Consider the following 209,653-nt stretch of genomic DNA (forward strand, 5'->3'; position numbering starts at 1 on the left):
AGTGTTAAGGTCACGTATCCATTTGTAATGCGTTGTGGAATAACGGTATAAGGGGTTGGCTTAAGCTTAATTTCTGCCAGACTGCTTTTCAGTTTTCCTAGCAGTTCTTTTTTGATCAAATGAGGAGTTTTTTCCTAGGTAATTACTGCTTTCCACTTCATCAAACACTTGGTTTTGGAGTTCTACTGTTTTTGATTCTCCCTTGTATAGTCTGTTCCATAAATCTCGCTCTCTATTTTAAAACCAATGCCAAATAGTTTTGATGACTGCTGCTTTATAATATAGTTTGAGGTCTGGAGGTGCTATTCCCCTTTTATCTCAATTTTTTCCCATTTTTTCCCTTGATATTCTAGATGTTTTATATTTCCAAATGAATTTTGTCACTATTTCATCAAGTATAAAGTATTCCTTTGGTAATTTGAATGGTATAACATTAAAAATGTAAATTTACTTTAAGGATATTGCCATTTTTATAATATTGGCAGGGCCTTTCCATGAGCACCAAATATTCTTCCATTTATTTAAGTTGTTCTTTATCTCTTGAAGGAGCACTTAGTAATTTAATCTATCCAAGTCTTTTATGTGCTTTGGTAAGTTGACCTCCATATATTTTATATGGTATTTACTTTCCTTTCCTTTTTTAGGGGAGGGGGGCTTCTTGAGTTTTATTGTTCTAATATAGAAATGTTGATTTTTGAGGGTATACTCTGCAACTTTGTTGAAGCTACTGATGTCTCAATTAGTATCTTTGCTGATTGCCTAGGAGTTTCCAAGTATACCATTATAATGTATTGTTTTATACCAATTAGTTTGAGGTGTTGGTCTCAACCTAATTTCTTACAGACTTTGTCCAGTTTTACCAGCAATTTTTGTCAAATAGTGAGCTCTTGCCCCAGTAACTGGGTTCTTTGGGTTCATCTGTGTTTGTTTCTGAATATTGTATACCTAATCTGTTTCATTAATTGACCTCTATTTCCCCCCAGCAATACCAAACCATTTTAATGACTATTGCTTTATGGTACAGTTTGAGATCTGGTACTGATTGACCTTTTTCCTTCACATCTACTTCTATTCTCTATTGCCTTCTTTGGAGCCTTTGGAATCCCAAAATTTGCAACCATATAGCATCGTTGAGAGAACATTTGGGTTTAAGAAAAGGATTTTTGTGCCAAGGAGCAGCTTGGAATTTTTTAAAGCACTGTATAATTTCTCAACTGTAATACAGTCTGTTCTTTCTTCTATCCAATTCTGGTCCCAACTCATTATTGTCCATCTGTAATGCTCGTCTCAGATATATGTGCTGGTGCACTAACAATGGATTGTCCACCCAACTGTATGTCACAGTGTAGACAATAGCATTTTTTTTTCCATTTAGTATTTTTTGTATATTTTATTAGACTGATCTCTTTTGCATAGTCATGGCTCTTGTTGAAGATGTCGTATAAAATCCTGGGCCTTGCTGTAGTCAGCATAATATCATCCACAAATAGGAACATCTGGGTAACTTCAACATTTATAAGGGATCCCTTTATATTTGGACCTGGTATGTTTTTATTTCTTAATTATATATTCTTCTATCCCTCATGAAAGAAAAAAAAAACACTAGCAACTATACTCTTGACTTGGATTGTGGGAAAGGAAGGGCAAGTGTAGAAAGAGAAGAAAATGGAGGTCAGACTCAGATATCCAGTTATAGTAGTAGTAATAGGAAATGGGAGAAGGAATTGGGAATCAAGATTTCTGAATTAAGAAAGTAAAATAGTCTCAAGGTGGGAGAGGAGGATTCAGTGCCAGGTCTGGGCCTCATTTATTGGTGAAGTTTGGAAATTAGTGAAATGAGAAAGTCTTGAGGCCAAAGGCAAGGTTCCCTCCCTTCCCACTCCCTAACCCTTTAATTCCTAGGAAAAGCTGAAATACCATGGAAGTGGACCAAGATCAATAGGGTCAAAAGAGTAAAGTTGCATTCGTTACATACACATATTTTTAATACCAAAAAAGTCTACTTTTCAAGGCATGTAGGTATTTATTTTGTGACAAATCAAATTGCTTACATTTTAATAAATATTTAAAGCTGCTCACAGACCACACACAAGAGACGTGATTCTCCTCTTCAGGAGGTGGTAATTTTTGAACCTGTCCTAGGGCTTCCAAATGCTTTATCCAAGCCTAAGGTAAGATTTGTCTTGAGGATGTGAACTCAGGAAGAATTTACACGTGAGACAATTCAGTTGTAGAATCACAGAACAAAAGTCCATCCTGGATTTCTAAGACTCCTAAATTCTCATTCCTTAAACTCCTTTACTTTATAAAGACCTGTGATTTTGTCGAGACAGCTACTACTATGTATAATTTAGGTTTAGAGAATTGCCTGAAGCTCAGAGAGATTAGGTGACTTGTTCCTGGTCAATCCAAAGGTCAATCAACAAGCATTTGTTAGGTACCTGCTCTATGCTAGGTACTGTGCTGGGTGCTAGGGGTGCAGTGACTACGACTAGATAGTTCTTGCTCTCAGGGACCTTGTGTTCTATTGGTGGAAACAATATGTATACATATAAGTAAGTGTAAAACATATTAAAAGTAAATTAATGGTAAATTCGGGGGGGGGGGGTTCGGAGAGTTACTAGGGACTGACAGGCTCAGGAAAAGCCTTATGTAAGAGGTAGTTCTGGAAGTGACCTTCAAAGGAAGCTAGGAATTCTAAGAGGCAGAGGTGAGGATGAAGTACATTCCAAGCATGGAAGCCAAATAGTGAAAATGCCTGGAGTCAGGAGATGGAATACTGAATGTGAGGGACAGCAATTAGGCCAATTTAACTGGATTGTTGAAGGGGACTAGTCTGGAAAGGTCTCAATGAACAGGGCACTGAATTAGCTGGAACCTGATTATGAAGGGCCAAACTTAAGAGCTTGTATTTTTTCCTCAGTGAAAGGTGGAGTTTCCGGAATTTCTTGAACAGGGAAGTAAAATGAACAGATTTACACTTTGGGAATATCAAGTTATCAGTTGCGTGGAGGATGAATTGGAAAGGGGAGAATCTTGAGGCAAAGACATAAGCTGGGCATCTTGAGAAATGATGAAGGCCTCCACTAGGACGTTATGGACATGTGACTAGAGAGAAAGGGTGGAGATGCAGAATTGACAAGATTTGGCAACTGATGTGGGGATGGGGGGAGGGAGAATGAGGAATTGAGGATGACTCTTGGGCTTCATTCCTGGATGATATGGTAGGACCCTCAACAGAAATAGGGGACTTTGGAAGAGGAGTGAGTTTGGGGGAAAAGATAAATTTAGTTTTGGAAATATTGAATTAGGGGTACCTATAGGATAGCCCAATAGGCAGCTGCTGATAGAGACTGAAGATCAGGAGTGAGAGGACTAGAAATATTGATCTTTGTATCATCTTCCAAGAAATAACACAATCCATGGAAACTGATCATCTTACACTGAGGATGGAGAAAGAAGAAAATGTCCAGTATAGAACTTTGGGGTATACCCCATGTATACCCCATGAAGGGACATGGATGATGATCCAGCAAAGTATGTCACAAAAACCAAGAGAGGGTAGTCAATAGTTTTAAATGCTGTATTGGAGAGGTCAAGAAGGATGAGGACTGACAAAAGGTCATTGGATTTGTTGGTTAGGAAGTCACTGGTAACTTTAGAGGGAACAGATTCAGTTGACTGATGAGGTCTGAAGCTAGGTTTCTACAAGTTGAGAAGTGAATAAGAGTAGAAGAGGAGGCAACAAGTGTAAATACATTTCCCTAAGAGTTTGGTTGTGAAAGGGAAGAGTTAGAAGATGGTTGCTTGAGGGGGTGTTAGGGTCAAGTGAGGGTTTATTTGGTTCACTTTTTTTTAATGATGGGGGAGACATAAACATGTTTGTAGACTGTTGGGGAGTTGATAGATAAGGAGATATTGAAGATTGGGGGAGTGATTGCAGTTGGGGAATGGGGGCATACAGTCAATGACTGGCCTTGATGAAGAGAGAATAAGGGATGATGTCTGTGGGTTTTAAGATATAGAGATACAGAGTCCAAAAGATGAGAGATCCCAATGTGAATAGCTTTTATTTTCTAAGTAAAATAAGGTATCACGAGATCTCCTCAAATGAGGAGGAAGTAGGGAAGGGAGTGGAGGCTTAAAGAGAGTAGAGATTTGGAATGGTTCCTAAGTGGGGAGGGGAAAGTGAGAGAGAGAGAGAGAGAGAGAGAGAGAGAGAGAGAGAGAGAGAGAGAGAGAGAGAGAGAGAGAGAGAGAGAGAGAGAGAGAGAGAGAATGAGAATCAATTAGGGGAAAATAAAGGGATTGACTAGCGGCAAAGTTTCTACTCCAAAGTTACTAATGATCTCTTAGTTGCCAAGTCCAGTGGTCTTTTCTCAATAATCATTCTCTTTTACATCTCTTCAGCCTTTGACACTGTTGATCTAACCACTCATGTCTCCTTTGCTGGATTCTTTTCCATATCACACCATCTCACCATAGATGTCCCTCAAGGTTCTGTTCTGACCCTTCTTCTCCCTATGTATTATTGATGATCTCATCAGCTCCCATGGACCTAATTACCATACTGATGATCTTTCCCACCCCAGTCTCTCTGTGGATTCCCAATCTTGCATCTCCAACTGCCTTTCAAACATCTTGAACTGGATGTCCAATGACATCTTAAACTCAATATGTACAAAATGGAATTCATTATCTTTCCCCCTAAACCCGCTTCCTTCCTAATTTCTCTGTTACTGTGGAGGGGAAACATCATCTTCCCAGTCCATTAGGCTCACAACCTAGGTGTCATCCTGGACTCCTCACTGTCTCTCAGCCTCCATATCAATCCCTGTCAGTTTTACCTTTGCAATATCTCTTGAGTACACCCCCTTCTCTCCTCTGACACTGCCACTACTCTAATGTAGGTCCTCGTTACCTCATGCCTCCACTACGGTAGTAAATAGCCTGCCGGTGGGTCTACCTGTCTCAGGTCCCTCCCCACTCTAATCCATCTTCCACTAAAGTGATTTTCCTAAATCACAGATCTAATTATGTCAATCCTCTCCTTAACTCCAACGGCTTCCTAGTGCCTCTAGGAGCAAAAACAAAATGCTCTATTTGGTATTGAGAGCCTTTCATAACTTTGGCCAACTTTTCTAATCTTCTTATACCGTACTCCCCAACACTTACTCTTCGACCCAGTGACACTTGCTTCCTGGCTGTTCATAAATTAGACACTCCATCTCTTGATGATGAGTATTCTCTTTGGCTAACCCCCATTCCTGCAATGTTCCCCCTCCTTAACTCTGACTACTGATCTCCCTGGCTTCCTTTAAGTCCCAACTAAAATCCCACCTCCTACAGAAAGTCTTCCCCAACCTCTCTTAATTCCAGTGCCTTCCCTCAGTTATTTCCAATTTAGCCAGTAAATAGCTTGTTTACATATTGTCTCACCAGCTAAACTACAAGCTCCTCGAGGGCAGGAATTTATTTTGCCTGTTTTTCTTCTCAATTCTTAACACTGTGATTGGCATATGGTAGGTGCTTGATAAACGTTTATTGACAGATTGTCAGTGTTAGGGCTTATATTATTATATAAATGTGTAGTTGACTTGGTCAGCACAATTATGTGACTTCCAATATAGTTCATTATCATATGACTAAGAGTTGTTCAGTCATTTCAGTTATTTCTGACTCTTTGTGACCCCATTTGGGTTTTCCTGGCAAAGATACTGGAATGACTTAGCATTTCCTTCTCCAGCTCATTTTACAGATGAGGAAACCAAGGTAGGCAAGGTTAAGTAACTTGACCAGGGTCACAAAGCCAGTAATTATCTGAGGCCAAACTTGAACTCAGGAAGATGAGTCTTCCTGGCTTCAGGCAGGGCACTCTATTCACTAAGCCACCTTGCTTCTCTGTGAAAAAGAGTAGAGGACTGGAATAGTGAGGGTTGGGATTTGCCAACACATAAACAAGGTAGCATCAAGGGGTAAGGGATTTGAGATTATGAAGTTGAACTGGTTAACTAGTCGAGATTTTGAAGGAAGGAAAGTAAAACCAGAGCAGGAAGAGCACTGAAAAGTGTAAGGACTAGCAGTGCAGATGAAGATTAGGTTTCAGAGGAATGAGCCACAGGAGATGAAATGATCAGAAGTTATTGTCAGTGAGAAAATTTCAGAATTTTTGATCATAGAAGTGGAAGATCAAGGATACAAATACCTACATGAGGATGAAGTGGAATCTTGTAGATTAAAATCATTGAGGAATTAGGGAGCCAGAGTATTTGAGGGAACATCAGTATAAGGGTTTCCAGGTGTGTGGGGGGAGACAAAGGCCAGAAGGCTGTCACAGCTTGGTCAGAAAGCTAGTAAATTCCAGAGGCAGGATAGATAGAGACCCAAGTCTTCCTAGCTCCAAGTCCAGGACCCTATACACTATCCTAGGCTGGTTTTCTTGCCCATACATAGTCATAAAGAAATTCTTTGGTGACCAGGGGAGAAAAAAAATGAACACATATATAAAATTTTATGAGATTCTAAGGATGGGATATGAAGTGTAAAAGAAAGTTGAATTAGAGCAAAAATATAGGGAAAGGAGTAAACTAGAAGAGAAGAAGAGGGGAAAGAAGGTGGAATAATTCAGACACAACTTAAAATGTTAGTAAAATTTTTATTAATTTATATAACTTTCCACCACTCTGCCCGACACCACTTCCAAGTATTCAGTCAGATACTAAAATTTGATATTCAGTACAGCCATCTTAAATTAAGCAATCAAATTTATTTCCATTCCATGAAAAATTTAAAAGATGAATGAATTATTATCTTTAATTTTAGTTTTCTTTACATTTTTTTCTGAGACCACTTTTTTTTTTTACATTATGGAAATCTACCCTTAAGTTGTATTTTCAAAGATAGAAACAAAGACAGAAAAAAATCAAATGCAATTAAAAAAATCTTCATTCTTTTGGCTTGATTGTAATGTGGTTTACCTTTCTTTATGGTAATAGCATTTTCCTACATGCAGTTCACCAACACACTACAAGTCAATAACTAATAAAAAGTAATCTACATTGAACTTTTTGCTTGGGTAAGAAACACAAAACGTCCTTGATATGACTGAATATACAACCAATACATGGTTCTTGTGGAAACAGGATGTGGATCCCATCTTATCTCTAGAACAGGTCTAGTGCAGCATGAATCAACAAGATTAAGAGTAGTCTGTGGAAACAAACTCTTGGAAAAAAGAGAAATGGTTTCATGACCTAAAGACAATGGACTCAAACTTGTGAATTAGGCAGTGCTAGAAATCACAGTTCATCTTCCCCACCCACCCCCCCTCTCCACGACACAATATTACTATTTGGAAGCAAGTGAATTTTGTCCTCATTTGAGATTTATTTCACATTAAAATGTGTGCAAATATACAGTACTAATAAAAAAAAAAAAGCAGAAATCGATGACTCATCCTTGTCTTTATTTCTTCTTTTGTGAAGTGCTTCAATTTAAAAAGTGCTATGAACAGAAAGTAATAAAAGTGACTGTGACATGAAGCAGAAGATAGTTGTAATTTCTTATTTTATGTACAAAATGCTGAAAAATAAAATAAAATGAACTTTTTACAGTATTTATATTTTATTAGAAAACTCTAACCATATATATTTTTTTAACAGATTTAAGCAGCTGGCAACATATTTGTACAGTCTTTCTATATACCGCACAGAATTCACTTAAAATTTAAGAATGCAAAGCAAAAAGCTCTTAAGATTGCTGCAACCTATTGCTTAATGACATGGAGGAATGAGGTCTCGGTTGAACGATTGGTTTCACTTTACCACTGACATATGGCTTCCCATATTAGACTTCTGAACAGTGGAAGGAGTAAGATACAGCAGCATAGGCAAGATAAAACATGCATCAGTGATAGCTCCCGAACTATTAATAATGGTACCAATTACATCATAATACCTGTTGAAAGCTTGCAAACTACACTTACTGTGGTACATATTTGATGCAATAAATACTGTGCTCAGGTCATTATTTTATTATTTTTTAAAAATTTCTTTGCTCAAACATGCACCACTAGGTAAAATTATTATTTACATAGTAGACTTTTGTTTGCTCATTTGTTAATTTTTGGACACATACTGTGTCAACCTTGCCCAGAGCAGAAGATGGCTAAACAATACTGCAGGAGAAAGCAGAATTAACTTTATAATGGGCTTTGTGTATGTATGTGTATGTTGATGTTTGGGGGTCAATTTAGTTTCCTCAGAAAGACTACTAGGGTATTTTTGTTTTATGCCAAAGGACACTTACTGAGAACATAAATTCGTGCTGCCGGGACTCTGAGTGACAATCTGAACCAACTTTAATATATATATTTATATCTAAATATAAATATATACACACATATAATGGATTGTGTAAAAATAAAACAACTCTTTAATTCTTGTGGATTCTACAGGACTTTTACAGGCACATTAAGATTTGTCTGGATGAGACACCTTAAACGTAAATCGCTATTTAAGCACCTCAAAATTTAGAAACATCCTGAAACATGAAGTAGTTAAGCTGTTTCTTTTTGTGATGTAATGTTTTCCCGTGCATGAGTTAGCAGTGCGACATGCCTTCATGCAAATCATTTCTGTCTGTACAATATAGAGAATTGTAGTCTGCCCTCCCTTGAACCCATTATCCCCCCAACATAAAACCCATTTACAAAAATAGTCACATATAATAGTAAACAACCTGTGAATTAAAAAAAAGATAAATTCACCAACACAGATTTTGTAAAAATATGGCAGATGTGGCAGTTGAAACATAAGCAGTGGATACAATTACCATAGTCAAGTGTCATGTGTTAAACATACATAAACTTTTCACTTTTCACTCCTTTGACTTGTCCCTACAGTCTGCGTAGCCATTCTTGTCTCTTCTCTTCAGCAGTGTCAGCTGGTAGTGAGAACAGAAACCCCTTGTCAAGCTTGTTACTCTGGCTTCCAGAGTCACAGCGGATTGACTAGGGGTCACTGTCTTGTGAGAGGCACTGACCTTTAAGGATGTATTTGTAAAAACAGTCAGTTTGGCATAAACCTCCTTGAAGGAGTCCTGTTGACACAAATACGTCACCTTCACAGGCTGTAAACAAATGGTCACAAAGGGGAATATTCTTTGTTTCTTTTCTTTCTTTTCTTTCCTCTTTTTTCCTTTTCTTTCTTTCTTTCTTTTTCTCTCTTTTTAAAAATTACTTTTTGCCTTCCCTGACATCTTTCCCTTTGTCTTCCTTTTCCGTTTTGTCTTTTTCATATTTTTCCTTTTCAGGTTTTGTTACACTATCGTATGAAGGTGGAGAGGTGGTGGAAGGGGTCACATCAGTTTTCTCTGGTGTTGAATTCTCGTTCAGTTTATCAATAATCATATCTTCTTTGATAGGGAGTCCATTGCCTTCCTTACTTTTGTCTTTTTTATATATACATGAAACTTTTTTAACTTTTTGCCTCAAGAGATGACGTCGATAAGCCCGCTGGATGATGACTGCAGACACTTCCTCTTGTTTGCGTTTCAGAGTAGTGGTGATTGGCTCATAGGAGACTTTGGAAGGATTAGATGCCATGAACCGCTCTTCCATCTGTATTCTGAGAGCATCCATTTCTCCACTCTCACCCAAAACACGCTTTGTGAAAGCAAATAAGATGTCAAGGCAGTGAATTCGGTCCCCACTAACCATGGGCAGGTCCATGGCTATGAGCTGGACTTTGTTTGGTTTTGCTATAAGAAGAGGTGGATCCAGTGCGTCTGCAAAATCAGAGAGTTTACAGAATTCTATGAACTGGGTGGCGTCAGGATCAAACTTCTCCCAAACCTCGTAGAACATCTCAAAGTCATCCTCACTCAGTGGCTCTGCACTTTCTTCAGTTGCAACACTGAAGTTCTCCAGGATAACAGCAATGTACATGTTTACAACCACCAGGAATGAGATGATGATATAACTGACAAAAAAGAAAATCCCAACAGATGGGTTGCCACAGTCTCCTTTGACTGAACTTCCAGGGTGATCTTTTTCAGGGTCACAGTCTGGTGGTCCACTGTTAAGAATGGGTGCAAGCAAACCATCCCAACCAGCAGATGTGGTGATTTGGAAGAGGCAGATCATGCTGTTGCCAAAGGTCTCAAAGTTGAACATGTCATCAATTCCAACTTCCCTCTTGACATAGGCAAAGTTGGACATTCCAAAGATAGCATAGATAAACATGACCAGGAAGAGAAGGAGACCAATGTTAAACAGAGCAGGGAGGGACATCATCAAAGCAAAGAGAAGTGTCCGGATACCCTTTGCTCCTTTGATGAGACGAAGGATTCGTCCAATTCTGGCAAGACGGATCACTCGAAACAGGGTGGGGGACACGAAATATTTTTCTATTAGCTCTGCTAGAAACATGCCTATGAGAATAAACACACACACACACACACAAAGATAAAGCATATTCAGCATGAAACTATGATAAATTACATATTACAATGACAAGGGCTAGTTTGATAATATTCTGATTTTTAACACACAAATGGCCTTAAATTATTATTATTATTATTATTTTAACTCAGAAAAAATTCAGATCAAGAAATTCAGCTTATATGTGTTAGAAGGATCCCACCAACACTTTGACTTAAGTTATTGGTGGAGATATTTTCAATTTCAAGAGAAATAAGATGCAACAAAGAGGTATGAAAGCCAATGAAAGTCCTGAGAATGATAGCAATATAGGAAATTTCTCCTTCAGAAATCTAATAATAGCACTCATGCTCAAAAACAAAAAAAGTATTATCATTTATAGAAGTCTCTGTCTCTGTATATATGAATTTATAGACATATAAATATAGTTAGGTATATAGACACATATGGGCATGTATATGTATATATCCTTATAAATAATTCATATGTCTGTGTATACACAATGCATATAAGATACACAATACAACAGTGGACCATACATATATGTATATACATATGTATACACACACACACACACATACAGAGTATCAATTATGCCATCTAGACATAGGGACTAGATCTGTGACTTCATGGAAATAAGGTACTCTTAGGTAAGGAAATTCCCTTTATTAAAGCAAATCAATTCTTTCTCTACAACTTATAGTATTAAAAAATTGTCAAATGTCCTAAGAAGTTAAGTGACTTGGCTAGGATCATGCACAGTTAGTATTTTTCAAAGGTGGTAGTTGACCCTAGTTCTTCTTGGCTTTTAGGCCAGCTTTCTATCTACCATATCACGCTGCCTCTCTGCCTATACATGTATGTGTATATCTACACATGTTATGTTCCTTTATTTGTGGGAGAAAAAGAAACATTTATTTTGTAAATTCTTTTAAAAATGTTTGTCACCAGTCAAATTAAATTCTATTTCAATGGTAATTATCTATCCATCTATCCATCCATCCCTCTATCTATCTATCGACTTATATGTTCTATTTCCTCAACTAAATTATCACCCTCTTCTTCTGTACTGTCTTACATGGCTGGTTTCTAAATGAGCCCCTGTTTCTTGCTGGAGCACAAATCCTTCATTGAAGCAGGGTGTGGAGGTGGATTGACTTCAAACTTTAAAGTTCTGGGTACAATCTGAAGCCCTGTGAGAAGGACTAGCTACTCTCTAGATAGGCAAATGATTACTGAGGACAGTAATGAACATTGAATGACCTTCAGTAAACTTAGTTACTAAAAATGAATGAATACTCGTATGAATGAATGAATGAATACTCAATACTGATAAACTATTTGGTAAACACAAGAGCATCAGTTTTTGTTTTTGATGCATCTATATTTCTTTCTAGTCAAGGAATGGTGAATCTGAGTGAAATGGAATGAAAAATTTGTTTTGTGTTTTTGAAAACAAAGTCTAGTTCTAAAATTGAAAATTTTAAGTAGAAATTACATTTAAAAACACCTACAGTATTTTATAAAAACAAAAAATGGCTGGACCAAAAGTGGGGGTGGTGGGGTGGGAGGAGAATGAGAAAGAAGCCTCTACTGATCCACTATTCTAGTTACTCAAAGAACATCATATTTTTCTGGATTCTTTGATTCTGAGTAATGTGTCTTTGTGTCAGTTCTTTGTTCAAAACAATACCTGTATTTACTAGATCATTTTTTATATACTGCATTGTTTTGTACTACATGTTACAGTATTATGCCAAAGCTACATTTATCAGCTTCTGGCATGAACAAAGATGATAAATGAATCCTGATGAAAACAAATGCTTTCTTTACACTTCATTTCAGGCATAGCATGCAACCACGAAGATGACAAGCTGAAGAATGGATTATTAGACTTGTTTGAAAGATCTGGATGAGTGAAAAAGATGAATGCAAAGCTATGTCAAAGTTTTCAAAAACAAGTTTGACTTTTTACTAACTTTTTTATTTTAGGAAAAATAGCCTTTCCTTACCAACAATGGAGAGAATGACCACCACAAAATCAAAAATGTTCCATCCTATGGTGAAATAATAGTAGCGAAGCGAGATCAGTTTCAGCACACATTCACCAGTGAAGAGGACAATGAACACCAGATTAATCCAATACAGAATATTAGTCATTTCTTGACTCTGATCATCAGTCTCCACCATCATGGTGACCATGTTGAGGCAGATGAGAATCATGATGCTGATATCAAAGACTTGTCTGGTTACAAAATCAAAGACCATTCCCTGGAATTTATTCTGAAACAAAAGAAAGACTTCTTTTAGAAACAAATAGGAATTTTCTTATTAAATTTATTTTAGCAGAATTCATTACGAAAATATAGAAAAAAACATTAAAAATCAGACCAAATAGGTGTTACTGTGTTTATGTCTTTTGTGTGTCAGTGTATTTATATGTTTTTCAAACATGTTTATTTCATGTAGATGACTTTTCTGTAAGATTAAATGCCCTTAGTATATACATTAAGGAGCTCATTTTAGGATTTAGTGAACCTCTCCTAATAAATAAGAACATAAACCCATGAGATCAGAGATTATCTCAGTATTTATTTCAACCACAGTGTCCAGCGTAGTTACTGACACATGGAAGGTACTCAACAAAGGCTTGTTGAGTGATTACATGAACTACAGTATAAGACTATCTAATCCAACTCTTTCATTTTACAGATGGGGAAGCTTGGGCTAATGAGGTTAGGTGACTTGTCTATGGTCACGTAAGCAGTAAGAATCAAAAGTCAGATTTTGAACCAAGGTCCTCTAACTCTGGTTTTGGCCTCTGTACCATGCCACCTCTATTGCGCCAAACAGAGGAGGCACTCAATAAATAACTAGTATTAAAGTAAAGCTTTATTATCTAAAATACCTGTAGAGTGGGGAGTGTCAGCCAAGAATGATGAAGGGTGAATTTGTGTTGCCCTAGGTGGTCTCATTTATTGCCTTTTTTTTGGGTTTTAGTTCTTTCCACTCATAAATGAATGAAAGTAAAGTGACTTACATATATAAATTGATGATGTTTATAAAAAGGTTCTGAAAAATAGAGACCTAACATTCTCTTCAGAATGAATGATGGAAAATAGAAAAGGAATCCTCCCTGCATTCCTGCCTTAACTGAAGATACCTGGCCTCTTTGGCAGTAGCATGGATTTTTTTACCTTCTTGTCATTTTAATTAAACCTGCTCCACTCCAATCACCAGCCCAGGATCATCGATCTCTTTCTCCAATGAAACTGCCTAGCAATAGCTAATGCTTGAGGAAATTAAAGGGCATATAGACTTGGCCCACTATAGATTGCTGGCCTGTCACTTCCACACTGCCCTTGACAATTCTTTCTCATTTTCTCTCTTTTTTTCTTTTAAATTTCTAAATAGAATTTTATTTTTTTCCACTTGCATGTAAAGGTGGTTTTTAGCATTCATTTAAAAAAATAAGATGTTGAATTCCAGATTTTTCTCCTTCCCTCCTTACCCTGCCTCTTCCCCAGGGCAGTAAGCAACCTGATAGAGGTTATGCAGGTGCAATCATCTCCTAGTCTCTAGTTTACTCCAGGGTAAGAAAAACTACTCTCACTCTCTGTGAATGACTTCTTGTTCTGATGAAGAACTTGTCAACTTGTGTGAGTTCCTTCCTTTGGGCTCTTTACTCGGGGAAAAATATATCACTCCCCCACTTCCCACACCCATTTCTGTTCTTTTGCTTTGGGTTCAGAGGAAGAGGAGATCCTTTTTCTAAATTTGACTCAGGGAGGGGCATTCTGGATCATTACCTTTTCCAGGTCCTGAAGAGCTCTGCTCTTTATACTTATCTCCTCTCTCTCTCTACTTCTCCTTTGGTTTATGCCCTTAGGCCTGAATATTCTCTCCTCTATCTCAAAAAGGAAAACAACAGAAACCTGGTATTTTCCCCTATGGCCCCTTCTAGTTACATTTCCTTTTCATGGTCAAAAGTTGCCTTTTGGGTGGTTCATATGCTTTCCTACTGAAAACTCTTACCTTCCTGGGGTTTTTGTGAAAAGGCTCTGTGATGGCGTTCTTCCTATCCACAGAACTATTCCTTCTCTGTTTTCTTTGCAAGTTCATCATCCAGGTCCCACCTGCCCTGTGCCCTCTCCTCTCTCTCCTTACTCTCTATCTGATGATTATCTGATGATTTCATCTCATCCGCTTCCTGGTATTAGATTATACATATAATATCCTGAGCTAGGCATATAACCCTCATCTCTCTCTCTCTCTCTCTCTCTCTCTCTCTCTCTCTCTCTCTCTCTCTCTCTCTCTCTCTCTCTCTCTCTCTCTCTCTCTCCCCCTCCCTCCCTCCCTCCAGGTTCTGTATCTAATCGACAGCGTGACAGTCTATCCAGATGTCCCATAGGCATCTGCAACTCAACAGAATTAAACCAGAACTAACTCATAAGTTTTCCCATAACCCCATCCCTCCTAATTTCCCATTTTTTTTGTCAAGGATATCATATTTTTCCAATCATCTGGGTTCATAATTTTGAATCACCTTTATTCTTCACTCTCTCTCACTGTCCACACTAATTAGTTGTCAAGTCTTATCAATTTGATCTCCTCAACAACTCTCTGCCTATCCCCTTCTCTCTACTCTTATCACTACTATTCTAATCTAAGTCCTTAATACCTTTCACTTGGACTATGGCAATATCTTCACAATTGGTTTCTCTGCATTCAGTCTTTGCTTTGTCTTCCACATAGCTGCCAAATTGATATTCCTAAAGCACATGTTTGACCAGGTCACTACCCTGCTCAGGAAGATTCATTGGCTCCCCACTGCGCCTGGGGTAAAACATAAATCCCTTTGACATTTAAAGCCCTTCTTCACACTATAGCTCTAGCTTATATTTGCAGGCTGATTTCACATTACTCATGACTCTCACTCACACAAACTCTCCACTTCAGCCAGATTGTTGGACTTGCCATTTCCCACACATGACATCTATTTCGTGCCTTCCTTAGGCTGTTCCCTTTGGTTAAATGCACTCCCTCCTCACCACTGACTCTTATTAGCCCTAAATCTCAGCACAGTTCCGCTAAAGTGCCATTTCATTCAAAAGGCCTTTGCCTCCTTGCTAGGTCCAGTCCCACTGTCTCTGTGGCTGATTTCTCTCACTGATGAGTTCCTCCCAGAACCACCATTTTGAGGAGGAGTCGAGGCCAACCATCCTTCTTCCCTCTTCTGTCTCTATTTCTGACTTTCTGGACATTGCTACTCTCCCCATCTCCCATGTGCATAGATTTTTCATTTTTTATATGTTGTCTTTTCTTACTAGAATGTAAGTTCTTTGAGGACAGGGATTGTCTTTTGCTTTTTGCAAAAAAAGCAAATGTGTATTTTTGGTGTTTAGCACAATGCTTAGTATAAAGTAAACAATAAATGCTTGTTGACTTGTCTTTGACTTAACTTTAAAAACATTATTGTATATTTCTTTCTAGATATCCTGTAAGTACTTATCTTTGAAACTCCTGAATCCTGCTATCATAATATAAGCTTCTTGAGGGGAGGGAGTATCTCACTTTCCACTTGTATCCTATCTTCCTCTACTTCACACAGTATAGTGGTTTAATAAATGCCTGTCATTTGACTAATTGATTGCTTCCATTTCCTAACCACTCAGTATCACAGTTCTCAACCCCCTTCTAATTTGTTTTGTGGCCTCACCACCGATGAAACTGCTCAAAAGTGACCAATGATTTCCTTCTATAGGAATACAGCATCTTTTCTCATTCCTCATCATTCTTTACTTCTCCATGGCATTTGACAGTTCAAATCAGTTCACTTCATGTCAATTTAATAAACATTAATTATATAACTTGTATAAGGTACAGTGCTAGGTGCAGGGATACTAAAATAATTTAGGACCTGAAGTCCTAGTAAGTTCTCATTGATTCAACTTTAATTTCTTTATGCTAATAATTCTTAAAGCTACATACCGAGTAAATATCATTCCCTTAACTCCAGTTCTTTGTTCCCCCTAACTTCCTCCTGTAAACAGAAATTTGGATGTTCTGCCATGATTTGAAATTAAATGTGCCCAAAATTTAGTGTATCATTTTCTTTCCCAAGTAAGTTTTTCCCTTCCTATTTCTGTCAAACAGATCACCATTTTAGTCACCTCAAAGTAATTTTTAATAAATTCTACTTTTTTTTTTGATATCTAGTCAATCAGGGCAGATTTTTTCCTTTAATTCTTCAGTTCTATTAGAACCCCAGTCTAGGACTGGGATTGTTGAATAGCTTTATAACTGGTCTTGTCTTAGAAATTAATCCTTCTTACATCTTCTGCCAGATTAATCTTTCCAAAAGACCTGTTTCAAGATCCTACTCAAAAAAATCTATAATAGCTCTCTAATACCTATCATCCCAAGTTGAAATTCCCATGCTTATATTAAAATCCAGGCTCACTTTATAGCCCACTACTCTCCATTACAAATCCTACATTTTAGCCAGGCCCTTGTCATTGCCTTTCCAGCTATAACATGTTAGTTTATGTTTTTACCCCAATATGTAATACTTTCTCCTGCTCTCTTCACTTCTACAAACCTTATTCACCTTGCTAGAGTCAATTCAAATCCCACTTGTCCAGACTTAAAATTATAGGGATCTCTACTTTTCTAAACTCCTGAAGGATATGTACCATAGCATTTAACATAACTACATCTTATTTCATTATCTCCAATTGCTTCATTCACTCAGGGATCTCAGGGGGCCACTGGAACTCCTTTTATAATCAGCATATTATTGGATGGTGAAAAAGTGTGAAAACAGCAGAACCCAAAGGGCATAATAGTGGAGACATCAACTTTTCCAGGGTAGGCAGGACAATTAACTTCCTGTGCCTCACCCAATATGCACTCATGGAAGGTATTCCCAGAAAGCCCATGGGGCTTCAGGGCTTGGCAGCCAGACCTGATCCTTTATGGATGAGGGAAGAGCCTGGAGGTGTCCCTATGAATCAACAGTCAGATTAGACAACTAGACATGCCATCCTGGAGGCAGCCAGAGGGGGAAATAATTTTACTGGTACAAATTTGTTGGACTGAACACAGCATTTCTGTATATTTGAGATCCTCCTACTTCCCCTAACGTCCCATGGTGCAATATCCAATTCTTTTACATGTGGGTAATCTTGTTTTTCCTCAGAGGTAAGAACTTTGAGGGCAGAGACCAAGCCTAGCAGACCTTCAATAAATAATGCTTCGGGTACACAGTAGTCACTCCAGAAATGCTTGTTGAATTGATGAGTCTAATTAGTTTCTGACACGAAAGGAGTAAAAGTGTGCAGACTATTAGAAATAATGATATCTACAGTTTTCTGATGGCTAAAATGTTGGGTAGCACAGCTATTACCCTGCTATGAAAACTGTCTTACCGCAGGTCGAGGTATAGGTTTTTGTGGTTTCTTGGAACCTAGTTTTTTCATGGCATTGTAGTATTTCTTCTGTTCTTCTGTCATAAAGATATCTTGACCTCCAAAGTAAAGAAGTGAAAGTAAAACTGGTTACAATCAGGTAAATCCATTAGCCAGAGTATCTGGCAAAGCTCATTAATGTTGAGGAACTTGGCTCTTTTCAAAATTTCTTAGAAATGATACCTTTTCTAATTTTATACCCCTGCATTTATATATATATACAGTTTCACTCAATACATTGAATTATATAGCCCTGGTTGTCAGGCATATTATATGATAAAAAGCATCATTAAGTGATCTGATGTTGGAGTTTATCATGACTTATAAAAATCTTCTTTCTGGAGTTTGATTATTATTACTCTAGGTTATACTATTTTGGAACCCAAAGGAGAAAGTATAATACGTTTAGGTTAATTTGGGGAACAGTAATTGACCTTCATGATACTTATCTTCTTTTTCTGTTGATTGAAGTTATCTATGATGACACCGATGAAGAGGTTCAGAGTGAAGAATGACCCAAAAATTATAAAGATGACAAAATAAAGATACATGTATAAATTGTCTTCATACTTCGGTTGCCACTCTACCTATAAGACATGGAGAATGATGACTGTCAGGAAGAAATATTTTACAGAAATAACATCATGGAGTTCTTATTCTCTAAGATGTGTCTAAATTTCTGAAAATAAAAAAGAACTAAGCACCAGACAGATTTTGTTAGGTACTAAAATGTGATGTGTTTAGCTAGTGACTACTGAAATCAATTTTACAGAGCCTAACTTGAGAAAGTATAGAATTTCACAGAAAAAGGTTTAAGTGACTGCATATAATTCCATTTCAGAAAAACAGCTGTATTGTAGTAACAAATAAGCTGTCCTTCATATACAGAGATGGCAGAAGGACATGTGCTTGGGTGCTGGATTTCTAGTTATCATGTTATATTTATCCATCTTAGGGCAAAGCCCTTACGATCAACGGTGTTCCCCTAAATGGTCCCTGTTGTAACCAGTGTCATGGCAGGTTAACTGAGCAGGGCTTAGGGTATAACCTGTGGTTAAAGTCAAGTTCAAATCCTACCACAGACACTCACCAGCTATGTGACTGACCCTGGAGAAGTCATTCAAGCTCTCTTGTCTCATCCATAAAATGAGGGGGCTGGATGTGATGACCTCTAAGTTCCTTTCCACACCTATGACACTATGGATAAAAGTAACTGGTCCACCTTTAACTTATCTCATTGGCATAGTGTTCTAACTCAACAGTGTTAATTAGTCACATTCAATTAGGCAAGAAAAACTAACTAAGTCCATTATAGATCAGTCATGATTTTGATAGCTGATAGCTACCTTCATTTTTATTTTATTTTTTGTTTTTGCAAGGCAATTAGGGTTAAGTGACTTGCCCAGGGTCACATAGCTAGTGTCAAGTGTTTGGTCTGAAGCTGGATTTGAACTCAGGTTCTCCTGACTTCAAGGCCGATGCTCTATCTACTGAACCACATAGCTGCCCTGAAATATGTTGTCTTTAAAAGAAGCAAGACCTATAGCAGACAAGCAAGTTTTATCTAATGCTACATACATGTTATGTCAGAGAGGCCAGTGATAGTAATCAAAGTGTACTTATGTTTATGTAAAAAGAAAAGCATAATTAAAAGGGAAAGCACTAATATTTTCTTTCTGTTAATCACATGAGTAGGAAGCTTGATTGTGAATCCATCACAAAGGTATCACCATCTCGCTGGTAGCAGCATATTTTAATTACAGTCAAAATTCTTAAAGGGAATTAAACTCAGTCTTTCGAAAGTTGTTCTTGCAAATTCAAATAGCAAATATCACAATCAGCACCATACACTAATCAACTGAGGAAAGCAAGGGAAATTGGGTTGAAGTTAAAAGTGTATAGTACACACACACACACACACACACACACACACACACAAATGAATGTAGTAGTTGCTCTAAAGCTTGGTTGTCTCAAGTTGATCTTAGGAAATGTAACAATTACTCCAAAAGTATAGGGATTGAAAAAACTTTGTTTTAAGAAATTTCCTAACAGAAGAATAATAGAAGTATATCATCTAGAGAGTGATGTTTTTCTTTAAGGGCCTTCATATTAGCTAAAAAGAGAGTCCAACTATTAATTCTTCTACATATATATAGGTTGAAGAATGAAGAAAAATAAATTGAAATCTGGCCCCACTATTACATATAGGACTTTGGGCAAAATACTTGTGCAAATTGAATGAAAAAAGAAATGAACTCAAGTCAATTGAATATGAAAAAAATCAATTATTTGATTGATTGGCAATCAGTTAATCAAAGTGATTTTTAAAAATTGTGGTAGCTATGCCTATGGTCACAGCCCAGTAGGGAAAGAAGTAAACAGGGTGTTATATACCTAAAAATATAGATCAGGATATGATGGAAGGGAGTCAAGATCAAGAAAATGGTAGGAAAATTGGATAGGCAGAGCAGTAGTAACAATAGGTGGTATCCAAAGCTGAAAACCAGCAAAAAGCAGAATTATGTATGATCAGGGTTCCAGCTTCAAGGGTTTGGTTCCTAGCAAGAATCAAAAGTTCAAGTTGGACAAAAATCCATCAGTATGATGGATTGTTGGCTTCATGGTACCTCACACAAGTTTTAAGTGTGACTGTGTGAGGCTGGCTTATTATGTCCTTTGTTTTCATCCAAATTTACTTCAGGTGGCAAATCACCATAGTTATCCACATTAATTTCTATACAATCAAAAGAGCCAGACACACAGAATTAGCTTCTGAATTTCCCCATCTTTTAACATGCTGATAATACATTACACAAGATACATTTTTTTGAAGTAGCAAGAGAGAGAGAGAGTGAGAGAGAGAGAGAGAGAGAGAGAGAGAGAGAGAGAGAAAGTTCATAAGCAGAAAAAAAGAATTGTAATATTTTTTGTAATGTTAGATGAGAACAGAATGAGGTAAGAGAGGGTACTGGATAAAAGTGTTTTTTAAATTTAGATGCTTTTCTTGGTTAATACTATATTATTTTTACTTACATGGTAGGGTTGTAAATGCAATATTTAGATTAGTAGGAATATATTTAAACAAAATAATAGTAGTAAAATTATGCCTTATATGAAGTATAATGAATACTTTATTTTTTATGGGTTTTTTTATGAAATCCTAATCAAACATTTTAAGTAAGGAAAATTCTGACACATGAAAGAATACATGTGAAAATTCTTTAAGCTTAAGAAAAATGCCATATGAATTAAAAGTATAATATATTTTACTATTATGAAAATTATAGTAGCTAGAATTTTACATATTATCTCATTTGAGATAACCTTAGGAGGTAGGTACCATTCCTATTTTATAGATTAGGAAATTGAGTTTGAGAAAGATTAAGTGACTTCCCAGGGTCATACAGCTAGTCATTGTCTAAGGCAGGATTCAGATTCAGGTGTTCCTGACTCCAAAGCCAGTATTTTATCCACTGCACCACCTAGATGTTTTTGACTATTTCAAAAAGAATTTCATATGTTATTATCTTTCAAAATAGATTTATGCTGGAAATTTGCCTCCATTTTCTTCCATCTATAGTGCCATTCAACTGAAATATAGTGGCATTATATATATATATATATATATATATATATATATATACGTATATATATATGTATATATATATGTATATATATATATACATATATTTGTATATATATAAATATATGTATATATATATATATGTATACATATATAGCCAAATTAAATGATACCTCCAAATATACTTACATTTCGTGAATCAACAGCTGCATACATGATATCCATCCATCCTTTAAATGTAGCCTGGGGTAGGGGGAGCAAGATACATTACATAATTTCACTCTAAAATGTTGATATTAGAAAAATAAACTAAGCTATTCTATGATGAGATCTTATTAAGATTATCAATCTGCATTCAATTATCAGTATAATAAATATATCATGATTTACCCTTACAGGTATTCTTTCCCTTTTGTAATTTAATCCCCATAATATTACCTACAACTAAAATATGTGATCATATAAGCAATTATCTCTAAACTTTCACCTTTGCCAATTTCTGCAATAATTGTAGGTATATTGGTTATGCATGCACATGAACATACACATTTTTGTTTATGTTCACACACATGCATAACCAACATACAATTAGAGCATAACCAACATATAATTAAAGAGCATAATAGACAACGCAGGAGGTAAATTGGCATTGGATTGGCTGTGACTTGTTAACAGCAAGGCAGCATTGGTCTCCTTTAATATGGTGGGGCACATCATTTTGAAGCAAACATCCTATATTGAGAACCAGTTCCCTCAATAAAAATCTAACGCTGCATAACACAACATTTCCTGAAGGCTCTGGATTTCTTTCCAGGGTCCTATCATATATAAAATTTATATAGTAACTATTTGACTCACTGTTAATCACATTATATAGGTTACAAAGATTAAGAAACAGTAGGGTTACTTACCACTTGTAACAAAGAAAGATATCCAAGTCCCACATTATCAAAGTTTACTTTCACATTTTTCCATCGGGCAGTTTGATTACTGTCTATAAGGGCCTGGCATTCACTCAAATTGTTGACAACACTTATGTCAAACATCTCTCCAGTGGTGGTGTTAATACAGTGGTAAAACTTTCCAGCAAAAAGATTCACTCCCATGATGCTGAATATTAGCCAAAATATTAGACAAACCAGAAGTACATTCATGATAGAGGGGATTGCGCCCAAAAGGGCATTCACAACCACCTGGTAGAAAGAGGAAAGAAAGAATAAGTTACATCACTACCAAGGACTTCTTTTACTGAGTGTTTTAAGAAGCTTTTGTGAATTGCTAGTGAATAACAGTGAAATGACAGTGAATACATCTCTGTTATCAGGGAATGTTAAAAGTTAAATGCTAAAAATAAATGTTGAAGATAATAGTTTAAAAAATTACACAATCATCTCACTCAGAGAATGTCAAATAAGTAGAAAACTGGCACTTGTAAGATATATCTTTAGTCTTTGAGTATGTTAGGGAACACAAGCAATAAAGGTCAAAACATTTTTTTAAGTCACTGAAGAATGGAACAAATCTCAAATACAAAAAATGGTGGAGAGTACATAGACTTGTCTGATATTTTAAAAAGAATACTGAGTACAGCAGAGGTATTGTAAAAATCTTGATTATCTGAACCTCATATCTAATAGTAAGAGGAGTTACATTGCCAGGTGGCACAGTGGATAGAACACTGGTCAGGGAGTCAGGAAGACTTCAAATTTGGCCTCAGATATTTACCAGCTGTGTGACCCTGGACAAGTCACTTAACCCTGTTTGCCTTAGTTTCCATATCTGTAAAATGAGCTAGAGAAGGAAATGGCAAATCTTGAATATCTCAAATGGTATGTCCTGAATGCATTTAAAACTCAATATGTCCAAAATGGAACCAGTACCTTTCCCCCTAAACCCTGTCCTTTTCCCAACTTTCCTGTAGTCATCCATCATCATCCATAACCTTGGTGTCATCCTCTATTCTTCACATTCACTCATCCCACATATCTAGACTGGTAACAACCAGCTCTTGTCATTTCTACTTTTATAATATATCTTATATGTGCCTCCTTCTTTTCATTCCTATAACCATAAATCTAGCTTGGACCTTCATCATCTCTCACTTGTACTACTTCAGTAGCCTTCGGATTGATCTCCTTGCCTCAGATCCCCCCCTACTCTAATCCTCCACTTAGCTGCAAAGTATTTTTTTAAGTATAGAGCTGACCATATTATCCTTCTGCTCACTGAATTCCAGTGATTCCCTATTATCTCCAAGATCAAATATAAAGTCCTCTGGATTGCATTTAAAGCTCTTCATAACTTTGACTCTTTGCACATTCATCTCACCTGCTCTGCACACTCTATGACCCAGTCACACTTGCCTACTTGCAGTTCCCAGAACAATCCTCCATCTCCCATCTCCACTCATTTGTACTGGCTGTCTCCCAGGTCTGGATGGCTCTGCCTCCTCACTTCAGCCTCATAATTTCCTTGGCTTCCTTCAAGACTCAGCTCAAATCCCATCTTCTATAGAAGTTATTTTTAGGTTCCCCCAGATGTTAATGCCTGACCTTTTCAGATTTCCTTAATTCACAAAGAATATACCTTGTTTTTACCCAGTTATTTATGTGTTGCCTCCCTATGTTCCTTGAGGGTGGAGGCTGTCTTTTGTCTTTTTAAGTATTCCCAGTGCTTAGCATGAAGCTTAGCACAGAGTAGACATTTAATAAATGCTTGCTGACCACCTGACTCTCTTGTTCCAATCTCTGAGGAAAAAGTCAACCTTCTCCTTGCCAAGCCACCCATTTTCACGATGCCCTTATTTCCATCCCCTCTCATCTCCTCTTGGAACTTGCCTCTTCAGTAACTCTATTTCTCCTGCTCTTCTTTGAGTTCTTATCTACTGGTTTCTCCTTGCTTTCTAAAGACTTGCTCAAGTCTCTCCATCTTTAAAAAATCTTGACTTGATTCTGTCATACCTTAAAGCTATTGTCTGACATTTCTCCTCCCTTTTATAGTCAAATTCCTTTAAAAAACTGTCTACATTCATTGACATTCACTTCCTCCCCTCCCACTCACTTCTCAACCCCTTTAATCTCACTACTTGACTGAAACTGATTTCTAGGTTTACCAGTGAAATCTTAACAAATCCAATGACCTTTTCTCATTTTCCTTCTGGGATCATTATCCATCTCCTCCCTTGCCATGGGAATATTCCAAGGTTCTATTCTGGGCCACCATATTAATTCTTTTTGTCTCTATCTCTCTATCTCTTCCTCTCTGTCTCCTCCCTTGTTTTAGTAATCTCTACAGTTCCTAAGGGGTTCAATTTTCATCTCAAATAAGATGACTCTCAAATCCAAACATATCCAGCCCTCATCTCTTTTCTGAATTCTAATTCTGCCTATTAATTGCCTGCTGACTATCTCCAAAGTTTCATATGCTTCTTTAATTCTTCATGTTCAAAACTGAACTCACTGTCTTTCCCTTAAACCTTTCTCTCTTTTCAAACCTTACCATTTCAGTTGAGGACAGCACCATCTTTCCACTCATTCAAAGTAGGCAGTTTTGGAGGCATCTTATATTCTTTCCTTTCCTTGAGCTAATCAGTTGCCAAGTCCTATTGATTCTATCATCACAACATTCCCTTCTTTCCACTCACGTGGATCTTATCCTTTCTTGCCTGAGAACTAGCCTCCTAACTGGTTTACCTACTTTTAATCTCCATTCGGCCACCAAAATAATCCTTCTAAAGCACAAATCTGGCCATGTCACTCACCTGCTCAAACATCTCTAGTAGCTCCCTATGGTCTCTAAAAGAAAACACAAATGCCTCAGCCTGCCATTTAAATGTTTTCAAATCTGGTTCCCACTCACCTTTCCAGACTTATTTCACATTATTCCCTTCCATACATTCTGCGTCCCAGACTAATAACCTGTTTGTTCTCTAAACTCAATATTTATTCTCTCATATATAGGATCAAAAATTTAGAGCTAGAATGGTTCTTAGAAGCTCATCAAGCCCAACCTCATTTTATAGATGAGAGCACTGAAGGACAGAGAAGTGAAGTGAATTACTCAAGGTCACATAGGTACTAAGTGTCTTAGGCAAGATCTGAACCCAAGTCTTTCTGACTCCAAATCCAGAGCCCAACCCATTACACCACACTTCCTTTCACTTCGGTGCCTTTACACAAATCATTCTGTATGCTTGGAATGCTCTCCATCCTTGCTTCTTAGACTCCTCAGCTCCCTAAAAAGCAGGGACTATTTTTCAGTTTTTTTTGTCTCTGTATTCAGTTTCCAATGCCTAGCACAGTGCATAACATGTAGTGAGTACTTAATAAATGCTTGTTGAATTGAACTTAATTGATTTCTAGGTGATTATATCATCCAGTTAGAAAAGTCAAATTATTGTAGAAATGCGGTATAAGCTAGAAAATAGCACTGGTGTTGGGATAGGAGATCTTTATTTGGGTTCCAGAATTGTTATCCAAATTTCTCTACTTATAAAATAAAGAAAATAGCTATCTTTTAATCTCTTACTGATATCATATAGATGAGAAAACATGTTTTGAACTCCTCAGAAGCAAAAATAGTTAATGTTTAAGTCCTTCAATAAAGATGATAAAATGAAAATATTTCTAGAAATTCTAAAATAAATAACATTGGATAGGTTGCAAAAGAAAGGAAAAAAACTTGAAGAAAAAAAGTGGAAAGCATGAAAAAATAAATGCACAATGGAATAGCTATTTCAAATAGTCTAGGAACCATAAAAATGGTTTATTTAATAACTTTTTTAGCATTTAAAAATTAATATAAAAAGCTTATACATTTTTAAAAGCCCTAAGAAAGACCAGATTTTTTTTTTCCAAATTCTCTTCTGACCTTTATATATGAATGTTTTTTAGTGAACATTTTTTCTCTAGGGAAGAGATAATACATTCATGTTTTCATTTTTCATTTGCATAGAAAAGCATGTGGCTTACTAGTAATTTGGTGAAATGTATATTAGAAAAACAGTTGCAGCTTCAGTGATTTTTTTGGACTACTTCAATTAGTCGTGTTTCTACCACATAGACCTAGCCTTAAAATTTTTCTCAAATATGTTCTTAAATATCATGGAAAGCATCATTTTCTAAATGTTCCATTTATGAATTGTCACTGCAAGGGAGATAGTATCAGCATGTTATTGGAGGTGTGAGCATCTGGCTTCAGGGTCTTTGCCTCAGAGGATTGAAAATGTCAGGGCAAATTCTTCACAGTTCCTTTATATCTTGTTTCTTGTGTAAGGACTCCATGTCCAATGTCTGACCTACTTTTTATCCATTTCAGTCTGAGCCCTAAAGCTAAAGAAGCAGTTTCTGACATGAATCCCTTGGGGGGGGGGGAAAGCCCTCCAAACATCAGAAATGGAACAGTGAGGATGCTGTGAAGAAATATCTGGCAGTTTTAAATTACACCAACTGGGATTTCCTGCACATTTATAAATGAAATGAACACCCCTGATCTGAGTCCTGGTTCACCTCCTTCACAACATGATGGGGAATTCCCACAGAGCTGGGCACATTAGAAATCTATCTAACGGATTCACATCGGCTAAATCTTGTTCCTACCTTTTCAAATTTATTGTCTTGTTCACATTAACTAAATCCATTTCCTTTTCCAAAGGCACATAAAATAATTAGACTAGATGATTTCTAAGGTCCCTTTCAGTCTCAAAGTTGCATGATTCTATAAATTCTATAATTTTGTGATTGTTATTGAAAGGAGAATAAAAGCAACTACTGAGAAGCATATAGAGAAAGGGAAAGAAAGCTAAAAAATATAGTCTAAGTTGAAAATTCTGGTGACACAGTGGAAAGGAAAAAGCAAAATGACTATTGGATGATGAATAAAGGATGTGTAGGATATGTGTGTGTGTATGTATGTATGTATACATATGTGTGTGCTTAAATATATATGTGTATACATATGTGTGTGTATATTTATATATATACATATATATACATTTATATATATATATATATATATATATGTATGTATGTATGTTTTTATTTGTGTGTGTGTATATCCACACATATAAAGTTTGGCATAAGCCACTGCAGGATGGTGATGGTGACTCAAGTAACTGCTTTCTAAGTACCCCTAAATTCAATTTAGCTATGACATTATCAGTTCTGTGAATAAATGGAGGGCATTTAAATCTTTTCAACTGTAATTATTCTTTTATTGTACATTCCTTCATCCCTCATCTACTTGGTCTGTATTTTGCTAACTTGGATATGTTTAAGGATTGTTTTGTAAGTACTCTTAAGTAATTTTCTTCCATTTGAGTCTGTCTTGTCCACCAGATGATCAGGAGTGGGTATTAGAAGACTATAAATCAGGAGACTTGGATTTTAGCCTCCTGCTAGTAAATGTATTGTGTGACCTTAGGCAAGTTGTTTAACTTCACTCTATCAATTTTCTCATCTATTGAAAGAAAATAATGGTATAGCCATTTTGGTAAATAATTTGGAACAATGCCTCCAATCTTACTAAACTGTGCAAGCTTGTTGACCCACCAGTACCACTACTGAGCCTATATCCCAAAGAGATCAAAGAAAGAGGAAAAGATTTTATATATACATAATATATATCTGTATATGCATATATATATATATCTGTATATGTATATGTATACACACACACACACACATATATATTTGTTTTTGTTTGTCCTTCATTCTCGAAGAGGACCATGACATTGTGGAGGTGATGCCATGACATTTGAGTGAATTGTATTAAGTGAGGGAGGCCTATGCACAGTCACCAGCTTCACTTTCTCCCCCTCTCTTCCCTCCCTGAGCCATCGGGGTCCAATGGCCAGATATACATCAGGACTACTGGAGATGGCCCCAGATGTGGTAGGAGACCTTGGCCTTTTAAAGCTAAGGTCTTTAGCAGGTCTCAGTTTGACTGAGGCAACTCCCATTTAGTAATTAAGGCCAGGTAAAAAAAAAATGAGGCAAAGAATGGCCTTTTTAGCATGGTCCAGAAAAAAAGAATCAAACTGGGAGGGGAAAAGGAAGACCTTCAGGGTTTCTGGCTGAAACAGAAATAATTTCCATTTACATTCACTCTGAGTCAATCAGAGCATATATACATATACAATATGTATATGTGTATGTATATAATAATATTATGTTATATATTTATGTATTTAGAGCACCTCTTTTTATTTATTTATTTATTTTTTGAGTGGCAAAGAACTGGAAACCAAGAGAAGGGATGAGCTCATCATTTGGGGAATGGCTGAATAAATTAGAGCATATGAACATAATGGAATACTATTGTACTATGAGAAATTATAAAACAGACAATTTCAGAGAAATTTGGGAAGACCTGTATGAAGTAATGTAGAAAGAAGTAAGTAGAACCAGGTATGGAACCAGGAAAACGAACAATTTTGATCTGATTCACACAATGATCTGTCATGATTCCAGAGGATCAATGATGAAGAATGCTACATACAACCTGCTAGTTGCTGATTAAGTAAACACACAGAATGAGTCATATTTTTGGACATGGCCAATATGAGAATTTGTTTTAAGGGTTTTGTTTTTCTTCCTCTTTTTGATGGGGGGAAGGAGGTAGAGAAAACAAAAAGTAAGCATCTGATGGTTTTTTTTTATATTTGGGTAGGCAATGGGGTTAAGTGTCTTGCCCAGAGTCACACAGCTAATAAGTGTTATGTGTCTGAGGCCGGATTTGAACTCAGGTCCTCCTGAATCCAGGGCCGGTGCTCTATCCACTGCACCACCTAGCTGCCCCTGATCATTGAAAAAAATAAAATTTAATTATAAAAAAGGAGTAATAAAACTTGCTTTATTTTCTTTAAACAACTAGAATCACAGATCATAGAGCATCAGAGGTAGAAGGGATCTTTGAGACCACTTAGTTCAACCCACTCAGTTTAGAGATGAGGAATCTGAGGGTGTGAAGTGACATGCCTAAAGAACATAGCAAGTTAGTGGGTGGGACCAGAATTAGGCACTCTAACTCCTTGATTCCAGTGCTCATTCCTTTACACCACACATGGAAAGGTTTTCTGTGAAAGTGTTTTTAAAAACATAAAACATGCAATTGCATGGTTTGCTCCTTGAAGGCAGTATATCCTTATGTATCTCTCTCCCTAGCAGAGCAGGCGTTTGAGATATATGACTAACTTACTAAGTAAATATACTGCCCCCTCCACTCCATAGGAAGAAAATTTGATAATTCTTCATGAATTTGACATTTTTAAGCTGCCAGCTTTCTTTTTTTTTCTATTGTGTGAATTCTCTCAGAAGGTTAAAGAAGTGTGGTCTTACCCTCATCCCTTCAAATCGAGATAAGGCTCTTAAGGGCCTCAAAGCTCTTAGTGTCCGAAGAGATTTAATGGCACCAAGCTCTGAGTAGCCCAAGGCATTTGCAGTTAAGCTAACCAAAGAGACCTATGTGAAAAGAAGAAGAGGATATTCATTAATATTAGAAAGTCTTTATACAAAACAAGCTTAGTCTGTGACATAAACATACTAGAAAGGAAAAGCCGTAATAGGTCAATTTTTTTTCAAAAAACATTTTAGAGGAAATTCTTATTTTTTAAAAAAAGAGTGAGAACACTGTCATAGGGCAGATTACTACTCTACTTTTATGGAAGCTTGTGACAAGCACTTAATAATTTCACATTGTCTTTGGATGATCGGAGTAATCAAAAAAAAAAAAAAAGAAAAGAAAAAGAAAAAGAAAAACCAAGCTAAGCACAAAGGCAATTTAATGAAACCAAAGGTTAATATGAAACACAGACACCCTAGATATAGTTGCTTCATTCATCTTAGGTTTTTCATTATGAAGTCCAAGTAGCTGAACAGAGTTAATTGATTAGATAAAAAAAGAAATGGATAAAAAGAAAAATCAAGAAATTTATTTAAATTAATCAAAAATTCTGTTGTTGTTTAGTCATTTTTAGTCATGTCCAACTTTTCATGACCCCATCTGGGTTTTCTTGGCAAAGATACTGCAGAGGTTTGCCATTTCCTTCTCCAGCTCATTTTACAGATGAAGAAACAGGCAAACAGGGTTGAGTGACTTGCCTGGGGTCACACAACTAATAAGTATCTGAGGTCAAATTTGAACTCAGGTCTTCCTGACCCCAGGCCCAGCACTCTATTCACTGTGCCACCTAGCTGCCCAATCAAAGATTTATAAATAAACAGTTTCTTTATTCATTCTCACACATGACTAATTTTATAATTGATAAAATCTCTAAGTGGGCTAAAAAGAGACAATTTATTACTGCTAACAACAGGAATCACCAATCTCCTTTTAAAATATGAAATGGATTAATTAAAACTATACACGAGTAAAGAAAAGCCTTATTTTATCCCAAAATTAATTTATATCACAAAAAAATGGAAACAAGTTAGAGAATGGGAATAGAATTTTCAAAAATACAGCATTAATAGTTTCATAAGAAACCTGCTTAATTTAAAAGTATTCAAATGATTTATCATATAGATGGATAGTTAGAGGGCAAAACTCACTACTTCAAACAAATTATGCCATCTAAATTAATGATTGCATATGTTTGTCTGTTAGGAAATTTCTCAGCCTGAGGTCCTTGAGACCCAGGGGACAATCTCATCCATCAACAGGTGGACAAGACTGGAGGGCAAATAAAGTGAGTAGCCTAAGTAAAAGGAAGATTATTTATTATCCTGCTAAGGTAGAATGCCTGAAGAAACTTCAGACTCAGACTTTTTAGAATGGACATCTATCTTCTATAGCCTTTCAGGTCCATTTAGGTACATGGGATATCAGCAGCATTCTGCAGCATTTGAATGGACTGATGGGATGTCCACTCTCCTGATAAAGATGTTGGTCTGGAAAGTTGATTGTACCATTTGTGGGGTTGTATGCAGCTAAAGAAGGATGTGTGCAAGTCCTACTGTACATTCAGCAGGTTTTGTAATTCAGTCTATAGCAGAAGAGAGAACAATTCAGCCAGGTTTAGTGCATTTAGTCTACTAAAGAATGGGGGTGTGGCTGTGGTAATTAAGTCAAACAGCACATTTCAATAACAAGGTTATTTTTCCTCCACATATGTGTTGATAATATAGGATAATATATGTACATATATGTGTGTGTGTGTGTGTGTGTGTGTTTTGGGGGTTTTTTGGTTGCAAAACAAGGACACAGGAGTTATAAGTAGAATTTAAACCTGGGTTTGTTTTTTACACCAACTTCATTGCCCACACCATAACACTTTGCTTTAAAAGAAAATGGAACTTTATTTTCCAGGAAAATAACAATTTAAATTTGGCTAACAAAATGGTGGGCTTGAATCAATGAAGAGGAATTATCTGACAGCATATGTCAGTTATTGCTTGTGATAAAAAGTCACCATTGCTACTTTGAAGTACTACTTGAAGGTGCTTGAAAAGTTTGTGCTCTGGAGTAGTTTAAACAGTCTCACTAAATCGTTCTTTCCACCATCTAATTGCTTTTCAAGCCCTTTCTTCACATACATATCAAAAGGAAACCTTATCTGAAGAACTACAATTTCTGAACTTGTGCAGTTGAAGTGCCTGACATTTAGTGTATCCAAAGGATCAAGAACAGCAGTGATTCTCAATTATGGAGAGCCTAACAAAAGCAAACTGGCTCAAGCCAAATTTGGAAAGATCCTTAAATTTAACAAGTTAGAGCTAAGGAGAATTTTCTAACAGTGAGGCTTAAGTACTTTAATGAAGTTGAGAAATTCCCTTACCTAGGGCAAAATCAGAGGTTAATGAGGCTAGCACAAAGTAGCTGACTTTTGCAATCAATAAATTGCTTATGTGACTCTAATGTTAAAATGCTAACTCAGAGATTTGTTTATAGGATGTTTCTATCTCTAGTTCTCAAAGTAAGTAGGATAAAAAGAATTGGGAATAAGGGCAACTTGAATCTAGAGATATAATAATAACATATATAAAAAACATTTACCCATTTTAATTAGAATAATATATAATTTATATTATTATATATTTATTATTTATTATATTCCTTATTCAGAAACCAATGGCACAACTAAAATAAAAAGAGCAATATAAAACAAAATTATAACACTTTCTTCTCTTCCAAATTAAATTTAAGTAAAAATATGCTCATTGCTCCAAAAAACATAGAAGAATTATAAATCCAGCAACTAACATACACACAAATCTAAACTTTAGATAACTACTTAATCGGTTATTGAATTATTAAGTTAGTTATCTAATGTCATTATCTTAACTATATCTTATGTATATGTTATATATACATAAGATATATAACTATATCTTAACTATAACTGAAGTTAGATATCTAACTTAAAAGTTATCTAACTTAACAAGTTAGATAACTAAATTAATAAGTAAGAGAAAGAGTGTTGTCAATAGGATATAAAAGACACTTCTCACATAATAGAATCAAATAGTAGATACAAATAAAGGTGAATTAATGTGCTAAACATAATCAAACAGTAACATCATTCATGTGAAATCAACCTAGCCTCTGATGCTTTCCTTTTTCTGGAAAAGAAAACACACAGTAGTGTTGTATTAGCTACAGAAGATCTTAATAATTCTTGATGACATTTTCATATTTAGGTAGTAGGCTTAGCTCCTTTCTTCATGGATAAACTAGAGATCTGACAGGTTAATATATGAAACAATTTTGAATGAGATCTTTAGAATTATTTCAGATTATCTACATTACTGTTTCTCTCCACTACTGCAACTATTGAAAGGGTGATTGATATTTTATGAAAAAATATGCAAATAGTTACAAAATGAGAAACTGTAGAATACTTACATCAACAATAAGAAAGTCCAGCCAGCACCAGGCATTAGTAAAATACATTTGAAAACCATATGCAACCCACTTCAGAAGCATTTCCAGAATGAAAATATAGGTGAAAACCTTGTCAGCATATTCCAACATTGTCTTTATTGTTTTTCGCTGTTCAATATATATGTCTTCAAAGGCCTACAAAAGAAAGCTTTCTATTAATTGTTTAATGACATGAATGGTTTTAGATTAAATTCCTCTGTGCTGGAGAAAATGTGTAAATGTATTCTTTTGGGTAGTTAAATCATAGCATCTCCAGGAGCCTTAGGCTAGATGGCTTGTTGTTTTTCTACAACTGAGTCTCACTGTATAGTTATTTTCCCATAAAAGCAGTTCAACCATTTTGACTAAATTGATGGGATAGTTGAGTACTCTGTCATGGTTAGCTGGTTTCCTCATTCAGTTAGGTTGATGTCTCAGGAGCTCTTTCTTCCTCAGGAAAGCATCTGTAAGTAAAGCCTCATCTCAGACCACTGATCTGGAAGTTATTTTACTAATATAAGACTACCCCCAAAGACTACAGAGCAAACAAACCACAGGACACCAAAATGGAACCCCCTATTCTCCAAGGGACATGAACAAGCTAGTCCAGGGCTGAACTAATGGTTGAAGATCCTGACCCTGAAGAGGGCGTGCAAAACTCACAAAATGGATGATTAGCTACATAGGTGGTGAGTAAAATGTAAGGTCTTTGATGGCAAGGACTTTCCCATTTTTGTCATAATGGCTTGTGCATAATAGTTGCTTAACAAATATTTTTGAATTAAATTGATTTTATGATCCCAGAAAATCAGTATATTTTAACAGATAGGAAATGACTAGTTACTCATATTGGAATCATTACCAAATCAGTTCTGTGTAAACCATACTGTTACAGCAAATATCAAAATGAATATCAAACTAAAATAATGAATAAAACTTTGAAGAAGAAATGGCATACACATGAGGAAGTTCTAATGAGATCTATTTGAACAACCCATTGACACTTAAAAATGGGAAATGGATAAAGGAACAGACACAGAATATTAACATTTCCTAAGGAAGTTTAACCAACATAACCAAAGAAATTAAAAACAAAAACAAAAACCTAGAAGCTGACTGAGCCACAGAATCTTCTTGTCAAGGAAAGAGATATGCCAGCCAAGGGCAATGTCAATTTTGTTTATGAGCACTTCTAAGATCTTATGAAAATGGTAGAGGTTAGTTCACAATATTGCTTCATAAAACAGGGAGAATAGAAGAAAGGAAAAAGAAATATGCAGAGAGTTTAGTGAGAGACAGCTAAGAAAAATCATCCTGAGGGCACTTAATGATGAAATTGGAAAATCAGAAAAGCTCTGAAAAGCTTTTATACTGCAACAAACTATTCTCTCCATCAACCATTACGGAACCACCACGATTTAGACTAAAATCAGTCTCTAATGGACTAAGTGAGGGAAATGGCAGAAATGATACTTAAGAAAACCAGAGATTCCTACTAGAGGCTACACAATTTTCACTGCAGGATTAACTCTTAGGGTATCTGAAAGAGGGAAGAATTTGAAACACTTGGCGGGTGGGGGAATTTCAAACCATATTATTACCAGAAAAGGATGACTAAGAGAATAATAATAACTATCAAACCAAATGTCTTCTTTCCTAGCTCTATAAAATTTTAATGAGAATAAGTTACACATGTTTTGAGAATATCCTGGATGAGGTTTGAGATTTTCAAAAATGATATTCTACACCAGACCACATTTTTAGAGTCACAAAACTGACAAAAAGATATAGAGAATATAAGGTTCCACTGTGCTCATTAGCTGCTTTAGGGGCTCCCTTCAACAAGGTATCTCTCAAGCATATGACAAAATCATACAGATCAACAATCTGATTATTGATATCAAGACAGACATAAAACAAGACCACACATGCTCATCAAAGATGTTTGCCACCACCTTAAAGGATGTCTTAATTCAGAGTCCAAATGGAATAAGTTTTCCCTACAGATGGTGAGGTCCTCCAAGTGTTCCACTTTGTGGATGCTATTGTGTTGATTGCTTTTAGTTCTACAGTACTGCAGAGTCTCTTGAATAAGAAGCATAATCACTTAAAAGATTTTGGTTGAACTCTCCAGACAGGAAAGACCAAATAGATGAAGAATGACTGTTGTCTAACCTAGAATATTCAGTTAAGTGGCTAATTGGTAGAAATGGTTCATATATATCTTAGGCAAATATTATGCATGGATAGTGAGCTGGGCCCAGAATTAAATAGGAGCAAGAGAGGGATGAATTTACACAGAGATTTTAATGATCTAAAATCTTTCATTGAAATAATAGTCTTTCTTTTTTAATAATGCTACTGTTCTGGTGATGCTGTATAGATAGGAATCACGGAATTCCACAATGTCTGAATAAGTAAAATTCAGTATTACCTGAAGGGTAATGGAGAGATACATTGTGGCTGTAGGTAGTCAATTAACACACGATCAACCAAGAATTATGCAAGAGAAATGGTACAAAGGATGTTATCAGAGAAGTATGATTAGGAAATAAAATAGGCTGGTTCTGTCAGGAGAGAAAGGGATAAGTCACATCTAGCCCATGTATTCCATTAGTATGCATGCACTAGCAAGAGAAATAGATGTCTCCAAACACATTAAATTGATGCCTATGCAGGATTTATGTGAGGACAGGAACATAACATATCTCTCTAGGAGCTAAGACCATCACTCTTATATACCAGCCCATCAACTAGCAGCCTCCCTTCCTTTTACAATAACAACTACACTCTGGAGTCTTCTGTGGCAGAAGAGAATTCTCCAGTTCTCCACAGAGGCCAAGCAACATAATTAGGATCTCAGAACTTAGAGCTGGCTGGAGGAGATCATCAGCTTCAGAACCTTTATTTCACAGAAGAGGAAACAGGAATCTGAATAGTGAACTGGTCAGAAAGTTCAGTGATCCCTGTTCCTCAGTTTCCCTTTATTTGTTTGTTGGTCTACTTTATTCTTTTGCTTGTCCTATCTGGCCTCAGTTAGGAACTGGGCTTGGAGTGTATTGTATATTAAGAAGGCATATCCTTGTGAAGAAATCCAGGAACCAAAAGATGATAAGGAGAACATTTGTGAGAACAGCAAATGAGAGAGAAACAGGTGTTTTATCATCAAAGTATGTTATAGTCCACTTGGACAGAAAGAAAAAATACAGTAGATAAGGAATTTGGGGAACACATCAGAAGCCTGGAACAGAGGCATGATATAGGTGTTGTGGGGGAACTTCAATGATCTAAATATCTGATGCTTTATCTAAAACAGAGCAAGTAATACCTTCTTTCTTAGCCTTAAGAATAAATTGATCCCTGGAGAGGTGGAGAAAGTAGTATGGTAGAGCAGGGATTCTACTATTATCTGATTATTATCAATATGGAGGAATAGGTTGCTGAGGAGGAAATGGTGGAAATTTTGGGAGGAAAGTGACTACTTCCACCTAGAGTTTGTTACAGAGGACAGGAAAACTGGGCCTAGTCTGACATGCCCTCTAGATTTGGGGAGAGCAACTTTTGAAGAGTTTAGTGGAGGGTTGGGATCTCATGGATTAAATTTTTATAGGAGAAGTTAGTCCAGGAAAAAAAAAGGGGAAACCAAAAATGAAGTTCTAAGGCTATATATAAAGACTAACAATTCCATGATGAGGAGGAAAGGGTAGGGAAAAATGCCTGAAGAGACTTATGTGCATACAAAGAAAACTTCATAACTTAAATTAAAAGAAAGGTAACGGGAGACTGGCCAAGGAGACCAGTCTCTCTGTCCACGTACAAAATGCTGCTGATACAATTCTCCAAATGGAAGAGACTGAGTATCCTGTTTCTGGAAGAGTGATGTGTAATGGAAAGGATTTGGAGAGACAGGAGCATGTGGCAACATTTTGCGACTGGTTCCAGTTTGCTATCCATGTATTGATGAAGAGATTGGCTGCTGCTACAGCACCAGAACCAGATAATGGGGCAGGAGGAAGATTCCAAATACCTTGGTTAGGCTCTTCTCTTCTCTCCTCTCCTTTCCTCAGATGACTTCTTTCTGCTATACAGCATCTTGTTAAAGAGAATGCTGTACAGGAAGGCCTCGAACCCTCTTTCTATCTAAGGACATCATGAGGCCTATGAAAAAGGCCTCAGTGTTCTTTCATTTTAGGTAAGGGAGAATAATTTAAAATACATGCGCGGTATACATATATTCCAAATTAGATTATAGTAACATGTACACACACATATGTATAGAAAATTTTATAAGTTTCAAAAGATCATAAAAGTGAGCCATCTGGGAATTAAGGAGTCTGAGGGTCAAGTCCATTGCAGGTTTTGCAGTTAGCCCAGCACAGAGGCCCCAAAGACAGGAGCTACCTTCCCAACCTAGCCTAGTGGTAGCTGAAATGAAGACTCATCAATGTCACATTTGGATATGAACTTGGTAGGACTGGTGTTATGTAGCAACTGTGTTACAACTGATCCCACTCACTCCAGAGGCAGAGGAAGTACAAGGGAGAGTATGCCCAGAAGTGTAAGAGGATATATATTTGTACTTCCATGCTTGACATATCTTGTAAATACCTTTGAAAAAGTTAATTGATGTTAATTGGTTAAGTTGGGGCTGCTAGTCAGTGATGGCTAATAGTGAGGGAACAAACCCAGAAGAGGGGCTTTAGCTGATAACATCAGAGAAAGACATCCCAAACCTATAGGTACTGCTAGAATCCTGCGGGTGGTGATACAGCCAGTATAACTCTTGAAAAGTGAGGACAGAGTGCTCATTTCATATATATGCACAGAAGATAGAAACAAGGGTTGGTAATGGAGCATGACTTTAAAAGTATGAATATTATTGCAAGAATAGTGTCAGGAGTGCTCATGAGGAAAGCTAAGATTTTTGTTTTTGTTTTTTTTAATTTCAGCTATAATGGGGAAACGAAGAGATTCAAAACTTTAGAAACTGTTGCTCAGACTGGATTGATTGATGATAACCGACAACAGAAAAAAGATAGATCTGCTAATTTATTACTATACTTTTTTTTCTCTATCAAGAATGACATTTGGGCTAGAAAATTGCTAATAAGCAATTAAAACCCAGGATAAATAAGAAGACACTAAGAGTGCATTTAGCTGCTCTTCCTTCATCAGGTCCAGCTGAGCTATATCCTCAGGTCCTGAGAGAACTGGAGGATGCGATTGCTGAGTTGCTCTTTGTGATATCAGGATGATTGTGGAGAGTGGGAGAAGAACTAGAGGGAGTAAATGTTCTGATTTTAAAAAAAGAAAATAAAATGGAATTGGCCAACTATCAGCTTGTGGTTAATGTGTACCTAATAAAGGAAGCATTGATCTTGAAGAACCAGAAACAGGTTGTATCAGACTAATTTTTTTTTTGAAAGTGTTGCTAAACTGTTAGATCAGGGGAATATTGTAGATACAGTTTACTTAGATATTAACAAAGGATATGATGAAGTATTTCACACTATTCTTGAGGGTTAGCTGGGAGAGATACAGGCTTGATGATAGAATAATTAAGTGGATTTAGAACTAATTGATTGGCCAGACTGGGAGATCTAAAAGGAGCCATAGAGACAATCTAGTTCATACCTTCAGTTGAGGAAACTGAGGCTCAGAAAGGTTAAATGAATTGACCTAAAATTACAAAGGTAATAAGAGGAAATAATATTTGAACTTAGATACTTATTGGACCCTCATAAGAACCCTGGGAGATGGGTGCTATTATTATCTCTATTTTACAGATGAGGAAACTGAGGCAAATGGCAGTGAAGTGACCTGCTCAGCTACTTAGTGTCTGAGGCCAAATTTGAACTTAGGTGTTTCAGACTTTAGGCCCGTTCAGCTACTGAGCCATCTGTACCTGCACCAAAACTAAACAAGGGCTTGCCAGTACCTGGTCCTTAATTCTGAACAAAGCTGGGGAAAAGATACTTAATGCCTAACGGAGGCTCAACAGGAATTATCCTTTCCCTTCTTACCCTCTTAAACTATCACCTCACATCTCTTCTTCCTTTTGTCGACAAAATTTTGGAAAGGATGTTCTATACTCAGTTCCTGCCTATTTTTTTTTCACCCAGGGTAAAAATAGTGGAGAAGAAAGGGAAAGGAGAATATCAAGGTATAGCTGCAGCGAGAGAAGGGGAGATCTTCTTTTTACCCCTGTAGAGAATGGGGGTGTAGGTAGAAAAGAGCATCAAAGGGACCAGCCATGGGAATTGCACTATATTGTCATATGAACTGCTGGAGGATCATAAGGAAAGGCAAAGGGATGGTGTTAACCTCAAGGAAGAAACATGCCGTGCTGGATATCAGCAATGCAGGGCAAAGCCCCATTCACCCTATACTAGTTTTGGCTCTGACCTTACCTCTCCCTCACCCTGATGTGCAATTAGTTGCCTATCAGTACTGCCTTGGCAATATTGCCCATATTTCTCTCCTGTCCATTCACAGGACAATCAATCATCCCAGCTTAAATTCCCACTGCCTCTTAACCAAGACGATTGTAATAAATACATGGCTAATCTTCCTGCTTCTAGTCTTTCCCCTCTGCATCTCACACACCTGCCATTATAAGTTTTCTACTGCACAGATCTGAACCATGCTACTCTCCTGTTGAAAAACTTTCAATGATTCCCTATTACTCAGAGGATGAAATTCAAACTCCTCAGCCTGGCATTTAAGGCCTCTTTACAAGACGGCTCCAAACTTTGTTGACAGAGCTACTCTATTGGCAGCCGTGCCTCTGTGATGTAACAGCTGTGGTCACATAGGCAGTTTATTGCTGTGGCCATGGCCAGATGACTGGTGGTAAAATAATCTAAGAACCCACTGATCTACCATATGCCTAATTATTGCTTCCTATGCAACAGCAACCAAGACCTTCAAATATTTTAATTCAGTATTTCACTCATCTGACCAAGGTGCTTGTCTGACCAGACAGGACAATTCAGTCAAGAAAGTCAAACCAGAATATGCAGAATAAGCCTACTATGATTACACTTCAGTGCTACTAAAAGCTTGATCCTTGACCATGGGGGAAAAACAAAATAATTCAAATTCATATCAACACAGAATTTCTGATTTGAGACTCTTATTAGGGAAACATCTGTAGGTCTGGGTATTTCTTCCTTTAAAATTTCCTCAAACCATCCTAGTCCAATCAATTCAGTTTATCAACTCAATAGATTTCTCTAGCACTTCCTGCTGTATGCCTTTAGACTTCCAATCCACACAGGAAGGAATATTTCAGTGGGCAAGTGATGCTTTATGAAATCATGCTTAGAAATGTGGTAGGCTAGGTTCACTTACCAGGGCACCGCTACTTAGGAGGATCATGAAGACAATGAAGGTCTCAAACCAGTTATGTTCCACTATCTTATAGCAAGTTTTTCTCAAGTTCCACCAGAGTTTTCCTCTGCCTTCTTCTATGCTGACCTGACAACACTTGAACTTCCGTACACAGCCTAGGATATGTGGTATGAAATAAAAAAGAAAGTAGAATCAAAGTAGAAAATAATTCTGAAGCTGTAACCCTTATTCAAATATTTTGTAGGGAAAATTAGAATAAGTTAGGCCTTTCCGTAGCATTTAATTGAAATAAGTGCTACAGCCATATGAAAAGTTCACAAAGGACTTAATGTTTTTCATGGATTAAAATATGACTAAATTTCCCCCAAACCCTCTCTTTTCCAATTTTCTTTTATCACATACCTCATACCTAGTATCTCTTAATTTTTATCTATAGGTTCTCTATCTCCCACCACAATTAACTGAACCTCTGCCCCCACTCTTCCCCTTCAGAAAATCCTTTTTACTCCACTACATGCTGATCCCATTGATTCCTAAACTGCAAGGATATTCCAAGTTTCATCCTTCATTCCTGGTGGAATTTGAAAACCATATAAGAAGAATATCAACTACTGAACCTGAATTAACACTCATATTTTGCTATTGTATTTTTTAGCTGTGGTCTTGAAAATAGCTGAATGCATATGCACCTCCAACTAGAATTATGCAAGTTATGTTCCATGCCAGAAGAAAAACATAATGAATTATTTCATTCAATTTTATAAATGTTCCTTTTAACAAATTTCTGTTCAAATAATATTTGCAATTGCTTAGGTTTTAACAAGTGAGCTGAAAGGTTAACAGCAGCTCACAGATTCACAGGCTTTAGAATAAAAAATAAAAATGTCTGAAAGTTTCTGTAAACCATCCTTTAAAAAGTGAATCGGTACCTACTGTTTATATTCATTTCTCTAACGCTGATAGGCTATACTTGAAAGTGTTTTAATGCGACAACAATTTTAGGCATATAGAAGTCAGGTTACAATGCTCATGAGGATTAGGGTAGTAAGTTGATCTATGTTGATAAGAGATCTATGATGTCAACTATGTCTTGGTATAATATTGCTAATTTTACATAGTAAAAATGATTTCTATTTGCTGAAATATCTATGGACTTTTTGAGATCAGATATAGAAATAACTTACATTTGTATAATGTTTTATGGCTTATAAAGCACTCTCACATACTTAACAAATACTACTGTTATTTTGTCATTTTACTCAGTTGTTGGAAGAAATTAAATATGTGAAAGCACTTTGAAAAATTAGAGGGTATGCATAATGAGATATTATCATTAATTTTCAATGCATTGATGTATTGAATTTTTCATATCCAAGGATTTACTATGTTTCAAGGAAAAATTCTTGATGACATAAAAATAATATTTTCCATATAAAACTATTGCTTCTCATGATGTTTCCATCAGCAAGTATAGTATTGGTCCAAACATAGAAAAAATTATTTCCCCCAAATCTGTTTTTTATAATACTCAAAAATTGTTTTCAGTGTAAGCTTTTCTTTTTTTCTCTTCTAAGAGATCTCATTTTAGGGTTACAGTCCATATTCTTGGGAAATGAATATTTAGACCAATATAATAATTAAAGTTTTATAAGATAACATTTATTTATAAGATAATTTATAAGATATTTATAAGATAATAAAATTTATAAGATAATAGAACCCTAGGTTTAAAGGTGGAAGGGACTTTAGAGGTAATCTAGTCCAACCATCTTCATTCCCCATTTTACAGATGAGTATTGGTGCAAGCCATTAAAGGAGAAAGTAAAGAATTAGATTACATATTTGCATATGTACATATGTACATATATTCTTTATATACCTACACATATTCTGAAGATGAGTGCATCTTTTCATGAACTAACCAGTATTTCCTGCTTTTTAAATTTTTTTTTTTACAAAAAATATCTTAAGCAATATTGATATTGTCTACTAGAGTACTGGAGTATATCTTCTATTGACTATGGGGTAGAGCTGACCTATAACATTAGGTTTTATTAAAATAATTTTTTACTAAAAATTTTTAAGAATGAAGTAATTCCTGGAATTATAAAGAGACATTGGTATTCTCTGAGGATATATTTTCATAACTGAAAAGATACTTATGTGCCTGTAGAAATATTTAGTGACCCAATAATATAATTTTGGTTTTCTATAAATAGTCCTTTGAGGTTCCTGTAGTAAATATCATAGAATTTATTTTATTTCAGGAGATCATTATTTAGTGCATCTAATAATTATTCAATTCTTTCTGACCAAAAGTCCCCATGAAAGCTCTTAGTGCTAGGGGTTCATTCAGATGTATCCAAATTAACTAGCATGTTTTGAGTGATGATAAAACATTAAACCACAACAAGGAAACACCATCTCTCACTAAATTACTTTTAACAAGTTTCTTATTAAGATCTGCTAAAGAAGAATAGGCATCTTTTATTAGTTTCCCCCCCCCCCCTTGCTAAAAGCTCCACAAACAAGATGTCTTTGAACAGCTAATGATACTCAGAGTTGTTGGGTTAGCAGTGACTACAGAAATTAGTGAATTCCATTTCATGTTACCTTGTCTGTTTGAAATCACAATCTCTCAAAAGAGCAGGAAAAAAGCCAAAGTAAAAGACTATGCTGGTTCACTTTTCTTTCCTTACCTTCTGTGAAGCAGGCTTCTGGCTCCAGGGCTTCTTCAGGCTCTACTTCAGGCTGTTCCCCTTCTGCAGGGGCTCCCACATCCACTGTACTCCCTTCAGATGAACTAGATGCATTTAACTTCTGCAAATCAAACCCCACAGAAAACCTTTTTTTAAAAAATATCATTTGCAACACAGATAAAGCATACCCCCAGTCTTCCGTATGCATTTCCGAGTTCTGAAATGTAAGGTTCACTTAAATGTCCATACATAATGCCAATCTGCTTTAGTAGAGGTGGGGTCACAAGATTAGACACAATACAGACTGTGTCTATATGTACATTTTTTCCTGCACAAATATGTTACATAATTTGTCTTCAGCCAATATGGGAACTATGCAATGGAATCTGCAAGCAAGATTGCAGAATGGGTGTCTTGCTAACCTTGAGTTTGTTTGAAGGCTTGTCCATTAGGAATCAGTCTGTGAATGACTTGCTTTATTCTAACATTGTGACCCAACCAATGAAAGCTGCACAGGAGTATTTTCATGTCAAATGCAGAAAATATCATATTGGATGCACATAAACAGCAGAATCTGTTTCTCATTGACATGAAAACACATTGTTACCAGTTGTTCTTAAATATCTTCTACGTCTCTGTAATTTCATAAGGAGCAGCAGATTATTAGCTTTATAGCAATAGCCAGTATATTGCATTCTCTTTAGCCAATGCACCTGTATGTTTCATTGTGCATTGGGGAAACTACTTGTTACTCTGGCACACATACATGTCTTATGAACACAGGAAGAAACAAGTGGATTTTCTTTCTTTTTCTTTTCTTTTTGTTTTAAATTAAATTAAACATTGTCAGAAGAAAATAGAATACGATAAAATTGCTTTACATCTTTTATATCTTTGGCCAGATCAAGTGGTTCTTAAGCCCAAATAAATAAAGAAGTCCAAATCTTCAACCTGGTTCCTCCAAAACCCAAACTGAGGCACAATCAAAGTTACCCAGGGACAGGTATGAGTGCCACACTAAATCAGAGTAGTTTTGATCACAGCATTCTCTGACCTGTTACAATGTTATTACCATAAAGTGTATAACATCAAGAGATGGCTGCACTGATAAGGAGCTAAGTTATAAAGGGAATGATGTAAGCACATGAGTAAAATGCACCATTCACCATGTTGCACTACTGTTGACAAAATGGATATTGTCCTATAACACTAGAAAAGTTTTGATAATACACGTACAGGTATTATTCCTGAGAAGATGGATAGGGTTAGATTGGTGGCATCTCAGCACAGAGTCATCTATCATATGACAAAATAATGTTTATGCAGAATATTTTCTCCTCTCAAGGCCTGCTCCAATCATCCCAGCATGGAGTTTACCCTATTTTGTTTTGTTTTTTCCCTAGAAGTTTATGCCAGGAAAATGTAAGGTCTAGAAGGTCCCATGGAAAATGAAAAGATTTCTAACACAAGCTGGTGACAGATATTGTCTGTCATCTGAGAAACTGCTAAGGCAAGTCTAGAGAAGTTCATCACCAGAGAGCTGATAATCAAATATGATTTTTTTCAACCACAGTAATTCATAATGACTGTTTCCCAAAGTACCATGCACTAATTGAAGAAGTGCCCGCACTGGTTGACGTATACCAAATATCTACTTAGTTAATTGATGTGTTAGGAGGGATCCTGTTATTCTAAGTAAAATTATGCAATCACATAAAAAGTTTTCCTTCGTTCACCATAAAAAACCACAAATCTAAGAATAAGGTTTAGATCTCTGACTTTCAGAATTCCAAGTTCATGACTGTAGTTTTTAAAACTTTCCAAGGTAAGTAAATAAAAGACTATGCATACATTTTGACACAGAAGTTGAAATATTTTTATCTTGCTCAAATATTTCATATTATCAAACATATAGAGTTCTAACTACACCATGTTTGTCACCATATTCCAATATATTAGTTAGGTTAACCTGTATTATTATTCTAAACATAAAACAAATAGAGTCTTCATTGCAAGCACTTAAAAATATTCTATTTTAAATTTTCTTGAAAATATATCCTTTTTAGGAAAAGGAGTGTTACATTTCTGAGTAGCCAATGCTGAATGAAGGAGTTTGTGGCAGATTCATGGAGAAGAATGAAATAGCACACATCTGTATGGTACCTTTCTTGCAAAGCATATAACAGGTTGTATGACTTGTCCAAATCACACATGTTGACTCTGAGATACTGGTAGGACTTCTGGTTGAAGCTACCTTATAGATAAGTAGAGATGTTAGACTGCAGCTCAGAAGGGAGGTTAGGTTTAGGGCTACACATTTCAGAAATATCTAAGTAAATCAAAACGGTGGTATTCAAGGCCATGGGACTACTTAGGTACCTCTACAGCAGAACTGCCAACTATGCAGGTCCTGTGGTTAAATTGCAGTTTCAGGAAGTGAAAATTCTGGTTTTGTGATTCAATGATAAGCCCATTATTATTATGATATCCTCCATCCCGACTTACCAGAAGATGTCCCATAATCCTGTATAAAATACCTTCCTTAAGGAGAGTCATTCTCTGTCTGTCCTTGATGCAGAAGACCACATCCTTTCCCCTTAAAGGGGAAAGAATAGGTTTAACATAGCATTTTGCATGTAATTACTGCCTTCAAAAGAATGCATGTGCACATTAATCCTCATATATAAGCTAGGCTATCATGGTTTAACTATACAGATGAGGAAATCAGGGCAAACCAAACCAAGCATTTGCCTAAAGTCCCAGTGAATCAGTGACTAGGTTTCAGGCTTTAAGTCATCCAGTCTCACATTTATTCACTATAAGTCTGTGTAGATCAGATATAACCTAATCCTTTAGAAAGCTTTCAAACCTGGAGCAATTTCTAAAAGGTGGAGAGTCAGCTGTAACTACTTGCATGTGTTAATTAAATGTCACAACTTAATCATATGTGTAGACTTGCTCATCTCTATGGGGGACTCTCATGAATCTCATCATTATTTCACCATTTGCAGTTCTTGCATCTATTTATGTCATGTAGTATAGTGTTAAATATGGCACTAAGCATTTCTTAGAACGTGCATTTTACTTAAGAGAAACATGAAATGTAGAAGTAAATTGTCATTCCCAAAGGCTTTCCTGAGGGAGGGCATGGAGCATTTATATAGTGCCTACTATGTGCCAGGCCCTGTGCTAGGCTCTTTTTACAATTATTATCTCATCTGATACTCACAACAGCTCTACAATGTAGGTGCTATTATTATTCCCATTTTACAATTGAGTAAACTAAGGCAAACAAAGGTTAAGTGACACAGAAGGTCACACACAGTCTGAGGTCACATTTGAACTCAGGTGTTCCTGACTCTAGGCCCAGTTCTCTATTCACTGAGCCACCAGTTGCCTATGATAGTAAAAGCTGTCACGGTCATCACTATTTGAAAATGTGAAAAGTCATTTTCTTAAAATGTGAGAAAGAAGGTAAACACTTTGTATTGGATTAGATTAAAGGTTTATCTGCATTACTTAAGTCTGGATAGCACTCACAGGAAAATGCAGAGAACAAGAAAATGCAAAGGAATTAAATTCAAACTAATCTTCAACAAAATATAAAGGATCTCCAGACAGTATAAAATGATCAGACAACCAATAGTGTTTGTGCATGAAGAATACCAAGAATCATCTTGCATTCATATAACTCCTAAAATTAAATTTTAAGATAGTAAAGTCACAGAACAAATTTATTTTCACTGAAAACCTACTGTACTTCTTATAATCACAATCAGATGAATTGAGCTAAATGGAGACTCATTCTCCTAAATGAACTATTCAATGAATATTAAAGGAGTTCAACGTGTTATGTTAATAATACTATTTCCCCCACACTATTGGTGATTTATCCTTAAAAAAATCAACATGACAACAATCATTGCTCAAACTGTTTAAAGTAAAAGTATAAATAGCACAGTATCATGTGACTCAGAAAAAAATAGATGCTACTTCCTCATAAGTTGTTTCTGTACTTTTTAAAGTCTACCCTGTCAATAATCAAGTTAAGATCAATCCGTAAGAAACTACAATTTACAATTCTATTCAATGTGAAAAGGAAGGAAGAATTCCAACTCTTTTTTATAAAAAGAGGGGAGGAGGAGTTCAAAGGGAACTATACAGGTGAGTGGGGGATTCTATATCAGCTATTTTAGTCCTCCAGGATTCTAATGCTTTCTTCCACATGGATCCTACTGTTAATCTGTATTTTAAAAATCCCAAGTCATTCTGCATGAAGAATCTCAGTAGCCTGGACAACAGGAGTTATATTCTTGCTCTAAAGTAGTTTCAGGATCAGAACGCTAGACGCGTAAGAGGAAGAATTCCTTCATTGTCCTTTCTTCATAAGAAAGATGTCAAATCAAAGGCATGTTTTTATATTACAGCATACCAACTGAACAATCTTGGTAGGCCTTATGATTTTAAAATGTGATTATTTGTAACCTTTAAAATAGAAATAGTAGGAAGTATAAATGAAAAGGATATTTTTGGCAATTAGGGTTTGTAGTGAAGCTAATTAATATACAGTGCTTTATGAAACATCCAAATTCAATTTAATTCAAGGAAATTATTTAGAAAGGAAATTGTTTCAATGTTTTTTTTTTTTGTCCATTTCAAGTGATGTAACAGAAATGAGTGATACATGTATTTGTGAATATGGCAGCATGGTGGATAGAGAATCAGTCTTAGAATAAGGAAAACCTGGGTTCAGGCCCCTCTTCTAAACATACTATTTGTGTTACCCTGAGCAAGTCACTTAACTTCTCAGCACTCCATGTAACTCCCTAAGATTATAAACTGTAGAACATTTGCTGATAATAATCTCCTATCATTCCACATCTCCTTATGCTCCATTTCTCTTACAACTCTTCTTTCACCTTCAACCAGACTTCCATTCCCTCTATCTTTCTTTAATATTTTCTCAGGCTCTGATTTCATTTTTTCCCCTCTCCAAACTCAAGTCAATAGTTAATCATTCACTTCTACATTATTTTCTGCTCTTGAATTACTCGTCCCCTTGGTTTTTAACTACTTTTTTCATGTCGAAGCTCAGACCTATGTTATTTTCATTATCTGTTTCTATTCCTCTTACAAGCTACTGAATGAAGCTAGAGGAAGTCTCCCAATTTGTGCTGACTGGGCCCATTACAAATTCATGATATCCAATCTCAACTGGGCTCCTATTGCAGCAGAATAGTCTCTTTTTTCATTTCTAATTGATTTCCCCATGGGAAAAAAAATGCAAACCTTCTCTCCCTAATGAATTCCAAACCCACACCCCTTTCTCCTCTCTCTCAGCTAAAGAATTTGTTTCTCATCTGTTCCTATGGGTTTAGCTCTATGCTAATGACTCCCAGATCTACAGTGTTTCACTTGAGCTTCAGTCTCATACCATCGATTGCTATTGGACATTTCAAACCTGTCTGTCATATAGGCATCTTAAACTCAACATGACCAAAACAGGGCTCATTACTTTTCCATCCAAACCCATCGCTCTTCCAAATTTTTCTATTTCTATTAGAGGCATCACCATCTTTCCAGTCTTCCAGGTTTGTAATTTCAGTATTATCTTCAATTTCTCACTCTCCCTCATACCACGTATCCAATCAAGTCATCAAATCTTAACTTTTCTACCTCCACAATATCTCTCACATCTGACCCCTTATCTCTACTGACACAATCACCACCTCTCACCTAGATTATTGCAACAGCCTCCTAATTCAAGTCTTTATACATACCCCTCCCATGCCTGCAAAACAGTTAAATTGGCTTCTTCTCTTTGTTTCTTACTTTGCACAGCCCTCCTTCACTTAAGTCCAATTCACTTGCAAGTCATAGCATCACCTTCCTGATGCCAGGGGTCTCTTCGAGAATCAACAACAACAACATGTGACACTACATCTCCCATGTCTGTGCCTTTACACTGGTCATCCCCTATGCCTGTTATGCCCCTATTCCTTCTCTCTGCCTCATATTGACCGTCTTTTCCTATAAGAGAGAGCACAGGCACCATTTTCTGCAAGAAGCCTTTCCTACTTTTCACAACTACTAGTGCCCTCTCACCCAAATTACTTTCTACTTAAAGACTTTGTATATGTTTGTATTTATTAACTTTCTCTTAATACTATTTATTTTTTACATGTACTTGTTGTCTCCCCCCATTATAATGAAAGCTCTTTGCAAGAAGGAATTGCTTCAATTTTTATACCTGTACTCCTAGAACCTAGCATGGTGCCTGGCACATAGTAGAGCTTAACAAATAATTGATTGACTGATTGATCTTCATTGGTAGGGGGCTGTCCTCTACAATGATGAAATCACAGGTCTAACAGATATAAACAAACCAAAAATTCCAGCTTGGACAAGTCATAAATAAAGATATTTTTACTTGATACACATTTTCATTGATGTAGAGAGTTCATGGAGGGGAACTTCTATCAGTGCAGATGGCCCCCTCCTCTGCAATTTATAGTCTTAAAGAGTTGCCTGAGGCACTAAAAGGGTAAGCAATTAGCCTAGGGCCATTGTGTCTACACACATACAAACAAAAAGATACACAGCCCCTCTACCTGGCAGCACTTTTATAAACTGCCAATCCCAGTTTGATTTTTTTTTTCATACCACATAACACACAAACTTCTGTCTGTTTCTCTCTCAATAAATAGATATGGATAGATAGATCTATAGATCTGTCTTCCTGCTATAAAGATGGTAGAGGTCTCCTACTTATTTAGGAGTACTATTTCCCTTAAATATTCATTTGTCTGGGAAATTGTTTCCTTTAGGGATTATAGGATAAAAGATGAAGCAAAGTTGTCAAGGGGTACCAGATTTAGTATCCAAATGGAGATCTCGAGTAGAAACCCTGAGGAGTCCCTAGCTAATAAATCTCTCTATAGTTCTCCCCAAACTTCCCTTAATGTACCTGTTAACAAATTATAGTATTATAAATTTAGAGGTGGAAGAAATCCCAGAAATCATCTAGTCCAACCCCCCTCCTTTGAAAGGTGAAGAAACTAAGACCCAGAGAGTTGAGTGACTTGCCCAGTGTCACACAGCTAATAAATAAGTAGCAGAACTTTCTCCCAGGTCTCTGATTCCAAATCCATTGATATTTCTCTGGAGGGTTTGGGGCCATGGTGGACAATGTTCCATAGGAACATTCTTCCATAAAAAGAATGATTAGGGGAAAAAATGTGTGTGTAAAAATTTGAGAGACAATAATCTTTGGAAGTTGACTGAAAATGAGCAGCACCTTTTCTCCCTATCATCAGCATCCAGGAACCATCTCCATACACAGAATACTCCCAAATTTTTATATGTAGCCCTCATTTCTCCTCAGAGCTCCAGTCCCATATCTCCACATGTTTGTTTGAATTATCTGGGTGCTCTGTAACCATTTCAAACTCAAAATTTCCAGAAATGAACTCATTGTCCTTCCCTTTGAGTTTACAACTCCTTCTAACTTCCCAAATTTCATAGTGGGCTTCACCACCTTTCTAGACACCCAGCTAACAACTCCAGAGTTATCCTCAACTTTTCACTCTTACAACCTCCATCCAATCATTGCCAAACCTTGTCTGTTTTACCTCTACGACATTGCTTACATTCATCTCCTTATCTCCACTCGTATCATAACCAACCATTTCAGGTTTTCATCATGTCTTTCCTGGACTATAGCTTTCTAATTAGTCTCTCTGAAGCCAGTCCTCCTCCTCTTCAATTCATCCTCCACATAGCTGTCAAATTGATATTCCTAAAGCACAGGTTCTATGTCACTCACCTGCTCAAGACGCTTCAGGGAAGTGACTCCTTATTACCTTTATGTTGAAATAAAAACCACTCTCTTTGACTTTAAATGTATTTTACAATCTTGTGCCAGCCCTTCTTTACATGCTGATAACACATTACTCTTTTCATGCACTCTTTGTTCCAGTCAAATGGGCTAATACTTTATTCCCTATGCACAAGATTCAACCTCCTGTGCCTTGGCACAGGTTGTCTGCCATGTTTGGAATTTATTCTGTCTTCACCTCTGCCTCTTCAAGGTTCAGCTCAAATTTTACCATCTACATGAGGCCTTTCCTAATTCTCTCTGTTCATATTTATTCTTGATAGATTTTATATTTATTTGTGAATACGTTCAATAGAATGTCAACTACTTTGAAAGTAGATATTGCCTCTTTATCCTTTCATAGTCTGATTCCAGCCCATATTTCCATAGTGATTACATATTATTTCTCCTCAAGTTTTCTATATTCTACCAAACCCACTTCCTTACTGTTCCCCGTACACAACACTCAATCTCTTGACTCTCTGCCTTTACATAGGCTGTTTCTATGCTTAGAATTCACTTACTCCTGATCCTAGACTTTTGAAGATTCTTACTTTTCTTCAAAACAGCTCCACCGTTTATATAAAGCTTTTCCTGTTCTTCCAGTTGCTAGTATCTTCTTCCCTAAATCATCTTCTATCTATTTTGTATCTTGGGTAACTAGGTGGCACAGTGGATAGAGTGTCGTACCTGGAGTCAGAAAGTCTGATCTTCCTGAGTTCAAATCTGGCCTCAGACACTTACTAGCTGTGTGACCCTGGGCAAGTCACTTCACCCTGTTTGCCTTCAGTTTCCTCATCTGTAAAATGAGCTGGAGAAGGAAATGGCAAACCACTCCAATATCTTTGCCAAGAAAACCCCAAATGGGGTCATAAAGAGTCAGACATGACTAAATAGCAACAACATTATTTTTGTATCTATTTTAAAATATCTTTATGTTAGGGGTTCTTAACTTTTTTTGAGCATGTCCTCCTCTGCCCCTCCTCCTTGACAGTCTGGTAAGGAATAATGTTTTTAAATACATCAAATAAAATACAAAAAATTACAAAGGGGACCAATTGTCTTGAATAATTATCAAAATATTTAAAAAATATATTCATGAAGCCAAGGTTAATAACTCCTGCAGTCCTGCAAGTCTCCTCAGTTAGACTTTAAGCTTCTTATTTTCAGGGACTGTTTCACTTTTGTCTTTTTATCTCCAATGCCTAGTATACTCTCTGGCATATAATAGATGCTAACACTAACACTAATGTGTTTGTTAGTTGATTAAATTGTGTAATGTACAAAATGACACACAGAGGCCCAGACAATATAATGCATTTTCCTAACCCATGGTCTTGGTAAAAGGAGGAGAGCAAAGAGTGCCTAAACGATAGAAAGTTAATTAGCATGTCTTAACCCTTTCAAATATAAATCATTAAATGGGATTTGGAGGTAGGGACTGGAGCTCAAGAGAGAAATAAGGGCTTATATGTGTAAATTTGAGAGTAAATACTTGAAAGTATTTTCATACACAATGTTACTCACTGAAATGGGGAAATGAATGAGAACATCAAGTGGGAGCCCAAAGAAAGTGTGGTCCTTATTTTCCCAATGATGTGATAAAGTAGGACCCTTCATTCAAAAAATAACAAATTTGTAGGTGACTATTGTAATTCTTAACTGAGTACAGATAGAAATGTGGTGCTTTATTTAAACACTGAACATACAGGAGATAGTTTGCTGTTTTAGTCTTGAGATGACTAGCATACATACTTATTGAGGGAGTGACAGGTAGAAGCAAAAGGAGAGAAGAAAAAGGGGAAACCATATTAACTTTTAGCATGCAATTATTTTCCATAGATTTTCTGCTAATTTCTTTCTCAGATGTTGAAGGAAACATTTTTATTTTAAGAACATTTAGTGATATTTAGGTCATTGGGTGAGGAAATTAAAAGATGTTTTTAATTTTTGTCTAGACTTCTGATTTTTTTTTCCAGAATAGGTACTCATAGTATGGAAACAAAGTCCATTAACGCAGATTGGCAACTAACTATAACTTGTAGTCTTAGAGGATTACCTACTCAATCTAGTATTGACTAGAAGTAAGTCTTCCTGATTCCTAGGCAGGATTCTATCCATAATATTATACTGCCTTTTAAAAGATCCTTAAGTGGATTATTTTTTGAATGTTTAAGTACTTTTTGTCAAATGCTAAAAGAAAAACAAAAACAACTTTGGTATTATCCCTTAACTGTATCAAATCAGCATATGATGACTGAATGTATCTGCCTGGCAGCCACACTTGAATTAATTTACATTTTCAGAGAATTATAGTCCTTTGAGCAGCTTGTGTACGTGTAAGAATTGTTTAAATTGGCAAATCAGTTTGGGGGGAAAAAAACCCTTGTCACTAAGTAGAAAATAATTAATGTTATAACAGCCTAGTTTTATTAAAAAAGTACATTTATCGAATTTTTTTTTTAAGTTGAGGCAGAGTAGAGAAGGGTATCTTTTCTGTAAATGTCCATTTTATAAAATATCTACATGTCTTCTTTAGGACCTTAAATAGCTTCAAAACCCTATAATGTTATAATGGAAAATAGATAATTCACAAAAGGCATGCACTTTGTCATTAAGTACAACTTTCTATTAAAGTCTACACAGGAAAATCAGCCGCTAAGTCACAGAAATGTTAGGATTGTCAGACTTGCCTGACCATGCTTATATGACAGCATAGAGAGCATCTGTGCATGTTTCTACTGTACTGCCAATGGATGGGCAAGGAACATAGCTAAGGAGCATGCAGGCCAGTCCATAGTCAGGAAGAAGTGAGTATACATTGATAATTTGCTTATGTAACCTGGGTAAATGTGGTGGTGGCACGTGCCTCTGTCTGGTTAAAAACCACCAGAGCTGCATTCTTGACTGCTCCAGCTTGACTCTACCCCTGTGAGAAGTAAGAATGGTAAGCAATGAAGTTCATGATAGGATATGGCTAAATTTTATACTGGAACAAAAAGGCATTCAAATATGACTTCAACACATTTTTTTTCAATATATCTCTTTTACTGAACTCCAAAAAGCACAGCATATAGTCAATCAGTAAAAGCCAAAAGACATTAAAAGGAATTACTTTAAACACAAAAGAATAGAAGTGAAGAATTTAAATGAACAAATAAATTGCTACTATTTGAACTGTGGCTAAAATACCCTGGAGTCTTACTCTAAAGCTGTCCTTGGTAGAAGACACAAAATCACCTGATATCCAAACAGAAGATGGCTGTCCTCTAAAAAGATGAATATGTTCTTCAACAACTATATTCTCTTGCATAGTTTCCATGACAAACCTCCCTTATACTGAATTCCACATTGTCTCCCTCGATGTCACATTATGTATAAGGATACCTCCTTTTACTGTGCTTTGCAGATACTGTGTTTTTTACAAATTGAAGGTTTGTGTGCTTAGGTGTTTCCAATAGCATGTGCTCACATCATGTCTCTGTGTCACATTTTGATAATTCTTGCAAACTTCAAACTTTTCCAACATTATTATATCTGTTATGGTGATATGCAGTGAGGGATCTTTGATGTTACTATTATCATTGTTTTGGGAGACACAAACTACACCCATGTAAGATGGCCAATTTAATTGAGAAATGTGTGTTCTGACTGCTTCACCAACTGACAACTCCCTTATCTCTCTCCCTCTCCTAGAGTCTCCTTGTTCCCTGAGGTACAGAATTGAAATTAGGCCAATTAATAACCCTACAATGGCCTCCAAGTATTCAAGTGAAGAGTCTATTGAATCAGCAAAATTCATTGTTGTCTTATTTTAAGAAAATTGCCACAGCTACCCCAACCTTTAGCAACCCTGATCAGTCATCAGCCATGAATATCCAGGCAAGACCCTCCACCAGTAAAAAGATTACCACTCACTAAAGGCTAAGGTGATGGTTAGAATTATTTTTAGCAACAAAGCATTTTTTAATTAAAGTATGTACATTATTTTTTAGGCAGAATATTATTGCATACTTAATAGACTATAGTATAGTGTAAACATAACTTTTATATGCACTGGGAAACTAAAAAATTCATGTGACTCACTTTATTGTGATATTCACTTTATTGTGGTGGTCTGGAACAGAACCCGCAATATCTCCAAGGCATGCCTGTAGTAAGATTCTAGTGTTGTATGTAAAAATATCATAGGTGGGATTAAAATAGATCTGAAACATCCCAATTTGAATTCAAGGGTATTCCTCCAAGTATAACTTTTAGTGAAATTATCCTAAAATGTATTCTTCAATAGTTAAGACTTTAATCTAGAAAGCTGGCATCAGGTTAAAAAAAAAAACCACTATGGCAAAAAATTACTAAAGATATTCTGAATCTGAACACATTAAGACATTGCTTCCAAAAAATAATCTCCCATTTCGCCTTTTCTTACTTTATTTTTAAACCTTTTTTTTTTAGCTCTTTGGAAAAGAATAGCAACCTATATCGCCTACCCAATACACCCCCAATAGAATGTTCATATCCTGCCAGAGTAGTGGTAGCCAGGTTCACAATATAAATTTTCTAGACATCTATCTTAGTTTTCTGCTCTTTGCTATTGTGCGGAAGGCAGAAATAAGTGAGTAGTTAAATAAATAAATATATGTAAAGAATGAATTGTTACTGCTCATCTTGTTTTTTAATCACCACCTTTAAAAGATTTAATTTTTCTTGAAAAAGCCTTAAGTGGAAAGTTTCTTCACGTTTGAATTTTAACCATATTTCCTGCACACAGGAGGTCTTTAATAAATTATACTGAACTGAATTTACAAATACAGCAACACCGTAGGAGGAGGGAAAGAGAACACTCCTTAAGCAAGGTAGCAGATATGCACACTTCTAATAGGAACCTATAGATTAGACTCCCACAGTGAATTTCAACTTAATAGTAGCTTTCAGGTCACAGAAAATGATGTTCAAACAAACATCAAACATATAAGTAAATAAGGAATCAGGAGAAACTGAGAGCTGAGTGCAATTGTCCTTATTTTAAGTTACACCAAATTAGAGGGGTTGACTTCCATTAGATTATAAGTTACTTGAGGACAAGAACTGTCTTTCTTTTTATGGATTGCATCCCCAGCTCTTAGCACAGAGTCTAGCTCATAGTAGACGCTTAATAAATGTTGCTTGGATTGTACTGGATTGGGCCAGATGTAAAAAAAAAAATGACATTTTGGACCAAAGAAGCCCAACAAACACCAGAGTTGTGCATTAAAATCACTGTCTTTCAAAGGAATCACACCTCAAAAGTTTCATTTGGTGCCAGGTGCTTTTTAAATGTTTAATTGTGTGAGAACATCAAGTCCAGTTTGAATAATATCTTGAAAAATGAGTATGTAAGAAACAAAAATCACCTTTACTTACTGAAAGAGTATGCTTCTAAGGAAGAACACAAATATTTCCATTGTAATGACCAAATCCTGGGGGGCTAATTTTCATACAGCTGAGAATTTACTTTGGAAGAATGATTTTAGCTTCCATAATTGGACACAAGTATTAAATGCCAGAAATTTGCCCTGATTCTTTAGCATGGTCTGTTCAACAATGAACAAATGAAAAGTCTGTTTTTCTATGTGCCATAGACCCATTTGGCAGTTTAGTGAAGTCCAAGGACTCTGTCTCAGAATAATGCTTTTAAATGCATAAATTATAATACAAAGGATTACAAAAGAAACAATTATAATAAAATACAGTTATCAAAATATATTTTTAAAAGTTCATAGACCCAAGAATAAGAACATTTATTTTAGATGATTAGTCCATTTAAAGATAATGTTCTTCATATCAGCAGCTATTTTTCAGGTTATAATGTATTAGTACGTTTTCATAAATTATCTCAGCAATACTGGCAAAGTGGTAGCTATAACCTTTACTCTGCTGTTTGCATTTTATAGAAGCACTCTTTTTTCTTTTCCTTTTTTTCTTTACTTTCTTTCTTTAAAATTTCACATCACATTTATTACTAGTGCTAAATGGTGATATCACAGCCCTGATTACCTCAAAAACCATAATGTTGTCATAAAAAAGCTCCTGTTTTAACTACCAATTTTGTTTATGAATGAGTTGTCTGGGTTGATGCTTTAAAATATTGTCATTGCGATGTACAAAGTTGGGGTTCATTTCTTTTCAGTACAGTTTTCATTTTATCATCAAGGAATGGTTAGGCTAACAGGGACAATATGCGGACTGTATGTGCACATATGTGTGAGTAGGCCAGATTCCTTATATTAAAAAAAAATCAGATTTTTTTCTCTTATTATCTATGTGGTTCTCAAGAGATCGTAAGAGGTTTATTTAGGCTCTATGAACTAAAAGTTTATTGAAAGAAGTACAATATAACATTTCTATTTTACCTTCATTGAATAGTGTGGTGATTATTCAGGGAGCATTAAAGAACATAGTAGACCATTATTGTTAATCAAAGGTATTGCTAATTTCTTTTTCTACAGAAAAACAAAAAAGGAAATGAAAAATGAAAAGTAAACCCAAACCAACTAGGTTTGTTAGTTGTGTTTTTGTGTATCTTCCTGTGCTTTTGAATTTGACAGTGAAGTGATTCTTAATATTTTATCTTTAAATTTCAAGTTATCTTTAAAGTGTCCTGCTCTTCCTCCCCATCTTCTCCCTTCCCTAATAAGAACTGGCTTGATCTATAAATTAACACATGTGTCCTAAGAAACCTTTGACTTAAAAGAATCCTTCTGTGAAGCAGACACTTTTATAATGCAAAGAAATCAAACTCATTTTTATGTTTTTGCAAAGCTGAATTGTCACTTACTTGGTTAGACTTCCTTAAAACAGGAAATTCACAGGACTATAAATTTTTTGGAGAAAAAATTCCCCTTTCCCCAAATATCCTTGTTGATAAGATATAAAACAAAATTTAAGAGTCAAAGTCAAGATCCAAATCTGACTTTAGCCAAGGCTGACAATTTTAAGTCACAAGACTGGCCATCTCAGTGTGATGTTCAGTGAATCACCATTGAAACCAAGTGCAATCACATTTTATCAGTGATTTCTGAAGAGTCAAGGATGTAACTTCCCTAGAGATCCAACCAATTTTCCACCAAAGGTTCCTCCATTATGTCTAAAGAACCTTAAGTCATGCAGACTAATGGTACTCTTATAGGAAGGATTCCTTTTTTGTACTATTCCAACCAAAGGTATCTCATTTATCAATTGAAACCTTTTCAAGAGCACTATGTTAACCACAAGATAGAACACATAAGAAGGGAATCCTAACATTATTTCATTGTCTTAAGTATCATAAAACATCCAAAATCATGATTGCTTGAAAGAAATAACAAATTACCAGGACCTTTGGTACTGAAGTGAAACTTACATATCAATCATTAGTCTTGCGATAGTTGATAGAGATTACTTCTTTTTTCAGTAAAAAGAAAACAAAAAAAAAAAACAGATTTAGCATTGTCCAACAACATAAAAAAATAAAGAAAATAAATACCAAAGCATTTTTCCTATTTCAAAAAGGCCTACCTCTTTGCTTTCCTCTAGATCTGATTCACTGCTGAACTCTTCTGTATTCAAATTCTCAAAGTCAGATTCTCCAACAGCAATTGGTACTGTTACAGTGAGGCTGGGGTTATTTATGAATGACATGTAGTCACTTTCATCAATAACGTATTTTTCAACACTGCTGCCTATTCCACTGGTTGTTCCATTCCCATCTTTAAGATAATTCAGATCTTTGCCTATTTCTACTGTGGTATGGTTAGAAATACAGCTGTCTTTCTTATTGTTTAGATCCTCAAGTGGTTTGATTTCATCCAAAGCTTTCTGTTTTCTAACAAAGGCTTTCTGGATAAATTCACGTAATTTTCTTTTCACATAATCTATCCCCTTCTGCATCCTTCCCACAGCAATCTGGAGATTATTCATTTCATTATCATCATCTGTAGCAGCAAGGTTGTCTGAACTAAAAGAGCTCAGCAGCAAGGCCAGAAACAGGTTCAATACCTGAAATAAGAAAACAGGTATCAGAAAGTCCAGTTGTTTCCAATACAATTAAATATGCTACTACTAACACAATGATTGTATTAACAGCTATTTCCTATAATCCATGTTAGACTACCTCGCTAAAACAAATGCAAATACTTCACTTATATCAAAGCATAGAACTTTGGTAAAATATAAAACAAAATTTAAGCATCAAAGTCCAGGTCCAGACCTGACTTCAGTCAAGACTGGCAATTTTAAGTCATGAGATTGGCCATCTTATTTTGATTTTCAGTGAATCCATATTGAAACCATATGCAATCACATTTTATCACTGATTTCTGAGGAGTCAAGGATGTCAGGTAATATCCCTAGAGATATTACCTGAGAAGTTTTTTTAGTTAGTATTAATTTCTAAAGGCTACTATTGTATGCAATTTCTATGTAAGGGAAAAATAAAATATATTTTGGGTGTATAGTTTTTACTATTACCAAAATAGGGCTTTTCTATATTTTATATAAAGCATTGGTATAAAACAGATAAAAGTATGAAAAGAGGAAGAAAACTAAAATGATTCAGCTAATCTTGTACTTAGTGTCTAATTTAAATTTTATACGTTTATCAAGATAAGGAATCCATAGGCTAACTGCCCTAGAAAACGGAATTTCTTTTACTAATTTGACATGTAAACATAAGAATGTATTAATTGGAGAAGTAGGTTTGATTTTTAGTGAACTTAGAGATTTTTATATCATGCCCCTTCTAATTCATCTCACATTATCATCGCCAGTCAGCTCCCTAAAGTACTGTCCTTCTAAAGTATTTCACTGATCAAAAAGTTTCAGTACCTTCCCATTACTCAAATGGATCTTTGCTCTCATCAGTTTCAGGTTCCCTCCAACTCATCCACATTTTCCCATCCTAAATGACTCTTATCCATGTTCTCCTTTAAGTTTTACATAAAGGTTTCATCCAATATACTGGAGGCTTGCCTTTGCCTTCTCCTAATATCCCAAGAATAATTGAAACATATGTGCTCTGACCATGTTACTAGCTCATCTGTTTTGACAATATGTTTTCCTAAAAATATCATCTTTTTGAAATTCCTTTTTTTGTTAAATATTGTAGCCTGCTTAAAAAAATTTGGACCTAAGGAGTCTCTTGTTCAAGCCTGTTACAATCTAGCTCTTCAAAAATCTCACCCAATCTTCAATATACCTTTCCTGACTTATCTACTACTACTTTCCAAACAATTTTTATTGTGTATTTTAAATATACATAACAATGATTTATCAAATTGATAATAACCATAATCCACAATGATGGATAATCTAAATTTTTCTTCTGAATTTAAGATATATCACACTGCAGGGAAGATATTTTGGTTTTTTAAAATTATTTCTTTTCACTTAAAAATCAATTTTTATCTGCTTCCCACACCTCCCCTCACTATTGAAAAAATAAAAAAAAAACATTGTAACAAACATGCATAGTAAAAAATGTTTTTAAAAATTCCTGCATTGGCCATGTCCAAAAAATATATGTATCCTTCTGCACCCTGAGTCAATCACCTCTCTGTTAGAAGGTGGGTAACATGCTGCATTGTCATTGACCTCTGAAACCATGGTTGATCATTGTGTTGTTCAGATTTCTTAAGTTTTTCAAATTTTGTTTTGAGTGTTATTACTGTCTAAATTGTTCTTATTCTGTTCACTTCATTCTGAATCAGTTCATACAAGTTTTTCCAGGTTTCAAAGAAACCGAGGGACTATATCTTGTCATATTTGTATCTCTCTGCCCCCTCCAGTTTAGCACAAATTTTAGTAAATATTTGTTGAATGAATGAACTTCTTGATTGACAAAAGACCTTTGCTCAAAAACAAGTTTCCAAGAGCCAAATGCCTTGTATGCTTTAAAAAGAAGGGGGAGAGGAAAGGGGTGAGAGAGATGGAACTCAAAATTTTTTAAAATGTCAAAAATTGTTTTTACATGCAATTTGGAAAAAATAAAATATTTAATAAAAAGTATGAAGACTAATTTTTTTACCCTACATTATAGCTTTTAAACTCAGACAGCAGGAAACCTAGATTTGAAACATTTTTAACTCATACATTTGTGACTGCTTAACAGCACAGAATCTACAAAAGAAAACTAAAAATGATATTTCCTAATTTCAAAGGGAGGAAGGAATTCAGGAACTATTGGCTCAAATGACATTTCTGGGTTTTCTGTGGATTTCAATTATCCAAGCTATTCTCGTCCTTTTATCATGAAAAATTTAGCACCGGCTATGGTATTTTCCACTGTAAAGTAAAACCAACCATATGAAATATTCATTTCCCTTCCTAAAAGGGTAGCTGAGTCATGAATCTTTCTTAATAGGGTACATCATTTGAGGATTTAAAACAATGAAGAAAATACATTTACTACATACCACTAGGTTTCCAATCACCATGACCATCATGAAGACAGTAAGGCACATGGTTTGGCCTGCCACCTCCATACAATCCCACATGGTCTCTATCCATTCTCCACACAGCACTCGAAACACAATCAGGAAGGAATGGAAGAAGTCATGCATGTGCCAGCGTGGAAGTTCACAATCATTGGAGATCTTGCAGACACATTCTTTGTAGCTCTTGCCAAAGAGCTGCATGCCGACCACAGCAAAAATGAAGACAATGATGGCCAACACCAAGGTCAGGTTTCCCAGAGCCCCCACTGAGTTACCAATGATCTTTATCAACATGTTCAACGTGGGCCAAGATTTTGCCAACTTGAAAACTCGAAGCTAAAAACAAACATAGAAAAAGCTGTTACTGTGACTATCTAATGAAGTTCTGTTTCTCACCTCTATCTACATCTTTTGGGGAATGAATTATTGACATGCTTTCCCATTAGTGGCTACTGAACATGTTATCTCTGTTCCTTGCCTGTCTCCTGTGATTTTGATCCATGTACTGAAAAGGAACAAGGTACTGTAGAAAATTTGTTAGATCTACAGTCAGGAATTCTGCCTCTCACACTTACTGGTTTTGAGGCCAAAAGAAAGTTATTTAATCCTTCTCAGCCTCAATTTCCTCTTCTGTAACATGGGGATAGTAGCACTTACCTCACAGTATCGTTGTAAGGATCAAGTGAGGCAAGGTACATGAAACATTTCACAGATCTTAAGGTGATATACATAAACATGTATATCTGTATATAAATGCATATATGTTTATGACAGCTTGTTTCTGCAGCAATTATGTTCTATATTACTACCTCTGGTATACCAACAATGAAACAAACCTCATTTTCAGCAGCACTCTACAATGAGCATATTTCTTTGGTGAAAGAACAGTGTTGTTGCATATTAAGGTGAGAGCCCTGGTAGCTTGCTGGTCCTCTTTGATCTTTTATCTCCATTCAGCTATGTACTCTTCCTCCTAAATCCCTCTCTTCTTCTTCCTTCCTATTCCAACAGGCTGTGAGCCCCCTATCCTTTGGAACCTCTGCTATAAATCTAGGAATATCCTTTTCATACTCAACCTTTTCCTCTCCCTTCTCCATTGCCTTGAATGCTCATAAACTTTGCACTTTCAGGGGACATTGCCTCTCTTACCACCATCTCAAATGTAGGTTGATCCTCTAATGCCGCCTGACATGTGGACCAAGAGGAAGAGTAGGAGGAATTATACTACTTGCTCCTCATTGACCTTTTCAGACCCCAATTCTACCAATATCACCTTCAATGAAACTCCCCATATCTGTTTATAACACCAGGCCCAGATCTTTATTGTAATATATTTGCCTCCTTTCTCAAGGAGTTCAGGATCTGGCTCAGTCTTCTTCCTAGTGACTCCCCTGCCTTCATACTTGGGAACTTCAGTAAAAATATTGATGTCTCCTTCAATAATCTGGCCTGCCAGTTATTCAATACTTTCGACTCCCATGACCTATATCTTCAGCTCCGCCTCAATTACTCCTAAGAGCGGCCATAGCTTAGATTTCATTGTCGCCTATAACTATGCCAACCGTATGGTCATGAACTCTAACGTTCATTTCTATGACCAAAAGTATCCTGGTTTTCTTTTTCCCCTCTGCTTCATTCCTTCTAAACCTCTGTCCTCATTGCAAATATTCATTTCCTCCATCCCTTTGTATTTTACCAAAACATCACCTTTACTTTCTTCCTTTCACAGTCTCAATCCAGTATTTAATCCATTTGCATCTACACTGTTCTTTGACCTTGGATCTTTGCTCTAATCACTTACTCTGATGACCCTCATACTTTCCCAATTCTCAGCCCTGGGTCACCCCCATCATCCACCTTTTCTGCTCCTACTCCAGTACTGTTTAATGTCACCAAAGGAAGTCATATAATAGTTTTAATGGATTTATGACAAATTAATATTTTTTAATGTCAAGTGGCTCTTGCTACCATACAGGAATGCTTTTATTTTCCTTGATCTTCTATTATATTACAGGTAGCAGCTGTTCCAAACATTTTTCTTCTCAAATTTCCAATAATACCCTCCCTCCCCTCAGCAGAATACTTTGCCTCCTACTTTACCAAGAAAATCAAAGGCACCCAGCACTCCCACTTCTATCTTACTCAGCACTTCAAAAGTTCTCTACATTGGCCCCATTCTCTCCTCCTCTCTTAAGGTCTCTGAAGAAGAGGTTGCTCTTCTACTTGTTAAGACCACGCTTTATACTTGTGCTTTTAATCTCACGTCTTCCTTCTACTTTGAGCGCTTGCTCCTTCCATCTTTCCCTCTCACTCCTCCATCTTTAATCTTTCCTACTGGATCCATCCCCTATGAATACGACCAAGTCTCTCCACAACTTGAAAACAAAAACAAAAGAAAAATCCGTCACTTCACTGCCATTCTGGCAAACTTGTTTATATTCATGGCCCCTACTTCCTTGCCACTCAGTCACTCCTCAACACTGGGCAATCTTGTTTCTGACTTCACCACTTGACTGAAATGGCTCTCTGCTAAGTTACTAATGATCTCTTTACTGAGATCTTCTGGCCTTCTCTTTCCTGTCTGCTCTGTAGCATCACACATTGTTGATCTCTTTGTGGATACTCTTTCCTGAGTCAGTGTTTCTGACAATGCTGGTCATTGTCCTCCTCCTCTCTATCTGACTGCTCCATGGATCATCATCCACCCCTGGATCTTTATCCATTTCCTATTCCTTCAAGTGTGATATCCTTCTAGTCTCTATCCTAGGCCCTCCTGTCTTCTCTTTCTACAGTCTCTCCCTTGGTGATCTTATCAGCTCCTATGGGTTCATTTCTATGCAGATGATTCCCAAATCTCCATTTTTAACAATAATGTCACTCAGAATCTCCAGTTCTATTTCTCCAGCTGCATACTAGTCATCTCCATGTAGCTGTCGTATTGGAATCTCAAACTCTGATATGACTAAAACATTATCTTCACTTTAGTCATTGCTTCTTCCAACTTCCATCTTCAGGTAACCAAAGTTTACAACCTTGGTGTTATCCTTGATTCTTCCTTCTCTTAATTCTTATATCCAGTCAAATTTTGTTCATTGTGCCTCTACATCTCTCACATCTAATTACTCCACCCTGATTCAGGATCCTGTCATTTCCTCTGGACTGATGGCCAAAACATAACTCATTATCTATTCTCCCAAACCCATACCTTTTCTAAACTTCTTTCTTCATGCCAAAGGTACCATCATCCTTCCATTCACCCAGATTCATAGCTAGATGTCATCTTCAATGCCTAACTCTCCCTATTACATATTATCCCTATTATATATTATCCTAAATATATAGTCTGTTGTCAAATCTTATTGTTTCTATTGCCACAACATGTCTTGCATACATCACCTTATTTTCACCCACACAGCAACCTAGCTCAGGCCACTATCATCCCTCACCTGGACTGATGCAATGTCCTCCTAATTTGTCTCCCTACTGCAAGTGTCTCTCCACTCCAACTCATCTTCCACAAAGGCAACAAGATAACTCTCCTAAAATGCTGCTTTGACCAAATCAGCTCCCCTTTCCTGCCTCAGTAAACTCCAGTAGCTCATTATTATCACTAGGATCTAATACAAAGTAATTTGTTTGGCATTTAAAGCTCTTAAAGGCCCAACTGCATTCTACTTTTCCTGCATTGAAGCCAGAAGAAGAGTTGATGAACTTATGTTTGATAAAGGAATTTTAGCACAATCTGGAAATGATTATTGCCATATACTCTATCCAGATAATCATCACTGGAAAGTTCAGAGTCTTATGTATATTTTAAAGTTTGCTTATTGAATTATCCCAAAATCCAGAGATGCTGAAAAATATTAAAATGTAAATGACAGAAGGTAAAATACAAATAATTCTGACTTTTAAGCCATTTAAAAAAACCTTCAGATATACTTTATTTTAATATCTGGCTATATTTTCCAAAGGTTTCATTTTATTAAAAGATGAATGTATATATATCCCTACTTTGTCAGATCTGTCTTCAATAACTTAATTAGTTAAGTGTTAAAAATATGTAAATTGCTATCTACCATTAAGTTAGGACCTAACTGTATTAGTTCTTTTGGGACACTAAAGTATCATTTACAAATAAATAACAGCAATCTTTTTTTTTTTTACTTTCAAAGATGTCAGAAGGATTACTTTAATATTGAATCATACATAAGTGACCCAGAGGAGACTACCAAAGTACTTAAGTTATTCCTAGAGAATAATTTACATACTAAAAACACTTAGCTAAATATGCAATTTACTAGTTTCATCCAACTAACCATTTCCCAATTCAGTATGGTGAATTTATAGTCTTAAAACCAAATCAACCAAATATCTAGGAGATAGGCAACAATTATTTCTAGACTGAGCTGAAATTCCTTTATTACACTTCAAATCCCCATCTCCTCTTCTGGTTTGAGGTTCTCTTCCCAGTTCACTTTCAAACAAGAGCCACCACATCCTGGAGAAAAGAACAATAGAAACCTACATTTTGACATAAAAAAAGGGAAATTTAAATAGATCTTGACATCAGAACTTGAAACCCATTGTCTTGAAGATAAAATATGCACAAAAACGGTGTTTATCAATGTTGATCCAATAAAATTCAGAAAAGAAAAATCTGACCAAATTCCATCCAACATAAAAAACACAGAAATCTGAAGAGAACTTCAAGGATATAATTAATTGAATGACTTCCCCTTTCCTCCCTCCACCAATATTAACAGGTCCATAAACTCAAGCCATCCTATAAATACAAAATAAAAAATACCATTTTATAAGAAAACAGAAAAATCCCACAGAAGTTCAAGAACTATCCTGATGATTCTTAACTATATAGTTGTAGAAAATAAAGCTGTAGGTAGGGGTTATTAGTGAAGGTGAAATTTCTATCTTATGGTAGGCACTTTAATATTCTATATAGAATATCATTGCTTAAAAATAAAGACTGATTAATTAATAATAAAATTATATAAACATGAAAAAAGATAACACATCGTCTTTTGTCACCAGTAGATATGGGCAATTCATTTACCAGTCTGAATGATCGGAGTACAGAAAGTCCTTCCACATTTGCCAGTCCAAGTTCCATTAAACTAAGGCTGACAATAAAACCATCAAAAATATTCCAGCCTTCTTGGAAATAATAATATGGATCCATAGCAATTATCTTGAGAAACATTTCTGCTGTGAATATTCCAGTGAAAACCTAAGAGAAAAATATAGATTACTACATTAATATCACTGAAAACTTTTCAAAATTACAAAAACTCCGAAATTACAATAGACACGTAGTGTATGTATTTTTAAAAGTGGCACAGTACTTATTTATTTATTTATTTATTTATTTATTTATTTTATTGTTTGGCTAGGCATGGGGTTAAGTGACTTGCCCAGGGTCAAACAGCTACTAAGTGTTAGGTGTCTGAGACTGGATTTGAACTCAGGTCCTCCTGACTTCAGGGCCAGTGCTCTATCTGCTGCTCCACCTAGCTGCCCCAAAGTACCTATTTATTAATGTACATTGAATTATGTGAATTCAAATATGAACCTAAAAATCTAATTAGCAATTTGAAATATTCAAAATTCATCAGATGAAAAGTGAGATAAGCAGAGTAGCTTAGTAAATAGAGTGCTGACCCTTGGGAGTTTGGAAGACCTGCATTCAAGACCTGTATTTGGTATACTGTCTGTGTGACCAAGTCACATGACCTCTGAGGGCCCCAGGCAATTTTCTAAGACCCTAAGTTGAAGAAAAGGTGCTGATTTCAATTGGTAGAGAATTTCCCTCCACCAGTCTTCCTTCCTTCCTGGAATCCCACTACACTGATGAAATCACAGGGCAAAATTTAAAAATACAAACTATTAATTAATGCTACCACCATTTTGTCCTTTATTTAGTTTAATGGCTCAGCCAAATTTGCCTTTTTGCTGTTCCTCACACATGACATTTCATTACTTATCTCTATGCCTTTGGACAGTCCATTCCTGGAATGTACTCCCTTCTCACCTCTTCCTTTAGAAACAGCTAGGTGGTATAGTGCTTAGAGGTCTGGGCCTGGAGTCACGAAGATCTGAGTTCAAATCCAACCTCATATGCTTTCTAGCTTTGTGATCCTAGGCAGGTAATTTAACTTCTATTTGCCTCAGTTTCCTTAACTGTAAAATGGGAATAATAATACCACCTATCTTTCAGGGTTTTTGTGAGGATCAAATGAGATATTTGTAAAACACTTAGCACAGTGCCTGGCATGCATTTAATATTTCCTTCCTTCCTTCCTTTCTCGCTCTCTCCCTCCCTCTTAAAATCTTTAGTTTGTTTCAAAGCTCAGCTCAAGTATCATCAAGCTCAAGTACATGAGAGGAAAAGGGAATAAGTATTTATATAGCCTACTATGTGCCAGGCACTATGATAAATGCTTTACAACTGTTATTTCATTGAATCCTTACAACAACCCTGGGAGGTAGATGCTGTTATTATCCCCATTTAACAGTTGAGAAAACTGAGATAAACAGAGGTTAAGTGACTTGCCTAAGGTTACATAGCTAGTAAGTCGAGGCCAGATTTGAACTCAGGTCTTCCCAACTCCAGACCCAGTGCTCTATTCACTGCATCACCAACTGCCTCTTGAGGCCATTTCTGTTCCCCCCAGAAACAAATGTTTTTCCCCAACCCCCATTACCTTGCATTTATTTTGTATATATGTTGTATATGTGTTGTCTCTAATAATGCTAAGTTCCTTGAGGGCAGATTGTTCATTCTCGTCTTTGTCTATCTAACCCCTAGCACAGTGCCCGATACCCAGTAGGCACTTAGTAAATGATTTTGATTGATTCATTGAGGAAGATGACACTGATAATTTACCTGCTTTGTCTCCTCTACTCATAGAGGGCAGGACACGATTTGATTGTATGGATATGACCCTTCGATTTTTTATTCTTTTATCACTGGAAAGGCCAAGACATCTTTTTTTGACTGAGCCAACTTAACCCTGATCAGAAGGTTCACATTTCATCCCCAAATTATAACAGACTGGATACAATATCTGTTTAATATTTAGTTGATGAGGAGTCTTTTTTTCATCCAGGTTAGTGGAATATACCTTGGTAAATGCCACTTAACCCTTATAGAAAGTACTCAATACTCCATAATATTTGAGATCTCATCACCGTGATATTCCCTCCCATAATGTAGATTCATCCTGTGTTACTGTCATCTATGTCCTTCCATAAGTTCGCCACAAGTGGTCTAGTTAAAGTATTCAGGATTTTCCTCATATTTTCTTGACATTGTGAAGATACCAATGGAGTAATGAGCTATTCATCAGTTATCTAACTAACTACAAAAGGGCAAGCTGCGTAGATGGTTTATTCAACTGCATATCTGAACAATGGACAGTTCTCCCTTCACTGTTCCTAGATAAATTGTTGGGCCAAGCTCTTTTGAGTGATTATGAATCTTATTTAGGAGGCACTCCAGTGTTCCAGATGCTATCAATACAATGTCATCTGTCAACAAGAACAACTGAAGGACCTTGGCATCACTAGGGATTTTCTCTGCAATTAAGATTCTGCAGTGGATCTCCTCCATGGCATATCTTGTTAAGCATATATTTTCCTATTTGATATCAGCAATCAGGACCCATTAAATCAGGTTATCCTTTATATTGTTTCTTTTTAAAGAATCTTCTTTATTTTTGGCATATGTATGAGAAACACTTTTTGTTGAAGGAGAGCCTTTAAAGTAGCAATGACTCTGCTAAATCAAATGATAGTTATAATCAACAAGTAACAAATACAATGAAATCTTGTATTCTCTATATCTTTTGATCAAGTATGCCCTGACTTGCAAAGCCTGCCTATACTCCCTTCTAATAACTTCAATACAGATGCCATCAATGTATATATAGCTTATTTTCAAGTATTTTATATAGATAGGAAAGGAGGCACATGAGTAGCTAATTGTTAATGTTCTATTGGTCACCTTTCACAGGCAGTAATAAGTCATTAGATTTTTCTCATCCACACCTCCCTTCAGTTATTTATAGAATAGATCCAAAAATATCTTCACAATTATGTGACCTCCAACATAGATCTCCTCTGGGTCACCTTGGTCTAATACAGTTGCTTTTCTCACCCTTATTCTCTTTAGCGGCCCCACCATGAGAATATCCAGGACTTGGATGTTAGAGTCCGAGCATGGTAGCTGATGGAATCCTAATAAAATTGCCCCCAGCCAAAATATTCTAATCTTATATCTCAACAATAAATAACGGCGTCATGGGCTCTTGGTTTCTTTCTCCTTATATCTGGGCCCTGCATATTAAACTTGCCTGTCAGATTTGTGTCTTCCAGACTACATGCCATTCACCTACAGTTGGTAGTCCATAACCATCGATCATCTCCTGGATGTGGCCTATGCTCAGTTCCAGTCAACCTCCTCTCCAGGAACCATTGAGACAGGGACAGCTCTATACCCCTTTTCAGCCTAAAGAAGCTACAGAAGCTGAGACATTCATCCTTTTTCCCAAATGAATCTGGGTCCCAGATTTTTGAGGGGGGATTGATGGAATCCTAATAAAGCTGCCCCCAATAGTCTAACTTCCTTATGTGCCCCACTGAACAATAGGCATATCCTGATTTGACCACACAGTCTGGCTTTAACCGCACCTCAGGCTCCCAGACTCAATACAGCCTCTACCTCTAGCTAGCCACTGTCCCCAGATCCAATTCACATATTTGAACAGGTGTATTCTTGTACTCAATCATAATTACATCATCCACTTAGCCCAAGACAGGACTACAATACCTAACTAACCATCTTGACCAGACAGGACCACAATAGCTAGCCAATCAGAAAGCAGCCTGACTAGAATGTTTAACCACCAAACCATAAGAAGGGACCCTTTCCCATTACCTAATCCCTTAACAAACCTCTCTTTGCCTTTTTAATATTGGTAACTTCTGTTGCATAATCGGCATCATTACACTATAAATTTGCCTGTGTTATATTACTAAGTTGCTGATTCTTCTTGCAACCAGGACCACTTCTGAAGGGCACAAATGAATGCCTGTACTTGGATTAGAGATGGTCTGACTCTGAATTCTTTGAGATGGTGCCACCACAACCCACCATGAAACTGCAACAGTAACTCTACTGTCCTTGATTTGTAAAGGAATTAGTTATAAGAATTCTTTGCAGATCTTTTCCCATTTTCAGTCTGGTTGTTGTCTTCTTTCCAGTTTCATCCTCAAATGCCCTTGGGATTACTTTGCTTATTTGGGTCATCCATGAAAACTCTGTTTTGTGAGATGATACTTCTCATACACTTCTACCATCATCCTCTGTAAGATTTTAATGTTATAGTCTTAGTGTTGCTCTTGGCTGCCATATCTCTTAGCTTAGCTAGTAAGTCAAGTATCTGGCGACTAGGGTAGTTTCCAGGCTATTTTGGTTTCTTTATTGTGGCAATTAATTTACATAGGTTAAACTTTTCTACAAAATGGTTAAAGCTTGTATAGATTACCTTTTCTCTCTGGACTTTTTTGTTTGTTTAAATAGGTCAGGCTGGAGTATTTTAACTGAATATGTCTTTCCCCCTCATTTTTATTCATTCCCCTAATTTCTTATTAATTTTTATCTTTGCTCTGATGAGACAGTAGTCTGACTTTGCATCCAATTCAGTAATAACTCACACCTTAGTCATTTCTGTTAAAATACGATCAGTCTGACTTTTTTGATGCTTGTTGTATTTAACACCTCCCTTTTTTTTTTTTGAAGAAACTATTTATACGATATAGGCAAGGGCCTTTATATAGTATATAAGCCTTTGGCTTCTGTTATTCCTTATTCCTGAACCCTATTTTCCAACATAATTTTCCTAATAATTATATATGTACTGATATCATTAAAGTACATATTGATTCAATTTGGAAGGCATCACTAAAGAATCTTTCTACCTTTCCATCTTCTATAACGGCTATTGGTACACAGGCTACAATTATTTTCATAGTGTTGGGTTTTTTGTTTGTTTGTTTGTTTGTTTTTGCTTTTTGTAAATACTTATCAAGTAAATTGTAATATGGGATGATCAAATATGTGGAAAGATATTTCTTTGGATACACGATAAAACCAACTCCTGCATTTACCTCTCCAAGGAGAATCTATCAGCCACTCTTTCATTGAATTTCAATTTCTTTTTGATGTGTGGTTTTGCTTTAGAGCAAGAAAACTGGGATTAATATGCTTTATTTCTTCCAGTAGAATGCCTACTCATTGGTCATTGGACAAATTTATTGTATTTAGTGCACTAACAACTAAGTTAATGTTTATAGGCAGGCTAATAACTATGTGTCTTATCATGATTATCCCCTTTTGCACTGCTATTTGCAAAGGGGGGGGGGGACTACATAGGACTAAGGGCCCTGTTGTATTTTTCTTTATTTCATGGGTTACTATGGTCAAAGAACTCATCTCCAAGTGGCCAGTTTAAAAGTGATGAGCTTACCCATACTGAGCAAGGCTATTCCCTGGAAAGCAGACAGATTCTGTTGCCAATGACATACCCAAAGCCACTTTAACATAATAGAAACTTTCCGTTCTTCATTCTACAGTTATAGCCTTCAAGAACTGAAAGTTCCCTTTATGCTACAATGAAGCATTAAAGTAGAACTTTGGGGGAAATAGATATTCTCAATGAAGAAGTACCTCTTGCACTCAGATTGATTGAGACTATGCACAGGTAATCTTAATGCTCTGTAAAAAAAATCGAATAATCCATAATTCCTCAAAAAGTGAGAGGTTCTGCAAGCTGTGATGCCTTTAAACTTATAAAGGTTAAGATTGTTGGGCTAGGCATAGTACCTGCTGTTTTGATTCCTTCCCAAATAATCAAGAAAGCTGCTGAAAATTCTGAACTCTATAGTACTGGAGAGAGGTACCTTGTAGGTACCTCAACTCTCATCTCTCTAATTTCTCTTTGAAGGACATTTTCTATTGTGTTTTGAAATCAATAACAAGATTTAGTACAAGATTATTCCATCTTCATCAATCTCTAATTCAGTGAAAAAGAAGAGAGACACCAGTGAGAGCTGTTACACACTACCAGTAGCTGAGGAAAAGAAAGTGGAGAGTTCTACTTTAACTCTATTGTAACTTAATTAGGATTAGTTTGAATACCCTTGGTAAACAAATCAGTAAGCTGCCATTGTCCCAAATCCAGTTAATCACAATGGGGATAAAAAGGCACAGATAATGGAGAAAGCACCCTCAAATCCTTCAATACAGTATTTGCCAGAGGAGTTATGGGAAAGCATCTGTTGTAATGGTCTTTGCTCCTGTAGTTTATTAAATCTTAAAGCTAGATGCAAACTTATAAATTCAGACCTGTCCTAGACTCTGGAATCTCCTATTTCCAGGTAGGAGAATATAAAGAGTTCCATCAGTAACTCACTGACTCTGGACTTGCAACTGTTCATACTCTGATTTTGATGCTTTAGTCCTCTAGAAAGTGGATTTCTCCCTTGGACCTCAATTCCCTTTTGACTAAGTCCCCACTTTGTCCCCTCAGTTCCTCTGTGAGTGAATCTCTGCATAATACTTCAGTTCTCATCAATCATAGGAAATCAAAAGTCTTTGAAGAAGAAGGGACTTTAGAGATGGTCCAGACGAACTACTTCATTTTAAAGAAACAGGAAACTGAAATGTAGAGATATAACTTGTCTAAAGTCACACCAGTAGTAAGTAGCAGCTCCACAATGCAGACACTACTCCTCTTACTCCAAATCTAATGTTCTTTCTGTTAAGCCATGAGGCCTTGTCTTCCCATTTTCCTAATATTTAGATTTCCTTCCTTTAAACCCCAGTTTTATAGTTGAAGTTACCACTATATATATTTTCATTCTTCCAGGTTCATAATGTCACTATTATCCTGGACTCCTTATTCTTCATCACCCTAAATATCTAATCAGTTGCTAATTTCTGTCATTTCTGTTTTGACAACATCTCATATTGACCCCTTCTCTTTAACTCACACAGCTCCAATCCTCGAATGGACCCTTATCATCTTTGGCCAAGATTATTGCAACAGTCTCCTCATTGTTCTCCCTGCCCCAAGGCTCTCACTATTCCAGTCCATCCTAATACATGGCAGTCAAAACAATTTTCCTTAGGGCAACTTCTTTTGATGATAATGTGACCATGTGCCTCCCCTTCACAACCCCTTCAAGTGGCTGCCTATTGCTTTGAAGATAAAATAAACTCTTCTGTTTAGTTTTTAAAACCTTACCTAATATGGCCTCAATCTATCCTTCCAGCTGGCTCTGAACTTTACACCTCCTTCACTACTATGTGGTCCAGCCAAACTGGATTTCTTCTTGTTCCTCACACACAACACACCATCTCCTCTCTCTGGGCCATTGAACTGGCCATCCCACTTACCTAGAATACAGCCTCTCCTTTTCTTTGACTTATAACCCTCTTAATTTAAGATGTATCATAGGTACCATTTTCTGCATGAAACCTCTGCTGATTCCCCAAATGCTAATGCCCTCCCCCCAAACATACAAATTTGTATGTGTATATCTATATCTATATCTATACTTTATATTTGTATGGTATATATTCTATACATAATTGTCTCTCATTAGAATGTAAACTTTTTTTTTCTTTTTTCGTGAGGCAATTGGGGTTTAAATGACTTGCCCAGGGTCACACAGCTAGTGAGAATAATGTGTCTGAGGTCATATTTGAACTCAGGTCCTCTTGACTCCAAGGCCGTGGCTCTATCCACTGCACCACCTAGCTGCCCAATGTAAACTTATTGTGATCAAGGATTATTTCGTTCTTTATGATTGTATCCCCTGGGCCAAGTACAGTGCCTGGCACATAGCAGACCTTATACAGTCCCGGTATGTTACGCCAGGATTACCTGAAAGGATAGGTAACCTATTCTTTGGCCAGATGAGACTACTGATTGTAGTAGTCCATGGTACTTGTCTTTTTTCTTGTCTTTCTTTTTTCTTTTCTTTCATTTATTTAACTTCCTCTTATGTGTAATCAATTTTTTAGAATGAAGGTCTGACCATGCCACTGTCCGGCTCAAGAATCTTCAATGGCTCACCATTGTTTTAAAGATAAAATGCACACCCCTCTGTTTGATACTTAAATCCTTTACAATCTGCTTTGGCTTAAATTTCCATGCTGACTCTATATCATTCTTTCCACATGCACTGTGCTAGCCAAACCAGCCTGTTAGCTGTGTCTCACATATAACATTTCAACTTCTGTTTCTGGGATTTTGCTCAGGTTTTCCCTCATATCAGAAATGTTCTTTCACCTCACCTTCACCTTCATCTTTGGAATCAAAGGTTTCCTTCAAGAAATTCAAGTCCTAGCTCCTTTTTCTGCTCCTGTCAGTAGGTAGGCTCCACTCTGGTAGGTTTATTTTGTGTATAGATTCTGTATTTATTTCTCTATGAGCATATTTGTATCCCACCAGAATGTAAGTTACATTTTTCTATTTGCATCCCCAGTGCCTAGTATAGTAGTTGGCACATAGATTATTGAATGGCTGATTTATTGAACTGATTGTATGTGCATGAACTTCTGATGTTTTCAATACCAGCTAAGGAGATAGCTAGGTCACTCAGTGGCTAGAGTGCTGGACCTGTAGTCTGGAATTAAATTTGAGTTTAAATCTACCCTCAGATGCTTACTAGCTGTGTGACCCTGGGCAAGTCATTTATCCTCTGTCTGCCTCAGTTTCCCCATCTGTAAAATGGGGATAATATCACCTACCCCCCCCCACCCCCAAGGTTGTTGTGAGGATAAAATGAGATAATATTTGCAAAGTACCTTGCAAACTTTAAAGCACTATATAAATGCTACTTATTATTATTATAGTTATTATTAATATTGTTATCTTTACAAGCTGGCATCAGCAACCCTTTTCTTTTTCATTTTCTACCTGCTTGAATCACTGCTTATTTGACATCAGAGTTCAGGCATCATCTCAAATGACTGCCTTAATTCCTTATAGAACCGTAATGCTTTTACTCTTGCTGATCAACAGTTCATTTGTGAGAGATGACTAAAGTTAGGTTCCACTTTGTGTCCATGGAACAGAGTAAAACCAAGGGCTCCTTGAAACCATGACTTGACTTCAGTAGCACTAGTCCCTAATCCCATGATTCCCAATCCTAGGATAAAGGAAGTGTGCTTTAGTGAAAGAGCATTAGATTAGATATCAGAAAGTAAAACTGATTAGAACTGAGACCACACCACTTACTACTTGGGGAACCTTGTACAAATCATTTAATCTCTCTGTGCTCCTAATCGTAAAAGAGAGCTAGACTACATTATGTCTAAGGAACTTTTTGGTTTTAAATCTATTTCCTTTCCAACTCTAAATTTGTGATCTTATTATCCTAATTGACTCATTCTCTCCCCAGTGAATTGACAAGTTCTTTGGCTGATTTAGCTGCTAAGCTGCTTTGGAAACCATGTGGCTACAACCTAACATTCATGAATCAGGCTATTTCAAGAAGTATAAGTTTGCTTGGTGGTGTCATTTATAAAACACAAACACATCTATAATCCTTAGGATGAAGATGGTTTAAAACATGGTATTTATTTTGCTGATCCTAAGAGAAAGTGTTATAATATACTCTACAGATGTGGCAATCCATTTTATTGATATTAATAATATTCATTTTGCATCAAATATATTGATGAAATTATATACTTAAATATCTCTGAATAAAGCTACCACAATAACTACAGTTACATCTTTATCTAAATATTAAATATCACATGGGTGTATGTATTGGAATATAAAATACATGCTAGGTTGTAGACTATATACTATATAGTTACATGGTTTCTACTAAGAGAAGAATAAGAAAATATTCATGATTAAGCATAGGATCCAAAGATGAGTCAGGAAATAGTAAGTAAGCACCAGGCTCTTCTTAGTAAGATCAAACAACCAGTCTTGAATTATATCCTTAGCAAATGTAAGAACTAGTGGATATGACTGCTGAGCCCCTATTACTGATCTCTGAAAGGAGACATAGAACTGGTAAAGAGATATCAGACTAGCAAAAGAAAAACATTGCACAGTGAATGAACTTCAACAGCAAAAAGTGTTAAGTACTACACATGAATTCGAGAAATCAGCTCAAAAGCGTTAAGGGGGTGATATGTCTATTTAGCAGATCTCCTGAAAAAAGATATATAGGGGTTTTAGTAGTCACAGAGCTCAACATGAATTAAGAGAGTTATACAGAAGCCAAAAAATAATGCAATCTTAGGAAGAATTAAGATAGGCATAATGTCCAGAACCAGGGAGGTGACAATCCCACTGTGCTTTGTCCTAGTCGTATAAGATCAAGAGTACTATATTTGGTTCCGGGGAACCAAATTTTCAGAAGGATCCTGAAAAACTTGAGGGCATCGAGAATAAGACTGACACCACAGTGTAGGACCTTGAGATCGTGCCATCTGAGGATCACTGAGGAAGTATGTTTTGTCTGGAGAAGAGAAGACGTAAGGGTCACATGATTATATATTCAAATATTTGAAGGGCTGTCATTTAGAAAAGAAATTGGAATTGTTCTTTTTAATCCAAGAGGGGGGACCTAGACAAGGAAGTTGCTGAGAGGCAGACTGAGGCTTGCTAAAAAGGAAAATTTTCTTTCAAGAGTTGTCCAAAAATAGAGTGGATTGCCTCAGAAGACAGTGGGTTTCCTGCTCACTAGAGATATTCAAGGAAAGACTGGATTACCACTTAATGGCTGTGTTGTAAAGGGAATTCTTGCTCAGATAGGAGTTGGACTAGACAGTTTCCATGGTGTTTTACATCTTTTAGATTATGTGATTCAAAGATTCATCAGGGGTGAATCTTTACTATACTAAAATAATAATGATAATACGTAGTTCACGTTTATATAGGCTTACTATGTGCAAGGCACCATACCAATCGCTTTACAATTATTATCACATTTGATCTTATCAACAACGCAGGGAGGCAGGTGTTATTATGGTTCTAATTTTACAGATGAGGAAATTGAGGCAGACAGCAGTTAAATGACTTGCCCAGGGTCATACAACTAGTAAGTATCTGAGGGTGGATTTGAACTTAGGTTTTTCTGACTCCAAGCTCCACCCACCTGCCCCTACACCATTTGGTAATACCATATTTTCACTGCTTTATATCCTTTAATTGCTTTAATCTGATGAATTTTAAATATGGTAAACATATATACTAAATATAATTTAACAAAATATGCAGCTATCCTGAGCAAGACCAGAGCAAGACTCGCCTGAGATTCAACAAAATTCCATTTTCTCCCACCAAAGAAGCCCCTAAAACTTCTCATTTTTAGTAAGACAAAAATGCAAATTATTGAAAGCTTTTACAAATCCAAAAAGTTTTGTAGACCATAGAGTTCTATATAAATAAAAATAAATTAAATTATTCATGACTACCACCACCATCACAACAATAACAATAACAACCCACACTTCATTCTTCATTAAAAAATTTAAAAGGGATTTATATAATCCTGGTATATTATGCCAGGATTAGCTGAAAGGGTAGGTAACCTATTCTTTGGCCAGACGACTAATTGATTGTAGTAGTCCATGGTATTTGTCTTTGTTTCTTTCTTTTTCTTTTCTTTCACTTATTCCATTTCTTCCTATGTATAATCTACTTGTTTAAATTTTACCCATCCTTCCATGCTCAGCTTAAAAGCTATTTCCTCCAGGAAGCCTCTTTGATCACTACAGCCAGCCATTCTCTCTCCCCACTTTGACCTCTACCAATTGGTTTGTACCCTTCTCTCACAGAACTTATAACACTATTCTTCATTATAGTTTGCCTGTATCATCTTCTCTATGAAATCATACACTTCTTGAAAGCATAGGTCATAACTTATTCTTCTTTATTAAATGGACACAGGGCATCTTGCTCAGTGGCTTGTAAATAGTAGATTTCAATAAATATTTGTTGAAGAGATGAATGAATGAATCCAAATTTACCTGCATTGGTATGTCCAGGAATAGCTCCTACATGAATTCTTCTCCAACTACTCCAATTAACACTTTCTTTGAGCTTTTATTGCACTTACAGTCAAGTACTGTCTTTTCATGTAAGCTAGTTTTACCTTCACAGCTAGTAGCATAACCAAGGATAAATGTACAATGCCTTTTCCTTCTAAATAAAACCTGTTATTAGAATGATTTATTGATTCCATTGGCTTTAAACTTGAATACTGTTGGATTTGCATGTGCTAGAAAAAAGTAAGACAAAACTAGAATTTATCTGCATGATCTTCATTGGAAGAACTTAAGGACATGAGCATAAAACATATATATATATATATATATATATATATATATATTTTTTTTTTTTTTTAAATCACTAAGCTTTAGCCTAGAAATACATAGTTTTTAACTGGTTAGAAAAAAGATTTAGTAATGTGTAAAGAAAGAAAGTGATTATTTCAGAGACTAGGAATTTGATTTATATTGTAAAATTTTGTGACTTAGGTTTATATAACTTGCTTTTACTTTATTTCCAATGTATGTACATGCATAGTTGTCAAGTTTAGAGTTATATGAAGATTTCATGAGCCCATTATATAGGTCACTACATTTTTTGTTGGTATATGTTTATTCTACCAATAAATAACAAATACTTGAGTTCAGAGGCCATATCCCCACCATGACTAGCATAATATTATATACATTTGATAGTTTTAAAAATAATAACAATGAGTGAAACTTATACATTCTTAGAATGATATATGGAAGTAAGAATCCATGTAATAGAATTCCCTGTCCCCCACCTTCTCCTTCAGAACCTTGCAAATGACTTTTTGAAATTTACTTAAATAAATAAGATATAGGTAGCTTCTACTTTGTAAGCAAGTATAGATACGCCCTAATGAAAACATTTAAAGTCTTTTTTTTCAGAATTTTTGGTATCATAACTATTTCCTCAGAAATTAGCAAGCATCTGTATAACTATGAGGTATTTTATTTTCATCCCTAATCAAGGAGTATGTTATTTAAAAATTTTTAACTGCCTTCACAAACACATTTTAGTTAAATTTAATTTTAAACATTTTTGCTGTCATGGGTATAATTGATCAACTATGACAGCAATTTCAAATTTAATTTGAGCCTGAGGAGTAAACAGTAGAATCTAGTAGGATATTAGTGTTTTCTTTCAAAGAGAAAAGGTACACTCAAGTAGTCAGTCTTACCAGGTTTCCTACATAAAGCACCCCACTAAACTGTTCAGTCATAGGATAATGTTCCATGGCCATGAACAGAGTATTCAGGACAATGCAGATGGTAATCGCCAGGTCAACAAATGGGTCCATCACAATGAGACTGACAATGTGCTTCACTTTTAGCCAAGGTTCGCAGCAATCCCAGATCAAACATGTGTTGGCAAATTTATACCAGCATGGTGGGCATTTCTGTCTGGATTCTTCAAGTTCTGGAAGAAAAAAGGATGAATATCCATGAGTATAGTACTCAATGTTTCACATTAAACAGCCTCTGGCTTAAAACTTAAGGAAAAAAATGCTAAAATATTATGGGCTAATAATGACATTTTACCTACTAAGATCTCAGCCAATGAGATGAAAGCAGGTTGTTATTTAAGATGGATATTGTGGCAATCTCATATTAGTTTATAGTGTGGATGGGTCAGTAATATCTTATATACTTTGCAAATTCCAAAGTGAAGAAATTATAATTTCCTATCTGAATTCCATCTGCAGCCTTCAACTAGCAGGCAATAATCTTCAACTTTTGTAACAAAAATAAACAATAAAAACTAATTAGTGTTTATGTTGAGGGTAAATACAAGATCTTATGGTTTTTAGATTATTGCTCATCAGGGATATTTACTCACAGAAGTTATACTAAAACTTAACCAATGACCCTAAATTTCCAATTCTTTGATGAAATGTGTTTACTGGTTCTTTAAAATAAGACAGAATGTCTGCCACAACACACTAAAGTTAGAAACCCACAAATCAGGCCCAGAAGATAGAATTGCACATTAAGCCTTCTAAGCCTCTCCCTCCCCCACTTACACACATACCTTTCACATTTCATTGCTAACTAAAGACCACAAAAAATGATGGAAAAACCAAGCACTTAGAAGTCTATGTGCTTCCATTATTAATACAAATTGTTGGGGAATTAGTTGTCATTAATCAGCTCTTAAATTATATAATATGGTCTTCACCTCTGCCTTATAGAATTTTTTCTTTTAAGATGTCTGTTCAAGTGCCACCTTCTCCATGAGGCCTTTCCTCATCCCCTGAGCTGTTACCTGGGATCTACCTACTGTATGCCATGTAAAACCTGTTTCAAAAAACTGTCCCATCGAGACTATCAAAACCGTTGCTTTCTCTTTAAGAAGTCAAGAAACTAGGAATTATATTTTTAACTGTCATTAGATGAGGTGTTTCTTCCTACAAACTCAGGGAGAATGTGGGATTTTCTTTGATTCATGAGGATTATGAGGATTTTGTAGAAACGGCACAGAGAAAGAACATGAGGAGAAACACCTTTCTTAGAAATCTCAACTTATTTTATAAAGAAACATAAGGAAAATTTTATGAAGAATGATTCTGGAGAGAGACTACTAAGAATGAGGATTTGAGAGAAAAGCAAGATAAAAATTTTCTGTCATATCTGTTGAGATAAATTCTCAATCAACCAATTCACTATAAGCACAGGAATATAAAATGGACAGCTGAGGTCACAATTAATTAACTAATTATAATTACTAAATTCTCAGTTTCCTAAAGAAATCATTGTATGTGTCTTATAAAAACCAATCTGTAGTAAGTAAACCAGGGTTGTACGCCACGATGTGCTAGTTATATAACCTGTGACAAATCACTTAAGTTCTTTGAGGTTTAGTCTCCTTATCTATGAGACAGGCATTGAATTATTTGCCTTACTTTTTATTGTCAGAATCCAATAAGATGACAGATAGTAACGTGAAAATCAAATTCTTTATAAACATAAATCTACTTTTTAGTGCCCAGTGCAGTACTTTTAGGAGCCAACACAAAATATAATTAATAAATGTTTGTTGAATACATAAAGTGCGTGGTCATAAGAATTATTAAATGTCTGCAAATTGCTTGTCTCCTCAGATGTTAAAGCTATTAATGCACAGTTTTATTCTAACCAAGAACAAAAAAAATTTTAGTTGGGAAAAGCCATTTTTAACAGTCAGTGAGAGCCTACAGATATCAAATGTGCAGCCTGACACATCCTAGAAACAAATGGTAACCTGGTGTTGTACATTGATTAATGGGTAGATTTCCATTTACTATTATAAAATTTTCTCAAGTACAGTGGATCATGAAACGTTATCAACAGTGGTTGCTTATTCACATAGCAAAACAGAAAGCAATAAAGTCATCCTTTTCCAGTATACTTTCAGTTACCTTTTTTTTTCCTAGTATGCTATTAACATTCTCAAAAATCACCATCTGCTTTTCATTTGGTAAAAGAACATAAATTTTGTAGAAGAAGAAAGAGAAAAGATAAAATAAGGAGATCCAGCATTGCATCTACATAGCAGGCTCTGTTTATCCTCACACCAGGTAAATTTGGGCACTAGAATAAAATCATATTTGTATAATACATCCCACAAAGTGAATATAAAACAATACAACCAGCAAAGAACTAAGAACTACAGTCATCTCTCAATTATCTATGTGGATTAAACATACAGTGGGTCAGCCACAGTAAATATTTAATCTTTTCTACTCAAAGTGCTTCTAATTTACTTCCTAACCCTCTCACTGATACATAGTCAAGAAATATAAGCTAAACTTAATATTAGCCAAAGCAAAATAATGCAATGCATTTTAAAAGCAAACAATTTTTGAATTATTTGTTCTTTTTGTGTCAACCATGCTTCTGTACCCTTTCATTATCTTGGATAATTAAGACTTGACTGTAGTTAACAGCAAAAAAACAGTGGGGGGTGGGGGGGGTAAGTTAGATCAACAAAGTCCCACTCAACAAAATAAAGGTAAACAAGCCAAAGGTTAGACATAGAAGAAACATATTTTCAAACAATCAGATTACATGAACATAACATTATCATCCCACCATCTCTGAGGAACCAGAAAGGCACAAATTATGGCTATGAAAGTTAGATGTCAACAACTTTCCTGCCACACAGCCTGCTAGGAACCTTGATTTGAAAAGTTTGGATGATACTGTATAAGGAAGAATCAGATTTTCACTCTGCATAACTGATGGAAAACAAGATGAAAAAGTTAGTGATCAGTGTAAGAGTCACAGAGTCATAAAACTGAATCTTCCCAACAAATACTGGGGAAAAAGTAAAAGTTTCTGCACTTAGAAAAATGTGAACAAAGAAGTCACCACTGGCCACCTGTTTCTAACTTTCTAACGCACTTACATGACATAGGCATCTGCATTTGTGTCTTAGCCCTGTATTGTCAATTCCATGAGGGTAAGGTTGTTTCTTATTTAAACTCCTATCTCTCCCAGTGCCTCATCCAGGATTCTGTTCACTGTGTGAGCTCAAATACTGAATGTATGAATGAATGTATTCCTGGGTCCTATTTCTATCCTACACTCAATTCTTTATAGATTCCAAATGAGTGAGTTCTTGGCGTATTCATTTTGAAAGTTATAACTTTTAGTGATTAGAAGAGCCCAATTCTGTGGTACTTTTTTTTCCTAAATAACTTCTTATATTTATTGAAAATCAATCGTATTGAAAGTGCAAAGTATTACTATTATTTTGACTTACCCTGTCTCCTTCTCTACTTCCTGCTTTAGGGAGCAGCCATGCTGCTGACATCGGTAGCAGAACCACTGGCAGCTTCCTCTCAGTGGTTTTGCTATGGCAAGGAGCAGAAGCCCAGAGAATCTTCAAAAGACTTTACCTGGAGGGACAGGGAGGAGCAAGCTACTGGCAGCTGGGGGAGGAGAAGGAGTGCAAGCTAATGGCAGGCGAGGTTGGGGAAGAACGTACTAGAGTTTAATATTCCAGTAGAAATCAATGAAAAGATTTCTGTTACTGCATTAGGACATTAAGAAAACTGGGACTTGTCATATTGATTACATGACTGTGATAAATATTGTATAGCTACACTTCTAGGATTTTTATAGTTGTGACTTCTAGGCCTCTGACGCTTAAAAAAATTCATTGAGTCTTCATTCAGACTGAAAAAAAAAATCCAGCAAGAATCTACTTGATATTGTGAGAAAATGAGTTAACTATAAGAACAATGTATACAAACATAAACACAGACACACACACACACACACACACACACACACACTCACACCCCCTTAAAACAGTTTGTCTCTGCAAGGTCACATAAGAAAGGTTAGAATGTAAGGCACAGAAAAGTATTCCCCAAATAGTGAGAGGCAAAGTTTGAGCCCACTTACAATATGGAATGAAATGAAAATGCCACCAAAAGTGATCCTCTAAGGAAAATACTATATCTCGTGTGGAATACATAGATACCTACACAGGCATCAAATGCACTTTAGTTATCTGCTCTAAAATAGCTGAAAGGAAAAAAAAATATCTCTTTAGTTTTGAAATCTTCATTTCAGACTGGGCTCTTTAAATTCTTCTTTACATAAAAATTAATATATTGCTTGCATAAAAAAGAGTCCATAGCTCAAGTTGTATCTGTTGAATATAATTTTATTGGGTTAACATCCTCAAAATTTATTACCAAACTGCTTTCCACATTATCCTAAAATTGTGTTACTGCTATAGAACCTTATCTGGTAAAAAACAAACAAAAAAACAAAAAAACCCACTTATATTTACCTGAAATCTGCAGCAATTTTCTGGAGGCTAAAATGGGAAATCTTTACCAGAGAGCACATACTGATTATAAAAGACACAAAACATTATGTGAAATAGCAAGTCTGGAAATATTTTTCTGGGAATTCATAAAAGCAGTTGGGTGGGGCATTACTGCCAACTGAGCAATCATGGTATAAAACTGGCTACCTACCTTCCATCGTGTTGGTCAGTATACTGGCTATACTCATTGCTCTTTGCCTTCCAGAAGGGTCTTCTAGCAAATCTATGGATACATGATAAGAACTAGATCGTCTCTTTCTTATTTCTGTTTCTGTAGTGGTGCCCTGAAAAGAGCAAATCAAGGAGCCATCATCCTCTAGCACAGGAAAATCAAACAGATGCTAAAGCATTCCCACAAAAGCAGTTCATAATGCAGAAAGAATGTGTGTTGTGCTCTTTCAAAGCAGAGCACTTCATTAAGTTAGGCTTTTTGGAAGGTGTTTTGAGTTTTTAAAATAGGATGTTAAATCAAGGATTACTAAGGGGCTAATCAATGTCATTTTGGGGAAACCTTTAAAAAATATAGCAGATTCTCATGTCTCCAGGATGTGCCCAGGTAGTCCTCAATGAAGACAAAAAAAGGAAGAGATTAACACGACTATAAGCCCTGGCCTAGTAATTCCAGACCCTAAAAGAGGTAACAAAAATGTTTCTAGAGAGGGATGACTAATACCAAAAAGGTGATATACCTAATTTAAAATGTGATAGTTTGCTCTTTCTTAGTGATTTCTTTCTGGTTTGGTTTTCATGGGGATCTGTGGGGCAAGTACACTTGTGTCCGCTTGGTCTACCGATATAGAAAGCCAGGCAATGTAGGGGTAATGGCTAAGACTAGGTGGAAAGGACTTTGGAAGTTTTTTCTAGCCCTACTATGATTTATACATAATGTAATTCCCTGCTACTTTTTGGTTTATTGTCTCACATCAAATTATCAGATATTTGTAGGAAAACAGACTTCACATGATTCAGTACAAGTTACAAAAGGGATTTATAAACTTGACCAATTATTTTCTATTAATATTCCTACAGAAAAAGTTATTTTCTTTTATCAATAGAATCATTTGCGAGCTCTGAATGCAGATTGAAACGTACTTTGTTTATTTTCTTCTTTTAATTTTTTTTTTACTCTGTATGGAAATATGTTTTGTATGACTTCACATGTATAATCAATATTAAACTGCTTGATTTCTCGAGGAGGGGAAAGAGACAAGATGGGGAAGGGAGGGGTTTAGAACTCAAAATTTTAAAAAATGAATATTAAATATTTTTATGTGTAATTGGGAAATATTTAACAAATTTGAAAGAAAAAATGAATATACTCATTAGCTATTGATAACATTTTCAAATTTTACTAATTGAAATAACTTTTATAGTTGATCTGATGTTTGCCTAACAATGAAGTGATACTTAAAGTATGCTTTTCTTACTAAAATCCTAAATTATATTTGAAATAGAGATATGTCAATAGGACATCAGTTATATATAATGAACATATACATATAATTGATGTATAGGTATATATAATTGACATTCTTTTGATATGTCTCTCTATATGACATATTTTGACATACAAATGGATTTGGTGCTTCTGTGGTTTCATAAAAAATAGAGGCTATATTCTATGCCAAAATTAAACTTTCTAGACATTCAATGTATCTACTTTGAAGGATCAAGTGAATAGTACTTAGGAAAAGACAAAAAAAAGGTCCAAATCTAGGTCTACTACTCATTATGAATATGTCATCTATTTTTTGCTCAGTTGGTCAAAAGATAAACAATGTTATTTTCATTTTTATTTTCCTATAAGATTGTGATAAGTACAAATTCTAGATGAGATATTTCTTTGGGAATGTTTGTTTATACCAAATGAGTCTTTTCACATCAATTTTAAAGTCAAATTTAGAAGCAAAGCAAAAATAAGAAGCAAATAAATAATGCAGATATAATGCATGAAATAAGCTTTCAGCTAAAGTTGTCCCTCGGGACTTAAAGCATTGCTTAAATTTTGTCTTTGGAACTAGTATTTTCCAGTTAATTGAATTAATTTTTAAGAACTGATGGCATTAAATAAAGTTTCTTTTTTTTTCATGTCATACTGGAATCCAATTTTTCTTCTTGCATTATAGCCTTAAAGCCCCACTTCCAATCTGTGTCAGTGGGTATTAAAAGTGGGAAAAAGGAGTGGAAGGCCAAGAAGAGACAGGGATTACTTGAGTACCACCCCAAAACTGATCCTGATCTGCCTTATATTTCTTTTAAATGTTTTGTCTTAACTTCTATATTAAGAACTAATAGGTTTATAAGTGACTATTTTTTGCTGATTCCCTATTCATAGTTTAGCCAATATCCTCATTTCATGAATGTAAACGTGATTTTTAGACATCAGTCAAGGTAGCTGTGTTTGCTTTCCCAATAATCTTTCTGTTCACTGTAGTAGATTAAAGAATTTCAAAATGGCTAGTTAGAAGAGGGCAGAACAGACTGACCATATTCATCTCTGTCAATTCTGGATTTTTCCAGTACTTATTTTCTCAACTTTTGATTTTATTTTTCAGGACAATCTGAGAGCAAGGAAAAACCCCAGGTAGAAAAAAGAGGAAGAAAAAAGATCTACTAATTTTTATTACCCATTCTTAAGTACTCTTTCATAGGAGAGAGAATTGAAAATTGGCCTCATCGTTTTAATTCTGTTTTAGCACCTTTTGCAGCATTAATAATTGAGACCAGGTAAAAAAAATCATGAAGTAGATTATAGTTCTGCAACTGAAAAACATACGATCCATGGAAAGGACTTATTTGTTAAGCAAGTACTCGTTGAATTGATTTGTTTTTGTTTCCCCAGAACTAAGGACAGGGCCTTGTACCTGTTGGTGTTTAATAACTGTTTGAAGAATTGAATTATAGGATTTGGAGTTGGGAGGGGCATTAGGAGCCATTCAATCCCCTCATTTTACAGGCGAAGAAACTGAAGCATAGAGAGGTCAAGTAACTTGCCCAGGGTCACTTGGTTAGTAAAGAACATATATCCTCCCGACTCCAAGTCAATGCTCTCTCCATTTACTCCATGCTATCTCTTCAATTACTTACCTTCATTTGGATCTTTCTATTCTGTCAAAGAAATATCTAAAATCATTTTGTCTTGCTATCGTAACAGAAATTTTCTTCCAGCTCCACTCTTGCTTTTCTTTGCATTGCCACAAAGTGACACTTGGAATAGTTTCATATTATTATAATATCTGGAGACTTGGTTTGCAATAGACAAGGCAGTGAGACACTTTTTTAACTGAAATTTTAAATAGAATACATGACAAACAATGATTTTGGTGATACCAATATCTTAAAATGACTTCTGCTACCAAAGTGTGGTGGCAATTTTTTTTTAAAAATGTGCCATTGCATGTATTCATCAGTTAATTCCAAAATGATAGACCACTCTATGAAGGGTTGAAGTAGCCTATCTGTGGGCAAAACAATGTCTTATTTATAGATAGTAATAGATGATATTTTAGTATAGTACTTATGTAATAACATTCTAGTCCATGTAAGTTACAAATTCCCTTTGTTTAATTATTACTAATGATTAGCTTGATAAACTGGCTAATTATTTTGTAAACTCTAATTTTCCTGTCTTTAAATCAATTAATTCACACTAATCAAATTTGATACTATTAACATTTGTTTTGCTAACCCAGAGCAGTGAGTAAAGTGGTATAATGGAAAGAGTGATGGGAGAGCGGAGAGTCCTGAAATTGAATCCTGCCTCTGCCAGCTGTGTGACCTAGAGAAGATATTTTACCTCTTTAAGCTTGTTTCCTTATTTATAAAATGGGTATGACAGCATCTGTAGAATCTATATCTTGAAGGATTTTTGTTAGAAACAGATGAAATAATGCATTTAAAAGCAACTTTCTAAACTTGATTAGCCCAACTCCTGACACTCAGGATTGTATTCTATACATTTCTCACTAGAGATAAAAGCAAAACCCACTCGTGGCTGAACTAGCTAGTCCCAGCTTTCTTGCATCCTTATAAATAACAGTTTTAATTATCATCACCTCTGGCAGGAGTTGCCCAGTTGGTGACGTAAGGGCTGTAGGTCCACCAACCAGAGAAACCACGCCATTGCAATCCACTGAGCTGTGCATTTTCCCATTCACTGGCAATATGGGCAGCACCCTAGATGATCGGCTAGCTTGACTAACATTACTGTGGCGCCGTTCTCCATGTCTGTGTGGAACAAACAGGGAATCTCTTCTACTGTCATTGTCTTCAAAAGTACTGTGCTCATCATCGGCAAAGTCATTTTCAGAGCCAATATCTTTTGCTCTACCCCTGAAGCTGAAGATACTTGTTCGGCTGTTGCGTCTTGGAGAAAAAAGAGAGCCACGGATGCTCAATAAAGACTATTAAAAGCAAAGGAGAGGAGGGGAAGAGAATTATGCACTTGTATTTAAATACACACACATAAAATTTCACTTCTCATTTTATAAGCAGAAAAAATAAGTCACAGTGTGACATCTGAAGCAGTTATTGAAAGTACTCTGAGACTTCCCATACGGATCTCTGATTTATGATATTTATTTTCCTTTCCTTCTTTCTTTTTTCTTCTTCTTTCTCTTCCTCTTCCTCTTCTCTTTCTGTTGCTCCTTTTTTCCCTACTTCCCTCTCTTCTTTCCTTCCTTCCCTCCTTCCTCCTTTTCTCTCTTCTCTCCCTCCCTCTATTCCTCCATTCTTTGCTTCCCTCCCTCCTTCCCTCCCTTCCTTCCTTCCTTCCTTCCTTCCTTCCTTCCTTCCTTCCTTCCTTCCTTCCTTCCTTCCTTCCTTCTTCCATTTCTTCTTCCTTTTTTTCATTCCTCCTAGTTCTATCTTTCCCGTATCTCTTTCTGCTATTCTAATTAAACTTTAGCTGGGCCAGGCATATCCCAAGACATCATAGCCTTGTTAGTGTAACTCGGGACTAAAGTGTTTGATGACCCTTACTCTAGAAGCTAATCACAAATGTAAGTCCAATAGGAAGTAAAGATATACAATACTTACCTACATTTAGATTCTTGAAGAATAAAGATAAACAGTAAAATATCACCATTGACCACAGTGAGCTGAAGATGCTGATTTTAGCACTGAGAAAAATAAAATCAATCTTGCTTCTAGATCTATTTAATTATAGTACAAGGAGCTACTTCTCATCTTCCTTCTGAATATTTTATTACAGTCTTCATGAATAAATAACACAAATCAAGCTGGAAAGAACTGATTGATTCACTCCCTGCTTTCCTCTCTTCTATCTGTCTCAGAAAACTGAAGTGTATTTTATTTACAAGAAGTGAATGACCCAGTTTATCCAATGATCTGGTCACAAATCATAGAAATGTTACCATTTGCCTAAATAGTTTATTCACTTCAGTGTCTGTTATAATTAGAAATATTTATTTAATTACCCTTTTATGGATGGACAATGGTCATGATGAGCCATTTTTAATCTGTTTATTGTCACTAGTTCTAATTTGGTATGATCTTTTCCAAAGTCACCTAAGCTAAGTACAATTATGTGTATAATGTGATACCTATGTTTTAAGAAGGTATGATTCTTGCTTTCAATTTAACTTGGCAAAGTATCTTTGTAATTTATTTGTCAACTTTAAAATTTTCAAGATAATTTTATATATCTGTTGTTTTGAAATCTTAGCATAATATACAAATGATAATATTATATTTATTAGAAAGTATATTTTGTTTTGTTACTTGTTACACAGTATTTTCATTTCTTTATTGTTATATATATGAACATATATGAATGATTCATATACATATGTGTATATATATATGTATATATATATGAATGATTTTCAGAAAACTATTGGGTAACTAAACCTATATTTTTTTATGATTTCTGTGCAGCTTTCTTCACGATGTTAGAATTTTAATTATATCTGAAGGTAGGCTATGTAAGAGATTACTATCCATCAAACATTATCTGATTTTTGCTATTTCAGAAGGTCAGAAAAACATGGTATAGCATCAAGGAAGTACTTAGGAAAAAGGATAATTTAGAATGTGTTCATGATGGGAACATACATTTTGATTAAATGAATAAGTACTCAGCACTATGTTCACTAGAAATGATGAAAAGATTAGAAAGTAATAAAACACTCTGTAAAATTATTTAAGACTCAGAGTGACCTCCACAAGGTCATAATGTACATATGATGTTTGCATGTAAATTGGATTTGTCCAGCATTCATCAGCTTTAGAGCTTATTCCTCTCCTGATTATCATCATTTGGTTTCTGAGATGAATATCATTTCCATAGCAACCAAATGCTATGACCCAAATAGAAAATAAGGAAAAGTAGCCAAATCAAATGAAATTCTAAGGAACAGAAATCTATTTATGTGTGGGAAATTAAAACCTGAGAAGACAAATTGTAAAGCATCAGGGAAATATTTCCAAATAAAGTATGTTTGCTCAACTGACTGAGCTGTTAAAAAAAAAAAGATCCACCTTTTCTCTAATACCACCCTTCAATTAGCTTTCAGTAAATATTACGCACCTTAGAACAATGGTCAACTAGGACAATGGCCAAATCTGGCCCATTGCTTATTTTTATATGGCCCTAAAATTAGGACTAATTTTTTACATTTTAAAATATGATGAGCCATACATGTAAAACAAGCAACAGAGAATTGGCTGACCTCTGTCTTAGAAGATACATCATTGAGAATTGTCAAGGAGGCCGTAATTATTTAACCTGAACTCCTTTCTACAACTGTCAATAATATCAGCAATTTTCATGTCCTCTTTTCCTGTCACTCAATATTTTTCTCTTAGGTAAACCATAGTTTAAATTGATTACGCAGTAGAAATTCTGTGACTTTTAGGGAGGCTAGAGGAATAATGTAGGGGATAAGGAATTAAGATACTAGGTCATGGAATGAGCCTTGAGACATACAGAAACTTTTGAAGAAATTATAAAAGTTCTGCAATGTTTGATGAAATGCTAAGAAGCTTTGATTTAGAAATGCTAAACATTACCTATTTTTGTTTTCAGTTTTATCCTATTAAAAGAGGAGTCATGTTGGAATGTGACCAAGATGAACATTTGTTTAGCTTGAGTACACATATTTGTCACATGGGTTCTATATTTCTTTTGTTGATGTTGTTTTGGGAGGAAGGGGTATGGGGAGAAACTGAAAAAAGTAAAATTTGATTAAGAAGAAAGAGATGAGCTATGTTACTGAGGATAGACTATAACTAAAGAAATCAAAGGAAACTGGAGACTTTGTGTTCTCTTTAAGTGATTTAATTATATAAAATTATGCAAGAGCCAAGAAAAACAAGGATTTTAATGAAAACTGAAAATAGGGCAGGGTGGGGGGAGGAAAGAAAAAAAGAAATTTACATGACAACTTTGTTGTATATTTAACATGAATAGCAAGTTGTATATTTTCAATTTCATGGGCAATCATCTCTTTTATTATACCCTGTTATAGAAATGTTTGTTTTATCCCATAAATTAAAAATAAAATAAATTTCAGAAAAAGAGAAAAGTGGTCCATGACATTGGTTCTATATGTTCAGCTTTTGATACTGTTATCAGAAGGAGCATTTTCAGAGTACTGATTAGTGAGAAAAGAGTTGGTAAAAACTTGGCAGGCTGGTAAAAAGCTATGAATTGTGGTGTTTTTTTTTTTTTAATGAGCCTAATTCTTGTCAAGGCTCTGATAAAGTGCTTTTATTTTGTTTTTTTTTTTGTTTGTTTTTTGGGGTTTTTTTTTAGTGAGGCAATCGGGGTTAAGTGACTTGCCCAAGGTCACACACAGCTAGTACATGTCAAGTGTTTGGTCTGAGGCCGGATTTGAACTCAGGTCCTCCTGACTTCAGGGCCGGTGCTCTATCCACTGTGCCACCTAGCTGCCCCTTGATAAAGTGCTTTTAAAAAAGCATAGTCACAAGAAGCATCTTCACATAATTAATCAGCAGTCTTTTGGTGTCTGTAGCCTTCTATTGAGGACATTATTATCACAAAATTTTTACCATAACAATTGTAATGACTATAATAACACCCTTATTAATGAATAGAATGCAGTAGAAATTATATAAAAAGAATAAGTATTTGATCTGGGATGTTGAGTAATTGGGATTATGACTCAAATAAATATTAACTAAAATAATATCCAATCTCATATGTGTTGTGTAAATTGGAAGGGAAAGATCATAACTTTAAAACTGGAAGAGGCCATAGAGATCATCTAGTGCAACTCTTTCCTATTACAAATGAGCAAAATGAGGCCCAGAGAGGTTAAATAACTTGCTCAAGGTGACACAGTAAATCTACCTCGAGCAAGTTATTTAACCTCTCTTACTGTGGCAGAATCAGAACTTAAACCTAGATCCTCTGTTCCATGTTGCCTCTCAAGAGTTGGTAAGACATAGCAGGGGGATGATATGTGCTTATGGAAGGTTCTACCATACAGGCTTCTAGGCACTGGAAGAAGCCAATGACAAGCAGGCTCTTTTGTGTCTGAGAGTCTTAGCTAGGATGGAAGTTTGACTTTCTATAAGGTACCTTTATTCTTAGGGGATTTGTTAGTGGGGAGTTTCTATGTTTTACAATTTAAATAATTACCAATATAATCATAACTACAGCAAAGTAGGATAAATGATAATAAGAAAATATAGCATTTGGTTTAGACAATAGTTCCATTACAAAGCTGAAGTAAAACCCAATTCTATAATATCTTTTTATCTTATATTTTATGCAGCTTCTGCAGGAAACTTGTTAATTTGCAAGGGATATACATGCACTGTGCTCAAGGTACGTGAGACTGTGCACAGGAGAAAGTAGTTATCCTTGGGAGTATTAGGACTCCTGGACATACATCTTTTAGATGAAATCTAAATGTAAAAGTCCTGATAATTTTTTAAAAGACATTCTCTGGATTTCTATGAATAGCAATCTCTTTTTCAAATTCCCATCCAAGGAATTATTCATTAGCATAGGGAACTCTTGTTATGTGAACTCCCCTTGCCAATGCAGACTACAAACCCCCTATGACTCAGGAGCTATGTTAGAGGAAGTTGCCTGGGCCATAATGCAGTTAAGTGACATTCCCAGTGTGTTACAGCTAGTGGAAATGTTACTCTTTGCCTAGAGTCCTAAGTTTCTTTGAATATAATTCTCTTTAGAATTTCAATTGCCCAGCATTTTGGTTACTCCATTGGAATTATTTCCCACTCCCCTACTTCTTACTGAAACAATGCCAGTTGTAATGAACTGTTCATTTTTGATGATGCAAATAGCAGATAGACAACCTAATGTCCCTTTCAGGTACAGATACTATTAACCTATTAATAAGCTCTTAGCACATAATATTCTTAATAAATGCTTGATGATTGATATTCTCCACTCTGCAGCTACGTGGTACAGCGGATAGTGCATTGGGCCTAAAGTCAGGAAGACCTGAGTTCAAATGTGATCTCAGACATTTATTAGCTGTGTGACCCTGGGCCTGTCATTTCACTTCTGTGTCAGTTTCCTCATCTGTAAAATAGGGATAATCACAGCACCTACCTCCTAGGACTGCTGTGAGGATCACATGAGATAATAATTATAAGGTGCTTAGCACAGTGCCTGGCACATAGTAGGTACTAGGTAAATATTAGCTATTATTATTATTATTATTAATGGAAAATTGTAGATTTTAATTGCTAACTCCTGTCAGTGCAGGTTAAGACTGATGAGCAGCAGGTGCCTTGCCACTCAGCAACCCATAGCATAGTGGAGACACTGGCACAGTAGACAATAGCTCTGAACCACATATCCAATATGGACTCTCTATATACAGATATCATAACTTCAAAAATATGAACCCTGTAAAACCTGTGGTTTCCAAATATTCCATAAACTCTAAAATTTCTTGTCAAGTTTATTCACTGAATATACAATTCACGTGCTCTTCAAATTGATCACAACAAATATCTATGTTATCAATGTGGCAGCATCGTCCTATGTATCCATGAGACAACCTACCAAAATAATGAAATTTCCTGCCATATACAGTAAGTAGCCCTTGACTATAATTGCTGCTACCAGGGAGTGGAGGTGGATGGATCTCTTGAACTGAAGAATTCTGATACATGGCAGGCTAAGTTGATCTAGTGTCCACACTAAGTTCAACATTAACATGGATCCCCATGAATTGGGATAGGAGAGAAGGGATGGAGGAGGAACCAGGTCATTTAAGGATGGCAAAACCAGATCAAATTGGAAAACATAGCAGATCAAAGCTCCTGTGCCAATCAGAGTGGGACTGGGCCTAGAAGTAGGCCCTGCACTTTCTGCATGGCCAACACAGACAGTCCTAGTCTTTAAAAACAACAAAACCCTCCAAGAAAACCATCATTCTAGTACTAACATACCAATTCCTTAATCAAAAATTTGTACCTGGTGGGGAGAAGAGAACCGCTTTTCATAGGTTAGGCGATTCCCTTCGATAGAAAAACGAAAGCCTTTCCTTCTGATACTATCTTCAGATTCAGATTTGTGGAATTCCTCTTCTTCTTGCTTCTCTTCTTCTCCAGACTGCTCTTTCTGTTTCCTTTTCTTTCTCCGGTTCCTCCTTTCTTTTGCACTTTTCGAGCTCCGCTTTGATGCTTCTGAAGAGCTCTCTGAGCAGCCTCCTACCCCACCAGCTCCACTGAATTCTCTCGATTCCACAGATGCTGCTGCCGCCGCTGCCTAATAGGGGATAAAGTATCTGGTAGTTGTATGCAACTATGCTTTTTTAAAAAATCCCTATCTTTATCATTAGCATCATTAGCATGATCATATAAAATGTCTATTTTCTATTTTATTAATGAAAAATGCAACACAGTAGTAATACTGACCTAACCAAATATGAAGAAGCAATATAATGAAAAATATTGGACTTAAAAACCAGAAGACATGTATTTGGCTCTTGACTGTATCTTACTAGTTGGATGACAATGGAAAAGTCATTTAGCCACTATGACCCTCAGTTTCCTCATCTGTAAAACGGGGATTAGGGAATAATACTTGCATCACATACCTGATGGGGTAGCAAAAAGAATTAAATGAGATAATGTATATAAAATCTTTAGGCCTGGTAAGTCAAGGAATTTTACAGTGGCTTACATATGGTCTGGAAAAGAAACTTGAGCAGAGACTAGTCATATCGTACTTTAAATCATTTTAAAGTAAATGATTTTTGATGTAGCCAAGAGACTCCAATTATCACAAAAATACATCTGACTGCAAGATGCATCCTTCCAAAATCGGAAGGTGGATTAGAAGTCAAAGTCTTATTTATTGACACAGACTACCACTTTAATATGCTTCAGATAGTTAACAATTCTTGAACACAGACTGCCCCAAAGCACAGAAGACATAATAAAACACTGTCTTGGAAAATTTTTTCTCATGAATTGCAGCAGCAGTAACCAGTTACTTATCACCCTTTACTCACTGGAAACTATGTTTTGTAGTCACCCATCCCTCTGCCTTTTCATTTTAGATAGTTTGTCAGCCTTCTATTGGATAGACCGGGGCAATGGAGTAGAAAGCCTTAACTTACAAGAAGTTACTCTGAAGAAATGTTCTAAATTCATGGAGAAGCTTGTAAAAGAATATCACTTGGTTCTCTTTGCAACCACACAAACCATAATGCAAAAAAGTTCAAATTCAACAGAAAAATCATCTTCCTTAAAACTTTCTTGTGAAGAAGTAGATATAGACTATAGACCTTATCTTTTTAAGTCATGGCAACGAATGGTAAACCGTAGAATTTTTTTTTCCAGACATGATAATTTTGAAAGTAGCAACCAAATGTTTTCAATAGTGTCACATCATCTAAAAAGCAACAATATAATAAAGCATTTATTTAGTATTAGAGAAAATGGGGTTCATTTTTGATAATCTGTATCAGAAATAGCCTACATGCAGGTATCTACCTTTGCTAGTATTTAAACACCTGTCATAAAAGGCAAACAACTTCAGAAATGAACCACTCTGTTCCCTATGATTAAGAACCTAGTGAGTGCTTACCTTTTTGCCACTCATTCATTTAAAAATAGTCTACTTTTTAGTGGTAGCACAAATTAATCCTATTTAATTCTGACAAAAATATTTTTATTCTACTGAATAAATGCTTTTCAGTTTGAATGGATAAATTGAGGGCTTCCAGTATAGGATAACAACAAAGACAAACTACAGATCATATATATTAGGGCAATCTAGATTGTAGGAATTTGTGTGGCTTAGCTAATTAATGATTGTTAGGTATTTGAAAAGCTACAGCTACAAACTGTTAAGCACCATTATTACTGAACTAGCATTTTTCATTGGTTCTGTCATTATGCATTTTAAAATACTCAGTGTTAAAAAGCAACAAGGTACTCGACAGCAAAAAAAAAAATGGTATAAATAGGTGACTAAATTAGTCAGTGCCTTAGAGGAACTATTTCCAAGAAATTATCCCCCCCCAAAAAAAAATTAAGAATAAACCACATTCTTTCCTCATTGTGAAAGCTTATTATGTCCAAATGCATGGAATTATTAAGGAGTGGGGAAAGATAACATAATTTATATATGTTTATTCCAGCTTTATTCCATGTTATTAGGCATACCTCCTCATCCACTCTTAAGAACTGAGGAAAATAAATAACCGTAAGTAATGAATGGGTGTTTAACATTTCCAGTTTCTATGAAACATTTCCTGGGCTGTTAGAACTTTACCCATTCCGAGGATGCTGCAGAGAAGGAAGCTACAACTTGATTAACCACCTGACAATACCTGAGCTTCTTCCTGTTGCTTCTTCAGTTGCTCCAACATCTGCTGAAACTCAGCCTCCTTCTGCTCTGCCTCTTCCAAGGTAGCCTGATTCTGCTCCTCGTAAGCCATGGCAACCACAGCCAGGATCAAATTTATAAGGTAGAAAGAGCCCAAGAAAATCACCAGGACAAAAAATATCATGTATGTCTTGCCAGCTGCACGAAGAGTCTGAGAAAAAAAGAGGAGAGGGGGAAGAGATGGTTTACTGCCCATCTGCCTTCTAAGTAAAGGATGATCACTGGTTTGATCCCATTACTACATTTTTAATCATTGGAAGTCATTGATTTAACTCAGGTCTCACCAGTTGATAAAGATTTTCCCAGAAGTCCTGAGTCATCAGGCGAAACAGGGACAAGAAAGCCCAGCTGAAGGTGTCAAAGCTTGTGTAGCCATAGTTGGGGTTTCTGCCAGCTTTCACACAAATGTATCCTTCTGGACACTGGCTGCAATTAGATTAGAAGACAGGAAAGAAATTACATCTGCACATCTGTTTGTTGATTTTTCTATGTTTACAGATTTTTCAATCGATATTTTACATGAAAAATTCACAGAAGGGGAAGGGAAGGAGGAACAAGCATATGTGAAGCATCTACTCTGGGTAAAGCACTGTGCTAAGTGCTTTAAATATATTATCTCATTTGATCTTTACAACAGTGCTGGAAAGTGCTGTTATTATCCCCATTTTACACTAGGAAACTGAGGCAGACAAGAAGTTAAGTGACTTGTCCAGGGTCCACCACCAGTAATTTGTGAGGTAAGATTCGAATTCAGGTCTGTCTTGACTCCAGGCCTAGTGCTCTCTTCCCTGCACCACCTAGTTGCCTTAGTAACACAAGGACCTTTTCTGTTTAGCTCATTTCATCCTGCACTAAACATAGTTTTAGGTTAATTAATTCCTAAAGCTCCTGGAAAACTATGAAACAGTTTGATGCCAGGTTTTTATCCTGAGTCACCTCAATACTCAATGTTCCTTAATGTATAATTAACATATTTATTTATGAAGATGACATTTTTACTAACAGATTGATATACTCTCATTTTTTTCTGGGACCTGATAACTAAGTATAGAGAAATAATGACTTTGTGTTATGTCATTTGACTTTACTTAACTCTGAAAGAAAATGTCAGAAGGGCATATCTTACTAGATGACCACACATTAAGGATAAAATCTACTGGAATGGACCAGGACAAGAACTTTAGATGTAGGTTGTGATTCACTGTGCACATTCAAAAAACCTTCCTTTTAACAAAACTGAAAAGTATTAAGAAATAATGTTTTCCTTTAACACCCTTTCTGGACTTCTGGGAATAACCTTGTAGAAAAGTGGGTAATAGGTCAAGGACGAGAAGGTCTTTCTTAGAGAAATAAGTTAAAGGTGATAACAACTTACAGCTTGTCTCATTTATATCACTGATTTTCTCACTCTTGAATGCATTGGTGCTAGGACCCAGCCAAGGGAAGTGCCCTTTATTTCACTGAAAGGGAGGTACTCTCATGCCTCAGATTCAGAATATTGATCTCTCACTGATCCTTCCTGTTTCCTCCTCTGTCAATGGAATAAGAATAACTACCTCCAGAGTTGTGAGGATTGAATGAGGTAATATTTGTGAAGCACTTAGTACAGTGCCTAGTACACAGCAGGCTTCAAATAAATGCTGGTTTCCTTCCTTCTTTGTCATCTTAATGGACAAACCAAATTTTAAAATCCTTCTGCCAGTAGTAATTTTGACATAAGCAGTGGTGTGCTTGTTTAACAACTGACTTGCCAGAAAAAAAAGTACTCATGACACATTTTTAAGTTTAATCTGCATTAATAATATTTTCTCTGTCTTTTTCTGAAGTCTAGACCATCAACAAAACCCTGATTTGTAGTGTTTTTAATTTTAAAGGTGTAAATGCTCACACTAAAAATTTAACAATTGGCTCTAGTGAACAGGGGAGCTACATCCTGCATAGCCCTGGCAGGTATTATAGTATTAATGGTTTCTATGTAAAGAATAAAAAACTATTATACTTGACTTTTGAGCTTTTGGGGGCAAGGTCAGGATCTGATTCATCTCTGAATCCCTCAGAGCTTTGCACAGTCCGTTATATGTAGAAAGATCTTAATAAATATTTGTTGAATCGAATTTGGCTAAGTTATTTTTTAAAGTGTAGAATATTTCCAAATGGAAATCCTGTCCTCACAGAAATTATTCTGTTCTCTACTTCTTATAATTAATAATAACAATAACTAACATTTATATAGCTCAATGTCCAGGTTCTATGCTAAGTGTTTTACAATTATTAACTCATTTGGTCCTCATAAAAACCTTATGAGGTAGGTATTATTATTATTATTCCCATTTTACAGTTGAGGAAACTGAGGCAGACAGCATTTAAGTGACTTGCCCAGGGTCACATAGCTAGTAAGAGTGTGAGGCCAAATTTGAAACCCAGATCTTCCTGACAGGCCAGCATTCTAACCACTGTACCACCTAGCTAACCCAACATTGAATTTCGAGTCAGAAGACCTATTTTTGAAACTAGCTCTAAAACTTATAATTTGTATGACTGTGGACAAGTCATTGAAATTCTGAGCACTGGTTTCCTTATCTGTAAGAAGGGGACAATGACATTTTACGTAATCTCCTTCACAGGGCTTTTGTGAGGAAAGCATTTTGCAAACTGCACATAACATCAAGAGGGGCTACTACTATAAATAAACCATAATGTGCTGTGTGCTGAACAGATTATAGCTAGGACATAGGCGGGACCTTCTAGGAGTTTACATTCTAGTATGATATGACACAACACTAGTTAATATCATGCATATGAACACCAAACGAAAACAGTCCACTTCTTATGCCTACTTTTAGTTTTTCTCTTTTTGTTTTTCATTGTACTTGATTGATTTGATGTGGGCAAGTAGGATTAGTAATTGTTGGACATGAATGCTTGAAGGAAGTGCAAATTCATACTCTGCCCACCCACTTTGGGAATTTTGTGAGAAGAAAATGGTGGCCTGGTGTATAGGCAGTTCTAGGCAGATAGCATAACATGGCATGACACAAAAGGAAAGAAGTTCTTACCCTGCATCAGAACTGTTACCACAAAGCAATGCATCATTTTGCCCTTCCAAAATGTAAAAATGACCTATTTAAGGAATAAGAAATGAAAAGTTGTAAAACTGATAAGTTTTTAGCCAATATATCCACATACTCAATGTCATATTTTTTTTTACTATATCAGTGAGAATGGGGACAAACTGAAAAGGAACAAAATTCTGGGTAAAATGGTCACTTTATTAAAGATCATAATTTACACAAAACCAATGGCAGTATATTGCATTTGCTAACCAAACTTTCGAAGATCAGTGTCAAAACAAGTTATACCACATCAAATGGATATTTGTTGTAAACTTAAACCAAAACTATTCCTAAAAACAACTGTGCCAAGAAAAAACAAAATAGGACAGAACTATTAATTCAAGGCCTTTTTCTTGGCTCAAAAGGTGGGAGGGGAAGCCTAGCTGCTATTAAAACACACTTATGCAACAAAAGGATTACTTCATAGTTTTTAAAAGCTGGGTACATAAGTAGATTTGAACATACCACCTCCCTTATTCCTTCAAATCCCCCCACATTTCAGACTTGTTTTCTGTGGGCAGTGACATTTTTTTTTTTGTCTTCTAATGAAGGTACAAGTAAAAAAAAAAATTGATCCTTTTCAATTTGAAATGATAAACTTGCTTCTTTCTGGATATACACTTCCAGAGTACATTGGGGTAATTTCTTTTCAAGGCATATGAGAACTATGACCCAAAGCAATAAAATTCTGACACTTTTTCTGTCTACCTCCTCCTTTCTCAGGCAATTTAATTGTGACAGAACAAAGGTTAAGTAACACTGGCAGCATTTAAAGTCTATTCAAAGCAGGTGGTCTATAAAAAGGCTTTTTTTAGACCTTGAAATCTGAAAGCAAATCCCACTGTTACTAAAATGGATCCCATTTCTCCCAGGGTAACCTCTACTGATCTTTCTAACTCCTAAAACAGTGGTGAGTGATATGACTTCATGAGCTTCCAAAGATATTGTTGTAGAAACATATAGTACTTGAACGACATCCTGGATTAAGTGAATGACACCAAAAGGAGCTATTATTAGAAGCAAAAGGTTAATAAAACTAGGCTGAAAAAACTGAAAGACCTAGAGAAAAAATTTAAAAGGCTTAGGCTTCTTACTGAAGGGTCCTATAAATGGGAAATGATGGAGATGACATCTGTGATGACAAGAAAGAATTATAATGGATATGTGATGAATTTATAGTATTTTTCATTATAAAGATCTCTAATGTACAAAAGGTTATCTACCATGGAGGAGCTAAGACCATGATGGGGTATGATCCAAAGAGATAATTTTGACAAATATGATAGTGAAATAAAGGTGGACAAAGGTATAACAATGGCAGGAAGTTTGCAAAATAGTTCTAAAGTGATATTTATTCACATGTATACCATTCTTTCTTGTGACAGTATGTGCCTAACAAGAAAGACTTCCATTTAATCTCTTCCCACACCATCTGATAACTTTACTTTATGTACTCATGGACAGTAAAGTATGAAGAATATTAGAGGATAAGACAATTTGTTAAAAAGTGTGTATGAGGAATAAGTTAAAGATTGAATTTGTAGTGCTCAGTTTTATGTAAAATACATAAATTTGGATTTTATTGCCATGATAATAGTTCCTCTATCTTTAGACACCAATGTTAAAGGAAAAAGTCATCATGGCCACATATACACATCACCATCAAATCAATCAATCAACTAGTTCTAAACTGATTTTTTTCTGCCATATTTAAAAAAAATTGTTACAAGTTGCTTAATTTCTGAGTTTCAGTTTCACCTATAAAATGTATTAGAAGATTTCCAATGTTAACAACTCCACTTTGGAGTTGTATGACACCTAGGTGAACTTAGATGGAATTTTTAAGGCAGGGAGTGCAATACAATGGAAAGGACACAGGCTCTGGATCCAGAGGACCTTGGTTCAAATTCTTCTGATGCTTATTACCTGTGTGACCTTCATCAAGTTACTTAACCTCCTAGGCCTAAATTCCTTCATCTTTAAAATGACAGGATGGGAACTTCTATAAATATGGCTGTCTTCATTATCTTTAAAAAAATACCCCATCATTAAACTCTATTATCCCCTCAAGTTATCATACTATATCTCTTCTCCCTTTCTCAATGAAATTCCTAGGGGGGAATGTCTATACTTCTTGCTTCCACTTCCTCTTCTCTTACTTATTTCTCAATTTTTTCCAATACGGTTTCCAACCTCATCACTCAACTAAAGCTGCTTTCTCCAAAGTCTCCAATGATCTATTACCTGCTTACTCTGATGGTGTCCTCCCAATCCTCATCTTCAACATCTCTGCAGAATTCCATATCAACAAGTATTTATTAAATAACTTTCTACCTGCCCAGCACCGTAGCATTAGATCCAAAGAAAGGCAAAGAATAATCCCTGCTCTATGTCTAATGGAGGAGACAACATGAAAGCAGCCATGTAAAAACAAGATATATGCAGTATAAATTGGAGTTAATCACAAAGGGAAGGCACAGTGTGAATTAAGGACAGTGTGGATTCCTCTCAGAGTTTTCACTACACTGCTTTTCCTTGGTTTTCCTCTTACCAGTCTAATTGTTCCTACCTCAAGCCATCATCCATATCATGCCCCATTCAACTGCAGGCATACTCCAAAAGTCTGCCCAGGGTCTTCATCTTTTTTTCTATATATATTCTCTCTTGGTGACCTCATCAGTTCCAATGGATTTAATTATACTCTCTATGCTGAACGATTCCTAGCTCCCTATATCCAGCCCTAATCTTTCTCCTGAGATCCAATTCCACATATCCAACTGCCTACTGAGAATTTCAAACTCAATATACTATAGACATCTCAAACTCAACATGTCCTAAACCCTAAACTTACCTCTCTTCCACATTTCTCTATTTCTGAAGATATCACCATTCTTACAGTCACCCTAGTTCATAACTTTGCTGCCATCCTTATTCCTACTAACTCAACCTATCAGATTAGTTGCCAAATAGTATCGTTTTTATTTCTACAACATCTCTTCCATATACCATTCTTTCCATTCACATAGACAGCATTCTAGTTCATGTCCTCACCTGTCGGTCACTTCTCACCTAGACTATTACAACGGCCCTTTAACTCGTCTCTTTGTTTCAAGTCTCTCTCCACTTCTAATTCTTTTTACATCTGGCTATCAATGTGATTTTCCTAAAATGCAGGTATGATCATGTCACTCTCATATTCAATGAAACTCCAGTGACACCCTATTACTGCTGGAATAAAATATGAACTTTCTAGTTAAAAGCCATTCTCAACCTGACCCTAACCTACCTTTTCAGTTTTAATAAATATTACCTCATTTCAGTCCAGTCAAGCTAACCTTTTTACTGTTCCTCATCCGCATGGTTCTCTATGATTTTGCAGTGGCTATCATCAATGCCTGAAATGGACACCCTTCTTAACTCTACTTCTTAGAATTTCCATTTCCTTCAACATTTAGGTCAAGCACCATCTTCTCCATGAAGTCTTTCCCAATCCTTTGGCTGTTACTTCTGTCCCCTCCAAACGATCTTGTATCTATTTTGCATATACCCATGTATGTACATGTTATCCCCCATGGGTAGATCATGAACTTTATGAAGTCAAAAGCCACTTAATTTTCATCCCCAACATTTAGCAGTGCCAGGCACATAGCTATTGCTTCATAAAGGTTTATTGATTAATTGATTGATTAAAAGGCAAACCAGAGCCAGACTGTGATGTACTTTAAATGCCAAGGCAAGTAAGTTGTATTTTATCCAAGGAGCAGTAATGAACTACTGAAGACTCATGAGCAGGTAAGTGACATACCTTTGATTTATGTAGATTATTTTTGAAGCTATTTGGAGGATATATTAGAGAGGGAAGGCAACTGGAAGCAGGAGACCAATCAAGAGGCTATGGAACTAGTCCAGGAGATAAATGATGAGGGTCTGAACTAGAGTAATGACTGAGTGAGTGAAGAAAAGTCAAGAAGTTTGACAGATGTAAAGGAAGAATTAAGGTTTGGCAAATTAATGGATGTTGAGGGCAGGTAGGGGCAGATACTTAGAGTTGAGAAAGACTTCAAAGTTTCAAATCTCAGAGAGGAGAAAGATTGTGGTGACCTCAACAGACATAGTGAAATTTAGAGGAAAGATGGATATGAGGTAATAATGAGTTCCATTTGGGACATGTTTAATTTGGATAGAGATATCTATCAAGCAGCTGATAATGCTTGCCTGAAGCTCAGGAGAGAAACTAGGGTACATTTATAGTTTTAGTTGTTATATTCAGAGAGATGACAAATGAATCCATAGGAGCAAATAAGATTCTCAAGAAATAGGATAGAGAGACAGAAGAGAATGGAAGAGAGGAGAAGAAAATAGAAGAGAAACCAGGAGAAAATCTTGAGAGACACATGGGAGTGGGACATGAATTGTGATCCAATAAAGTTAACTGAGGTCAGAAAGGTAGAAAAAAACCAAAAGAGACTAGGAGAAAAGGTAGTGGTAGTAGTACCTAAAACTGCATAAAGTTCAAGAACAGTGAAGACTGAGAAAAAGTCACTGGATGTAGCAATGAGATCATTGAAAATGCTGAACAGAACTGAATCAGGTGGAAGCCGGACACTTTGATGGATCTGTAATTTCAGTAACAGGGCTTCTCTCTTTAACAGTACACCACCTTCTCAAGGCTTCATCAATGCCTTCTGAAGGCCGGCTTTTTAATCTTGTAAAAATCTTGCTCATAGCCTCTCATAAATCCTTTATGTGGGATCATTCACTAAGGTAGAGGACTTCCAGTAGATTTCTTGAAATTATATGGATACATGTGGACTATCTATTTCTTACCTCTCAATTGCTTTCCTAGTCATCCACCTCTTCAATATCTTTTACACTGCTTCTAGCATGCAACTGTGCTTATTGCAGGTTGCCCTGCATATTGCAGGGCTCCCTAAAGGAGCTCCATAATAATTCAAAATAGTTTGGACTAATGATCAATATAGGAAAAGAAAAGTAGATGAATAATGACTATTGTTAGACTACACTATATAGTTTATTATGTGGAGAACTGACCCACAAATAAACAATGAAATAAAGAAGTGAATGAATGAATATAGTACACATGTATATGTCATCTATATTAGAATGTCAGCTCTTATTAGTGTAATATCTGCATATCTTGGACAAACATTATAATAGACAGGTAATTAACTGGGCCCAAAATTATAAAGGAAGGAGACTGTAAGCTTGATTGTATTCATACTACTATATAGTTCTTTCAATGGCCTAAAGCTTCTCCCTGAAATAAAGAGCCATCTTTTCAACACCAAGATTTTTTCTGTGAAGCTATATTGCTATAAATCATGGAAAAATAAAGTCTCTGAAGAATTAAAATTATGGGCTAACTAAAAGATAATGGAGACACTCGTGGTGAGCATAAATACAGTGTAACATGAGGAATCATTCACCAAGTACAACATAAATGATATATTTTTGGATAGATAAGGAATGAAAATTGATAATCTATCTTTGTATGTCTCTACTTCTTTTCTAGATCATAACTGTGATTTCTTCAATATATGGAACTTAAAGTGGAAAAACTCCCTATAACAACACTGAGCAACAGTTGACTGGTCAAGTTACTTGCCCAGGAACCCAGAGATTGCATGTGTCAGAGAAGGGAACAGTACTCAAGTCTTCTTCTCTCCTAGGCTAGCCCGTGATTGAGTACCCATGTTGCCTCTCCTTTCCATTAAGGGTACTTGAATTTGAATCTCTTAGCTTACATTACAACAGAAATAATTTTCAGTTGGGTTTTAATTTTTTTTTATCAATAACAATTTAATAATTGTTAAAACAGAATGTCTTACTTTTGTCCTCAATGTAGTCATCCCAGTTAAATGTGCTCACTGTCTTATTGTAATAGGTACCATTTCCATCCCACGAGCTATTAAAGTAGGAAGTAATATTTATTTCAAAGGTAGAGTTATCTGGGGGCCATTGCAAACATTTATTCCTCAGGTTGCCCATGAACAGCTGCAGCCCGATGAGAGCAAATACACTCAGACAAAAGACAGTCAGGATCATGACATCAGAAAGCTTCTTTACTGACTGGATCAGGGCCCCCACAATAGTCTTCAGTCCTACGAGAAGAAAAAACAAAAAGAGAGCAAAGGTCTTAGTTGTGCTATTCAAAAGCTAATTAACCTATCAAAACATCATGAGTTTGTCCTGCAAAATAAAGTTTCATGCATAATGCCAACTATATTAGTTTAATGTCTGTGGCTGAGTAATGTTTTCATGAAAAGGCTGCTAGCTGGTGAAGATGAATGAATAGCTGAACTGTATATGTTCACTGGAAAATTAGAAATGGAAATGGAAACTGCATATTTCTAAACACTTCTTCTTACAGCAAAACGAGTGATTTTGTTATTCATGCTTGTACATCAACCCTCTGTAAACAGTTTGCTTTTATTTGCAGATACCTCACTCCCAAAACTCTTAGCTGATTTCAGGAAAATTTATGTGACTACAATAGTATGAAACGTTAAAGTGCTGAAAGTGAGATGAGATTACATTTTAATGTATACTACGTGCCAGGTTTGGAGGAGGGAGACATCTGAAAATTGAGGCCCATGCAACACCCATGCTATTTTCCATCATTTCATTAAATCTGCAATTATGATGGCAAGTCTGAGACCTAAGTGCCTTCAGTAAATGGCCAAATTTGCATCAGTACGAAAGCCTCATAGTTTGGTTTCTATGTAAAAAAGGAAAGTTTGATGTCATCAGATGCAAACCAAACAGGCTGTATATTGCAAATGCCTCATGCAAAAATGTGTTAAACTCAAAGGCTGATTTAGAAAAAAAAAGAAAGCTAATATTAAAAAAAAGCAAAGAATCGCATCAGATGAAAATCTGATGTCCCAATTCCTGCTTTTTATATATAGATATATGTAACAGGTAACAAGCAATACTGCTTATGCTGAAAAGCTGTGATATCAAATTCAATGCAACTAAAGTCAGCCTCGGTGTTTAACCTGGCTCTCACCTGGAATGACCGAAATTGTTTTCAATGCTCGGAGAACTCTGAATGTTCTCAACGCTGAGACATTGCCCAGGTCCACAAACTCTGTCACATATCTGTATAGGGGAGTTCACACACAAACACAATGACAGCACACAAGAAACGGCTGGAGATACGAGGGGCCTACCACCTTACACCAGTCAGCTTCTTACCTGGGATTACAGAAATAGTTTTCAAAGCTCTCAAGACTCTGAAAGTTCGAAGAGCTGAAACATTGCCTAGGTTTACAAATTCTGTTACATACCTGTAGAATTAAACCAGAGTTATTCAGAATTTTGGAAAAGCTTAGTTTGTGTTGGTCTTTCATCGAGACCTTTTCAATGGCTATTAGGTATTCCTGATTTTTAAGAAAAAAAATAGCACTGTCGCCCATCATGATAATTTTCAATTTTAGGGCATCTGATTTGGCCATTTTGTAGCCATATGTCAAAATAGCCATTTTAATTATGTGAGAAGATCTAGGAAACACTCCTTTTCATCTAACAATATAAGGTTAAGTGAATTGGTCAGTCTTGATTTCTCTACTCTCTCCCTCTCTCTCCCTCTCCATACATTACTATTTAGAGGGTGAAGGAGAAAATGAAATACTCTAACTTTTCTTAGTCGCTAAAGTAAATGCTTGCTCTGGTTAATAGGAAATAGCTTAAAAGCAAACTACAATACTGGCGACCACCAAAGATTTACCCTCCCCCACTGAAAAATGGTTAAAACACTTACGCAAAAGTAATGACAGTGAAATCAAGCCAGTTCCAGGGGTCCCGGAGAAATGTGAAACCTTCTAAACAGAAGCCCCTTGCAAGAATTTTTATAAGTGATTCAAAGGTATAAATTCCTGTGAATGTGTACCTGAAGGATAATAGCCAAGAGAGGATTAAATATTGAGAGGTTAACATGATAGTATATCTCTTACAGAAAAGCTTCCATTCAATTCTGTGAACATATACTGTCTACTCAATGCCAGGCACTAGGTTTGGTGCAAAAAATGTAAAGAAAAATAAACCAACCCAGTTTCTAGGCCCAAGGAAACAAGAGTTGAAGAAATAATAAGTTTGATAACAAGGTACTGAATGGTAAGAGCAAAGAAGAGGTATGGACACACTGCAACAAGAAATCTAAGGAGGGAGAAAGGACTTTAAGCTGGTAAGAAGGTTTTGCAGAGGTAATATTTAAACTGGGCCTTGAAGGAAGGTGAGGATTTCAGTGGAGAGAGACAAAGAAGAGGGGATGGTCTGCATAAAACCACAGTGGGAGGAGAGGGAAGGTTATGATCAGAGAACAGTGAGGAGTCTGGTTTGACTGGGACACAAAATACATGCAGGGGAAGAGTAGTAGTGGGAAATAAAGCCTGGAAAGCCCAGCTGAAACCAGATTGTGAAGGGCTTTAAATATCAGACTAAGACATCTGTACATTATCCTACAGGCAATAAGTGTTTGAGCAGGAGCAGGACATGGTCACTAGGCACCAGGAAGTATAGTAGGTGAAGAGCACCTTTACAGGGGTGTGAAGGATTCATTAGAGAGGGTAGACATTAGAATCAGAGAGACTAGTTAAGAGGTTGCTAAAAAAAAAAGTCTAGATAAGAGGCATCAAGCAAGGTGTTAGAGAGAATAGAAAGGCAGGGCAGATGGAAAGTAATAGAATTGTGGACTCAGTATTATGGGGATAAAATATTGTAGAATTAGCTTGCCTGGATGTGACAATGGACTGAGAGGTAAGAGCCAAAGATACTACTGTGAGGGTTTTTTATTTTTTATTTTTTTTCTGGCTAAGCAATGGGGTTAAGTGACTTGCCCAAAATTACATAGCTAGTAAGTGTCAGACCGCATTTGAACTCAGGTCCTCCTGGTGCTCTATCCACTGCACCACATAGCTGCCCCCTATTATGAGGTTTTGAGCCTAGATTACTGGAAAAATATGATATTATCAAGAGAGACAACTCGGAGGAAAAGTAGGTTTTAGGGGGAAAATATTGAATTTAGTTTTAGACATGTTGAGTTTAAAGCCAGATATCCAAATGGAAGTATTCATCAGGCACTTTAAATGTGAGACTGGAACTCAGGGGAGATATCAGAACTAAATGCACAGATATTGGGGTCATCCTTATAGAGGTCACAATTGAATCCATGTGAATGGATTAGATTGCCAAGGCTTAGAAATGTAGAAAGAAATGAGAAGAACTTAGACCAGAGGATTGGAGGACACTTTCATTTAGAGGGGAAGAAGAAGAGGAAGTGGAAGATGAAAATAGTAATGAAGAGTTAAGAATGATCAGACAAGTAGGAGAAGAACCAAGAAAGATCAAACAAGGGAAAAGAGAATATCAAAAATGAAGGGTTGGTCAACAGAGTAAAACATTGCAGAAAAGTCAGAGAAGTCTTGGAAAGGGCTACTGGATCTTGCAATTAAGTGGTCAATGGTCTTGACAAAACAGTTTCAATACAGTGTGGGGTCAGAAGCCAAGAGGCAGAGGGCTAAGAAATGAGTAGGTGGTATGCCAATAGAGGATAGATATAGGCTATTATAAGTTTAGGAGTGAAGGGAAAGAGGTAAAATAAGGAGGTTGAATTAGATGATCTCTGAGGTACCTTTCAGTCTAATGTACATGTTACATGTTGGCTTGAGAGTAGCACAAGGTGATTTTCTTAGGATATGGGCTACCTAACACATGCATTTAAACAGAAGGAAAATGGTGAAAGACTAAAGATGAGAGAAAGAAAGGGGAAACAGCCACTTTATCCTCCAAACCTGAAGAGGAGAAAAGGACAAAGATATGGAGAAATTTTGAGTGAGAGAATAGGAGTGGGAGATAGAAGACTTAAGAAATGAATTTAAGTTTCTACATGGATCATCTGAATTTTTCTTTTTAAGAGTCATGAAGGGAGCAATGTAATCACCAAATTAAAAAGAAAACAACTCCTGTTGAACTTGAGACCAAGGAAATACTTTCATTTAACCAATAATAATTTTTATTTGAACAAGTGGACTATTTGGGTCCATAAAACATTCCAAAAATATGAAATGTTGTTTTCTTATGAAAAATCAATCTATTTTAGGGCTCAGAAGAAGTAACATAGAGACATTAGGTGCTGTTTTATTACAGAGTACGCAAACTCCTTCTTATACATCCTCCATGGTCTTTATAAAGACAATGACACCATTATGGGCTCATAAACTTAGAGCTGGACAGGAACTTGGAGACAATCTAAGAGATCAAGTGCCTTGTCCAAGGTAGAGATGTGGTAAGCAGCAGCTTTGAACTACTTCACTCTTTCCACTAAACCTTGCCATCTTTATGAAGAAAGGGCCACAAGTAAAAAGTATCCAGTGAGAAAGCTGTGATTTAAGCGACTTTCTGCCAGCATTCCAGCATGTCCTCCCTTTCCTTCTCCCTCAACTTCCGTACCCTTGCCATTGACCCACAATCACAAGAGCACTGGCTCCGAACTCTCAGGCTTAATACTTGTGTGACCTTTCACAAGTTACTTGGCTTACCCAGGCCTGCGTTTCCGCATTGGCAAAATAAAGGAGTTATACTTAGATAGCCTCTGAAATCCCTTCTAGCTATGGAGTTATGATCCTATGAAATTAGCAATGTCCTAATCAACTTAATAAACTAACTGTTTCAGTATCTCTCATTGAAAGCAAAAGCAAGAATGAGTTATAGAAGTGGGATGATGAGGTCAATAAGATGTCAAAAGCACATTTTAAAATATAAAAAGATATTGTTATTAATATTTTTTCTACTTACTCTACATTCTTTGTCCAGTCTGGAGGGTTACTCATAGTCATAAACACACAATTGGTCAGAATAGTGCACATAATGAGCATGCTGAATAAAGTAGGGTACAGTCAAGGAACACAGTGTACAGCAGAAAAGCTTATTATCATGTACTACCATGCTAATAACACTTATTGCCAATTCAAAGGTAAGAAACTACTAATAATCACTGTACCATTTTTGCATTTTCCTTATTTCTCTATGGCTGAGTCAATATTCACAAGGGCTATTTTTAAATGTCACCATAGCAACCACTTTGGATCCAGTTTAGTTATTTTGACTATTTTGATAACCAATTGCCAAGCAATCAATTAGTCAGTGAATGTCCACAAATTTCAGTTGTTTTAAAGACAGGATCAGGTCAGCTAGTTTTCCTTGAGGCCCACAATGAAGGGATAATGTTTTCATATTGTTAGGTCTTTGAGGACTTTTGAAATGAGACCATATTGGATAGACTTCAAGGTAGATCTATAAAACATTGAGTTCTGTATCATAAGAAATATTTAAAAAAGAGAATTCTATTCTAGCTTGTTTTCCATTTCACATGTATAAAAACAGGGTTTAATATTGATTCACATATAAAGATAAAGGAGTCATGACTCAAAATTCAGTAATAAGACAACAAATCAGTTGTCTTCCACATTAAAAAGAGTAGGAAGAAATTCACTGTCATTGTAAAACAATCACAGTCATTTGCCAATGAAAATCTAGACATATTTATAAAAGGAGTTTTGTAAAATAATTTATAAAATGAGTAAAATTCTTTTTTTTATTTTTCTCATAAAATATAACAATATTCAGTCATACTACACAAAATCAACCAGATCTTGAGATCATAGGGCTGAAAGAGAAAAGGTCAAGTAGCAGAGATGGGATTTGAACCTAGGTCTTCTGACTTCAAATGGTTAAATTAGATCAGGATGAAACAGGTTAAGTGAATCTAATAAGGAAATTACTTTATATAATGAGACTTTGCACTGAAGGGCTAACTTCAATCAATGTTATAATTAGTGTTTCATTTTTAATGGCACTCAAATTCATGAACTTCATTCAAATAGAGAATTCAAATACATTCAAATAAAAAAAAAGACATAAATGACTGATATGAAACAACCACATGATGGCACTACAATCTAAAACAACATGGAGCACCATTTTGGTTTAACATTAAAATCACAGTAAAAGAATCAGATAAAAAAGTAACTAAAGTTTATGAGTGATAATTTTTATAAAATATTTGGATATTGGAAGATAAAATTATTAAAACTTTCTAAAAATTACAATGCAATACATGATTTCCTTTTCCTTTAGTTTATCATTCTCATTTTGTACATACCAAATCTGCATATAACATATGGCATAACAATCTTCCTCATCTATACTGAGCAATAAATTCTTAGAGGTCCTTTTTGGAGGGGAAAGGGATATTAGAAAAAGAAAGAAATTCAGATAGCCTTATAATACTTATATCATGTGGAATATTATGTAGTTTTATGAAGTTTTATCTCTCTACTCCCCAGAAATCTAATTTTTCCAGCCTTACAAAATAGTAGAGACTCTTATCACGGACATATACTGTTCAACTCATTTCAAACCTGAATGCCTTATTGGTGTGGGTATTTCTTTCACAGATGCAGACTGCAACTTCTTTATAATTTGGTAGATGAGACCTGCTCTGATTAAATAATTGCTCAACTTGAAGAAAAACTGGTGATGAACCTCTCTATAGTTGGTAGAGACCCTGGCATTGGACTCATACTCTAAAACTTTCCAGCCAGTACTAAAATTCTACGATTTTTAAAGCACTGACTAAGCACATGGAGCACGTTTCATGTCAAAGCTGAATATGAATTTTAGATACAATCCCACAATATTTAATAGAAAAACACTAATATTTGCTGGCATTCCTTTAAAAATTTTTTTACAGATGGTCAATAAACACAACAAAGGAAATGATGTTGTTGCATTACTAATATAACAAAAGAAATTACTTTTTAAAAAATAGGCCCTATTTCTTATCTCTCTCTTTTTTTTTTAGGCAATTGCGGTTAAGTGACTTGCCCAGGGTCACACAGCTAGTAAGTATCAAGTGTTTGGTCTGAGGCCAGATTTGAACTCAGGTCGTCCTGACTTCAGGGCCAGTGCTCTATCCACTGCACCAACTAGCTGCCTCTTTAGGTCCTATTTATGAGCACCACCTCACATGTATCAGATTGACTAACGAGACAGAAAAGGAAAATGACAAATGCTGGAAGGGATGTGGAAAAATTGGGACACTAATGCACTGTTGGTAGAATTATGAACTGGTGCAACCATTTTGAAGAGGAATTTGGAACTATGCCCAAAGGGAGATAAAACTGTGCTTATCCTTCCACCCAGCAATACCACTACTAGGTCTGTATCCCAAAGAGATTAAAAACAAAAAGGAAAAAAGACCCATATGTACAGAATTATTTATAGCAGCCCTTTCTGTGGTGGCAAAGAATTAGAAGTTGAGGGGATGCCCATCAATTAGGGAATGGCTGAACAAGCTGTGGTATACAATTATGATGGAATACTATTGTGCTATAAGAAATGAGCAGGACGGTTTGAGAAAAACCAGGGAAGGCCTATATGAATTGATGCAAAGGGAAGTGAGCAGAACCAGGGGAACACTGTGCACAGTAACAGCAATGTTGTATGATGATCAGCTATGAATGACGTAGCTACACTTAGCAATAAAATAATCCAAGACAATTCTGAAGGACATATGATGAAAAAATGAAAGAATTCATGGAGTCTGAGTATAGACTGAAGCATACTTTTTTACTTTATTTTTCTTTGTGTTTTTTTTTTGCAACATGGCTAATGTGGAAATATGTTTTTCATGATTTCACACATATAACTGATATCACATTTCTTGTCTCCTCATTGAGCAAGGGAGAGATTTCAGAACTCAAAATTCAGAATGTTAAAAATAAATAATAAATTTAATTAAAAAAATAAAATACAGACTTTAGAAAAATCAACAATCAAGCAGAAACTACAAGTTACAAGGCCCCCTTAAAAATATGATTCAATTGAGCTTCCAAATTTAGTACACTGTTAAATTTACATTCATTTATTTTTAACAAATGGCAGTTTTCTTGAAATCACTAAATTTGATAAGAGATACAAATAGTAAGAATTCTAAATGAAGGCAGCTCTATCTATATAAGTACTGAGATATTTGCCTTCATTCGGTATATATATATATATATATAAATATATATATAATTTAGATATGTAGATATGTATGTATGTACACACAAATATACTATTTATACCATACCTGAAATTAATGGGTACCTTGAAAAACAAGGGAAAAGTACAGTATTTTTTTAATCTGAAAACATAAATAAATACCACGACAAATGTATCAAAATTTAGACCTTTTACATTTATCATAGCTTATATCCTACACAAAATTCATAAATCTTTCACTGTTTTCTAAATACACAGGCCAGTGACTAAAAGAACATAAACAACTCAGTTGTCAAATGCTTGGGATAATTCCCCCTTTAAATCTGTGGTTGCCTCTTTTCTTTTGAAAGGTATAAATATATAGGTATAATGGATAAAGAACTGGCCTCAAAGCCAAGAAGACCTTGGTTCACATAATGGCAAGTTATTTAACCTCTTGGTGTTCTAGGCAGCTCTGTATGATTGTACATTGCAGTGGAGGTCATTTTTGTACTCACTTGTGCTGAGTTCTCTTTACCAATGGTCTAGCCTCTAACCCTTAAGCACATAGGGATATAGAATTAAGCATGTGAAGAACAAATACTCTGGGAAAAAAATACTTAGGATCATCTTTACTAATATTTATCCACTGGCCAATAGTTGAGTACAGAGCTATGCCTGTATTTGTGTGACACAGTATACATAAGATGCTAAAGCAAAGGTCTCCTGCTCAATAAACTCCATTGTCTCCCTCTTACCTCTTGAATCAAATAGTTGTTGTTTAGTCATTTCTGATTATTTGTGACCCCATTCAGGGTTTTCTTGACAAGGATACAGGAGTGGTTTGCCATTTGTCACTTAACCCTGAGGCAAACAGGGTTAAGTGACTTGCCCAGGGTCACACAGTTAGTAAGCGTCTGAGGCCAGATTTGAACTCGGGTCTTCCTGACTATAGGCCCAGCGCTCTATCTACTGCTCCACCTCTATTTTCTGTTTAAAACCTTTCAAACTTACCATTCCAGGCTTAGGGGATATCATTCTCTTTCATAGTCAAACTGTTATTCTCACTATTCCTCACCCACCAAATCTGACCCCCTACCACTATACCTTTGTACAGTGTGATCCTGACACCTGTTCTGACTCTCCTCACATTTACCTCTTCAAATTTCTAGTTTCCTTCAAAGTTTTATTCAAATGTCACCTCTTACATGAGGCTTTTTTTTGATTCTCTCTAATGTCCTCCCTTCTCATCCCAATTATTTTGAATTCATTTTGTATAAATTATATATATATATATATATATATATATGTGTATGTATGTATACATATACACATTACACACACACATACACACACACACACAGTCAACCCTGATGAAATGCTCTTTGAAGGCAGACACTGTTTTATATTTGCATCTGTGTCTCTAGCACCTAACAGAGTACCTAGAACATAAAAGGATTTAATAAACACCTGTTTTTTTTTTTATTGAACCCAAAGTCCTTGTGCACTTATGCTAAAAATGGTTTAGATAAACCTTGATCTGCATAGTAACCTAGATAATGCAGTTTCTAGCATGTTTAAAAACATGTGGGAACAATTGTGGGGGAGAAGAGTTTTGTGTTTTTGTTTGCCTGGATTTCTGATTTTACTGATGAAGTAAATTCTGGTGAAGAAATTTCTTCTATAAAAGCATAGCTGGAGTTCTTCTGCAAGTTATGGTCTAAAAAAGTTGTCTATGTCACTGAGACACATTTGCCTTGTGTTATACAGCAGAATGTGCCAAAGGAAAGACTGAAAAATATTCCTGACTCTGAGGCCAGCTCTCTATTCATAACACCAGGCTGCCTTTTGTACAAAGAGTTACCAGTCATATTATTTAAAAAAGAACTTTAAACTCAATAACATGAGAACCAAATCTCTATCTAAACAGGATTTACAATGTGAATATAATGCCTTTCATGCTGGAACAAATAAATATTTTTGAATTAATGAAATATAATGAATTTATGCCCTTCAAACCTCCATTTCACTTTTGGTTCTGTCTCTGAAAAGTTATTTTGCATTGGGAATGACCACACATCTAATTTACTTCCCCATAGTTCCTTGAATAGGATATCAGCATGCATGTGTGGTGAGCTTCCATGCTCACTGCCTGATCATCATGCAGTCCAACTAGGTCAGCAAAGCATCATCATCCTAGTATTGTAGAACTAGAATTGGAAGTGACTAATAACCCTCAAGGTCATCTAGTCCAACCCTCCTCTCCTCTACATAAAGGTGCAACCTTCCCCTCAAATGAAGAGTTATATTTCCCTAAATAAATTTAACCTCCTCTAATGTAACTGTTCTGAAAAGGAAATCACTTAAACAAAAGTGCTGCAAGAAATCCCACAAAGAGATCATAATACTCCTAATAAAGTAGTCTGCAGTTAGGTAGTGCAGTGTATAGAGTACAGGGCCTGGAGTCAAGAAGGCCTCACTTTGAATCTAGCCTCAGATGCCTACTAGCTATGTGGTTCTGGGCAAGTCATTTAATCCCTATTTGCCTCAATTTCCTCATCTGTAAAATGGGGATAATAAAAGTACCTACATTGCAGGGCTTTTGTGAATGAGATAATAATTACAAAGTGCCAACATATAGAAAGCACTATATAAATGTTAGTTATTATTATTCTCTACAAATTGAAGAATCATTGGACCACACGAAATCTTATTTCTAAATCCAATGCCCTCTGATTTCATAATAAGAACACTTAAACATGTTTTAAAGTTCATACCTATGTGCAAGAGAGAAAGAGTCAAGCTGGGAATGACGGTACCAGCAATTTGTGTTCTTATCATTTTTAGTCAATATAACTAAACAGAATTCCGAAAAGCCTTTTAAAATGGGCAGTTTTGAGCTCATTGACTTCTCATTAGTATAACCTCTTTTTGATCATTTCATTCTCCTACTATGTTTATAAAATGGGATGGTCTAGTATTGCTCCACTGAGCAAAAAGCATGACAGAGATGGGTTATACAAGTCATCCACAATCAAGAAGAGAGGGAGTTTGAGGCAAACACGAAACTATAATTTTAAGCTTCTTACTGCCAGTCCAATGGTAAAAACATTAAGCATTCCCAGTTGTAATTACTTACGGCACTTACAGCTATGAGGCCATCCAGACTACTTTATTAGGAGTATTATGATCTCTTTGTGGGATTTCTCGCAGCACTTTTGTTTAAGTGGTTTCCTTTTCGGAACAGTTACATTAGGCGAGGTTAAATTTATTTAGGGAAATATAACTTTTCATTTGAGGGGAAGGTTGCACCTTTATGTAGAGGAGAGGAGGGGAAGCAGGTGGCTCTTAAGTTTCATTGATATCATCAAAGAAACAAGGAGCAGACAACAGAGGTAAGAAAGTGCTAATGTGGTAAACAAGCACAAAGACTTGTCTGTGCCCTATTATCCGTTTATGATGTGTGAAAGAGTTTCCTTCATGAAACTGGAAGGGCAACCTGCCATTGGCCTTTAAAAAGCTAAACTTGAAGCAGTTTCATGGAATATGACCCACTATGTCTTTATCAAAGGTCAAATAGAGTAGGAAGAGATTACTAGTACCCTACTGGCCAGGGCATCTTGGTAGGAGAAACTGAATCCAGCTGAGAGCAGACAGAGTCAGAGAGACAGACATAGAGAGAGAGTCAGTCAGAGAGAGATAGAAGGAGAAAGATTTAGGAAAGGGAGAAAGCTCAAGGAATATAAACCCATGCAGCAAAGAAAAGAGCCAACTGTGCATTCCAGAAAGAATTATCCCTGGCAGATGGAAATCAAGCTGAGAAGTGCAGATCTGGGGAGCTAAGCTGAGAAATCCATGTAGAATAGATGCTAAGCTAGGGGAAGGAGCATGACGAGACCAAGAGAAGAGTAAGGAAATCAAGACTCTGTAGTAACAGAGGCCTTGGCCAGCTGTGTTCCCTACATGTGTGCCTCATAAGTTTGTGCCCACTCTTCCCACTGATATTGCACATATTTATGGGAAGGCATGCTATAGATTTTTTGGGGGAGGGAGGAGAGACATTTTGTAGCCACCATTCTTACTATGTGATCTCAGGAAATGCTTTTATTTTGAGCTAACTACCTCTCCTGGGTGACAATCAAGGGAAGCCAAGTAAGGGCTAGTGAGCCATAATTTTAGGAGGGCAGGCCCACAGAATACCTTTGAAACCACAGAGAAATACCATTCTCTAGGGAATACCCACATACAAAGGCAGGTTGAGGCAGGTGGCTCTTAGGGGTGGGTTGGGGAGGTGTGCTACATTGGTGTATATGTAATATATTACATATATATGTATTTAGCTGAAAAATACTTAAACTGTAAAGGATGTTAGGGTAGCTGTCTTATCTATTAGTCTCAAAGACGAAATTCAGGCATAAAAAAGGGAAGTATAATGGTTAGAATAAATTTGTCAAGTCTCAAAATTTGGACTTATGAAGCAAATTTAAACATTTATTATGTATTCAAAGAAATATGAATCTCATTATTATGCAAAATACCTGATATTTGCCTAGCATTTTACAGTTTACAAAGCACTGATACCTCACAATAACAACATGAAGAAGGTAGGGCAAATAGCATAAAGAACTTGAAGCTCAGACAAACTCAATGACCTACCCAAGGTCATGTGGCCAACAAATTATAGTGTTTTTAGCTGAAAGGGATCATCTGCTAACATTAGTCCTATTCACTCATTTTATAGATGAGGAAACTAGTCATGCAGTTGGGAATAGAAGCTAAGTTCTCTTACTCTTGCTTTTGGACTCATTTCACCCTATGATTCTATGGCAATGGCAGATTGGGTTTGAACTATGGGGGTAAGTAAGGGTCAGTCTAGGAGTGGAATGGGAATGACTGTCAAGGTAAAATGTGGAGACCTGTATCACAGTCTTGCCTTTGCTACCAATTAATTATGTAATCAGATATATGTAGTAAGGGAACAGGATGTGAGAAGATCATGGAATATCAAAACTATGCTGTCTTAGAAAAAAACAAACTAACATAGTAAACATAACCACAATTTATCAAGTTATCAGTTTTCCAGGTTCAAGAGACAAAACTATTTTTATGTCCTAAGAGCTCCTAATGAAGACAGTAGCCATCTGTTAAATAAAAATAATGGTCAAAACAGAAGCATTAATACATGTACAATCTACTAATTTTCTGATAGTTAATGGTCATTAGCTGGTTGGTGGACTAATGCTCTTACTTAGGGGTAGACAGGGTGCACAGTGGATAGAATGTTGGGCCTTGAGTTAGGGAGAATTGAGTTCAAATCTATTCTTGGATACTAGCTGAGAGTTTAAGGGCAAGTCACTTAAGTCTGCCTCAGTTTCCTTAACTGTAAAATGGGGATAATAATAGCACTTACTCCACAGAGTTGCTATAGAGATCAAATGAGATCATATTTATAAAGCATTTAGCATAGTGCCCAGCACATAGCAAGTGTTTACTGAAGGCTTTTTTTCTTCTCTTCTACTTCTCCTTATATAATAAATAACCCAAAAGGAAAATAATCCTGTCAGGAAACAACCTAAAACATTATCAAACAGAAGATTCTCTACCATCTATATCTTGTCGATTCTAGCACCAGTGTGAAAGGGACTGCAGGATTTTTCCTCTTTAGAATATGATCTTGACACAATGACCTAGACCTTTTATTTTGTCCTCAACCCTTTCTCTATAGTAAAGCACCACAATTACAACAGTGCCAGCCAGCCATTTAGTGTGAAGAACTAAGGAATCATGGGATGCAAACTATATACATGCAACTAAGATACTACAAGAATCTGTAATCTCACTGGTAAGGGTACTATGTCCACCAAAATCTCTTTACTACTTGGTAATCATCTCTCTCAGTTCATACGGTTGAAAAACTCATCATCCTATGGCTAACAATGACTGAAATGAAACTCTTGTGATAAACTTCTCTGCATTCAGCCAGTCTGGCCTTTGGACAAACTGTCTCCAAACCCCAAATCCAAGTCTTTCAAATTGGATAGAACCTGCCAGTGCTTGCATTCAGAGGAACTAACATTATCATAGTGCCCCTAGATGCCTTTACTGATAGGTTACCACCAGGCCAAACTAGTTCTCTCAATTCTGATACTTAAAGATATCATTTTCTTATGGACTTTAGGTACATCTCCCTAAATTAAAATTTGAAACTTCACTAGTTCATAAGTATTTGACATACACAGGTTAGGCAAACCCTGGGCTCTATGATTCATATCTTTTCAATTCGTCTCTCTCCTAGCTGCCAAGGTCTGGATTAAGTCCACAAACAATTGCTATCTCAACCTCTTTTGCCCTGACTTTCTAGACCTCTCACTAATTCTATGTTAATTCCTTCTCAGAACCTACTTCAAATATTTTGCCCTAAATACCAACTGTCTCTTGCTCAGTTTGATCTGCTCAGGTTTGGTTGAGGAGAAATCTATGAGGCTAAAAGAGAATTGGGTTTCAAGAGGAACATTTTCTATTAACGCAGTTGGTCTCTGTAGGAGTGGGCAGGACTGATAATGAAGATGAAGTCTTAGAAAATTTGAGGAGACAAATAGAGTTGTCATGGAAAACATAATTTGAGAACTATTCAAAAGCTAATGCATATACATATACCTACCCATATATATAATGCATATACGTGTGTATATCTGTATATATATATATATATATATATATTATATATATTACAGTATATATCAACAGTAGAATTTCTGTGAGATCTTTAAATGCTAAATTGAAAGGCAGTCAAAAGCACAATTAAGTTGTGAATCATAGATTAGAGTCAACAAAATACATAGTGCATTAGTATATTATAATGAAAACAAATTTCCAAGAAATATTCAGTAATAATTCCTTGGCTTTGTCTTCATATAAAAATACTAGGATATTCAAATTACATCAAAATAGGTATGAGATTCAAATTATTTTTTCCTGTAAGTAAATCCATCAAAATAAATGAGCTCAAACTTTACTTGATGTTATGAATATAACATTATACTATTTTAATTTAGAAGCATAATATGGAGAGAAATAAGAAGTGACAGGAAAAGCAGATTTATATAAAAAAGGAGAAAAACAGGAAGGAGGACAAAGATGTAATTGATTGACTTGAGAAAGAAGAAAAATTAGAGAAAGAAGAGAAGTACTTCACTTACCTCTGATTTCCTTATTGAATAAGAGGAGAGAGAAGAAACAAGAGAAATAGGGTAGAGAAACAGCAATCACATTGGCTTTAAAGTGAAGTATACAGAAAGATAAAAACCAAACAGCATGCAGTATTAAACCACTTGAAAAGGATATGAATGTACCAAAATCTTAATAGCTATTTTTCTAATAGGGTTGAAAGGAGTTAAAATATACAGGGCAGAAGTGGCACTGAATCGGAAGATTGCTTTCCCCTTATTCAATACTATAAATGTCTGGAAAAAAAAACACGTAAAATGGAATTTAGAACATACAGTAATGAGATTTTAAACACACTCTGCTTTACTTTTTCCTCAGCACTAATTAGTGTACTTAATTAACTAGACTAAGCATTCAGAGGGGAAAAAGGCAAGTTATCTGGAAATGTGCTGATTTCAATATTATTCCATTCAATCTCAATATATTAATGTACTAACCCTCATCCAATAACATAATTAAACTAACATGTATATATGTGCCTTGTTTCCAAGGTGACTCTATATGCTTCTCCTTTACTTGGTAGGTACAATAAGGAAAATTAATATAATGACAAAATTATTAAAGTCAAAAAGTGAGAGTAGAGAAAATTTACATTTTTTGTAACCTTTAAAAGAAGAAATTGTCAATTTCATTCATCATTCAGGTGAGCACTAAGATGTGGTTTGAATCATATCTTCAACAAAACCAAAAATTTTTTCATGATGACCTTTAGCATTTCCCAAGTATGTTCCTTCTTATCTCTAAATTCTATTCTAGCACTTTTCCCTCAGTTTTCAAGTGCTTTGTTGCTTTTTTCATTTAAAGTAGAAAGAAAAAAGATTCTTAAATAATTAAATTTGCTGAATATTAAGGTATTTGTGGTAGAGATACCTTGTGTAGCAAGATATTTTGAAATTTACAAATGGCAGTATCATGGAATTCTCTTAGTTTCAAAAGAAGTTGAACATATTCAGTGTTTGTTTCACCAGGCAAAAATTTCCTCCTACTGGATCTGAATTTCCTAAATACTTGGTAAAATATTAGTCTCACTCAGTGTAGAACTAGAATTCAAGATGGCAAACAATTATTTACCTGGAACCTTGCTTCTTATTCCCAGGTGCCTATTCATTTTGAGGCAATGGCATGCTGGTATCATTTAACAATTAGCTCTCCGATATTTTTAAATGTATACCCAAGATATTTTAAATTTAATATAAATCATCAATGTTTTCGTCATTGCTTTCTTTAGTCTAGGTAATCAACCAAACAATAAATCATTAATCTGTAGCATTTGTCAATTTCTAAGGTATAAATGCTCACACTGAAAATTTAATAATTGGCTCTCTTAAACTGGTATGAGCTGGTACCAGCACAGCCCTGATTCTAGGTCAGTTTCAGGGGTGCAGTTTCAACTTAAGCTATCCAAAATACTCCAGAGATAGTAGGTTTAGTTCATGACTGGCTTCACCTGGCATCCTAGTAATGTTTTATATATGTCATTCATTATATGGTTCTAGCCTCATCCTGCATGGAACTCAACTTGGAGCTATCTTGCAACTTCACTCTGAGTTTAATAGTAAAGGAAATCATATTAAGGACTCACTTTTTTATTGATATAATATGGATCCAGGTCCTCCAAGGGCTCTGACACCATTCCAGGTGGAATGTCTCCATAAATAAATGGGAGGGATTTTCCTGCTTCCAAATCACTATTTGCTTTGGGGCCATTTTCATCATCCTCATCCTTTCGTCCTTGTTTGGGTTTTGTAGCTTTTTCTTCTGCAATGCGTTGCTCAATAGCAGCAAGGGATTCCCTGGTGAAGTAGCGAAAGCTGTCAGGTCCTGGTGGTACCAGCACTGATTGTGCCATCTTTTCATCCTGCACCTTTTAATTACCGTTTAGCTTCTTGCATAAGAAAGTGCTATGGAAACATGAGAGGACAAAAAAGCAATGAGTATTAAGATAAAGGACAAACACAATAATACGGTGTTACTTAAAACGTTTATACGAGGAGCAGAGACAAAATATGTAAACCAAGATTTGTAGCTATATCAATATCTACATATAAACATAAAAAATGAAAGCAACATTTGGCATTCAGGGAATGGCAATTTAAAGGTTTTCTTTTTCCTCCACAGGCAGGTGGGTCTTTCATCAATATGCGATATTATATGATAGGTGTCAATGAGTTAATCGAACTTCCCATGTCCAAAACAAAATTTTAAATAGCTGCTACTAGAAAAAATATATATAATCTAGAGCTCTGAAATGGATATTTGATGTTTCTGCTTGCTGTTCTACTTGTGTGAGTATTTTTGGCAGCCATCTTTTAGCAGACTGTCTGAAACAATTGGAAAACAGAGTGGGAGGGAGAGATGGAGAAGAGAGAGTGTGTCATATTGAATTTTATAAAAAAGGAAGCACAAAGGATTTCCAAAGATCTCCCCACCCTTTTCTCTCTCTTCTTTGCCCATTAGTGCCTCCAAGGGCCTTGAAATTAATCAGTGCACCTGGTAAAGAGGACTGGAAACACAGGTAAAAGCTTGCCTGGGGACCTGCCCATGTTGCTTGCAAGCAAATTATGGGGAGGTGCAGGGGATGCCCTACCTTTTTATAGAACTGCTCAGAAAGCTCTACAGGCAGGGTCACGGCTCCTGCCAAACGGAACAGGAAGTCATTTACATCAGGGCATCTGTAGCTGGACCTCATGACTTAGCAACCTGCTGCTGGCTAACATGATTGCTTTGGAAATTAATCATTATACAACAGTTTAGCAAACTGTTGGGAATATTTCATTTACTTAAAATGTACCCATTTTGCAATAAGTAAAAAATACCAGCTATGTAGCTTCTATTTCAGGATTTTGATTTGGTTAAAAAAATTGAAGCTAAAGATAAAGTAGAAAAAAAAAAGAAAACTGATCCTTCATCCCTTACAGGAGATTGCCACGTCATAGATTCAGTTACACAGAGGTTCTGATCATACCCTCCTGGTGCATAATATAATACTGTGTGGTGCAGCTCTCATCAAAAGATGGAAAACCTATCACCAAAAGCTATCCTTGAAAAAGCATTATCAAGAGAATCTACTGTATTTAGAACTGAAGAACAAATCAAATCTTAACTCCTGAATGCAACCTTTAAGAGCTGTCACCTGTTTTTTCCTTCCTCCAAATACCCTTTAAACCCCACATCACAACATCTAAATAGATGAGATATATTATTTGATGGCAATGTGAAATAATCATAGTTTCATTCTTACAGAGTGGGCCAGATAAGCCGTATGAATAGAATACAGGGCTGTTTCCACAGTATTTTCCTCTGAAGCATACCCATCGGACTTCTCTGGGAGCAGCGCAGCTGCAATGAGTACATGTTATCAGAGAGCCCTCTGAACAAACTGATGCCTCCATAGTATCATTAATCTTCCTCCTTCATCTCCCCAAATAGGCACATGCCTACCTGTATATAGGTATAGGTGTGTGTAAATATATAAAACTATATACACATATACCTATATTATATGTAAATAATATATATGATCTATATGTATGAAAATGGCCCCTGCACGCCCAATGGACATATCTGAAAACATCCTAACGTTATATTCTTGGATGTTCTAATAACACATGATTTTTTAAAAATGAAATCTAGCAACCACAAAAGGGTTAGTTATGAAAATGAAAGTGGTCCCACTGCAGAATTTCTATGAATTTGACTGTTGTCTAGAGCAGAATCACAGAAAACAAGTAGAGAAATAATATTAAAAAGCATTATTACCCCCTGAAGAATCTTTCATCCAATGATTTTGGCATTGGTAGGCTCACACCAAAAAGACTGCAGCTAAAATTCCATCATGCTTTATTTAAAAAAAAAAATTAGGGGGGTGGTGGTGGTGTAACTCTCCTTGGAAAGACCACACCTAACTTCCTGTAAAAGGATTCTGGTTATTGAAGGAAAAACGGCATTTCCTGCATGAGGGACTACAAGATGATGTTATTATATCTACCACAAGAGGGCACAGAGCTGTGATCAATGTTGCTTTGCTTTTCATCACTGTACAGACAGAAACATAAAGGTCAGATATTAAATTTGGCATTACCTATCAATGAATAATACTCCTCATTCGGTAACCTAGACAGCCAGCAAACATAAAAATGCAAATCAAAAGGGGAAAGGACATCTGCCAGAGGAATCAAAACATTTATAAACTGGTTTAAATTCATGAAAATCACAAGAAATATTACATTTGCTGTGGCCTAATTCACATTTGTTCTTTGCTAATTTATCTAATATGTTACTAATGGCCATTCTCATGACTGTGCAATACATTTTCACATTTTGCCTATTAACACTGCAGTTTTTCCCTGGCTTGAAACACTTAACATGACAGATACAACCAAAAGGTAGCTAGAAAAGCCAGTGATAGCTGTGGTTACCATGTAATCATGTGACTGTGTGTCAGCTGTGAGAACAAGAATTAACTCATATAATGAGGACTGAAAAACAGGTTCAAATGAGAATTGGACTTCAGATCCAATAAACATCTGAAAACAATTCTAAAAAAAAAAGAATTGTAACATTCTATCCACTTGCTATTCACCCTGCTTTTCATGACAATTAATGTTTATAAAAAGTAGTGATGCAGGAGACATACTATGGACAGGAATATTAGTTTCATACTGGTCTTATTAATAATGCTGAAACATCTGGAAAGAATTATCTTCAGTCATGGAGCATCTACCTTCAAAATAAACCTCTTTCAAAATTCTGCAAGATAAGCTAGCCCCCTCCTAAAACAGAAGTCTAATATCAGGCTATCTAAATATTTTACCCTTCACCTTTCAAAAGCTCAGTTTCTTCATCAGTAAAATGAAAATTTTCTGTCTCAGAATCCAGAGGAGTCCAGATTGTAGACACAATCTGCTTATACAAAACTCCTAACTCATTAAAAAAAACATAGAGAAACCAATAGGTGATTATATACTTTGCAAAAATATCCTTGCTGTACAAAATAATTTATCATAGTTTTATTATTGGGGTTTTTTTAATAGTACAGTACAAGTGATTAAATTTACATTCAACTTTTCTCAAACATATCTACTGTACAAAGTAAAACACACAACATCCTAATCTCTTAGATAATACCTTAAATATGTGCATATATGTATGTATATATTTATATATGTACATATGTATATGTATATATTTGTCTATGTGTACATATATATCACTAGAATAAAGGATAGCAGCAACTAGGTGACACAGTGGATAGAGCACCAGCCCTGGAGTCAGGAGGATCTAAGTTCAAATCCTGCCACAGACATTTGACATTTACTAGCTTTGTCACTCTGGACAAGTCACTTAACCCCAACTGCCTCACCAAAAAAACTCCCCAAAAAACCCCAAAAAGAATAAAGGCTAGCTGATGGATGTCCTATCTACAGTGGTATTCATACATTGTCTAGAAAACACAACAAAGGCCTTCTACCTAGCCAGTCGGGTGGATCACTTGAGGCAAATGTATGGAAGGATGTTAATAAGAGTTCCACAAGATATGTATGATGGACTGCAAAGTACACATGTGTGAGACCATAATTCCAGTGGAATGGTACTTAATCAATAAGTTTTTAATAAGCACTTATTATATGCCAGATTCTACACTAAACATTGGAGATTTATCAATTAATAAATCAATCAGTAAACCTCTATTAAGTGCCTATTACATGCCAGTCACTGTGTTCAATGCTGGGGATATAAAAGGGGAAACAGTCCCTGTGACGAGGTTTGGAGATGCTAGGACCTTGAGAATGCCAAGGCAGAGTTGCCTGGAATGAATTCACACACTCAAGCCTTCTTTTAGTCAAGCGGCAAAAAGTTTATTATCATGCTTTAGCAAAAAGCAGGCAAGGGTCCTTAGTGAACCTGCAAGAGAGTGTGGATGGTGCTGGGGCTTATATGGAAAAGGGGCATGGGAAAGGAATGCAAGGGATGCTAATTAGGTAATCTAGGGCTCTATGTGTCTTTGGGAGCTATGGAGAGGAAAGTGTAGGGAGTCTGCAGAGATAATTTTGTTGATTCCAGACATTGAAGGGAGTGGTCAGAAGCATGGACCTTGGAGATCTGGCACAAGGGAGAGCCCTTGGGACAAAAATCCTTGGGCCAGGCACCGCCTGTCCTGGTAAGAGAATGTGTTCTGCAGCAAAAGAAAATTTTCTCACAGGAGAAGGGCCTACTGAGAAATTGGGAAGCTTCCAGAGACATGATCTTAGGGCTGGACCTCAAGTACCCCACCACCTGCATTCAAGAGGCTTACACTCTAATGGGGGAGACAACCCACAAACAAATATATACAAAGTAAGATATACAGTATAAAAGGAAATAATTAACAGAGAGTACTTTGTACAGTGGATATGTTTGAGAAAAGTTGAACGTAAATTTAATCACTTGTACTACACTATTTAAAAAAAAAACAATAATAAAACTATGATAGAACATATAAAGAACAGAGAGAACTAGAATTAAGAGGGATTGGGAGAGGCTTCCTGAAAAAAGATTTGATTTTTGTTGTGACTTAAAAGGAAGCCATAGAGGTCAATAGTTGGAGCAGAGGATAGAGAGCATTCCAAGAACAGGGAACAGCAAGAGAAAATACCTGGAGGCACAAGATGGAACTGTATGTTCCTGAAACAACCAGGAAGCCATTGAGATCAGAGTGTGTGTTGGGGGGTAAGGTATAAGAAGACTGGAAAGGTAAGAGGAAGCTGGGTTATGAAGGGCTTTAAATGGCAAACAGCATTTTGTAGTTGACCCTGGAGGTAATGTATATTACTTCTGAATCCTAAAGATTCAACTAAAATAAAACAACTAAAATAAAACAAAGTAGAAGGATATGAAACCCATCAGCTTTGCTGAATATTATCCATAAATCGCAGCAGGAAGTGATAAATGAAAATTTTCATTCAAAATAATGAAATAATATATAAAATATTTAGGAGTCTACACACCAACACACACACAGGAACTCTATGAACACAACTACAAATACTCTGTGGAAATACAGATCTAAATTATTGCAGAAATATTAATCATTCATGGTTAGGCTCTGACATTACAATAAAAATGACTATGGAAATTAAATTTATTTATTCAGTGACATACCAATGAAACTACTAAAGAGTTACTTTATGGAGCTAGGAAAAATAATAAAAAAATTTATAAGGGACAAAAGGTCAAGAATCTCAAGGGAGATCATAAAAAAAGTGAAATGGAAGGGGGCATAGCAGCAGCAGACATCAAACTATAGTACAAAACAGTAATCAAAACTATTTGATGCTGATTAATAAACAGAAAAGTTGATCAGTGGAATAGATTAGGAATACAACAGGTGAATGAATCTAGTAGAATAATATTTGATAAACCCAAATATCCTAGCTACTGAGTTGAATATAATTTTCTTTCTTTTCTTTTTTTTCCCCCCTTAGACAATCAGGGTTAAGTGACTTGCTCAGGGTCACACAGCTAGTTAAGTGTCAAGTGTCTGAGATGGGATTTGAACTCAGGTCCTCCTGACTCCAAGGCCAGCATTCTAGCCACTGTGTCACCTAGCTGCCCTTGGTTGAATATAATTTAAAAAATATTCTGTCCCTTCCACTAATTCCCCTCTAACCAAAAAATGAAAAAAAAATAAAAATAAATTTTAAAAAAGGGCAAAAACTCCATAGCTTCTTAGTCTGTCAAATTCTCACATCAGCCACATCTGAAAATATATGTCTCTCTTCATTTTAAGGTCATCACATCTGTCAGGGAAGGAGCAGAGTCTTTTACCTTCATTCTGATCGATGCAATGATAATAGACCAAAGCTTTTCCTATACAGCTATTTTATAATTGTTCTTTTTCTGCTCACTTAGGTCTTCATCAGTTCATAAAAGTCTTTCTAGTTTTCTCTGAAATTATCCATTTCATCCAGCATACAGGTGTAAAGATTCAGGCAACTGCTGTGTGCCACTACAGTATTTTCTCCTTTATTCCTGGGAGGTAGTATTCTTCAATAGGGACCTTCTCTCTGTACCCTCCCTCCACTTTCCAGCTTCCTTTTATGTATTATATCTTATGTGCTATCTTCCTACTTTATCATAAGTTCCTGAGGGCCAAGGACTTCTTTTCTTTCTGTTTAATATTTGTATTCTCAGCACTTAGCACAACGCTTAGCACATAGTAGGAGTTTAATAAATGCTTGCTGACTTGTTGACTTGGATTTGGGGGCAAAGTAAAGTCAGCAAGCATTTATTAAGCTCCTACTATGTGCTAAGCGTTGTGCTAAGTGCTGAACATACATAGAAAGGCAAATATAGGCTTACAATCTAATGGGCAGACCTAGCTTCAAATTCTTGCTCTGCCATTTAAAGCCAGTGTGACCATAAGCAGTTCACTCAATCTCAATTTCTTTAACTGCAAAATAAGGACCAGATAACCTCGAAGATCCATTCCATATATAAATTTATGATCTTCTGACAGTGAATATGGCACAATGATTATATTATTTTGTATATTTTAAAATGCTAAGATTTCTTTGCCATTATAAAAATTGTGATAAATTATCCTTTTTTTAAAAAAATTGAGCTAAGAAAATTATCTGCATAGATTGTCTTATGAAAAGTTGGGAAAGGGGCAGCTAGGAGGCACAGTGGATAGAGCACCGGCCCTAAAGTCAGGAGGACCTGAATTCAAATCTGATCTCAGACCAAAAACTTGACACTTACTAGCTGTGTGACCCTGGACAAGTCACTTAAGCCCAAGTGTCAAAAAAAAAAGTAGGGAGCAACTTTTTTTTAAAGGGATGTTTTTATACTGAAATTAGAAAAAACCTTAATGATCCTAAACTTTTCTCACTGAAACAAAGGCCCTTCTTTTAAACACAATATTCTTCCAGTGATGCTGTGGGGCTATGAGTCATGAACGATCACACTGTTGAATAATTAAAGATGAGGGCACCAACAAGAGAAGTAGCATAAATGATACCATCAGAGAACTACATGACTATAGTGACAGGCAGTCCATGTGATCCACTGGTACCTACACAACACCTAGAGAAGCAGAGGAAAGCTCTCAGTGTGTTGGGTGGACCTCCCTGTGGAGAATTTATTGAAGGACGGGGAGGAGAGTTGTACAACATTTGAAGGTTTTGATTTGCCTTGTAACAAGGAGTACTTGTATTGACAAGACCACAGAGCCCTCAGAAATCCTTAAGGCCAGAAGGAAATCAAATCTCATTGTAGGGTGAAGGCTCAAAGCCTGTGGTGGAAAGTTAATACACAGAGGTACAATTTTCAAAGCTTGTCTATGGCATGCAAGTACTTTGTTTTAACTTAGTCTCCTGCTACATTTATAACACAGGTTTTGTGTTTTGTGTGTGATACAAAGCATAAGAGCTGATGCCTCATTCCAAAGAGCTTAACATCTAGTTGAGTCAATGAGATATACATATTTGAAAAGGTAACAATTTAAGCGATACAGTAATGATATGAGAAGGCCATACTTCAGCAGAAGGAAGGAAGCAGAGCAAGTGGGAAGGTGTCTGAAGAGAAAATAGGAACTGACACTACCAGCCTCAACCAGGCCTTCCATCTGGCTTCCTATGCAGTTTCATCATTGTTCCCCCTGGGTTGTGCTTGGTATGAAAAAAAATGTCAAGAGGGACTTACAAATGACAAGATCTTGGAACATAACAATCCTACCAGGGACAAGAGGATTGCATGGTGTCATTGCAGCCTCACTCTGCTAAGGTGACCAAGTATGGAGAGAATGGACAAGAGCAGGACACCCCTATCTGAGCTGCATGGTAAAACCAGACAGGATGGGCCAAGGGAAAATGTCATAGAATACAGAGAGAGAGAGAGAGAGAGAGAGAGAGAGAGAGAGAGAGAGAGAGAGAGAGAGAGAGAGAGAGAGAGAGAGAGAGAGAGAGAAAGAGAGAGAGAGAGAGACAGAGGGAGAGACAGAGAGAGACAGAGGGAGAGACAGAGACAGAGAGAGAGACAGAGAGAGAGAGAGAAATATGTAATACCTATGAATCATTGGGAAGGATGACACCTAAGTACTATAATGACCCACATTTATATAATTTGTTTGAAATTTACCAAGAGCTTTACTCAACCATTCTGTGGGACAAACTAAGTCTTACTTTATCTATTTTACAGAGGAGGAAACTGAGTTACAGAAATGAAGTGACTGGTTCAGTCATACAGCTATTAATGTGTTAGAGTCACTACTCAAACCTCGGTATCTCCTGACTCCAAATCCACTGATCTTTCCTCAACAACATGCTGCCTCTCTAAGGGTCTAAGGTGAACTCTTTTTGAAAAAAAAAAACCTTTTCTCTAGACATACTCTCTCTTTTGGGAATCTCAGTAGCTCCCATGGGTTCAATTAACATGACAGAGGACTCCAAAGCCTACCTGTCTCTCTCTTACCTTTCTCCTGAGCTGCAATCCTGTATCTGTTGGAAACCTAACTGTCCCCTGTCCTAAATTAATAAAATGATCAGTTGTTTCTGACTCTTTAGGACCATCCATAGGATTTTCTTGGCAAAGATGCTAGAGTGGTTTGCCATTTTCTTCTCCAGTGGAGTAAAGCAATGACTAGCTCAGCATCGCCCAGCTAGTTAAGTGTCTGAGGCCACATTTGAACTCAGGGTTTCCTGAGTCCAGGACCAGCACTGTATCCGCTGAGCCGCCTACCTGCCTCTTAATGTCCCATAGGGATCTTAAACTCCACATGTCCAAAATTCCATGTCATTTTCTTCTTCCTGGCACCTCCATTTGGAGGAGGGGCCCAGACTAGCTATCATTCATCCTCTGGAGTTCATCAACATGCCCAGATGGTACCATCCTTTCCACACCCCCTGCTTTTCAGCTCCCATTTACGTGATGTCTTCCCCTACTAAAATATGAGATTCTTGAGAGCAAGGACTGTCTATCCTCTTGCTTGTACTTGTATCCCTAGGACTTAGCACAGTGCCTAGCAAATAATTTTTCATAACAAATGCTTGCTGACTTGATTTAACTTCCTCCCATAATCTAACCTTTTCTCTAATTTTTCAATTTTTTTCTAGTGTACCAGAAATATAATAACAGCTGTTAGCAGGGTTTGCTCATCAAGTGAGGAGTTTTATTCTGAATGACATCATAAGGAAAAGTCATTCAGGACACTGGCAAGACAAAATACTGTTGAATACACTAAAATACAATGATGAAATTACAAATAATAAGGACTCCAAAGGTCATGAACCCAGTGTCGGTAACAGAGGTTTGGATGAAACCTGATCTTTACAACTGAATACTTAAAATAGATCCTTAAATCAGCAAGGGAAACTTGTGCCACCAGATACAGCTCCTTGTGAAAGTTTAAAGCTATTTCTAAGTGAATTGAAGTGATCATTGCAAACCTATTAGAAGTACAAGTAGAGGTTTAAACTCTACATTAACCAATGATATTACTGGGTTTCAGCATTTACTGGACAATATAAAATTGAATTATTTTCTCAATTACCTAAGTTTTGAAATGAAGAATCTTCCTTAATTATTCACTCTCCCTTAGCACCTTTTTTTCCAACATGGATTAGGCCCACCCCTCTTCCTTTCCTCCTGAGACAGTGATTAGTTTTCTCTAAAAGGAAGGCAAAGCTGGCTGGCACCTGATTGGTTCATGTGTCTTTAATGATGCTGCCCCCACTCACAAGACGGGTAGGCCCGGTTGCTGAGAGAAGTTATGTCTTTCAAGCCACAGCAGCATCCACTGTGAGTTACCATTCCATACAATCTATATTCCATCACTACTGCTTGATTGAAACTGGCTCTACATAGTTGTGGTTGTCCAGTCGTGTATGGTTTTTTTGGAGTAGTTTGCCATTTTCTTCTCCAGCTCATTTTACAGATAAGGAAACCAAGGCAGACAGGGTTAAGTGGCTTGTCCAATGTCACATCTCTGAGGCCAGACTGAAACTCAGGAAGGTAAGTCTTGGTTTTTTTGTTTGTTTGTTTGTTTGTTTGTTTTGGTTTTTTTTGTTAGGCAGTGGGATTAAGTGACTTGCCCAGGGTCACACAGCTAGTAAGCCATCATGTGTCTGAGGCCGGATTTGAACTCAGGTCCTCCTGAATCTAGGGCCGGTGCTCTATCCACTGTGCCACCTAGCTGCCCCCAGGAAGGTGAGTCTTCCTGCCTCCAGGTATATCCACTGTGCCACCTAACTGCTCTTCTGAATAACAACAATAATAATAGCTAACATTTGTATAGCGCCTACTATGTGCCAGGCACTGTGCTAAGTATTTTACAAATATCTCATCTGATCCATACAACAATCCTGGGGGGGGGGGTGTAGGTGCTATTATTATCCCCATTTTGCAGATGACGAAACTGAAACAGACAAAAGTTAAATGACTTGTCCAGAGTCACACAGCTGCTAAGTGTTTGAGGCAGTCTCTCTGTGCCAAGACTAGACTCTTCCTCCTTCTGTACTTTTGGGTGGGGCAGCCAGTACTACTTAGGCTTCTCCTTGGCTACTTGGGTTCCTGTGCAAAGCTCCTCTTCCAGGGAATGCAGATGGGGGTAGAGGAAGGTCACATCTTTGAGGTCAAGGGCCAGATATTCAGGCCTCTTTATGCTAGGACCTCAGAGCTCTGAAGTCTTCTGGTCCAAGCCAAACTCACAGTAGTTGCTACCACACCTGGCTGCCATGGCTTCCCAGCGGCGCTGCTATGTGTTTATAATCACCCCGGAGCTTTGGCTCTTGCTGCCTTCAGACAGAGAGCGCTGCCTGCTACACTGGCCTCTCATCTTCCCCTGGTTCAGCTGGGAGGTTACAGTTTGTTTGCCTGTGCTGGCACTGGCTTTTTTGGAGGTTGCCTATGGAATAAGGATAAATGCAGATATTTTATACAGAGCTGTGGTAAAAGAAGTCACCATACTTTCTCATTGGATTTCTTGATCATTATTTAATCTGATGCAAATTTTATGGTTTTTTGTTTTGTTTTGGTTTTTTTGCTGGAATGGGTACAAGAGAACTGGGTAGTGTGCCTTCATTCAGGCAGCCATCATGGCTAGATGTCCTCATGTTATTTTCTCCATGAAGGCACAGGCTGTTTCACTTTTGTTATTATATCATCATCACCTAGCCCAGTGTCTGGCACACAGTAGATATTAACAGATGCTTGCTGGTTGATAGATTAAGGAGAGGTACTATTCTTATGTGCTAGAGGCATCTGGGAAAGTAGGTGTGCGTTTCTGTATGTTTGTATGTATGTGTGTGTGCATATTTACATATTATATAAATTTAATATGTATATTATATGTAATCCAAGATTCAGCATGCCCAGCTTGCCTAACATGGAAGCCTCTGTGTCCCCTACCACATAGGTGGAGGCAGCCTCATTTTATGGATTGTCTGCATCTTTAAAACTGTGAGATTGAGACTGAGCCCGAGTGTCTTTGTCTTACTGCTGCCCTCTCTTTTTTGGACATGCTTATCCACTCTGTTCAGAGGATCAAGATCACAGTTCACCCACAGCATGGGCACCATGAACCCAGAAGAGGAAAAGGACTTTCTTTCTCTGTTTTTCCTCTTTTCCTCTCTGAGAAATGGACCTGGAGGGTTTGTTGCTGTTCTGTCCTCCTTAGTTTCAAGTGCTAGAGGGGATATCAAACCGGGAAGTTTGAAATACAATGACCTTGGAGCCAGGATTGTAGGGGGAACTGTGCAGCTAGCCAGCCAGGCACGGCAGCCCTGAGCAGCCAGGATGCTTGGGACTTGAGCTTAAGGAGGATTTTGATCCTGGAACTGGATCTTTGCTCTATAGGAACTGAGCTAAACTGTGAACCTAATTCTCTTTCCTTCTCCAGACACTGAGGTGATGCATAGCAGGGGAGAAAGATTATGTCTCCCACGTGTTGGGGGAGGAAATTTGTATATCTTATATCTTTTGAAGTAAATATTTCTTTGTAAAATCTAGTCTGTCAGTGGATAAATGGAATTGGGGTGCAGGAGGCACCCTCTACATTTGGGGGAGCTGGAGCCATTTGCAGAGAGCCTAGACACACCAAATCCCTGAAGGGTCCTAAAGAACCTGGGGGAGGAGTGAAATGCAACCTCTATGGCCTTAAGGCAATGAGGGACATGGTAGATCATGACGAAAGCTTATTGAACCAACAAATTTGGCTAAGGTATAGGGTTTGTGTAAAATAATAGCCATAAAGTGGAGCTAGATCATGGAGATTATTATTAGGAGTGTATGATTTATACTCTGGGCCAGTGGTTTCCAAACATTATATGCACCACCTCCTCTTCCCCCCCAGTTAAAAAAATGTTTTGTCTTTCCACTTTAGAATTTTTTTTCTTTCTTACCTTCCCCCATTAGGAAAAAAGAAAGAAACAAAATACAACTCTAGGGGGGCAGCTAGGTGGCACACAGTGGATAGAGCACTGGTCCTGGAATCAGGAGGACCTGAGTTCAAATCCAGCCTCAGACATTTACTAGCTATATGAGGTGGGCAAGTTACTTAATCCTGTTTGCCTCAGTTTCCTCATCTATAAAATGAACTGGAGAAGGAAATGGCAAAACATTTTAGTATGTCTGCCAAGAAAACCCCAATTGGGGTCATAAAGAGTCAGACGCAACTGAAAAGCAACTCAACAACTGTTGTAAAAATTGTTCTCTTGCCTCTGTTCACTTCACTCTGCATTAGTTCATGTAAGACTTTCCAGGTTTCTCTGAAACTTAATGAGAATTGCTTCCAGCATAACAATGTTCTACTACATTCACACCATACAACCATACATGCCAAACATTATTTGTTCAGTCATTCCCAAACTGAAGGATACTTCCTTAGTTTCCAGTTCTTTATTATAATGAAGAGCTGCTATACATATTTTTGTCCCTTTGGCCTTTTTTACTTTGATCTCTTTGGGGTATAGATGTAGTAGTGGTACTGCTGAACAAAATTATATACACATACACACACACACACACACACACACACACACACACATATATATATATATATATATATATATACAATTTGGTAACTTTTGAAGCATAGTTCCAAAGTGCTTTCAATTATGATTTAACCCATTCACATCTTTACCATCTCTCCACCTTCCATAAAAGCTTACAAAGCTAGTAAGTATTTGAAGCTGCATTTGAATTCAAGTCTTGGAGACTATAAGGCCAGCCCTCTTATCCATTGTGTCACTTAGCTGCCTTACACAAATTTTAAACATAGAATAAAATAGTGATAACAGGTACCGTGTTTATCTTTTCTTTGTATCTTTAGAGCTTGGAAGATAGTAGGTGCTTAATAAATACTTATTAAGATGATATGACATATAATATTTACTTACTGACAAAATACATTATAAGTCTCATGTTTATTGTTTATATGTATAGTAACCATACTTTTTCAGTACAAAGCTTTTCAAAACACCTTGTCACTGATGCTACTCATAATTCTTCTTTTAACCACTAATCAAGAATGGTATTTTATCTTTATAACAGCTACACAAAAACCCAGCATGTTTCTTATAGAGAAGGATGCTCAATAGGATCACCCTGTAGCTGGAAGACTAAAACGATTTGATGCAGGGCCAGGAGACCTGGACCCTGATAATTTTTCATGATTATTGCAGTGAGCTGTTCAGACCATATAGGGATGAGGAAAGTAGGAGATAAGGGGTTTTTTTTGTTTGTTTATTTGTTTTTAACTTAGGGGTCCTGAGGAGAATATGAGTATAATAGACTGAGAATTTTTTGTTTCCTATATTTATTCATGAATGTCTGTGAATACAGTGTATCTTATGAAGTTATGATAAAAGAAACAAAAAGAAACATTATGCTCGATACCTATATTTTGTACTGAGGACTCTTGTGGGAGGGGACTTTGCTAACTGTCTTTGTGGAACCCTTCACACAAGCCATTCCAAAGCTTTGCTTAAGAGATATACCCGGATTTTACTCTAGGGTGAAGCCAGAGCCTGAAAGAAAAACTGATCCTTCTAGAGACTGACCTAGGTCCAAATGACCCCAGAGTCCCATTGTGAGATAAAAATTTAATCATTGACAACTTCAAACCATTAGCTATAACCAGAAGTGTACTGGTGTTTCACAACCTGCTTTCTGGGGAAAAAATGCACGCATGACACAGTTTTAGGTCTAATCTACATTATTAGCATTTTCTCCGTTACTTTCACAAATTTCAACAATTAAAAAAACCAATAAATTAAGTCCTAATTTGTAGCTTTTGCTGATTTCAAAGGTGGAAAATACTTATGCTAAAAATTTAACAATCAGCTTTGGCTCCAGCATATCCCCAGCTATAACTCTTCTGCTGTTATTACAATTTTTTTTAAAAAAATTATCAGCTATTTAAAAAAAAACAGCTTGAGGGGAAGTTAGGTGGCACAGAGGATAGAGCACTGGCCCTGGAGTCAGGAGGAACTGAGTTCAAATCCAGCCTTAGACACATAACACTCACTGGCTGTGTGACTCTGGGCAAGTCACTTAACCCCAATTGTGTTACCAAAAAAATGTTACATAGAACTCACCAAAATGAATGTTGAGAAATAAAGAAGATATGGCACCTTTAACTTCCAACTAAAGATTTTTAACTTTAAGTTTACACACTTCAGATCCAAATTCATCAAGAAGCTAGATAACATAGCTGCTTTCTGAACCTACGTGGCCTGATGGTGATGGTGGCATGACACACCTAATTTGAGATTTCACGATCACCACCTCAAATGTGATCTTGTTTGCACCAACTGTATTAAACAATTTCTGCCTTGCATCCACTGCCATTTGGAGTGGACTTGCTGTTTTAGTCTTGACTTTACTGGTTCTTGTTTGAATTTTTGTGTTTATTGAACAAAGTGAAATATATTTATGTGGAGTTGTACTTAACAATAATCTTTACCACTGCTTCACTGTCATCTTTCCACCTTACCCATGGGAAGGGGCATTATACAGTCTTCCAGGGGACATGCCTCAGTTTAAAAATAAAAAAACCTGTTCTTGAAATACTTATGTCTTTGAGAAAGAGGACCAGTGTGACCACTGAAGCTGAAGAGTAAAACTGCGTCATTGGTGTGGGATGATGAGGGTTGGAGGGACAAGAAATCCAAATCTTGCCATCTCCATTAATACATGAGTTATCTGAGCAGTGCAGGTCTTATGGCAAGGACTATTGCTTGTTAGCCAGTCCTGAAGTGTGTATGTATTATATGGGGACTCTAAACCATAAACTGGCACTATGAATCTGAATAAGGTTATTTAGGACTAAGTGAGAGAGATTATTCTGAATGTTAAACTCTTTAATCTTAAAGGGTTTAATAAAATGTTAATCTAGATTAATATTTCCTATTTAGTCCTATGTAACCCTACCTCTAGTACCAGTTTGCCTTTCCAGTCTTATTTTACGTAATTCTCCTATACTAGACATCTAGCTGTTCTTCACACTCTTACAAAAAACACAACTAAAATATACAAATGAATAGGAAATTAAGATGTGATACTATCCATTAGGCAGAACCAAGTAAATAAATAGGAACATATCTATAATGAAAGCTTTGTGCAGAGCTGAAATCAGAGACAAAGTACGGGTTTTTGCATTGTAGAGAGTGTACACTTACACACAAAAACATTACCCCTTTGGAGAAATAATTATGTTTACTAACTATTGTGACCCATTCATTGATTGTTGTATCATATATTTTTTAATTTAAAACAAATCTTTAAAAAAGGAATTCCTCTGATAGGCTGGCTAACTTCATCAAATTTGTGAATAATTAATTATTAACAAGCAATTATATCCAAGTCTATCTTATACCTTAGGACATATACAAGAATTTTGAATCATATTTTGTATATGTCGTATGATGTACATATCACCAGACACAGATAATAGAATACTAATTGTTATTGAGTCCTTTCAGTCATGTCCAATTCTCCCTGATTGCATTTGGAGTTTTCTGGGCAAAGATACTGGATTGTTTGCCATTTCTTTCTCCAGGTCATTTTACAGATGAAGAACTGAAGGCAAATGGTTAAGTGACTTGCCAAGAGTCACACAGCTAGTAAATGTTTGAGGTTACATTTGAACTCAGGTCCTCCAGATTCCAGGGCTAGCACTCTATCTACCCCCACCACCTAGCTGCCCTATAGAACACTAGTGCCTGTATCTAATTGATAAATAAAGAAATGTATGTACATATTATTGAAATTTTTTTAAACTGATTGGGTATTCGATCAAAAAAGTTTGGAGGCTACTCTTATAGAATAGAATGGAATAAATTGACCCCTACTTTCAGTGTCAGTCTTCCATATATTTGAAGACAGCTATCTGGCCACCTTTCATTTCTTCTTCTCTAGGCAAAATCCTCAATTTCTTTAGACTTTATTTATACAACATTTCACCCTGGAAAACTTTATAAATTTCCCTAATAAAATGTGGAAACCATGGCTAGATAAGTGTTTCATACAGTCATTAATGTTTGTGCTTCTTTCTCTTAATATAGTATAAAATTACACTAGCTTTCATAGAATCCTCATTGTATAATGGTTCATAGCTTTTGGTAAATGAAAACTCCTAGGTTTTTAAAAAATGCACTGCAATTAACCCGTGTTTTTTCTAACCTGTTTTTGTGCACTTGACTTTTTGTTAAAGCAAAAATTCAGGTCTGTAGATCAATGAAACAACAAACATTTACTAAGCCCTTATTCTGTTACAGGAACTGTGCTAAGTTTTTGGAAAAGAAAGAGAAAAATAGTACTTGCCCTTAAGGAGTTTATATTCTGAAAGAAGAGACAGAACATGTACATGAATTGGTACATTCAAGACACATATAGAGGAGATGAAAGTGAATCTTAGTTAGGAAGACTCTAATAGCTGGGGGACCAGAAAAGGCTTCCTGAAGGAGGTATGATTTAAGCTGATTTAAGCCAAGGACTTTACATATCTCCCTATTAACTTTATCTTTTGTTCTAAGTTTATAATTTCAATTTAATGAGCTCTTTTTGCATTATGGTTCATATTTTGTTTTTTGCCCAGATTTGCATTGCCTGAGATTTGATTTGCAAGACTTCTTTGTCTTTACCCATGTCTCTGGTTAAAATTTTGAACAGAATATAGCAGAAATGAGCCCTTCCACAAATCACTAGAGACCAACCTTTAGATTGATATCTATTAATCAACATTGTTTGGACATGGCTGTGCAATCAGGAATTTGCCTAATTGTTCTCCTACAGACCACATTCCTCTACCTAGTTCACAGAGCTATTAAGAGGAAACTTGTCAAATGCCTTTCTGAAATCAAGATTCATTATATCTATCTATATCTATATCTATATCTATATCTATATCTATATCTATATCTATATCTATATCTATATCTATATCTATATCTATGTCTATGTCTATATCTATATCTATATCTATATCTATATCTATATCTATATCTATATCTATATCTATATCTATATCTATATCTATAGCATTCCCTTAATCTACTTACTTGTTAGCCCATTTAAATCACTTATAATTATAAGTGAAAAATAGGTACATATCTACATCTACATCTACATCTACATCTACATCTATATCTATATCTATATCTATATCTATATCTATATCTATATCTATATCTATATCTATATCTATAGCATTCCCTTAATCTACTTACTTGTTAGCCCATTTAAATCACTTATAATTATAAGTGAAAAATAGGTACAAAGTCTATCTTAAGATGGTGAAAGCTATGGACATTGATCTTGGAGGTTGGTTCCTATTTAATCAATAACAAAATACACCTCTTCCTTTGAAAACTACAAGAGCCTTTTAAGGTATCATTTATCATTTTGCTGTCCTGCATGTCATCTACCATATCATTTATTTTCTGCTTCCTCACAATCCCACCAGGTAAAGTTTTATAAGATATTCCCAGATAGACTGAATTTATTTGGAGCTAATAATGTGGAAATTAGGGTGCTGTTGTAACATAAAAATCAGACATTGGGCTTTATGAGTTTTCTTTTTAAAGGAAACATTACTTAAGATTCTAATTAATTCTTAATCTTTATAATTAATGAAAAGATTTTGTTTTATAGCTCTGAACTCTGCTAAAGTACAATACAGCTGTTGCCAGGCTTAATTCTAGAGTTTATATACCCAATGGCCAGAAATAAAAAGACAAGGGTAAAGAGAAAAATTTACTGAACTTGTATCACATCTCCCACACTTTCCAACTTTTAATAATAATAGCACATAATGCTTCAAGGACTATAAAAACAATCATTTTGCATCAACTCTGAAAAGTTGTATGAATTATTCCTGTTAACTGGTAAAGATATTGAGGTTCATAAAGGTTAACTGGCTCATTTATCCTAACACAGTTAGGGTGAGATCATAAGACCATAGATTTAGAGTTGCAAGTAATTTTAAGGGTAATCTAGTTCAAACTTCTCATTTTACAGATGAAGAAACAAAGAGTCAATGACTTACAGAAGGCCTCCCAGGTAGAGAGTGACAGAACAAAATAAAGTATATAAAGTACTTTGCAAAATATAAAGAACCAAATAAATGTCAACTGTTATTATTATTAAGAAATATAAGTTTATAGGGCAGCTAGGTGGCCCAGTGGATAGAGCACTGGCCCTGGATTCAGGAGGACCTGAGTTCAAATGTGACCTCAGACCAAACACTTAACATTTACTAGCTGTGTGACCCTGGGCAAGTCACTTAACCCCAACTGCCAAAAAAAAAAAATAACAGGTCATAGGTTTAGAGCTAGAAGGGACTTTAGAGGTCACTGAGACCAACACTCTTACTTCACAGATAAGGTACGTGAGATCTAGAGGTGTCCAGGATCACATGGCTAGTAAGTGTCTGAAAAGGGAATTGAATTCAGGTCTTCCTGACTCTTAAGTGCAACACTCTCCATCATGGGAAGTGTTGGAACCAGTCTTCAGCCTCCAAAACCAAAGACCTACCAGCCCACATGACATTTCTTGCTTTCTTGTTTTACTTTTCATGCTTCCTGTTTCATGCTTCTTCTCCACTTCTTACATTTTTCTTGTTTACCTCCATTAGCTCATCCAGGCTCCCTGTTCCCTTTCTCAACTCTTTTGTTCTTCTGAGCCCTCCACTGTTTTTTTTTTAAATTTCAATCCCACAAACACTTAGCAAGTTATTACTTTGTGCAAGACATTGTGTCTTCTATCCTTTTGTTAGTCTTTAGATCCCATCCACCACCTCCGAAAGAAGCAATAGTAAGGCTGCATTCTTGCTGGTTGGCTGCTTATAGTGATAGCTGTGGGAAGGAGTAAGCTAATTCTTTTCCTCAGCTATCTTTGACCCACAAACTTCAATCTTTGAATGCAAAGGATACCATGTCTTTTAAAGCATGATGGCTGTGAAAAAGGGTGGCTACTCTTGGTGAATGAACGGTTTGTTCACTGCCTGTAAAATGGTCATATCTCACATCCCACCAGCTGACAGTTATTGTCCTAGGTACAGCTAGAGACTGAAGGAAACTAAGATTCTTTGGGCACAGTCAGTTCTTGTTCCAAAGCTGTAGTCTAATCAAAGATACTTACAAAAGGAACTCTTACTGGGCAAGCATAACAACTGTAAGTATACTGTATTTAAAAGGTAGCATGACAAGATCAGATTTGGCCTTTATTTCCCATTCTATTTCAAATCCATCTATGTTTGATAATATTAACTTACCTCATTTCTAACACTTACTAACTGAATGATCTTACCCAAGTCACTCTCTGCACCTCAGTTTCCTCATCAGTAAATAAGAATAATGATACTTGTACTATATACCTTACAGGCTTGTCATGAAGAAAGCACTTTGTTGACCTTAAGATAATACATACACGTGCATTGCTATTATTATTTATCAACATAACATACTGAAGCTTTTCTAGCTTGAGATAAATTCCAAGAGGGAGTGCAAATAGCCTTTGAGAACCTAGGGTAACTTCCATACCACAATGATCGACCATAGTAGAAATTCCTGTTAAGACTTTTGATTAGTGTGATCTTTGTGAAAGGCTGTGTTTGCTGTCCAAGGACTAGTCTTCTCAAGAGACTAACCACCATATGTACAGAACAAAGTCACAAATTATTTGGCCATTGTAACTTATGAAACAAATAAAAACACAAAATGATTCTCAATCATGAGAATCACTCACATACCCATTACACCCACACCCACACACTAATCCCAACCTCTACTTATCCCCATTAAATCAGCCTTCTTGGTAGCTTTCTTGAGTTGGTTGTTTGTTACTATATAGTTAAGCAGTATAAAAAAATAGAACATGATTTGACCTCTCCCTTTTTCTCAATCTCTTCTATTCTGCAGAGCTGGTGGAAGTATCAGAAAGCAAGCCATCCATAAACAGTAATTTTATTGCTGTTACCATAAATATACAAATGTACCTTGTACAAAGAATCTTGACCAATGAGTTGATGTGCTACTGGAAGAACTAAATCACGCCAATATTAATATTAATATTAATGAAAGCAGAAGACAAAAAGAAGGCATAGCTCAATGGAAAAATGACCCACAGGTTATCTTTGGAAAACAAATACATAGGCTCACAGAGCTGAGGGTCCTTAGGAGTCATCTTGTCTTACCCTCTCCTTTTACAGATAAAGAAACTGGGGCACAAAGAAGTTAAATAACTTGTTATCACAAGCAGTAAATAGAACTACTGGGATTTCATCCCATGTCCTCAGATTTCATATTTACTTTTCTTTCATTTGCCATACTATTTTTGTTGTGTAGATTGATTTTATTGAGTACTGAAGAGCAATCATGGCCGAATACTCATTTCATCTTGTAACTTATAATGAAATTAAGCAAAAAAAAAAAACGATAGTGAAGACTTTTACAGGTTATTTATGAACCTGCATATCAAAAGGATAAAATGTGGAGGAATTCTATAAGTAATCTGATGATATGCTCAGAATCAAGTCAGCTTATACTTTTATACCTAAGGAAAATGATAGTAAAAAATTTGGAATTGAGAAATTAATTACAAAAACAATCAAAGGCTTGTAGACTTCTCAGGAGCTTTCTACTTTGTCTACCATAATTTTTTTCAATAAATGAATTGAGAACTGCTAGAAATGTAGAACATTGAACATCATCATCTCAAATTATTTTTATCATTATCATTTTTGTAGAAAAGAACAAGCATATTGTTTCAGTACAATTTTTCTTTGTTTTGGGATTCTGGGATCTACCTACCTTTTGTGCCTTTCTATGCCCCTTCTTGAACTCTATGGATTGGTCAAACTAGTCTTTGTGCTATTCCTCACAGATGCCATTCCATCTTCTATCTCTGCCTTTGAACTGCCCATCCCCAGTGACTAGAATACATTCCCTTCTCAATTCTGCCTCTTAGAATCCATTATTTCCTTCCATAATCATCTTAAGCACCAATTTTTACACAAAGCCTCATATGGCTTGTGTATGGCTCCTCCCTCACTATTAGTAAGGGCAAAAATAAGATCCACCTTCCTCAATATAGAAAGTTATACATAATCCTCTTAGGGAACCCCCCTCACCCACATACACATTACACCCACACCCATACACTAACCCCAACCTTTACTTATCCCTATTAAATCAGCCTTCTTGGTAGCTTTCTTGGGTTGTTTGTTTGTTACTATATAGTTGAGTAGTATAAAAAATAGAACATGATTTGACCTCTCCCTTTTTCTCATGCATCCAAAAATTAACTCCTATGGGAAGGCACAGGTTAGCTGGCATTGAAGTCATCCCATTGCTGAACACCCTCATGCTTTAATCCTCCATTACCAAAGCTATGGAGGTGCCCAGAGTTCATACTATATAACAAATATCACTTGGCTATAGTATGCACACTACAGAGCTGTACCTCCTCCCAGGGGCTAGTGAACTTGAAGACTTTATTTGTTCTTCAAAGCTGTTTGAACCTTTGAAATGTTATGCACTTAAAAATGTGCTGCAAGACAAAGTTACAGACTGATAAAGCTATGGCAGCATGTAAAAGATCTCTGAACTACATGACCAATAGGAGGAACATGTCATTAGTTTCAGAGACATGTAGGCAAGTCTAATGCACAGAATCACAGGATCATCAGTCTAGAGCTAGAAGGGAACCTCAGAAGCCATCTATTTTACAGATGATAAAACTGCCTCCTTCATTTGTAAAATAAGACCCTGTAAATTAAGTCTTCCTTATTTTAAATCATACACAAATTTTAAATCAATCATTTTTTAATATTTAAAATTATAGGTAAGGAAATAAAATGGACTTATTCACTACATTTATTCATTTTCTCTGAGTATTTGAATTGAATGGCAAGAAAGCAGATTGAATATGACTACCCTACTTGGGAATGAATTTATATGTTCAGGAACTAATCACAACTGAAACTTCATGTCTCTGATCTACATGATGACACAAACAAAAACACCCACATGTGAAATTTAATGGCCTTTTCAGTCTAATTAATTTCTTGAATGGCTGTCCCTTTTCTTTTCAAAAGCTTCTTATCTGGTCTTACTGATTCTCATCTATCTTCTTTCTGATTCATCCTTCACATCACTGCCAGAATAATATTCATAAATTTCATAATCTTTGATAAGATTTCTCAGAATATTCTACTGTTTCCCTACTGCCTATTAAAAATAAATCTGGGACTCAAGGCCCTCCATAATCTTATTCTCCTTCATGTACTCTATACTCCAAAAAACGAGCTTAACTACTACACTCAGTTCCAAATCCTTGTCTTACCCTCTTTGATCTCCATGATTTTGCTCAAGTCATCTCTCATGCTTATAATAGAGTCTTTGTCTCTATCCCATCTCTGCCTATGTCCTTTTCTTCAAGACCTAACTCAGACACCGCTTCCTCCAGATAGCCTTACCTGACCCATACCTAAGATAAAAGTGATCATTCCCTCAAATTTTTCATAGAACTTTCTTAGGTTCTCTCATTTTTCACATACTGAAACTCACTGGCAACAGTACATTGTACCTACACCTTTGAGCAAAGGACAAGAAGGAAGAAATGAAGGGAGAAAGAAGGGAAAGAAGGAAGGAAATGAGTATTTATTAAGTGCTTAGTATATATCAGGCACTGTGCTAAATGCTTTACAAATATTTTATCATTTAATCCGTATGACAACCCTAGGAGGTAGGTGTTATTATTATCCCTATTTTACAATTGTAGAAACTGAGGCAGGCAGCAATAAAACAAATTACCCAAAGTCTTAGAGATAGTAAATGTCTGAAGTTGGGTTTCAACTCAGGTTTTCCTGATTCCAGGCTCAACATGGATACTATGTCACCTAGCTATCTCAGTATACTACCTACCTGTATACTTTTCCCAACAAAAGTCTTGGGAACTTTGTACTGCAGAAGATTAAAGAGGACTGATAAAGGCTTTTTACAGAAGATGGGACCTCAGCAGAGACTTGAAGGAAGCCAGGGAAACCATGAGGCAGAACAAGGAGAAAAAGCATTCTAAGTAATGGAGAATGGCCATTGAAAAATGCCAGGGGTTGGGAAAAGCAGTGCCATTTGCAATGAAAGGTGAAGAGACCAGTATCGCTGGACTGTAGAGCACCCCCTTGACTGAATCCAAACTTCACAGAACAAATGAACCTTGGATTCAGTTAAAGGGCCACACTGGAGGACCTAGAGGGCCACATGTGGCCTCAAGGATGCAGGACCCCCTGGGCTAGATTAGGAAGAGCTTTGGAAGCCAAATAGAGGATTTCATATTTGATACTGGCAGTAATAAGAGCCACTGCAGGTTTTTGAATAGGGTGGTGATATGTTCAAATCTGTATTTTTAGAAGATCAATTTGACAGCAGAGTGGAGGATGAATTGGAGTGAGAAAAAAGAAGACCAACCCGCAGGCTACTATTCCAAGTAATAGGGATAATACCAGCTTGGTGGCGGTATCAAAAGAAAGAAGGCAGTCTATATAAGAGCTTTTATGAAGGAAGAAATGATAGCCTTTGGCAATAGATTGGATATGGGAGGGTCTGAGAGAGAATGCGGATTTGAGAATGACATAGGTTGTGAGCCTGGATGACTGGGAAGATGGTGGTACCCTCATCAGTAATTGGGAAGTTTGGAAGATGGGAGTAGTTTGGGGAAAAGATAGAATTCAGTTTTGGACTTGTTGAATTTCAGAAGCCTACCAGAGATCCAGCTGGAGATATCTAAAAGCTAAATGGAGATTGGAGACTGGAGTCTGAGAGACAGGTTACCACAGGAGCTGAAGATATCAGCAAGTGAAATAGTATGGAGGAAAAAGAAATGAGGGCCAAGGACAAAGCCCATTTGGATCCCCACAATTAATGGGCACAACCTGGATAAAGATTCAGCAAAAGAGACAAAGGAGTGGTCATACCAGTTGGAAGAGAATCAGGAAACAGAAGTGTCATGAAAACCAAAAAAGAGGATATATTTGTGTGTTAGGAAAATTAAATCGGCAACTAATTAGACAATATGTCAAGGAAAATAAAGACTGGAGACAATGATACAAATTGGAAAATCATTACAACAATCCAGGGAAGAGGAGATATAGTCTGAACCAGTGCAGAAGCTCCATGGGTAGAAAATAGGAGATGGGAATGAAAGATACTATGGAAGTAAGATTGACACAGTGTGGCAAATTATTACATATGAGGGATGAAAAAAAAGAGAAGAATGCAATGTTGTGAATCTCGGTGACTGGAAAAATGTTGGTGTCATGAACAGAAATGGAGACATCTGAAGAAGGGACAGATTTTAGAGGAATTTTGAGTTCTTTTTTGGCTGTGCTGGGCTTGAGATACCTGTGAGATATCCAGGTGGATATGCCTGGCAAGCAAGTGGCAATATGGGAGTAGAGATCAGAAGAACAATTAGGGCTGGGGATATGTGTGTATGTGTGTGCGTATATATATGTGTGTGTGTATACACACACACACATATACATATATATATCTACACATATCTATACATATATACACATATATATATGTGTGTGTCAGTATGTTTGTATACATATATGGAATTATTTGTATAGAGATGATAATGAAACCTGTGAGAGCTGATAAACTCATCAAGAAAGGGTAGACAGTTAAGGTATGGAAAAATTATTGTTGTTGTTGAGTTGTTTTTCAGTCACATCTGACTCTCTATGACCCCACTTGATATTTTCTTGGCAGAAATACTGAAGTGGTATGCTATTTCCTTTTCCAGCTCATTTTACAGATGAGGAAACTGAGGCAAATAGAGTGATGTAATTTGGTCAGGGTCACACAGCTACTAAGTGTCTGAAGCAAGATTTGAATTCAGGAAGATGAGTCTTTCTGACTACAGGCCCACCATTCTATCCACTGTATCACCTAGCTACCCCCATTCAGGTTAAGGTAAGGGAAAAATTATTATAAATGCAGAAATAATAGTCATAGAATGATGAAATAACTTGAGCAATTCTTTTCTTTTTTCTTTTTAAAAATTAATTTTTAAAAAATTAATCAATTTTTAAAAAAATTTTATTATATTTATTTTTTTAATCAACAATCACTTTCATATGCTTTTGAGTTTAAAATTTTTCTCCCCCTTCCTCCCCATCATCCTCCCCAAAATGGCGCACAATCTGATATACATTCGTATTCTACATATTTTCACATTAGTGATGTTGTAAGAATTAGAACCACTAGGAGGAACCACCAGAAAGAGGAAACAAAACTCAACAGAAGAAAAAAAAATTGCAAATAGTATGCTTTGATCTGCATTCAAACTCCAGAGTTCTTTCTTTGGATGTGGATAGCATTTTCCATCATGGGGCCTTTGGAGATGTCTAAGATCCTTATATTGCTTAGAAGGGTTAAGTGTATCAATATCAGTCATTGTACAACATGGCTGTTATTGCGTACAACGTTCTTCTGGTTCTGCTCACTTCATTCAGCATCAGACCATACATAACTTGCCCAAGTTAGCTGCATGTCTGTTAATTATCATTTCTGCCAGAAAGACCATTTTGCTTCCACTTGAAAACAAAAGCTTTCAAATTTCTTTAGAAATACTGGCAAACAAATACAAATTCCTGGCAGTTTCTGAAATAAGAGCATTAATTTAACTACGATATGGTCCCTACAAAATACCTATCATCTCTAAAGTACTTTGAGCTCTGTATATGTCAGTATTCCAAAAGTTTTTTTTTTTAAAAGAGGGATTCACTCAGTATTATAAAACCTTTCTCTTCTACAGGGTTTGATTCATGCCCTTCGTGTCTTTAACAGTTTCACAAGCCTAAATACTGAGTGAACAATCAGACTCAAAGTAGGCGGAATGGCAGTGGGCATTTTTGGAGACTGAATCACCTAAATAAAAAAAAAGGGGGGGGGGAGTAAAATCGTTCATTCCAGAAGGCACCTTTTAAAGAAACAGCAAATATCAAATGGGAAACTGACAGGGTAAAATTGTTTGCTACTACTCTATGCAAAGGGATTATTATATCCTTGGAATTGTGCATGTACAATGGAAAATTGTATATCCCAAGTTGAGAATCCTCTGAATAAAGTACAAGTCAATTTTTTGCTTTCAACTTGGGGACAGGGAAAAAGGATTTATGATACTACAAAGATAAAATAGGATAAAGAAATATATTGTTGTAAAGCAGTATGTATTATGTTAAAAAATGAAAGCAATATCCATTTAGGGTTGAGGTAAGGGACTTTTTTTTTTTCTGAAAACCAATCTGTACTTGGGATTGCCACATAACACAGTATCCATACACAGTATTGTCTTAATTGCTCTTGGGAAATCCAACAGTAGATTTGATTCTGGCACTTAGCTTTCTGCCTGTACGTGGTCCTAGTCCAAATGGCCAAATTATCTGACAAAGGGAGAATTTAGTTGATATAAAAAAAAAAAGGAAGAAAGAACTCTTATGATGATTGGGTAGGGTGAATTGTCATTTTCAAGCTGTTTTACAGTAGTGGTAGATGGATGGAAACTTGTGAAACCTGGGGCTACCTCAAAACTGAGACAGTTGGTAGAGCAGGAAGTATACAGGTTTGAATGTCATGCCTTGAGAGGACAAGTTCAAATTCAAGTTTTTCTACTTACTAGCTACCTGATCCTGTTGCAAGTCTTTTCATGTCTCCAGGCCTCAGTTTGTTCACGTGTAAAGGTGTCTGTACATAAGAGTAACAGATCACTAATAGAAGGCCAAACTCTCAGTAGCTGAAAAACTGCAAATAATGAAACATGCTTTCCTCATCTTGGCAGAGGTTTGGGGGGCTACAATGGGCCAAATGTTTGACATTGTGAAGCATGGTCACTTTATCAGCTGCTTTTGCCTAATTGCTTTTCTCTGTTAAAGGGGCAGGATCAACTGTAATTTGGATGAGACAAAGCTAGGATTCAAATAATAGAGCAAAACGAGCCTATAATTCATTTAAAGAATATTCATCTCAAGTTTTTAAAAGAAGACAAAATTTAGAACATTAAATAAGGGCTTTATATTGTAGTTTATTTTGAGTTGTATCTTACCACATACTATGCAGAATATCAAAAATTCTTAATGTCTCTAAATGTAGGCACATTGTCTTTTTTTCACCACTGTGTCCTTAGCACCTAGTATATGGTGCCATGAACATAGTAGCCATTTATTAAACATTTTTGAATGAATTGAATCATAAGTTTTGATCAGATACATGCATTAGTCCTCTAAATAGAACCATTTCTATGAATAGAACTGAGTAGAAACCAGAAGTGGCCAAAGTATTTCACGCAAAGGCCAACGACAACAATGGTCATATGTAATAGCTCAGACTCAGAAACATGTTTCTTCTAAGTACAAATGCAAGAGTAGGGAAGTAAAAGAAGGGAATTTGTGGGAAAATCTTAACTAATAGGAAGATAAGCAGAAAATTAGAGCAACTTGTTTAATATACAGCAAAAAGTAAATATAAACATGATGACTGACAACCAATAAACCTTGATTCCACCAATTTTGAAGTTGAGGCCAGATCGTAAAATTCCTTAGATGCCAAATAGTAGAATTTATATTTGATCCTAGAAGTAATATGGAGCTGCAGAAGTTTTCTGAGTAGAGGAGCAATATGGTTAGACTTTGTGCATTAGGAAAATCATTTTGTTAGCTGTATGGGAGATAGATTGGAGTAGCATATAATGTAGACATGCATAAGGTATAGAGGCTACAAATTCATAAGCTACAGTAATAGTCCAGGGGATAAGGAGCCAAACTAGCACGGTAGTTGTGTGAAGAAAAAGAGGGGGTGGATACAAGAGAAGTTGTGTAGTATGTGAAGTATAGGGCCCAACTGAGATTGGGTAATACAAATATGCAGTAGTTCCAGTCATTACAGTTGCATGACTTTCTTCAGCTATGTTCAGTAGCACACAAATCAGGGCAGAAGAGGCAGATAGTGGAATAATCAAAATTGGGGTTTGGCAAGACATGAGGAGTTGGAAGAGAGGGATACAAGAATAGAAGATAGCATAGGACTGAAATGGTTAACAACAGCAAAAAAAGGACAATATTGGGAAGGGCAAAAAGTGAAACCAGAATAGGGATGATGGCCCTGGGAAAGTACTGACAGGTGGAGGGATTAGAGGCTACAGTGAGGATGAAGAATTAGTTTAGGCAGAGAAAAGCAGAGAAAGACAGAATGATATAGAATTATGATATGATAAAGGAATTTCACAGTTCTTGATCTTGAAAGCAGATGATTGTGATTAATGCTGAAATCAAAGGCATGGCCATTCTTGTGTGTAACTGAAATGGTATAGAATAGGAAATGCAAGTTAAATAGACAGAGGAACTTGCAGGATAGGGTGTTCCAGGGAACACCTGGTGTACATAGAAGTTACTTAGAATAAAAACCCATAAAGAGTAGTGTACCTGCGTGGAAAGGATCTTCTTGTCCCTGTCTCAAACCAAAGAAAACTATAGTTTCTGGGGGCAACTGACATCCAGAAAGGTAGGAAGGAATGTATACAGGGTGAAGATTTCAAGGCAGATGGGATAAATTACCGAGAGGTGGGCAATGATTTATAATGAATTGCACAATCAGGGACATAGGAGAATTCCTGCCATGGGACAATATCCTCTTTCACCTGAAGGTGAAATTGGTATTTTTAAGAGTGAGGAACAACAGAAAAAAGAGATCTGAGGGCAAGAGCTTCAAGACAATAACAGAGAGATTACTTAGAAAAGGGAAATCAAAACAGGTACCTTAAAAACTTAATTTCCATGAAGATTTCAGAGACTAAATAAGGAATAATACATATAAAGGACACACCTCTAACTCACCAACAGGTTTGAGGCCTGTCAGTTACCCTCAACCCGGTTTAGCCCATCTTCTAAGATGGATGCTATAGCTTCTTAGAACCACAAGCAAGAGTTGGGTGAATCAGGTGAACAACAGAGGTAGATAACCGACCTTGAAAAGGGCTTGCCTCAAACCAAAGGCACTAGTCTTCCTGAACACTCAGAAGCAAATATCAAAAATATAAATATATCATATATTTCAAGGATATAAAATGCCCCAATTAACAGAGGGTCAAATAAAGATCTTGGATAATCCAAACACAGGAAAACAAAAACATAAACAATTAGCTGGAAAGGAAATGGGCAATGATAGAACTTCTGATCTTCATGGATTCAGAGAAGAATTTCACCAAACTTTTAAAGAACAGCAGACAAAGTACTGTGTTTATAGAAGAAGAGGAAAAAGATTATAATTCAGAAAAATATTACAGACAAATAGAAGAAATATATGCATAGAGGGCGGAGCCAAGATGGCAGAGTGAAAGCAGTGACTTGCTTAAGCTCTCCCCCAAACCCCTCCAAATACTCATAAAAAATGTCTCTAAACAAATTCTGAAGCAGCAGAACCCACAAAAAGACAGAGTGAAACAAATTTCCAGCCCAAGACAACCTGGATGATTGATCAGAAAGGTGTATCGCGCCAAGCTGGGAGCACAGCACAGCGTGGGAGCACATGCCGCAGCAAACCTGGAGCAGGCCTCAGAGGAGTGAATCATGGGCAGCTGTGGAGGTTTCCAGACTCCTCAACCCACTAATGCCAAAGACAACTTAGAAGGTCAGTGGGAAAAGTCTGTTTCTGTCATGCTGAGAAAGGAAGGCGAGGTCTCGCGTGGTTGTGGCCGGGGGGAGGGGGGAGCAGCTGCTTCCCGAGCTTTCAGCTCACAGACTGAGGTGGAATCAAGTGGCTGATCAGAGAGGGATTGCAGGGATCTCTTTGCCAGTGCTGAGGCAGGAATCTCTTGCTTTGCCCGTGTTTGGATCTGGGTAACAGTTCTGGGTTGTGGTGCTGGGGTGAGGAAGAACGCTGGCATCATGGAGCTTGTAGTGGCTGTGGAGAGAAACCCCTCCTCACAGCTACAGGACAGAAAGGAATATTTGTGGTCACAGGCCAGGAAAGGAGTAACACCTCGCCCCTTATCATACCACCTTGCAAGAACTGAAAATTTACAGGTCCCTTTCAAGTATCTCTGAAAACAGCTGTACAAACCCCTGAAGCTTGGGACAGTACATTCTCCACATTGGAAGTAGACTCTTACCTTAACAAAGAGTTTAAAACTCAAGTAATTGGTTGGGATCATGAGCAAGCAGTGCAAAAAGAGTCAGACTATATTATCTTACTTTCATGACAAAGAAGATCGAAATATACAACCAGAAGAAGACAACAAAGTCAAAGCTCCTACATCCAAAGCCTCCAAGAAAAATATGAATCAGTCCCAGGCCTTGGAAGAGCTCAAAAGGGATTTTGAGAAGCCAGTAAGGGAAGTAGAGGAAAAACTGGAAAGAGAAATGAAAGTGATGCAAGAAAATCATGAAAAACAAGTCAACAGCTTGCTAAAAGGAGACCCCAAAAAATACTGAAGAAAATAACACCTTAAAAAATAGCCTAACCCAAATGGCAAAAGAGGTCCAAAAAGCCAATGAGGAGAAAAATGCCCTAAAAAGCAAAATTGGCCAAATGGAAAAGGAAGTCCAAAAGACTACTAAAGAAAATACTTCCTTAAAAATGAGAATAGAGCAATTGGAAGCTAGTGATTTTATGAGAAATGAAGACACTGTAAAACAAATCCAAAAGAAAGAAAAATTAGAAAACAATATCAAATATCTCATTGGAAAAACAACTGACATGGAAAATAGATCCAGGAGAGAGAATTTAAAAAGTATTGGACTATCTGAAAGCCATGATCAAAAAAAGAGCCTAGACATCATCTTTCAAGAAATTATCAAGGAAAACTGCCCTGATATATTAGAACTAGAGGGCAAAATAGAAATTGAAAGAATCCACAGATCTCCTCCTGAAAGAGATCCCCAAAGGAAAACTCCTAGGAATATAATAGCCAAATTCCAGAGTTCCCAGGTCAAGGAGAAAATATTACAAGCTGCCGGAAGAAAACAATTCAAGTACTGTGGAAACACAATCAGGATAACACAAGATTTAGCAGCTTCTACATTATAGGACCACAGGGCATGGAATATAATATTCCAAAGGGCAAAGGAGATAGGATTACAACCAAGAATCACCTACCCAGCAGAACTGAGTATAATCCTTCAGAGGAAAAAATGATCATTCAGTGAAATAGAGGACTTTCAAGCATTCCTGATGAAAAGACCAGAGCTGAATAGAAAATTTGACTTTCAAATACAGGACTCAAGTGGAACATGAAGAGGTAAACAGGAAACAGAAATCATAAGAGACTTATTAAGATTGAACTGTTTACATTCCTGCATGGAAAGATGATATTTATAACTCATGAGACCTTTGTCAGTATTAGGGTAGTTGGAGGAAAAAAATTATATGTATGTAGATAGATAGATAGATAGATAGATAGATAGATAGATAGATAGATAGATAGAAGGCACAGGATGAGTTGAAGATTAAGGGGTCATATCTGGAGAATAAAATTAAGGGATGAGGGAGGATTATACTCAGGGAAGAAGAAAGGGAGAGGTAGAATGGGGTAAATTATCTCACAAAGAAAAAAACAGAAAAGTCTTACAGTGGAGGGGAAGCAGGAGAAGGTGAGAGGGAATGAGTAAATCTTATTCTCATAGGATTTGGCTTAAGAAGGGAATAACATACACATTCAATTGGGTACGGAAGTTTGTCTTATCCTACAAGAAAATAGGGGGAGAAGGGGACAAGAGAGCAGGGGGGTGATAGAGAGGAGGGCAGATTGGAAAAGGGTGTAATCAGAAGTAAATACTTCTGAGGAGGAACAGGGTCAAAAGAAAGAATAGAATAAATGGGAGGGCAGAATAGGATTAAGGGAAATAGAGTTAGTTTTTCACAACATGTCTACTATGGAAGTGTTTTGCATAACTGCATATGTATAACCTATATTGAGTTGCTTGCCTTTTCAATGAGGGTGGGGAGGGAGGGAGGAAGAGAGACAATTTGAAACCTAAAGTTTTAAAAACATGTTTAAAAAAAATATATGCATATATATATGTATTTGCATATATACTTATATGTATATTCATGCATGTATTATATGCATATGTCTTTAAATGTTAAGTAGATCAAACAATCCAATAAAATACAAAAGAATGACCAGTCATATAAGAAACAAAATCCCATGATCTGTTGCTTAAAAAAAAACAACTAAAAACAAAAATGAGGGGCTAAAACAAAATATACTATGCATCAGGTGAATCCAGAAAAGCAGAAGCCAATGAGTAGGCTATCAAAGCAAAAAACAAAAAAAAATTAACAATGCAAAAAAGAGATAAATGAAGAAGCTATATTATGCTGAAAGGAACCATAGACAATAAACCAATAACAATGTTAAACTTATATGTTCCACATACTTTAGCATCTAAATTCATAAAGGGACAAATTATTTGAATTATGAGAAATCATAAATGATAACATAGTAGCAACACAGTAGCATTTACTATGTCTCTCAATTTTGAATAAATCTAACAGTATGATTGAAAAAAAGGAAAATTACAGAATCAAATAATTTCTAGAGAAAGTAGAACTAAAATACTTGTGGCATCTTCTAAGTGGAATAGCTAAAGAATAGGTATATGCTAAGCACCATGTGGAACTTAAAAAAAAATGACCATGGTAAGGGCAGAGAGATATTGCAAATAAATGTAACAAAGACCAAAATAGTGGCATATACCCATTTAGTGACACAGAGCCAAATGTAAAATTAATGATGAAATCCTATAAAATAATTAGGTAAAAAACAAATCATAGAAACAATGATTTTGCAAAAGAAGATGCTAATGATGAAACAATATGGCAAAATTTCTATGATAAAGCTAAAGCAATTCTCGGGGGGAAAAGTATATCCCTAATATATATATATATATATATATATATATATATATATTATATATATATATATATATATATATATATAAACAAAATAGAATAGGATATTCATGAACTGAATATACATTTAAGAAAATTAGAAAGGCAACAAATAAACCTAAAATAAGCACAAAAGCAGAGGAATAGATAAACAGTAAATCAAAAAGACTTTAAAATTATAAATAAAACTAAAATCTGGTACTTTGAAAAGACTAAAAACATTGATAAAACTTTAGTCAACTTGATCAAAAAGAAAAGAGTAGAAAATCAAATCAACAAAATAGCAAATGAACCAAGTGAAATCACAACAAAAAACTTAAGGAAATTTTTTAAAATGATCAGAACCTACTAAGCACAGATTATATACTAATAAAACTAATTTTATATAATATACTTTATTTTCAAAAATATGAAATGTCCAAATTAATGGAAGGCCAAATACAGATGTTTGATAATCCAAACTCAGGTGGGAAAAGACAATTATCTAGAAAGGAAATGGGTGATGGTGGGGATACTTCTGATTCTGATGGATTTAAGGAGAATTTCATGAAACTTTTAAAAATAATTACTACAAATACTATGTAATTATTATCAATAATTGAAAAAGAAAGCACTCTATCATATTCCTTTTAAAAGATAAATATAGTCCTAAAACCTAGACCAGGGAAGGATTAAGCACAAAAGAACTGCAGGCCAATATCATTAATGAATATCAATTCAAAAATCTTAAATAAAATACTGTTTAACACATCTACAGAAATGATTCATTATGAGCAAGTTGCACTTATACCAGGGATGCAGAGATGTTCTATCATTAGGAAAATGATCAAATTAATTAATCATATTAAAACAAGCCCTTCTAAAATAATAAGATTTTCTCAATAGATAAAAAACCTTTGAAAAAATACAACACTCATTTATGCATTTAAAAAAAAATCCTACCCATTACAGAGTACAGGCACATAGAGATCTTTTTCTAAAAAGAGTATCTATCTATATGCAATGGGGATACACTAGAAGTTTTCCCAATAAATATAGGAGTAAAGCAAGGATGCTCTCTCTCACCACTATTATTTAGTGTAGTTTTTAAAATGCTAGCAATATCAACGAGATGAGAAATTAAAGACATAAAAATAGATAAAGAGAAGATAAACTACTTCGTATTTGATGTCTGTACCTACTTCCCCATACAATGGGTTATATAGGAAATTCTAGAGAATCAACATAGATATTAACTGAGATAATACATTCAGCAAGGCTGAATGCTACACACTCCTCCAAGCCCACACTCCTCCAAATCAACAACATTTGTAATAATACAAACAAAAGCCAAGAGGCAATAATAGTAAGTGAAATGTCATTTAAAATAAAGCATAATGTGAGAATTAATCTACCAAATCACACAAAATACTTAGATAGATTCAAACGCAAAGTGCCCCTTAAAGAAATAAAGAACAATTTAGTTGTAAGAATATTCAATGTTCACAGGTGGGCTGTTGGTAAGATAATAAAAATGACAATACTACCAAAGTTTTAATAGTTTTAATGCTATGCCATTCAAATTATCAAAGGAATACTTTATAGAACTTGACAGAATAATAACAAAATTCATTTGTAGGAACAACATATCTAGAATATCAAGGAAAAACAATGAAAAGAGGCAGTGATGATAGGGGATTAGCACTTCCAGACCTCAAATCATATTATAAAGTGGCAGTATCAAAATCATTTGGTATTGGTTAAAAAATAGAAAAGTAGATCAATGGAACAGACTAAATAAGGGAGAATCAGAAACAACTGAACTCAATAACCCAGTATTCGTTCAACTAGAAAACATAAATTACTTGGAAGGAACTCCCTATTTGACCATTGAGAAAACTGAAAAGAAATCTGGGAGAAATCAAATTTATACCAACACCATACTCTAAATTCCACAATAAATTTTAAATGAATACATGACTTTAATATTGAAAATCATACAAAAAATTAGAAGAGATGTATACCTTTCATAGCTATAGGTAGGAGTTGTATTCTTAATTAAAGTATAGAAAACTTTTCCAATTATACCATTAAGAGATGTATTCTTTGACTATTCAAGTATCTATCTAATCACATTAACATAAAATAAAACAATCTTTAGTAGTTACTCTTTATGAAGGGCCTAAATTCCTATACTGTTTGCTTTCTTGGTATTACTAGATAAATGAAAAATACTGATGTGCTCTTCTATGACCTGTTTTTTTAAAAATAAAAAAAAGTTAAAGTCATGTCCAAAGAAGAAGTTGGAAGCAAGAACATGTCATAATCCTTATAAAAAAAAGTAATACAAAGAAGTGGATGCTGTCCCTTTGTTTTGTAACCACACAGCAATAGAAATCTAAGAGTAGAAGTTTGGCTGATCTGTGTTGCAGAGGGAACTACCTCACCAGGAGTTCCCTACACTGATAAAATCAAAGGTCTGCCCCCAATCTCTACTTATTTCCCCATTGAAAAGAGAAGTTAAAATCTGGCATCTTTGATCTATGATTTTCTATTTTCTAGTCCCCATAATGCCTAGTGTAAATCTCTAATTATGGAGGCATTTAACTGGTATTAATGGAATTGAATCTGAGTCCGACCTTTTACTTCAAAATCAACAGCCACACTAAATTCCCTGACAATCATCTTAAACTGTTTCTCATTAAAAACAAAACAAAACCACACCACACCACACACACACACACACACACACACACACACACACACACACACACAAAACCACAAACCCCTCACAAAGAAATTTTAGGACTTGGAATAGAAAATGACCTCAATAACTTTCATTTCATATTGATTACAGAGGCATAGAGCAATAACAAACAAAAACACTAGAGAAATTCTACCTTTTATTTTGCACTTGTTTTTAGAGCAAGATAAATTATGCAGGGCACCCAAATTTTTTTTTCAATAGTGGATCACATGATCAGAGATTCTTATGTAGGTTCACCATTTACATAATCTTTTTAGTGTTAACAATTACAACCTATTAACTATTCAAAAATCTAAAAGCAGGTACAAAAGATTAGTCAACTGTATTTATAAAGACATGCATAGTCACAGGCCTAGTGCTAGTCACTGATCAACTCTGACCAAATCACTGAGAATACAGACTGGTACTTAACGGACTGTAGTATTCTCAAAAACATGGAACATTTTGGGGAAGGGCACATCTCTATTCTGATTCCAAGTCAATTCACTGAATTCAGCAATTTCATGAAAGACAAGGTTTTCTCACAGTCAAGTAGACCAAATATTGATCAGAAGTTGCTATGAATCCCTGAGGTGAAGTAGGTAATAAAAGACAAGTGACAATAGGGGAGTGGATGTGTATCAAAGACAAATTTTGTTTCTTTCACAGTTTTGTCTAGAGCTTCCAGGAGTAAATCTACTCTGCTACCACCAAGTCTAACCTTATTCTCCCTCCTCACTAGAAATAGCTGAATATTTGTTGGATGGGGCCAGATGGAGAGAGGGATGATTCAGGGACCATCTTCTCAGTTACCCAAGTTCACAGCCTGAGAATCTTCACTCTCCCTCAGTTTCTCTATTTACCTCACTTTCTCTATTTCTTCATTCTCACTTCACTTTCACTGATGTATCCAATCAGATAGAAAGTCTTGTCAATTCTACTTCCACAACATCTCTCACATCCATCACCTTCTCTCGGGGCTTGTTGCCACCACTCTAAACTTAACATTCACATTTTTCTGGGACTGTTGCACTAAGCTCCTAATTGTTTTCCCCATATTTGATCTTTCACCTCTGAGATCTAACCTCAACATAGCCACAAAATTGTCCTTCTTTGTGTCTTGGACCCCTTTGGCAGTTATACGAAACCTATGGATACATTCTCAGAAGAATGTTTTTTAAATGCATAAGGTAAAACATACAAGATTACAAAGGAGACCAATTATACTGAAATAATTATGAACTTTTTTTTAATGTAATAATCTCAGGTTAAGAATTCTTAGTCTATGCAGTCCCAGAATTTATAAGTAGAAATTTATAATGTTATGTAAAGTAGAAACTTATAAGTAGAAATTTATTAAGCAGAAACATAGAAGGCCCTCCATTTCCAAAACAATGGCAGTAATTGATTATTATTCCAAGAGCAAGAAGGAAAATAGAGAAAAATTAAAAAAGGTGAGGAAAGATACCTTTGGCAAGATGGCAAAATGCCAGTGTTGAGTTGACCTGATTGTCTAGGTGGAAGACTAGATGGGATGTGAAGCATGTGATGAGTTTGATGAGATATAGTGGGCTTATGTGAGTTTTTACATACTCACTTACCATTAAGGGTAGCTCAGTTCCAGGTAGCATTCCAAAACTGAGTAGAATAATTCCTGGGTCAAGGGAATTAAATAGAATTCAGTTGAAGATATCTAGAGGTTGGTAAATGAAGAGCTTCTGAGAGTCCAGAAAAGCTAATAGTAGAAGAGGGTGGAAAATCATGGCTGGGAAAATCACAAAGATTATTGCAAGAAATAGGAGAAAGCTTCTGATGGGATTTTCTTTCCTTTTCTCTACATAACCAGTGGTAAAAGTGCTAATGAAGATGTGGAAAAGTAGCAAAAGGCTTGAATAATTAAATCACTCTTGGGCCAATCACTGCTTAAATAATCAAGAGGCTAGGTATTATATGCAACAGAAATGTGCTGGTTTAATTCATTGTCAATTTTAAATGACATCTTTTTTTTTTCCTAATGCCACTTCAAACAGGAAATTAATGCTCATAAGAATATAAATGAAATCTTACATGAAAATTTATTATTTTACAAATTCAAAAGTAATATGACAAACTATAATCTGGTTGAAGTATATTTACTAGGGATATATAAAGGAAATCCATTGGGTTCCTTGGAAGATGGAACTAATCAATGTATTTAATTTTTCTAAGGAACTAACTGATATGATTAGAAGAGGTATTTTACCTTAAAGATGACTAAATTTTATTATAGATTTGTTCATTTGTTTGGTTTTGATCTAGAGCTATGTTTTTATCAGTATTGAAAACTCTCATTGTGGAAACATTCTCTCCCTTTGCAGACTGGCAACTTGACAACTCATCTCTAACTTACAGTCATAGAGAGTTCCCTGAGTCACTGAGAGTTAGCGATATAAAAAAGAAAGACTTTGAACCCAGGCCTTCCTGACTCTAGGACTAGGCTTCTATCTACTGGGCTTTACTACCTTTTGCTTGCTCTGATAAAAAAATGAGTCTTAAATCCCTTCTTTAAACAGAAGAGCAAGCATATTGCTATTATTAGAAACAAAAGAAGAAGACATGCTTCAGAGGCAATAAAGAGGGTAACTCTAGAGCACGAGGTAGTTTCATTAGAATAGTCAGTGGAATAGGAGAGGTATTATAGAGACTATTATTCTCATTATTCGTATTATCTGGCATGAATGGTGAGCACATGATCAAGAGTCTGCCAATCCATCTTTCACACAACATTAGAATCTCAGGAGGATGCATTAACTTCTAAGAAGAATAAATGAAGACCCAGGGAGCCATGTATCCCATAGTTAACAGTGATTATCCTCATAGTTACAATTTCTGTGTTCTTGGAAACCTTAGTGATCTCATGGTATTTTTATGGTATAATGGTAAGAATGCTGGGACTTGGGAATCAAAAAAACCTTTGCCTACAACACCTACAAGCTATATGATCATGGGTATGTCATCTAAACTCTCTTCTAAGGTCATATTTAGATGTGGAAGGGGCCTCCTAATTCCTAGGCCAACTGACTCTCTTCTATACCAGAAGCAACTCTATGAGACTCCAAGTTGCAGTGAAGTTGCTGACATGCCTTGATAGAGGCAGATCTTCACCACGGTTCCCCTTCATTATTAAATCTTAGGTCCAGAAACAAAATATATATGCAATCTTGGCAACATGATTATAGTGATTAAATCACTATATGAACACTTATCTTACTGGTGCTATAAATAATAACAATTTTCATTTTTTGATGTAAAGAAAGAATGGGATGACTTAATGCTGTCTGTCTGCCCAAGAGGCAGAGTTGGCATGAGAACTTAGGAGAGGAGACATTTTTTTCTTCCTTTTTGCTTTGAGAGAGGACACATATAATTCCATAATCTCTTCAGGAAGAGACTGGGAGAAAGAGAAAACAAACTTTGGAAGACGACATGTAGGGGAAAGCCAGCTCCTCACAATGGCCCTGATTTCCAGCTTTCTTCCCTAAAGCCTTTGAAGAATTTCCCCTTAGAAATTTCCTTGGCCTCTGTCTTTCCATTGAACTAAGATATCCTGCTCCCAGTGGGAGACCGCATTAATTTTTATATCTTCTAGTGTATTTAATCTGAATAACTTCCTTGATTTCTGTTTGTTATCTTCTTGGATAGATGGGTTTACTCACTATTCACTATTTGCCATAGTCTTTTGTATAAACAGCATTCAATGGAAAGGGGTTAAACCTTCTGAAATATAAACTTAAGTAGATTGAATCTAAGGAAAAATCTTTCTCCTAGACCGGGGGATAATATTTAGGGGAGCAGATAGGTCTAATTCTAATCTAGTACTCCCTTCTCTCAGCCTATAACAGCATAGACAGCCTCATAGCCTTCTTCTCCTCTTCCTGCTTTCCTTCTAGGCAAGAAAACAAAGTTTCTCTTAAACAGAGGTGACCAAGATCCCAAAGATATATTCATTCCTCCCCACAAGTTGCATTTAGACATCCTGTGTGGAGATATACATAGCCTAGATAGGCAACATCATCCCCTTTACATATCCAATATCTCATTTGATCTTCTCAACAACCCTGTGAAATATTTAATGTAAATATTACGCCCAATTTAAAGATGAAGTAACAGATGCTCACAGAGATTACATGACTTACCCAAAGTTACATGGTTGTTAAATGGCAGGGCCAAGACTCAAAACCAAGTTTTCTTAAGGACCACTGACAAAGAATTCAACAGAAATGCACTATACATAAGAGCAGTAACACATACTAAATAAAACAGTATTTACCTCTAGGTACACACCTCCAGACAGACAGGCACATGTGAGAAGTAAAATGAATCATACACATAGTGAGCACTTAATAAATGTTTGTTGAATGTAACTGAACAAAAAGTAAGCAAGATTTCAGACTTGGCCCTGCCACTAAATAGATATTTGACTTTAGGCAGTTCATATGTCTCTTTAGGCCTTAGATTTCTCGTTTGTAAAATGAAGATGTGGAACTAAATGGTTTCAGATGTCTCTTTCCACTTTCAAAATTCTGTGATGCTATGAACTGCCACATAAATTGTATTTTTCAGGTTAAAAAACAATCTTTTTATGAGTGGGTCTAATATTACACCTTAAAATCCATCCATTCCCTCAAAGATCTGTTAACCAGTGGCACATTAAGTAGAGAGGGGATGCCTGAGTTAGAAATGTCAGAACATTCTCCTCCATTACCCCTCCCCCATCCACTTTTGCCTTTACAAGGCAGTGAGGCATCTCTAAAAACCTAATAAAATAATTTAAAATATATTTAACTTCCACCTTTTATCTAATGCAATCCTTGGCTAATTGCTTTGAAATATGGCATCTCTATATTGCCTTCTCCTCATCTTTTTTTGTAGCTGGAAAACATATTTTCCAAAGCAAAAAATCTAGATGAAGAGAAGTCAGGGCGTTGTATGCAATCGCCACCTACTGAGTCATTCTGCTCTTTAGCACAGCTCATATCACGTGACCAAAAAAGAATGTCAAAATGTGATGCACCTTATTCAGTCCCAACGTTTTAAATGGACAGAGCCCTAACAACACAAGCCACTTAGAACCACAGAAAGGACTGAACAGTTCCATGATACTTGACGGTTTCATGTACAAATTATATTTGTTTAATCCTCAACCATCCTAGGAGGCAGCTTCTGCTGTATCATCCCCCAGGTTGTTGTTTTTTTTAACTCCTTACAGAATTCATCCATTTCCAGGGTGAAAATGACTCATTTTTCGAGAAACAAACAAACAATACACAACACAAAGCCAATCTGTCAACACCTAGATCTATGCCTAGAATTTCTTTTTAAGTCCTCTGGCCTGTGTGGTCCCCCAATGTGCCCTGAAGATGGTGGAGAGAAGCTGCACCCCCGTGCAACACTCACCTTCAGCAGCCCCACTGCCATGTTCACCAGCTCCCTCCTGCTCTACAACCTCCAGGGACGATATTCCATTTGTGAGAAAGATTGCCTCATTTAATTTACCAGTCTTTTTTTTTTTTAAATGCATTACCTCCAGAAGGAAACAAATACGGCCACAGATGGCCTCTTAAAACTGTAAGGCAAGTGAAAGATTAAAAGCCAAGATGTCAATTTCAGAGCCAATTTCAGCCATGAGAGGGCAAAATAATATATATAAATACATTTTTAAAAAAAATAAATCCGTGCAGACCAGCCACAATAGTGCTCCTACCTCAAGGGAAAATGCAGGAATGGCCTCTTATGGAGAATGAATATGTACATAAATAGGAATTAGAGGCTGGCTAAGATTTTTTTTTTCAAATGATGCTGGCTTACCTGGAAGAGAATTGTAAGTCTCAGCACAAGGAAGGCCAGGATCCATAGGTGAGTGGAAGGAAGGTTATTGCCTTTCCAATGCAGCTGTTGAGATGTCTGAGCAAAGGAGATGCTAAAAGCTTACATTCATTCTGGGCTCACTGGAGGGGGAAAATAACAAAGGGGCCTCTGCAGCATCGTCCCTGCTTCTGCCTCAGCTTCCTGTTCTGACACTCTATGGAAGCCGCCGGCTATTAGGAATCAGCATGTTTAAAAAAAAAAAAAAGTAAGTCGGCACCTTACATGCTATCGCCATCTGCTGGCTAGTGGGGAGAAGGGCCTAATCAGCATCTGAGTAAAAGGGATGGCACAATATTCTGCCTAGAACCATCCAGAAGTTAAAAGGGAATTTTGAGTAGAGGTTCAAATATGTATGTTGTATTTTTTAAAAAAAGAAACAAATGCAATAATTATTTTCTTTGGGGAATGAGTAAATATGTACATTTTACTTTTCTAGACTTTTTATACATTAGTCTCCTTCATACATGCTGTAGTACAAACAAACCAGCCTTCCCCACCCTTTTCTTACCTTACCTATCACATTCCATCTCCTATCTCTTTGCATTTGAACTGACTACTCTCCATGCCTGGAAATCACTCCTTCCTCATCCCACCTCTTAGAATCCCTAATTTTCATCAAAACCCAGCCTGAGTCATGTCCTACATGATCTATCCTGATTGCCCTTTCCCAGTTGCTTAAATATCATCCTCTCCCAACAGGCCTTCAGTCCTCTGCAAGTCTACACCCAAAGCCTTTCTGATTTGAAAACATGTGCCAGAACTTACACTTTCCTGTCAGAGTGAGAGTTACCTACTAGACACAGTGAAGGGTCACCTCCCTGTTACAGTGAAAGACCAAGAGAAGATTCAAGTTAAGGAGATATGTGAACATAACACCTAAAAGTATACCAAAAACAGTTTATAATGTCACTAAAACCTTTAGTATATTCACTAGTAATTTTATAAGTGACATGAAAGAAAAAAAATATGAATAGTCATGAGATATTTTCAATTAACAAAAGAGCACGCCAATTCTTTATTTGGGGCTGAGTTATTTAAAATTTTCATAGATATTAGTTAACTTAAAGATGTTAGAGTCAGAAGGGACCTTGAGATCAACCAATGCTTAGCACAGTGCCTGGCACATAGCAGGTGCTCAAGAAATGTTTATGAATTGATTGATAATCTAGTCCCTTTATTTTACAGATAATGTATCCAAGGCTGCCAAAAGCAAAATGATTTGCTTAAGATACATAACTGGTTAGAGACACAAGCAAGTCTATAACTTATAAATCATAACTTACAATATTGACTGCTAGTCTACTACATTTTTACACTATGTCAAACTAACTCTTTTTTATTACTAGAGAAGTAAAGGAAGAATGGGAATGTATAGAATTAGTTATTTCAAATGCTATATTAGATAGCTAACACAGCCACTGAGAAATATCTATTAGAATCCAAGACAAAAAATGAGTAATTAATTCAAGGATAAATAGAATTATAGCTCTAGAAGTGAGTTATTGAGATAATCTAGCCCAGTGGAAACAAACCTAATTTTTTTAATACTAATACATATTTAAAATTATATACTACTCAAGAATGGTATCATATTGTATATTTTCTATGAGAGATGAACTATCACTGCCATAATTTGCATCCCTATGGAGAGCTGTCAAATACACAATCATATTACCAAGAGAGATTGTGAAACCTTCATAATTTTTTTAGGAAAAAAATACCAATTTATTTCTAGTCCACATAATTAAAAAAAAAACTTTTAAGTGCCTATTTTAAACAAGGCACTGTTGTTATTTAAGATTATAATTCTTACCAGAAATTGGGAAGCATCAGGAAGAACTTGGGCAAATGAACTAGATTACCTCATAATAACATTCTTGCTGAGATAAGTAAAAAATCAGCCAGATTGTAGAAGACAAACTCTGTCCAAGGTGCTGAAACAGCCTCTGCCTATAAAAGAAAACTAATCCCATAAAATAAACTCCTATGTCCTTCATGAATTCTATGTAGATGTGTTTTACAGCTAAATTAGATATATGGAAATTCTCCAAAGTCACTGTATTTATCCCGTAAAGTATGTTTTTTTTTGTTGCCAACAATAAAATTGTAGCATATTTTAAAATACATAGATCTAGATTTATAGGGCTAGAAGGAACCTTATAGATCAATCAGTCCAAATCCCACAGTTTATAAATGAAGAAACCTAAATTTTGAAAGATAAAGTGACTTAACTAAGGTCGCAGAATATATTAGTGGCAGGACCAGAATTCATATCTTATTTTTCCTAGTCCAGTACTACTATAATTGTCATTCTTTAATAATCATAGTAATAGCTGATATTCATATTACACAGCCCACTTTTCAAAACATTTTCACAAAAATACAGTTTCTTGACTCTTTTTTTTTTTTGCTTTTTGGTGAGGCAATTGGGGTTAAGTTACTTGCTCAGGGTCACACAGCTAGTAAGTTTTAAGTGTCTGAGGCCAGATTTGAACTCAGGTCCTTCTAACTCCAAGGCCAGAGCTCTATTCACTGCACCACCTCACTGCCCCTCCTTGACTCTTTTAATAGCACTGTGTTGTAGTTGGGGCTAATTTTTTTTTATGTTTATTTATTTTTAACATTCATTTTTTAAAATTTTGAGTTCAAAATTCTCTCCCTCCCATTAGCTCTTTCCCCACTATTGAGAAGGCAAGCAATATGATACCCATTATAAATGTGAAGTCACACAAAACATATTTCTATCTAAGTCATATTACACAAAAAACAAGAAAAAGAGGGTGGAAAAGTATGCTTTAATCTTCACTCAGACTTCATCAATTCTGTCTCTGGATGTGGACAACATTTTTCATCATAAGTTTTTTGGAGGTTTTGTGGATCAGAATAGCTAAGACTTTCATAGTTGATTATCTTTACAATCATATTGTAACTGTGTGCAATGTTCTTTTGGTTCTGCTCACTTCCACCTTCATCAATTCATGTAAGTCCTCCCAGGTTTCTCTGAAGCCATTCCCTGCATTATTTCTTGCAGCACAATAATATTATATCACCTTGATATATCACAACTTGTTCAGTCATTCCCCAATTAATGGATATCCCCTCAATTTCCAATTCTTTGTTAGCACATAAAATGAGAGCTGCTATAAATATTCTTGTACTTGTAGGTCCTTTCCCCTTTTCTTTGATCTCTTTGGGAAACAGACCTAGTAGCAAGATTGCTGGGTCAAAGGATATGCACAGTTTTATAGGTCTCGGGGCATAGTTCCAAATTGTTCACTAGAAAGGATGGACCAGTTCACAACTCCACCATTGGTGCATTAGTGTATTTATTTTTCCACCTCCCTTCCAGCATTTATTATTTTCCTTTTCTGTCATGTTAGCACTCTCATAGTTGTGAAGTGTACTTCAGAATTGTTTTAATTTGCATTCTCTGATAAACAGTAATTTAGAACATTTTTATGTAACTATTGATAACTTTGATTTTTTCTGAAAACTGTTCATATCCTTTGACCATTGATCAATTGATGAATTGCTCTTTTTTAATACATTTGACTTATTTCCTTACATATTTGAGAAATGAAGCCTTTATCAGAGAAATTTGCTGTAAAAAAATTCTCCCAGTTTCCTGATTTCTTTCTGATTTTTGGCTGCATTAGTTTTGTTTGTGCAAAAAAATTAAATTTCATGTAGTCAGGATTATCTATTTATCTCACATGATCGTCCCTATCTCTTGGTTGGTTACCAACTCTTCCCTGATCCATAGATCTGACAGAAAAATTTTTCCATTCTTCCCTAATTTGCTTATGACATCATCCTTTATGTCCAAATCATGTACCCATTTTGACCTTATCTTGGCATATTACGTAAGATGTTGATCTATGTCTAGTTTCTGTCAGGCTGTTTCCCCTTTTGTCAAAGTGAGTTCTTGTGGGGCACATATTATCCACATTTGAGTTAGGAAAAAGTTAAGATAGAAAGGGTATTCAGAATATATGTTGTCTTGGGGTTAAGGGGGAGATGAGATGGGGAGAAAATTTGGAATTCAAAATCTTGTAGAAGTGAATGTTGAAAACTAAAAATAAATAAATTAATATGCCCTTAAAAATAAATAAATAAATAAATAGAAGATAAAAGAAAAGAGAAAGTTAAGGTGAAAAAAAGTACTCTTCAGTGTTCTTTTTTCTAAGTCACATTTCTGATTAGCAGCAATGCCAAAGAGTTTAAAATTAAAACCTAAGTTTTCCAATTAGTACTCTAATTTTATTTTCCCTACACCAGTAAGATATCCTTCTTATCAGAGGCAACATAGAAGTAATAACTAATTTTAAAACAGTAGGTTAGATAAGTTGAACTGTATGCACATTTGCTCATCTTCATTTCTTTGCATTTCTGTATTTTCCTAGAACTTCCCTGAGTTACTATTTTGGCTCTAGAGTGCTACCTTGGGCATTAAAAGATAGATTGAATATGAATTACAAAATTAGGCAATGACAACAATCAAAAGAATACACGACTCCTGTGTTTATGAACTTCCCAGGAAAATATTTTCTTCATCAAAAGCAGGAAAGAAAATGAAAAGTGGCATGGATATTTTTTTAACTCAAAAAGATAACTGTAACTTTCAACAATTTGTTTTACATTGAGATTTTTCAATACATTGTTCCTAGGTCTGTTATTATTTTGTTTTGTTTTGCTTGGTTATGAGGGTTTTCTTTACTTTTTTTCTTCAATTGGGCTGAGATTTATAGAGGAGAAGAAAGTTAGCCATAATAGTACCAAAAAAAAAAAAGAAATAAAAGAGGATTGTTGTAGCAATTAAAAATGCACAGAAGAAAATATAAGGAAGTTCAGGAGGAACACAATTAGTACCATTTTGAAACTAACATGTTGAATTTATTATACACTTTTTAAGAAAACAAGCTGTATGTAGATATTTGCTGTTTCATGTAGAAACCCTTTTTTCTTTTCTGCTTTGTTTATGGAAATGTTTCTTTCCCCCTTCAAAGTACAAAAATAAAATTTCAAAAAGAATATTCATTCCTGTTTTCAAGGGCTTTGAATAAATAATAATGCCTTATAGCCTTACTGTATACAAGTCTATTTTGCTTCTCTATTTTTGTTATTGCTGTGTATCTCTATGTCGTTGTCATTGTATTTGTCTTAGAATGTAAATTACATGAAGGCAAGGAACATTTGTATTTTGGTTAATCTAAACATCTAACTATCAAGCATGGACCAAGCACATAGTAGATAGTATAAAAAAATCTGATGTTGACTCTGCTGATGATAGAGAAGAATTTAGCACTAGACCATTCCTGATTTTTAGATCTTTAATCCACAGAATTCTAATTTGGTTAATATAATTTTCAACAATTTAATGCTTTTCTGTCACTCTCTTTTTTCTAACTGATGTGATGCCCTGGACATTTTAGACTATGGATGCTTTCTATTTTTCATAAAGGAATTATTTTCTTCTCTCTTCAAATTCCAGTTTTCTTTTAGAAATACTATATAAATAAGCATATAACCCATATGCACAAGAGCTTTAGAGAAGTCAGCCTGAGCCATTGACAAATATGGCTATTAAAATCAGGAAAATAATACACCATTTCCTTTTTCTGCTTTCTAAAAGTTAGTACTCTCTGCTTCTGACACATCTCTTAATCATTTAAGCTTCCCCCCCTTTATTCTGTTAGTTTGATTTTCAAACCAATTTGCATTTTAAAGGTACTGATGAAAGTTTTCTTACCTTTATTTAGTGGCTGAATGGAGTCCAACACTCTATTTCCTATTTCATCATTATCTCGCTGTCACTTTCCCACCAAATTTCCATCTTACCACTTACAATTTAAAGCTCAAATGAAGACAGAGTCTAGTCCATATTTAAAATTGGTGATACATTTTCCAGCCATTATGTTTTATTATGTAATATGAAACAATCAAAAAGATGCTACTAAACTAATATGCACAAATATATGAAAGGTACATGAATACAATTTATTAAATTGTTGTGGTATAGTGCGAAGAACAATAGACTTGTAGTTAAAGAACCTCACTTAAAAATCCCAATTCTGAATCTGTGTAAAATGGGGAAGGTCACTTGGCTTTCAGTTTCGTTATCCATGAAATGAAGAGGGTCAAATAATTGATTGTCAAGGTTCCTTCCAACTCTAAATTCTATCACCTCATTCTGAAATATGTTTACCAGTTTTAAATAATTAATTAGCATTTTGAGACCATTCTTTTTAAGTCCAACTTGGTACTTTGCTTTCTCTTGATTTGGCTACTTGCTCCCCACCCCATAGTCAGGCCATCCTTATGGGAAAGTAGCTCATACAAGTATCATAAAATGTTATAATTCTAAAAGACAGATTATAGGATATTGCATGCAGAGTCCCCTGTGGGTTTGCTGAAGGCAGTTAACCTTGACACACTGGTATACATTAATGTCCATTACTAAAAACTAGTATCCTACTAGAATTTATATGTGATGTAGTAGAAAGCAGACTGGACTTGGAGCCAGATAACCTGTGTTATGGCTCTGCCTCTTAATAATCTGCATGAGCTAGGCAAGCTTCTTAACCTCTCAGTGCCTCAATTTCCTTATCTTTCAAATGATGCTGTTGAACGTTAAGGTCCCATTCAGCTTCTGATTGTAATATTAAATTCATTAGTTGATTCATTAATTGTTGTTTGTTCTTAAGGGACTGATTATTTATCATTCATCTTTGAAAAACAGCATTAGGTACATACGAGTAACAGAGGATATGTTGATGACAAAAGACTACAAAAGGTATGCTAGTTGCTCACTGATCCTTGCTTTTCACATAAATTAAACTGAAATTTAAGGATGAGGGAGGAAAAACAAAGTCAGGATTAATAGTTGAAAATGTATACTTTTTTTAAAATTAGAAACTGTGATCTCATTGGTGTAGAGAATTGCTAGCATGTAAACTCTCTCCATCAATGCAGATAAGCAACTTGTCTATAAATTATAGCCATGTCAAGTTGTCTGGAGTTGAGTGAATCACTCATGGTCACACACCTACTATATGTCAGAGGCAGGACTGGAATTCAAATCTAACAACTCAAAAGCTGCTCCTCCTTCTACTGTGCTATATTGCCTTCTGAAACTGGATTCTATGAAAGTACAAGTATGATGATACAGAAAAAATAATCATGGGGGTGTCATGTTTTCTCTTACAATATGACTAATATAGAAATATGGTTTGCATGACTGCACAAGTATAAACCTATATCAAATTACTTGCCTTCTCAGTGAGGGAGGAGGAGAGGGAGGGAGGGAGAGAAGTTGGAACTCAAAATTTTAAAAACAAATGTTAAAATTGTTTTTATGTGTAATTGGAAAAATTAAATATTTAAAACAAAAAAATGAACTTAAAACACTAGCACAAATGGCAAATACAATCACATACCAAGATATCACTAAAACTTAGTGGTAAGATATTCATGGTGGATATTGTCATATGCCATTTCTGCTGAGATAAACCAGTACTATCAAAATTATGGGGGGGAGAGGGACAGAAGAAAGATACTTTTATGGTGGAAAAAAAAAAGAAGCAAAGCTAGAGAAAGGAAAAAAGGACATACAATACAAAGGTTTGCCCGGTCTGTTGCCCAGGAAGCAGTGGAATGGCAACATCTCACAGGAGCTAAGAAAAAATGAGTTGGTCAATTGTCAGTCAGAGATCAGAGTGAAGGTAATTCGACAAAGATTAAGGAGGGTGGGAAATGATATGTTGTCCAAACTCAAAATGCTTCCTATAAACAAACTTAGGTTTTTCTTCCAGAGCTGTGCAGGTCCAGTTGAAAATCTGAAGTAGAGGACACTGCCTTCTGCTGATTTAGTCACTTCTACTGATTCATGGTTCAGACAGAAATGGGATGGAAAGAAACATTTGTTATAGAAGAATGGGTAAAATAGAACTGCATGCCTTAAAGAGCTATACCTGTGATAAAATTCATGATGCTGCATAAGGAAGTAGGATAGTATTTGAATGAGGATAAAAGAAGAAAAAATTAGTGATATCACTGTGGGAGCATACTACAAACCAGTCAAGGAAGTAGAGGAGATGGACAATGATACAGAGTACAAAACTGGAATTTAAATGAGTAAGTAGTAATGGAAAACTTCAGCTATATGGACAGCTGCCAGAAATCTCAGTATTCTAAAAGTGAAACACCTGGAAACTTGCCTTCCTACTGTTTTATGTCTCAAAAGGCAGAGGTTTCAATGACAAGAACTTGTACGTGGTATTTAATATGCAAAAACAAGGATAAAACTTGTTAGTGAGGTAGAAATAATAGGAACCCTGAAAATAGTGATCAAATCATCTTAGAGTTCATAATATCTAAGGAAGGAAATGATGTTTTTGTTCATGGACCCTTGCTTTTGCAAAATTAAATATTCAAAAATTCAGGAAAAAAAAAAAGATAAAATGTCATGGACAAAGACCCTGAAAAAGAAAATACCTAAAGAGGCATAAAAAAAACCCTATTTTTAAAAGTTAACACAATCATCAATGGTCTTGATGAAGGGGGAACCTATAAAAAAACTGATATAGGTATATAGCTCTGTGATTAACTCATATTTTTAAAAGGTGTAAAAGGTAGACAGTTTTAAAGCAATGTTAAGGGGAAAAGAGAATAGGGCCACTCTTTGGGTAACTGGGAGAATGATAGGAAAGAGTAGGGAGAAAGTAGCATCACAAAGTAGAAAGAGAATCTGAGTTTGAATACTGGCTCTGTATGACCTTGGGAAACACATTAACCTCAGTTTACTCAACTGTATAGTGAAAAGGATAGGCTAGTTGGTCTCTTTTAGCTCTAAATCTTGTGATTTTACTCAATGCCTATTTTGCTCCTGTCTTTTCTTACTTGGAGAATGATGTTCAAAATGCAGTGGGTAGAATGAGAATGGTTAAGAGGGAATGAAAACTAAATGTGAGTGAGAAGATAGCAAAAGAGCATCTATGTGTATTAAATGACTACATAGACACCAATCTGAAATCGCAGAATAAGAGTTAGAAGATACTTCAGAGGTTAGTCACCTACTCCAAACCATACTCGACTCTCTACAACACTGCTGACAAGTCATCCTCCATGTTGAAAACCTCCAGCAAAGGTGAATCCACTAACTTCAAAGGTAGTCCAGTCCATTCTCAGCTCTGACTTTGTGGAAAATTCCCCACAAAAATAAGTCTAACCTATTTCTTACTCATCAGCTTTTCAAATACATTAAGAATGCCATTCAAATCACTAGTAAATCTTTTCTTCAGAGCTCCTTGGAACTTTTTTTTTTTTTGCCATGCTCTTTAGTTTCTTTCCCAGTACTGGTCATCTTCTTGTAGCCTTTTGAAAATATATAGAGGTGATTACAGAACAACTAAATGTAATATTTGGAAAATAGAGATTTGGAGAAATGCCAGAAGATGGAAGATAAGCATAGACTAATAAGCTCAATATTAATTCTAGGCAAAGTTCTCTAATGGTTTATTAAACAGATCTTTGTGTAATTAGAAAAGAAAGAAGTAATCATTATGAGACAGCATGGGTTCACCAAGAATTAGTCATGACAAACTCATATCATTTTCTCTTTTTATGATGATAGTACTAGACTGGTATCTTGATAAAAATAAAGAATATGATAAAAAAAATTCATACTATCCTTCTGAAGAATACAAAGAGATGTAAGCTGGAGAGTAGTACAGTTAGGTAGATTTGTATCTGGTTGAATAGTCCTGTTTATAGAGTATTAATTAGTGGACTTTTGTCAATCTAGAGGAAGGTCTTTGTTAGTATAACTCAGAGCTCTGTTCTTGGACCTATCCCATTTGACATATTTATCAATGATGAACAATAACATAAAAGACAGTTATAAAATGTGTATATAATAATGAACTTGGAACAATAGGTGATATGTTTAATAACAGCATCAGTCATGTCTAATAACTAATCTTGGACTTGTGTATTGGATATTATTAGATTTCTATGGCTCAGGAAGGCAAAGAAAAGACTGCTTTCATCTGTCTAGCTGAATTTTACCAGTTTGGGAGACTATGCAACTTGTATGTTTACAAAATAGCTTCAGAGAATGGAGGGTCCCTATCAGAACTATTCACTGCAACCACCCTTTGCCCATAGGAGAGTTAGTTGGACTTTCAAATGAGCAGGTGGAGGGAGCTGATAGACACTCACCTAGGAAAAGACTCAGAAAAAGAGACTATTCACCAACTGTACAAAGACTTTTTGACCCAGGTATGGACACTCTAAATGCTGTGTCTAGTGAATAAAGCTATATGTATTTCTATAGGGCAGGAGAATTGGAACCAGAGACAACTCCTTTCTTGCCCAAAACAGTTACAGAGATTCTTCAGGTACAGATCCAACCCTCAGAATTTGAACATATTGATAACCAATCTGACATAGCTGCCAGCACACATATATACACATAAGTCTATAACAATCCTATAATGATCCAACTACTAGTTCTCATATAGGAGCTTAGAGGTCTGACAGTGGAAGGAAAACTAGGCCTATTAAATCAGTAGACCAAGTTGTGATGCTACAGGTAAATCTGAAGATAGAATTACACACGTATCTAGGTGACTACTAGATATTGCTCATGTGAAATATGTCTTGCATGTAGTTGCATAGTTTTACTGTATATGTGAATTACTGCATGTTTAAGTATGTTTGTTTTTTTTAAATTTTGCTGTTATATTAATTTATGTTTGAATGTTTTGTGTTATATTTGTGCTATAGCAATGTCTGTTGTTTTGTGCATACACTATTGTTTATAGTTTTATTTTGTGTAAAGGCTTGTTGATAGTGTTATTGCTGTAATTAGTTAGCTTTACTCTGTTTGTTAAGCTATGCTTATTATTGCTTTTGATTGATTGCTATGTTACTAAGAATACGCAAGTACTTCTGAAATGGGCATGTGGTTCATCCTATACATAATTTCAGGCATGCTGTCACTGTAGTATTTTCCCAGGTGATCCTCTCTAAATTACCATGTCTACTTGCATATACTGTTAATGTGTATTATTTCATTTTAATGGTACCAAAGGTTAGTTACCTGGGACACCGGGAAAATTATCCTTGTTTTAAAGTCACTAGCTGTGTGACCCTGGGCACACATTTAATTAATGGGAGAGGGAGAACTCTCAGTGTGGATACTTCCTCCATCAATCCATATTCATCATTCTATAATTTATAGTCATACAGATTTGTCTAGAATTCTGAAATGTCTTAACTTGTCCACTGTAATACAACTACTATGCTTTGACCCACTCCATTTTCTGAACTGGTCTGTTTTATCTCTCCTTAGGCAACCTGGTGGCTCTCTATTGTGTGTGGGGGGGTCACCTTATTTATTCATTTATTTTGCTTTTTGGTGAGGCAATCCGGGTTAAGTGACTTGCCCAGGGTCACACAGCTGGTAAGTGTCAAATGTCTGAGGTCAAATTTGAACTCAAGTCCTCCTGACTCCAAGGCTGGAGCTCTGTCTACTGTGCCACTTAGCTGCCCCTAGGAGTTATCTTATTAATGTTGAACTTAATATGGACACCCAGTCAACACTGTTCACTACAATTCCCTGAGCTCAAGAGATCTACCAGCCTCAATATGCCCAATAGCAGGGATTAAAGTCCTGACAACACATTCAGTGAAGGTTCTTTTCTATGACACTATGACCTTAGAGACCATCTGGTCTACCCCTCTTCCCCCAACCAACTTATTTAATCAATGAAGAAACCAAATCCCAGAGAAATTAGGTGGCTTACCAAAATAATACAGCTTATTAGTGCCAGTTATAAAACTATTTCACATTATAAAAAAGGTCATGTACTCATCTTCATGAAGTTGAGATTAGCTCCTGCCTTGGATCTTGACCTTATATGTTGAAGAATTTCATAGACCGCCAAAATAGATGCAGCCAGGAAGGACTAAACTGAGAGTTTGCAAATCACTTTTTTTGTCACAGGCATAATAGTCTCATGGGTGGTACTTTCATGGCTCCAAAACAAAAAACAAAATCTCTACATCCAGCAACGCTGCTTGATCTTACAAAGATGCATGTTGGCACATACCATTACTACCATTAGCCTTTTAATGCAGTATACAGCATTAAGGAACCATCAATGCCTTATTTAATCATGGTTACAGTCCCTGTTGGCCACTATCAATATACAAGGTTGTTTGTGGATTGATTAGGTGCAAAGCTGGAAAATTTGGTATGAATGGGATAAATGAAATGATGTGAACAATGACCACCTGACAAGGTAAATGTCAAGAGTAGTAAGGAAACCATATTTAAAATAGCATGAGGTTTGTGGGACTGTCATTTACATTCCTTTCATATAGCCCTTCAAGTAGAGATATTCTAGGGACAATTCAGGGTTACCTTGGGTAAAATGTCAGTGACCCATCTACTTAGTCCACGTGTCTTTCATGCCCCTGAGAAATAAGAAAAAGGCTCTTCCCACTCCCAAACCTTTGTGTACACACACACTCTTCCCCTAATTCAGCAAGAAGCTAAGGATATAGGATCCATCCAACATCTGCTGGCCAAATATTTCTTGTGAATGAAAAGAGATGTTAACCCCCCCAAAAAAAACAGCCTATTGCTCCCGAGTTTCATATGTGATTGGGATAAGGTGGAATACAGAACAGGAAGAAGGCATTTCTTAAACTGGTTTTTAAAAATAAGAAGGTTTTCTTTTTTGTTAACAACTCAAAAATATGTCCTCAGGCTACTAGTATTTTTAATAGTTGTGAATTAAAAGTCATCTATCTTGCAACTTTAGAACAGAGTAGCAGCACAGAAAGCTTAAAATATAAGAGTGGTAGTTTTTGCTGTTGTGATAAATGCACTGGGAGCTTTGGATGCATCAATACAATTTAGGGGGAAAAAACTAAGGATTTTTTATTGCAGTATGGAAATAAACTTGAGGCTCATGACCTGGAATAATCTTATTAATAAGAATCAATAAGATTGCTTCAAGCAAGACCTGTCATGGAAATTGACAGGGAAGAACAAAGTACAAAAGAAATTGACATTTGACTAAGAACAGACTGTAAGAAAGGGTATTATTTAGAACAAGCCCTAAAGTGACTGGTCACTGTACCAAAGGGGAATTCCACTATTTACAACTTTCTTAATTATACTTTGAGTTCAAATAGTAGAGAAAATTTCAACTTTGGGCCTCTTGGTGAATAGCAACTAAATGTATAAAGGCCTAGGTATTATTAACAATCTATTATTCTTCTATGCAACTTCTAACTCTTATGTTTCACACCAGTAGGTGAAACTTGATAATAATAATGGACAGAGAAGCTTTGGATCTTCTTTCTCTGCATCTGCTATTTCAATCTGCTGTCCTTAGCTAGGTCCTAATTAGTGCAAATAATGAATTATGTAAAGCGGTCCCATGTATTTGAATTCACACCTTTCAACATTATAATTATGTAAAGTATGGTAATTTATCCTAGCCCAGTAGTAATATGTAGTGTGAATTCAAGTACTGGGACCTCTTCATGGGGTTCATTATTTGCACTAATAGACACATCTGGCTATGCATTTTTGTATTCATCTCTTCATCCATCCATCTGTATAACTAGTTTTGGTTTAGCAGTAATAGCCCCTCCTTCCTTCACTCTTTCTCTGAGAAAGTTAAGAGCCAACTGATTATCAGGAGGCCCAGCTGGAATGAAACTGACAGTGTGGGTGCTGTGTGAAGTGTTATTAACATTGTGGGCAGAAGTAAAAGGATCAGAGTAAAGCTTACCTCCCAGGAATAGCTGCTATAGCTCTCCTCCACCTATTTTACACTCCTAGGTGTTAGTCATGTGAACTCAACCAGAGAATGACTTTAAAAAATATCTGAATGCCTCCTACTTCTTTGATTACCTTCTAGTTAAAGCATCTCCTAGTAGACTGGGGACATTTGAACAGCTGGGTCAATAACTATATTATAGAAATTGTAAATTGCCATGAAACATTATGGTTTAATTCTCTGGTTTAGGTTTAGCTTTCTTGGTGTTGGATTTCATGTGACTATTTGCCAAAAGCTGTTCCACATTTCCTAAAAACTAAGAATGACCAGAGTCACATCAGATCACTGGTGCCTTGGGCTATGAAACCTTTTCACTTTGATTGTCCAATTCATTTGGCACTTAAAATTTACATGATATTTTCCAGCTTTTTTTGCTAAGGAATTAAGGAAAAACTCAATTATTTAGAATTTTATGAATGCTTTGTGCCATCATAAGTTCATTTTATTTACCACTGGGGTTTAGGGATTTAAAAATTTTTTTCTAGTGATTTTTAATATCACAAAATGATAAAATGGGATGGAAAGAGACCTCAAAGAAAATCTAATCCTCTCCTTTTTCTGTTGAAGAAACTGAAACCCATAAAGGTAAAGTCACTTGGCCAACAATGTCCAGGTAGCTAATTGATAAGCATGTTCTCCATTTCTATTTATCTAACCTTTTTAACACCCTAATGTCTCATAGTCATATCTGTGGCCTATTCTTAATGGTACCCCAGTTTCTAATTTAGGCTTTTTTAAAAAATTCTAGCCTGAAATTCTCAGGGACATCCTAGAACCAATACAGCTTTGACAATTGGGCACAAAGTGTTTCCTTTACCTTGTTATTTGTCTGGAAGCTTTGGTCAGTTTCTTACCTATTTATGTATCTAATGGGATTTTGTTATATTCATCTTCAAACAATTAACCCTAGAGAATAGCCTGATTCCTTGTAAGTCTGACAGAAATGATAATAATCATTGACCTTTCTCGTGGTGCTTAAAGGTTTACAAAGTACTTTACGCACATTATTTCCATTTGAGCCACACAACAATGTTGGGACAGAGTTACCATAGAGTTTTCTGATTATGCCCATTTTACAGAGGAGGAAACTGAGCATCACATAGGTTAAATGACTTTCCAATGGTCACAACCATATACTCAGGAAGCAGAAGAGGCATAAAATGAACTTAGGTCTCTCCTGACTAGGATCATCGGATGATAGATTTAGAAAGGAAAGAGACCTCATAGGCCTTCTAGTTCAAACCTTTCATTTTAAAGATGAAAGACCAAGGCCCAGAGAGGTTAAATGACTTGTCCAAAGTCATATAAGTAGTGAGTCTCAGAGCCCAGATTTAAACCCAGCATACTTTCCCTTGTACCATGCTGCCTCCCCACTCCAATGCAATCTCTTTTTGCACTATGCTATCCTGTCTCTCAATTTTAGCACTGAAGTTAGAAGTGAGAAATGATATTTACCACTGTCATCCAGGATGTTCTCTACAAATTCTAAATGGAAGAGTGACTTCCTGTAAATAGACTCTCCAAATGCTCTTCTTTGCAAATAATGTTTTGCAGATTGCAACAAGGCCTACGATACTGTATCTCCATCAATGAGACCCTTGATCACTGAAAAAAAGTCACTGTCCACTCACAAAAAAAGCAATTGGATGAAGAGTACGTATTGTACAGATGGTTTAGTGTGACATATGGTTTAATGGGCAACCACTGAATTCATCCTTCAGTACATATAACTCAGACAGGCACCATAGATGAACAATGAACTTGGCTTACAATTGAATAGGGAGAAGAAAGAAACAGGCTAGACTGCATTTGAAAAAGTATTCAGCACTCTCAATCAGCCAGTACCCATCTGTTGCAAAAGGCTTTTTAGCATAAATATTCTTCCCACGATGCTATATGGAATTCCACAATTTCGGAAGGATCCGAATCAAAAGGGCATCAGAGAAGCGTATGGTAGTCATAAGTTGATTGTGACAAATAACCAATAATGTCTTGTGTATTGGAAGTAGCATAAAAGACACCATCAAAAGTATATCGCTGTGGAGGAGAAAGTAGGGAGCAAGGGATAACAGATAGATAGCACAAGGAGTGCACTGATAGCCACAAAATATTAAATGATACAGAGGAAGGATTATAACACTTTGGGTAGATTTTCTGTGGTGGACTGTCATTGACAAAAATTATACAAGATGAGAAGGCATAGATTTGCAATTTGAAAGGTGCAACTTGCTCTGATGAAGGAAGTACACACACTGATGAAACCACAGATTTGTTGAAAAATTAAAATATCAAGGACTAGATGTTTCCCTTAGGTCTATGAGCAATTATAGAGAGAAGATGCTGAAGGACTAAGTGAAAATAAGAACCTGGAAAGTCAATAGCTCTGGGTATTAAAAAAGATAATGGCGTATATGGCTGATCCTGTATCATGTTAAGTCCACATTTAGGTAATTGTTTGGGTTAGGCATGCTTAGGTATATTTCTGATGATAGCCTTCAGCATTAATTACAACTCAGAGATCTTGCTTTTGATGGTCACCAATGAATAAAAAAGCAATTCCCACACTGGCTGTGTTCTGGCCCAGTTTCAACTCATAGTCAACATAAAAAGAAGAGGGAAAAAATGATAAAGCAGGGCTTTTAAGAAGAGAGCAATGAGGCAAAAACAGAATGAGAGCCAAAAACTATAGTATGTCTCCCAGGGCCAAGAATTAATTGAATGCTTTACTTCCACACCACCTACAAGGAAATAGTCTTCATTCATGATTTAATTAATCAGATTAAAGTAAGGACCAGTTGGATGGAAAAAAAAGTTGGTTGTTGCCATTCTTATACTATGATTTACTTACTGGTAAAAATGTCTTAAATTTCAAATGGCTAGAGGAACAATTTAGCTTATTCAAGCATGTAGGCAGAGCTGGTTTCTGCTTAGAAATATTTATCTACATCTCCAAGCATGACTAAGAGAGCATTATGTAGGATAGGTCAGCATGGTGAAATGGGGAAAAAAGGGGAAAAAAAAGCCTTAGGCTACAAGTCAGTGGGACCTGGGCCCAGACTTTAACAAACCATGGAACTTTGGGCAATTTACTTAATCTCTCTGGGCCTCAGCTTCCTCATCTGTAAAATGAGGCCTTGGATGTCATGACAACTAAATCCCCTTTTAATTCTGGTATCTTATGACACTCAGAAATATTATTTTGTTAAACCAGGCAAAAAATGTTTCCGTAAAAGGAGGTTCCCCATAGTACAAGTCATTGAAGTTAAAAAGCATGCTGTAGGAAGGATTATTAAGTTTATAATTGTTACAATCATTATTATTTCAAATCACAGCAGCTGTGTAGATCCAAGTTAAATATCAGAAATCCTTATCATCTCCTTTCGCGAGAACACTGCATCCAGGGAACAGTGTAATTCACCGTCATGATAATGCAGTTTGTAGAAATTATAGTAAATGAGGATTTGCTGAAAAGGAAAGAAGTTAAGAATAGTGAATGGTGAAGAGTTGAGAATAAGAATTGAGAGAAAAGACTAATGCAGTTCCTAAATTTAATAATTCCACATGATTTTTCATTCATTTGGATTACTCTTTGGTTTTTGCCTATTGACCCTCGGCCACCATAATCTGATGCATAGTACAACCTTTGTTTTCAAATAAATTAATGATAATTCATACTTACATAATACTTTCCTCTTACCAACCTTGTGAAACTGGTAGGTTAAGAATTATTATACCCATTTTACTTATGAGAAAACTGAGGCTCTGGCAGGCTAAATTACAGATCTAGTAGACTGGATTTAAATCTATATTTTTTTATTCCAAGTCTAGTTCCCTCATTACTATACCATTGCCAGATAAAGGCCTTTTTCTGTGAAGGGTGTTATATTATGGTTTGCTGCTGTCTGGGTCTGGTATTCTGCTTTTTCATCTCCATTAGCAAATCCCACTTAAATACAACTCAGGTACTACATCCTCCATGAAGTCTTCACCTATTACTCCATCTCAAATTATCCTCTCTCTTCTGTTTTAATTCTTATTGTCTCTATCATTCATTCTTACACTTAAGTAGCAATATGGAGCCATCTCCAGCCAAACTGATCTATATCTCTCCACTGGACCCACATGTTTCCACTGGAGAAAGTGAGGCTGGTGACCTTGCACATCCCTTCCTCACTTAAATCCAATTTATTTGCAAGTCATGGCATCCTCTTCCTAATGTCATGGTCCTCTTCCAGAAAGAAGGACAAACAACAACAATAAACAGCAATATGAGGCCTTGTATAGTTAACTATTTGATTCATCCATATATCTTGTCTGGCCACCTAAATTGTATGTTCCTTGGGAGCAAGGAATATATTTTACACTTCTAATCCATTCCCCATACCTGGTATAGTACACAGTGAGGTGATTAACAATACCTATTGGATTAAATGATGCTAATAGAGGTTATACAGTTCTCCCTATTCTGATTTCCTGTAGTCAAAACCTCAGAAAGCCATTGCATATGGCATCATTGCATTTCCCCCAAGGAATAATTCAATTCAATTCAGTTCAATAAACATTTATCAAGCACCTAGTATGTGCCAGGCAGTATGCTAAGCACTAGAAATACAAATAAGAAAAAGACAGTCCCAGCCCCCAAAGAGCTTACAATCTAATGGGGAATAAAATAAATATTCCATAGGTGGGGCACAGCCTTTAAGACAGCAGAGTTATGATCACCATGCCAGGAAAGGATTTGGGGAAAATGATTGAAAGATAAGCCTAAGCTGTGTGACCCTGGGCAAGTCACTTAACTCCAATTGCCTACCAAAAAAAAGAAGATAAGCCTGAACTCATGATGAAAAATGCTGTCCACCTCCGAAGAAAGAACTGATAGAGTCTAAATGCATATTGAAGCACACTATTTTTCTTTTTTTTTTCATTTTTTTGGTTTGTGTTTTCATTCACTACATGACCAATATGAAAATATGTTTTGCATGATTGCACGTGTATAACCAATGTCAAATTGCTTGCTATCTGGGGGGGAGGGGAAGGGGGAAAGAGTTTGTAACTCAAAACATTTTTTAAATGAACATTAAAATTATTCTTACATGTAATTAGAAAAAATAAAATATTATTCAAAAATAATAATGTAATAAACACCACTAACTGATGTTTCAAAAAAAGATAAAGGTAAGAAAAATAAGTCTAGTAGGCATCTTCCTGTTAATCTTCTCACTACAAGTTTATCCAAACCAAGTACAATAACTTTCCCTCCTATATCGGATTCTCATTTCCCTCTGCAGATTACAGACAAAATTGTATATATATATATTTCATTTCAAGCTGTACTCCAGATTTGAGGGTCACTGAAGTTATTTCCCCTTTTCAGTGGCTGGGTCCACTTGGAATGGAGAAGATCCAACCCTATCAGCAACAGAAAGCCTCAGGGTCAAAATAATTATCTTGCCCTTTAATGGTTCCTTTCCCAAGACTTATTGTTTTGACTGGTGCTGAGTATTGGTGATAGGGTTGCATTACTATGTTTCCCCCTTACAGATAACTAATAACTAAGAGGTTAAAAAAAAGAGGCAAACTAAAAATTTTATTATTGGGATTTTTAAAATATTATATCACCCATGGCCATTTTGGTACAAGAATTGGATTAACATTTAGTATTCACTATATACCAGGCCTAAGGAAGATTTATTTATATGGCTTAGAGTTTATTAACAACTTCCTGCTGGACATCTCTATTTGGAAGTCTCATTAGTACCTCAAACTCAACAATATTCAAAATGGAAATGTTTATCTTCTCTCCTAAACCTGGCCCTCCTCCAAATTTCCCTATTTCTTTTAAGGCACTTTCATTTTTCTGGTCATCCTGCTTTCCAAGATCAAAGTCAACCTCTACTGCATAATTTCACGCACTTATGTTGTTGTCTAGTCTATTAGATTGTATGTTCCTTGGTGGCAGTTTACACTTTTATTGTACTTCCCATAGCATCTGGTATAGTGTATAGCATATAGTGAAATGCTTAATAATGTTTACTGAATTGGATGATGTTGATATAGACTATAAAATAGTCTATTCTAACCTTTTGCAACCAAAACCTCTGAAGGCTACCCCATCGCCATCAATGCATTTTCCCTTTCCTCTCTATCACTCTACTCCTCAAGCTAATCAGTGGCTAAATTTTGTTGATTCTGCAAAATCACTTGCATCTATTAGTTTTCCACTACAACTTAAATTTAAGTTCTGGTCACCTCTTACTTAGGCTAATACAATAGCCCCCTAATTGTTCTTTCTTCTATCAGACCCTCCTTTCTTTAATCCATCATTGGTAGACCTGTTAAAATAACCTTCTTAAGTCACAGGTACCACACTCTAGGTCAAAAGTCTTTGGTGGATCCCTTTGCAACTTGGACAAGAAATGAACTCAACAGACTGGAAATGAAAGCCTATTACCATCTGGTTCCAACTTACCTTTCTAGGTTTATTTCATATTACTCATCTTTACAACATGCTACACCCTAACCCAAATGGGATCACAAAGACTCAGTCATGACTGAAATTTTTCAACAACAAAAACATCCTAACCAGACTGGGTTGCTGTCTGATATCCAAATTCAGCACTCCATCCCAGCCTCTTCACCTTTGCAGATTCCACCCCTCCCCCTATGACTGGAATGTATGCCCTTTTTACCTCTGCCTCTCAAAACTCTTAGCTTCCTTCAAGGCTCAGTTCAAGTACCATCTCTTAGGAGAAGCATTCTCTTCTCCTGGCAGCTGTTAGTCCTCCACTACCTCCACCAATCTATTTTGGTCTATTTACTGCATACTGGTGATATGCTGCACCCTCTGAGGAGTGCAAGCTACTTGGTGGCACGTATCGTTTCATTTTTGTCACTGTATTCTCAGTATCTTGTTCAGTACCTGCCATAGCACAGGTATTAAATTGAATTTTTACTGTTCAGTAGCATTCAAATCTTCACAACTCCACTTCTGGTATTCTTGGCAAAGATACTGGAGTAGTTTGCCATTTCCTTCTCCTGCTCAGTTTACAGATGAGGAAACTAAGGCAATTAAGGTTAAGATACTTGCCCAGGGTCACACAGCTAGTAAGTGTCTGAGGCCAGATTTGAACTCAGGAAAATGAGTTTTCCTGATTTCAAGCCTAGTGCACTATCCACTGGCCACCTAGCTTCCCAGTGAAATTGAATACACTGCTTTAAAACTTCAAGCCTTTCATTAATATGAATATTCTTTCCTCCATCACATATTGCAACTCCTTTGTAATTTAATAAAGCCTCAACAAGAACTGCTGTGGCAAAAAACACCCAGCACCTGGGGCTAACCCCGTCATAGTTTTTAATTAGATGTCTCTTCAAACAACAAACATGCCTATCACTAAGTCTATGTTTTTATTGCAAGTACTATGCAAATATGAACTATTATTATTATTATATTTTGCTACCCATCTTTGAATTACAAGCTCTATAGAAACATGAATTATTATTTTTATTACATTCAAAAACATTTATTTATTAAGTGGCTACTATGGGTCAGGTAGTATACTAAGTTCTGGGAATACAACAACAAAAAGGAAATACAGTGAACCTCCACTGTATTGATTAGTATTATTTGAACCATAGTCCATATTCAAAGATTTTATGTGCAATCATATCTCTTGATTCTTTTATGTGAGATATTCCATGTATTCAGAGTTATAGTACTTACATCTCTTGGAGTGGGGCTGTTTTTATAAGTTATGAATGAGTTCTCTCCAAAAAAGGTTTCCAACCATACAAGCCAATGTTTGATTAAATAGATATTTGCTTCAACATCTGCTAGGAAGGTTGTTGTCCAAATCTTCCTAAATTAGTCTCTATGGTACAGAATGTTACGCCTCCAGAGACATGTTATAGTCCTGTGCCACCACCTTCTATATGAGAGTTCAAGGCCTTCTGGAAGGCTTACTGTCAATTCCTATCAACACCCCTTCTTACACCCTGGATTTCTCTCACCCAACCCTGTCATGGAAATGGGAACTGACTTCCAACTTCTCCCTTCCCTTTTTAACTTTTATACACGTAGACAAAAAAGTAATCCTTTTTTTTTTAATGTGCTTTTACATCAATATATTGAGGAGCTTTGATTTTCCATCCTCCAACTCAGACTGCTACCTGTTGATAACTTAATAAATAAGTCTTATGGAGTTATCTGAGGCCCAGAGGTCCATGGTTACAAAATTATTCAGGTAGAAATTCTAAAGTCATGTATTTGAGATAGAATTTGAACCCAGATCTTCCTCTACCCACTATACCATGTGGTGTTTCAGTGTTTTTCTCCCAATGTTAAGGGAAAAAAGAAATCTACAAATGTTTACAATAATAAAGGGGAAAACGTGGCAAAGGAATAAGAACTCATCAATTCGTTCAGAGTAGGTAGCTTTATTTCTTCAGTAAAAAAAAAATAGAACAATGTTTAGGTCATTCTTTACTTTCCACTATTTACTGATTTCCTCAACTTTATTTTTATTAATTATTGTTCCTATTTTTTTCCTCAGGTTCTTTCTCATGTATTTCATGACTCCAGTTTCATAAGGATACTGAATAAAGTCACATCCTTGTTCTTCCCTGCCACCTCCCATCCTTAGGCAAAACAAATATGGTAGACCCAGTTTTAGAACAATAGGTATTAATTGGCCCACTGGGGCATGAGGTGGTGGAAGGAATGATGGAATACTAGGAGCTAGAAGGACCTTAAAGGTCCATTGAAGCTTCTCTACCTCCACACTCTGCCCCTCAAAATCAGCTGCAATTGTTCTGTGAGTACGATTGTACTATCATTACTTCTAATATGCCTGCCTACTGGCAGACATGAAGAACTCGAGTAATCTTTCCTGTCGCCACTTAAAGCCTCAACTTTAAAAATAAATAAATCACAAATTGAAGTTGGCTTAACAAATGCCTTCTCTTTCCAAGTGATGATTATTAATAATCTAATGAATTCAACCACATGATTCACTATAATAAATGGAATGGGTCTTTATAAAAAGGTCCAGCTTATTTATAAGGGCCAGAGAGAGCACTATCAGATATAGACTTGCTCTCAGAAAGCTTCTTCATTTCTAGCAGTTACAGTACTTGTATTCAATTACAAATCTGCTTCTTTAAATAGATGTCTCATCTTTATTTGGTTTCACCACTTCTCTCTCTCCTAATGTCTAAGACACTGCCTGGGAGTCAGGCACTTAGGAAGATGCATTAAGGCCTGAAACTGATTCATTTAAACTTCATTATTATAAATGGTACTAAGGAGTCCTGGAAGACATGTCATGTCACCTTGTACCTAATACCAAGTGGTGCCCATAACTTGTGAAATAGATAAGTGATTGCCTTAATTTTCTAGAATATGCCTCATTTTTAACTCATACCTTCATATCCTATAGGATGCAGTATTGCATGTGGTCTACCTGGACAACCAGCTTACAGATAGACCCACAGTTCTGTAGAACTAGCTGGAAAGAAATTTTTTTCCCCTTCCTTTCTTTGTTTCTTTATCTATTTCTCTATTTATTTTTAACATTCATTTTTAAACATGCTAAGTTCTAAATTCTCTCCCTCCCTTCCACCCTTCCCCCACCTATTGAGAAGGTAAGCAATATGATATCAATTATATATGTGAACCCATGTAAAACATATTTCCATGCTAGTCATCTTGCTATCTCCCCCCCCGAAAAAAGAAAAAGAAAGTGAAAAAGTATGCTTCAACTTGCACTCAACAATTAGACTCCATCAGTTCTTTTTCTGGACATGGATTGCATTTTTCATCGTGAGTCCTTTGGAATTGTCTTGGATCATTGTATTGATCAGAGTAGTTAAGTCTTTCACAGTTAATCATTGTTACGATATTGCTGTTTACTGTGTACAACGTTCTCTTGGTTCTGCTTACTTCACTCTGTATCAGTTCATATAAGTTGTCCCAGGTTTTTCTGAAATCATCCTGCTCATTATTTCTTACAATGCAATAGTATTCAGTCACAATTACCATGACTGGGTCAGCCATTCTCCAGTTGATGGGCATCATCTCAATTTCTAATTCTTTGCCACCACAAAAGAGTTGCTATAAACATTCTTGTACATATAGGTACTTTTGCCTTTTCTTTGATATCTTTGGTAGACAGATCCAGTAGTAGTATTGCTGGTTCAAAGAATATGGACAATTTTATAGCTCTTTGGGCATAGTTCCAAATTGTTTTCCTGAATTGTTGAACTGGTTCACAATTCTACCAATGGTGCATTACCATTCCTATTTTTCCACATCCCTGCTAGAAAGAAATTATAGAGTCTTTGACCCATCAATTTTACTAGCTCCCATATATACCAAAATATTTATAGTAGTACTATGGTAGCAAAGAAAACAAAGTGGGTTTCCATCAGCTGTGGAAGAGTCCAACCTGGTATATAAAAGTAATGGAATGTTATTCTGTAGTAGGAAATCACAAAGAGGAGTTCAGATTAACATGAGAAAATTTGTATGAACTGATGTACTCAAAATGAAGTAATCCAAACAAGAAGAACAATATACACAATGATTGTATAAAATAAAAATGAAAAGACTCTTGAAACAGTGTTTCCAGCTTTCCGATATATTTAACCTTCAAACAGAAGATGAGCTTGACTGATAAACAGAGATTAAAAATGTTGTCACTGAAATGTAACTAACACAGAGGAATAATCATATTTATAGTGACAAAAATTCAGCTCAGGGCAATGTGTATGTGAAGTGAGCCTCAACTGTGGCAGCCACTGCTGTAGGAAATGTATTGCATTCAAGATAGTTTGCTGGTAAAATGATTACGGCTGCATCTGTATCTCTTCCAACATACCACAACCTCTTCCCTGATTCTATGACAGCAACATAACTACTGGTTCCTGTTTGATGATAAAGGAGGATTTAGTCCCTTATGTACATAGCAGAGAACTGAAAACAAAGTGGGTTCTCATCCGCTGTGGAAGAGACCACAAACTGGTATATGAAAGTAATGGAATAGTATTCAATAGCAGGAAATGAAGACGAAGGAATTTGAACATTGAGTAATAGTAATGACCAGTCTTAGTCTTGAAAAACAGATAATGAAACATACTTCCTATATCTTGAAAGAGAAGTGGAGGATTTACTGAGACAGTGATTTATTGAAACTCTAAGCGTTTTCTTATCAATTGTTTTTGCTAAACTGCTCCTTTTTGTTACAAGTGGGGTTCAATGATAGCGAAGGGAAAGTTTATTCAGAAATAAATGTGATATTAAATGAAGTGTTATCTGCTGGGGGGAGGGAGCTGACTTAAAGAGGTTACTTAATTACTCCCTGGTGTCCAAGTGGATCTATAGCTAGGAAGTCCAGGTGAATAGATGTCTTTTGTAGACGCTCCATACCTGTCCCAGTGTTGCTAACCATCAAGACATTAAAAAAAAAAACAACTTAAAATCAAATTATGTCTTTGGAGAACAACAAGATTTTTGTTTTTTTAAACATGTTAAATATAATATAATTTTATATATAACATAGTGAATATTTAATATTTAAAATATTTTTAATGTCAGAACATTAGAAAGTATTATTAGGGAGGAATAGATGCTTATTAGAGAAGTAGTAGGATTTTTGTTGTGGGGCTGCTGGGAATAACTCTCATTCTACCTTATAATGCATTTTGAATGTACATGGTACAATGAAGTTACTTGACTGCTGTTAGAGCTGGGAACAACTGTGTTTGCAAGGTTCAAAAAAAAAAAAGCAGCCGCAAGTATAAGAAAGAAAGAAAAAAGGAGTCATCAATGAATTGTTTCATTAAAAACTAAAAAAGCCCAATCATGGAATAGCTAAATGCATTGGAGTTCGTATTAATTTTTGCCATGTTATTATGAAGCAATACTGTTGTACTATAAGAAATGATGAACAGGATGCTCTCAGAAAAACCTGGAAAGACTTGCATGGGCTGATGCAAAGTGAAATGCACTGTGTACAAAGTAACAGCAATATTGTAAGATAATCAGCTGTGAATGACTTAGTTATTCTCAGCAATACAACAATCCAAGACAACTCTGAAGGACTCATGATGAAAAATGCTATCCATCCCCAGAGAAAGAACTGATGGTATCACAATACAGATGGAAGCATACTTTTGTTTTACTTTCTTTATTTTTCTTGAGTTTTTTCTCCTATGTTTTCTTTCACAACATGACTATTATGAATGTTTTGCATGACTAGAAAAAAATACCAGTGTGGCCTTGAGTAAATTCCTCTTATACAAATTAAGGGGGTTTGCCTCATTGATTGCTTAGGTCTCTTTTACTAATATTCTTTATAAAATTAAATGCCACATCAAATTAAGTTTCTTTTCCTAAATTCTTTCCAGCTTTGGGAAGTGTGATGTAATACTATGAAAACATGGCAGATATTGGAACGTCTAGTATACATTTTAAAAGTGGTGAAGAATAACATGCTCATTTAATTAATTTTTTAAGTAAAGAGTGACCTCTATTATTGTCAGTATCAGGTTAATTATGATGTGCTTGAATAAAGACAGTAATAATAATAACTAACAATTTTTTAGTATGGTAAAAGTTTAGAAAGTGCCTTATGTATATTATCCCATTCAGTCCTCATGTAACCCTGTAAGAGGTGGGTCATATACATATTATTGTTTCCTTATCTAAAAGATTAGAAAACTGAAAGTCAGAGAGATTATACAGTTTATCCGCAGTCACACAGCTATTAAATAGCCAGGCTTGTATACACACCAGGTTTTCCAACTCCAAGTCCACATATCTTTCCACTACAACGGCCTATCTAGAATTAAAGAGTAGCAAACAATTCAAAATGACATTTCTTAAGACAGAGGAATAATGCAAGGCCAAAATCTTAGATACATTGTAAATGAGGCTGTGGGAATATAAAATTTCCAGTAAAATAATATTTTGGTTACATCAAGTAAATCTGTGGGGCTTCTATGTGGTTCTATCACATCAATGATGAGGATTCACTGAGGTGGAATGATTGTGGCAGGAATGAGATGGGGGAATCTCTGGTTCTGTTTGTCTCTCTGTCATTTGGCCCTGTATACTTTGTAAACAAAATTGATGACTTTGTAATTACTTTGTCTTTGTGGGTGTTGGGATACTTATTACTGAGGCTCTTGAACTTGAGTTTTTAACTGCTATCTTTAGGCCCACTAGGACACAATGAGTCTCCAAAGAGAATTTTTTAAGAATAACAAGGGAAAAATGCTGTACATTCTTTGACAGAATAAGAAATAAAAATAAATATATAAAAGCCATTGAAAACTAATAAAAATGCAAATCTGAATTTGCTTGAAAAAATCAAGAGACAGAAACATAAAACTGAGCTATAAAACCTAACATTTTCTCAAAATTGTAATTTCTAAAAGTAGGAAAGATGGGAAAACCATCCATAAGAAAGAGAGAGGGCTTCATTACTCCCTGAGAAAGCAACTGTGTCTCAAATTGGTTTGTCCAGAAAAGTCTTCAGCCTATAGCTTCTTTTGATAGTATGTCACTATTCCAAACTCTAAACTATTGCTAAGGTACACTTCTTAATCTATAGATCTGATTGCATTTATTATTCAGATTATCTCACTCAAGAACCTTCAATAAATCTCCATTGCCCATATAATAAAGCCTAAATTGCTTTAGTTCCAACTAACCTTTCTGGACTTATCTCATATCACTAACCACTCCACATTACAGAGAGGCTAAACTACTCGCTAGTCCTTGTATTTATCCCAAACTTGCTTGCCTTTGCTTGTGTCCAGAATGTACATAATAGCCTGATACCCTCATTTCTACCTGTTGAAATCCTTCTTATCCTTTAAGGTCTAATCTGCCTCGTCCATGAAACTATCCTTGATAATCTTCCAACTGTTCTCTCCTCTTTCAGATATCTCAAAGCATTTTGTGGCACCTCTTGGATGAACTTATCACATTCTAATTCACATTATAGTTATTTTTGTGCCTGTCTTATTTGCCTTTAAGGCACAAGGCAAAATCCTCAAAAAAGAATGATATCTTATTTTTCTTTGTATGCAGTAACTAGAATAATGTTTTAAACACAGTTAATACTGATAAATGTTTAATTGAACTTAGTGATTCTGAACAAAAAGAGAATCGTTTGAAAGATCTCATGGGAATCATTAGAACAAAGAATGGAAAGGTCCTTGAAGGTCACACAGTCGACTCCCATCACTTTAGAACTGAGGAATAAGTCGGCTGGAGCTGGAAGGAAAACCTGTTCTTCTAGCTCCACATCCAGAGTTCTTCCCACTATATCAAACTGGACCTCATTTAACATTCCCTGGGATGATTTTGCAAAGTTTTCTAAGAGGGGCAGCCCAGAATAGAGAATACCCAGATAAACAGAGCAAGCCCAGGAGTCATGAAGCCCTGGCTTCCAATCCTGCCTCTGATATATAGTGGCCTGTGTAACCCATGACGAATCTCTTTAGATCTTAATACCTCCAGATGACTTTATAAGACTATAAGTCACAGAGAAGGTGCTGATGGGCATTGACAGTGGAAGTTTTCCTATCAACAATTCTTTATGCCAATGAAATATGAGGCATGAACTAAAGAAAAGGAAAAACAATTTAAAAGCAGTGATAAAATGTAATTTTGAAGTTGGAGCGAATTATCTTTAAAAAATATTAGGAAGAAAATGTTATCTTGTGACAACACACACACATATATATATATATATATACATACATATATATATATATATATATATATATAAAATTATTAGTAACACACAAATGTCTGCTACTATGAAAATATTTTAATGTATTTCAATGAAACCACAGAGGAATGTATATGTACATATAAATTTATATAAGCTCCATTGATGTATTTGATGTTATATATGTATATCATAAATATATAAAAATTAAATATGTGTGTGTGTATATTTGTCCTCTATGATTTCATGGTTCTCACTGAAACACAGTAAAAGACTTTTACAGCAGTAGACCTTTGTGTGATAATAACATTGATTTCTCGGAGCTGAAGGCAGGAGGTAGTGGTCTGAGGTATCTCAAGACACCACTTTAACTTTCAAAGAAACGTTACAAGGTTTTTCCAAGCTATTTACATTTCTACAAAGAGAAAAAGATAAGCAACTTTTAGATTCTGTCTCATTCAACCAGCCGTACTATCTAAGTTACACAAGGACAGTCATTAACAGAAAATATTTACAAAGGCATTCATAACAGAAGATTCTCAAAAAATCTTTGCCTACTGGGGTGATGGCTTCCACATTCAAGGCAGTGAGAGTAGTGTCCCATTAAAGCTCTCTCCACTACGCATCATCATGGTTGAAAGTAACAGCTTTAAGGAGCAATTTTTTTTTAAGTCAGAGGCATTCTCAATTTAAGCTTTCATTCTTAAAATATGAATCCATTCAAATTGATAATGTCCAGAAACCTTATTTTAACATTTTCTCTTTCCTTTGCCTTTGAAATACTTTCATGCAAGAAAAGTTAAAGGAAATGAATTAGAAAAATGCAATTTGAGACTGAGAAATGGACCAAAAGGGGAGTGATATGCTCAAAGACAGTTGACAAATAAACAAAAGAAAGTGCTTATCAAAGGTCAATGTTTGCCAGCCACTGCAAAGAAAACTTGACTCTAATTCAATCTGCCATTAATAACTTCATTTTTCTTTAAAACTGGGTCTCACTATCAGACCTGGGCTGGAGGTGCAGGGGCTACTCTTGGGTCTACTTTGATTTGCACTTAGAGAAGACACCAAATGCACCTCAGCACCCCCAAGCTTGAGTTATACCAGCCTCAGCCTCCCTAGGAGTAGGGATAATAAGCATGCACCATCATGCCTGTAGTTTTAATAACTTCATAAGAAACCTGGCCCTCATCTGTTAAGTGCCACTAGTCACTTTCTAGCTCAGAAGTCTCTATATACGTCATAAATCCCACACATTGGTCCCTATCTACTCCCATGGCTGCCACCTACACTGCCAGGTAGAAGCACTGAGGTGCAATTACTATCTACTGTACTTGGTGCATTCAATTCTTTATTTCATAGCCCTTACTCCAAATGCTTCTTTTGGGTTTGGAAAGAGTGGGTCCAGAGCCAAAGTGAAACATCATAGTGAAAGTAAGCAGAGCAATGGACACTTGATTCATTGTGCAGTTTGACTGGTATCTTTTGGGTAATCATGGATCTCATTGAGAAGGTCCTGTCATGTACTAAAGCTTGATGCAGTCAGTAAAATACATCTCACAAACAGGAGTATCTGAGAACCACACCATATACATGGAATCCTTTCATTTTTTTTTACCTTGAGTAAAGTATCTTCCATTATGATCACAAACACCTTTGGAATGGAGGAAATATTTGCAATGTGTAAATCACAAATACACTCAAGTAATGAAATAAATAACGAATGGCTGTATTAAGCCTACTAACTATTCAGTCAGAATAGGTTCATCCCATAGCCATATGCAGCACCAAATCCTACCTAGTGGCCTAGCTCTATATTGCCCACTCTTTTTTGGTGGGCCACAAGATAGGAAATAGCATAATCTTGTAAAACAAAAATAATGTGTAAATCTCTCCTGTAACACCACTTTAAAAATATTTAAAGTCTCCTCTTGATGTTCCCTTATACTCAAGTAGTTTAAATTTCTTTACCTCTTCCCTATTAATCTTATGTTTTACGTGTTTTGTTATGCTAGTCTTCGAGATTCTTGAAAATTCAGTAAGGTTTTTACAACTTCTGGGCACTCAAGTGCCCTCTTGGAAGTGTCTAATCCAGAGTATGTTGGAAGAGACTAACTTCATTTTTGCCACATGCTATAATTTAGTAAGACATTTGCTCTATTTCCATGGGGGGGGGGATTTCAAGGTACTTGTTGCCATAAATGGTATACCTTTATATTATTCTCTCTCCATCTTAATGGCAATGAAATCTGAATGCTCCCAATGACGGTGTCTGGTTTTAAAAATTATACCATTTTCTCACTTGCTGAATCATATCTCTAGTTAAAAAGGTTGATATGCAAGCTTGCAAAGTATATTACCTTGTCCATCATCGAGAAAATAATAATTTCCAGTGTTTCTATCATAGCGATTTGAGCCTAGGAAATTTAATGGATTTCCCATTATTTTTTTATGATTCCTCAAATTAGTCCCTTCATCTTTCATTCATGCATCAAATATTAATGGGGTGCTATTAGGCACAAGGCACCAGGCTAGCACCCTGAGGGACAGAAAGAAGAATAAGACTGACCTTCATGGAGCTTGCAATTTACCAGGACAGATGAAGCATGGCCACAATGAAGTACAAGATAAAATGTAAAAGGGCAAAGATAGAAGCAGAGGGTATTCAAGGCAATGAGGGATTCCAATCTGCCAGATAGGATCAGACAGGGCAAGCTTCACTGGAAAAATGTCATATGAACTGTGCTTTTGGGAATGACTATGAATTAGGCAGAACTGGTGAAAGAGAAAGAAGATTCTAAGAGAAAAGTACAAGGAAAGTTTGGACATCTTAAAGGAATGTAGGTCTAATTGGGCCAGACACAGAGGAGTGTGAGAGGGGAATAGTAGAGAAGATTAAAAAGGTAGGTTGAGAAAAATTTATGGAGGGCCTTGAAAGCCAGAAACTTATTTAGTAGGTAGTCATGATCATTTGTGAGTATATGTCTCTCTGTCTGTCTCTGTCTCTGTCTCTCTGTATCTGTGTGTGTGTGTGTGTGTGTGTGTGTGCGTGTGTGTGTGTGCATGAGCATGTGCAAAGGGAGGCCTAACATCAGAGTCATGCTTTAGGGAGGCCAGTCTGGCTACAGAGTGGGCACAATAATGATTAAATGATAGTACTGCTGTTTGGGGTAAAAGCAACAATAACAAAGAAAAAAGAGAGAAATCAGAGGGTAAAACAGCATTTAGTATTCAAGTGGAGCAGAAAAAACAGAGAAGTAATAGATTTTAGACCTGTATACTGGGAATAGTATCTCAGGACCTAGAAAAAGTAGGGGATCTCTAAGTGGGATAGATATACTGATATCAGGACAAGTGATGTCAACCTTTTTTCTTGGCTTTTTCCAATTTTCCTGATGTGAGCAGATAAAGGATAACACACACAATTCTTATTTTTCCAGGGAAAGCAGGATCCTGTTGATATAATTATTCCCACAGAAGACTTGGTTGCCTGAGAAAGTCCGCACATTTCAAATATATTTCCACCTAGGGTTACAGGCCTGAAGAACAGAAATGATGGAAGATAGGGTTTGGGAGGTATACTGGAATCATATCAAACTTTTTTCTAATGGTCAGCATTTACTGCTATGGTCAGATATTTATTTTCTGAGTACTTTATGATGCAATTAAAAATATTTCACCCTTGCTATGAATTTAGGATGCATGCTGGGGTAGCAGCCAAGAGAAACTGTCTTTAGAAACAAACCACTGCTTTGAAATTTGGTAGAGCTGTGATTTCATTAGATAGGTACAAATCACAACTCATATGCACATTCTAATCTTGTGCGACAAAAACCCAGGCAATTTATTAAAGCCCGGATTCACTAATTTTCATTCTGGTTAGTCTGATTCAAGAATGACATCTCCTATTCTTTATGCTCATGTTTTGTAGCCACAAACTATTTTCTTATTTTGATTAAAATCATAGACATTAAGTTCTTTCCAACAACCAATCTCCTTTGAATGCCTTAAGGTCCAGTCATGCTATTTCCCTTATACAACAATCTACTTCCTGCCTCCATATTTTTCCAGAGGCTATCCCCCTAAACCTGGAACACTCTCCCTTTTCACCTCTGTCTCCTTGAGTTCCAAGCTCTCTTCAAGGCTCAGCTCAAATATTTTTTCTAAGAGACCTTTCCTAATTATTCAATATTATTGCCAATACTTCCCTTTGAAAGTAACTTGCATTTATTCACTTTAACTTTATGTAGTTGTTATCCCCCTCCCCAGAATTAGGCTTCTGGAAATCAGAGACTGTCTCATTTTTAGTCCTTGTATCCTCAGGGCCAACATATAGAAGGAACTTAACAAATGAATTGAATCGAATCCATTCAGTGAAAAAAAAAAATAAAACAAAATCAGTCATATGGAAGTAGCAGGTCAGTTCAATCAAGAGTTAGTTATGTGTGTAGTCATAGCCTTAGAACTCAGTATTTCTGGAAAAATACAACATGACCTCTTTTCTACTTTCTGAGTAGACAAATGCCTTTCAGATTTTAAGTGATATGAATCCCCAAAATTACTTCCTACCTGATCATTTTCTGTAAGCAAAAGGTATTTTCTTTGAATTGACTAAATTACACTTGGAAATGTAAAATATTAGAAGGACACACGTGTATATAACTCTGAAAGAAGTGGAGAGTGAAGAAACTATCTTGAAATTCAAGGGTTTTTTCCCCCTACATTTACCTAATTTTATGTGTGACCTTGTTTTTAGGACACTATTGGTTAATTACATATTCTAAATTATACAAAACAAAATGAGATTTTTTTTGGGAGAGTTGCCAAGGTGTTTGTTTACCAATAGCAGTAGAAGCTATGGTCCTTTTGCACTGTTAATCTGACAGTTTGACAATGTCACACTAATAAAGTTTGTGTAGGAAAAAAAAACCTGTTGCTTAGTCACAAAGCCCTAGAGTAGAGAAGTTTGTGTACCTGTGTGTAAACAGATTATTCACCTATGGTCTTTGAGAGAATCAGAGAGGTGGTTGTGTCAATAACTACCTTTATCTATTTTACCACCTGTCTCTCTTCTTAGTAAAATCCCAAGGTAAATAATGAATTTTAGCAAGCCTCTAAGAAGGTTTAGTCAATTATGTTACCAAAGTGGACAAATATTCCCACTCCCAAAGATGAATATAATGCAATGAAAGGGTGACAATTATTATAACAATAATAACTGACAATTATTAGGTTTGAAAAATATTTTCATATACATTATCCCATTTGATCCTCACAATAACCCTATAAGTGCTGTAGATATCACTGATCCCATTTTATAGATTAAGAAACTGAGTCTAAGGAACTCACCCAGGCTTAAATAGCTAGTAAGTATCCATTATGGATTTCAAACATAGGTCTTTGTGACTATTTGTCCAAAATCATATCTACCACTTAGTCAAGTGGTTACTATTGGTAAGAAGTCACTTGGCAATTATATAGACTACAGTAAGGATTCCATCTCTGTCTAGAATGATGCAAGAATTCTTTTATAACCTACATGAACGTATGGTGGTTTCTTTGTTATGCATTTTCTGAATAAGAGAGATTACATATAGTATCATGATTTCGAACTGGAAGGGATCTTCACATTTATCCAAACCAACCATTCCATTTTGCAGGTGAGGAAACTAAAGTTCAGAGAGATTCATTTACTTACTGAAGATCACTCAGACAATACATAGCGGAGTCAAGATTTGTATCTAGGTTTTCTGACTCTAAGATAATTACTCTTTCACAATGCCAAGTTGTACATACGGGATAACAGTTTAACGGGCAGGAGAATTGAATCATAAATATGTATGTGTGTATACATACATACATATATATTTACATACATTCATACTGGAAATTTGTAGGGTGTCCCAAATATCTTAGTGCCCTTTTAAGCTGTTAATACTGCATATGTATATTTTAAAAGCATAAAACTGCATCAAGATTTTTTGGGGGACACTGTACATACGTGTATACAAGTACCTGCATATTTGTGTGTGTATATATGTGTTTACACACAGATATTTTTAGGAACATTATATTGACGTTATTGTACAGTGGCAGTGTCAAATTAAAGTAGAAATGGGGCCACTAAACCATACATAAGGATCCCTGAAAGCAACATGTTAACTGAGAAAACCTCACATTAACAATTATTTATGTGCTGTTGCATTTTCACTCATTTTGTCAAATATTTCTCAATTATATTTTAATCTGGCTCAAGCTGTACTCAACTGTGGCCCACAGGCTGCATGTTTTAAATTTCTGTTGTATAGTAACAAAATTTTATAACAAAACTTTTAAAATAACTAACAGTAATGATATTTTCATATATATATATAAAAGCATGTATAAACAATTTAAAATATAATTTGTCTCATTCTCTTAATCATAATCTCTCCCTTTCTGTTGCCTACAAACATTCTCATGTCTCCTCTACCACTAAAAATCACTCTCTTGATTCTACTATCTCTCCTGGCTATCATCTTAGACCTTTCTTTACCTTCTCTGTTAATCTCCTATAAAAGGTCATCAAATTTGCTAAAATCCTCTCTCCTTCAAAAGTCTTTTCTGGTATCAATTAATATAAGTGCTTTCCCCAACTACCCTGAATATATTTTGTATGTACATAGTTGTTTACTTATTGTCTCCTCCATCAGAATGTAAGCTCCTTGAGGGCAGGGACTGTTTTTGCCTTTTTTTGTATATTTAGTGCTTAGCACAGTGCCAGGCACATAGTAAGTGCTTAACAAATGTTTATTGACTATATTCATAACCTCCACTTCCTCATTTTCAGTCTCTTCCAAACACAGTACAATCTAGCTTCCAACTTGACTGAAATGGTTTTTGGACAAAGTTACCAGTGATCTCTTAATTGCCAAATCTAAAATCCTTTGTCTAATCCTTGTCCTTCTTGACCTCTCCACAGGATTTGACAGTAACAACACTGATTACCTTCTCTTCTTAGATACTTTCTTTTCTCTCTTTTTTTTTCTTTTCTTAGATACTTTCTTTCTCTTTTTGTGACACTACTCTCTCTTGGTTTTCCTCCTACTTGTATGGCAGCGCCTCAGTTTCCTTTGTAGTTATCTTCATCCTTGTCATGTCCCCTAGTTGTACGTGTCTTCAAGGCTTTGTTCTGTGTCTTCAGTTTTCCCCACTAGCCTCCTTGGTGATCTTATCAGCTTTCACTCAATCATCTCTATGCTGATGATTCCCAGATCTGTGTTATCCAGCCCTTATCTCTCTCAGAGAGTTGATCTCCAGCTTGGATATTTTAAACTGGATGTCCTACAAGCATTTTAAACTCATCATGGACCAAATATATACTAATTTTCTTTTCCTTTCAAACCCTCCCCATTTCACAACATCTCTTTTGCTACCTAGGACATCACATTCATCTTTATATCCCAAGTTTCTTTGACATGCCTCACTCTCACACACTCCACATATCCAATCTATTACTAAATCTTGCAATTTCTACCTTTATAACATCTCTTATATACATTCCCTTATTTTTATTTACATAGTCACTAGCCTAATTCAGGCTCTCATCACGTCTTGCTTAGACTATTGCAATATCCTAATTGGTATTCCTGCCTCAAGTCTCTCTTCTCTCCAATGCATGTTCCATAAATTACCACAGTGATTTTCCTAAATCACATCTGACCATGTCAACCCAACTGTCATGAAAAAAATTTCAGTGGCCCCTAATCACATGATTAAAATTAAAATTCTCTGACATTTCAAGCCCTTAATAACAAAGTACCTTCCTATTTTCCCAATAATCTCACACTTTATTCCCCCTCCAAGAAATCTATGGATCCAGCATTACCAGCATGTTTGTCATCCCTCCCACAGAACATTCTATCTCCTCTTTCCATGCCTTTGCAATGGCTTTCTGTCATGCCTGTAAAACTGTCCCTTCTTTTCTCTGCTTCATAGAATCCATGGTTTCTTTCAAGACTCATCTCAAACTTCATCTTCTGAAGGACACCTTTCCAGTTCCCCCAACTACTTGAACCTTCTCCTCTATGGTTACCATAATTCCACTTTGTATATATACTTCATGCATCAATTTATTTATGTGTTATCTCTTTTACTAGTATACAAATGTAACAGGGTATAAGAATATAATGATGGGAACTATTTTTGCTTTTTTTGTATCTCTAGTTTTAGCATATCATAAACATTTTATAAATTCTTACAGACTGATTGATTGGTAGTGATGGTAGTGATAGCAGTAAAAGTTAATATTTATTGAATTATGATTTGCATAGCAAATCATAGAGTCCTGGATTGTCCCTTACCAGAGGTCTTCAAACATGATTTGCATTTGCTCCCATTAGAATGGAAGCTCTTTGAGAGGAAGAGTTTTTTTGTTCTTTGTGCTTTGATCCCTAGCATACAGCACAGTTTCTGGCACATATTACTTGCTTGATTAATGTTTACTAATTGAGTAAATGATTGTCTTTAAGTCTAGTTTGGAAATACTATATATACAACATTTTATCTACTGGAATGATGTTAAATTGGCAGGTGGAACTTGATCTTCTCTACTGCTGACTCAATGTGTACCTTTTTGCAACTTATTTGACTTCTTGGTGACAGCTTCTCTACTTAACAAACTAAAAATTATAGCATCTGCCTTTCCTGATCTTCTGGTGGGAAGACAGAGAAATAAATGCATCTGTAATCATCATCAGGAGTAAACCCTGAGCAAGTTCCTATGAAGAAGTAAATCAAACAGCTAAAGTATCCTCTGAGAACTTACAATCTAAGATAGAAAATAAATATGCAAAATGTTGACCATGTAATCTTAGAATTTTCTTGATTGATTATCCAGGTTGTACTCTACGTAAGTCATATATAACATATGTGTGTATGTATAAACATATAGTACACAAATCTTCCATCGAAGTCCTACCCATAAGACAAGTAGATTTTGAGTGACAGGCTCATATCTAGAAATGGAAGGGAGTTAAGAGACTACCTCATCCAAACCCCTCATTTTACAGATAAGAAAGCTGATATCCACGGAGTTAAATTACTTGTCCAAGGTCACACAGGTAATATCAGATGTGAGATTTGAACCTAGGTCATCTGGCTCTAGAGCTGATGCTTTTTTCATTGCATTATGTTGAGTAAGAAGACCTAGCTTCAAATACTGGTCCTGAGATATACCAGTTATGTGACGATGAGCATGCTACAAAATCTACCTGACATTCAGTTCATCTTTAAGAAGGAAAGGACTCTTCGATTCAAAAACTATTTATTAAGTAGCTTCTTTTTTTCAAGACAATGCATTAGGTAGGCAGTAAGGATATAAAGACAAAAAGGAAATCATAAAAGCCTTTAAATTTTTTGGGGAAATGCATCCCATATTCAAGAAAGCAAATACAAAGTATATGCAAAGTTTGCAGCTCTTAAGTCATTTCAGTGGTGTTGTGTCCAACTGTCTGTGACCTAGTTGGGGTTTTCTTTTAGGCAAAGACATTGGAGCAGTTTGCCATTTCCTTCTCCAGCTCATTTTACAGATGGGTGTGAAGTGACTTGTTCAGGTCCCACAGTGTCTGAGTAAGTGTCTGAGGCCAGATTTGAACTCAGGTCCTTCTGACTCCAGGGCCGTACCAAGCAATTTCAAAAGGGAGAGAATGTCAGTAATTCTAAGTGTCTGGAAAGGTCCTATATGAGTGATATGGAGCTGTATTTTAAAAGAAGATAAGGATCCCATGGAGGCAGAGGAGAAGAGGGAGTGCATTTCAGCCAGAGTGCCACTTGTACAAATGCATGGAGGCAGGAGATAGAAATCTAGGGCAGGAACAGATAGCAGCCAGTTTGAGTGGAATGGAGAATACATGAAAGTGAATAATATGAAATAATTGTGAAAAGGTACTGGAAAGCCAGTATGGACCTCATGACAGACTCTCATGTTTTTTGTCTGAGGACCAGTCTAGATAAATCTATAGTGAATCATTGAAAGGAGACTTGGTCACCAGTTACTAAGGTGTTTCGTTTGTTTGTTTGGTCTGGTTTAGTTTGTCGGCTGTTACTCTGATTTCTTCTAAAGCACAGAGCAATAATGCATTTTTTGGAAAGAAAGCCCACTCATGAAATCAGTCAAGAGGACCACACAAAAAGCAGGACATTAAGTCAGTATGGCTTTGAAAACCTGAGTTCATATCCTGTCTCTGACATGTAATAACTACGTGATCACAGTCAAATAATTTAACCTCTCAGTGTACCAGGTAACTCTTTAAGACTAAAAGTGACAAATAAGTTGCCAGTCTCCATCAGTGGAGTTTCCCCACTGGGAGATTCTGATGCTAATGAAATCATAGGTCTGGACCAAAACCAAAATTTACAATAAGCACAAAAAGATGATCTTTTTCTTTCAGCAGGGGTGATAAATAAAGATTTAAGTGTAGGAGTGAAATAGTGGGGGGAATCCCTGTCACTTTTCAAATTAATTGAAGGTTTCTGTAGGAGATGGGAGCTTAGAGAGTCAGGCTGGTGGGGGGAGAGGCCCTGCTAATCCAGGTCTAGGATATGGCTTGGAAAAAACTTTAAAACAGGTTCATATGCACAAATTAAACAGTTAAAGGGTATATTGAACAAATGCAACCTGGAAAAGCTGAGAATATGTTCAGGCAAATGGGCAGACTGACTATAAACCAGATTATGGTGTGATGGAAATCCATTGTAGTAATCTAAGGTGTTACTGCCCAAACTTTTCATTAGTAGATCATGTAGTCAGGAATAAATGTTTCTAGATCACATAAATGTAATTATATGATCAACTGTATTAAGCTTTAATTACAATTGATAATTGATTTACACCTGCTAGCTTGATTCTTGGTAAAATTTATTTACACAACAGTAACAACAACATTAGCTGGTATTTATATAATAATAGGAGGCAAGTGGTTGGGCCTATTAATCTATTTGTTCCCGTGTATTACTTTACAAGATTGCTAAATAATAATCACTTAAATCTATAACCCTCTTAGCATTCTCCTTACCATATCTCCATAAGGTTAGTTAGGACAAGTATTATTACCTTTTTCATTTTACAGATAAGACAAATCAAGATATGGAGAGGTCAAGTCACTGGCTCCAGGACCCACAAGTAGATTTTGAAGCCAGGCTTCCTGACTCGAAGTCCAACAACCTTCAACAGTACACTAAAAAATCTAAGGCATATCACATATGGCTCATGTGCTCCATGTTGGGCACTTGTGATATAGGGGTGTGTGTGTGTGTGTGTGTGTGTGTGTGTGCGCATGCACGCATGAGGCATGATAAAAGCATGGTATAAAGTAAAACTCTTAGAATGCCTTAGATTTAGAATACCTGGATTCCAGTCCTGAATCTGCCACTTATTAATGCGGTGACCTTAGGCAAGGTATTTAACTGTCCTGCACTATAATTTCTTCATCCCTTAAGTAATGAATATGATAGGGTCATTGTGAGAAAAACACTTTGTAAACTCTAAAATGCTATATAAATGTGAGCTAATCATAAGATGCCAACTCTGGAACTGGCATGAGGAATTCATTTGCATATGGACATGTTGGAAGTGGAGAGGCTAGAGAAGAGACTATAGAAATCTGGGCAATAAATGAATGGGGTCAGGACAAGGGCAATGGCTTTAAAACAAGTGATGCATAGGTTGGATTTGACAATGAAGGTTATAAATCCATGGGTAAATCTATTTATAAGCATGGTAACCAACCAGGCAACCACTACAAAATATAAAAGTGAAGGGATCCTAAAAGGACAACTGAAATGATTTTGTTCTGGTAAGTTCAGCAAAGGTACTTTTAGAATGGTACAAGAGATCTCTAAAAGCCCAGTTAAATAAGGCATCAACATATAATACCTATTGCAGCCAAATCTTCTGTCCTAGCAAGGACTCCCTTTTGGAATGTTTATAGACATAAATGATGTCCTATTTGTTTTTGCATCTTAGAAGGCCTTGAGATCCAATTTTTCCTGTAATAAACAAAAGGCAAAATGGCCCTTACTGACCTTTCTTTTTTGAGAAGGAGTAGGAGAGTTGGTGGAACTGAAAACCCTTAGCTATGTTCATTAATTGACATATCAGTAGTTATTTGTTTTCCATATTCATAAACACTTAGAGATAAGGGTGTTAAGCATAAGAAATATAAGCTGTAGTAAAATCATAATTCTTTTTATTTAAATAATTGTTTCTTCAATTGTGACCACCTATTGTGTCTCTTGCCTGCAAGATATTACCAGAAACCTATGGGGATGATGGAGATAGTAGAAAGTAGGCATGTAGATATACTAATAGTTATTAGTGAGTAAAATTAATATAAATAATTGGGATCTGAGGATATAGTGAACATAAGATTTGTGTGGGGAGGAAGAATTTAGGGTCTGGATGTGGAGATAGTAAAGGGCATTTGTAAACAAAAGAAAATCCAACATATGCACTTTTAGTTTCCTTCTAACAAACATCTTATCTTTTTTTATCCAAATTTTCTCCCTTTTGAGAAAAAATATGCTCTACTTAGTTTCAACCAAAATCTAACTAATTTGAATTAAATGAGAATATGGGGGAAACACTATGAATTAGCAGAGATGAAACCACAAGAGATTTAAAAGCAAGCCAACTCTGTTCAAGGTAATTAAGAAGCATAATACACAGAACACTAGACCTGAAGTCAGGGAGACCCAAGTTCAAATCTTGCCTCAAAGACTTACCCCAAGCAAGTCATTTAACTTCCCCCAGTCTAAGCCTCTCATCTGTAAAATGGAGATAGTAACACCATAACTTCCCAAGGTTGTTATGAGGTTCAAATAGATAACATATATAATAGATATCTAGATATATATAATATATATATGTAGATATATATAATAGAAATCTAGATATATTATATCTATAATAGATAACATATACAAAGCTTAGTAAATACCTTATATCTATTTATCTATCTATTCAAAAGATGATGAGGGTCAGAATTATGGTAATGGCTATATAAATGGAGAGAAGGGGATGTATACAAGACATATTGTGGAAACAGAAACAAGATTTGACAACTGATTGAATATGTGGGGAAAGAGAGAGAGACAACAAGGGTGCAAATGTGGGTGGCTAGAAGGATAATGGTTCCCTTGACAAAAATACCGAAGTTAGAAAAGATGGCCATTTGGGGGAAAATATAATGACATGTATTGAGTTTGATAAGCTGAAAGGACACAACAGGGTGTACTGGAGCCATTTTGTTTACAGTTTAGAATAGGGGAAGAGGAGAGGAATTGATGGCACTAGTAGAGATGGCTTTTTTCAAGGAGTGTGGTTTAGAAGGGAGGTGACAATACAGAATGATTACTATTGGGGCTAGTAGGATCTAATGAAGCTTTTTTTAAGGATAGGGGAGATAAGAGTGCATTTGTAATAAGTAAGGAAAAAAAACAAGTGGAAAGGGAGAGATCAGAGATTAGAGGATGATAATGGGGACAATCTGCTGGATGGGAAGGGATCAAGGGTAAAAATAGATAGGTTAGCATTGGCAAGCAGAAAGACTACCTCTCAAGCAGATTCTATTAGAATGGAAAACAGTGAGGGATCATATCGGAAGGCTGTTAGATGAGAAGGAAAGTAAAGCATAACCAGAACAGGGGTAGATGTCTAGGAAAGTACAGAGAGGTGGAAGACTGGAGGTCTCTGGTGGGGAAGATCAGGAAGGATTAAAGGTCATAAAACAAAGAGAGAAAGATTAAAAGATTAAAAATTATTATTAGGAAAATAATCAAACTCAAACCAAATAGGCATTGTATTCTATGAACTACTAACAACTCTCTATAATTAGCATATTCATTTTATGCTTTTAAAGTGATCATAACTTGTTTATTTTCTTAAGTATTTTAACATTTCCCCTGCAACTTAGAAGGGATTTGTTAAGCAAAGGTGAGCTTCAAACTAGTCTCGGTTCAAATGATCACAAGTTTCAAAGGTGTACAATGTAAGTTAATGAGATTTTACTGTACTGTAAATGAGTTTTCCATATTCAAATTCTATTTCTTTTAGACATGCCACTTGCAAAAGTTTTTGAGAGACTATGAGCGACTAATTTATGCTTATAATGTGCATGTGTCAGATAGGTGAGATTTTCCTCTCAATATAACTTCAAAGCATTTCAACAGATACATTTAATGCCTTGAGATAAGTTCTCAAAAAAAAAAAGAGAAATAACAAGTATGATTGCTTTTTAAAAACAGAATTGCATAAGGTTACCTGAAAAAAGATTTTTAAATGGAGTTATTTTATTTTCTTATCATTGATATTTTGGGGGAGGTAGTATATGGTAGCAGAACATTGGTCTTAGATTTGAGACCAGAATTAACATCTCATCTTACTTTTTCCTTATAAGCTGTCTAGTACTGGTTATGTTTCCTCACTTGTAAGATACCTGCACTCCCTACCTGACACAGGTGCGAGCAAAGCAATTTGTAAACATTAAAGTGTCATATGAATTTGAATGATCATTTATGGATGAAATTACTTTTAAAATCTAGAGTAGTGCTGGTGATAAGTAACAGACTACACTAAGCACTTAATTGTAATTCAGAGCCTTGGGAAATTTCTCCCTCTATAGCTCATTGTCATTATAGTGTATATATATATATATATATGTGTGTGTGTGTGTGTGTGCATGTGTGTGTGTGTGTGTGTATGTATGTATGTATACATATATTAGGATCACTGAGTTAGAATTCTTGAAGGGACAATAAAGGTCATCATAGTTGTACAACCTATGGGCTGAGTGCAGTCCAGTCAGGATTAAGATGTAATTGGGAAATGTTTAACAAAATAAAAATACAGCATAAATAATTTTAATTTGTTTTCAAAGTCAACATGTAGCCCCAAAGGGATCATTTGTATTTGAGTTTGACACTACTGATTCTAGCACAACCTCATCATTTTACACATAAAGAAACTGAGACCCCAAGTGGTCACATGCTGTTGTTGAATTTCACACAAGGA

The 209,653-nt window shown here is 36.0% G+C and overlaps 1 protein-coding gene and 1 pseudogene across 4 annotated transcripts; one reads left to right on the forward strand and one right to left on the reverse strand.

Moving 5' to 3' along the window:
- Positions 1-8,502: 8,502 nt before the first annotated feature.
- On the reverse strand, positions 8,503-166,142 carry SCN2A (sodium voltage-gated channel alpha subunit 2). Of its 4 annotated transcripts, none has more exons than XM_020990856.1 (27): positions 165,945-166,142; positions 123,523-123,841; positions 122,058-122,176; positions 111,483-111,572; positions 108,451-108,579; positions 107,698-107,789; positions 106,517-106,789; positions 100,611-100,674; positions 97,839-97,980; positions 97,499-97,705; positions 95,131-95,424; positions 88,742-89,089; positions 84,838-84,970; positions 80,044-80,282; positions 66,806-66,979; positions 61,714-62,070; positions 58,820-59,299; positions 43,408-43,528; positions 40,709-40,863; positions 33,338-33,511; positions 29,833-29,955; positions 22,408-22,689; positions 21,686-21,739; positions 18,360-18,497; positions 17,872-17,976; positions 12,454-12,724; positions 8,503-10,431 (listed from the first exon to the last, which is right to left on the reverse strand). In XM_020990856.1, the coding sequence occupies exons 2-27, from the start codon at positions 123,787-123,789 to the stop codon at positions 9,236-9,238; spliced, it is 6,027 nt and encodes a 2,008-aa protein (XP_020846515.1). In that variant the 5' UTR covers positions 123,790-123,841; positions 165,945-166,142; the 3' UTR covers positions 8,503-9,235. The 4 variants fall into 4 exon arrangements, with proteins under 4 accessions (XP_020846515.1, XP_020846514.1, XP_020846517.1 ...); XM_020990855.2 differs by lacking the exon at positions 165,945-166,142 and adding an exon at positions 125,700-125,831; XM_020990858.2 differs by lacking the exons at positions 107,698-107,789; positions 165,945-166,142 and adding exons at positions 107,886-107,977; positions 125,700-125,831.
- Positions 95,673-96,618, forward strand: LOC110211631 (DNA repair protein XRCC2 pseudogene; annotated as a pseudogene).
- Positions 166,143-209,653: the final 43,511 nt, after the last annotated feature.

This window comes from Phascolarctos cinereus, unplaced genomic scaffold (assembly GCF_003287225.1).
Source record: "Phascolarctos cinereus isolate Bilbo 61053 unplaced genomic scaffold, phaCin_HiC Scaffold_726;HRSCAF=1367, whole genome shotgun sequence".
Lineage (NCBI taxonomy): Eukaryota > Metazoa > Chordata > Mammalia > Diprotodontia > Phascolarctidae > Phascolarctos > Phascolarctos cinereus.

Bases quoted from the DNA above. Each gene is read 5' to 3' on its own strand.
- SCN2A (XM_020990856.1), bottom strand. From the start codon at position 123,789: ATGGCACAATCAGTGCTGGTACCACCAGGACCTGACAGCTTTCGCTAC. The intron at 100,675-106,516 runs GTAAGACATTCT...TTCCTTAAATAG, and splicing joins TGACTACATTGAGGACAAAA to GTCATTTTTACATTTTGGAA. The intron at 21,740-22,407 runs GTAAGTAACCCT...CCCCTACCCCAG, and splicing joins ATCTTTCTTTGTTACAAGTG to GCTACATTTAAAGGATGGAT.